Raw genomic sequence first — 266,131 nt, forward strand, 5'->3', positions numbered from 1 at the left:
CTATATATTAACGGATGGACAGACAGAATCAGTTGTTTTTTGTCCTCATCAGATTGAATATTGGAATTATTAAATCGCTAGTAATTCATAAAACACTGTAATAATAATAGCTAAAAATTAAGCTAGGCTTTCTAAATAGTGAACGGTGGCTCAGCTAAAGGTATTGATTTTATTTCAAATAACATGTTTAAATTGAGGGGAAAGTGGTAAATTTAGATAGATTCTATTTGAATAGACTGGCTTTCTTTAACTGAGTGCCCTAGAATTAGTTTAAACCATGCGTGTGTAATTCGAAGACTGAACTTAAAATAAACACTTACGCTGCTCCAATGAGCAATTATTTTCTTGTCTCCTGGTGGCTAGTTTTAGAAGCGGAATATCGATCAGCTCTCTTTTTACAGTTCTGCAGTGGAAACCAGATAAGGGAAGACATGGTTACAAAAAGACTGCATTTTTAATTGTGGAAGAGTGGACAGAATAATTATAAATATACATTAAATTAATTGGCTTTGTTCTATTAACAATACAATAACAGTAACGGGTTAAATATTTAGTGACGTAACAATGCCATACCAGTTAACAAGCCAAGGAAGACCAATCGAAGTGTATTTGGTAAGTATACAAATCACTCTTACATATTTTGACATATATTTGGATAGTAAGACGTCTTCCTTTACTACAAGTAATCAGTTGTAACAATTAACCAAACATTTATTTGTATTCCCTAGTTTTTGATGGTGGAACGATATAACTTTATTGAACTGGAATCGCTTATTCTCCTGAAGTACGTGAACATAACACAGTTTAGTTCACTGTTATCTTACAGAAACATATTTTAATAGGTTTAGCACTCTAAATAATCTAATTTACTAGTATCGTTATACTATGGAATTTCTCGTCTGTTTTATTTCCGTTTTCATGTATTATGTCTGCAACATAAAAGAAAGAAAAACATGAGCACCTTAATGTAGTATAAATGACGATCTAAGACCATTATAAGATTACTTTTTAAACGTTGCTTCATTTAGAGTAACCATATGTAATGAGAACAGATGTGTTATCATTACGACCCCTGTCGACCATTGCTACCTCGTCTTCGTGCTGAAGTAAACAAATATTTTATAACTTAGAGAATGAATATCTTAACTAAGATATATTCAAATATCTGTGTTTACAGACGTGTGATAATACTGATGTGAAGATAGTTAAACATTCTATAATCAGTGTGGATTATTCTTTATTCAGATATGACTTTTTGTTTCTAAATTTCCATACACTTGTTTTACATGTATTTAGTGTCTTGTCTTCCCGTTAAACTGAATGTCCAGATATACATATACACTGATGGGTTTCCCCAGTGATGTTAGCGGTAAATTTCTGAATTTACAACGCAAACAGTTAGGGTCACATTCCTCGCGGTGAACAGAACATAGATAGTCTATTGTGTAGTTTTACGCTAAAAATAAAACCATAACACCATACTGTAATTCTTTCTTAGGTAAAGGTTACATTCTATAATGGCTATCCAATGGAAGTTTGTAATCGTCTATTCTCTGTAACGGAGTAGGCTAATTTCAAGAGGTGGCACAAGTGTCTGTCGAAGTTAGTATGAGTTGGAAGGTTTTCCCCTATGACTACGTTTATTTCGAATAGACGTTGACGTCGGTATATAGGGGTAAGGAATTTTCGGAAAAACGCTTTTTTGTCCAACGGACAAAGATATTAGAAAACACTGCTTGCCCCTTCATCTCTCACAAAACACACAGAAAAAGAATTACATAATTTTCAAAATACCACTTTCACTTAACATCGAGAAAAATTCTGGGATTCGTACACATTGTTTATGTATCATAATATCTAAATTAAATGCACACTTTTGCACACAAGACACAAATGAACATACACAGAGGCAAAGTGAATATGTTTTTTTTAAAGTCTGTGATTCAGAAAATGGAAAATCACTGAAACACGGATTATTTTCGCTATAATCTTTGTCTGCTGACAATAGTTAGGTTTCATAAAACGGATAAGAATGTTAATAGCTATGTTTGAATTTTATATACACACATGCTGGTTTGTTTGATGTAAAGCACAAAGCTATATGTGCTCAAGTTAGCAAAAAATCATCAGAGCCAATAGTGATGGGAGCATGGGGCAAATATGAAGAGATGACAACAGTGACAACAAATCATAGTGTCAATATGTGAAGACCATGTTGGGAAACAAAAAAGTGAAGGTACATGAGTGCAGCTGTGAGAACCAGTCTGATGATCATAATACAAGCAAGGTATGATTATGCTAACTGATGAAACAGTGAGAATATATCACCTAGCAAAAGTAAAGTGGATACTCCATATTATGCAGAAGATCTTGAGGCCATGTATGTCAAGGAACCAATACACGACTTGGTTATAGGAAACATACCAGGTAGTAAATATGTGGAGTAACTAGAGTAGAAAGGAAACATCTGTTGTTACCACCAGAGCTCAAGAAAGGAAGAGCATATAAGATATCAAGCCCCTGCAGGTGTCCAAAGGCGACATCCCGAATTTAGGTTTGCAAAAAAATGAAGGAAGCATAGAGGAAAGACCCTTCACTGCAAAACCTTTAGACAATGTACGAGAGAAAGTCAAGCACGAAACAATGGTGAAAGGTTCTCATAAAATATAGGATCAGAAGAGAGTTCTATACCAAATCTATTAAGGGAGGTTATATTGGGGAAGTTAAACAGATCATAGTACCAACAGAATACTGGATTCAAGTAGTGAAGTTGGCTCATGAATCAATTGTAGGAAGACATTTAGGAACAAAGAAAATGACAGACAGAGTCACCAGTAACTTCCATTGGTTGGGAGTCGTCTAAGATGTGAATAGATTCTGTAAGTCATGTGACATCTGCCAAAGGACAGTACCTAGGGGTAAGGTAGCCAAAGTGCCACTGAGGGAGATGCTTCTTATATAAGAATCATTCAGGAAAGTAGCTGTGGACTTCATTAGGCCAATAGCACCTGTTTCTGACAAGGGTAACTGATATGTGGCATATTATCCACAAGCAACAGCACTGCGAGGATAGAGACAGAGTGAGTAGTAGAATCCCTCCTGGAGATATTTTATAGAGTAAGCTTTTAGAGCGAAATCCTGAGTGACAGAGGAACCCGATTTACTTTAGGACTACAGCAAGAAGTGCGCAGATTCATTATTACTCGGCAACTCTTTACTACCCCGTGAGGCTTTTATTAGATGTTTAATGTCCCAATGCTTTGAAATATAGTATATCAAAAATAAATTGCTCTAAGGAAATTAAATATGGAATGAACAAAGAAAGAAAACTGCAAGCAAAAAAATTGTTACTTTATAATTAGGCTTCAAAGGAGCATGGATAAATTTATATGGAATAATTTATATAAAATTATATTGAATTTACAATCGTTATGTTTAAGAAAAACCAAATAAAAAAACTCAACTCTTAGGTCCCGCATGGCCAGGTGGTTAAGGCACTTGACTCGTAATCTGAGAGTCTTGGGTTGGAATCCCCGTCGCACCAAACATGCTTGCCATTTCAGCCGTGGGGGCGTTATAATGTGACGCTCAATCCCACTATTCGTTGATAAAAAAGTAGCCCAAGAGTTGGCGGTGGGTGGTGATGACTAGCTGCTTTCCCTCTAGTCTTGCCCCCCGCTAGTACAGCGGTATGTCTCCGGATTTACAACGCTAAAATCAGGGGTTCGATTCCCCTCGGTAGGCTGAGCAGATAGCCCTATGTGGCTTTGCTATAAGAAAAATACAAATACAAATACCCTCTAGTCTTACACTGCTAAACTAGGGACGGCTAGCGCAGATAGCCCTCGTGTAGCTTTGCGCGAAATTAAAAAAAGCAAACCAGCATAAAGTTCCCAATGTCTTTTTTTATCATAATTTACAAAACCATATTTCATCTACAATTCCATTAAGCTTTAGTCCTCTACTGTTAATCACAAAACTGAAATTCCTTTTATTTCTCTTCCATGATGTGTCGGGCAGCGCCTATTAAGTATACTTGGTTCAGTATACAGTATGGAATGATTATTTATGCTTCTCCTTTAAGCCTCCAGGTGGCTCAGCGGTAAGTCTGAGAGTTATCACGCAAAAGTCGGTTCGATGCCTTCGCTTGACGCAGTACAGATAACCCATATTGTAGCAGCTTAACAACAAAACACTCAAACGACCAGATGTTATAAAGATTAACAGTACAAATTAAGTAATAAACAAACAAACCAATAGAAGTTTGCAAAATGTATTGTACCGCGTAATTTAAATAAACAAATATCCCTTTTATTGATTTCTTTTTAAAGGTGTACCTGTACTTTCTTACATTTATTGCCACGCCTGTCTGGCGTGACCACATTTGTGGCAATTTGTAGCGCAGACGCACTCGTTGATTATTATCATGTTTATGTGTTTCTGCTTCATCTGTATTAAGTTGATTTTTATACTTGGGTATTTCCTGTTTATCACTCTTAAGCTCCTGTTTATACTGCTTAGTAGCTGTGGGTGACACTCTTACAGTGAATTTTTAATTCACGACCATATATTCTGTATTCTGTCTATCCTATAATAGAATATTAAAGGAGTTATTTCTAACTCTTACGAGCTGAATCAATCATTGTAAAGAGGGCATCTACAAGATGACACACTTTGGAAAAGGTTATTATTGAAAAGTACTTTATACAAGAATTTCAAAGTTTTGTGTCAACGTTTTTGAAACAGTTGATAATTCTTGTATATTTATACTGTTGTCACTGTATGTTGGAATATGTGGATATCAAACACATACACAAAGAGGAAAAGGTTTATGATAAAATTCCAAGGAACACTAATATACCAGCGTATATTAGCAGCTGTTTACTATTGTCTCATACATATGGCAACATCTTTCGGTTTTTTAACAGAATTTTACGATTGAAGCTGGAAACAGACAAATTTAGAGTCTGAAACAAGAAATTATATACAAAACTTTTAGTGTTTTTCCAATTTTTTTCAAACAGTCCAGCAGATCTTCTTTTAAAAGTAGTTCTTCTAACTCGATTGTTATAAGTGGACTATTACTTCAAATCGTAACTAAAATCCATTTCATAACCGGTCTCTACCGAACTAACTTCTGTTTGTTGTCTTATATCCAAGGCGATTGCTTCATCATATATAGAGACAAACCATGAAACTTCGGCCTCTTCATAAATATTACTCCACTCATTAATTTCAAACGAAGTGCTATTAACTGTTTTTTTTGGTGTGTTTTTTTTTGGGGGGGGGGGGCTGGGGGGATGACATTGTTTCATTTCGTCATGTTTTTAATCTAAACAGTTGCGTTTTTCTTCTCCGTTCAATAAGCCTGTTTGGTGCTAGTATTTCTAGCTGTTAATTTTAAAACTTTTAAGATCAGGACTTGGAATATTTAACTAACTCGTGCAATGAGATTCAACCTTGTCTCTTTCTTATTTGGTACTGTAGATTACTGGTTTGTGTCCATGTTTATTGTAACGTTCTTTGATCTGCTGCTTTCCCTATACTTTATGTTATTTACGAAATAAAAATATACTTCTTGAAAATCCTTAATGTATTTAATATTTGTATTCCACAGTACTTCACAAGTTGTAAGAATTGCGGCCGTTAGAGAGCAGTTGACGCTAGTTCAACCACCCGCAGTCATTTCATGATGTTAGGTTGCCCTCATTACAACCTCCAAGAAGTGACAAGGTGAATCTCATTATGCCTCTATCCTTCAAGAATTCATTTGAGGAAGGTCTGAATTCCTTCTTTAAGTAGTTTTGCCAGATGGTGAGATGGAAATCTTGGAGTGGATAACAAATAGCACAATATTTGCTGTTTAGTTTAGGTGATCAAGCAAAATATGCCACTGGATATAAGGATCTTTATCGACATTATCTGTGGAAGCCATAGTGGCAGTCTTGCATTAACAGTTCAGCCCAGCAGAAAGCTGAGCCATCTATGAGCAGAAATGAAAACTGGTAAATGTGGCACACATGAAAGCTTACTTGCATATGTTGATGAACTACAAAGTTCATCAGACTGAGAGTATATTTTGACCAGTAAGATTGTGGACAGACACCCTAGAGAGTCCATGCAATATCATTTGGGTGATAACTAATTAAAAGCATTTTTGTGACAATGTTTTATGAAATTGCGACTTCAACCAAGTTTCCAGAATAAAAGAAACTTATAATGATAATTGCAATGACTCTGTCAGGAACTAAGAACCTGAGTGCACTCTTCTTAGGATTCAGAAAACTGAAACATATAATATCACATCATAAAATGCCGTGTGGTGATTAGGCTCGGCCCGACTGGCCATCATTTAAACACCAGAGGCACTTTGAACCTATCTTACTGGCTACATTTATGACGTGGATGAAGAGATATCCTGGTCAATCTATTGCTGAAGTAACGCCTGAAACACTATTTTCGCTTGAAGAAAATCATGATTTCTAGTTATATTTCTGAGAGCATGATATATTCTGGTTATGGGGAAAAGTGGAAATTTTGCTGAAGTATTAATAGGTATAGCTCGTGAATTAGAAATAACTGAAACAAGCAGTTCAGTTAACGTTGATTAAGCCAAGCTGCATTAAAGTATAAACACATGATTGCCATTATATACGAAACCACTGATCAGCTCAAATAAGTAGCGAGAATTTATGTGACCTGGGAATATTGAAGCCTGTTCAGCATCATATGGATACTGGAGTTGTACATCCCATGAAACAACTCCCGAAGAGAGATTTAATGTTAATTGAAGGTATATAAAAACTCTCAAACCTAAGTTGCAGTTCTTTAAAAGTTTAAAGCAAGTCATTCTTTAAAGTATTGAAAAGTTTTAAAGTCAGTTCTTAATTTAAAATAATGCCAGGCAGAAACTGTCCCAAACTGAGAAAATTTGGCATTATACACTAACAACAACAATGACGTTTTTCTCAGGACACATGAGCTACCCAAGTAACTGACAATCATTCTTACCTTAAAATAAAGGATATTAACATCCCTGGAGCATCATTCCATTTGTCAGTCACTGTTACTCTCTATATACACAATAAGCTATGCCAAAACAACCTTTCCTTCATGAGACTATACATGATTCCCTAGTTGACTGACCCAGTTTCGTGAGCAGCGAGGGAGAGAGAAACGTAGTATCTTCTTTGACTACCTTTGTGTATGAAGTCCAAGCACAGTATGTCGAGATATTTCCAGAAATGGTATACATCAATAAAGAGGATAGGAAACACGTGTTATGCTTGTATACTACACTAATCATCTGTGTTTTACCTTCAGGTTAACCCGACAATCCCTGTCTTACATATTTAATACTATCTCGTTTAACAGTCAAGAAGTCGATATAACTAACTCCTATCCCTTGTAAAGTATTAATATCACAATCCTGAGAAGCAAAACAGGGAATAAAACATTATACAACAGAATATGACTACAAACAATTACAAACAAACAAACCCTCTAAAAGTGATACAACTATTTTACAAAGAATAATAACAATAACATAACCACAATAATGAAATATAATCAACCTTAACAATAACACAAAAGCGAACATTACAAAACGTTTTAATTACAAAAGGTACATATTAATAGTAATAAGAAACCTTTTATCAAAATAAATACATAATATCATACCAAACAAAAATCATGTATAAATGATGAAATAAAAACAAAAGGCCTTTTTCACAGAAGTTTCAGACATTTTGACAGTTTAAGGCAAAACAAGGAGAGGGGAAAAAGGCAGTTGGTTGGCAAGAAGAATTAATAATTTTAAATATAAAACTAGTATTAAAATGTGAGGTTTCATTTCAACCAACAACTAATTTCCTTTTATATTTCTTTCACTAACAAACCAATTTAGCACAGCTAAAAACAACACTGAGACAGGAGTGATCAGAGATATTCTATATCCTTGCCCTGCTGCTCCTTTTACAGATTGCCTGTATTTAAATTGGATAACATCAAATTTCTCCTTTGAAAATTCAGATGATTCTTCTCAAACTCAGAATGATCAACGATTCGAATCATCTTTTTGTAGTGTGATGAGGAGTCTGAACCTTGATGTGTCCATAAATTTTGGTAGAAGTCTGATCGCGCTTTACAGAGTTATTAACCCAAAACTACGAAAATGTCTCAGGGTGATCTAGATCCGGATGTAGATTTGGATCTGGACCAAATTTGGAAACCACAGTTCTACACGGATTCCTCATCTTGTGTTAACTTTTCGTTTACATCAATTTATTGATTTATTCACGTTATATGATACAACACTCATGAATGACTGTGTAAACTTTCATCATACACTTGTGCAATACTACACAGGAATATTCATACATATATTTTTCCACATGACCGTAGTTATTATGTATTGTCACATATGTTAGTATCTGTGGTCAGACTGACTACGACGTGTGTGCTATTACCATAAACTCACAAGGACAACCTCCACTACCTGTGTCCTGATAGCTCTGATGATCTAGGGTGCTGCCATCTCTGTGTTGTTAAACTTAATAAATACTTTCCTCAGTACAAATAAATACTCATCAACCGAACTAATATACACCAACTAGAGTTATTAAAACCAGAATTAATTCGTGTCATTGCTACAGTATATATCAATACACATTCAGAACAAACAAGGTTCAATACTTTTCTAGTTTGCACCCAACATTAGCAAGAGAAACCTCAAGATGCTGTATCACCAGACTTCAGTTGATGTACTTGCTTCAATTGGTGTGAAAAAAGTAAGCAAAGGCGACTACATTGAACAAAAACTATCCCATTGAGATTCACAACAACTAAGTTTACATTCTATGCTGAGAAATAACATAACTCTATCACTGCATGTGGAGCATTGTAAAGATTGTAACAAGTGCAACATAATCTGCTCCATAAATCTTCTAATAGGGCGAAAGGTTCTCACAAAATATCAGACAATAATTCTGCCATAGAAATGTGTTCAGTAGCTCTGAAAAGGTCACAATGCTCTTTACTAGAGTTTTAAAACTTGTAGCGATCACTCTTAATTGTACAAACAGTTGATATTCGAAGCATTACGTTTAGTGTCACCAGGCATCCTAACTTTATTCGTATATCTTTGAAAGTATGTTACAATGCTATTTTAGTCCAGCCAATCTTGTGATGAGCAATTCATACTAACTTTGTGATAATCGATCGGAAGTCCCACAAAGTATTGCATACATTGTAAGCTATCTCGGAATCTTGGACAACAAGGAATGGCACTTCATTACAATCACTTTTTTTTTGCCAAATGACCATCTTAGCACCCAATTCCATCTCTGAAAATAAATAAGCATTACATAAGTTGTTATCAACATCTCAGTCAACAACTAGAGTTTTCTAGCACCTATTCAGGTGTATCCTCATCTGACTCATCTTGCACAGAATCTTTCTTCTCATCAACCGAGTTATGATGATTTTAATTAATAATCTAGTTATTTATTCTATGATTCGTCATCTAAACGAGAGCTCAAGATGCTCAACAGTATCATGTAACCACAGCTGTCAACGTTCTTTACATGATCACTATATCTCGTTTGTCATCAGATCACTTACCAAAGACAAAGCCAGTTTCTATGCTGGAGCTTACTTTTCTTGACTATTTTATAATTTCCCCTGTTATACAGTGACCTTCCACAGTTGTTGTCATACAAACTTGTGTGCATTGGCCAATGAAGGTCTTATCTGTTCTACATACTCTAGCAGAAATTGTGGTACATCTGCCCGAGGTATGTCTGATTAAAACCTAGCCAATCACTGCAATGTTGTGTAGTATGTCATCATGACATACAGCAGACGTTTGTCCAAGTCAGTTTGGTTGGATTTAACAAACCTTGAAAGCATCCACTTGTTATTTGTTATCACTTGCTCTACGAGTCCATACACAACAATTTACGCAACTGGACCATCAAGTGCTCCGCCCACACATCAGTTATGGACTGTGATGAGGTATTGTCAAATGGATAAGCCTCAGCACACTTAGAGAAGTAACTGATAATGACCAACACATACCAATTACTTTGTTCATTTTCTGGAAGTGTATCATCAATATGTAGAATTTTTCCAAGGTTTCTTCTATGGACACCACACATAGAGAATGTTCACACTAATGCTGAACATCTCAAGTGAAATGTGGTCAGTGAAACTACCATCATATGTCATCATTAGTGTGTGCACTACCTTATTAGACTCTAGTCCTTTTGTTAGGTAAAGCCTTAATAACAATCTATCTTAGAACTCTAGGAACCACAAGCTGCAACACAACTGAAAACCGAATCTCATTGATTGATACTAATAATAGCACAGTATATTTTCCAACAGCTGTAATTGCTTGTATAGTCGTGATTGATTGATTGTTTGTTTTGGAATTAAGCACAAAACTACACAAAGAACTACCTGTGCTATGTCTACCACGAGTATCGAAACCTGGATTATAGTTGTGTGAGTCAGCAGACATACCGCTGTGCCACTGGGGCTGTACAAGTGTGACAGGTCATGTGAATTTGTGCTACATTCCTTAATCTGCACAAATTGAGCTATACCTTGCTGTAAAGCAGGCATTCCAATGCTAGAAGTGGAATTTCAGCTATACCTTCGAGAGTTTCAAGGGTATTGTTCGTATTATTCAATTTTTAGCGGAATTTCTTACTTTATGACTTGATGTCGCTATGAGAAAAATGGCTTTAACCCCCACATTGAGTCCAGGATCGGGGCATTCAATGACTGGACAAAACGTCACTGTATGAAAGGACATTCTGTTAGCATGTCCATTTTCCAAGATAGATAGTATTATATGACTATACCATGCTCCAACAATGTTGTGATTCAATGTTCTAGCATCTCTTCATAAACCACTTCAATGGTGCATGATCTGGGTGTATTTTCTGCGATATGGACAGTGTCATTGTGTTTGATGAAAACCACAACTTCAAACAGTTTTGTATTTGTTGTGCTGTATCAGTATTCAGGAGCTATTACTGTACAACTCATATGTATTATAATACATCGAACTATATCCTTCAACTGCAATATCTCTGCAATAATGTCATTATTACTGACATTAGTATCAAACAAGAACTTGTGTAAAAAAACTGTACATGCTGTGTAAAAAAACAGCATGGGAGTTTCCATTAAAGTATGCTTTAGAAGCAGAAATGCTTGGTCACACTCATTGGCCATCTAAAATGTGTATTGGCTTTACTGAGAGTAAATAATATTGCAGAGATGTTCTAGAAACTCTTTATGAAAGCAAAATAAAGAAAATAGCAGACTTCTAGTTTACTTTTGAGCTGAGGCCAGCCTCAAACCACTGAGATATTCATATCATAGAACATAGAATCAGTAGGGAATCTATCTCTTCCCACTATGCAATTAAAAATTCCATCTGCGTCTGTAAGTGCACTCTCCAGTTGTTTTGTCTTTAAACTTCTCATTGTTATTGACTGCTACAACATGTACAGATTTATAGCAGCTGACTCGAACATACAGCCAAACATAAGAAAATCATCAACATGTACCAGAACTTTTTTCTGTTGGAATCTTTTAAGCATAAGATCCACTAACCTTTCAAAAATTGATAAAAGCATTATACAAATGCTCTCACTAATCAGTTCGATTTGCAAGTATCACTATCTAAACTAATGCTATCTGCTGTCTTGATAGGAAGATCACATTACATGACACTAACACATTAGGTTAGTCTTTAATAAAGCATAGAATACTACCTGTGTTCACGGAAGAACTGTGATTCTTTCCACACTCCTTCATTCCATTGTAAGTGGCCTCTACTGTGCGCCAGATGGTTTTCCCACATGAGAGACTGGACTAAATTTATATTGTATGATCATCTTGAGGATTCCAATGCCATAACCTATGTTAACAATTAATACCTTTATTCTGTAGTTGGCATTATCTAGACATAGTTAGAGCTGTGCTTCTCTACCACCACCTATTCCATTACCATTTGCTAGAATGAAATCAGAGCTCATTGGCCAGATACGTAGCTTCACTTGGCGTTGTCTGAAAATCGTGTCCTGCCAACCTGGAGCTCCATCTTTATAGGCACTTACCAAGTGCTGCCCATCTCTGAAAAATCTGGACTAAACCATCACATCCTTCAGTCAAACTACCAACTACCACTTATTTGAGTTAGTAGCCAAACGTGACCTGGGCTACATTTGTTTCCCATAGTGGAAGTAGCAAAAATTACATATCGCTTCCTACTTTCTTGCATCTCCCATGCAGTCAGTTGAAGTTTGTTATTTTGTGTATCTTGATGTATAGCAAGATATTGGTATTTTCCTTTGAAATGATAACTAACCAGAGTAGTTGTTACCTGATATACGATAAGTTCAAGAAAACAAATACTACATGATTAAAGAGTGATAGAGCCACAAACTTTGTTATTCGTATGACTGACTTTTCTGTACAACACGAAGTTTACTCGAGAAAGTAGACTTTGGTAGTTGCAACGTACAGCAGAAAGAAAATAAACAAAGCTAAGTAGTGCTATGTTTTATTTAATATAACTTTGTAAAATCAGAATATTTGGAGACACAAAACAGTTTTTTTATCTCATGCGATGCAATTAAAATTTATTTTAATTCAGAGTTCTAATTTTCCCCTTCATTACACATAAAAATATAGGTGTTAAATCGATAAATTAAATTAGAACACTAGCTACTTTTGTGGTAGCCAATAAGCTATTTAATAATGTAGTTAACATTGTTTCCCGTATGAAGTCTCATTGTTTCATATGATTTTTCGTGCAGTGGTACAACTGTGTACTTGTAATAGTACAGGTACTTGAGAACCAAGTAATTTATCAAGAAAAGTACAATGTATATTTGTAATATGGACTTCCCCAATCGCTGCCTCACACTGAAACTTGAACTCTTACTCTTTATCTCCAAATAGGTTGAGCGATGATGCTGTTATTGGTTTCTGATTTTTACTTAAAACAAAGAAACAGCTAAAATTGCATTCTTGCTTTATCTCTTGTGCAAAGACAAAGCGGTGAACTTCTTGTCTTGAAAACTTAAAAATTTGCTTCTTAATATTCATGGAAGACATGTTGGATCTCAGTTTCAGTCTTATCCTAGTTGTCAAGATGAAGGATCCATTAAGAACTTTGTTCATGGTTAAGTTTATCAAAGCAGGTATTCCTCCCATCAATGAACGTGAGTTATTCCCTCTCGATCACAGTTTTTCAAATAATCCCACAATCACAGAATGAGAGAGAAATGTAATATTGAAGGAGATTAGTAGCAGCTCAGCTCCAAATATCTCCAAGTAATTTGACATTGTATCGAGGTAGTTTGTAGCTTTGGCTCTAATCCTCCAGCAGTTCAGTGGTCTCCTCTTCACCATACCTGAAATATCCTACCCAATCTTATCTGGCCTTGGATGCTTTTGAAAAAGAAGCATCCTTCAAAAGAAATAAGACCTAGAGGTATACTGGTTGCACATTTGAGGTGTATCAGGATAAGACCTAGACGTTTGCTGGTTGCCCACTTGAGATGTGTCAGGATAAGACCTAAAGGTATGCTGGTTGCTCACTTGAGGTATGTCAGGATAAGACCTGGAGGTATGCTGGTTGCCCACTTGAGATGTGTCACGATAAGACCTAAAGGTATGCTGGTTGCTCACTTGAGGTGTGTCAGGATAAGACCTGGAGGTATGCTGGTTACCCACTTGAGATGTGTCAGGATAAGACCTAGAAGTATGCTGGTAGCCCACTTAAGGTGTGACAGGATAAAACCTAGAGGTGTGCTGGTTGTCCACTTAAGATGTATCAGGATAAAACCTAGAGGTATGCTGGTTGCCCACTTGAGGTGTGTCAGGAGAGGTGACATGATAGGAACAACATGTGGGAAAATCTTTGGTAAGAACGTGAGTTAAAACGAACTAGAACTAGTTTTTCAAGCTGCTGGATCAGAAGACGGCTTCTAATCCTCTAAAATTCTGCCTGTTTTGCAAAACTGTCAAATCAGCAAGGCTCCACGGAGAATAGCTGTTATTTCTCACCAGAAAGATTTAATACCAACAATAACAAAAGCCAATTTTACAAAACCATTAACATTACTGAAGGAACGGCTAAATTCCTAGAAGTTTTCGATCCTTATCCTGGAAGAATCTGACTCCAAGGCAGTGGGTCATTGGCATCATCACATCCAGGTAAAGATAATGAAGTAGACATCAGCCTAGGAGTTAACAGTGAGTCGTTGACATCACCACATCCAGATAAAGATAATGAAGTAGACAGGAGCTTAGGAGTTAACAGTGAGTCGTTGACATCACCACATCCAGATAAAGATAATGAAGTAGACATCAGCCTAGGAGTTAACAGTGAGTCGTTGACATCACCACATCCAGATAAAGATAATGAAGAAGACATCAGCCTAGGAGTTAACAGTGAGTCGTTGACATCACCACATCCAGGTAAAGATAATGAAGTAGACATCAGCCTAGGAGTTAACAGTGAGTCGTTGACATCACCACATCCAGGTAAAGATAATGAAGTAGACATCAGCCTAGGAGTTAACAGTGAGTCGTTGACATCACCACATCCAGGTAAAGATAATGAAGTAGACATCAGCCTAGGAGTTAACAGTGAGTCGTTGACATCACCACATCCAGATAAAGATAATGAAGTAGACATCAGCCTAGGAGTTAACAGTGAGTCGTTGACATCACCACATCCAGGTAAAGATAATGAAGTAGACATCAGCCTAGGAGTTAACAGTGAGTCGTTGACATCACCACATCCAGGTAAAGATAATGAAGTAGACATCAGCCTAGAGTTAACAGTGAGTCGTTGACATCACCACATCCAGGTAAAGATAATGAAGTAGACATCAGCCTAGGAGTTAACAGTGAGTCGTTGACATCACCACATCCAGATAAAGATAATGAAGTAGACAGGAGCTTAGGAGTTAACAGTGAGTCGTTGACATCACCACATCCAGATAAAGATAATGAAGTAGACATCAGCCTAGGAGTTAACAGTGAGTCGTTGACATCACCACATCCAGATAATGATAATGAAGTTGGCATCAACTTAGAAGTTAACTCTTCAGAAAGAAGACTGGTGGCAGGATACAACTGTGTAGTTGTGGAAGAGTTTTTCCAGACTCAGACTGCATCAGCCAAATCAGAGAAGAATATGATCTAACAATTGGCAAAATAACAGAAATAGTCAGTTTCCTTGGGTAACCTTCTAGCCAGCCGCCTGAAGTGATCCTGTGGGAAGTAATTCTTCATGACGAGAAACCCACATGAAGTAAGAATGCATTCTAAAGACGACTGGTATGGATATTAAAACTTTTATTAAAATAAAGCAGAGAACAACATTTTGATCTTCTAAGATAATCTTCAGGTTAACAAAAGGAGTCAACGGTCAATTGCAAACTCTCTTTGTTAACCTGAAGATGATCAAGAAAGGTCAAAACGTTGTTCTCTGCTTTATTAGTAAAATTGTTAATACCCATACCAACCGCTTTAAGGCGCTGTGGTAACTCCTGGATATGAATATAGATTTCTTGTATTTTATTTTGTTCACTGTGAGTTTTGCATATTCTTTTAGTTCCTTTTTTTACACAGATGCAAATTGTATAGTTACCCTTTTCGTTTTCTCTGCATTTTTAATGCATATGTTTATGTGATTTCTACGGATTTACAACGCTAAAATCAGGCGTTCGACTCCCCTCAGTGGATTCAGCAGATAGCTCGATGTGGCTTTGCTACAAGAAAAACGCACAAACACATACATGTATATGTTTATTTTAATAATTGTTATTGTTCATTTTTATTTTTATTGTTATTTTTACATGTTTATGCTTATTGTTACAATATTTGTTTTACTGCTTATTCCAATGGATTTCTGTAATTTGCGTTTCAAAGGGTTTTATTTTGTGTGATTTTAACGTGTTGTTTTTGTTAGTATGATCCAATTTGTTTTACACAGGAATTTGACTTGATTCATTTTATTTGGTTATTTGATTTCTATTATTTTTGGTCACGTGCTTCACACAGTCAGCAATTCAATGTTCCCTTCCTCTTTTAACTGTTACCCTTTTGCACTGTATTCACTTCTTTTTCTATAAAATCCTAATTTTTATATCTACGCAGTTTGAAAGGTTTAATTCGTTTTGTATTATGTGTCATTTTGCACTTGATATATACAAGAATTGTATCACATGTTAAAGACATTTTCTGTTTGTGGTACATGCGAGTCTTGTTTATAGATGGTCTGTTTAAAGTTTTACTAACTTGTGCTGTTCTGTGATGCTCATGTTCAAGGATTATGATTTTCATATTATTTCACAGTTTCAGCATTAAGCTTAATGTTGGCTTAAGGACAACCCTAAGATAAGGGGAGAAAGACAGTTGTATATAGATAGTACATATACTCTTCAAAAAAAGAAACGCAAAAGAGATATTTTTTATTTTAAAGAGAAATATATGTAATAACGTTACAAGCTCAGAATATGTGATGTTACACGTGTTAAGGCACTGATTGTCAGACCAAAATGACAATGAAAGTTGTGCACTTTGAAAACGGAGGAAAACATCGGATTTTTCGCCAAAACGCATTCGTGTCCAATAAATTTGTTTGAGAGATCTGCATGTTCTGCAAGTGCAACATGTGCAAAATCCCTATAAAAGTGACGGGTTCTCGGTTTCCATAGCTCAGTGTTAAGCCACCGACACGCAATACAGTTACGCCAAGACTGACTGAAGCACAACGCAACAACGCCATTGGTCGATTGGAAGCAGACGAATCTCGATCAGATGTTGCCAGATCTGTGAATGTTCACCCAAGCACCATCACAAGGCTATGGAATCGTCACCAACAACATGGATCAACTCGTGACCGTCCACGATCTGTCAGACCTCGTGTGACCACGCCCGCACAAGATCGCAACATCCGGTTACGTCACCTTTGGGATAGGACCACCACTGCGACGTCTACTGCCTCAACCATACCAGGGCTGCGTAGGATTTCCGATCAGACCGTACGCAACCGTCTGATTCTTAGGCCCCATGTGCAACCCATCAAAACGACGTTTTTCAACATGACAACGCCCGTCCTCACACAGCCCGACTCACCACTGTCTTCTTGAGACACCACAACATCAACGTTTTTCCCTGGCCCTCCAGATCACCAGATTTAAACCCCATCGAACATCTTTGGGACGAGTTGGACCGACGTCTGCGACGGCAACAACCTCAACCGCAGACTCTACCTCAGCTTGCAGCAGCTTTGCAGGCTGAGTGGACAACCATTCCACAGGATGTGATTCGTCATCTCATTACTTCCATGGGCAGGAGATGCCAAGCAGTTATTGATGATCACGGGGGGGATACTCGTTATTGACGTTGAGTGACGTCGCCTTTGCAGACATTGGATGTTCAGCAGTGAATGGGCAAAGTTTCACACATGTCATACAGAACTACCCAGAATAAACTTGTTAACAATGTGTCTCATATTTTGCCTTTTGCGTTTCTCTTTTTGAAGAGTATATATGTTGTGATTGTCCCGTTGTGAAGAGATGTTTTCACATTTCCTTGTTGTTTTTTTCTGATTATTTGTTACACAGGCAATGCACTTTGTATGTGCAATGTTAACCATTCTGGAAAGATTGTAATCCGACCTCTTAAAGGAACTGAGACTCGCTTGTGGAAATCCTGTTGTGTATCACCGTATTTTCAAACTTGCTAATTTGAATTTTCCACACGAATTATCATTAATATATATTTTATCTTCCCTTTTCTCTTCACTTATTTCACAGATAAAGTGCTTTCGTTTTCTTTCTATTCAAACACCATGTATTGTCTTATTTATAACACCTGTCACAAATCATTTTACATTTCATTCTCCATAATACATTCACGAACATTTCGGTTTTTTTTTCTAGATATCGGGTAAATTTTGACATGTGTAACATTGAATTACCTTACTAGCCCGTTAAAACTGATTTCCCTGCATTCCCACGAATGTAATAAGTTAGCCTCGAACGTTGCCAGCAACACTATATGATATAACTAAAGCTTACGTTTTAAGTAATAGAATGAGCAATCTATAAAACAATTATAATAAGCATCTCCTTCTGTCACTAGTACAGTTCCACAGCAAGAAATAACAAATTTTCAAATTATCTATTTTTCTGTTTCTACATGTATTTATTTGTTATGTAGCTTTTGTCTACGGCCCTACATGGCCAAGTGGACAAGGTACTCGACTCCTAATACAGGGGTTCAAATTTCCCGTCACACCAAACATGCTTGCTTTTTCAGCTGGGCCCGGCATGGCCAAGCGTGTTAAGGCGTGCGACTCGTAATCTGAGGGTCGCGAGTTCGCATCCCCATCGCGCCAAACAGCCGTAGGGGCGTTATAATTTGACTGTCAATCCCACTATTCGTTGGTAAAAAAGTAGCCCAAGAGTTGGCGGTGGGTGGTGATGACTAGCTGCCTTCCCTCTATTCTTACACTGCTAAATTAGGGACGACTAGCACAGATAGCCCTCGAGTTGCTTTGTGCGAAATTCAAAAAACAAACAAACAAACTTTTCAGCTGTGGGGTGTTATAATGTGACGTTCAATCACACTATTCGTTGGTAAAAGAGCAACCCAAGCGTTGGCGGTGGGTGGTGATAACTCGCTGCCTTTCCTCTAGTCTTACACTGTAAATTAGGGACGACTAGAGCAGATAGCTCTCGCGCAGCTTTGCGCGAAATTCAAAAGAAACCATACTCTTGTCTACATTAATTTTGAAGCAGTTATTATCAAAAGTAAAATGTTAAAATGTATAATACCCCTTATGGGTGTGGCCACGTACAATATTAGTTTTGGCAAATCATAATGGTGGATTTCTGATGTTTCCATCTTCTTTTGAAACACCTTGATCTCTGATGTCGAGAAACCCACTTGTTGAGAACGAGACCTTGATCTCTGTTTTTTGCTATTCTTAATTATTCAAAAGTGGAACTTTCTGATAATTTAGAAAAAAAATAGAATATACGGTAAAGGAATTTTCTCACATCTTAACATAAAATTCCTTTTTCTTAGTGCACTATAGTTTTATAATTCTAAAATGAAAAAGTTTCACAACATTTTATTTAACAAAATCTTGACGTTTGGGATATGCAATTGGTAAAATGTCTTTCTTCTTGCGTGTGATGTCCTGCCATCTAGCGTATATTACTGTAAACAAGACTGTGTTAAATTAACGTATCAAGGCCTAAATACGAAGTTGTTTTTTTCTTCAAAATGGCGTGTACTTATTGATTCGAAAATATTTCTTTATTATTTTTATTAAACATTTTTACATCTACAAAGCAATAATTTTAGTCTACTCGACTACTGATGGTGTCACATTAGTCTACAACAGAACAGTCTGAACTTATAAATGTAAAAAAAAAGTAAACTAAATTTCTTAACCTATCATAACTCCAACCTCGATGGAGTTTACATTTATATACTACGGGGTAAACGTCAGAACTGACTTAGTGACAATGTACAGAAGTGAGGAACATGACATACAAAATGTATGTCTCCTGTCTCATTCATAGATATATACGTCTACCATGCGCTTGTAGCGCCCACTGAAGTATATATTCGAAACTTGCAAATAAATAGTGGTTTAGGAAGAAGCAGCTGCTTGTGGAACAGTCTCCCAGAAAACCTTTTTTCTCCTTTTCTGTAGCCTTTCTATCATGTCGGGTACTTCATCGCACGACTATGTGTTCAAGGTTAGGAAATTTTAATTAGATATTTTAGAATATATATATATATATGTGTCTGTGTGTGTGTATTTAATATTTACGTAACCAAAGCCAAATTTTAACAGGTTAATTTATGGATATCTTTAGTTTTATTTCACTGCATTCACTTTTTTGGGGGGATGGAGGGGGATGTTAGTCCCAGTTATCGTTCCGTGTGTTTCTGTACATATGTGTGTGTGTGATTAAAATATCAGTTGTATACTTGAATGATAATTGAACTGTCAAAAGTTTAACGTATTATAAATATTAATATAATAAACCATTTTATTACATTATTTATACAGTATTATTTTTTTAATTTTACGTTTTTGTTACGAAAAGAAGAAGAGAGAGAGAGAGAAAAACACCCTAAATTAGATTTTTTATTATTCTGCGTTTCTAATTTCATTTCAAACCTTAATCATCTTATGAGCTTATTACCACGAAAAGTTAGGGCTAAGAAGCGATTTTTATCTTTAAAATAAAAATTTAATGTTTTCATTAAAACGTTGTTGAAGGTTATATCAAACAACTTCACCTCTGTGCTTACTTCATTAGTGTTTAATTGGAGTCGTATTGGAGATCTTTATCCAAATGTCCTTGATGTCCTTGTATTAATTGCTAATGTTACATGTGACATATATGTACACAGCTTAGGGTTCCCTTCCCTCCAGTTCTAACTTGAATCAACTATCAACTTTACCTCCTTCACATATGTCAAATCAACATTAAATTTTAAAGATCAACTTTTAATGTACAGAAAGTGTTTTTCACTCATGCAGAAGGTCGAATTGGTGGTTTTTATTATAATTCATTTATTCGCTCTGTGTTCTCGGACTCAGCCCAAACAGTTAACACCGAATGTTTCATCATAAACTAAGATTATCACTTTTTTTAATGTAATACAAACTAAGTGCGTGGGTATCCACAAATACTGTAAACTTGACAGATGCAGTTGACGGATCATATATCTAGCTGTTCCTATTTTATAATAATGTCCTAAATATATTTCCGATTATGCAAAATTTAAGCGTGAAGTACTTCTAACGTACCCAATACTTGTCTTTCATAACATTATTATTATTTCATTGTTATCCATTATTGGCTAGTTTGTACATTCTTTTTCAAGTATCAGTTTCAAAATGCATTTAAGTGAATGTCAAAAACCACGTGGCGTCACCGAAGTGCGTTTTTGAAATGTTTTGAAACAAGGTATTTTTTATTAACACTTTAAACACCTTCACGATAAATTTTCCTCGATTTTGATGAAATAGACTTGTCACGTCACTATATAACATTATGTAAAGTCTCTTCTTATGTTTTACTTAGCCTTTTCCTACTTCATCAATTTCTATCAAAGTCAAATTAATTGATATTACTATATTTTATACATCGAAAAACAAACGAACTACATTTCTCCAATCTGAAACGACTTCCGAAATCCCAAGGCTTGTATCTGTACCTGAAATGAACAACCTGGTGAGCTAGTAATTAGTATAATGGGCTATTTGTGCTCTATTTGTTTTCAGTTTTGCGCAAAACTACACGAAGACTATCTGCGCTAGCCGTCCCTAATTTAGCGGTGTAAGACAAGAAGGAAAGCAGCTAGTCATTACTACACACCGCGAATTCTCGAGCTACTCTTTTGCCAACGAATAGTGGGATTAACCATAACGCTATAACGCCCCCACGGCTGAAAGGGCGAGCATGTTTGGTGTGACGGAAATTCGAATACGCGACCCTCAGATTGCGAGTCCAGTGCCCTTAACACCTGGCCACGCCGTGCCGTATCTGTGCTTTGTCCATCACGGATACCAAAACCCGATTTTTAGCGTTATAAGTTCGCTGACTCACAGCTGAATCACCAGGGGGAGATTTCATTATGTTGGTACAAATTGACTGGAGGAACTTTCTATCAACTCTTGTCATACTTAGAATAAATTATCAAACTGCATTTCATTTTCAGTTTTGAGAGACAAGAAGTGCTCCTTTGATAACAAACACTGACGTGTAAGAAATAAAAGTTCTTCCTCACTCATATTTAAAATTTATAAACATAATTTTGTCAGCATGACCTACAAAAGCTGTTTAATAGTTTCTTTCGAAACAAATATCCATCAAACTTTATGATATTTATCAATAATTCTACGTCATAACCGAAGTTTCTAAAACTTTGAAAGATAGAGAAAAGTGCCTACTTATAGTGTGTTTTTTCTTTTAGTGTGCATTAGTCATTATATATATGTATATATAAAAAACCCTGTTAGATTTAATACTGCGGTACCCTTACTGGACTGTATATCCGCTCAGATCATGTTTCATTGTTGGAGGTTGAAGTTATACCTTTCGTCACTCTAGCGAAGACCCGAGAAGAGGATAAAGTTTAGTTGTCATGATAACACGGCCCTGGGAAACAGTGTATACAAAGGCTTTTATGTTCTGATTCTGAAGAATATGTAGTAAAAAACCAGTATGTGAGGGTAAGGAGTTCCACTCACCTTACATTATATCCAGAATGGATTTCATTCTGAAATGTAAGTTAAGAAATACATTTGTCCATAAAGAAATGAAAACTAGTTTAAAAAACGGCAAGAAAAGGGCTAATAAATGTTGAGAGATGAAAAAAGAAATTGTAGTATAAATAACCATGCGAAGTGGACCATAATAAACCTTATAACAACATGTCTTAAAACACTCTTAGAAGCTGACAAATTCATTCTCTTTGTTTAGAGAATAAACGAAAACTTTATATTTAACCCTGACAATTTCCTATTGGTTCATACATGCGTATATATATATATATATATAGAATTGTTCAAGGTTAGATGCACGTGTTATCTTTATTTAGTAATAAAAAATATCATAAAAGCCGGAAGAAGTACCCTAGATTCTCAGTTTGTGCTCAGAATTTAACGAACTTTCCACTGTGCCACTGCAGACTTATATTGGTAGAAACAGGGTTTCAATACCTGTGGTGGGCAGAACACAGATAGCCCTTTATCTTGCATTGTGCTTAATAACAAAACAAATAAACAAACAAAACAGTTGTGATATTAACACGCGAATGCACTTTTTTGTTGTTGTTATTTTCACCTACAAAATGAACTATCTCTGTTGTGCTTCCCACAGGTATCGAAACCTTATTTTAGATGTTATAGTCCCTCACACTTGCTACTAAGCCACAGGAGGACGTGCGCGTGCGTGTAAAGTTTACAATCTGTAATTCAAAATGAACTTTCTTTTATCACCTGAGGTCTGTAATGTTTCTTTGTTTGTAGTTTAGCTCAAAGCTATACAGTGGGCTATCTTTGCTCTGCTAATATGAGTATCGAAAGCTGGTTTCTAGCATTGTATGCCTGCAAGCATACTGCTATGCCAATGGGGGATGGGGGTATTTACAATGAAGAATATACATATTTCTTAATAAATCCCCGTTTATTTGTGCCGTTTGTGACTCATCGATTGAGTGCCTACTGCAGATCTGAGGTCCATCGTGCACGTTAAGTTACTACAAGTAATAATCACCGCATTCTACTCTTTTAGGCCACGAATGCGTTGTAAGAGTGGCAGTCAGAAAAGAGTATTCCAATAGTTGGCAGTGAATATTATAGACTAACTGTCTTCCCTTTAGTTTAAAATCGTAAAATTAAGTACGGCTTACACAGATATCGCGCAATTTCACAGGACTATCCGAAAACAGAGAAAAGCTTATTTATTTTGAAGTATCTAATAAAATGTAAACTATAATTTAGATATGATCTTTTTCAAGACTTCAACTTCTATCGGTTCACTACTTTAAAAAATATGGTAATAAATTTATTTATCCAAAGAACTATATTTCCACATGTACAGAAAGTAGTTCACAGATTATAGAACATGTAAATTAGTTTGTGGATGTTTATGAAACTACTATAACGTAATAGGTATGCCTCTATCCCGCATATAAATAAACAAACCTAATAAATCTTCCTTTTCACCTGCTTCCATACCTCTACAGTTTCGTACGTTTAGATACTTCTACTGACGCCCCTCAGTGGCACAGCGGTGTGTCTGCGGACTCACACTGCTAAAACCGGGTTTCGATACCCCTGATGGGCTGAGCACAGATAGCCCATTGTGTATCTTTGTGCCTAATTCATAAACAACTTCTACTGGCCGAAGAGAGGGCGCAAACCTCTGTTGGCACACCAGTTTCCGTATTGAAATTGGAATGAAATGACATTGAAAAAATAATCCGGGTTGTAAACAACTCTACAACTTTCAAAATAATCCGGGTTGTAAACAACCCTACAACTTTCAAAATAATTCGGGTTGTAAACAACCCTACAACTTTCAAAATAATCCGGGTTGTAAACAACCCTACAACTTTCAAGATAATCCAGGTTGTAAACAATCCTACAACTTTCATGAGTGGCCGCAGGAGTGAGTGTAATTTCCAGCAAGAATTATTATATTTCTACACCGAGATTAATAAATGCGAGAGAGCCAATTAAAATAGTATTATTAAAAAGGGAGGTGTCTTTAATGCTGATGCGGGAAATCAAAAACCGTACAGTAAGTTCAGTTATGGAGAAACTTGGCTCCAAACCACATTAAAAGCTAGTCAGAGCCAATTTCTTCATCCTCTAATTGATGGCTACGGTTATCATATATATATATCACCAAAAAGCCATTGAGATGAAGCTGGTCATATTTTCTGGTACTATTAGCAAGAGTTAAAAACAACGATTTGAAGTTAACTAAGGCTCATAAGTTCATAACCTTCTAACCAAACCTCGAAATCAACGGCTGTTTTCATGAGAAAGATGACCAAAGTTACTGGAATCAAAGCAATTCTATTTATTCATATGGCTTTCTATTATCCAACGGAATTTTAATATGCTTAAATATGAGCTTGTCCGTCCTTGGTGTGAACAATTAGTCAGTTGATAGAAAGAAGATAAATGTTATCAGATAAAGCCTGATTAGATGGAAATATTGCAAGACCGTCGTGAAAACAGATAAAGCATGTTCTCCAACGTAAAGACACTGCTTTCACTACTATAGTGATTTGATCTAAGTCCTGTTCAAGAAAAAGGAAATAAATAATTTGTAGTGCCCTATCAAGTTACTCAATAATATATTTACTCTCTCTATACCTTCATAAACTACTAGTCTTTAATATCACATTTTCAAAATAATGGTGCCATTTTCCCAAGAAACATCATGAGTTAATTAAGTAGATATAATGCTGGCTATCTTTACATGTTATAAGTTTGAAAATATGAGGTTTCCATTTTCTGCTTTATCATAATATTGGAATACTAAGGATGTTAATCTTTTGTCTGTTGTTTGCGTATTGCCGAATTTGTGTAAGTACCTCGTTGTGGTAAGTTTTGGAAGTCTTAAGAGTTGTTTAAGAACTCTGTTCTGTTGTATTTGTAAATTGTATTTAATTCTGTTGGACATGTTGAAGGTGATTTGGCATCCATACTCGATCAGGGAACGTATAAAGGCTTAGTAGATTTTTTTATTGTTCGGCATTTGCAACCTATGTTTCTTTCTGCAATTAGCCTCAAATGTACAATACATTTGCTGATAGATCTGGGTACGTGTTTGAATTGTTCAGCCCATGTAAGACGGCTGTCAAAGTATTATACCTAGAAACTTGGCTGTGTGGCATAGTTTTATTTCAGTGCCATTTAATCCGATTTCAACTTTTTAACGTTGTTTCTTAAGGCTGTGTCACAATATAACCCCTGTCGTTGTAAGTCAGTTAAGAATCACTCTCTAATTATTATACTCGTTAACTATAGCGTTAAGGGATTTATGGATTCTATTAGCTGCTATTAGGGAGTTTCGCAAAACAGCAATATCGTGGAATATTGTGAGAAATATGATATTATGTTCGGAAAGGGGATTATTTTAACAAATAGAATGTAAAAGAGTGGAGAGAGGACAGAACCGTGAGGGACTCCTGATGTAATGTTGGATGTTTAAGAGAACAGAGCCATGAGGGTCTCCTACTGTAATGTTGGATGTTTAAGAGGACAGAGCCATGAGGGTCTCCTGCTGTAATGTTGGATGTTCAAGAGGACAGAGCCATGAGGGTCTCCTACTGTAATGTTGGATGTTTAAGAGGACAGAGCCATGAGGGTCTCCTGCTGTAATGTTGGATGTTCAAGAGGACAGAGCCATGAGGGTCTTCTGCTGTAATGTTGGATGTTCAAGAGGACAGAGCCATGAGGGTCTCCTACTGTAATGTTGGATGTTTAAGAGGACAGAGCCATGAGGGTCTCCTGCTGTAATGTTGGATGTTTAAGAGGACAGAGCCATGAGGGTCTCCTGCTGTAATGTTGGATGTTCAAGAGGACAGAGCCATGAGGGTCTCCTACTGTAATGTTGGATGTTTAAGAGGACAGAGCCATGAGGGTCTCCTACTGTAATGTTGAATGGTTAAGAAGACAGAGCCATGAGGGTCTTCTGCTGTAATGTTGGATGTTCAAGAGGACAGAGCCATGAGGGTCTCCTACTGTAATGTTGGATGTTTAAGAGGACAGAGCCATGAGGGTCTCCTGCTGTAATGTTGGATGTTCAAGAGGACAGAGCCATGAGGGTCTCCTACTGTAATGTTGGATGTTCAAGAGGACAGAGCCATGAGGGTCTCCTACTGTAATGTTGGATGTTCAAGAGGACAGAGCCATGAGGGTCTCCTGCTGTAATGTTGGATGTTCAAGAGGACAGAGCCATGAGGGTCTCCTACTGTAATGTTGGATGTTTAAGAGGACAGAGCCATGAGGGTCTCCTGCTGTAATGTTGGATGTTCAAGAGGACAGAGCCATGAGGGTCTCCTGCTGTAATGTTGGATGTTCAAGAGACAGAGCCATGAGGGTCTCCTACTGTAATGTTGGATGTTTAAGAGACAGAGCCATGAGGGTCTCCTGCTGTAATGTTGGATGTTCAAGAGGACAGAGCCATGAGGGTCTCCTGCTGTAATGTTGGATGTTCAAGAGACAGAGCCATGAGGGTCTCCTACTGTAATGTTGGATGTTTAAGAGGACAGAGCCATGAGGGTCTCCTACTGTAATGTTGAATGATTAAGAAGACAGAGCCATGAGGGTCTTCTGCTGTAATGTTGGATGTTCAAGAGGACAGAGCCATGAGGGTCTCCTACTGTAATGTTGGATGTTCAAGAGGACAGAGCCATGAGGGTCTCCTACTGTAATGTTGGATGTTCAAGAGGACAGAGCCATGAGGGTCTCCTGCTGTAATGTTGGATGTTCAAGAGGACAGAGCCATGAGGGTCTCCTACTGTAATGTTGGATGTTTAAGAGGACAGAGCCATGAGGGTCTCCTGCTGTAATGTTGGATGTTCAAGAGGACAGAGCCATGAGGGTCTCCTGCTGTAATGTTGGATGTTCAAGAGGACAGAGCCATGAGGGTCTCCTACTGTAATGTTGGATGTTTAAGAGGACAGAGCCATGAGGGTCTCCTGCTGTAATGTTGGATGTTCAAGAGGACAGAGCCATGAGGGTCTCCTGCTGTAATGTTGGATGTTCAAGAGGACAGAGCCATGAGGGTCTCCTACTGTAATGTTGGATGTTTAAGAGGACAGAGCCATGAGGGTCTCCTACTGTAATGTTGAATGATTAAGAAGACAGAGCCATGAGGGTCTTCTGCTGTAATGTTGGATGTTCAAGAGGACAGAGCCATGAGGGTCTCCTACTGTAATGTTGGATGTTCAAGAGGACAGAGCCATGAGGGTCTCCTACTGTAATGTTGGATGTTCAAGAGGACAGAGCCATGAGGGTCTCCTGCTGTAATGTTGGATGTTCAAGAGGACAGAGCTATGAGGGTCTCCTACTGTAATGTTAAATGGTTTTGAAATGGGTGTTATTAACTTTGACAGAGGCTGTCCGATCACTCAGGAAGTTTGATGTCCATCTGTGGATTGTGTCATTTACTTTCATATTAAGTAAATGGTGTCTAATGGTGTTGTGTCAAACAGTCAAAGGTTTTTTTTGCCTCTAAGAATACAGCTATAGTGGCTTGGTTGCTATTAAATGCTCTATGAATAGATTCGATTGCTCTGGTTAAGTAGTTTACAGTTTGTCTACCTTTTCAGGAGGAGTTTTGAATGTTTGGTATCAGGTTGTTGGTTTCACGATACAGGAGAAGTCTGTCTGATATGGTTCGTTCAAAACGTTTTCCTAAGCAGCGTAAAAGACTGAATGGTCTGAAGTTGTCGGGATTGAAATTATTGGTGTTTGGTTTTGGTTTTGCTTTATTCCAGGAATATAGGCACTAGCTTGAAATAAATAATGAGTTCATAATGTTGATTAAGTGTTTTAACAGATTGTTTGGTGCGTTTTAAAATATTATATTGTGGATGTTACTTTGTTTTTGAATTTTGCGCAAATCTACAGATTATCTGTTCTAGCCGTCCCAAATTTAACAGTGTAAGATCAGAGAGAAGACAGCTAGTCATCATCACCCATCGCCAACTTTTAGGATACTCTTTTACCAACGAATAAAGGAATCGACCGTCACATTAAAACGCCCCCACAGCTTAAAGGTTGATTATATTTGCTGTGTAAAGGATTCGAACCAACGACCCTCAGATTATGAGTCGAGCGCCCTAGCCACCTGGCAATGCCGCGCAGTAATACATTGCGGATACTGTCGTGAGCAGGAGCTGAATGTTTGAGCGATGTAATGTATATTTTAAGTTCGCCAGCAGATTTTTTTCTGTTAAAAAGTCATTATTTTCTGGTATTGTTTGTGTTTCGATAGAAACTGGAAATATCGGGGTAAATAGTTCGCTTCGAAAGGTTATTTGGCTGAGTCAATGTTAGAAAAGGAATTTTGGTCATATTTAGCGAACAAGTAAGATTTGTCGATGCCTGTTTTTGGAGTAATATTATTATGTTTAATGTGTTGGAATAATTGGTTGTTGGTTTTCTTGGCTATTAAAGATTTTAACTTTTTCCAGAATTATTTTGGTTGGTTTTGGGAGTTGTCAAAAGTGTTAGAGAAAAGTAGCCAATTGTTCTTTGGTTACAGGATTGCGAAAATTGTTATCTCGAGGCTGCGCACTATGCTTTAAACGTGCTTTCAGACTTTGAATAATTTAACAGATAGTGGGAATTATATTTGTTTCACATGGATATACCCCTTGGGATCCACAGGTAACTGTGATGTTTAATGGAAAACGCACATGCATATTTCTATTTCTCTAAAGAGGGTCCCTAATATTTCTAGCCCGGCATGGCCAGGTAATTAAGGCACTCGACTCGTAACCCGAGGGTCGCTGGTTCAAATCCCCGTCACACCAAACATGCTCGCCCTTTCAGCCCTGGGGGCGTTATCATGTGAAGGTCAATCCCACTATTCGTTGATAAAAGAGTAGCCCAAAAGTTGGCGGTGGGTGATGATGACTAGCTGCCTTCCCTCTAGTCTTACACTGCTAAATTAGGGACAGCTAGTGCAGATAGCCCTCGTGTAGCTTTGCGCGAAATTCAAAACAAACCCTAATTTTTCACACATAATTTGTGTGATACTGAAAGTCAGGTCTTTAAAAGAATGCAGTTGAATCATGCACTCGAATAATGAATTGCTCCAAAACTTCTCTTTCCACATGATAACAAAACTGTGAAGCTTGCATTTCACTACACCCACACACACATCCTGCTGCGATAAAAAACGACTTTGTACATAGTGATTTGTACAGAAAACTCACAGATATACAACAATATTTTCATCAACAAGAAGTCACTCTGCCCACATTAAATTAAACACTACCTAAAGTCAAGACGTACTGAAGAAAACAATTTGTTTGTTCTTTTATATTTCGCGCAAAGCTACTCGAGGGCTATCTGCGCTAGCTGCCCCTAATTTAGCAGTGTAAGACTAGAGGGAAGGCAGCTAGTCATTACCACCCACCGCCAACTCTTGGGTTACTCTTTTACCAACGAATAGTGGGATTGAAAGACACATTATAACACCCCCACAGCTGAAACGGCCTTTGATTCGAACTCGTGACTCTCATATTATTTTATTTAAAAACTACTTTATTCTTACTTATTTTTAGCCACGGCATAACGGCTCTCTAAACGACTCAGTGTTGTTGTTTTGGTTTTTTCAAGAACAGACTTTATCTCATTGCTCCGTCATCTCTTGACCGATTTCAGATCTAATTACAGTTTTCGATTGACATACTTGACCATGTCCAAGGTCTCATAGATTAATTTACTGTAATAAATTTGAGGGTTGGCTTGTAAAGATCCTGGTGAATGATAAAATTGAATCGGGTATACAGGCGCCCCACTCTTGGTATTGCTGGTGCATAAAAATATAACAAATAAAAGGGGGAGGGATGTCTTATATATTGATTTACTCCTAAAAGAATTTCAAGTGCCGATACTGTTGAGGATTTTCTCTTGTTTATTTTTGCTTTTATAAAAGTTTATTTTCAATTCTATAAATTTTGTATTATTTCACGTTTGTTTCTATTTTATATTGAACAAAAATACCATTAAATAAAAATAACGTTGATAAGTTGTTTGTGTTGACTTTTCTGAAAACATTTCAACTTTCAAGTCGTTTGTTTATAAAACTAAAGTACATTAACGGTACTGAGAAACTGTATATTACTTATTATCCACTCACGATTTCTCAAGAGTAACAAACACTGAACTGTCTATTTCAGCCACGTGGTTAGTCGTTTCGAGTTCGTTATTGTAGTGCTTTTATTACGTTCTTGTAATGATGTATCCACTTGAATACAATATTTAACCAGTAGTAAACTTATCAATGTATTAACTCGTTCATTGGTTCCTTTATATTTACGTACATTTTATACCAGACAATGTTCTTTGTATTTTACATTGATTAAACTTTAAAAGGTTTGAGTAGTTTTTAAAGTGTTTGTTTTCCAAGTTTTAGTAGCAAAACCACGTTTTGTTTTCCTACATCTCTGAAAACATGGTTAAGGTATTCATGGCTGTAGAATATAAATTTCTAAGGCAGAGATATTTAGTGATCATAAGGGAATATATAATAATATCACACATGTAAGAAATCTTCTAGTTTATTCGAGTAAGACTAAACGACTGTTAGTCTAAATAAAACTTTTCTTAAACTGTAGTTTGGAGAACGTGGTTCGGGTCTTCAGGGTAAACAAATTCAAGACTTCTCCAAACTCCGTAAACAATGTATTGCAGAAGGAACATTGTTCGAAGACCCAGAATTCCCTGCTTGTGATTCGACAATCTTCTTTAGTAGGACCCCATCAAGATCTTTTGACTGGAAGCGGCCTCACGTAAGTAAAGTATTATATGTTAATATATCTGTGTGAAAGGAAACAAAAATTAAAGGAAAATATTTGAGACATCAGTTAATCATTAGACAAACTGTGTTTTGTAGCCAGTTGAATAACGTACATCAAATGGCCCGGCATGACCAGGTGGTTAAGACACTCGACTTGTGATCTGTGGGTTGCGGGTTCGAGTCCCCGTCACATTAAACATGCTCGCCTTTTCACCCGTGGGGGTGTTATAATGTAACGATCAATCCCACTATTCGTTGGTAAAATAGTAGCCCAAGAGTTGGGCCTTACCTCCAATCTTACACTGCAAAATTAGGGACGGCTAGCGCAAATAGCCCTCGTGTTGCTTTGCGCAAAATTCAAAAACAAACCAAACAAACGCACATCAATTCTTGTATAGAATGGCTCAAAAATATCAATTGTTATTTTATTAGAAAGTTTGAAGAACTGTTCACTTCTTCAGAAACACCTGTAACTACACATTATTATGACTCCAAAATCGTGCCCCTTAGTGGCACAGCGGAATGTCTTCGGATTCATCCCACTATAAAACGGGTTCGATACCCGCGGTGGGCAGAGCACTGATAGCCCATTGTGTAGTTTTGTGCTTCGTTTTAAGCAATCAAATTACTGTCTTATTTTTGTAGCACCATTCACTCACATGCTGGATCATAATAAATAGATTGATGTTTCTACACGTTACAAAAATCAATGTAAAGAACTGAACAAATGTTTTGGTTCATTTTGAATTTCGCGAAAAGCTACACGAGGGTTATCTGTGCTGGCCTTCCTTAATTTAACACTGCAAGACCATCTGTGGGCAGCTAATCATCACCACCCACCACCAACTCTTGGGATACTCTTTTACCGACGAATAGTACGATCGACCGTAATACAACGCCCCCGCAGATGAAAGAGCGAGCATATTTGGTGGGATTCAAACTTTCCACTAACTGATTGCGAGTCAAGCGTTCTAACCACTTGGTCATGCTGGACCACCTTTGCGTTAGACAAACAAACATAAAACTCAAAAGAGTTCTCAGGAGTAAGTGATGGAATTGATTGCAGTATTAATGATAACTTGGTTTAATATATTGTTTGTTTGTGTGTGTGTGTGATTCTTACGCTATTATGATCTTGTGGCCAGTTAAATTTAGAGCAAACAAAATTGGCTGGTATGGTCTGGAGGTTAAGTCACTCGACTCGTAATCTGTGGGTCTCGAGTTCAAATCTCATCACCGAACACGTTCGTCTATGTCAACTGTGAAGGTGTTAACATGTGAAGATCAATTCCATTATCGCTGGTAAAGAGTAAGCCAAGATTTAGCGGTGGATGAAGTTGAATAGCTGCCTTTTCTTTAGTAGCTTAGCACGAAATTCAATAAGACAACACAAGAAACAATAGTTTAGAATAAAATGCTTTAACATATGAGATCCCATTGGCAGTTCTAGGGTTAAGAAAAGGTTGAAGAAACGTCTACGTAGAAACTGTTTGTTTGTATTTAAGCACTAAGCTAGACAGTGGGCTATCTGTGCTCTGTCCATCACAGGTATTGAAACCTGGTTTATAGCGTTATAAGTCCGCAGATATACTGTTGTGCCCCTAGGGGCACCCGTGTAGAAAAGACATCTGTATTGTTAAGTACATGATATCGTAAACTCCAGTACTTTTCTATGCTTAACGGCCCGGAATGGCCAGGTGGGTTAAAACATTCGACTCGTAATCTGAGGGTCGCGGGTTCGAATTTCCGTCGCGTCAAATATGCTCGCCCTTTCAGCCGTGGGGGCGTTATAATGTGACGGTCAATTCCGCTATTCGTTAGTAAAAGAGTAGCCCAAGAGTTGGCAATGGATGGTAATGACTAGCTGCCTTCTCTCTAGTCTTACACTGCTAAATTAGGGACGGCTAGCGCAGATAGCCCATGAGTAGCTTTGCGCGAAATTCAAAACAAACAAACAAACTATACTTAACATATCCATCGTACCAAGTACTGAAATTTTTTATTTTATTATCAAAACAACTGAAAGAGTACCATGGCACATTTTTTGTAATAGCAGAAGTATTTCATTATTTATATAAAAAAGAAACATAAAGACAGAATAACTTGTATTTACATCAGAATTAAACATATAGTATGTCAGTAATCAATCTCTAATGTTTCAAAACCTCTTTCTGGCTCCGGTATTAAAAATGGAATAATAATAACAACGTGTTATTAATACTCATCTGGCTTGTGAATGACTGAAATAAAGTTAGAATAATTGTAATTCATTTACTTGACATAGTTCACATGAGAACAGTTGTTGTTTATGAAAATTAATATAAATATATTAAATATTGTACGTAACGTTTCCTCCTTGCTTTTATTTATAAGGTCTCAGAAACATCTAAGAATACTTCATAACGTCTCCAGCGCATGTGGTCATACGTGTATATTTATTTACTATGTAAAGATTTTCACAAAACTTTAAAAATACTAATAATAATCTTTAGAAATTTACTCTGAAAAGTAAGTAAGATCAGTATGTTGAATAGTTATCAATTAATTGGTGGTTACGTAGTGACAGTTGTTAGTCCTAAGACTTCCACTCATCGCATAACTGTCACTAAAGTTCTGGAGAATCGGGTAATCAGCTCACCAGTGGGCTATTATCCTGAAGCAGTTTGTTTGTTTTTAAGCATAAAGATACACAAGGGGCTACCTGTGATCTACCCATATTTTAAGCCCTCAGACTTTCCGCTGAACGTCAGAGAGCTTCTTAAGAAGTTTATTAGCGTTTGAGATTAAATTTACTACTGCTTGAAGGTTTAACGGCATAATTACATACATTCATTTCTTGTTTATTTTTGAATTTCGCGCAAAGCTACACGAGGGCTATCTACGCTAGATGTCCCTAATTTAGTAGTGTAAGACTAGAGGGAAGGCAACTAGTCATCACCACCCACCACCAACTCTTGGGCTGCTCTTTACCAACGAATAATAGGATTGATTGTTAGATTATAACCCCACCCTCAACGCTAAACAGGCAAGCATATTTGGAATAATAAGGATTCGAACCCATGACCCTCAGATTGCGAGTCAAGCGTCCTAACCACCTGGCCATGTCGGGCTCATACATTTAGTAAAACGTTGTGCAGTATAAAACTAACTTTATTAATGTGTAATACATATATATTTCCTGAAAATTACCCTTAATTAAGAACTTTGTTTCAGATATAAGAGCTATCTGAACTACCTGTCTTTAATTTTTAAGCGATTGACTAGAGAGAAGGTAGCTGGTCAACCCCTGAGCTACTCTAATTAAGTAGTGGGAGATGACCGTCACTCTTGTTAGACATCCACGACCTCGTAGTGCAGAACACGATTTTGAAGCAATGGAAACAGACCCTCGGGTCCACAGTACAGCACGTTAATTAATATGCTTCATAAAGCACAGCATTAAAAATTCAGCTGATGTTGAAAAGGAAATACTAAAGACCTTCTGCCTTCTCTGTCACGGTACTTAGTATATCATTATAAGTGTGGAAAAACGCCAACAGTGGATAGCGAGATGTCATAAAGGCTGTAACATGACAACCAACCCACTGTCCCACGAGTAAAGTAAAACTGTTTATCTGTCCAATAAAGCCTTGTAACGTCATACTGAATTAATGCAATTTCAACAGTCGTAAACCAGGCATGCGCATTTACGAAGAATACTTCTTTTTTTGTAATATTAGATTTTATCTTGCACGAAGAGGTGTAAATTCCAAATGACGTCACCTCACGCGTCATTTAATACCCAACCAGCAAAATTTGAAATACCTATCTATATACACGAAACGAAGTGTTCGCTTCTATAAGATGCCTCAAACGAAACGGTCTGAAGATTTTTTTTTTGAAACGATTACTAACGAAACCGATATCAGTTTCTAGAAACTAAGAAGAAAAACTTAAAACTTAAGAAAATTATGAATGTTACATTTGAAGACTATTAATCGAAAGTTTTTATTTCTAAACACAACCTAATATAAATTTGTTGTTTATAAAGAAAGTTGAAAAAAGTGAATATAGATATAAATTCGATATATCCTATATGAACGAAATCGTATGCGCATGAGTGACTTGTAATGTGAAAATGAGACCATATAAGGAACTTTCTAAAGACTGTGTATTAATTAAAATATTTATTTGTTTAGAATTTCGCGACACAGTGGTCGTCTGCACTAGTCATATCTAATTTAGCAATGACAGAATACATAGAAAGAAAGCTGGTGAAAAACATCTACCGCCAACTCTTGTGCTACTCATTCACACGAATAGTGCAATTGATCCTAACATTATTGCGCTCCCATGACTGAATTGGCGAACATGTTCAGTGACAGGGGTTCGAACACGCGACCTGGAGATTACGAATCGAGCGCCCTAACCTACAAGCCATGCGAAGTCCAGAACTTCTGTAACCCAAACATTGATAAATACATCTTTGTGTAAACAGATGTAGAAGTAATTTTACGATCGAATAGGTCATACTATATATGGAAGTTGAGTACATTATATTAAAACGATTCTGGGGTCTCGTATCCTGAACTTGTGTACTCTGAAGAAATAGCACCCATACTGAATGAACACAAGGAAACTGTGTCATTTTTGTTTCATTATTAAAGTACACGTGATAATCTATTGTTACACACTAAAAACACGTTTTTATGGTATTATTGTTTTCTTTCAGGAGTTAACTAACGATCCAAAACTCTTCCATGAGGGCGCCACTAGGTTTGATGTTGTTCAGGGCGAATTAGGTAAGTCACAACTCCAACTGGAAGTTTTCTGGTATAATTCAATGGTAACAGTTTACCATGACAACATTAACTTTGCCTCTGTTTTTTTCTTGGTGTTTGTATAAGTCATTAAATTTATTTGTGTTTTTGCCTTTTGCCTTTTGTTCAAATGACGCGATCCAAGCACATAGGTTCTATACTTAAAACTATATTTGTTATGGATTTCATGCAAATTTACTTTATCTGTATAAGGGGTTTGTAATTATTAAGCGATAGTCTAGAGGAAGGACAGCTAGCCGCAACATCTGATGCAAACTCTTGAGCATCATTTTACCAACAAATATTGAGATTGACTGTCACACTGGCCGAAAGGTCGAGCATGTTCGGGAATGAGATCAGAATGCCCTAACCAACAGGTCATTCCAGGTCCCTACGTAAAAACAAACATGACATTTTTTTTTGAGTAAAAAGACGATTAGTGGATGTAAATTACAATGAAAGACCTAATTATTAATAATGAAACTATATTATATCCTCTCGTTCCTGATGATTAGGGTTCAAAGGCAGTTATCCAGGGATCTTCTATATATTTCTCCAGAGAAAAACTTAGATTTCATGAGCGATTTGACACACTGAAAGTCAACTAAAGAGAGCGTCGTAATAATATTATAATGTTTTGATAATAGTAACAATACGTGAAGTGTAAGCTTATGTGTTAAACGTACTTGTATCAACACAAATATGATAAAAAATTATACAGGTCAACATTCGCGGGCGAATGCAACATGTCTCCGCTACGCAATCTCAACATGGCCAATTTTGACACCGGAAAAATCATAAAAACACAGAAAAATCGAAACTGTCTATATCACTGCTTGGGATCTAAAAAAAAGGTATCTTTGTACCAAATTAAATGCAAATTAGTTAGCATACATATTAAAATATTTCATGAAAACCCACAATTCTGCTTTCTTCGTTGACAAATTTAGGAAAGACAAACATTACAAATGTCTATATCTCTATTTGGGACGTTCGACTCGTAATCCGAGAGTCGCGGGTTCGAATTCCGGTCGCATCAAACCTGCTCGCCTTTTCAGCCGTGGGGGCGTTATAATGTGACGGTCAATACCACTATTCATTGGTAAAAGCGTAGCCCAATACTTGGCGATGGGTGGTGATGACTAGCTGCCTTCCCTCTAGTCTCACACTGCTAAATTAGGGACGACTCTTTGGAGTGCCTTAACCACTTGATCATGCCGGGCCTGCTGTTATTGTATTTCTGAATTATTGTATGTATCGCTTCTAAGAGCACAGGGGCCTAATGTGAGGTTCGCGGGCTCGCACCAAACATCCTCGTCCTTAAGCTTTAGGGGCGTTGATAAAAGAATAGCCCAAGAGTTGGCGGTAGGTGGTGATGACTAGCTGCCTTCCCTCTAATCTTACAGTGTTAACTTAGGGACGGCTAGTGCAGGTAGCCCTCGTGTAACTTTGAGTGAAATTCAAAAACAATAGCAACAATTTTTTCGGTACTCAAGTTCTGGCTTTAGAAAACACAACTTTACCACTGTTAAAGTTATTGGTATTGCATTTCTAAAATTATCATTCTGTTTAGTAAGATCCTTGTTGAACAATAAGTGCGTCTTTCAGGAGGGGAGGAACGTAATTTATATTGTAAAACGTTTGTGTGAATCAGATTTGTAACAAGTATTTGTGTGCTACCATCAGATTGAACGTATGTTCACATTATACATAATAATTAAAATACCACCAAGTTGTACAGTATATCTTCCTCTGTATAGGAGACTGTTGGCTACTGGCTGCAGTGGCGAACTTGACTCTCAATCAAACTTTGTTCTACCGGGTCGTTCCTGATGATCAGGGATTCGATGATAATTATGCAGGGATCTTTCATTTCCGCTTTTGGCAGTATGGTCGCTGGATTGATGTGGTTGTGGACGACCGCCTTCCATCTATGAATAACAGACTGCTTTTCATGCACTCTAAAGAACAAAATGAATTTTGGAGTGCTCTTCTCGAAAAAGCTTATGCCAAGTAAGTGTATGTACGTCTCGATGACACTGTTATAAATTCATGAACTCATCAGATTAATTCTACAAAATAAAAACAACTTTATTGTGTACATTACATGAGCATTATTTTGAAAGAGATTGGTCTCGGGTCTACCCATATTGTATTAATAGTCGTTAGAAACAGATTGGTGTTAGTTCTACCCACGTTGTATTAACAACCTTTAGAAACAGACTATTCTCAGTTCTATCTACATTGTGTGAGCAATTTTTAGAAATAGATTGGCCTCAGGTCTACCCATGTTGTATGTACGACATTCAGAAACAGACTGGTCTTAGATCTACCCACACTGTATGAACAATATTTAAAAACAGATTGGTCTAAGGCCTACCCATATTGTATGAATAATCTTCAGAAACTGACTGTTCTAAGGTCTACCCATATTTTACGAAAGATATTAAGAAAAAGACTGGTCTCAGGTCTTCCCATATTGTATGAATAATCTTTAGAAACAAATTGGTCTCAGGTTTACCCATACTGTGTGAACGACATTTAGAAACAGACTGTCCTCAGATCTCTCCACATTGTATGAGCAATTTTTAGAAGCAGATTGGTCTCAGGTCTACCCATATTGTATGAACGATCTTTAGAAACAGATTGGTCTCAGGTCTACCCATATTGTATGAATGATCTTTAGAAGCAGATTGGTCTCAGGTCTACCCATATTGTATGAACGATCTTTAGAAACAGATTGGTCTCAGGTCTACCCATATTGTATGGACAAAAAGAGAATGGTTCCAGGCTTTCCTCATCTTAGTCAGTGAAACTGTTGAAAATGGTTAATAAAATTTAATTATCGTCTGTCTATAATCGTGTTCGTGAGAGAAAATACTGGATATTATAACTGTAGTCGTATTACTTACAAGACATTTCACAGTACGTTTTGTTTGTTTGTCTTAGATTGCATGGATCGTACGAAGCACTGAAGGGAGGGACAACGTGCGAGGCTATGGAGGACTTTACCGGAGGTGTGACAGAGTTTTTCGAAGTTCAGAAAGCGCCAGATAATTTGTTTAATATCATGCTAAAAGGCTATGAAAGATGGTCTTTGATGGGATGTGCTATAGAGGTAAACACTGTATTCTACTCACTAGGTGGATGCCACACGTAGCTATGCATTTGAACTGTTTTCTAAAAATTACATACATGTTATTGTAGATAATTAAATCAATTACTTTGCAATGAAAGAATCTCGGATATCGTTATGTGTTTGTTTAAACAGTATGTCTACTTCTGAGGCTAACACCACAAACAACGAAACCTTGTAATACATTGTAACTGTTTTTCGCTCGCCTTCGACTTGCCTTCTCAAATAACACGTGGTTGATAAACTTTCAGTCAGGGTAAAACTTTTAAAAATAAAAGCCGTTACTGAGTTAGCGGAAACTGTCGTAGTCCACTTTCAATGATTCGTCATCAAATTAAGAACGAAAAGAAACCGCGCCACATCAATGTCATGGAGATTTTAGCTTAACATAATTTGAAAAAAAAAAAAAAAGATTTACACAACTGCAATATGAAATATTTATAGTATTTATTTGTATTTATTTTATTTCTACAAATACACACGTACACAGATATAAATATATGTATATAGACATTTTCTATTGGTCTTACAGCCGGATAATGACGTCACAGAAATGGAACAAGACAATGGGTTAATCAAAGGACACGCTTATAGCATCACTGCAGTACGACTGGTGAGTCACAGTTTATGACTTTTCGGTAATATTTCGCTTTCGTTTGTGAAACAAACCGATTCAAATGATTTGTTGTATTATGTCGAATATGCGACAATTCACATACCTCGATGACTTGACATTGGGTTAGTACACTTCGTTACCAAACGCTGAGAAACTGTTTCAAGATAAACTTATTACCAACAGCTTAACAAAGGAGTTGCAGAAACCGATAATCTCAGTATGACGGTGTTGTTTCTGCAACGTTAAAAGTTCTTTAGTAACCTGGGTGCATAAATTCGAAAGATGCGTATCGCAATTAAATAGATGTTCAATCTAATATTTTGAGCGGCAAATATCGTACCCAGCTTTACCCTTGATGAAAGTCTACAACTAAAAGTGAACTCTCATTTCATAATAAGTTTTCTTTTGGAATATTTTGGAATATATTTTAAATGTCTTGTCTTAAAAGTTTTGCAGATTATTTTAAGGACACTTTATTCCATTTATTATTTTTTGTCTTAAAACACAGAAATTTGGTAAGAAATGAGCAACATATCTACAAGGACCTTTAGTAGGATACATTCATTCTCCAAGAAAATTGTTGTAAAATGGGAGAAATGGATCGGAAGTGAGGAGGTGTAGCAGTAGAAACTTGGCAAAAATGACAAAACAGTTGCATCATTTCGTGTCCAAAGCAGCTCATTTCACGGTAGAGATATGGTCAAGACTTCTACTGTCTGAATTTGATACATTCAATGCATGAAATTTAATTTTGCTTTCTACAGAGAACTATAGTTTTCATAAAGAAGTAAGAAATATCCAAAACACATCTTAATTATGAAATACTTTTTCTAAATCAGGTTTCAGTGATTAATCAAACCCAAGCAGAAGTTGGATGGAGTGAATCAGAAAAGAGTGGAAAACTTGTTTGTTTTGTTTTTTAATTTTACGGAAAGCTACACGAGGGCTATCTGCGCTAGCCGCCCTTAATTTAGCAATGTAAGACTACTCCTTTATTAACGCAAAGTGAGACTAACTGTCACATTACAAATAACGGCTGAAAGGGCATGCATGTTTAGTGGGACTGGGAGTCGAACTCCTGGCCTTCAGATTGCGAGTTGAGCACAATAATCACCTGGACATGCCGGGCTATGTTAAACATAAACAGAGCACGGATAGCCCTATGTGTAGTTTTGTGCTTAACTGCAAGAGGAATATATATTGTAATATATATAATAATTTAAGCCTAGAAATTTCTGAAAATGTTGATATTAGATTTTCGACTAAATTGGTCAGTACATAATAAATACGGGATTCAGTTAACAATAAAGAAAGACTTGTTTCTAGTGAATTAGTCAGGGAGAGTTTTGCCATCTAACGTTTTGTTTTCGACCACTTGATCAAACAGACATGAAATTGTAAAGGAAGTTTATTTTTATGTTGCTGTAAAAGTAGGCGTGGCATTTAAAGGGAAAAATAATTTGTTACCATAGTACTATTTTCTTTCCTATAATTTCAAAGAACCCGCTTACGAACGAATAGCGTCATAACATTATTTTAATTTGTATTACAATAATGTTCAGGAGTTTTTTATTTCTTTTTTTAGATACATATTTATATATGTGACGTAGTAGTTCATGTGAATGGCATGAAACGTTATACGGATAACCATATGGAAAAAATAAAATTTTATTACTGCAACTACGATAATAATCACCACGTGGTAGACACAGTACAGACCACAAACTGTCGTGGAAAGGACAGTTCGTAGTGAGCATTAATCGTAAACCGTTACTTGTGTGGAACATTTGTAGTTGTTTTTAAACTCGACTTATTGGATTACATCTTGTTTCCATGATGATTATAACTTCCAAAAGTCGTATCGATTTCATTATTAGCGTCAGAAGTTTAAACGAATAGTGATACCTAATTATTATTGTTACGGTTAGCGTCAGAAGTTTAAACGAATAGTGATGCCTAATTATTATTGTTACGGTAAGCTGTGATATTTGCGCAAATGTGACGACGATAAAATATAGTATTGCATAACGAGTATTAACATAATAGACATATATTTATCATCAACAGTGAACTGTTCTAATTTTGAAAATCCTTTATGGTGTGTAGGCCTTATTTCAACAGTAAATATTCAATGTCGGAAAATAGCATTATCGTTTCGTGCAAACAGAAAAAACACGCAACAATTTTATGAACAAGCTTACTTTGGTTACACAAACCCAACTATAAAAATGCTCGGCAAGTAAAGTTTCTGTTTATATATATATATTTTTTTATTCTCAAGGATTGTGGTTTCAACACTCCAGAGTCCAGTATGTTCTGGAATCTGAAAGATACACCTAGTTACATAATTAAATACGCCTCCGTTGGGAATCAGCAAATGGAAAATTCCAGAAATCAGCTGCATACGCCGCCTGCTAGTAGAACCTAAACTGAAACGTAAGCACCCCCCGACAACATCTATCTAACCTAGGATGCTAATGTCAAGATCTCCGATAGTAGATTTCGTTTCACCTACCCCAGTGGCACAGCGGTATGTCTGCGGATTCACACAGTTACAAACTCGGTTTCGACACCCGTGCTGGGCAGAGCGCAGATAGTCCATTGTTTAGCTTTGTGCTTAATTACAAACAAAAAGTACTTCTCTTACATTGATTTTGTTCATTCAACGTGCTTTAATTCGTAAGGAAAAACTGACAATAATAATGAGACAGGAACGAGTAAAAATTATAAAACTTCAAAAACTACTACTTTGTTCAACTTAATCTCCAGGTTTTAACCCTAATAATGTATGTTACATATTATAATTTATCTCAAGTGATTCTCCGATTTATTATGTTCCGTACGTTACGTATTACTATTTTAAATAACCAAACATTTGAATTTAGAAGTCAATTAAATGTTAATTTGTATCAAATTTATAATATATGCCAACAAGACTGATATACATTATTTTCTTTCTTAACATAAACTTGCCCCCCAGTGGCTCAGCGGTATGTCTGCGGACTTACAACGCTAAAAACCGGATTTCGATACCCGTAATGGGCAGAGCACAGATTGTGTAGCTTTGTGCTTAATTGAACACAAACTTATTTTAATATGCAGACAATAATAGAATATATAATAACGGTTATTACAAATAATGATTTATATACAAGTGTTACAAACTTACAAACAATACTGAGTTTTCTATCTGATCTGGAACTGAATATTCTATCGACGATTCACAAGGAGCGAATTCTCTGTTGATTTTGTTACACTTCACTTCAAAGTTAGCTTCAGGTCGGTTACAAGCTGACTTTTCTCCGACGAAAATATCTAATGCCTTCGTAGAAATACGTTCGAAGTTAACTCACTGAAGTTAAACGATTCGTAATGTTTGAAAGCTATAAACGCGTGATTAAATGTCTGTAGTTTTTTCAATTAATAACCGTTAATCATAATTATAGCTTTCGAGATTTATAGTATGTTTGTGTTTCTTATAGTAAAGCCACATCGGGCTATCTGCTGTGTCCACCGAGGGAAATCGAAGCTATGATTTTGGCGTTGTAAATCAGAAGAATTACCACTGTTCCAGCGGGGAACGGTTTACAGTATACGAACTGTGGCAAACTAACAATGCTCTAAAACTGTCTCTCGGCGTCTTGCGATAGCCAACTTTTATAGTGTGTATCAGAACGGCTGGTATGGATATTAACACTTTTACTAATGGACCAGAGAACATAAGTAAAAGTGCAGATTATTAAGTTATCACTGTCATTGCCAATAGTTTGTTGTTATTTTTTAAATAAGATACTCCACTTACATTTCTAACATCAGGCCTGGCATGGCCAAGCGCGTAAGGCGTGCGACTCGTAATCCGAGGGTCGCGGGTTCGCGCCCGCGTCTCGCTAAACATGCTCGCCCTCCCAGCCGTGGGGGTGTATAATGTGACGGTCAATCCCACTATTCATTGGTAAAAGAGTAGCCCAAGAGTGGCGGTGGGTGGTGATGACTAGCTGCCTTCACTCTAGTCTTACACTGCTAAATTAGGGACGGCTAGCACAGATAGCCCTCGAGTAGCTTTGTGCGAAATTCCAAAAAACAAACAAACAATTCTAACATCAACTGATTTATCTTCCTTGATATAATACTATTGTATAAAATTTAAAGTTCAATTCGAAATTGTGCTATTAGGTTGAAGTCAGCACTCCACGGGTAAAAGGAAAAGTTCCTCTAATTAGAATCCGTAATCCTTGGGGTAATGAGTGCGAATGGAAAGGAGCCTGGAGTGACAGGTACTGTTGCATTTTGTTTGATTTTTATGTTCTTTAGTTGTTTTTTATTCATCTGTTGTTTTAGGATTGAAATTGTGTAGGAAGTTAACTACTCATAATGTATAAGAAGAAACAACTGCTTACGAGACCAGTTATTATTATACCAGTATAATAATAAATATCGAAACGATTACTTTTTCACAGTACCGGTCTTGTCTATGTTAATTAGGCACTTTATTAACAACTCGAACTGTTTTACTAAATCAAAATGGTCCATTTCTTATATATATATTTTAAAATAGCAGATTTGTATATATTTACATTGTATTAATTTGTTTAAAACTTAAATTTTTTCAACAAAATATAAGCTTCTAACATTTTCTTGGGTAGATGTGTTACTGGGTATTTATTTTATAACATTAAAAATAAGATAAAAGTTTTCTTTTTTTGCATTAGTGTTCGCGTGTTTTAATACATATTTAGCCAATGGGCTGTCTGTGCTCTGTACATTGCACAGAATCAATGGAACCCCAGATTTTAGTGTTGTAATTTAAGAAATCTAACCTAATTCTTAGGGACAACAAGGGACCTATTAGTTCATTATGGCTGCCCGGTCCTCAAAATTAAAATAAAACTATTAAATAAATAAATTTAAAATATAATAAAACTTTTAAAACCAGCAATTATCATTCATATAATTATCAAAATTTTTCATAAACTCACTCAAATTTATTGCCTCCACAACATCCAAAGGCAACCCATTCCAAAGGACAACCATCATGTTAGAAGAATAAAACTGTCTTCAGTGAAGATGACTCCTATCTTGACAAAGTTTATATATTTTTGTACCATAGTCCTACTATTCATGCCATTTAGTATGAAAAAAAGATCATGCAGCAACACTATCAATTCCCTTTACAATGTTAAACATCTTAATCATGTCCCCTCCAACTCTTCTTTTTTCAAGAGAAAACAATTTCAAATATACTCTTCAAAAAAAGAAACGCAAAAGGCAAAATATGAGACAAATTGTTAACAAGTTTATTCCGGGTAGTTCTGTATGACATGTGTGAACATCTGAACATCCAAAGTCTGCAAACGCGAAGTCCACGCTCACTAGTTTAAGTTTAACGTCACTCAACGTCAATAACGAGTATGCCCCCCGTGAGCATCAATAACTGCTTGGCATCTCCTGTCCATGGAAGCGATGAGATGACAAATCACATCCTGTGGAATGACTGTCCACTCAGCCTGTAAAGCTGCTGCAAGCTGAGGTAGAGTCTGCGGTTGAGGTTGTCGCCGTCGCAGACGTCGGTCCAACTCGTCCCAAAGACGTTCGATGGGGTTTAAATCTGGTGATCTGGAGGGCCAGGGAAGAACGTTGATGTTGTGGTGTCTCAAGAAGACAGTGGTGAGTCGGGCTGTGTGAGGTCGGGCGTTGTCATGTTGAAAAACGTCGTTGACGTTCATCATGATGGGTTGCACATGGGGCCTAAGAATCTCGTCGATGTATCGTTGAGCCGCAAGATTCCCTTGAATGTGCAAAAGGTCTGTTCTGGCATTGTAGGCGATGGCAGCCCACATCATGACGCTGCCACCACCAAATCTGTCAACATCCTGCACACGAGGTCTGCCAGATCGTGGATGGTCACGAGTTGATCCATGTTGTTGGTGACGATTCCATAGCCTTGTGATGGTGCTTGGGTGGACATTCACAGCTCTGGCAACATCTGATCGAGATTGGCCTGCTTCCAAGCGACCAATGGCGTTGTTGCGTTGTGCTTCAGTCAGTCTTAGCATAACTGTATTGCGTGTCGGTGGCTTGACACTGAGCTATGGAAACCGAGAACCCGTCACTTTTATAGGGATTTTGCACATGTTGCACTTGCAGAACATGCAGATCTCTCAAACAAATTTATTGGACAAGCATGCGTTTTGGCAAAAAATCAGATGTTTTCCTCCGTTTTCAAAGTGCACAACTTTTATTGTCATTTTGGTCTGACAAACAGTGCCTTAACACGTGTAACATCACATACTCTGAACTTGTAACGTTATTACATATATTTCTCTTTAAAATAAAAAAAATATCCCTTTTGGGTTTCTTGTTTTGAAGAGTATATATTAATCTATCCTAATATGAAAATCCATCCATCCCAGGCACAATTTTAGTAACCTTTCTGTAAACTCTTTCCAACAATTCAATGTTCTTTCTAAGGTAAAGAGTCCAAGACTGAACACATCATTCCAAATGTGGTCTAACTAGTGAACCACACATTTCAATGTTAACCTCTTTAGACTTGTATTCAATATTTCTGTAGATTCAACCCACAATATCATGTTTGCTCTAATAACAGCAACAACACATTGCTTTGATGGCTTTAGAGACTGATCAACCATTACACAAAGATCACTTTCCTTCCTGACACTGTTATAGTTATTTCCATACAAATTATATTTATAATTTAAATTATGATAATCCACATGCATTATATTGCATTTATTATAATAAAACCCATGTGTGAACTATTTGCTTGACCGACTAAATGGTATAATTTCATGTGTACAGCAACAGTATCTACTCCAAAGCCAGCATTACCTAATATATTAACATCATCAGCAAATTTAAGTAATTTATTGACCATTCATTCATTTACATTATTATTGTAAATCATGAAAAGCAAAGGTACCAAGATTGATCCCTGAGATACCACATTTATGACATTAGTCCAGTTTGACTGAACTCCATTTACAACAACACTCTGCTTTCTTCTATCCAGCCACTCTTCTATCTAATTAGTTTACTTATCCTGCATACTTACAAATATAGTTTTGATGTTTCACCTTGTCAAATGCTTTCTGAAAATCCAGATACACCAAATCTACATCCTTACCCTCATCTATGTAAGCAGTAACCCTTTCAATGAATGTCAAAAGATTTGTAAGGCAAAATTTACCTATAGTGAAACCATGTTGACCATTCAGAAAAATTCTAAATTTTGTTCAAAGACTTTGCAAATCATATTTTATCAGACTTTACAAAACATTTCTTACAACTATTCTAAGACTAATAGACTTATAGTTAGTGGGACTATTTTTATCACCTTCCTTAAAAGCAGTGGTTACATTAGCTAACTTCCAAAACTTTGGCACCTGCTCACTCTTCAAGGACTTAAAGAAATAACAGCAAGTGACTCACATATCCAATTTTTAACCTCCTTCAAAACACTTGTGGTCCTGGAGACTTACCATTTTTTAAAGTTCCAATTTTTTTTCTTAACAAGCTCAGAATTAATGTGATAATTTTGTTATGTGTTGTATTTGTCTATCAACTGTTGAAGATAAGGAATACTATTTAAACATTCCTGAGTAATAACTGAATAAAGAAAAAAGAGGAGAATTTAATAACACAACTATCTCATAATCATCAATACAGGTCTTTGTCATCTTCAATAACCCTTAAAGTATGTAAATAAATCTTTACTGTTAATATTTACATTTTAAGCTAACCTTTTCTAATGCACCCATTTTGATGCCATAATTTCCAGTTTGACCAACTTTCTTGATCTTTTATCATGTTATAGATCTCATGTGTCATACAAGTCAATTTAAATTTAAGTTTGTGATGCTTTTTTTTCAAATTTTTATCTCATAAACTCTTTGTGAGTTAACTTGGTCTTTTACTTGTAACCACCCTTTTCTTTAAGAAATGAATATGTTTATCTTGTTATTTTGAATATTTAAAAATTAACTACATTTGATCAACATATCCAAACAACTCAACCACCTGATTCACAACAAATAATTAGTTTCACATGCATTCAAAATTTGTTTTTTTGAAACTTGTAACCTATTTGTCACTTATTGGGGAAGATTTTTTATTTAATTACAGTGTAAAAGTAAAGTGAATTATATCTTCATATCTTACAACTTTAAGTATCCTTTTAATTTAAGTTTACATTAACCTTTCAGGTCTCCTGAATGGACATTGGTCAGTGAAAATGAAAGAAAAGAATTAGGACTGACATTTGATCATGATGGAGAATTCTGGTAAGTAGTAAAGTTTTCTTGATTTTGTTTATGTATCTGCTTTTAAAGTATTTTGCACCATGAGTCGTTCAACGAGATTCATTTAAGATGCCCAGTTATATTAGCAGTTTCTGCTTCAGTTTCTTCTTAAAAGGTTGATCTCCAGACCTATTGCACTTTAAACAAGTGTTGTACCACCTCAGTGCTTCCTAGTAATGCAGTTTGTTTAAAATAAAAACCCAACCTACTGCATTCTTCTCTTATCAACAAGGCCTGTCTTCACCCCTTATCTCAGTGTCTTTGGATGGCTCAAAATTTGGCACCATTTTTTTCTTGTAATAATTTAATTTCGATTATTACATCCTAAGCTTGAATGTAAACCTGAGATATCTTACACATGCCAGGTGAGTGCCTACTAACTGGACTAAAGGATTAATCCTAGCATTTGTTAGTAAGGCACTTTTTCTTTTTTCCAGGATGTCATTCAAAGATTTTCTGATGAACTTCAACAGACTAGAAGTCTGTAATCTTAACCCTGATTCCCTGGATGATGAGCCTCTCACAAAAGTATCCAAAAAGAAGTGGAATATGCATGTTTTTGAGAGCAGTTGGATTCCAGGGTGTACTGCAGGAGGTTGTAGAAACTACCTGGGTTAGTTGGTGTAAAACCTTCACTTTGCATGTGCATGCATATTATGTAATGTTTTTAATGTATAATATTGCTCCTAATATCTTAACATTTGTACTGACTAACTTTTTCATAGTGTGAAACTTTAAGCCCTTTGCAACAATGCATTTTGGAATTTCAGGAACCAGAGAAAATTGGGAAATTTGATGGAATATAAAAAATTTATATTTAATTTATTTTTATGCATGTTACTAAAAAGGCTATTAAAAACTGTATATATCATTGGATTAAGTGTGAAAATCCCTTAACAAAAATATGCCCACATGGTCTGGAAATAAAAACATTTTATGTTCCAGTTACATACCCCCTATGGTAAACATGTTTTAAATACTTGACAAAAAAACAAAAAAGTGAAGTTATCATTGGTATTCTTGATAATAATTTGTGTTATCATAAATAATAAACATACATAAGATTAGCTTAAGAACAGAAGAATAACTCTGCGTATGCTCCTTTTTCTATCATATTAAATATTGTAATTCAGCATAAAATTATTGCTCAATTTATAGACACGTTTTGGATGAATCCTCAGTACCGAGTAACTATTGAGGATGTTGATGAGGATGATGATGATGACCTTTGTACTATGATAGTTGGACTTATGCAGAAATATCACAGATCTAAGCGAAAGCTAGGACAGGACTGTTTAACAATTGGCTTTGCTATTTACGCTGTAAGAAAGAACTATTTTTTTACTTAATGTTTTAATTTATATTTTCTTTTAACCTGTTCTATTTAACAGTGATCAATAAAACTATTTTAGTGACACCTTTCAGTAAGTTTGGAATTTCTTTGTCTTTAATTTTTTATACCAGTTTAGCCTTTATATAATTATTTAAATTTGGGAGAATTAGTTTCTTTTAAAACACCAAAGCATCAAAACTACTTAACCATTGTGCATTGTTTTGATTAACTTAAAAAATATTTATTGCTAACTTAGTATCTTTACATTTGTTTTATTAGCTAAATGACCCAGACAACTTGCCTAAACCATTGCCAAAAGAGTTCTTCAGATATAACGTTTCCAAAACCAAATCTTCCTTTATCAATTTGCGTGAAGTAAGCTGTAGATTTAAGCTTCCTCCAGGTTCCTATTGCATTATTCCATCAACCTTTGACCCTAAACAAAGAGGAGAGTTTGTCTTGAGAGTATTTACAGAAAAAGAAAACAAAATGAGGTAAAAAATATGTTTCACATTTAAAGAATTGGATAAAATGAAAAAAGTGTGGTCTTATCTTTCAAAGAAAGTAGTGTTTTTGTCATCATAAATTTAAAAGAAGTACTTTTATTTATTTAGGAAGTTTTATAGTAACAATAAATTTTAATGAATTTCTTTAGAAGTTAGGGAAATTTAAAACTAATTATATTGTCTAATGTTATTTCAGTGAATACGATGAAGACGTTGGGCTTAAAAATCCTGAAGAGGAAGTAAGTTTTTTTTATTATCATTTTAGAGATTATTTTGTATATCTTATTTAATCCAATATAATGTTTAAAAAGAAAAGCAGTAATGATAATAATATGCTGATTCTACTTGTAGTGTAATTTGTACACTTTGTTGGTATAGGGAGTAGTCTAAAATTGATTACACTGCTACTTTTAATACACATTGAAATTTATGTATTTTGTGATACATTTGCAAACCCATGTTTATTTTAATTAAGTAAATTGATTGAAAATAGGATAACATGTTTTATAAGACATCAAGTTGAGAATGAGCTTCTTTGTTGGGTATGTTTAATTGTTTGTGGAAAGGCCCATAGTTTTATTCATGATCATTACTAGATTGAATATCATAATAGCAGGGTAATGTTTATTTTAGGTATGTTGATAACACTTTGAACTTTGTATTGGTCCTTTAGCAGGCAGGAAATATTAAACTTAAAGGCCTCGACACAGAAGTTTAAATCTCTTCAACAAATCTAAACATGAGGCAGAAGAAATGCATTACATTTGTCAAGATGTTATATACACAATCTTCAATCATATCCTGAATGAATGTGAAAGATATTCTAATTTCTCTTGTTCTTGAAAATAAATAATGCTCTTCCTTTATGTTACTATTACTAATATGCAACTTCTTAATTTATTAATACAGAATACAGATGGTCGAATAAAGTATACTCAAACAATTTTGAATATGCAAACTAGCATACCTCATGACAACCACAGCTGATATAAAGTTGTGATGAAATGATGTATAAGAACTACATCTGATACTGTTTGATGTTTCATAGGTATTGTGATGGCATCATGGATATACTGATTTTGGGAATGGGATATAAAATTGTATTTTAATGCAAAATATTTAATCATTCACATCCTAAAATTGTATTCAGATCAAGGATTTATAAATTTCAAAAACTTGAATATCCTTTGAGAAACAAAGAAATATGGATCAAATTGGGGTATCATGACTACACAGAAGGAATCCTGCAACAAGTGGTTCCTCAACTGTGGTAAGCAAAGTGAAACATCTTGTCATAGTTGAGTATCCACAAACTCAAAGGTCAGTGAAAAAGCCATCTACCTGGAAAAATACAGATAATGAAAATGGATCTCTGATTCTAAACAAAGTCAAGGCATGGGTTCACCAAGATATGATTTTCAATCATACCTTTCATCAAATCAATGCATACTTGAAAAAAGCTATAAAAATAAAACAGGTATTCATGTCATTCCATACAAAGACATGCTGAGCAAGTTGACAGACACAGAGAATACAGATTTGTTGAAATTAGTGCTATGATGACATTTTCCATATATTACTAGATTTAGTATGGAATGTCTTCAGAGAGGGTTGGTGTGCTTTAAACATCACAGTCTTAGAGCAGAGTCTCTTGCAATAGAAAACATGCTAAAGAGTTATTGTTCACATATGTGACTATCAGATGGAGCATAACTGGACATGGTGAAGCTCCATTAAAAGAAAGAAAAAAGTACTCAACCTTTACGGAGGAAGAGATGGAAGTTTTTGAGCAACTTTTATAAATATTGGGTATTTCCATTTTTTAAACTTAGAAGTTATATAGTCTTAGTTCAGTCAGTTCATACTTTAAAGTTTTTAATTCCAGTTATTTTGGGTGGCATAAGTCAATTATGATTGCCAGAATTAACATCTTTGTAGTTATGTATGTCTATAAACAAGTTAAATCCTTTATTGAAATTTGATGAATAAATAATTAGCTAGTAATGAAAAGAGAGGTTTCAACATTAAGTAATGTGAAAGGATATATATATATGTGAAAAATGAGGATAGTTTATTTCTAAAAATGTATCACCAGAATTATGGAGGAGGGCACACATGACTTAAATATTGTAACAAATTTGGTATTTTCTCTATTGTGTTATACTTGAAATTCCTTTATTATTATAGTACATGGTCTAATTACTTTTAATGTGTTTCTTATACTTATCATTGTGAAATAGATAAGCATTTGATGAGTAAAACTTTTGAACTGCACATTTCCTTGGTAACTGTTTCTAAATGTTTGTTGTTTTTTTTATACTGTATTTTCTCCAGCAACAGAATCCAATTGACCCCTCAGTCAAGTCGGCACCTGTAAGCTTGCACTATCCTCTCACATTTCTAATTATCATAGTAAATTTCATAACCCCATTTGCTTTATTTACTCTTATTTTATAAAAATGCTGCACTATTTTTTTTTCTCTCTCAAATAACTAAAAATTTTGTTTCAATATTTCATGCCATTATCACTGGTTTTTGGCAACTTTATGTAGAAAATGAACTTCTATGAATTCATGGATTAACCCCTTTTTGATTCTCTTCTGTTTTATTGTTTGGATTTTCCTTCATAAATGTACTTTCCAATAGCATTTTGTTAACTAGTTTACTGATTAGTTTTTATTCAAATCACCTTTCAAATGAAGTATGTACTTTGTTAATTAGAATTGGGTAAATGTCTACTGTCTGGTTTATGTCACTCATTGTTTTTACTGTATTCATTGTTAAATAAGTCACACCTTCAAGTTCATAATATATAAACTTTCTTCAGTGTTATAAAAATATCATATATTTTCTGATGCCTTGAGAATTATGCTTCCATAACCATGCCTCTATTCACTTTGCAAGTGTTACAGTAACAGTCTGTTACTGCAGTTTTTCAAAGTTCATGATAACTATAATGTTAAAAATACTTTATTAAAATTGGTTTGTGAACTGTAACTTTCAAGAACTTAATATCTGTCAGTTATCAGGGCTCAGTTTATTTTAACTGTATGTTTAATTTTGTCTTTGTAAATCTGTATAACTTCATTATTTATTAAAGGTTTTTACTTTTTTAATGTAATTTTTATTAGTTAACAGCTAAAATTGCTAGAAATCCATATTAGAACCAAACAAGGTACCTGATTACTTTGAAGCTTAGTGAGGTTCATTAGAAGCCATACTAGGTTGCATTTTCTGTCTAATATTTACATTATATAGATTGCTGTATTCTGTATTCCAAAATACTTGACTGTACATAGTATATTTTCTTGTAGTGTGCATGTTTGTGGTGCTTGAAATAAGTGAGAATGGAAAGGAATGCCACTCTTATTAAACATCAGTTCAGTCCTCCATGTTAAAAAAATCATGCACATATAGGAATGCTTCTAGGGAGAGAGACTTTACTTATTGACTTTGCTTCACTGAAGGTAGAATGTGCAGCTACTGTTAATCTTCCCTTGCATGATATTATCTTCATTAGCCATTGATCAAAGTTGTTTTTAGCTTGCTTTTAATGTTTGTTTTATTGTTAAATCTTAACGTTGAACTAACTGGTAACTGATCAATAAGGTAAATTCATGGTATCTACTCTTCATTAATTATACTTATGGACTTCCCTTGTTAAGTAGTTACAGTTGAAGCAATTTCAACTTCTGAGTGCTTCAAATGCTCTCACTGATCTGGTGAGATTCTACAGTTCTCAAACTACTTCATGTGGCCACGTTAATGTAGGAAACTCTAAAAGAAGTTTTTCTCATTTACTCTCTGATTATAATTCCTTCATTTGTTCAGATTTAATTGTTATCATAACGAACTTGTGCTGGAGTTACTTTGTATTATAAATTTCTTATTCATAATCTAGTACATGATAACAAAACCTAAACCATTTTAAACTATGGTTCTATTACCAGAAAAAGCAATAAGGTTAAAGTATGATTGTTTAATTAAAAGCCTCCATGATGGTTAATTAGATTACTTAATTAAATAATGTAGTTGTGAATAAGCCATATTAATATACAAATTGAAAATTGTGTTACATTTATATATTGTACAGTTAATGATTTTTTGTAACTTTATTTAACTACAGAAAACTGTTACAGGTGCAAGTTGAACAGAATGAAGTGGAAAAAAACAAGGAACAACAAGTAAAAGATTTCTTTGCGAGTGTCTCAGGTTCAGATCTAGAAGTTGATTGCTACGAACTTCAAACAATCCTTTCCTTTGCTTTAAGACAAGGTTGATTTTTTAGAAATTTTCCCATGTTTATAAGCCTATTCAAAACAGAATAAAAACATTTTAAATTATAACAACGTATTATTAGATTTAAAAGTAATGTTTAAGATAAATTTTTTTGTCTTAAATTATGTCCCTAATTCTCACAAAGTATAGTTTTTCAATACTGAAATGTATTTACAATAGGTACTTACCTCCTCTTACAAGATTAGCTATTCTCATTCCGTGCTGCTCTCTGTTATTAGAGTTGCATTATTCCAACATATCATGCATTACTTCCACACCAACAGGGTCATGACATTTTCATATGATGCACGTCATTCCCTCCACACTCCTTTACCAAACTGTCACTTCAAAGTTTGGCAAAAGATGATAGAAATGTGGGGAGGAAGAGCAGGAAGTGTGGCAGGAGGTAAATACCTATTGGAAAAAACATTTTCAATATCGGAAAACTATAACTTCTAATACAGTACTTACACCTCCTGATACAAGATTAGTTAGAATTCCACAGTGCTAAGGAGGAGGGAACAACAAAAGTATCCCATGGAATCATCAAAAGGATATTCCTGGAAATTATAGATTCAGATCCAAAGATCAGAAGAGGGAACCACACCACTTCTGAGACAGTTATACTCTTTGCTCAACTGTGGAATGTGCAAGATATAAGGGTAGAAAATGAAAGGACCACATCCAAGTGTGACATAATGCAGCTAAAAAGTGATTCTGACCATGGAAATATACTGTAACTCAATCCCACAATGAGAAAGGCGGGTAAACGAGTATACGCTCCTATGTGTAGAATGGCTAGGACACAGTGGACTGTACTCCGTTAAGTCAACTACATCCAAAACTTGCCTACAGGATACCAACATCTGCATGAAGTTAAGATGAGAACTTTTTACCATCTTCACCCAAAACCCAAGATCCCAGAGGCTTGAAAACTACTTCAATTCCTGGATATAACACAAGAATTATCTATGAGCATTAATCTGGGAACTTGACATCAGTATCAAAAGTATGTATATCACATGTAATCAACTTCCCCCAACCGTGAAACAGGCTGGGACCATTCAAATGGCAATAATATCCCCATAAGAATAAAAACAATGGATAGCCAAAGACAGAACCAGAACAATCCCACATACTACCACTGTGACCCACAACACCAACAGAGGATCCTTGGCAAGGTTCCATCAGTCATGAAGTCACCACTGAAGGAATGTCATATGAGTACAGCTGAGGAGGATCAATGATGTTATTGATGACTACATGATCAAAAGTGATAAAACCCCACAAGCCCAACTAAGCCAATAAGACATGACAAACCAAAAGTTCCATTGAAAAAGTTTTAAAAGAGAAGGCTAGGCCCAACTGGTATGAGTGTTGAAAAGAACAAACAAATAGCAAATAGATGAGGTATTGAGTGGGTCTGAGGAAGGACTTCTCCAGTTTGATCAACCAGCCAACCTGAGACATCACAGAAAGGAGCTGCTGTATATGATTGACCAATTCCAGTTCATAATGAGCCAGTAACCAGTCATTCACATAATGACATTTGAGCCTCTGAGCATGGATATATTGAGCAAAACTACTTTGCAAAATACATAAGGTGCCGAAGCAAGTCAGAAGGTGGAGTCCAAAATTGATAAACCAGCCTGAGATGGACCAACCAAAGATAAGTGTTTGAAACATCAATTTTGGTCATCCACAGCGTTGGAGAAAATGCCCTTCTCAGGGTCAGAAAAGACCCCATAGTGAACTAGGGTAGTGAAGAAAAGCATTTGAGGCAAGAATTACTGGCTACCAATCCTCAATATTTTTGGAGACAGCAAAAAAAGCTAGGAATAAAAACCCCAGGAAGGATGGAGAATAGGTTCGATGGCTTGCTGCAAGAACAATTCCCGAACCCCTTCTGACAAATGCTGGCTGATCATGGAATTATGAGAAGGAGGGAAGAAAACAGGGTAAGGAGAAACTGGACAGCAAATTTTTTTGACAGAACCTGAAGCATCCATTAATCACCAATGCAAGAATGTCATAAATGAAGAAATTTGAATAGCTGAACTTCCACCAGACCCAAATTCACTGGTAATAATAGCAACAGGGGTCTGTTGTCAAGGAAAATGATGTGAAGAAGTACTTCTAGTAGAAGGGATGTGTAAGTGCTAGGAAGAGAGAGGATGGGAAATGGTAATTTGTGGCATATGAGGCTCTGACTGAGACAAAGGACTACAATGTTCGTAAGGGTGGACTGTTGTTGGACCAGTGTCGCCTGAGATTCTTGAGTATCTGGGTCTGGATCTAAAACATAATGCTTCAGAAATGGAGCTATACATAAATCATTAAGATATATTGAGGGTGAAAGGAACTAAGCCAGCATGGCATCACAACCTATAAGGTCCCAGTAACAAAGAAAAACACATATGTAATGTCAAAGCCAAAGACCATATGTGGGCTAAAGTGGAGAAGGGCAATGATTTCTGTGGAGAATTGCAGATAGAGGTATATGGAAGATACCATAATAGATTGGTAAGGGTAAGATGCAAGCAAGAATATTGGGTATGGGTAAGACTGACAGATGATTTGAAAACTGCCCCTCAAAAAAGCAGTAAGGTCTAACAACTGCTGGTCTAAAAATGGCTATTCAACATAATGATAGGAAAGTACAAGCTAACTGGCACTCTCTGGAGGGCATGCCATGCTAATCACCTCACTTAATAGCTAGTATTTCTATATCTATTATATTAATTTAAATTCTGTTGCTACTCCTTTATTTTATTTCTTTGTGTGAGATTGGCAAATGGAGGTTAAGATTGACAGACGGTGCATTCCCACCACAGTGTGGGTCCTACTTCCACAGTCACATCCAAAACCTAGGGTACATTATAAATCCCACATTATAGCTTATACCCTGAAATCCTTTCAATTAATGTAGTATTTTTTAGTTTTTAATTTATTTTTGTTTTGGCTTGTTTTTGGTTATAACAAATTAATATTTACACATCTGATGGAAGTCAACACATATGAGAATGTTTTACATCAGTTTATGGTACTGTTTTGAAGTATTCATTCTGGCCTATTCTGCAGCATATCTTTGAAATAAAAATCTACTCACAATATGAGAAAGCACCTCTACAAATACACTTCAATACATAGAATACATCATATTAATTTGCTGAAACAGCAGTGATTTGTTGCTTTTTTTTAAAGACAGGGTTTATAAAAGCATTATTTTATAATCTTGAAAAAATGTAGTAGATATTCAGATTATAATCTGACAACATTCTTTATTTTTCAGAATTTGACATTGATGAGATCTCACTGGATGTTTGCCGTAGCATTATTGCCATGATGGATGTATCCTTAAATAATGTGGTATTTATTGTGATCAAGTACCATTAGTCTCTGTAGTTAATAACTCCTAGAAAATATTTCAGACAGTCGTTTATCACTACATTATCAATAAAGAAGAACGAAGAAGAGAGGTATTTATTCTGGTATTTTAAAAATGATTGTTTGTAATATCCTTTCACTTACAGTTTAGTTATAACTTTATAAAAAGGCTATCATATAAATTCAGTGTTATACATATGATATTTAATTTGTTTGTATTAGCCAGGTTATTCACTAAAAGTTTCAATAGCTAAACCAACCTCTTTTATCACAGTTCTTACATATATTACTAAGTATTAAATGATGACAATTTCTCTGTTATGAAAGTTTCACCATAGACACAATACGTGAGTTTACTGGTTGTAAAAGTAGCAACCTTTGAGCTATCTTATCCAATGCACTCTCTATGTGATAAAGTTTAATCATAAATGAAATAGGTGTCAGTTTACAACTTGTAACAGTTGTTAGCTTTGAGTTATTATCTTATCCATTGCGTACCCTGTGTGCATGAAGATTTCACCACAGATACAAAATATGATGGTTTATGAACTGTAACAGTTTCTTGGTAGGAATGTTTAATGTAATTAAAAAATGGAGGGAAATCTAACAAAACTAGTACTTGTATTAAACAGAATACATAAGTCAAGGATTATTGATCATAGAAGTGACATTAAAATCAATGTTTGTCAACGACTTTAATTGCGTCTTTAAGCACTATAAAGAAATCTTTGCTGTGCTGAAACCTTTAGAATGTTTAGATGAGTTAAACTAAAATCTCCTTTTTTATGTTAAAGTTTGTTGTATTAGTCATTAATTCTCCAGGTTTAACATTTATAACAAAATGAAAAATATGTTTTACTTCAGTAATCATAATTATTGCTTTTTTTCAGTCATTCCTAACCGATGATATTAGATAAAGAGGGACTGTCACTGGTATAAAACACATTAATATTAAATCTTTAACTCTGTGATCAGATTGATCGATCAGGAAAACTCAAGCTGGAAGAATTTCTTAAACTCTGGGTAGACGTTAGGATGTGGAAGGTGTGAAAGCTTTCTGTACAGTATACTTTAATGTATGGAACAGAAGAGAATAATTCTGCCACACTGTTAATATATTATAATGTGTCAAGCATATAACAATGATCATTAATAACACATCAAATAAGCCAGTCTTATATCGTTGACCTTAGGAACTGACCTTGAAACTGCTACTTCATTTGAAAGAATTGAAAACACAATGATTTCCTGGATATGTAACAGAATTACTTGATTGTAACTCGAAGTAGGTTTCTTGTGACATAACCTCGCATCATGTACGTACTTCGACACTTGTTCCTTAACTGAGAAACTTTACAATATCTCATTATGCAGGTAGTACATCAATATCTAGGCCTTATATTTTTCTAATCATGAATTTTCACAATCAACATAAAGTGATTTCTCTTTAATTACAAATAAATGTTTTTATCAAGTTTGTTTTAATGTAAGTTGTCTTTCCAGAATGTGTTCAAAAAGTATGATCGTGATGATTCAGGATTTCTCAATACTATGGAGCTTAGAATGGCTTTGAACTCAGCAGGTGAGAACAGAGTTCACAACAAGCACTTGGCATTTTTCAGTTGCTAAGTTCTTCAAAAGGATATGAAAAGTAATTGTTAAATATACACAACTCTTTCAATTTAAGTTCAATGTTAATGTTACAATTTAGATAGTTTATATAGCTTGCATGTTAAAATTAGCTATTTTTAGAAGCAATAGCTTATCACAAGCATGTTTGCATGACTCTTTACAAATCGTATGTTGCATAATTCAGTAGTTGCAAAGTGGCAATTGTTATATTATTGTGTCATGTTATTAGAACCTTTTTTCTCCATGTTTCAATTAAGTGTTATTGCACCATAATATCTAGTGATATGTGGGGAACATTCCAGACCTCTGTCGAGGTATAAATGCACATTGAAAATTTGGTTTGGTAAAAGATGCATCTGGACCCTTTGACTGTGAATTTAGTTATAAAAAAGTCTATATTGGTGATATTTAAAGTGAAATTATCACAGATTGTATTGTAATAACAGAGGAGGAAGAATAACTCTTGGCAAATTGTGATATAACATAAATGAACCAGCCTATGTGGACTTTGATGAGAGAGACAATTATTTAAAGCTGTGGATAAAACTGTGATAACCAGCAGTGTAACCAACATTTATATATATGTTTGACTTGTTTTAATATATATTTTAAAACAAGTTGACTCTATATTGTTTGTTTATTGTTGAATTTTTTCACTAACAGGTCACTGTAAAGGATCCTGCCCATACGTAAAAACCAGACAGTAAATATCATCCTGTCAAAAGATACTTTATATGATTACAGAAATTCTCAGAGTTCTAACTTATTTTACTTTTATACAGTCTTTAATACTATTTTTAGGCAAACAAGCAATTGTAGAAGGTTAAGTTTTGTATTTTATTATTTTTATAAAAACAGTGCATTGACAGACTTAAATCATTATCAACATCTTGTAGTTAACCGATTGCTACAAAACATGCTTATATAAACACAATTCTTCTACTGCAGTATGTACAGAAAGAAGGAAACATCCTTTGAAAGTTTTATAAGATTTTACAAGCAAGCTAAACATTTACTGCTTAATAATGAATTATATCCCTTTTTAAAAGAAGTTAGGTTTTTTACATATAAAACTTGTTATATTTATATTTCATTAATTATCAATGAAGGTTAGAGCACAGAACCTTAGTGGGATAGTTAGTAGACCAATAAAATATTTATAACATCTGATTTAACTGTTGTGTTAATGTTTCTCAGGTTCTTATTTTGCATTTTATAATCTTAAGTACAATTAGCAAAAAACTGACATTTCTACTTTACAGTGTAAAAGTAATATGAAAATTTAATAATTACATACAGTTTTAAGTGATTTTTACTGATAAAAAAGGTCAGTCTAATTACGAGATAATGAAAAGCTTGGATATTTTTCACTATAACAGGGTATCGAGTTAACAGTAATATCTTACGAACATTGGTCTTAAGATATGGGAAGAAAGAGCAGATGGGTTTCGAAGACTTTCTGATGTGCACTATAAAATTAAAGGGTATGATAGGTAAGAATGTCTTAGATTTATTCACTTTTTAAAGAAAAATTTATTTCTATAATTATACATTCTATTTATCTATAAAAAGCTTAGAAGTAAACATGAGTAATAATCGAAATAACTGACATATTAACCTTTTCTTCCATCTCTTGATAGAATATCTACAGGTAACATTTGTAGAAAGTGACCAACATAAAAATTTAGAGCACTGTCTGATATTTGCTTTTATTTCTGTATATTGTACTAATTTTTTGCATCACTTTCAGGCTACAAATTTCTCAGCAATCAAGTAAAGAATCAGTTAGATACTTTGTATCTTAAAAAGAAGTTTAGTGTATTGTTATATTCATGAAACATTTGTATTTTAATTCTTAACTATTTATTATTAAGAATTATTCTGCATAAATAGTGTTTTTATGACAACTTATTTTCAAATTAAAATGTTATAACAGATGTGAACAATTTATGATAAAACCAAACCTTTTATTGTTATAACTTTGGGTTTACCACAAGAAGATATTTTTAAAAAATATATAATACAATATTTTAAAAGTTTTATATAGAAAGCTGTATTCTTTGTAAAATGTTATGAAGGAAATGGACCACATAAATGTAACCTAAATGCAACATATATTTTGGCCAACATGAAATATCGATCTTGGAAGAAGCAATTACCAGTTACTCTTAAATCCATGTCATAATATTAAGTTTGTCTCAGTTTGAGTTAACGCAATATTTCAGTGTATGTTTTACATCCTTTTTTTTTATCAGTATCTTATTCATTTTTCTATATTTTGTTTTGGTTTTGCACAGAAACCTTTCTTGAAAAGGATCCACGAAAAACAGGCCACGTTAACTTTACATTAGAGGAAGTAAGTATAACTGAAAAATATTACAGATTTCAGCTTGGAAAGATAAGTAATCACGTGCATGTACACATATCGTAACTCTGTGATAATTTTATATTTCTTTGTGAATTTATTCACAAACTCTGTAATCAAAATTAAATATTCAATGTGAAAACAAAGACTGCCAAGATTGGCACCTACCTTAGAGGTGATAAGCCTCAAAACAATGTTTAAGAAAGATCAGTTATTAGTTTGCTGGTTGAAAATTTAACTATAATAAGAGCACTGTACAAATGCTGAAATTTGAAATAGAGAGAAGCAAAAATTAAATTCTCAGTTATATTCGAACATAGATATGATACAAATGTACGTAATTTCTAAGTCATCAAGGAAGTACTAAATCATATGTAATCTTAGTTCATTATACGTTATTTTAGTTTTATGTTATGTATTTAAGGGTTAATGTATAAAAGTTAAATTCAGGACAATTGAAATTTACTGTTAGGTATTTTATTGTGTAGATATCTTCCAATACAAAATTGTTTTTATCTTTTTAAAAATGTTTTATTTACATGCACTGTAAATATTTTTTATCATTATACTCTTAAATACTGTTTATTAATTTTGGTATAATGATAAATATTGTTCTGTTTAGTGGGTGGAGAAGACGATGTACAGTTAAAGAAACATCTGAGCAAAAACTACCAGAAGATGGTAGTTGACATCTTCCTTCCAGCTTGTAACTTCCAGAACCTTTTATTTCCTTTATAATTTCCTCCTAGTGTTCTTCCATATTTAATAACATTTCTTCAAATGTTTTCTAAATGAAAATATTTTTGACTATATGCCTTTTTTTGTGATGCTGGTTACTGCATGTACAAAACATACTTCTCTGAATTATTTTTTTTCCTTAAATATAAATCATTAATAACAACAATTTAGTCTGAAGTAATTAAACAAACTACATCTATAAATTTTATATTTTGTAAAAACTGCTATCAGCTTGTATGATGATAGACAGTTAGAAAATACAAAAAGTTATAATTTTTCATTAAAGAATTGAATGGAAATTAAATTTGTCTTCTAAGACCCAAATAAAATCATCTAAAAACACAAATTAGTCAAATAAAAAGGCATATTCTAGTTGTGATATTCAAGAAAAGTTCTAGAACACAATCCTGAGAATATTCAAAGGCTGTTGAATATAGCCATACAACTCAAAAAAATGACCAATTAATTAGCTTTTACTTCTTATACTTAGGGTAAAGAGGTCTTTAGCAGTTTAAAATTTATGTTTTATTATCTTCACTCATTTACTGACAGAGAAAGTTATTTTAAGAAATAATAGTTGAAACAAAAATGTATTTCACTTCCTAAAAAAACTGGTACAAATAGTCAATACTGCTGTTTGCACATATCTTCTCTTATTTTGTACGAAATTGTTTTCAAGAATTACTTAACTAGTTTCAATATGCAAGTTCTCATATTAATGTTTGTTGTGGTATGTCTTATAATTTTCCTTGTTGAAATTTTTCAAAATAGTGAGAAAATAAGAGGATAAAAATTTTTGATGGTTGATTTTTATAAACTATTAAACCATAAACGAGAAGTAGGCAAAAAACGTATTTCTCCAATAAAACGAGTGTTTTACCTCACGTAACTTAAATGACCACGTCAATTGTCATTGCTTTGAGATTTATTTTAGAACAATGATTTTCCATAATTGTTTAATGTTAATTAAACCAGAAGTTATTAGAGGTTTGAAAGTTTATTTTCTAGAAAAAAAAAATGCTGGATTCCTATTGATGGAAAAAGAGTAGGATTATGACCTTTTGTAGATAAAAATGCAAAGTTTTAGGACTATAAAATAATTTACGATAGGCCTGCAGTAATGTAGTCAACTATGTAATACGACCGAAATAGTCTTAAAAGTAGCGTTTCCTCTTTTAGACTTAAACATTAATAATCAAAATCAAGTTATTAATCTCGGATACAAACAGGTTGAGAAAAAATAAGAAATGCTTTAATCAACTTAAAATGCTGTTAGCTGCGTACAATAAGACACTCTAAACCTCTCAAATTCGCCAACTGATCTAACGTAAATGACGTGGTAACTCCTAAGAAATTGGCGACACTATTATAGCAAGATTTAAAGTGTATTTATTTTAGGAAAATTACAGTTATATCATTGATAATAATGTAAAAAAAGAAGACAAATCTGCTTTTTAAGACTACGATTACACTATTAGTATTATTTATTATTAAGAAAACAGGGTACCCTTTATGCCTAAACTTTCTAAATATTTAGGTCTCAAGTAACAAAATATCTTAAATTTCCGGTCTGTGTTGTGAAAAAAAAGAATCTGTGTCTAGTTTCACACACTTTATTTACGCATCTGGTTCAGCAGGTTCATTTTTAAGTGTTTAATAAATTGAATTACGATACGTCTGACCAAACCTGGCATAAGACACGACTCATAGTCGCAGTTTTCAGGGTGAAACACCAAGGCATTTTTTTTTTATCTCTTCCCTCATACAAAGTGACATGGTAAAATCTCTGAAGCAGCTTAAATTACATTAATAATTTTATTACTATTTGTTAAATAATACGGTGTTTATTATATAACGTTTTAAAATCAAAACTTGAGGAAAACTAAACTTTTTAAAGGCTAATCTAGTTAAAAAATATAAAAAGAAAGTGTCCGTGTTAAAAGTACTGAAGGGAAAAATGTTGCTCTTTCGTTTTATGTCTATGACTGACAGAAGTACCGGCTCCACCTTTTCTTCGCTAGAGGGAAAGAATGTATAATAGGATCAAATATCAAATTTGATATCAATGGACAAGATTACCGTGTGACAATAGCATTTCAAAGGGCCTGCCCTTCTCCCCATTTGGCTAGACAGGTCTTCAAATTTAATTCCTGCGGCTGCTGAGTGAAAACTTAAGAAAACATTGCAGTTGATTCTCCAACTAAATTTAAAGGAACCATGTTTAATGACAAACATGACATATTTTACCTACCTTAAAGTACAGATAAACTAAGACTACTGTTTCCGACAGGGACAAAATTTTGTTTTAAAAGTATGGTATCCCTAAAGAGGAGTAAGATAATAAATTTATTTAATATCATAATTATTAAAAAAAGATTAATAAAATGACGTCGCACCAAAGATGCTCGTCCTCCCAGCCGTTGGGGCGTTATAATGTGACGGTCAATCCCACTATTCGTTGGTAAAAGAGTAGCCCAAAAGTTGGCGGTGGGTGGTGATGACTAGCTGTCTTCCCTCTAGTCTTACACTGCTAAATTAGGGACGGCTAGCGCAGATAGCACTCGAGTAGCTCTGCGTGAAATTAAAAAAAACGAAACAAACTAATAAAATGACAAGGTGTTTTCTTGAATATAATATTCCAGAGATTTTATCTTCTGTTCTTACTTGTTCGAAATTGTCTTATGTTTTGACTTTTAAAATTGGACTATCCTTGCGCGTTGTCTTCATTTACTAATAAAATCTAACTTGCTCTTGGCATGGAAGAGTAATAAGCATATAGGTTACTTACGGAAACAAGCGACTAATTTTGTAATGTTCAGCTTGAATGTTTTAATTTCACTAAACTTTTAAATATTTGTTTATATATTTTTTAATTTCAAGTTAAATTTCAAATTACACTATTATCAAAACGATTACCTAATGTTTTTAAAACATCAAAATTAACGAACATAAATATTTAAAATGTGAAAATTGCATTTATCGCATAACCTTATAAGTTGTTGAACTCAATCATTGACAGTTTATTAGAATAAAAGTACGTAGCACACATTAGTTACAAATAGATGACGTGCTAATCAATCCAGTTAAATGAAACAATATTTTCTGGTTAATTAAATAACTAATTTAATAAATAGGTGATTCTCATATATAGTGTTGTTGAATAACTATAAATAGTTTATACGTTTCATGCAAGTATGTTTAGAGGTATTTACTGCCATATTTTTATCTACTTGTTGGCATAAAGAGGTTTATGCACAGATTTTTGTACTTGGCGCTTATAATTTACAAAACATGTTGGTAATTGCAACAAAGTGTTACAAGCACAAATAGAAGTTTCACTGCATGCTGGTTTTCGTATGTTCGAAGTTCCATTTTATATTTGATTTTTGGATTGAAATATTTGATTATATTCTATTGTATTATCTGCTTTCTCATAGTGAGACAATAAAAATGCATATAACAAAAAAAGGTTTCTTGAGTAAGTTAATTGTTGGATACAAGAGTTAGGTCTGAAATAATATATTGATAGAGATGCGAAAAAATATTTACAGCTGACGTGATATACAAAAGAAAACCGATGCTTTTTCAATACAGTATTATAAATGTCAAAAGTTACTGATTTAATGAAAGTAAAGTATTTTTACCGTTAAGCTCCGTCATGGCCAAGCGTGTTAAGGCGTGCGACTCGTAATCCGAGGGTCGCGGGTTCGCATCCCCATCGCGCTAAACAAGCTCGCCCTTTCAGCCGTAGGGGCGTTATAATGTGATGATCAATCCCACTATTCGTTGGTAAAAGAGTAACCCAAGAGTTGGCGGTGGGTGGTGATGACTAGCTGTCTTACACTGCTAAATTAGGGACGGCTAGCACAGATAGCCCTCGAGTAGCTTTGTGCGAAATTCAAAACAAACAAACAATTTACCGTTCAAATTAAATGCTGGATCAACTAATAAGTTCACGGGTGTTGAGTTTTACTCTCTTATATCTACTAGGTAAATGGCAGAGTGCACGTACTGATAATTCCATACGAAATAATATTCTAACAATTAATTCTTTACGCAACAATATAAATAAATGTTGAGACACTGTTGTTAACAGCTAACACGTTTTTATTAATGCCAGCAAACAGTTACCATGGAAACTGCCTCGTCAAAAGAAACCTGAGTACCTATCATAATCATCGCTGTTGCATCCTGCTGTTGGAACACAATGACGATAAAGGGCCTAGGGAAAAAGGTTGTACCAGTTGACATTTAATAGCATGTAGAAGGACCATGTTATATTAATACTACGTTTAATAATCCAACTAAACAAGCTTTGAGTAAAATTATTCCTGATTTTGGATTTTTTTAAGCTTGTTTTAAATATATTTTGCTGTCGTTATGCAAGATTCCAAACCAATGGAAGAAAATATTGAAACAACCCACTTACATTCCCGCAAGGTTTGCTCTCCTTCAGCGGTGCATAGACAGAAGGCCCAACCTCAGCTGCTTCTCTCTTGCTCGAGAAAGGTTAGATCTAACGTTCTTTGAAATTTTCTTTCTATGGACGTTTATTTTACACATAAACCGAGTTTTCAAATAATGTAATGCTGTATGAAATAAATGTTATATTTCCATATCTAAGCATTTTTTGTACATTTAGAAAAAAAATAGCTCAGAAAGGAAAATAAGTTTTGATCAAGTTTCTTTTGATGTCATTATCCAAAGTTAAGTAATACATGGGATAATTTAATAATCAACACTGTGAATTGGTAACAATTTAGCATTTACACTGATTGACATTTTTGCATCATTGATTCACTTTTATATATATTTCGCTCATCTACCAGTATATGTAACATATTTTTTTTCCACAAATTTGTCCCATTATGAGTCAGCGGTAAGTTTACTATGTTAAATTCCTGGGCTCGATTTCCCACGGTGGAAATAATGTACAGAGCTTTTTATCTTGCTTTGTAGTAAGAAAACACAACATCCAGCTGTATATATCCACCCATACGTGCAACAATGTCTAAAGTGTTGAAAGAGGAGGGGGGGGCTTCGAGAGTTAGCCCATACCCTGGGGTCAGTAATATCACAGTGTTTGTTACTTCTCATTTTGTAGTATTCATTTATAGTGAGCTTTGAAATATCCACCTGTCGGCTCGTTCAACAGACCCAGGTCAATTGCTCCATTGGCCCTCCACATATTGTCAGCCCTGAACGCTGAAAATAGTTCAAAACTAGACTATTTGTCTAAATAGTGCAAATTTCAACACAGATGCCTGGTTTTATAGAAAAACATAGGGAGTGCCTGAACAAATTTAAGGGGAACACCAAACCGTCACAAAGTGCGAATTTTCGTCACAGTTGAAGAGTCTTAAGATAAATATATACACGCAATATTTCTTAGTTTAATTCTGTCACATTACTTTGAAAAACTTCTGCCAAAGATTAAAGAGTAACTTAATTTTACCACGAAGGATGCTAGTTACACAAACAGATATGAGGCAGGACTATTATATTTATATAAACTTGTATAACGCTCCAGCGATGAGAGACATATCGGTATTTAAACAAGGCCAAGTTTATTAAAATTCACACTTTGATTACTGTTAAAAAAAAAAAAGATACAACAAGGTAACGGATTCCAATGACGGGTGACAGTTTGAAACCCTTCACTTCGTTCACTTATACGTACAGAGCAAAACGGCGTGAGCCGAGTGATTAGAGAGTTCGACTCAACATTTGTGAGCGGCTAGTTCGAGCCCCGTCATCAAACATGCTTCCCTTTCCGGCCGTTGGAGTGTAATATTGTCAGATCAGTCAGACTATTTTTACACATCACTGATTTTGAGTCTGAAATAGAAAAATGAAGTATAATGAGAGGGGGGCGGAACAGCTGTAGTTTAAGTGATATTTTTTCAAACCTATTGATTAACTGTACTCAAAGTGGAAGTGGTCTGAGATAGGGACCAAGTTATAAAGTGAACACAACAACAAATCTTTTCTTTATTAATTTCCAAAAAATACATACAGAATATTCACTTGAGTATCTATAAGTAACAAACTGATAACAACGAGAACACAATGACAGTTTAGGATTGGAAATCACCGGTAAAAAATAAATAAAGTGGTGAAATATGGACCTTGAAAACAGCCAAAGCTTTAAATTTAAATTAGCACTTGAATATAACAGAAATACAGTTCTAAAACATAGGTGTGTTAAAAACACCACAAACAGTAACTTAAATAAAATATTGTTTCTCAGTTTTAAGCAATATAGACCCTAAGAAGCAGTGTCAAGCCTAAAATGTTTTTGTATTTGTATTTATGGTAAAGTGACAGTGATGATTGCTTTGTTTATCACATAATTTTCATATCCCACGAATGGAAACTAACAGCATGCTTTTCTGACAATTGCTACATGAGATACTTTATTTTAGCGGCAATTCAAAATAAAGTATCTCAGGTAGCAATTGTTAGAAAAGCATGCAAGTCCGCAGACATGCCGCTGTGTTAGTGAGGAGGGTGATGTTATTATGTGAGCTACCGTTAGAGATCAAGAACGAATGACTGTCGTCAGACGCACAAATAGTCCACTGTGTAGCTTTGTGCTTAATTCTAAACAAACATAATGACAGCATAAAGTCACCTTTCGAGTAGAAAACTGGATGCAGAATTTATATACGTAGGAAAAAAAAATCAATTTTCACTCCCCACCATCAGTTATTAAGTTTTCGTTTGATGTAATTTGGTAGTTACACCAACGTTTTCACGTCATTTGATAAGGAGGTTTCGAAATTTGTTTTATTAAAGAAAATTGTTGGTTGTTAAGCTGGGCCGGCATGGCCAGGTAGTTAAGGCACTCGACTCCTAATCCGAGGGTCACGGGTTTGAATCCCTGTCATACTAAACATGCTCGCCCTTTCAGCCGTGAGGGCGTTATATGTACGGTCAATTCCACTACTTTTTGGTAAAAGAGTAGCCCATGAGTTGGCGGTGGGTGGTGATGACTAGCTCCCTTCCCTCTAGTGTTACACTGCTAAATTAGGGATGGCTAGCGCAAATAGCCCTTCGTGTGGCTTTGCGAGAAATTAAAAAAGCAAATAAATTTGTTAAACTATCCAATAAGCGAGCTGTGTTGAGTCCACTGCGCCAATCGAAATCCGATCTAAATGTCCTTAGACTTGCCGCAGAGTATCATAAATTCTATACTTTTCTTAGGTAAAAGAATAAACAACCTAGTTATTTTTTCACCATAAAAAAACAGCCGAGAAGCCCAGATTAATGTATCACAGACAGTGTTATTTCAGAGTATACGAACTTTCACAGCAACATGATATGCCCCCCAGTGGCTCAGCGGTATGTCTGTGGACTTACAACGCTAAAAACCGGGTTTCGATACTCGTGGTGTGTAGAGCACAGATAGCCCATTGTGTAGTTTTGTGCTTAATTCAAAACAACAACAACATGATATACAAGCTCAGAAACGCTTGATGCTTGATGTTTTACACGATAGTCATGATCATGTTAGGCCTAATGTATTTTATGAATTTATAGGTTTGTTCTGACTCCGAACAAGAGCCTAACATCATAACCGGAAAATTTCAACTCGAAGTATCACAGACCACTGATTCAGTATGTGTTCAAAATTTCCTTCAAGATTCTGAGAAAAAGGAAGCTTCTTGTCAGAATAGAAGTAAAAGATGGAATCAACCTGACTGTCAGAGCGTGGAGGAAAATGATTTCACTTTACTCACTAAACCTTCCGCTGATAACACGAAAAAGGTATCGTTACAATACAGCCCGTCTTGGAGAAATAGCCTGGTGGGTCTGACGTCAAAAAGTTTCCTTGAAGCACGAGACTGCGTGACTAAACGCCACTCGCGACGAAAACAGGAAACTGAAGCGAAAGTACAAGACGAAGTAGAAAGAGGGCGTCATAAACACGTAACACTACAAAAACCTGATAAAAAGGCACCGGTAAGTGTAGCATTAGATTGTTGACATAATAATAGAGACACAGTAATAAACTGCTGGCCAAAATCTTAAGGCCAATGAACATAAAGAAAAAAGCATGCATTTTGCGTTGTTAGACTCAACCACTTATTTGAGTGGAACTTCGAAAGATGAAAATAAGAAAAGGGGAAAAAAAAAACTTTTGCATTTAATAGGGAAAATGTGAACACTATTAAATTAGCCTGAATACTAGCTGGCCAAAAGTTTAAGACCATACCAAAAAGAAGTCATAAACAGGACTGGAAATGCCTAAAAAAGAAATTTACTCATGTGTGTTCAAGCATTAGCATTGTCAACATCTCCCACTGACATTTCCTATGTTACATTGGGTAAAAACATGGCAAAGGCTAAAAAGTTGACAGAGTTTGAACGTGGCAGAATTGTCGAGCTACAAAAGCAAGGTCTCTCTCAACGTGCCATCGCTGGTGAGATTGGGTGTAGTAAAATTGCTGTTGCAAATTTCTTGAAAGACCCTAATGGATACGGAACGAGAATTTCAAGTGGTCGGCCCACGAAAATTTCGCCGGCGTTGAGCAGGAGGATTCGATGGGTTGTCTGGCAAGACACTAGCCGATCGTCGAACCAGATTAAGGCTCTTACGGATGCAGAATGCAGCTCAAGAACAATAAGACGGCATCTACGATAGAAAGGCTTTACAAACCATAAACATCTTCAAAGGCCACGCTTCCTTCCATACCACGAAACAGCTTGGTTAAACTTTGCTGAGAAGCACCACACATTGGACGTAGAAAAGTGGACAAAGGTTTTGTTCTCTGATAAGAAACAGTTTAACCTGGGTGGTCCAGATGGCTTCCAACGTTACTGGCACGATAAAGATATCCCACCGGAGACATTTTCTACACGACACAGTGGAGGAGGTTCCATCATGATCTGGGGTGTTTTCTTCTTACATGGAACAATGGAGCTTCAGATTATACAGGGGCGTCAAACAGCAGCTGGCTACATTAGCATGTTGGAGAGAACATCCTTATCGACTGAAGGCCCTCGCTTGTGTGGAAATGACTGGATTTTTCAGTAGAACAATGCTGCAATCCACAATGCCTGCAGGACAAAAGACTTTTTCATGGCGAATAACGTGATTCTTTTGGACCATCCAGCGTGTTCACCCGAACTGAACCCCATTGAAAATGTTTGGGGGTGATGGCAAGGGAAGTCTATAGAAATGGACGTCAATTCCAAACAGTACATGATCTTCGTGAAGCCACCTTCACCACTTGGAATAACATTCCAGCCAGCCTTCTGCAAACGTTTATATCGACCATGCCAAAGTGAATGTTTGCAGTTATTCGCAATGATGGCCGTGCAACTCACTACTGAGACCTCTTGTTCGGCATTACCTACCCTGTTTAGGCCTTCTTTTTGGTATGGTCTTAAACTTTTGACCAGCTTGTATTCAGGCTAATTTAATAGTGTTCACATTTTCCCTATTAAATGCTGAAAACGTTTTTTATTTTGATTTTCCCTTTTCTTATTTTCATCTTTCGAAGCTCTACTCAAGTAAGTAGTTGAGTCTAAAAACGCAAAATGCATATTTTTTCTTTATGTTCATTGGCCTTAGGATTTTGGACACCAGTGTACATAAAAATACAAAAAAATAATGCAATAAAAATAATCGTTTTTCAGTCTAACATGTTTTCTTGTAAACTTACAAAATTTGTATTACAAAGAACTAATGTTTTCGAGATTAAATATCTTAACCAAAACATTGTTTGTTTGTTTTTGTTATATGTTAAACAATTTTCTCATGTTTTCAACATTAGTTTTATTTACTCTGAGAAACGCAGTGTGGTATACGATAATTGTGTATTTTTTAAATGTGTAGTTCTCGAAAACAGTCAAAGTCAACCAGAGAGAAGTCTAGAAATTGAATTTTCTGTAAAAATGATAGAATTGTATTTTCTAAATTGGAAGCTGTAATCAAGTTATACATATTTCCTTCAAAAATTCGAAACGTTTATTCTAAATTCCGCGCAAAGCTACACAAAGACTAGCTGCGCTAGCCGTCCCTAATTTAGCAGTGTAATACTAGAGCAGGGGTGGACAATTTATTTTTCATTGTGGCCACAACTGTGGCTAATAAAAACAACGTTGGCCACTCTATTAAAAAAAGAAGAAAGATGTTAGTTTAATCAAAATAATTGCATTTCAACTAACCCCTTAAATGTTAAAATTGATGGGGGTTTCTATCAACAAGTTTCGTGAAATTTGGCTTAATATCTATGCTCAATGAGTATCTTAGCTCTGACTCTAAATTTATGTCAGTAAGCCGAAATCTGTATCTAGACTTGAGAAAAGCTAGCGTAGAAAATGTTGATTCACACACCCATTTGGATCCAAACATGTACAACAATTTTGAAATTACTATCTTTAAATTTGGAAGACTCTCATTTATCAGAATAGTGAGCCACATCTCTCTGATAGAACACTTTAGTTTACCTTTTATTTGTTCTACATTTTGCAGGGTAAGCATCTCGTCTTCAAATCCATACTTATCCAAAGACCAAGAAGATGTAATTTTCTTACTGAAATTTCCTAAGTCAAATTCAAATGGATCATGCAAATATTCAAATATCAGTTTCAAATTTTTAAATTCGGAGAAATGTGGTTCAAATATTTGAGATAGATTTTTGATCCAGTTTACATACAGATAATTTTTAGCATCAGAGAAATCATAATCCTCATTATTTTCTAGAAAACTATTCAACTTTGCAAAATATGTCAAATTATTCTTTTGTAATTGTTTCGCAAGGAGGTTTAGCTTTAATTGAAATTCATGAATAGACTATGATTGTTTGCTTATTATTTGACCTGTTCCCTGAAGCTTCGTATTCAAATTATTTAAGTGAGCCATCATGTCGCACAGAAAGTGCAAATTACACTGCCATGAATAGTTTCAATTTCAGAGAACTTTTCAATGTTACCTTTTTCAACAAGATACTCTTTTATTTGAGGAAATAAGGAAGTAAATCGTTCCAAGACTTTTTCTCTTCTCAACCATCTTACATTTGCAAAATCAGTAAGATCATCAAAAGTACAGTCACTGCTTTTCCTCAAAGACTCAACAAACTATTGATGGATGAGAGAGCTTCCCCTTCTAATATAAATCACAATTTTTACAACAATGTCCATCAAATTTTTCAATTCATCACTTTTAGACATCTAAGCACATAAATATTCCTGATGCAAAATACAATGGAAAGATAGCAACGTGGACTTCACATTATTTTCAGTTAAATGCTGCTTCGAAAGAGCAACAAATTTAAATTTTAAATTTAGATTGAATTTTTTTTTACATTTTAAGAAAAATTTCAGATTTTTGTCCACATGTTCGATGTCGTAATCCACAAAGGCCAATCATTTCTTCCCTCACTTGAAGATCTGAAGTTACATGTCAAACCCAAAATATCAACTGTGCAGTGTCACTAACATCTGTTGACTCATCTACTGCCAAAGAAAAATACAAAGTCTTTTAGTTGCTCAAGCAACTTATTTTTTATGTCTTTCGCTAACTCTGCGGATAATTGTTCTTCGACTTAATTACAAAATATTTACCTTTTGAAGAATATCATCCTTTATTTTTAATCATAATTCTCCAACAGAGTTTCAATGACCACAATCAATATTTCTTTTACTAGTTCAGCATCAGAAAATAATTTCTTTTTTTGAGCTAGAATCCAAGCTACTTCATAGCTAGCTAACGTAACTAGATCTTTCGATGATAGAAATCTTTTTAGGCCTTCCTTTTGTTCATGAAGTTGTGCTTTCAGGCGGCTAATTTTATTCATACGATTTTTGTTATCAACTGGAACGTTCGCATCAAATTCAGTGTAAAAATTGTTAAAGTGTTGCTTAAGATTGTATACTTTATTATTCCTAAAGCATTTATAACACAAAAGACACACTGGCTTATTATTTACTTCAATCACTGCAAATTTCAATTCCCAACTTTCATTAAATTCTCGTTTCACGTTTTTCCAGTCACGCGCCATTCTCTTTTCGGCAGTAATGCCAGAAGCAATTAAATTTTCTGCATTTTAAACAAAATATATTTAAACACTTGAAAGTTGCACAATAAAAATATGTTTGCAAGCGCATGCAAAACAACGCACACTCAATAACAAACATCTAAACCAGACTGACGTTACAAAATGGGTGGAGCCTGTGGCAGTGATGACGCGTGCGACATTAGCGATGACGTGAGGCAGTGCAGTTGTTGATTACCAAGTTTGCGATAAAAATAAGTGATGGAAAAAGTTGATTCTTAAACTCGAGCTGACCACAATAGTGCTATCCATTAGCCACATGTGGCTAATGGCCATGGAGTTGCCCACCCCTGGACTAGAGGGATTTGTTTGGTTTGATTTGGTTTGTTTTGAATTTCGCGCAAAGCTACACGAGGACAATCTGCACTAGCCGTCCCTAATTTAGTAGTGTAAGACTAGGAGGAAGGCATCTAGTCATCAGCACCCACCGCTAACTTTTGGGCTACTCTTTTACCAACGAATAGTGGGATTGACCGTGACATTATAACACTCTCATGACTGAAAGGGCGAGTATGTTTGGTGGAACTGAGATTCGAACCCGTAGCCGTAATTTCGAAGCGATAAAAAAAGTAGTAACACCATAAATAAGTATAGTAATACTAGAAGATACAAATTATGCTCATCAACAGTGAGAAATATTATTGAAATAAACCAATGTAGTACAAAAATCATAGTTTATGTTTCCAATTTAAATAGGGAATAATAAAGTTAAATAAGCACTAGAGGCGTCGAAATAAATTTAACCAATGATAAGAAGCACCTTATTTACTCTGTTAACTTAAGTATTGAATTCAAAGTTGAAACATCAATGTTTCCTCATAATTATACATCAATCTCTGTTCCCCATTCAAAAGGACACTACCCTACCAGGCCAAAGGTTTAGGGGCATGTGTTTCGCGGCTCCATTGCTTATTTTGAGCGCTGAACCGTTTGAAAAAACGACAGTTGATTCAAACCCTGGAGAAATAAAATATATAGTCAAAAATATGGGTGAAGTAAAACAAACTTGTTTTTTTTCTAAAATTAGTCTTGAAAGAAATACATATCATTGGAAGGTCTCTTTTGGATCGTTTATTCACATATTACGATAAAAGAATAATTATACTTACGTTCTACTGATGAATACTTTTATATACATATTTCTACGAAAGGCTGATATATATTTACTCCACAGGGACATCTGTCCTTTCCATTGACCGATCACAAGAGGGCACCACAAAGAGAAACTCTGCATTCTAAGGAGTACCAAAAACACTGAGTTGGCGAAATAAAACCCCAAGTGGTAAAAGAAACAATTAATAGTTTTAATAACACATTTTGTGTATATTATGTTGAAGTATGTTAATAGATGTGCTAATTAAACTGATCAGAAAATAAATATTTATTTTGACATGAATACTACTACCCGAAATTGGAATACTTTTACCAAAGCCCATAAAGAAAGTGTTATAAAATACGTACCTGTTAGGAATTCTGTAAAATTTAGTATTTAATAATTAATGCTAAAAACGTGAAATTTAGAAGATGTTTGATGTTATTATGCTTATCCTATATAAAACCTGTATGTGAAAACAATAAAAAATATTTATGTTTATCAAACAAGCTTACAAGGTAGCTTAAAAATAGTCTTCTGTTTGTGCCCTTCTTTTGGTTCAAAAAACGTTATATTTTGTTGAGATGATCAGTGTAAATGACATTAAGGTTGTTGTAGTACAGATACATAAACATTAAAATATTCTAAACACTAAACCTGATGGGTTTATTTTTACTGTAGAATAATTCTTTTGGTGACAATTAATTTTTGTTGAAAAATAACAGTGTTCAGTACCTTTCTGGTATGATTGCAACAGAATAGCACCAGCACCACAACCACAGCCACCAACAGCTAATGCAAAACGCTTATAAAAATCAGGTACCATCAATACAGAGTAAGTACAAATAAAGACTTGACCTTTTAAAAAATAGATTTATATATTTCAGACCATTTGAAATTTTTACTATTCTTCAATAGATTTGTTAATGGTACAGTGATGTTAACAAGTTTTTAACAAAACTTCTTTTAATAATTAGCCATTTCCAAAACTCATCAAACATTTCTTGTTGGTAGGAGTTAGAAATTTCACAATACAGTCAACTTTCACACGACTGAAGAGTTCTTCGAAAGCTGGAATAGGTTTCAAAAGAGCAACAAGAACTTTCTGGTTAGGTTTACCAACCCAATGACAGGTACGACAATTTTTACAAAACTGAGAACATTTTGCCTAAATTTGGTCAAATGAAATGTATAAAAAAATTTTCGCGTGTCTTGTTGACACTTAAATGACGTTCCATGGGATGTTCGTGGATAACTTTTCATATTTTATAAAGATATGCTTTGGAAACAACGATTTGATAAATTACGGCCCAGTTTTCTGAAGCTCGCACGTCTGGTAATTTTCATTTTCTTATAAGCACACCATTATTTGAAAAAAATAATCATTTCGAGCTTTCTCCAGTTTATATTTTGTCAGTAAATATTTAAATAATGAAGAAATCTGCTGAACCTTTTCTTGTTTATCGATCCATCATTATTACTCACAGTGGAAAGTTCAGAAAGACAATCATCACAAGAACCCCGTCGGATCCAAATTAATAATATCGTCCTTTGAATATCATTTGTTTTTGGCTTAATTTCTTAGCCTGAGCTCGAGGCCCAGTACATGAGAGAGACACATCAGGATTCACTTCAACATCATCCTCAGATGAAACTGTGACCAGCTCGCTACCCATTTTGTGTTCGACAACTTTCCCCCTAATCAAATTATTTCCCAACTGGCAGATAGGTCTTACACCAACCATAATTTGTCCCGAAACTTGGTCATATATTACATAAATATTATGAAGAGGAACATTAACAAAGTCACCCTCAATACCCTGAACAATAACAGACTCACCAGTGCAGAACTCGAATCCAAAGGCAGTATACATTCTAACAAAAATAACTGAGTCGCCCAGTATCACATAGAATATGTATGGGTATTAGATTGAAAGTGTCATTTGTCAATGACACAGAACCAGCGGACACAAAAAAATCTAAATTCTTTTCTGATTACAGTAGTCTTTATATCAGTGGTCATATCAACAACATCGAGTGACCTGGTAAAACCATGTCCATATGTGGAAACGAAAGCACTGGATTTGTCCACTTTTCTTTCTCAAATACCAATAATATGACACAACATTACCAGATTTTTTACAGAAAAAGCAGACAGGCCTTGGTGGATTCGATGAAGTTTTATCCTGACTGCCAAAATATTTTGAGCTAGAGAAGCTGGATTTTTTTAAAAGAATCCTCAGCTTTCTTTTTTATGCAAGTGTAATCATGAGAAAAAGTAGCTACCGCCTCTTGTGTTTCGACTTTCATTTCTTCCAAGTAAGTTTTGAGGTTGTCACGTGCACAACTTTTAAACTTCTAAATTAGACATAAATGTCTTAGTTTGTCGAAATTGTTACCAATATGCATAGAATTACACCATTGATAAAAATAAACCTCTTTTTAGCTTTTTAACAAATAAGCGTAACGTGATCACTACATCAATTGAAAAGTTGCTATGTTTTACCAGTCCATTGCTTAAAAAAAAACATACCTTTCGTGAATAGTACTTAGTTGGCCATGTTTCTCTGCCATCACTTCCTTGAGAAGTGGAATGTATCCAAGCAGAGATGTGGTTAAGAGGTTCGCGGAAGTCGATTTAGGTTAACAGTTAATCTCTTTCGAATATGTGCACTAGAAATGATTGCTGTTGTAAGCAATATAAAACTTTGAGGTACTGTATTAGTATTAAAAGTATGTTATCGACACAACACTTCTGTCCTTTAAGAGAAGGCAATTATTTAATGGTCTAAAACTGAAACTACAGAAGTCAACCACACAGTCAATGGTTGTTCAGTAAGGAGCAAAATGTTTATTTCCTGTGTACATTTAGTTCTTGAGTCTTGTTTTGTATACTTTGTGAGTTACATTTATTCTTTGTAAAACAAATCTACAGTATCTGTTGTTTTTGAAATTTAATCACGATGTAATAGAAACAGGATCATTGCCAAGGGAAGATATCAGGTGCAAATGAACTCCTATTTGAATCTCAACTGCATTTTGATTTTAACAGTAAATTAAACCTAGTGTTGTAAAAACTGCCGCATATGTCGTATTTTTATATTCATAAGGTAGTTCGTTTCCTAACGTATTTCTTCAATCTGATCAAAAGAAGACTGTTATTGATTTACGTGTATTTAGATTTCAAAAACAATTTTTTCCAATGCCCAAGACCTTAATATTTTCCTGTTTCACATCAGTGAATCTGAATATCGCACCACAACATAGAGCAATTTTCAAGATTTGTAATAAATTTAAACAAAACAGGATATTAAATATTTTGATACCACCAGAAGGTTTATTTCTAAGGATTGTGAATTCGAATACCAGACATGGCCAGCAGTACTACTTGTCGAACTTTTTAAGCCCGCCAGTCGAACTGACAATATCAAGGCGATCTCAGCTCACAACTTATGGTGATTTTCAATCGAAACTAGACGTTTGGATAATTTTATATTTGATTTAAATTTCTGAAGCCAGGATGATCTAAATTGCAAGTTAGGAAAATAAATCATTCACAAACCACACATGTATAACCTTTTATATGAAGAATGAATTGAATCTTAGCCCAGAGCGAAATTTTAAGATCAAAATCTGTTCTTTTTCCTCGATGTTATTCAGTACCACAGAAAAATATGTCTCAAACAGTGTTGAAAATTAATAACAGATGGCACGTCATGTCCTTTCTGGGTGAGAAATGGGGTGAAACTGTTATTTTTGTATCTGCAACTTCAAACATTCGACGTTCTTAATTGAAGTGTATGAAAATAATTAGGAAAATGTATGATATAAATACTTTTCATTACCATTTTATTAGGCTTGCGTTTTCTAAAACTGCACACAATAATACATATCCAATATTAATTGAAAGTAGCTGTTCGTCTTACTCTCCTATGCACATACACTGCTGGCCAAAATCTTAAGTCCAATGAACATAAAAAAAATATTCATTTTGCGTTTTTAGACTCAACAACTTACTTGAGTAGAGCTTCGAAAGATGAAAATAAGAAAAGGGAAAATCAAAATAAAAAACGTTTTTAGCATTTAATAGGGAAAATGTGAATACTATGAAATTAGCCTAAATACTAGCTGGTCAATAGTTTAAGAACATACCAAAAAGAAGTCCTAAACAGGATAGTAAATGCCCAACAAGAGGGCTCAGTAGTGAGTTGCACGGCCGTCATTGCGAATAACTTCAAACATTCACTTTGGCATGGTCGATATAAGCGTTTGCAGAAGGTTGGCTGGAATGTTATTCCAAGTGGTGAAGATGGCTTCACGAAGATCATGCACTGTTTGGAATTGACGACCATTTCTATAGACTTTCCTTGGCATCCACCCCCAAACATTTTTAATTTCTCCAAGCCCGTTCCCTTGGCTGTGGTTTTCGCTGAATGGTCCAAAAGAATCACGTTATTCGCCATGAAAAAGTCCTTTGTCCTGCGGGCATTGTGAATTGCAGAGTTGTCCTGCTGAAATATCCAGTCATTTCCACACAAGCGAGGGTTTTCAGTCAATAAGGATGCTCTTTCCAACATGCCAATGTAGCAAGGAGCTGTTTAATGCCCCTGTATAACCTGAAGCTCCATTGTTCCATGGAAGGAGAAAGCACCCCAGATCATGATGGATCCTTCTCCACTGTGTCACGTAGAAAATGTCTCCGGATGGAATCCTTATCGTGCCAGTAACATTGGAAGCCATCTGGACCATTCAGGTTAATTTTTTCTCATCAGAGAATAAAATCTTTGTCCACTTTTCTACGTCCAATGTGTAGTGCTTCTCAGCAAAGTTTAACCGAGCTGTTTCGTGGTATGGAAGGAAGCGTGGCCTTTGAAGACGTTTACGGTTTGTAAAGCCTTTCTCTCGTAGATGCCGTCTTACTGTTCTTGAGCTGCATTCTGCATCCATAAGGCCCTTAATCTGGTTCGACGATCGGTTGGTGTCTTGCCGGACAACCCGTTGAATCCTCCTGCTCAACGCCGGCGAAATTTTCATGGGCCGACCACTTGAAATTCTCGTTCCGTATCCCTCAGGGTCTTTTAAGAAGTTTGCAACAGCAGTTTTACTACGCCCAATCTCACCAGCGATGGCACGTTGAGAGAGAACTTGCTTTTGCAGCTCGACAATTCTGCCACGTTCAAACTCTGTCACCTTTTTAGCCTTTGCCATGTTTTTACCAAATGTAACATAAAAGATGTCAGTGGGAGATGTTGACAATATTAATGCTTAAACACAAATGACTAAATTTCGATACGTGTTTACCAATTAATGTTTCGTGTCAGTATGGTCTTAAACTTTTGACCAGCTAGTATTTAGGGTAATTTCATAGTGTTCACATTTTCCCTATTAAATGCTAAAAAAAGTTTTTGATTTTGATTTTCCCTTTTCTTATTTTCGTCTTTCGAAGCTCTACTCAAATAAGTGGTTCAGTCTAAAAACGTAAAATGTATATTTTTTCTTTATGTTCTTTGGCCTTAAGATTTTAGCCAGCAGTGTACTTAAAGTTTCATGACAAGTACATTTTCCCATCATGAATACTTCAATACAATGCATAATGGTCCTTTCTTAAATTGTTTAAACTTACCATTGTGAAACAATTTTATTCTATTACACTTTATAATAACAAATCAAAAGATTAAAATATAAATACAATTTTCTCTCAACACCTGATATTTTATCTTGCAGAAAACAACTATGTAAATAACGTGTGCCATAAGTAGTTTTACAGTTTGTTTGTTTGTTTTGGAATTTCGCACAAAGCTACTCGAGGGCTATCTGTGCTAGCCGTCCCTAATTTAGCAGTGTAAGACTAGAGGGAAGGCAGCTAGTCATCACCACCCACCGCCAACTCTTGGGCTACTCTTTTACCAACGAATAGTGGGATTGACCGTCACATTATAACGCCCCCACGGCTGGGAGGGCGAGCATGTTTAGCGCGACGCGGGCGCGAACCCGCCACCCTCGGATTACGAGTCGCACGCCTCACGCGCTTGGCCATGCCAGGCCACTAGTTTTACAGATCTTACAAACATGATTAATAAAGAAATACCAAGAAAATAATTATATGCTAGCCAAATTCCATCATTTCGTGCGAGTATTATCTCTGTAGTACTTTGATTTTATATGGACATGTAAATACACAATCAGCAATGTGCAAAACATTTATACACCTAATACTCTTAACTGATATTTCAGATATACATTATAATTAAATGTAACAGAATAGAACGGCATGTACACTGTAATAAAACTGGGCTCACTCTGTTACAGGTAGTCATATATATATATCACAGTTATATTAATGGGTTTTTCTTTTCTTTTTTGTTATTCTTATTGTTCAAGCACCACAAAATATTCTGGGCCACTTGTACTACATATTAGTTTTCATAACATCACCGACAGCTTAAAGATTTTGGACTGGAAGGGGTCACCTAGATAAATTTCATCTCGTGTAATTTTGAGAATAAGTCTATCGATAGTAATAGGCCTACGTATGAATTGTGTCCCGGATAAGTCATAACGACACTGATCAGAATAGACTTGTCTTATATCACATAGGTTAATCCAAGTTTATTCTCTCATCTATTAAGCAAATTGATATATAAACTTGTACTTTGACACTCAGTGAAAGCATTAAATGTGTGTACACAGCACTTGTATCCGTAGGCAGTGTATGTTTTTAACGGAGTCTGTATAACCTGACTGGCCAGCAAGCACATTTGAATATTGTAGACAATTATTTCAATTTATGTAAGTACTCCATTTTATCAACATTTTAACTAAAAACTGTCAAACGCTAACTGTATAGGTGAAATGTCTTCCAAAAAGACTCCTATACATACTTTGAAACTAGATGTAAACATTCATGCCAATTCGATGTTGCTACCTCGTTCACGGCAATGTTGCCTACCGTACCCTCCACCTTTGACTTTTGGTCAACGGTATGTATAAGAATTAATGGCATATAGCACTGTCTTCCCTTCGTTCTTTCGAGTCGTGACTTAGAGAAGTAACTGCCACTCTCGGCCATTTTACATTGTCTGACAGTTCGAAATTCAACACAAAGCAATGACGACTGTATGCACAAATTTCCCTCGGTGATAAAGAGAAGTGACTTAACAAGACAATTCCTTAATTAATTTTTACAACTATCTTTTAACCATGGTATAGTTTTGAATACACGGGAGAAAACTTTATGTCAACTAAGAATCTTCTAGAGGTTCCACGTGCTTTAACTATCAAATAAATTCCAAGATTAAAAATCTAGCTTACAATATATATATATAGTTTGTAGGAATGGTTCTAAACGTTTTCGTGGCAATGAATGCAAATGAGTGAGTTTATAATCTTAATAAATTTATTCAGCATTAAAAAATAACCTGAAGAAGAAGGTCGAAACATTGTTCTCTCCTCATCAGTAAAAGTGTTAATACCAATACCAGCTGTTCTGAGATACATATTTTTTGGCTTATTGTAAACTCATGTAAAGTCGCCTGATGGTGCAATGTAAGCTTATTAGTTTGAGTTCATAGCCCACCAGTTGCTCAGTGGCAACCCTGGAAGCTAATAATGCTAAAACTGGTTTTCGATACCACTAGTGAAATTGTGTAGCTTGGGACTTAACAACTATCTATATCCATCATTTTTATTTCCTTTCAATGGCTCAGCGGTAAGTATGTAGGTTTAAAGCACTAAAATTCGGGTTTTGTACGTAATAACTCTTACTAATTAAATCATTACCAGACAATGAACTGTATAACTTATTGACTGCTCATTAACTCATTTTAGAATTTCTGTCATCCTGATTTTTAAACTTACTGCACGAACTTTCCAAATCATTATATCATCATCACGATTAGTTCCCTCTAGCAAACAAATTGAAATGATAAAATATAAGTTGCAAAAAGAAACACTGCTAATAAAAAATATAGGCATAATTTTAATAACAATGCCAGCTCTTATCAATTTCAGTTTAAGTCAATTCAGTTTATCTACTCCAAAAATATTCTTTTGCCTCTTTTATTGTTTCAGTTGTTTTTTTTTTTCCTATTGTAGTACCCTGATTTACAATGCTAAAATCAAATACCTCGAGGTGGCTTCACTATGAAACACACAGAGAGACTTTCTGTGTTGTGTGTGTATATATATATTAACTTTAATGTATTTTGCGGTTTTGTTGTCACATTAAACGCATAACTAAGCTGTTTTCATATAAAATCGTTGAAAATAAATTGTCAATAATCCGAAAACTACGATTTAAATGTTTATTTGCTTTTATTTTGTATTTTCTTTAACGATCCATTGTAGTAATGACAAATGACCATTTAATTGCAATTACTTATCATTTGCGACTCTTGTCTAAGTATTTGTGCATTACTGTAATTATTTCATATAGTGTATGTATTTAAATGTAAACATAAAGGTGCAATTTCTGTCCATCAAACAGTATCACCTAAATGTTTTTTTTTCATATAATATGTAATTTAATTGTGTACGGGTATAATTGTGTCACTGGAGTTTGAAGATAGCGGTTGAAATAAAAGAATCATTGGCCCAAAACTCTTGAGTAATTTAAAAGTCATTCATATGGGTTTCTATCCGTGACATTTGGAAGTTGTGAGACCAAGAGGATACATTTCAATTTAACCACGCCTTAACATCCGGAAAAATCTTAGTCATAAATGAATCGGTCAACTGCAAAAATGAATAAGTGCCGTTGTGTGTGTCATTTAGATGTTATTTTTCACCATGTGGCAGCACTATATTATTGCTTATGGCAGCTACCTACGTTCTAGGTACTAATTTAGTATTTATTTTAACTTTTGTTTAGACTTTCTCCTCATTATCGTTTTATTATGTAAACGTGGACTTTTACAATGCACTGGGGTAAATTATTGAATTATGTAGTACTTGTAGAATTAAATTTCCTTTTAGAATTAAAAAGGAACAGAAACAAAAATCTAACAACTGTAACGGAGAAGGTGGATTACTGCTATAATACTCCTACTCCTAATTTTATTGCTAGTATTAACATAATAAAGACATTAAACCTTAAAGTTTAAATTAAAATTTATTTTAGGTGTCTACTGTTTTACAGTCGTACAAGTTATATCAAGAAGTTAGTACGTTGTATTTGAAGCAGACTGTTTGATTTTCATATTTTTGGAACTTAAGTTATAGTAGATTGAGTATGTTTGCGAATACCAGTGCCTGAAAACCTTGAGAAAATGGAGACTTTCCATAGCGTATTTGTTAGATATTAATATTTATTATTCCTCCTCCACCATTCTCAATGTAATATACAAAACTTGTACATTTTTGTAGGATGTAAACATGTAATGGTATGTTTTATCTCATGAAACCAGTTTCTAAATATTGTTGTAGGCATTCTAAAAATACTACTTAAAATATAGTCTTCTTTGTTTATTGTTATTTATTAGTTATATCTAAATTAATAGCAGTGATACTTCCAAATACAAAACAAGCTCAAACCTCAGACTCCAGACTGCTTTTATCAGATTTTCATCTACCTGACTGAAAAAAAAAGTAGATTAGTGCTCGAATTTTAGGCTATAAACACCTGTTATATTTACCTGTTTTAACTTATATTTTATAATAAGTTTTTAAAAAAAGCATTTACTTAGTTTTGCAAAGGTAAATCATGTAAGTAAATGGGTTAACAAAAAGTTTTGTGTTATTAATAATAATATTAGTTTCTGATTAAAACAAGCTACTTACCTAAATCATAACTAAAAATATGCCAAGTAATGAGCATAAATAATTATGTTGTTTATACTGTCTTACTCATAATGATTAGAATACATTTTTCCAAAATATTATACTTGTCTCATTCATATATGTGACCTTTGTTGAAAGAGTAACTATCTTGAATTTTTCTGGGTGTAAAAGTCTTTTTGCATCTACGTGTTTTTTAAGTCTATGGTTAATTGTTTTTTTTTGTTTCATATGTAAGTACTTTTCCACATTGTACCTTGTAAATTACAAGTCATGTGGTTTTTGTGTTGTTAAATTTAGACATTATGAAGAACTAATTCTGGGGTCTGGAATGTTGTATCAAAGCCAAACAAAAGTTTGAAAAGCCCATAGAAATATAGCGTGCACATGCACACACACACACACACTGCATGTCTTTACACAGGGTCCCAAAAAGTGTTCTCTTTTAAATGTAAGTAAAACCAAAATTAAGAGTAACAAGTATTTTTATTTCTTGCTTTTGAAGTTGATACATCAAGCTGTATTACAGCATACAGATAGATAATTGTTTTCCTGATTCGTGGTGTGTACACATTTTACTGACAGCATGACAGTAGAGATTGCATTGTCAAACATTCCTCATGTGACATCATTTTAATGTCAGATGCCAACTGACTAAGAGATGACATACTACTAAATAATGGTGTGAGTAGTTAAAGCAGGTGACCCCTAAGAGGAGGAGAAATAAACTGATGAGACCCATTTTGACAAAAGATGTATTACATAATTATTATATTATGATTTTCTTTGAGCATGTAAATGAATAAATGGAGTAAGTTAAGACATGTAGTTGGAACTTGTGATATTATTGAAATTGGCATTGAGGGGGATCAGAAGGGTATAGTGTTCAGTAATGTGTTTGTGACTGTGTGATGAAGTTAAAATCAGTGTGATTTATTGCATGTCATTCAGTAAATGGATATGTTAGGAATCACTATCAGTTTTGAAGTCTTGTTGGCTCTAGATTCTGTTACATAAATACACCAATTTTTAGAAACCAACCTTTGATAACTTTGAAAATATTAATATTTTCATCTTTATTTTTATAAATGGCTTAACTGACCTTCAATGCTGACCATATGGTAAGTCCTCAGCCATAAGTATATCAAGGCTTGTGTTTCATGGTGTTATTAAGCCTAACAATGCTACTAATAAATATAGAATCTTGGAAAGCATGAAGTTTTGAATTTTTAACAACTGTAAACAGTCAGTAAAGTATTCCATTCTCAATTATTAAATGACAGTAGTTATAGTTCAAAGAAATATAGTTTTGAAAAACATAATCCAGTATAAAAATGTTTTTAGTAACTGTTATTACTGTTAAAAAGTAGAGCTAACAAGAAATTAAAAAACTTGCTTTCTCTAGTGTGGAAATACTGTACATACTGTGGTTTAGGTATTTAAATGTTGCAAGCCTTAATAAACTGTCAACATTTGTATTGAAGTGAGAACTTAAGTATTAAGGGTAAGCCTGGGTTCAACAGTTTCTTTTCTGTTGGAATTATTAACTTGTGGAAGGATTTGCATGATTATTTGGTGTATGTTGGTGGCTTAAAGTAGAGCAAAATTTTGTTGGTTAGCTTATTTAGATGCATGTAAAGCAACATGTTTAGTTTAGGTGGATAGATAGGCCTTATGATATCATGTCAGTTACATTGTTTTTTACTTTGGTTAAACATTTTAGGACTTTTAGAGATCATTGGTGTGAAGTCGAAGTGGGATTTATGGATAAATATTACTGCTTCTACAACATTTTTTTCTTGGGACAATATATGGGCTAAAGACTACTGATGACCAGTATGAATCTTGTGTTTCTTCATGAGGTTCCCGCCTCAGTGGTTTGGTGTCAAATATGAAGATATTTAATGCTAAAAATCAGGTTTTACATGTAACATCCATGGGATTACAGCCCAGATAGCCTATTGTGCAACTTTGTAATTAACTACAAACAAACATCACAAGTCAGTATAGGTAACACCATAAAAATACAGACATTAATTAACTCTAACCAGTTGTACTTTACCATAACAATCTTGTTTATTTCACAAATCTCCAAGATTATTTATGATAAGGGGCAGTTTGGTCCTTCAATGCTCTTTGCACATCCATTTCCTAGAAAAACAAAAAAAATAACTCATGTTTTTGTTTTGTTTTTTTTTACACAAAATTGCCCATTCCCATCTTTTACCTTTGCCTAGTGCGTAAGGCATGCGACTCGTAACCCGAGGGTCGTGGGTTCGCGCCCGCGTCACGCTAAACATGCTCGCCCTCCCAGCCGTGGGGGCGTTATAATGTGACAGTCAATCCCACTATTCGTTGGTATAAGAGTAGCCCAAGAGTTGGCGGTGGGTGGTGATGACTAGCTGCCTTCCCTCTAGTCTTACACTGCTAAATTAGGGACGGCTAGCACAGATAGCCCTCGAGTAGCTTTGTGTGAAATTTCAAAACAAACAAATATTTTACTTTTCTAGGATATTAGTCTTTGCCACTGCTTGTGGGAGGATATTACATAAGCTAGACATCTATATGAAAAGTAAAACTGTCTAACTTGAATCTAACCTGAATTTTGATACTTATTCTACTGTTAAAATATTATAGCACAAAGAAATGAGAAGTCTTTATTATAGGTCTTGACAAATTGTGAGTGCTAAATCACCATGGCATCTAAAATTTCATTGTGACACCTGTTATTCTCTCCTATTTTGTTTGTGTACATAGGGTTGTGTAAAATAAACTCAAATCTAGAACAATTCTGAACTCTTGGAAGTCTGAAACTGTTCTTTCATTCTTTGAGCCCTAAATCATACTTTGTTTCTAGGATTTTAATTGTAGATGCAACACTTGTTCATGCTTTTTTTCTGGAATGAAGTGCTGCAGTTGCACAATACATTACTAATTTTGTTTTGTTTTTTTCTCTTGATTCATCCAATCAGTACACGTGTTTAGACTGTTATAGGATCATAGGTATTTAATTCAGGCAATACAATCAGAATGATTGTTGTTATTTCCTGATCATTAACAAGTGCTTGTTGCTGTGAAAGTAAATAAATATATACAAAAAAACAGTGAAATTAGGTACACCTGGCTTCAAAGTTTTGGTGCTGGTTTATATATCTGTAAATATTTGTTAAGGCCTGCTTTATCATATTGATCTCTGGATAATATTGTAAGTTTCAGGAGAGGTCTTGCATGTGCCAATGTAAAACATCCTTTTTTCACTCAATGCTACTATATTGAACACTAAACATTCTCTTATAGTGTCAGCTGTATGAGTACAAATTTTGGTAAAAATTTGCGTGAGGTCAATGGCATAAATGTCCTGTATGGCAGATAACACAGATCTAAATCTTAATGTTCCATTTTTCAACATATGCTTTATGCACATGGTTTAGATGCTTTACATCATCAGATAATGGAAGGAAAATTTTTTATTTCTTACCTTATACCAATGTAAGTTCTTTCAGAATGACAGAGTAAACTGTATCCATGTTTTTTTGTGTTTTTTTTTGTAAACAGTGCAAGACCTGTTTGTTATTGGTGATAACAAATACAGTTATCACTGTATTTAGTGATAAATAAATGGCTAGTCATTTATTCCAGTATTCATACTGGAAAAAGTATGAACTATTTTTTTAGATGGAGCTTGATAATTGAATTAATTACCTATGTGCAGAAATTACAATGAATTGTTCACGTAAACTAATAAAATGACATTAGTAGTTCCAAGTAATCATTAGTTGCAAGTAATGTACATACTTGCACATTACCTAATGAACTTATTATTAAAAAGTAATAAGGTTACTTTTTACCATTCTTTTCTCAAGAGAAAAGTTGAGAGGTCTTAACCAATCTACATAACCCATACATCTTTTATACGTATCTATTAGATCAGGGGTTCCCAACCTTTTGGCACTCGCGACATGAAAATGTAATTGATGAAATAAAATTAATGTTATCCCAAGCTACTTCTAAACAAGGCTACGCGACTCCCCTGCCAAAGCTTTGCGACCCACCATGCCAAGGCTTCGTGACCTCCCAAGGGGGTCGCGACCCACCGGTTGGGAATCCCTGTATTAGATTGTTATTGATAAAATTAAACAAAGTCCAGCATACTTGGAATTTGATCGACTTATTCAACTGTTACTTTTGAGACACAAGCCAAGATATTCATGTGGTCATTCATTAGTAGTTTGCCATAATGCTAGGCATACTCTATTTTCTCCATAATGTGCCTTTAATTAAGTGTATTGATTTGAATGTTTGAAGTATACCTTTTTATTATTTTTTAAATTATTTTTGCATTGTTAGCTCACCATGCAGATTCAGGGTGAACTTGATTCTCCTAGACTAGCCAAATCTCATAGTTAGGGCTAAAAGTATCATTATGAAAGTTCCCAACTGATGAACTTGTATATTCTCATCTGTATAAAAGTATATTTAATGAATTACACTTGTTGTTGGGTTGATATTTTAGTTCTGATATAGGTAGCTTTCTTTGTTCAGAAGTTAGTATTAAGTACTTAAATTAGTTGCTTTACAATCTGAAAGAATACTAATATAGATTCAGTGAGCTGTGTTACTGAAATGATGTTCTAAGAGTTCTTTATAAAGAAATATGTAACTTTATCATTGTCTTTATTTGTTTTACATTTCCTTTTTGTTCATAACAATCTGTTTATAAAGTTTCATAAATATTGATATATACACATAATATCAGCTACTGCATTGAATTTCAGATTAGCCCAGAATTGTGCAAAGTGAATACCTACAGTTATTGGTACATGACTGATTTTCATAGCATGTGCTATAAAGAATTTATTCTAAATGTGTAATGTTAAAACACACTCTAACCTTGGAAAGTGATGCCACCTGGTTTTCTCTGGTATAAATACTGCTTCAGGCTGATTTTCCTATTCAAGCGACACAATGATAATCTCTAAAAGCAACATCGAGCACATATACATATAATTTCTGTTGGTGTGCTGCAACATTAACAAAAATGTTGAGTTAATAAAAAGCATTATTGTTATACAAGTATGTGTAACTTGTTTTTCACTTCTGTTAAATTTTGTATTTAAAGTTTGAGATTGTGGTGTTGTTCTTGCTATTCAGTATTAGTCATTTAACCCCCCCAAAAAAGGAATTTAAATAAATTTCACTGTGTTGAAATCTGACTTTTACTACTTCCTTTGCTTTTTGTTGTTACTAATATACTGACCATTGTACACACTGTGGGTGAAATGATACATGATCTACGTGAAAGTTAATTAGATCAAAACAAGCTATCTGAATGTACCACAAAAACTAACTCAGTAATTAATATACCTAATTTAACACACTATTAGTACTTATAATACACTGATTATTCGTTGTCAGCAATATTTTCAAGTGTTATCCCAGTTGTACCGAATGAGGTTCAGCTAGCTTATGAGATTTAGGTTAATACAAAATCAATATACTGAGCTACATTGTAAGGTAATTCTCATAATAATAATAATAGTATATATGTGTGTGTGAAATAAAAATATTGAACATTTTAACCAATACTGGTAATGAACTTAACATCAAAGAACAGATTATAATTTGCTTACAAAACACAAATCTAATTCTTTGCTTCATGAATTTTCATTATTTCTGCTAATACGTGACATTGTTTCTAATAGGTTACACACTTTAATATAGATCCTGCAAGCTTTTACATGTACAGTAAGTAACAATTACATTTTCAATACATGTTAACACTGTTGTTGTTTTTTCAAATTGTTTAACATATCATGCTCATTAAACCTGTTTATTAATTTTTTATATTTTTTATTTTTAGGAAGGAATAAATTATAACGTAGTGAAAACAAATTGTTTTCCACACTTGGCAACAGAAGAATTCCTTCACAATTGTCATCCAGTCTAAAATGCCCTTTAAGTTGAAACTGAAAAGAAGCAAGCAATATAATGTAGCATCTAAAAATATTTTTGTGATTTCAGTCAAGCCTTTAGATAACAATGATTCAGTTGAATGTACATTATCATCACAAAGTTTAGGACTGGAATGCCTAAGTAATGTGTGTCAGAAACTGCAGATACAACAGGTAGGTCTTGTGAAACGTTGAGTCTGAATAAGAACCAATATCTCACTTGCTGAAATAATCAGTTATAAAACACAATTTTAACAGATTAAAACTAATAAATGTTGTTGGTAGTGGTTTCACCATCTTTTTTGCTTGCACATTACAAAATGCACATGACAGAAAAGTATGAACTATTTTTTTAGATGGAGCTTGATAATTGAATTGATTACCTATGTGCAGAAATTACAATGAATTGTTCACGTAAACTAATCAAATGACATTAGTAGTTCCAATTCCGACAGTTGATTATTCAAAATTATTATTAAATTGACTGTTACAAAAATAGCCAATGCATCAAAGTTAGGATTTTCAATTATTACTATTTTCAGTTATTTGAGCTATCCAAGCAAATGAAGTATAGCTATTATGTTTTCTTGGTTTTAAGCTCAAAGCTACATAATGAGCTTCCTGCACTGCCAATCACGACCTTATAAATTGTTTTACTTAAAATATGTTTGCCTTTGGTGAATCTGAGAACTGGTAATTTGAAGGTTTCAGGTTTGATTCCCATTGCCACAAAACTTGCTTGCCCTGTTTTTATTATAACAAAGCTACTAAGACTACCTACCACAATCATTAATTTTGAACTGTTGATTAAAGGGAAAGCAATTGTCTGGCAGCACTCATCCCCAAGCTTTTATTCTTTTCTTGAACTGATGAGAAAAGGAAAAGCAACTGGCTGGTATAACTTGCTGTCAATTTTGTTTTCTTTCTAAATTTCTGAATGGAAGAAAGACAACTGCCACTACCTTCTTTTGTTTGTACATACCATGGTTTGAGAAAAAATGTGCTAATTGTAATTAATCAATGGATTTTTTTATAAATCATTTAATAAGTATCAATAATAGCCCAGCTGTACTTTCAGGAGTTGCATTCAAATACTTTACAACTGTTTGTTTACACAAATCAGTGGAATATTTCCACTTTGCCAAAATATATATCCTTCCTTGTGACTATAGGCAATTACATACCCCTTAACTTGAATCTGATAAAATAGTTCTAAATCATATATTGGTCAATATTTGTGCTTTGTCATATGCCATACATTAAATTACATGAGTAATTTCTTTATTTGGAAGATTTTATATGATAAAAAGTTGATACATATGTGTAATTTTTATTACTGTTCACCAAGTTTAATAAATACTGCCCTTGTATTTTTAAATCTTCTCAAGCATTGCAAAGCATTTAAGTATTGACCATGGATATTCGTTGGTACTGTAAACATTTATACCTGACAACAGCTAAACTTTTCAAAACATCCTACCTGATAATTTTGTTTTTTCATTTTTTGTGTTTTAAAAGTTTATTTGTAGAATTTATTTTCATTAAAATTTTTCTTTTTTTTCACAACTTTGGAAAAATCTTACATTAGTTAATAATTTAAGATTAAATTCCATCTGGTTTAATTGATGTATGTTCAAGAACTGGTGGTTATTAAGATATTTCCCATTTCTTAATATTTGGATTAAATTTTTAAAATATTTATAATGAGTTGAATAAAATAAATGCTGGGTGGTAAAGTTTAGGCTGTACAAGTTATAGAACTTTCTTTCTGATCAATGTAAAACAATTTTCTGAGCACTAAGTTACAAAATAAGTTACACTGTATCATCACGAATTTTATTTTCAGATATATATAATTGCAAATCAGTTAAAATAAAAGTTAAAAGTGTATAAGTAACACTGAATATCCTCAATGTTATTGTGCACTTTAAAGAACGGATGTAGCTTTAAAAACGAGTTACTTGTCGTGTTTTCAAGTACTGAGTTGCCATCACCAACAGTGCATAATATAAATGTAAACCATTCTACAGTTATGATATTTAGTAATCTAATAACATCTAAAATACTTAATAAAGATAAAAATATTTATAATTTCAGTTTACTTGCTGTCGTAAAGTAGTGAAGGCTGGGGCTTACATGAACATCATATTCTTTGCAGTAAGATGGAGCAAACTACAGTGATTGCTCCAGTACTTTCAGACTTGTATTACTTTATTATGTTCCTTTCCCATTATTATGTGCACCATGAATGCATGACAAGTTTTATCTCATTCATTTGGTTTAATTTGTGACCAGGGTACAAGGTTTTGCATTCAAGCTACTAGTGTTATTAGTTTATTTTGTTGGTTTATTCATGTATTTTAAAATTGCTAAAAACTATATTTTGATGAAATTGTTACTAGCATCTAAAGTTTAAGTAAAAGCAGCTATGTAATTTTATGCAACAGTTTATTAAGAGAATGTTGTATATAATGCTAACACATTTGGAATAATTAAACATTAGGTAGACGTGACCTGTTTGTAAGTAATTTTTTGTTGTGTTTATAAACGTTTTACAAACATATATTGGATTTCTTGTTTTTCTCAAACACCTAATTAATATATGTTAACAAACAATTTGTGATTATTCATTAAAGCAGGTTTACAATTTGCAAGGTGACAAATGATAAATATACATTTTTTTTAATTGTAGGAGCATTACTTTGGACTCCAGTTTCTGTCCAAACAAGGTGTCATGCGGTGGTTGGACCTGGAGCGGCCAGTTAAAAAACAGCTTGATAAACATGCCCAAGATATGACCTTATACTTACGAGTTCTATACTTTGTTACTGATGTCAACCTTTTGTATGATGAAGTGACGAGGCAAGCTCATGATTCTTAACATAAGTTAGAGAAGTTTTATTTTATAATGATACAAGGAAAAACAGAGTATAACTCGTGATACTTTGATTAAGTAAAGGAGTGATTTAATATGAATAATATATTTTTATGGTAGAATGTATTAATAGTGTATAACTGTGCCATTTCTATAGTAAACTGTTAATACATCATACTTTGTTTTAACAGATTTACATACTTATTGGTACTTGTCATCTGTCAATTTAGTGTTTAATAATTTGATAGGGAAAAATAGTGTTATTGAAAAAATTAACTGTTTTTTTAAAAATAATTTCTAATAAGTGAAATCAATGAACTTGTTTGAAGTTCACTTTAAAAATAGTTAAATTTAAATTTGGTTGTTCTTCCTATTATATTTCACAAAAATATCCGATAAATAAAACGTACATATAGGTAGTGGACTAAATTAAACTTCTCCTGTAATGTGTAATTATAATTATGTATATTTAATAGGTTAGACTAAACTTCTGTAATGTGTAATTATAAATTATGTTAATTTAGGACACACAAATATTCATTTTTACTTTTACAGAAACCAATACTTTCTTCAGCTGAAGTCTGATGTGATCGAGGGAAAGCTTCCATGTAGCCAAGAACAAGCTATCTTATTAGCCAGTTACAGTTTGCAAGGTAGTTTAACATGTATATATATATATATATGTGTGTGTGTGTGTGTGTATGTGTAGTTGTTTACAATCTTAATATCCTATCCAACTAAAAACCAAAAACTACATTAACCTTTTAAAAAATTCTATTTCTCTCTCTTATGAAAAAATTGCATCAAGAATACTTCCCAAAATAATAATTTTACTTTCAATAGTTGGATTTTGAAGTTACACAATTTAGTAACTACATGTATGTGGTTAATGTCGTGTAGATTTTATTAATGAATAAATAATAAATTTCTCATTTTTAGCTGAATTCAGTGACCATAGTCCTGAAAGGCATACACCAGAATATCTCAGTAACTTTGCACTGCTTCCCAAGGTAACTTTGTTTCATGTACTTCATTATTCTTGTTTTCATTAGTAGTTCTCTTTTTAATATGTTTGTGAATAGAGGTCATCATTCGTCAGGTAGTTCATATTACCATCGGTAAGGCTATGTTTTCTCAAATGGTTCTAGACATTTTTAGCTTAGTTTTCATTACTTTTTAAAACACAATTGACAGTTGACAAATATGCTCTAATCCTGACTGACTTTATCACCTGTTATGTAGAACTCACCAAACTTTAACTTTTTAACTAAAGTAAAATTTAATACATGTGAAATAATATCAAACTTCTGAGACATAATTACTTGTCTCTGTCTATAATTATAGGAATAATTTTACTTACTCCAGCAATCTTATTTAATTATGTTGATTTAGTTTCGGGGTTGTTAAGGGGAATTACTTTTGTTTGGGGTTGTATGGCACTTAAACAGTAAGGCCATTTGCACCAAACAAAGGAAATAAAATATGTTTTAAATGTATTGTTAGACTTTCACTTTAAATGTGTAATCATTCTTTGAAAAATCCTTATTAATACCAAATGTTCTGTGCAGCAGGTTGGATATTTTATTATTCATGTAGTATGTGCTAGCAATTTTTAAAGATTATATAATGAAATTACAAACTATTCAACCTCTGTAAGCAAAAGATTCTTATAACATGTTTCATTAATATAGTATTAACATTTGCAGTTTGTTATTTAATTGTATAATTTAATTAATTTATGGCACTCAGTGTTTAATGAATATGTATTGACACCCATTTGTTTCTAAGTTAGATATTATTATTATTATATTGAAAACTGTGACTGATGTTGATAAGGTACCTTACAAAACATTAATTAATGAATTGCATACTTATGAAATGCCTCCCAGTGGCTCAGTAACAAATCTGAATGCTTATAATGCTAAAACCTGAGTTCTAGTACTTATTGTGGCCACAGTACAGATAGTTTATTGTGCAGGTTTGTGCTACAAACAAATGGTGCTTATTGGATAGTTAGAATAGCTAAGAAGTGGATAGAAAATTGGCTTAGTTACAGAAAGCAGTATTCTTGAGTTTATATTTTTTTTTATTGTGAAAATATTACATTTAAGGACAACAAGGGATCCATTGACCATCTTGGCAGCCCAGTTCATTGAACTAAAGTTTAAAATTAAAATAAAACATTTGAAAGACAGCCTTGATCATTCAAATATTTATCAAACTTTCTGTTAAAGCTCCTTCAAGCTAACTACATCCACTACATCTGAAGGCAGTCCATTCAAAAGGCTAATCACCCTGTTAAAAAATTAAATTTGAATCCTCAATCCTCACCATACTCCAAATACCGTTTAACGAATAACCTGTATAATGAAATTACAACCTCAAATAATATCTGCCCTGACACTAGCTAACAACAACAAGAGATTGATGAATTAAACACCAAGATTTTTTTTTTCTTTTCATAACAATGTTGAGGTAGTTCCCATTATAATTATACTCATTTTAAATTGATATTTCAAATACATTTGTGTCAATGGATTGAAAAGCTTTTTAGACTAATAGTTGTAAGTTTGTTGATGATGGCAAGAAGAACTAATTATGTTGAAAATATGAAAAGACTAATATTCTTTGCAACTGGGCCTAAAAGTGTAAAATTGGTTCAGTGTTAAGAAGTACCATATCACACACTTGGAGTGTAAATGTTTTGAAAAGTGATGCAATTTTATGTGAGAATGCAGTGATGCTGTGTTAACAAACTGAAGAATTTTGTTGTAATTATTGATAAAACTAAGCCTTTTTTCAATTTAGTGTTTAGTAATAATGAAAATAAGAATTTTGCAGTGTAGAGGATTGTGTGTATGTTAAACAATTTTGAACATATAAATCAGCATGTTGTGACAGTCATGGCCAACAATATTGTAGTGTAATGTTGTACAAAAACTATATTATGATCTTGATTGCATTTCATGGGTAATGTGATTCCACCAGATGTTTTGTTATTTTGGGTAATGGTATGTAAAAGCCCTCTTCACCACCAAATATTCCAAAACAAAGACATTCCTTTTAATTTTTAATGGTATTGCAAAAAAAATGAATATATATCAACTTATGGCACCAAGACCATGCAAAAAGTTGTCCCCAGCTGTGGCAAATAACGTACAGCATCATGTAACAGGTGCAAATCCTTGAACGCAAAGCTAAGTGGTTAAAGCTGTCCACAAGTCTCAGCCAACAGTATGCAACATAATTAAGAAGGACCTTCATCTCAAAACAAAACCAACATGCCAAGAGTTCACCAAGATAAGGCTTTCAGTCAAACTTCCCACTCAAAAACCACATACCTAAAGCAGCAACTAAGGAATGAAACAGTTTTTCATGCTATTCCACATGAAAACTTATCAGTCATGTCACTGGACATAGAACGTGTGGGCTTCTGTGTGCAATTAGAAGTGGGCATCAGGACTGTCATTCTCGTACACTAGATGGATTGTGGAAGCCATACAAGGAGAAGTGTTGTGCTTTGGGCATGATAAACTTTTGCAGTACCACCTATGCTGTCATGTTGTATGCTTGTTAGTTGGAGGAAAATCAGACTTGGCAGGTTTAGTGAAGCTCCGAAATACATTTTAATGTAACATACCCAACACACATAGAATATTTGAATATAAGAGCAAGATTACTTTTACTGTCTTGTAAGAGGTTTTGGTGAGCTCTCATCTGTACAGTTTTAGTCTCTTGACACCAGTAGGTATATCACCATGTTAAAATGATTGTTAAAACAGGTCACTAGAATGGTACATAGTTTAAGAAGTAAAGATAGTTTAAAGTTATAGAAATGTTTTCCTTAAACAGAATCACTGATCACTTCACTCTGGTGTTTAAAATTGTTAGAGCCTTGGACAATCTTGTAATGTGTGAGCTATTTTAATAGTAGGATGAAAAGGTTTCAAATATGAGCATAAATGTGAAAGAATGAAATTCAAAAATCTGAATACGTACTTCTAATGTTTGCTTATGGAAGATTATACAAGTATCACCACAAAACATTGATATCTTTGTGGTTTTTGTACTTATCATTACATTATTGACCTATCTTTGGTATTAATTATCAGTCAAAAATATATCTTTTAAAATAAAATAAATGTGTAGTTTTTTAATCATCAAGATTTTCTTTTGCTTAACCTGTTAGTTATTTCTGAATATTTGCATTTTATGTTACGTTTGCTGTTTAATTCTGACTCAAGATGTTACTTATAAACTGATATTGTACTTTATTATAAATTGTTATGAGAGAAATCGTTTGTAAATATTTTTTTTGGCTTGTACTTTTGACATCATTCAAGTTTGCATCAATTTTTTTTTTCAGTGAAGTCATTAATAGAGTGATAATACTTTTGTTTTGTGTTTTTTATGTTACATACCAAGAATAACATAATATTTGAAATCATTGCTATTTTACTTTACACTGTACACAATATAAATGCATGAGAAATTAAAAATTCAGTCAATTGACTTACCCTCTTTCTTTTTCCAGCACATGATTCCAGATAGGAATATCCAGGGTGCTTTAATGGAGCCAGTAATTCAGGCACATCGAAGTTTACAAGGGTTATTGCCATCTTTGGCAGAAATCTACTATATTCTTGAAGCACAGCAACTTGAAGGATATGGCCAGGATAGCTACATTACAAAAGTAAGTATACAGCTGAAGATTCTAGTTCGCATTTGATCTCCTCTGAACTATTGTGTTCGATTCTGTAATAGCTAAGCAAGAAAAAGGGAAGATTTTGGTGGCAGGGTTTTTGATTAGAGAGCTTGACTTGCAGTCTGAGGGTTGTAATTTCAGATTCCAGTCATGAATAACATGCTTACCTTCCAGCTGAAGGGAGTTATAAAGTGATGATTAATCCCACTATTTGTTGGTAAAGACTAGCCCAAGAGTTGGCTGTTGTTGGTATTGACTAGCTGTTTTTCCCATAGTCTATCACTGCTAAATTAGGGGTGGCTAGTGCAGGTAATCCTCATGTGCCTTTGAGTAAAATTCATAGCAAATTAAATCAGTAATTAGTGTGTTAATGAGTGCAAATTGAAGCATTTTGTTTGCCCAAGTTGAGAAAGTTACTATCTTCAGTAACATGTACATATATGTAATATCTAGTTATTATCTTCAGTAACATGTACATATATGTAATATCTAGTTATTATCTTCAGTAACATGTACATATATGTAATATCTAGTTATTATCTTCAGTAACATGTACATATATGTAATATCTAGTTATTATCTTCAGTAACATGTACATATATGTAATATCTAGTTATTATCTTCAGTAACATGTACATATATGTAATATCTAGTTATTATCTTCAGTAACATGTACATATATGTAATATCTAGTTATTATCTTCAGTAACATGTACATATATGTAATATCTAGTTACTATCTTCAGTAACTTGTACATATATGTAATATCTAGTTACTATCTTCAGTAACATGTACATATATGTAATATCTAGTTATTATCTTCAGTAACATGTACATATATGTAATATCTAGTTACTATCTTCAGTAACATGTACATATATGTATATCTAGTTACTATCTTCAGTAACATGTACATATATGTAATATCTAGTTACTATCTTCAGTAACATGTACATATATGTAATATCTAGTTATTATCTTCAGTAACATGTACATATATGTAATATCTAGTTATTATCTTCAGTAACATGTACATATATGTAATATCTAGTTACTATCTTCAGTAACATGTACATATATGTAATATCTAGTTACTATCTTCAGTAACATGTACATATATGTAATATCTAGTTATTATCTTCAGTAACATGTACATAACATTAATATCTTCAGTAACATGTACATATATGTAATATCTAGTTATTATCTTCAGTAACATGTACATATATGTAATATCTAGTTATATATCTTCAGTAACATGTACATATATGTAATATCTAGTTACTATCTTCAGTAACATGTACATATATGTAATATCTAGTTACTATCTTCAGTAACATGTACATATATGTAATATCTAGTTACTATCTTCAGTAACATGTACATATATGTAATATCTAGTTACTATCTTCAGTAACATGTACATATATGTAATATCTAGTTACTATCTTCAGTAACATGTACATATATGTAATATCTAGTTACTATCTTCAGTAACATGTACATATATGTAATATCTAGTTACTATCTTCAGTAACATGTACATATATGTAATATCTAGTTACTATCTTCAGTAACATGTACATATATGTAATATCTAGTTACTATCTTCAGTAACATGTACATATATGTAATATCTAGTTACTATCTTCAGTAACATGTACATATATGTAATATCTAGTTACTATCTTCAGTAACATGTACATATATGTAATATCTAGTTACTATCTTCAGTAACATGTACATATATGTAATATCTAGTTACTATCTTCAGTAACATGTACATATATGTAATATCTAGTTACTATCTTCAGTAACATGTACATATATGTAATATCTAGTTACTATCTTCAGTAACATGTACATATATGTAATATCTTCAGTTACTATCTTCAGTTAACATGTACATATATGTAATATCTAGTTATATCTTCAGTAACATGTACATATATGTAATATCTAGTTAACATCTTCAGTAACATGTAATATCTAGTTATTATCTTCAGTAACATGTACATATATGTAATATCTAGTTACTATCTTCAGTAACATGTACATATATGTAATATCTAGTTATTATCTTCAGTAACATGTACATATATGTAATATCTAGTTATTATCTTCAGTAACATGTACATATATGTAATATCTAGTTATTATCTTCAGTAACATGTACATATATGTAATATCTAGTTACTATCTTCAGTAACATGTACATATATGTAATATCTAGTTATTATCTTCAGTAACATGTACATATATGTAATATCTAGTTATTATCTTCAGTAACATGTACATATATGTAATATCTAGTTACTATCTTCAGTAACATGTACATATATGTAATATCTAGTTACTATCTTCAGTAACATGTACATATATGTAATATCTAGTTATTATCTTCAGTAACATGTACATATATGTAATATCTAGTTATTATCTTCAGTAACATGTACATATATGTAATATCTTCAGTAACATGTACATATATGTAATATCTAGTTATTATCTTCAGTAACATGTACATATATGTAATATCTAGTTACTATCTTCAGTAACATGTACATATATGTAATATCTAGTTATTATCTTCAGTAACATGTACATATATGTAATATCTAGTTATTATCTTCAGTAACATGTACATATATGTAATATCTAGTTAATATCTTCAGTAACATGTACATATATGTAATATCTAGTTATTATCTTCAGTAACATGTACATATATGTAATATCTAGTTAATATCTTCAGTAACATGTACATATATGTAATATCTAGTTATTATCTTCAGTAACATGTACATATATGTAATATCTTCAGTAACATGTACATATATGTAATATCTAGTTATTATCTTCAGTAACATGTACATATATGTAATATCTAGTTATTATCTTCAGTAACATGTACATATATGTAATATCTAGTTAATATCTTCAGTAACATGTACATATATGTAACATGTACATATATGTAATATCTAGTTATTATCTTCAGTAACATGTACATATATGTAATATCTAGTTACTATCTTCAGTAACATGTACATATATGTAATATCTAGTTACTATCTTCAGTAACATGTACATATATGTAATATCTAGTTATTATCTTCAGTAACATGTACATATATGTAATATCTAGTTATTATCTTCAGTAACATGTACATATATGTAATATCTAGTTACTATCTTCAGTAACATGTACATATATGTAATATCTAGTTACTATCTTCAGTAACATGTACATATATGTAATATCTAGTTACTATCTTCATCTTCAGTAACATGTACATATATGTAATATCTAGTTACTATCTTCAGTAACATGTACATATATGTAATATCTAGTTACTATCTTCAGTAACATGTACATATATGTAATATCTAGTTATGTACATATCTTCAGTAACATGTACATATATGTAATATCTAGTTACTATCTTCAGTAACATGTACATATATGTAATATCTAGTTAATCTTCAGTAACATACATATATGTAATATCTAGTTACTATCTTCAGTAACATGTACATATATGTAATATCTAGTTACTATCTTCAGTAACATGTACATATATGTAATATCTAGTTACTATCTTCAGTAACATGTACATATATGTAATATCTAGTTACTATCTTCAGTAACATGTACATATATGTAATATCTAGTTACTATCTTCAGTAACATGTACATATATGTAATATCTAGTTACTATCTTCAGTAACATGTACATATATGTAATATCTAGTTACTATCTTCAGTAACATGTACATATATGTAATATCTAGTTACTATCTTCAGTAACATGTACATATATGTAATATCTAGTTACTATCTTCAGTAACATGTACATATATGTAATATCTAGTTACTATCTTCAGTAACATGTACATATATGTAATATCTAGTTACTATCTTCAGTAACATGTACATATATGTAATATCTAGTTACTATCTTCAGTAACATGTACATATATGTAATATCTAGTTACTATCTTCAGTAACATGTACATATATGTAATATCTAGTATGTAATATCTATTACTATCTTCAGTAACATGTACATATATGTAATATCTAGTTACTATCTTCAGTAACATGTACATATATGTAATATCTAGTTACTATCTTCAGTAACATGTACATATATGTAATATCTAGTTACTATCTTCAGTAACATGTACATATATGTAATATCTAGTTACTATCTTCAGTAACATGTACATATATGTAATATCTAGTTACTATCTTCAGTAACATGTACATATATGTAATATCTAGTTACTATCTTCAGTAACATGTACATATATGTAATATCTAGTTACTATCTTCAGTAACATGTACATATATGTAATATCTAGTTACTATCTTCAGTAACATGTACATATATGTAATATCTAGTTACTATCTTCAGTAACATGTACATATATGTAATATCTAGTTATTATCTTCAGTAACATGTACATATATGTAATATCTAGTTAATCTTCAGTAACATGTACATATATGTAATATCTAGTTACTATCTTCAGTAACATGTACATATATGTAATATCTAGTTATTATCTTCAGTAACATGTACATATATGTAATATCTAGTTACATATCTTCAGTAACATGTACATATATGTAATATCTAGTTACTATCTTCAGTAACATGTACATATATGTAATATCTAGTTACTATCTTCAGTAACATGTACATATATGTAATATCTAGTTACTATCTTCAGTAACATGTACATATATGTAATATCTAGTTACTATCTTCAGTAACATGTACATATATGTAATATCTAGTTACTATCTTCAGTAACATGTACATATATGTAATATCTAGTTACTATCTTCAGTAACATGTACATATATGTAATATCTAGTAATCTTCAGTAACTAGTTATCTATCTATCTTCAGTAACATGTACATATATGTAATATCTAGTTACTATCTTCAGTAACATGTACATATATGTAATATCTAGTTACTATCTTCAGTAACATGTACATATATGTAATATCTAGTTACTATCTTCAGTAACATGTACATATATGTAATATCTAGTTACTATCTTCAGTAACATGTACATATATGTAATATCTAGTTACTATCTTCAGTAACATGTACATATATGTAATATCTAGTTACTATCTTCAGTAACATGTAATATCTATTATATCTTCAGTAACATGTACATATATGTAATATCTAGTTAGTTACATATCTTCAGTAACATGTACATATATGTAATATCTAGTTACTATCTTCAGTAACATGTACATATATGTAATATCTAGTTACTATCTTCAGTAACATGTACATATATGTAATATCTAGTTACTATCTTCAGTAACATGTACATATATGTAATATCTAGTTACTATCTTCAGTAACATGTACATATATGTAATATCTAGTTATTATCTTCAGTAACATGTACATATATGTAATATCTAGTTACTATCTTCAGTAACATGTACATATATGTAATATCTAGTTATCTATCTAGTTACTATCTTCAGTAACATGTACATATATGTAATATCTAGTTATTATCTTCAGTAACATGTACATATATGTAATATCTAGTTACTATCTTCAGTAACATGTACATATATGTAATATCTAGTTACTATCTTCAGTAACATGTACATATATGTAATATCTAGTTATTATCTTCAGTAACATGTACATATATGTAATATCTAGTTATTATCTTCAGTAACATGTACATATATGTAATATCTAGTTATTATCTTCAGTAACATGTACATATATGTAATATCTAGTTAATATCTTCAGTAACATGTACATATATGTAATATCTAGTTACTATCTTCAGTAACATGTACATATATGTAATATCTAGTTACTATCTTCAGTAACATGTACATATATGTAATATCTAGTTACTATCTTCAGTAACATGTACATATATGTAATATCTAGTTATTATCTTCAGTAACATGTACATATATGTAATATCTAGTTATTATCTTCAGTAACATGTATCATATATGTAATATCTAGTTATCTATCTTCAGTAACATGTACATATATGTAATATCTAGTTACTATCTTCAGTAACATGTACATATATGTAATATCTAGTTAATATCTTCAGTAACATGTACATATATGTAATATCTTCAGTAACATGTACATATATGTAATATCTAGTTATTATCTTCAGTAACATGTACATATATGTAATATCTAGTTACTATCTTCAGTAACATGTACATATATGTAATATCTAGTTATTATCTTCAGTAACATGTACATATATGTAATATCTAGTTACTATCTTCAGTAACATGTACATATATGTAATATCTTCAGTAACATGTACATATATGTAATATCTAGTTATTATCTTCAGTAACATGTACATATATGTAATATCTAGTTATTATCTTCAGTAACATGTACATATATGTAATATCTAGTTATTATCTTCAGTAACATGTACATATATGTAATATCTAGTTAGTATCTTCAGTAACATGTACATATATGTAATATCTAGTTATTATCTTCAGTAACATGTACATATATGTAATATCTAGTTATTATCTTCAGTAACATGTACATATATGTAATATCTAGTTATTATCTTCAGTAACATGTACATATATGTAATATCTAGTTATTATCTTCAGTAACATGTACATATATGTAATATCTAGTTACTATCTTCAGTAACATGTACATATATGTAATATCTAGTTACTATCTTCAGTAACATGTACATATATGTAATATCTAGTTATTATCTTCAGTAACATGTACATATATGTAATATCTAGTTATTATCTTCAGTAACATGTACATATATGTAATATCTAGTTACTATCTTCAGTAACATGTACATATATGTAATATCTAGTTACTATCTTCAGTAACATGTACATATATGTAATATCTAGTTACTATCTTCAGTAACATGTACATATATGTAATATCTAGTTACTATCTTCAGTAACATGTACATATATGTAATATCTAGTTACTATCTTCAGTAACATGTACATATATGTAATATCTAGTTATTATCTTCAGTAACATGTACATATATGTAATATCTAGTTACTATCTTCAGTAACATGTACATATATGTAATATCTAGTTACTATCTTCAGTAACATGTACATATATGTAATATCTAGTTACTATCTTCAGTAACATGTACATATATGTAATATCTAGTTATTATCTTCAGTAACATGTACATATATGTAATATCTAGTTATTATCTTCAGTAACATGTACATATATGTAATATCTAGTTACTATCTTCAGTAACATGTACATATATGTAATATCTAGTTACTATCTTCAGTAACATGTACATATATGTAATATCTAGTTACTATCTTCAGTAACATGTACATATATGTAATATCTAGTTACTATCTTCAGTAACATGTACATATATGTAATATCTAGTTACTATCTTCAGTAACATGTACATATATGTAATATCTAGTTATTATCTTCAGTAACATGTACATATATGTAATATCTAGTTACTATCTTCAGTAACATGTACATATATGTAATATCTAGTTACTATCTTCAGTAACATGTACATATATGTAATATCTAGTTACTATCTTCAGTAACATGTACATATATGTAATATCTAGTTACTATCTTCAGTAACATGTACATATATGTAATATCTAGTTATCTTCAGTAACATGTACATATATGTAATATCTAGTTACTATCTTCAGTAACATGTACATATATGTAATATCTAGTTACTATCTTCAGTAACATGTACATATATGTAATATCTAGTTACTATCTTCAGTAACATGTACATATATGTAATATCTAGTTATTATCTTCAGTAACATGTACATATATGTAATATCTAGTTACTATCTTCAGTAACATGTACATATATGTAATATCTAGTTACTATCTTCAGTAACATGTACATATATGTAATATCTAGTTACTATCTTCAGTAACATGTACATATATGTAATATCTAGTTATTATCTTCAGTAACATGTACATATATGTAATATCTAGTTACTATCTTCAGTAACATGTACATATATGTAATATCTAGTTATTATCTTCAGTAACATGTACATATATGTAATATCTAGTTATTATCTTCAGTAACATGTACATATATGTAATATCTAGTTACTATCTTCAGTAACATGTACATATATGTAATATCTAGTTACTATCTTCAGTAACATGTACATATATGTAATATCTAGTTACTATCTTCAGTAACATGTACATATATGTAATATCTAGTTACTATCTTCAGTAACATGTACATATATGTAATATCTTCAGTAACATGTACATATATGTAATATCTTCAGTAACATGTAATATCTAGAGTTTTTGGTAGATTATTTTAACCTTATACTTGTTTTCTTTTCTTCAGTTATTAAGTTGTAAATGAGTTGTTAAAAAAAAAATGCAATGTGGTCCTGAAAGTGTAATTTCAAGTTTTAAGATCCAGTACAAAACTTTAAATGAGCTTTGTTTAACAGGGACGTAAAACGTAGCATTTGTAGGAAGTAATTGAGGGCAAAAAAAATGTTAAGTGAGATTTCCACACAGTTCCATAAAATAATACATTTCACAGCCCATTGGTAGACTTGCCGTAAATATGTTTGTATCACAACTACTTATAATAAATATAGAAAAAAAATCTTTATAATATTTATTACTCGTATCTTTGAATAAAACATAGGGAGGGGTATGTGATGCAAATGTTTTAAAATATAAGCAAAGATATCTTTCATGATCTCTTCAATTCCTGCTATTAATAAAATTGTCACATCTTCCAAGCAGGTGTAAATATTCTCAGTTATTACAAGTTCAGATACAAGTCTTCTATCCAAATCTATTAATAAAAGCTATGCTCTTTTGTGTAGGTGTAATATTCATAAATAGAACTATGCCAGAGTGGAGATGTGCCAACCCTCACTATTACAGCTGATACTAGATACTCTGGTGTGGCTGACATTTTGAAAATAATTAGAATTGAACAAGAGGGTTCTGGTTTTTAGAATTAATTTTGGAAATGGGGTAATATTTAGCCCTCAGAAACTAAAAACTAGGGAAGGATATACTTGAACAGTTTTTTTTCTTTTTGATGAGATCTCTAATTAGTTTTGAACAATTTAGTGGGACTACATATCATCATGAAATATATTACAATGGATAGGATTGGACTATTTACAGCAATTGTTTGACTATGCAGTCAGTAAATTGAAATTCATCTAATGGAAAAGGTCAATGGGAGCATAGTTTTATGATTACTTTTCTGATATTTTTATAACTTATAACTGCTCTGATGATTTGTGTCTAGTAGCATGGTAATAACTATGAGGCTTGGGTGTGTCAGTTAAATTTACCTGTGACCTGACATGGCCAAGTGGTTGAGGCTCTCGACTCTTAATCCAAGGGTTGTGGGCTCAAATTTCTGTCACATTAAATATGCTAACCCTTTCATCCATGGGAGTGATATAATGTAATGGTTAATTCCACTATTTGTTGGTAAAAGAGTAGCCCAAGAGTTGGCAGTGGGTAGTATTGACTAGCTGCCTTCCCTCCAGTCTTACACTGCTAAATTAGGGACGGCTAGAATAGACAGCTCTCACATAGCTTTCTGCAAAATTCAGTAAACAAACATACAATTCACCTGTCCTATGTTTTTTATTGTATTGCCTGAAATATTTTGAAATTTCAGGATATTCTACAGATAATGTAACTTTTGTGAATAAAGTATCTCATTTTTATATGTGATATTTGTATGAAGTTATAGCCTTGAAAATTCATAAAAATTTAATTGTGATGCACTTTTTAAGTAAACATTATAACTCTTACCTTTGTTGTATGTTTTGGTTACAGATTTTTGTGTTTTGCTACATTCCTATAAAACTTCCATATAGTTATTTTTTATTCAAAATTACAGTGTTTAGTTATACTCTGCTTACCAGCAGTAGTATACAGAAACAAAATAGCCTTTTTATTTAATAAAATAATAAGAAAACTGTCTTATTTTAGTATTGTTAATTGGAAAGTATAATTTAATATACACAATAAATTTCAACACTAACATTGTTTAAGTTGTACATAGTTTTTTTTGTTTTTTTTTGCATTTTACCAAGTAACAAGAATGATTTAGCTGTTCCATTTTAGTAATCTAAAGGTTTTATTCAATACATGATGGAAAGTGTACTTTATGTAAGTGAGAATCCCAATCCTGGTTAACCATAACATTAGCTTGTTTATTGAATTTTGCACAAAGTCACATGAGGGCTATCTGTACTAGCCATCCCTAATTTAACAGTGAAAGATCAGAGGGAAGACAGCTAGTCATCACCACCCACTGCCAACTCTTGGGCTACTCTTTTACCATTATTCAGCTAGAAAGAAAAATAGCAAAAAACAACTACAAAAATATTATCTTATCATCCAGCAGTATTTGTATATACTTGAATATAGATTATGCAAAACTGAAGTTGTAGGTGGAATATTTTTGCCCTGACATGAAGAATATAGATTGAAATTACAATAAATGCATATTTATAGGCAAGGTTTGTTTGGTAAACAATATTGACTCTGTATAAACATTTATGCACTTTAAAAATTTTCAGCAATTTTTGAATCTATTTTACAAACATAATAAACATTACTTTTCCATAATGAAACCTCTGTTTCCAGTTAGTGAGGCTGTGCGTACAGGTTAGTATGTCTTTTACTTTTATATTGAACTACAGTAATTTGGTTGACTTAATGACCCACCCAATTTCAAACATTTAAACACTATATTGGTGTGCATCCAACATGACATTTAATCCTAATGTAAATTTTTCAGGATCACAACAGAGAAGATGTTTACATTGCAGTTTCTAAATTTGGTATCTTTGTAAAGCGTTACAACATGCAGCCTGCTGAATGTTTCAGGTAAGTTTTTAAATTTGTGACTTGATCCTGAACTGTCAAAGATGAAAACATGTGAAACAAGAGCTAATCAAACTTTAAATCAACAGGTGATACATATATACACATTAATGAAGTGGTGAGTCACCACAGCTGCAAATTATACCACTGTGAATGACATGCTTGACATTTGTGTATGTTTGTTTCATAATAATTCCTGAACTTTTGATAGTGCAGTCTACCTCAAGTATACTCATGTTTAGAGAAAAATAAAAACTTTTAAAAAAAATTATACAGTTGAATTATTAAACAAGATATATCTAAAGGGTGTAGTATTCAGAAGTAAAAGGAACCAAAAATGTCCTCCATAGTGTGGGAAAACTCTCACACCAAAATCAGTAGCTTGACAGCAAATATTAACACTACACCTCATTCCAATCCAACTTTTTCATCTGGAAAGTTAATGCTTTGTTTGTTTAAGAGAACATCTTGGACTCCACCCTACAATAAAAGGGAAAAAAAACAAATTGGTATTACTTGGTTTCATATCTTTTGGTGACATTAACAAGATAATAAGTATTTGAATCAAACAAAAATTCAGAAGCCAATAAACCAGACATTTCTAAGTACACCTCAAAGTCAGTTGCTTTTAGGTAAAAGATGGCTGAAGAAACTGGAATCATAACAATCTAATTTAGTCATATACTTGTCAAGTCTTTGATGCAGATGCAGTGTAGACTTGTAGCCTACTTATGTCTGGTTTTTGAAGCTGACATTGGTACAAAATTCACATTTTCATTCTTATGGTCTGGATTACACAGTGCCATCTTTCTTATGGTCTTAGATTTACACTGCCATCGTTCTCATGGTCTAAAAGTCACATTTTCATATTTTTTTTTAATAGTTAAGATTAACATTGCCTTCATTTTCATAGTCTGAGATTAACATTGCTACTCTTTGATATTTTTTATGGAAACTGTAGCTTAAGGTAATATTACATAATTATCTCATTAATATGAGTAAAATGTAAGAACTAGTTCAAAGGCAGTACCAGAACAAGTATTAGGTATATAACTTTTTTTTTATTTTTAATGGAGGATGTTCTAATGTTCAAAAAATCTAAAATTTAAAGAATCAAGCTATCTGTGGAATTCCATTTTCTATGATATCTACAAAGATTCTTCTCTAGTCTCATTCACCAACCAATCTAATGTATCATGACTGGTTGGTATAAATGTGCAGTTTTCTATTAGAAATATATATCTTATGCAAGTGAACCCTCATTATTGGTATGTCAAAGTGTGCATATCTCAACTTTTTAGGAAGTTACATTCAAAATTTAATCAAACTACCTTATAATCATTGTACATGAATAAGCATGGCTTTCAAAGTATAGTTAATAAATCAAATTTTAATATTATATATTTTTTTAAGCTAATTTCATAAGGAAGCACTTAAAAATATCCCCAGTCACTCATTATATAAGAATTGTGAATTTTAAACTGCAAATCTTACCTCTTATCTAATTTATTTACCACCGTTTCAAAGAATACAGATTTTAATGTAAATTACTCATCGAAACATAGATATTATTCAGGTAAAATACAATTTTTATGGCCTATCTTGTTTATGAATCACAAACTAGAAAATGGGATCCACTTGCCACACCTACTTGTTACATCCTCTCTTTCACAAATTGTCAGTAGTTTTCTAACATTTAATACTATAACCAATAGAAAGCAAGTGTTTTAGATTTTCATATTACTTTTTCCATATCATGTCCTTTTCTGTACAAGGCATTGTCTATATCATTCAGTTTTTGAATTTTTACTCATGCAATTCATACTGACAGGCTTAGCTGAATATTTAAAGACCTTTATTGCATAGTTAGAAAGCCATAAAAGTTATGGAACATTGTTTAATTGTTTTTTCTGTGTTCTTAGGTGTAATATTTAGTTGAGTATAAATAGGTGTCTATTATTATGAGCTTTAAGCTATTGATAAACATTTGTGATTTCATCGTACAGTTTGCAGTCTTTCCAAAAAGAAAGAGAGGAAATCTAGATTTATTTCATTTTCTTTTATAGTGGTAATGAAATTGGGTAAATTAACTGAATGAGTAGTAAAGAGTTAGGGTAGAGAAAATGACAGATAAAATATGTTCAACTAAAAAAGAATTGGATATTTATTTAGGAGATCTTACAGATTACATAAATGAAATTTTACAATTTTATATGAAAAAAAGCATTTTTAATCTTAATATGACAATCACTTTACAGGGGCAGATTTAACTGTCAGCCAAAACAGACTGGATTCCTCTTTAGAATGTAATTTTATTTGCTTTCACTCGATGTAAAATATAGGTATGAGTAGAGAATTACTAGGCATTTAGGCTTAAATCCACCCCTGGTACTTTGCATTTCAGGCAGTCAACACTGATTTAATACATTCACAAATTGATTTTCAGTAAATTTGATGACAAGGAATTCACATTTTAGAAAATAAAGTTTGAAATGGTTTGAGTAGGCAGTTAAAGAAATTTTAGTACACATGTACAACTTTACATCATCATCAGTACATAAACTTGTCCAAATATTGGACACTTATAATAATGTTTCTTTCACTACTCATTCAAGCCATTTCCAGACTTTGTAAAAATTGTGTGAAGATACACAAAACACATGAAAAATTATAGCATGAAATCTCTTGTGGTCATTTTGGGGTTAAGTAGTTAGAGTAGTTCTCCAAGTCAGTAGTGAGAGGGCTAAAACATACTTTAAAAATGTTTTGAATGTTATTATAACATTGAAAACAAAAGCCTTTTTATAAACTCCACTTAGGTAAAAACTGTTTTGGAGCATCACTGGGGTTGTATGGAGAATCCATATAGTGAATTACAATACTATTTTGTAATTTATATGCAAAAACGGCTCGTTTGGGTTGAGAAAATATTTTACATAGAAGAGCGAACAACGTTTCGACCTTCTTCGGTCATCATCAGGTTCACAAAGAAAGAGGTAACTGACCAGAAGCTGATCACATGTTTGAAAGGGGTTGTGTAACTGAGTGTCGAAAGTTTAAGTGTAACTTATTTTGTAACTTAGTGCTCAGAAAATTGTTTTACATTGATCAGAAAGAAAGTTCTATAACTTGTACAGCCTAAATTTTACCACCCAGCATTTATTTTATTCAACTCATTATAAATATTTTAAAAATTTTCAACACTCAGTTACACAACCCCTTTCAAACATGTGGTCAGCTTCCGGTCAGTTACCTCTTTCTTTGTGAACCTGACGATGACCGAAGAAGGTCGAAACGTTGTTCGCTCTTCTATGTAAAATATTTTCTCAACCCAAACGAGCCGTTTTTGCATATAAATTTCTCAACAAGTGGGTTTTTCGACATCACTGACTATTTTGTAATATTCCTATAAGACCTGATTTAAGCATTCTTTTGATAGTTTAAGAGATAATTGTTGAAGAAGTGATTGAAAAATATATGTCTATGTATGTTATCATCTATATATGTGTAAAAAATTTAACAACCCTTTTTTAACAAACATAATTGTCACTAAATGTTGAAAAACTGGCTTTGTGTGTGATGTGAAAAATTAAAAGTTTGTATAACATAAGAGCATTAGCTTTAAACATTTACTTCTTATTTCTGGAAGAGCTGCTAAATAGTTTCAACTTATATTTTTAAGATAAAGGTACATCTATATACTCAATCTTTAAATAAAGCACCAAAAAAAATCTTTGTATGTATGTTTGTCTGTTATTTAACCACTATTAAGTTGCTGTGCCAATCTCAGCCAAACATTATGGGTTGATAGTTTGGAAAAAGAGCCATGTTAATTATTAGATCACAACCACTTCTATTTCCATTATTCCTGTTATTGAGCATTTATTATCTTTGATGTAAACTAGTGTCAACTATATGCATAAATGGTGCCATGTCCTCACCCCCAAAAAAAGTTATTAAATTCCTATAATACAATATACAATATGTGGGGGAGGACACACAGATGTCTTGTATAATCTCAGAGAGTGGAGAAATGTAGTGAAAGAAAATAACCAGCACTGTTGCAATAATACATAAACTAAGATAAAGTTTTCACTCCAGAAGCCAATATAAGAGCTATTTCTTGAGTTATACCCACTTCTCACTTTGACACATGACCTTACTACTTCAGCCAGTAAGACACTTTGGAGTCCAATGATTATTAATTAATTACTTACATCAAAAACCATAAAAGATAAATAACAACTGTGTGTTTAAAGCAGGTAACAGAAAGCACCTCTATTGCCACTACTTTGGCTGCTAACTGACTCTTCCAGTGAAACCATTCTAACCATTGCACAGGGTATACCATGTTTTAAGTATATAAATAGTGTGTTTTTAAAGCATAAACAAAACTTTTGATGAGGTAATAATGATTACTGTAATAATGTTATCAGTAACTATAGTAACTCTTTGTCACTCTTTCAAGAATGGTTTCACACTTTTTTTATGGTAATACTCAACAATATACATTGTTGCTTAACAACAAAACTCACCTAATAATCCTTAGATCAACTATGTTGCTCATGATAAATGCACAATATTAATGTTGATTTCTTAGGAAGTTTTTTCTTTTATTTGATACCTTCTTTAATATTATTGCAAAATATTTTGAAACAGAAGCTGACAATGAGTTGTAGCCAAAAGCAAAATAATATTTATCAAGCAATGTTTCAACTAAGTCTTAAATTACATATATTTATTATGTCTAATGCTTCAATTAGACTACATATAGGCTTACCATTATTAATGTTATAGAGTTAGTGTTTAAACGTTTCAAGTGGTGAATGAATGTTAATTAATAAACATTCCTTTGGTTCTGGCTCGGCATGCCCAGGTGGTGAAGGCACTCGACTTGTAATCTGAGGGTTACGGGTTCAAATCCCCGTCACTCCAAACATGCTTGCCATTTCAGCCATGGGGGCATTATAATGTGACGGTCAGTCCCACTATTTGTTGGTAACAGAGTAGCCTAAGAGTTAGTGGTGGGTGGTGATGACTAGCTGCCTTCTCTCTGGCCTCACATTGCTAAATTAGGGATGACCAGCGCAGATAGCCCTCAAGTAGCTTTATGCAAAAATCAAAACAAACAAACAATCTGTTGGTATTTTAAACCCATGTATTACCTACTTGGTGTTAAAACATAAAATAAACTTTTATTACTACCAAGTACATGTTGTCTGTTTTACAGTTACAAGAGCTGAAAATTTGTGTTGGAAATATTTCCATACCATGTACTCTAACTCCTAACTCAGAAATACAGATAAAAGGCTCAAGAGTACTATTTAAGTCTTTTTCAGAGTGAACATGTGCTCTCTTTCATGATAATATTTCAGTTTTCTGCATAGGTTTTATTAAAATTGTGCTGATTAAAGAATTAATTCAAGAATCATGAAATAACTGAAGTGTAGGTGCATTTTGGAGGCCTTTTAGTGCCACAGTGGTATATCTGCTGACTTATAGTGCTAAAAACTGGGTTTCAGTGCCAGTGATTGGAAGCCTATAAATTTGTTTTAGTTAAATTATTCTATAATTTCATTTATCATTCAACAATGGCTTCCTGTCACTTTTGATAAGCTTTTATACTAGTTTTGTAATTAAATTGTGTGAAAGGAATTTTGTTTTATTTGTCATAGTATTTTCCTAAGTTCATGTCCCAGACAAAGGATGTGAATTGCTCAGCTTGTAATAATCTAATTTTTAACTGTAATAGGTACAGTGACTGTATGTAAGTGAAAAATGCTTTTTATGTCAGTGTGAATACTAATATACTGAAATGTTTAACTTTTACAGATACTGTAAAAAATATCGTTGTTAGAAAAACAACTTAGAGGTGCATGAGAAGTGATATTAATGAATTTTGATGGTTTAATGTACAGTTCAGAAAAATTTTGTTGAACTTTAAGCTAATATTCCTCATTCTCTTCTTGAGTGACTATAACAACAATTTTACTGGTGAAAGTGACATGCAGTGCTAATAAATATTCCAGTACTAGGAATATGCCCTGTTATTCAAGTCAACAGCCATTTAGTTATAAAGCCCAAAGTTTTCTCCACACAAACAGGACATGCAGATTTGTAGGTGTCACCACCTTAAAAAATAGTTGATGTTTTCATTTTTAATAACTTAAATATGCATCATATTTCTGTCTTCAGGTCAACTCCATTGAAGATTGAAAACAGTTACTGTTTTTTTTCTTTTTTTAATACATCCAACTTGAAAATTTAGGGGTAGTCATTATAGTTAGTACTTTACTGACGTTAGTGCTACTTAGATTACTGTCACACTCATTACAGGCTATATCATCATGCAGTATTGAATAACTGTTTGTTTGTTTTTTATCCCATAAGCACTTTTACCAAATTCAACTGTACAAATGAGCATTAATTTGCCAGTTTCAGTGCTACCCTCTTGATTAATAAACCAAAATATCTATAAATATCTTGTATTTGGTTACTTCTTGTTAAAATATTTTAAAATTTACCAGACTAATATTGTAACTTTTCAGACTTTACAATAGTTTGTCTAACAAGATAGAGTGGCAGAAAATATATGAAAGTTTTATGATTAAAAAACTGAAGTCAACATTAAACCATCAAAATGTAACAATATTGCTTATTCTCAAGTTGTAATCTGAACTTATATTCCTTATTATGCTAATGTTTAGTTACATTTGATCATTACAAATATATTTGTTTTCTGGTTTTTAGATGGAATGAGATTACCAACCTGAGTCTCAATAAAAAAGTATTTATTATAGAGTGCCATGTGAAAGAAAGGACTTTTTCTCTTCAATTGGTAAGGAATACAGCATAACATTTTCTGTATTACGTTTTGTCAACTAATAATATACATGACTTAAAAATAAGATATGTCATGAAATGATCAGGAAGATTTAAAAGACAAGTTACTATATGACATTTTGTGATTTCATTAAAATGTTAGCCAGTAGCTTCCTCAGTGAAGCTTACCCCTATAAAATATAAAAACTTATAATTAATTGTATATATTTAATAATTATTGGTTTTGTTAAACTTTTGAATAACTTGTAAACAAATTACTTAGTTTTTACATTTTATGTAAGCAGAATAAAAGATTGTGTATATGTTTATTCACTGATGTTTTAGATTTTTGTCTCCACTGTTGTAGTTATCTGTCTGTATTGTTATTTCTTTGTGTTCATCTCAGTATGTTGGCTGGCATTTGTTGGTCTTGAAAAGTGCAACAATGTGGTTTATTTTTGGGACTGTTTTAAAAATGCATTTTGTGGTTTACCCATCTAGAAAAATACTTTGTGACCAATTAACTTATTATATTACTTATTTATTCCTGTATATTTATGAGGTTCTGGACAGTACATAGTTTTTTTGAATTGCTAGAAATGGAAAAAATGTATTAATAAACTTACAGACCTGCCTATAGGATCATTTACAAGTGAACAGTATCTACAACTCTTTTGGAGACACGTACATCTCCCCTCTAGAGCATTGTAACAAACACTTGTGGTATACAAAAAAATTATAATAATTTTAGCTGTAGAAAGTGTGAGTTTGGAATTATCTACCTGCATGAAGAAAATATATTCTTTTTCCCAATTTCTCAAAGTTAACTAGTGTTGAATAATTAATAAAATATTTAAACTTTATTTTGTTTGTCTTTCATTGTGCATCTGAAAATAAACCTGGCATTGAAAGAGTTGTTTATCTTTAAACATAGCAGCAAAATAATTAGTTAGGTTCTAACTTGTTGCTGAATTCAAAGTAGTAGGTGGACAATTTTAAATTTTTGCATTATTCTGCAATATATGAATATTTCCTAAATCTGAGGGATGCTCTACAAATATTTGCTGTGATAAACTTTTTTCATGGAGTGTCAAAAAAAATATTAAAATGCAGACACATTACTGTGATGTGTGTATTTAAAATAACCCTGCATTCATCAGAAAGATGTGTAAAACTAAACCATAAAAAATATAATATATGCAAAGTAAATGTTAAGGAAAAAGATTAAAAACAAGATGGGGAAATAAAATCCAAACAGTTTATTTTTTAACAATGTGAACATTTTAAAAATTATTTTTATGTTCACCAATTTATTTATTTTTACTTATCCCTGAGTTTCTTCAAACTTCACAAATATGAAAGTACATATTCTTATTTTTTTTAGAAGTTTTTAACTAAAAACTTATTACTTTTGCTTTTCATGTTGCCCTTTTATGTAACTATTTTAGTGTTGCTGGTTTTTCATTCATCGAGCTGTTTTTATTTCACTTTACCATTTTTCCATGCTTACTGTAAATATAAAAAAATATTCGTATTATTTTTTGTTTTCAAACAGGAAGATGTTGATAGTGCCAAATATGTTTGGAAGATGTGTGCCCAACAACATCAGTTTCATTTTCCAGCAAAAAACAACAAGTAAGAAGTGTCCTGTTGAATCTTTAACTTTGTATTTGAATTCTATGTTATAAACAACAACAAACACATTTTCGTATTAAGTACTCTTACAATTTGCTTCTGATCTGGATATAACCTCAACATCCTAATAAATATAATATTATACAAGCTGCTATGTAGGGAGTTGTAAATAAAAAAATCCTAGTTATGTGTTCCTTAATTTTCGTAAAATGAAATACAGTTTGAAAAATATTGAATATGCTAGAATTTTTTCAGACTGGCAAAATAAACTTAGTAATTTGTTTAGGTTTTGTTTGTTCTTGAATATTTCAAAACTGTGAGCCTATAACAATATGTGATAATGCAAAAAATAAGCAGTTATAGCTCAAGTACGAAATTAATTTTCAAAGCAACTGAATATTTCATAACAGATAAGTTGTGTCATGCTGGTGTAGACAAAACTTGTTTAAATTCATAAAATATTTTTTCCTTGAACCTTTTTGGTTTTCATTATAGCGTATGTGAAATATTTGACCTGGATTGTTCTATATTCACGCAGACTTGTAAATAACATTGTCACCTTTATTAACAATCTTCTGAACAGTTTTTATCATTAAACTTTGCATATTATTTTTCCTTCTAAGTATTTGTTTTTATTTCTAGAACTTTCTTAATACTTTCTTTTTCCAACAGTGAAGTCGATGGTCAGAAACTTCAAACAGGAAATCAAGGACCATGTGTACAGTACGTTGATTATTGTATTTTTATTAGAATAATTTTCTTAATGCCTCTCAGATATTAGAATGTCAAAAATACTTACTTTTTATTGCAATTGTTTCGAGTGTTTAAAGTTTTGTGTGCTGCATCATTTAACTTTATCTTTTGTTTGGTTGTTATCACATTCTCTTCTAATAAAGATCAAATGACATTGTTTGGAATAAAATAGTTCTGTTTTTTCATAGAGAATATACTCAAACTTAATTCATGTTTTAAAACATTGGAATTTCTCACAGTATTTCAGCTGTTAGTTAAAAATAGTTTTGATGATAAATTATTTATAGTGATTTCATTTTGTCATTTTTATTTAGAAATTCCGTCTTCAGCAACACTCGACAAGAGGTAAGGTTAATTTTAACTAGATGCAGTACTCTGTATGTGTATATGTTAGCTGTGTACAAGAGTAATTATTGCTGTGCAAAATATAATTTCAGGTGATTTATTTCAAATTTGGCTCAGAAGTATAGTTGGTAGATTGAACAAATTGGTAAGATTTTTATAGACTTCTCCTGCTTTGTCTTTTGATCTTGAAATGATGTTTTAGGTTTCATGTTGAATCCAACCACTAACACATCATTACAATACCAACAGAATAAGCAGCAGAAACAGTGATTTCATTGTTTTGATTGTGCTGTGTGCTCCGTTTAAGTAAACATGTTAAAAAATCGTCACTCTCATATCCTTTATCTGTCCTGCTGTTTTTTAATTTATTAGTAAAAATAATCTTAGGTTTCAAAAATAATTTTATTGTTTCTGTTTTTTCAACAAGATTACAAGAAGTGGAAATCCTACACTAACATGTTTTAAGTTGTAGAACTTAGAGTATTAGGTTGAGGAATAATTCGTGAGCGTTTTTAAATAATTTCATTCAAGTATTACATGCAAGACTATACAATACTTCAATGCATGAACACATTACACCCAAAACATTTATTATGATACTTTATTTCATGTAATACCTAGGTATATAGTATGCATTGTTTTAAACGAAATTGCAAGAAATTAAATGCGAAAAGCAGATGGTGTCGAAAATGCTCAATTTTGTCCACTTGACATTCCATTTAATAAGCTGAAAATGAAAGCAAAAATTAAAGACATATGAAAATCAAACACACCATCTATTAGAGCAAAAAATTATCTACCAAATGACATGAAATATTTTGCGAAAGCGTTTCATTTATAAATAAATTTTTGTAACTTGAAAACCGCTCACAAATTATTCCTCAACCCAATATAATTAGAAACATTGAAATTGTGTATTCTAATTATTTTGTATTAATATACTATATAGAAGAAGAAAAAAAAACGTTTTAAGAAGTAGATTATTGTAATTTATTGTTTCTTATGAAGCAATAAGGTAGTTTTAGGTTATGACTAATGGTGGGGAATGACATTCCCTTACATTTTGTTTTTAGTTGGAACACTGTTCCCTCACAAGGTCAAACCTATTTGAATTTGCAAATCTCTAACTTCGTGAACATTTGCCCGCTCTTAAAAGAAAGAAGGGAAGAACCTATTAATCTTTTCATAAAGGTTGTAGGCAAGATCTTGAAGTATAATGAGAGGAAGGGTTGCAAAATGCAAAATAAAACGTAGTTTTGTTAGGATTGATAAAAAAATTAATCCAAACAACTTGTGGTCAGACATCTATCTCCTATGTTTATTTTACTGCTAACTGCTGAAACAGAAATCTTTCAAAAATAAAGCAGGGAATTGTCACTCATGGCATTAGACTGTTTATATAATGTACATTCTGTGGCTTTATTAGAAAATACATTGTAGGGCTTACTGGCTTGTTTTTAGTACATTGATTGTCTAAAGTACTATATAGAAACTATTTATGGCTGTGTACAAAATCTAATAAACACGTTAGGCATTTGATTGTAAGTTATCATCCCACAGTGGTTGGGATTTAATAGTAGAGGTATAAAAGTGTGTAAGAGCTTATTAACATTCTGTTTTTTATTTTATCATATTTACACAGTAACTGCTTTGTTTCCAGTAATATAAATATACTCATTTTGGTTTAGGTAGTATTTATTACTTAATCTTCATGCTAATCATGCTTTTTGTAAGTAAGTTACACTGTAATTCAAAAGTTCAAGGGGAAATAAAATTAATTTTTTTATTGTAACGTTTTTTAATGTAACTTCAATTACAGTTTACAGCTAATATTTCTGAAATTAGTTTTTTTTATATAGACACTGTAAAAAATACTAATAATAGTAACACTTCTTTACCTAACACTACACCTCTGGTTATAATATCTACATTTCACTGATCTAGAACATATTACTGTGGATAAGTGATATAATAATAAAAAATGACAATGCACTAGTTACTGTCATAAAGATAGTATATAATTTTTTTTATCACAATAACACATGCAGTTGATCTAGAACATGTGGATAAATGGTATTGAATTTATCAGTGCTGGTTTCTGTTGGTGCACTGAGGAATGTTATTTTATTAGATTATTGTAGAAAGTAATAATTATTGTGACATGTTTTCCTGTAACTCCAGTCATATTAAGTAGGTAATGAAAATGGGTATACAAATGTAAATATAATATCTTGTTTTAAAAACTTTTCAAGGGTAATTCAGAAGCTGTTTTAGATAACTTTCAAGCAAGTCAAGAATCTTTGGGTATGTACAACTGAATTTTGTTAGTACAAATATCTTAACTTTCAGAGAAACTTAATTGGAGGTAGTTAGTATGTATATTACTGAATTTTAAACAAATGGCTAGCAAAAATCGGATACTAATTACATATCTTATAAACAGTTGGTTGTTACTTATACCCAAATCTTTAGGCTATTTTCTGTTGTTCTTCAAAAGGACTAAGGTATACACACATAAATTTGGATAAGATAGAAACCATCTTCAGCTGAGACAGCTTTATTTTTCAGCTTTAGGTGGTTGGCTTTTGGGTATGAAATATCCTTAGGTAAATACAGCTTATTTAATGGAGTTTAAGTTAAGGCTTGATAAATATTTGATTGATGAGGTCTGGCTGTGAATGTTTTGATTTAAAGTTTATTTTAGATTATGGGATGGGTTATATGGACCAACAGATATTTTGTTATCCTTAAAAGTGTAACATACAGGCATTCAATTTTATATATAAAGAACATCAGTACTTGTTGAATATAAAATATCAGCATGCTTTATACTTTTAAATACAAAATGTAAAAGTATATTGCTCTTAAAAACCCAGTTACAGTTATCTACTGATTAAGTAATCTTCAATATTATATTTGAGAGAGGTTGAATTACCAATTGGAAAGAGTTAAAATCTCAGTCATTTATTGTAACTTAGGCTATTCACATGATGGCACAATATTATCACCCATTAGTTTTTGAGTCATCCATATTTTGATCAAGTTTGTTTTGTGCTTTAAAATTATGACTTTTGTTTTACCCCAAAATTATTTCACCAAATCATTCTTCATGACAGAGTTGTTAACACTAGTCCTAACAGATGCATTGTAGTTTGTTGGCTGGGGATTAATAGAATGAGTTGATTCAACTGTTAGGAGTGTAGCTTGTATATAAGTGAAGTAACAGAAAAGGCTTACTTCTACCTGTTTCGTGTAGATGAATTGGGGATTTACCACACTGAAGGAAGCTATATTGAACATCGTCCATTTTCATCGTCACAAGAGTTCAATAAGGAAGAAAGAAACATCAACAACAGATCCTTTCAAGGACAGCAGCAGCAAGCTTTACAACATCACCTCTCAGAGAATGCTTTGTCAACAACATTTACTTCGTCATCTTCGTTACACAGTGCACATGAAACTTGTGTGCGTCCTCACACAGTTACTGCCTACTATGATTTTCATGCCAGTGAAGACATGCCTTCCACTGCTGATTTACAGAAGCAATCTGAACAACAGAATTACATCCATTCAGAACTTTCTCTAGAAAAACGACGTGCTTTGCTGCCGTGTTATCGCCAAGCTCCTGATTATGAGACTGCTATCCATCAAAAGTATGGAATCCAAAGGTCTGAGTTTATATTACCAGTAGTTGGATTTCACTTGTTAATCAGAAGTGGCTCGAGTTTACTAGCTTAAATGTATTAACAGGAGATAAAAACTGTCTTATCAACTAAACTCAGCTTATTTTAATTTTTCTGATGTCAGCTGTTGTATAATTAGCATTTCCTTAGAATTTAATAGAAATATGGACTACTTCATGTTTAACTTACTATTTAAAAATATCCCAACAAATTTACAATTCTTAGTATTTTTCAGTGTTATCTAAGTGGTATGATGCACATTTGAAAACCTTGATGTTAGTTTGAGTGTTTCTGTATTAGAAGTAACAGAAAGTATGTTTCTCATGACTGATGACTTTCAAGACTTCAAGATTTGTTTCTTCGAGTATTAAAGTTTTTTGAAGTGAAACATTTTTGTATATATACCTTTTAAATAACAAAAAAGCTAGAATAATTGGTAAATAAGTAAAAAAATTTTGATGCTGACTATTTATTGAGATATATTCTCCCAATCCTAGCACTAGTTTAACAGATACGTCTATCCATAGTGGCGTCCGTCAGTCTCGGACCAACTCCACCATAACAGACAGTCAGGTAGACATCTCCCACAGTTACCATCAGGCTGCTCCTCTGCAGTCTTACACTCAGTATAAAAACTATACTGATTTGTCCCACCTGAAAATTAATGGCTCAGCTGGAGTTGTGAGTGATGTTGGTTTAGGTCTTAGCAGGTAAGATGGATTTACTATTGAATCACAGTGAAGCTTGTTGGTTATATAAAAGTCTTTCTTTATGCATTCAAAGCTTACAATTTGACATTAATAATCCACAGGTAAAACCTGACACAATTCACTTTATAAAGCCACAAGTTATTGCCCATGTAATATACTTTGTAAAGAAGTGTTTAACACGCTTTCTAGAAAGTTTATAGGCGTACCTGTAAGTCATTAGGATCTTGCAATAATTTGTTCCCCATACTTTCCATCCTGGCACAGTAGCTTATAATACTAATAATTGGGGTTTAGGTAGCTGATTTTTCTGGCTTTGCATTTATCAACAAACAAAGTAATCAATTTCACCATGTAGCAAATTCACACACACTGTTACCTTTAATGCAATGTCTGTAATGTACATGATAATGTTGTTTGTTTGTTTTTTTAATTGAGTATTGTAGCTAAAATTTGTGAAATGTTAAGTTATTTTTTATGTTATATAACATTGATTTTCTGGTTCTTTCATGAATTTCTTTTACACTAGAAAGACCAACCAGCATTATTATTTTCTATGAAATTGAAAAGAAGAAAATTGGAATAATTTCAAATAATTTTGAAGTCATTTCCTCTTGAAAATGAGAGCTTTTCAGTTTGTTTACCAACTTCTTTTGAAATAAAAGGGTGATGGATTAACAAAGTTGACTACTGATACTTTTATTGAAGATTTTTTATTAATTTAAAAAACAGTTGTTTATTCAAGACTTTCTGATCAATTTTCAAATTCACCATTGTTGTTTATTCAAGACTTCCTGACAAATTTACAAATCCACCAATGTTGTTTATTCAAGACTTCCTGACCAATTTATAAATTCACCATTGTTGTTTATTCAAGACTTCCTGATCAACTTACAAGTTCACCATTGTTGTTTATTCAAGACTTCCCGACCAATTTACAAATTCACCATTGTTGTTTATTCAAGACTTTCTGATCAATTTATACATTCACTGGTGTTCCCAGCTACTCAAAACTGCATTCCTTATTCAAATGTACTGTTTACAGAAGAATTTTCATATCAGCTTATGTATTTCTTTGCTTTTAACCTGTTTCATTTCAAATCGGCTTGAATCAAAAGTAGTTTTTAATGTAAAGTATTGCTGTTACTCGAGTTGATATAATATTTATATAAGTATAACATTACAAATGATAACAGAATAACACCTTTCACATGTTTGCATCAGTCTCAGGTTCTGTTATTAAAATCTGAAGATCTGGTGTATAAAATTATGAACAGTGTTTATTGATGCGAGCAGTGTTGATTTTGTAACTGTTATCTTCAGATTGGACATTTTAATGTAAAGAGTGGATAGTAAGTGATTTGTATTTGTTTGTTTACAGGAGTAATGATCTTTCAATACCTCCTTCACACACCTACAGTACTCCCGAATTAACATCACAAGGCCTGCCAACAGATCTGACTGCAGAACAACTGTTAGTAAATCTGCATCTCTCATACCAGTACAAACCCCCTCCTCCTTATCCTTACAGTCAGAGGTCAAGCTCTAGTACTCCTGACCTGACTAAAGGTCATCAGGTGAGAGTTCTTTGGTTTTGTGTGGATTTTTCAGAGTAGGTAATATCAGTAAGTGCAAAAAAAATAAGTGTGAACATAAGCTGGTATCTTACCTCATTGTAGAGAAGCTTTTGAAACTCCGTTTTTAATCACTAGATAATTCAACCAAAGATAATTAACATTTGCTTTGACTGGTATAAAAATATGTCGAGATTCTTAGACTCATTGTTTATATTATCTTAATTAGAATCTTGTAGCACACTTGCATTAATATATAGAGCTTTTTTGCTCATTCTGATGTCAAGGTTTAACATGTATTACAGAAAGGTAATTTTTATTTCACTTATTTTGGTTTATTTGCCTGTTTAGTATATGAAACATTTTGCACAGGTCTGCTAGTATTTGGGTTTTTGATTCCATTAATGACACCTAGGTGGACTTTGACTTAAGTTTTTTGTTTTGTTTTTTGCATTAAAATGTACATTTGTTATCAGTATTTTCAGACAAATTGCAAATTGTCACTGGTGAAAGAAAGCTTAAAATATCAAAGAGATAACAATATTATTTAAGAAAAGGTTTGTGAAAGACAGATTTCTGGAAATTTGCAATGATCTTTTCTTTATTAAAAACAATCATAGGTTTACATTTCCTAGACTTGCTGTGAATGAACAAGTAGAAGAAATGTAAAACAGTGACTTATTAACACTTGAAGTTATGAAAAATTACTCTAAAAGTTTCAGTACTGGAAATCTTGGAAAGTGAAATGTTTTTTAGTCATGGATGTGAAATTTCAGTTTCAATAAAAAAATTATCCATTAAGTAGTCTTTTCTTATTAAAATAATGAAGTAGCATATTTGTTAATAGTTTGTGTCAGTCATAGTGAATTTCAGACTTTTGAAAGACCCAAGACTTCTGCAGTTTTGGACTGACACTCAGACTTGGTTAATTAAATGCTAAGAGAATGAAAGTTTTAATGCAGGATTTAAGAGTTCTGGATATTTAAACATGGGTCCTTGAAAGTCCTGGAATTTTTATTTTTTGAAGTCTGCATTAACCCTGTTAACCATTTCTTCCTGAGCATCATTTAGAATTCTGTTAAACTACTTTTTGTTTTTGTTATACCAATTAATATACGTAAAATTGTAGTTAATAATCCATATTTTAATAGTATATAAGATTTAAGTTCTTAATTTTATTATGTTATATTTACAAAACTATAAATTTCCCCTAGTGTAAGAAATGTAACATGCTTTCTCTAGGCATCCCTTCTCTATTTTTTTGCCACCCCTCCAATAAATGTAAAATTTAATGTAAATTACTCACTATAAAATTGTTATTGTTCAGACAAACCATACTTTTTATGGTCTTCAATTTTATTTAGTTATGGAACATCAAATAGAAAATCAGACCCCTCTTGCCACACCAACATTTAAGGATTCTCAGGAGTTGTTAATATTTCCCTTATGTTTAATTCTGTATTATGTATAACAAATAGAAAGCCAAGGTTTTGTCTATCAAATGATGTATTATATCATGTTGATTTCTGAACAGAGAATTATCAGTTTTTCTGTAAGTACAATTTTCATTCCTGTGGGAAAGATAATGACGAACTTAGGAATTTATAACAGCTCCTGTCATATAGTTAGAAAGCCAAAAATATTATGATTGTTAGAGGAAATTGTTTGTTTTTGCTTTTCTTCCATAAGTATAAAAAAAAGTAAGGTTAAGTTTCATCAGCAGTTTACAACAAACAAACAGACCTTGTTAAGTTTGTTATTTCTTGTTTTTATTTTTATTCTTTATTTATTATTATAAAAATAACTTAAATGTAAAAATATGAATCTGTTAAGGTTAGATTGGGTAAAATTAATAATAATAATGCAATAAAAAGACAAGAAAACAATAAAACTTAATTATAATTAGATATATACTGTTGCAAGTTTAAAGCTACATAGGATGAGCAAATGTAATTCCATATTACAATTTGAAATTATTCTTGAAAGAAAAACAGGGTAGTTTATTTGTTATTTTTTTATGGTTACATGGTCAGTTAAATTAGACAACCTTGTATAAAGTAAGGGTGGAGAAAATGACAGATAAAATATAAAGCTTTACTGAAAAACCAACATTTGAAATGTAGTTAGCAGCTTTAGAGTTTATGGAAATGAAATTTGAGATTTTTGAAGAAAGGCATTGTTAATTGTAACATAAACATCACTTTGCACAAGGCCTAATCAAAACAAACACTTGATATATTCATGGACAAATCTTGTTGTTAGTTAATGAAAGATACTTCACTAAAAAATATGAATTTTTGTATGTGAAACACTTGTCTACTGAAAATATGCCAACATTTATGAAAATATACATAATATATTAAACATTGGTAGAATCAAAACTGTAAAGTTTTTAAACAAGTACAGAAAGGTTATGTGGTTGGTCAAATTGACTGAGCCTGTGTTGAGAAAGCTAAGCAGCTGTAAACAAATATGCTTGTACCTACTAGAAGCATTTTAATGCTTTACATTAACAAATGTTTGTAAGAGTTGCATGTCAGAAATTGAGACAGATTAGCTTTGTTTTCATAACTTTATAAAACATTGATTGTATAAATATGGTTAATTTGGTTTTAAAATGAATACATGAGACACTGTTATAGTTTGTGTTGTGTATACTGTAATAGAGCAATTGATTGGAAGATTTTTTATACCTTAAATATAAAGTTTTCTGTAATAAACTTACTTTACCAGTTCTTTGTGTAATCCCTGCTTAAATCCATAAATATTTTGGCATTATAAATAAAATAAGTAAATTATTTTCATTTTATTTCTTTTCATTCAGGTAACAAGCACCAGTCCAGACTTGGTGTCTCGTAGGAACCTTAATAACTACCCATATGTCATAGCTTCTGGAGAAAATCACCAGCATAATGCTTTGGGTGTAAAGCTTGGCTCTGAACCCAGCATATATACTGATGATCCTGCTGTTACTAAGCAGTTTGTATCATCTCCTCATCCAGCTCAAAGTATGGAGATAGTACCACAGAAGGCAGCTATCAACATGGACGTGATACCTCGTTGTGTGCCTGACACCACATTTGGTGAACCTCAGGCCAGCTTACCATCACTTCCCTCTCTCTCAGCTGTTGGTCACCCTGCCCTTTCTGGTGTGTCCCAGAACATACAACACCAAATAGAAAATAAACTCTTTGAAAATCCCTCTCCCCTTGAATCTAATACCCCAGTAACCTTCCTGCAGGAGAATCACATTAAAACAAGAACTGATAATGATGCAGTACCCATACAGAGTTCACAAATGGGCAGTGTCTCAGCACCACAGCAGGGAGGAACCCCCACTTATGCACATGCCATGGGCCCAATGATGGTGGCAGCTATGAATGGACTTACTTTATCCCCTCCAGATATGCTCCAGTCCAGACAGGATGGTGTGAACTCCCCAAGAGATACAAAAGTAAATATTGTTACTGCCATTGTTAAGTCAGCTTTGTTTTCAGTTACCATTGTTACATATTACTGTCATGTTTTCATTATATGAGAATAATACCCTGTTGAAGTTGTTCTTAGAACATTTACTTATGTTTTGTTTAATATTTTCATCACTAAAACCCAGTATGTTAACTGGATGTTATGTTTGATTTTGAGATTAATTTCTAGGATAGTATTTTATATTACAAATACATCTTTTGGTAACAGAATGTTACCAAAATTATAATTAGTAGTAAACTCAGCATATCACCACTCATCACTTCAGTTTGTAACTTACCCCATCAGGAGTCTTGCTGTCTTTCTAAATATCAGACTTTATTCAGTGTTATCTATATTGTATGTACAGATTCAGATGCTGGAAAGTAAGCTTGGTGAGGGGGAGGTTTTCCTTGAGTTTGAACAGATCATCAAAAAGAAACCTACAACACAGATCCTTACTGCTTTACTCCCAGAAAATATTAGCAGGAACCGGTTCAAAGATGTCCTTCCTTATGAAGAAAACAGGGTTCGTTTGACACCTAATAAAGAAAATAAGTCTGGATACATCAATGCCTCTCATATAACTGTAAGTATTGCAAATGAGTCCAAAGTATTGTATTAAAAAAGGCTGTCTCATGCATCTTTTTAGTTATTCAGAAGTAAATTTGATATTTTTCATATATAAAGGATTAGACAAGGCAACGAAAAATTTGTTACTGAGGAAAACTCAAGAAATGTTTGAAAATTTGATGGTATTGGTACCACTTTTCCTTCATTCACATGCTTATCTGTTCCACTCAAGAATCATGAAATCCTCACTTGCTCAGTTTGCTAGAATATTTAAGAAGTCTCTTGATTGAACATAAAAAGGATGGAGTCACTTTGCCTCACCGTGGGCACGTTCAAAACAAAGTCTTTTCTTCTTCCCTGCATCAAGCTTATGATATAGTAAAATTCTGCAAAACTGTTTTTAAATTTTTTTAAATTCTAGCTCTGTACATACAAATTATTTTATTTGTTTATTAAAAAAATCATTTGAAATGTTGGTTGCTTCCAGTTCAAGTAAGTCCAAAAATCACTTGAACAGTTACTGCTATATTTGTGAAAAAATATAACAGTTTCACAAAGTAAAAAAAACCTCACACACAAGGTAAAAGTAGCTTACTTTCATTATTTTGGGTGTGTTATATAATTTGCACATCTGGCTTGATGCAGTGGCTGAATAAGAAGAGTGCAAAGTTTGCACTCTTTTGCAATTCTCATGATATGGCATGAGACCAAAGATCATCCAACTGAGTGTTATTTGTGAGTGACTAATGTATATGGATATTCAGACAAACCTAAACATTACATTAAATATCCAGATATTTCTTCTAAAATGAAACCAGTACTTTGTGGGAATGGTCTTCCAGAGCCACATCCATCAAGAAACCAAAGAAAGTTATCCTGTAAGGAAAACAATGAACCTTCTTTACTCTCTTCATATAATAATTCTATTCTTGTGGCATATCAACATAAACTGCCTCATCTGATCACACAATATCTAAATTATCTGATTTGTGACTTGGCTCTACCAAAGTAGCATGGGGAACTTCTTGGCTCTAATTTACAGCAATAGAACTTATTAGCTCTAGGAACAAGTTTTGGTTTACTGAAGTCACCATCAAAGTCTTGTTTCTCACTACAGTATGTCAGATACTTTGTGTTTTTGTACAAATGTTGATGCACTGAATGATGAATTAGGTACTGAACATCATCCTCAAAAACGGATACTCTTTTATCCACTCATCCAAAGTTAGTCTGAAAGCTGTACTTTTGTACAATGGGAACACTGAGTCATTGATTCCTGTTGCTTATGCTATGAACATGAAAGAAACTTATCAAAACATGCAGCTTATACTTGAGGCCATGAAATAGGTGGAACATGGGCGATATAAGTTATTTCACTTCTGCTAGGCCTTATACCAAACATTGTTGATTTTTGTGTATCTGTACGTGTTTTCAGTATTATAATATTATTATATTCGTGTTTTTAAACTGGTATTTTTATGGTGTATTGTTTTTGAATATTTTTAAATGTAATTTTTAATGAATAAAGTCGTTAAAGTTATTTTAACAATATATAAGAATATTTTCAATGAATCTATCATAACTCAAAAATGTTTAGAATCGGCAACATCAAATAGAGAAAAACAGATAATTTTTTTGTTGCCATGTGTTTGATATCGGCATCATTCTTCTTTTATTTTAAACTAATTTTTTACATTTGTTAATTGTTGATTATTTAAACTCATTGTCATACTTCTAGCATAATTAGATATACATGACAAAATATTATTGAAAGAGAGATTCAGGATACATCATTTCTAACTTCAGATTCTTTACAGGCAATAAAAACATTCATTGTTTTCCTTACTCTGATACAGTAACTGTGAAAACATAACAGTTGCAACGAATTGGAGAAATAATGAGGCGTATAGTGAAACATTATAATCAACATGTGCAGTCATAATACAGTATTGGAAATCTTTGGTTTCTCTGATTATGTGTTAAAAGCTTCAAGTTTTTTTCATTAGCTTTGTCACTAGTTGAAATGTCATTCAGATAAAATTATCTCTTTGTAAGTGAACCAATTATAGATACACAAAAAGTTTCTTTAAGGCTATAAAACAAGCAATAATTTATAAGCTGAACAAGTGTGCTTAATTTTAACATTAGTTTATTAATGAATAAGTTTTGTTTATATAAACTGAGAATTTGTTCATTATTTTAAGAATTAACCAAAGACCAATGAAGGATAAGACCTCTGTGATAAAACAGCTTACTCATTCATAAGCTAAGACCATACAAGTTAACCAGGTTAGATTAGTAGATGTAAAAAGTGAGAGATGTTCAAAAAAACTGTTTAGTGTAATACTGAATGGAGTGCTTGATGTTGTGTTAGAAAAACACTATTTGAGAATCATAACATATATGTTGACTTGTTATTAAAGATCTTATAAAAACACATACAGGTGAGCATAGGTGGAGTCCAGAGATTCTATATTGCTGCACAGGCCCCACTTTCAAACACGGTCCATAGTTTCTGGCAAATGATTTGGGAACATCGTGTTAGCGTAGTTGTTATGGTCACTGGAATCCAGGTATTGCTTCTCTTTTCTTCAGTGTGTAGAGGATAATGTTCTTTTTACTTGTTAGTATTTTTTAAGATTAGAAGTGTTGTTTTTATTTTAAAAGGTAATTACTAAAGTGTTGTGTACATTATATATTAAGTTTTTGGAAGTGATGTATGTGGAAAACGTCATTTTTTGCATGTTAGTTTCTTAGTCGGTAGGCCCTGATGAGACAGTACCCCATGTATCATGTTTAACTGAAATTAGAGAAACAGATAAATGGGATTATGTTCCACATAATTCTGTAGAGTAAGACAGAATTTTCTTCTCTATATAGCAAGTTTAGTTAAATATGAAGCACATTAGTATATACAGTGTTCTTTGGGGCTGCAAATAAAATATGAAGTTGATGAAGGGTACTACTGACTGGCTACCTTTCATCTCGTTTTATCAGTTAAAAATTTAGGGGTGTGTTTGTGCATATTTTATCATTGTGTAGCTTTGCAGTTAAATTCGAAGTATAAGTGTATAAAAAGTTATTTGATTTATTTCAAAAGGATGGACTCTATAAGGCTGGGAGAGAATACAGTTTCAAAGTAATTGAATTTATTTTTTAAGAAAAGAATATCAATATTCTTAAAATATTGAAAATATAAGAATTAAAAATTGTAGAAAAACTTTGTGAAATGTATAACTTATATATATATACTTTGAAAAAAATAAACATTTGATAAGTGTTTTCTACTGTATGTTAGGCAGGTGGCAGCACTGTCTATATAAGGATGGAATGTCTGTAAATATAGCAAAAAGTTTGAATTTCTTGTTATTCTTTCATCTGCTTCTTTTTTCTTGATATATGAAAAACAAGACAATAGTGTCAACCAATTTCACTGAGGTTACATCTTTTCAAATGGAGTATCCATTTTTTATAAGTATTGTTAATACCTAGTTGTAATTTCAAAAAAATCATGCTAGTGTTATCATTACCCCTAAAATTTAGCTTTCATACATAAATTTGGTATTCCTTTAAAAAACATAAATACAGGGGAAACAGAAATTACTGGCCAATAATAGTTAAACAATAAATATTACAGTTTGAACTTTATTGTATTGAGAACTTGGTTATAAATACAATCTTTCTATGTCAATTGAAACACCATATTAAAAGAAAAACAAGTAAAGAAAAATCTTTCACAAAGGAATTAAATATAGGGAAACAAGACAGTAGGAATAGTATTTGCAGCATCTGTACATAATAACACAGGCAAGAATTAACATATAGTTTTATGCATGTATAAGTATTCAATCGAAATTGGGTTTAATTTATCCTATTTTTGTCTGTCAACATTCTACTATACTGTGTGCCTGTGTTATTATATAGGAATGATACAGATGCCATCCCTGCTATTTTGTTGGAATTGTTTTGAAAGATTGATGTTAACCATCCCTACATTTACTTTCATTGTATTTCTGTAGTTAATATTTTTCAACCACAACAAGAACCTCATGACACATAGGTTAAATGGCCAGGGTAAGGTTTGACCATAATGTTACTGATTTATAACCACTGACCAGAGGGAGGGCAATTGGTCATAAGTGCCCACTGTTTGAGGATATTCTTCAGTGAATAGCAGAATTTACTGCTTCCTTTCTGTAACTATTTTAAATTACCTCAGTTGCTTCTAATCTACTGAATGAAATCAGCATTACTTTACAAGTTATTTTTCATTTATAATAATAGAAGTTTGAGGAAAACCTTAATTAGTGGATTTTTAGAAAATGAATTTCAACTGAAAATATACCTATTAAATCATTTTAAGAAATTGGATTAATTTGTTCGTAAGTATAGAATAGTGGTTTGTGCATCTTCCAGTAATAATTTAATTAGTTTCAGTTTAAATAGCTAAACAGTTATTAAAATTATCTCTTCAACACTAATTACCATATTTATTAGGCAATGCTGAGTAAAGTGTCTTGTATATACTTTGAACATTAGGAACAGGGAAGAGAGAAAAGTTTTGCTTACTGGCCACAAAATGACAAAGAAAACAACCAGTTGAAAGTGGGAGAGGTTTGTTAAGTAATAAGTGTAATTTACCAATGTAATATAATCATTTTAATATACCATTGAGGAAATCAAACATTTTTACTCTTTTTATTTATCTTCCATTAAAATATTTTTATTTATTATTGTAATATTTTTAGATTTGAAAATCATGTTTTAGTTTGTTTTTCAAACGATTTTTAATACTGGAATATTTCATTAACATAAAAATAATGCCAAAAGTTGAAAAATTGAGTTAAAACATTGGTTAACATTATCAAGATATTTCAAACATATTGTTTCCACTCTCATGTGTTATAAGACATGATAATTTTTGCAATTTATCATAACTTACATGTAGTGCTGAAACAGCCAACATGTGCTTGAATAATCAAACAAATCTTAAATGTGAATATATAAAATAATACTGTGGTTTCAAATTTTTTTTTTTCTTGTAATTCTGATGTGATTGAAGTAATATTTAATAACATAATTATGTTAACTGGTTTATTTCTATACAGTTGAAGTAATATTTAATAACATAATCATGTTAACTGGTTTATTTCTATACAGCTGAAGTAATATTTAATAACATAATTATGTTAACTGGTTCATTTCTTTTCAGCTGAAGTAATGTTTGATACAATTATGTTAACTGGTTTATTTCCATACAGCTGAAGTAATTAATGACATAATTATGTTAACTGGTTCATTTCTATACAGCTGAAGTAATTAATGACATAATTATGTTGACTGTTTCATTTCTATACAGCTGAAGTAATGTTTACTAATATAATTATGTTAACTGGTTCATTTCTCTACAGTTTTTATATGAATTGTTATAATGATTTTTATGCTACTGCAGGTAAATAAACTAGTTTTGCAGCTGAATTTCTGTCAGTTATTTAAAAATATGCAATTCTTCCATATTAGTGATAGTTTAGAATTGAACCTTTAAAAACAATTTCTGTTCAGCTTATCCTGTATATTATAAATGCCTATCTCTAGTTCTAAATCTGTTCTCTAATTCTGTAGTTTTCCTCTAGTTCTAAGTCTGTTCTTTAGTTCTGTACTTTTCCTCTAGTTCTGAATCTGTTCTTCAGATCAGTAGTTTTCTGCTTTTCTGAACCTGTTCTATAGTTCTGTGGTTTTTTCTCTATTTCTTAATATCTTGTCTAGTTCTAAACCTGTTCTCTTTTATGTAGATTTCCTATAATTCTATAGTTTCCTGTTTTTGAACTTGTTCTTTAGTTCTGTAGATTTTGTTTAATTTTAAACCTGTTGTGCTGCCTTCTGTTAGTTTTGCTTTGCTTTAACTGTTGCACCACTTGTAAAAAAGTAGCTTAAGTCTGTTAATGTCAAAATATTCTGTAGTTTTTGTTTGTGATTTTCATCTCTCTCCTTTAGTTCCACATCATCAGAAATTATAGCGTGTCCTCGGCAACGTACATCACATGCTCCTTGGTGATAAAACATGCCCCATCCCGAACACAACGACCTGTATGGCACATTCAGTACACTGACTGGCCTGATCATGGTTGTCCTTTGAATTTGCAAGGTTTTATTAGTGAGTTTTAGGGCTTTATTTTTATTAGTTTATTGATAATTTCTAACTATAATTTCTAAATATATTATTATTTCACATTCTGAATTATGTAAATGTTGTGTGTTGACAGTTATTAAAAGTAAATTTAGGATTGTAACTAAGAAAATACTCCATTAATATATGGCCAATTTTTGCAAGGCTCACCTCATCATGTCACTTATTTTACTACTTTCTTAAATAATAGTATGTAAGCATTGTTTTGAACTATGATAGTAGAAGTTTGCAATTTCTGATATAACTTTAATTTGAAAATGTTGTTTTATTTTCATAATTGTTCAATTTTGTGGAAGTTACTCCATTTATCTTTCCCATAAATGTAGTGAGAATATATAATGTTGCAGAGATAATATGTTTAATGACATTTTAAACATTTGTAGGTTCTATTTAAAAAGCTCAATAAACATTCAGATCCAAATTCCTTATTAAACTTTAATTCAAAACAAAATGTAGAGATGTCTAATGGGTTTCCAGATTTTATGGAACAGATAGATTCTGTTCGACGACTGGCTTTAAATGAACAACCACCTGAAAGAAGTCGAAACTCTCCGACTCTAATTCATTGCAGTGCTGGAGTTGGAAGGACAGGAGTGGTGATGTTGTGTGACATTCTGTTTTATTCATTAGATCATAATGAGGTGAGTATCACAGTTATATTGGTTTCATCTTTTGGTAAATAATAATATAAAATTTTCATGAAAACTGCTAGAATTGTTATCAATTAACATTCTTGCAGAACAGTGGAAAAATTTGTTGATATGATTTTTGTTGATAAAATAGTGTATACACTTTTTAATTCCTCCATTTTTGTGAATTCAGAAAACTTTTGAAGTCCTCTGGTTATTTTTTGTGTACTTTTAAAGAACAGATATGTGGTGTTTCAAAAAAATGTGTGAAATTAAAAGATGAGATACAATACAATCTAAGAGATCTGATATTTCAAAAATGTTCAGAAAGATCTTTATGTTGTAGAAAAGACATGTCTACATTCAGACTAGTGCTGGCTTATCATGTGTCTGTTAGATGTAAGGTGAACCTTAAACATCTAAAAATCTGTATGTAAAGATTAAGACACCTGTTTATTTACACTAATTAATTTTGATTTAAACCAGCATCACAATCATTTAATTAGGTTTTCTTTAAAAATGTAGTGAGAGAAATTTGGCTTTATTCTCTCCATATTATGTGATCAGAGAAAGTAAACAGATAACAAAGTGGAAAAAAATGTTCAGTCACAAGTATGTTATGGTCATCTTATAAATGGTATTTATAAATGTTTCTTAGCTCAAAGAAAGATGAAAAATTTCTACATTAATACATAATTATGTGTATGTTGAGCCACCTTGTATAAAAATTTTCATTTAGAAAAATGCACTATTTCTTAGTTGCTAAACAACTACAGTTTTTGTGGTTAGAGATCAGTAATAATTAAAATAAAATCATTATGTGTATATGTGTGTGTGAGTAGTAAGAATTTCATGAATTAATATCACTGTGTGTACTTGTATCATATTCCTAAGTTGTTTTTTTTTTCACTGAAGACTGTAGATATACCGAAAGTGCTCACTCAGCTACGACTACAACGAATGCTCACTGTACAGACGCTGGCCCAGTACAAATTTGTATATGCCATTTTAATTCAGTATCTTAAGAATTCTCGTCTGATTTAAGCTGCCACTTTTAAGTATAATTTTGTGACATTTATGGTTTCCCTTTCGTGCTCAGTAAGTTAACATGCTTCTCTTGTGTTGCTAATGTCTATACTTAAGAGGCAGACCATTAAGATTGATGTTGGATTGTTTGTTTGTGTGAAAAATATTATAATGTGTAGAATCTTCTTTTTTAAAATAATTTCTTTTGTGATATGTTTTTTTATATGCTCTAACTCTAGATATTACACCTTAAAATCAATTAATTGTAGAGGTGTTTTAATTTGGTCCAAACAACATGATGGTTTTTAATCTTCAGCAGAGGTTTTCAGACATTACTTGGCAGTGTGGATTTTTGCTATTTTGGTGCTTTATAACTTATTTATATATAAAGTATTGACCAAACTCTGCCAATGGACAAATTTGTTTTTAATATTCATTCGTACAGTTTTTATTGGTAGAGAGCCAAATGTATATACAAATGTTTTGTCATTTGACATAAAGCTTGTTTAAATAACAGACCTCTGACTTTTCTTCAGAATGGTATGCAACAGTTACTTGTTTTCTTTAACATTTAATAATTCTGAGATAAGAGAAGAAACTACTGTGGTTTATTTATAGTATTGATAAGAGCAGTCTATAAACGTTACAGCCTGGTGGCTAAGACAATCAACTTGCAACCGGTCATTTATGGGATTGAAACCCCAAATTTACTCATTCCTTCAGCCATGTAGAATTCTAACGTTATGATCAATCCTACTATTCATTTGATAAAGAGTAGTCTAAGAGATGGTGATGACTAACTGCATTTCCTCTAGTCCATCTATTCAAAATATTGAGCATAGTAGGTCTGTATGAAATTGAAGGAATGACAGAAGTTTGTAAAATGTCTTAGGCTTTCTTGAACTTAATAATAACGTTTTCTTCAGATAAATCATGCTACAGGCTGATTAAATAAAATTACAGATAGTTCTTTATTGTAGAATTGATTTACTGTGGTTGATTGCTGTCATTCTTTTAAATCATCCAATGAAAATAGTTTAACCGAAGTTCATTTATCGAGATGAAGTTGAAAAAAAATATGTAAGAGACAAATGCAACTCAAAGAAATATTTGTTTTGTTCTTTAACATTTTTTTTATTACTTTTACCAAACTAGAAACTTGTGAAAAAAGATTGTTTATTAAGTGTTTGGTTGTTTTTGTTTTGCAGAATTTTTGATTGAAATTCATAATTGTTAAATGTATTCAGAATGGGGGAAGAAAAAAAAAGAGCAAATTATTAGATGGATACTTCAACAGTATGGTTTTACTTTCATCACATTTTGAACCATAATGTGTACAGACATTTTTTAAACATTTTTTTGCTTGTCTCAAAAGAACCCAAAACAATTGAATAGGAAGGGAACTAATTCCCAGGTAGTATATCAATAAAAAGCTATGGGAACTGACCAGTGGCAAATTTAAGGTTGTGTGATTCCAGGGGCTGGTAATTTGTTTGGGCTTTATATCCCATGTAAATTTACATAGAATAAAATTATCAGTGGGCTTCCATTAAGAACATAGACCCTGGACCTCTGAGCCCCTCTAGCTCCTATATAAATACACCACTGGAACCAACACAGTTCACTAACAGTGAAGAAGCCTCTGTTTAAACTACTGCCATCTAGTGCTTAGTTGAAATATATAAGGTATCTCTAGAATATCAGAAGTCTCTCAAGTGTGATGGGTATGAATAAAGGTTATTCCAATCTAATAATGTTTAACTTTTTTTAACCTATCTGGAGTAGACACACAACACAGTGTCCACAAAAGAAAGGATGAAGTGCTAAGAGGTCTAGAGCTGTGGCACTCGCATCATTAAACCCTGTACTTCAACTATCTTCAGAGGAATAACATGTTGAAACCTTTAGAGTTATTTGTGTACCATTTTGTATTCTCTGCATTAAATGAATCCAATTATCCATCATATTTTGCACAAACTTGTATTTAACTGAGTACTAATGTAAGACGTAACCTTACTATTTCTATTTAGCTTTCATGTTCATGATAGTAAAAAATTCAAATATGTAATCACTTGTTTTTTCCAGGTTTTATATATTAATGTGTTTTTATTGAGCCAGTTCTGTTTACTGATTTTTTACCATCATAGGTTAATGAAAACAAATCAACAGAACAATGTATATTTGTTTAGGTATTTTGAAGTTCACATTTGGTGTCTGTGTCCAGGATGATTGTTGATCTATCCACATTGGTATAGCAGTTATTCTAGAGACTTGCATCTCTAAACCTTGAATTTTGATATCTGAAGTAAACACAGCACATGCTGTCTAATAAAAATTGACAAGCACCTGGACATTTTTCATAAAAAACAATTTTTTTGTTTTAGGGACTTCAACATGATGCTAATGTTACATAAAAAAAATTCACAGGCATACAAAGAATTTTTGGGACAAGTCAAAGTATATGCATGTGATGTCTTTGGAGATGTCAGTTATGTAAGTAAATTTTGGAATATATGGACTTGAACTGCCTTTAAAAATAACAATATTCTCCTCCATGGATGAAAGAAAGATGGGTAAGAAAAAATACTTTGAGAATTCAAAACAAGTTCCATTTACGAACCCTAACCCTCTTTCTGAATATATGATGAACAATCAGAATAAAACTACATATTTTAAAGCTAACAGTGTTCTAGTATGGTTAAAGACATGTAACAACAGAATATAATTCTAAACAGCACACTTAAGTTTATTATGGATACTAATATGTCAGTAAGTAACACAAGAGTCAGTTAGTACAACTGAACATCTATAAAAGTTCATCATCAATAGTTCTAGAAGTGTTTTGGAATTGCACTTCACATTTGCAATAAATACCACAAGTGATATCCATCTTGGAACATCCATATGACACACACAGCCATTGACTGCTCTTACATCAACATCTAACGTATATAAGAGGTTCCATGTGTGCTGCAGCTTTGTTGGTGATAATAGGTAAAATGAAACCATCTGTTATCATGCACCAGTAGTTCTCCTCATTTTTACAGTCTTTAATTAAATGACTCCAAGTACTGACTTGATGATGAACTCGAACATGGAAGCAGGTTGTCCTGCTTGTAGGAAACGTGTTGATTAGGAACAAAATTTGACAGTGTCACCAGGTCTTTACAGTTCATATAAATCTTTGGATTTTGCTCTGTTTGTGTAGAAAGTATCTATGAAAGTGTGTTTAAACTTTTCACCGATATCCTGTAGCAAGTTGTTTGATGAAGGTGTGTCCTGAAATTGAGTACTTCTGAATGTCATTGTTGTGATGACTGAAGGAGTTTGTGATGTTTAACTTTACTAATTCCATACACAGATGAACTCGTGTCCCACCCAGATACAGTGTAAGCAAAAGGTAAACACATGCATAATTCTCTCCCAATAACTTCTTTGGCCACCCAGATTGAAATGTACTGCTATTTGTATGCAGGAAAATATTTGCTGAATGATCTGTATAATACAATAGCAGTATTAGAGTATCTGTATTGTCTGCTGTGACAGTTACTTTTCATGGTTTTCTGTGAGTTCAAGTGCCTTTCAAAATATCACTACTCATCATCTCATTCCTGTCCTGCATGATCTACATTGATCACATTTGACTTAAAGTGATTTACTGCAGGGTTTATTACGTTTATTTATTAAAAATGAGGCTTATCTGTAGGAACTGGAGTACTGTGATCACCATGGGAACTGGGGTACTGTTGTTGGTCACCATGGTAATTGGAGTACTGTTGTTGATAATTATGTCAGCACATGATGTCTGCTGTATTCACCAGTTCATTCTGTTCTGATCCTTTTGTTGTATCTACTTCACAGCTGTGGAAGGTGATACATCCAGCACTGTTCATTTGCTTTGTTTATACTACATTTTACACCAAATAATCAAATGTTATGTCCATTGTTCCAATTTTGGTCTGTGAATATGATGAATCAGAGCACAGTCATCATACACTTTACCTGTCGTAGTAGAACAGAGTAATTGATTTGTTATATCTGTACTGATTTGAAGCAAATGTTTTGCTGGTTGTGACTTTAGGGTTTTCATAATACTTTATTACCTTGAAATAGGGCAGAAGACCCAGAGACAAGCTCGTATGTGAATATGCTCTTTACTGCAGCTCCACTGTTGTAAATAATGAAGAGAAGACAGCTCATCAGACGAACCTCTTTATTTCACACCTTGATTGTTTCCCTCAGGAGAGAGAAGTCTGTGGCTTGTTCTGTTCTTTTCATCTTCATGTCCTCAGACTTCTGGTAATTTTGCTTCTCTTGAATTTTCCAACTAATATTAACGGTCTAATTGATTTTCACCCTTTAATTCACAGTCACCCTAGTGGCAATGTTCCTCAGTTGATAAATTGTGAAAGACTTATTGGTCTTCAGGAGTGTTAGTTTTGGTAATATCATCTTGGTCATGTTTCTAGAGTCGTCAACAGTTTTCTTTTCATGCAAAAAAGTGCATTATTTAGGCCTAACTTTGACCTGAAACAAAAATATTTCCCTAGGTGATAACTTGTTTGAATATTTCTTGCAGATTTTAGATACCCGCATGCATGTTTTCATTTTTTTTTAATGGAAATTGTCTGTTTTGGCCATATTTTATTAATTTCTACTGGACTAATATAAGCCAGTCGTATAGTTCTGTGTTTAACAACAAATAAGATCATTTTTTTGTTATATTGATGCACATTTCTTCAAGAATCTCAGTAAAGCACAATATGGAAGCACAAAGTCTTTGGTAAAGCATTAACTTCCTCCAAATTTTACGTAGATTTATTTTTTGTCAGGGATTTGTTTTTGTTTATTGTTTAAAATGTGATATGTCTGTCTGCTTTTGTAAATGAGTCCTTTAGCATGATTCATGATATACTTAAAATCACCCATGTAATCTCTAGTTCATGAGATTTGTATTAAAAAGTTATTAAAAAATCAAGAATATGGTGGGAGACTTATCCATCAGTGCTTCTCTCTCGTTCTTCCATAGCCTTTTGTTGAAGTATTTGTTTAATGTCAAAAATTAAACTGGTTCTTTTATAATGTGTTCCCTCCAAAATCATGGTTACCCTAATGTTTTAAATTTTATTTTTAGTAAAGAAAGAATTTTATTCTTGGTGTGGGAAGTAAATGTTTGTTCAATAAAAATTATGCCTTGTTTGTAGGAACTCTGGGTATTGTTGATTTGCCATATAAACATATGGTAGCTGATTTGTTATATCTGTGCTCATTCGAAGCAAATGCTTCGCTAATTCTGTTTTCAGGATTTTCCTCATACTTCCATCATTTTGAAATGGGCAAGTTCATATGTGAATGTACTCTTGTCTGGACTTGAAACTGATTTTGACACATTCGTTTGTCCTCTCGCAGTCAACAATGTGAATGTAAAGCTAGTCAACAATGTGAAACTGAAAAAGTACAGTGATGTCAGAATTAGATTTTCTAGTATCAACTCTCTTGATGGTATGTTTCATTTGCTGTAGTTGTGTTCAAAATAAAAATAATAATGAAAACAATGTTGTTTCCACATCCTCCACCTAGTTAAAGAAATATTTACTAAGTTTTGTTTTCTTGAAAGTTAAATGCTCTTTTTCTAAAATTCTCTTGCTGACTTCTTGTGATTCTATTAGTGAAGGGAGTCTTAATTTTAAGTTTTCTAAAACCATTGGCTAAACTTTTATAATAAAAATTTTTATCTCATTTTGTAATCGAAGAGTTAGTTTACTATTCTGTCACAAAAAACTTTTGTTCTTTTTTTAAGTGCAAGAGAAATTTCTATCTTTTGAGATTTTCTGTGGAATTAGTAAATTTTAGGCTTCACTGTAATGAAGATAAAAATTTGTTGCTCTTATTTATTTTTCATTTGGGATTTATTGGGTGGATGTCATAGATTGTCCTTGTGTGAGAAGGTAGGATTACTGAAACTATGGCTTTACCATTTATTAAAGGCATTGTGATCTTTTATAAAAGAAATCTGTTTTCAAATGACTTACAACCTGTGAAATATCATACGAATTAGTTGGTTGTATTGACTGTTTCTCTTACTGAAGAGTTAGAAAAATTTATTGAGAAAAAACATTAAAGATCCATACCTAGGTGACAGTGTTTACCTATTAATTAAAATATAATCTACTAAAAAGAATGTGCTCTTTCATTGTTAAGAGGTATTATTTAATAATGTTTGTGGTATTATTAGCTTCAGCATTAACACACCAGAATATTTTGTTTCATTTTTAGCTCATTCTGTTTAAACAATGCCCAATGTATAAACTTGTAGTAAAATCAAGTTATTCAAAATAAGATATATTTAGTATGTGTAAAGTGATTTTGACAAATAAGGTAAAACAACAAACTGCATTTTTATTTGTAAATACTGCTAAAGGCAACTCAGTACTACATGTTCAAACTTGTAGAATGAGAGTTTTTGATAAGTAAAGGCTGATTAGATCATGTCTTAGTAAAGTCAAAAGTATATTTTCAAACTTTACCATAAATTAGAATGGAGGTTGTCACTCTTTGTTTATAGTATTTATGCTTATAAATATTCAAAGTGATTCATCAAGTTTGTTACATTCTAACTCAGTAGTATGTGAGTTTGTATTTTAGTCTATAAAACCAGTTTCACACGTTTTATTGGGTGTTCACAAATTGTGATAACTTTTTTTTACATTTGCCAAACACATTTAAATATTTTATTTCAAACCAGAGTAGAAAGTTAACCTACTGATTTATTTATGTTTTAGTTAGATCTAACTCTTACATTTAGTATGTAAAGTGCTTGCAAATTATTAACACTGTATCATATAATAAAATTACATTTTGTTATTACTTCTAGCTTGTATCTTTAATATAATATCCCACCAACTAAAAAATGTAAATAAGACAGTTTAATAATGAATTAATTTATGATATAAAACTATCCAAAGACATTTAATCTTTGTAGATATATTTATAGAAAATGGAAAAAAAAAAAGCAAGTGACAAACTTTGTACTCTTTTTAATGATAAATAAAAATACATTTTATGACCCCATTTCTGATGTGCTTTTTATTGAAGCAATTAGTGAGAGTCAGAAGTATTTGAAGGTAGCTTTTAAAATGTCTTCAGCCAAATGAAATGCTGTTTTAAAAGCTACCTCCAACATCTTGGGGAGTCCAAACTTGACCCAAGGGGATATTTTTTGACACGACTTTTTTGCAAATATTTGAGCTGCCATGCAGAAAATCCATAGGTACATAAAAAAGTCATTTTGTTTGTCTAAAGGCATCTTAAAAGCTACCTCTGATTTTTACCCCACATCCCCTTTACTGACAGTTAGAGATGATCAACAACATTTGTACAAATAGCCGCTACAAGTTTAGGACAGCTTGTACAAAGAAATAACACAGTATAAAGTTTCTGTCAAGACAACTGAATATTACATGTCTATGATTAATTTGTCTAAACACGAGTTTATGTGGGGTGGCCAGATGTTCCAGTTTTGCTGCAATAGTGCTGTTTTTGGTGGTTTTCCCTGGTGCAGGGAGAAAAGTGATCTGAAACAATAATACATTCCAGTTTTATAATAAAACCATCAAACTATTATTCACACAAAGTCACAAATATAATAGGTATACTTTACTTGACTTGTTGTTATGACACGTATACTATTGCTCCCAAACTCTCAAAAGTTTGATTTTATTTTCCATTTGTGTGTGGTAAGAAACCCAGGTCTGATTGTCTAAACATTTAAGGCAGCGTTTATCACCAAAATATACTTTACACAATCGTGTATTTAATATTGTCCTAAAACAAAAAATAGAACTATATTCTCTTCGTAATTCAGAAAAATGTTTCACAGTAATGCTAAAACCTTAAAGCAGTATCTTTTAAAGTGTTATAGTTTCTTAAATAAATCCAGACATGAAGCAACCTATTTTAAGATAAAGTAGTTAATTAAAGATATCATGGATGTATAATTTGACTTTTTATAGTAGACAGTTATTTTGGAAAAAATGTCAATATTAATATATTTGGAAATATTATGGAACAGATCAGTAAGTTAGCTTTAAATTTGTAATAATCATTTTTATATTAGTGTGGAACAGTTCAGTAAGTTAACTTTAAATTTGTAATAATCATTTTTAAATTAGTGGCAAGACTAGATTGCCCAGGTGTTCTGCTTGGAAGTATCTACACTCTTAAGTTTATGCCATCACAGAAGCATATATATTTCAAAATTCCAAACTTGAAACCTTTTCAGTTTTAAAAAAAATATTTCGACTTAATAGAAAGGTTAAGGTACTGTAGTGTTCCAAAGAATGTAACAAGCACATCCTGTTCAACAGGGTGACAAACTTTGTCTTCACTAGCTTATCCTTTCTTTATTTCTAGTATTGCACTTTTTAAAACAATCAGGCCACCCAGTAATATCATATTGGAATTTTAGCCTGTGATTCTATGTAGTATCATAATAGAAAATCTGTTTTTTATAATAATAATATGACTTGCAAGAATAGTTAATTCATACAATAATACAAACATTCTTTGAAAATATGAGCAAGATTTGAAGAGAATTGAATACATATCTTACTAATAAGTGTAGGTGGATTTTACGTTTAGAAAATGGGTGGTGTCATGAAATCAAAGTAATGCCTTCTATAGCAAGGTCACCTTAATATCAGATATGAGACTTGCAAAGCTAGATTCTTTATTAATTGTAATAACTTTATGAACTTTAAGGCTCCCAATTTTGTCATGTGTATGTAAGCAGTTTTTCTGTATGCTGTAAATACTTTAACCATTTAGGGGTGGGCAGGTTAAAGTACACGTCATGACCTTTAGAGCGTTATTTTTAAGTTTTATTAAATAACTTCACAATTACTCATAACACTATAAATACTCAATCTTTTTTCAGAGTATTTTTTATTCTTCATGTGTAATAAAAAAAAACTAAAATTTAAGTGTTTCTGAATAAAGAATTATTTGTTGTTGAATAAGTTTGTTGAAAGGAAAATCTTTTTTTTTTTAAATTTATGTACGTAAATATCTTTATGTGCCTTTATAGTGTACTGCTGAACTCCAAACATCCCAAAAGAATGATCACTATTCAAACACTTGTGATGTGTCTTGGAACAGCTGTGAACCATATACTGTAATAAATATTTTTACAGGTTCAAACTGCCATCTTATTACTCTGGGGAATTGATAAGTTTCATGTTTTGGACATCGTCACAACTCTTGAGAGTCAATTCCAACACTACCAATAGCAAACACTCATCTGTTAAAGACTTTATTTTACAAAGTAAACACATAATCAGTAATGTAAAGAATAAGATTATATTTGCAGTACATGTATTTGTGTCTAATGTACAAATGCATATTAACTTTTTCATATATATACATTTTAATACTATGGAATAGAAATAAAGTTAAACATCTATTGCTTTGTTCCATTTATTTAAAGGACAATGAATTTGATATCACAAACCTAATTGGTCAAGTATATGAGAGCACTGCCATTATGAGCAGCAAGTGCTCTGGGGTTCAACAAAAAGTATGACAAAGCATACTTCAAACTATCAACATTCACTGTTGTCCTTCTCATTTTAATTTGGTTTGTTTTGAATTTCGTGCAAAGCTACATGAGGCCTATCTATGCCAATCATCTCTAATTTAGTAGTGAAAGAATAGATTGAAGGCAGCTAGTCATCACTACTCTGCCAACACTTGGGCTACTCTTTTACCAATGAATGGTGGGATTGATCAACACATTATAATGCCTACACGTCTGAAACGATGAGCATGTTTGGTGGGAAGAAGTCTTGAATCCACAACCCTTAAATTGTGAATCAAGCATCCTAACCACCCAGCATATGCTGAGTCCTTTAAGTTGAACAGAAAGAGTGAAATTTGTTACCCTTGTGTTCAGGTTTTTCTGAACACTTCAGATTTACTACAAGTCTTAAGTTTTCCAATGTTCATGAACAGTGGATTAATTTCAAAAAAAAAAGACGTGCACCCACATGGAACTTGAAACAATGTTGGAAACACTATAGGGTTGTCAATGCTGTAAGATCAATTGTAGCAAGTTTTGACTGTTTTGTTGAATTTCTGTGACATGTTGACATAAGGTAACAACAATCGAGGCCAAGCATTAATATAACCAGATATTAATATACTGCATGTCTTTTTCTGAATGACATTTTTACATGAATCAAAAGTACCAAATTAGATTACTTGAAAGCAGCATATCTCGCTGAGAAGTCTGCACATTATTGTCAACATTCATCACCAGAAATGTTGAAATCATTTTCAGTTACAGAGCTAAACGCTCTCAAATGTAGGCGACTTTAGGCAGGGGGTTATGCAAGATTCATTTGGTATGACATGATCATCTTGTTTACAAACTGATAATTTTATTGGAGGACTAAACAAATGATTCAGTGGAGAAAATATCCAAATGCCCCACTCCCTGTCAGCAACTGACTCCAAATCTAAAAAAATTCCTCGATTTCGAGACTTAAAGTTTTACATCCCATTATGGGCTCAATCTTGAAGATGTACAAATGAAAATGAGGACTATGAGAATGTATGATCATTTGAGTGTGACATTTGGAGCAGTCGAGAAGTTTGCAAAACATCTCAAACCCCTATTTATGGCTTTTATTTAACCCTACAAGGTTATAAAGATAGCAATAACTCTCTCGGTAAACAAAACTAGCTGTGAAAGGAGCTAAAGCTAAGAGTGATCAAAAATCACCTTAGAATCAGTATGGCAGATAAGATATTGAAAGGTCCAACAGTAATTTGCATGAACAGAGAATTTGCTCTATCCACTGATGTTGTTGACATGTTCTTTGCTACATTTCTGAGTACAACATTCAAGTTGATATAAAATCAAAGAAGAGGATCACTCCAGTTGGTGGCCTGATAACAAGTTCATGTTTTTGACCATTATTCATCAATTCACTTTTAAAGGGACTTGTTATTCATTCCCCCCAAAATGTTAGAATGATCAAAAACATTTTGATCCTTTCCAATCATGTATACAAGGAGGGTGGTTTCTAAGTGCTTTATTTAATTGTCAGATTATAGAAATCTATAGGTCCTGCAGTCAGAGACTTGGCCATCATTCTTTATTTTTCATTAAGTAAAAAGATATCACTATCTTGGAAATTGAAAGTCCCCATTGTGACTACAAAATTGGTCAAAAAAAGTTATGCTTTTTAATTTTCAGCAAAGGTTTTCACACAGTGGATTTTTTTGCTGTTTTATAACTTATTTACCTTTAAGGTATTGACCATTCCCTGTTTTTAATATTCTTTATTACAGTTTTTATTGGTCATTAGCCAAAATTATTCTGTTATTTGACATAAAACTTGTTTAAATGACACACCTCTGACTTTTCTATAGAATGGTATGCAACAGTTTCTTGTTTGCACTTTATGATTCTGAGAGAAGAAAATACTGTGATTATTATGGTACTGGAAAGAGCAGTCTACAAATATCATGGCCTAACTCGTCAGTTATGGGATTGAAACCCTGTCACAGAATGTACTTGTTCTGTCAGCTGTGTAGAATTCTAATGTTATGAGCAATCCTACTGTTCATCTGATAAAGAGTAGTCTAAGAGCTGGTGATGACTAACTGCCTTTTCTCTAGTCCATCTATTCAAAATATTGAAGGAAACTGAACAAACAAAAGTTTGTAAAATGTCTGTCTTTCTTAAACCTAATAATAATATTTTTCTTCAGCCAAATCAAACTACAGGCTGATTAACTAGTTACAGATAGTTCTTTATTGTAGAATTGATTTACTATACTTAATCACTGTCATTCTTTTAAATCATCCAATGAAAACAGTTTAACTGAAATTCATCTTTCTCAATTAAAAATGTAATACAAAGAAATATTTGTGTTTTTAATATTTTTGACCATCTAGCTTCAAAAGCTGTAAAAAATTTATGTAATGGTATTTTAGTTTTGAACTATTTTTTGTGTACTCTGTTTAATAAATTGAAGTATCTATTGTATTTAGATAGACACTAGTTTAAGACGTAACCTTAATACTTTCATTTATTTCTCATGTTGATAACAGTGAAAAATTAATTTTGTTTTTCAAAATTAGTGTTTTCATTTATCCAGTTTTGTTCAGGGAATTTTAACATCATATTTTTAATGATTATAAATTAACAGAACCATATATATTTGTTTATACACATGATATTCTGATTTCACAGTTTGTGTGTTCAGAATGTTAAGGACAATTTTTTATACCCTCATGACTGACCAGTAAATTTGAGGAACTACAACTCCAAACATTAGTTTTTGGTTTCTGCACTTGTGCTTAAAAACATCATAATTTTTTGTGGGTTATTTTGAAACATAAATGTTTTCTTAAAAATACTTAAAAGCACAATACTGATAACACATTTTTCTAAATGTTATGTACATTTATTTTTATCAGGGAATTTTTCACTTGTTTATTTTTTAAAATAGGATGTGTCTGTCTAATTTTGTAAATGATTCACTACTGTAAATTTTATTTTGTGAGTTTTCAAAATTATTTAAAAAATATAGAAGTTTTTCATTCTTTAAACTACTATTTTTACAAATTGTGATTACCAGATTCTTTAAATTTAATTTTTAGTAAAATTATTTTTTAGCTAGTAGGAAAAGAGAGAAAATAACCAGTAAATGGTACAAGACTAGTGAAGACTTAATTGTTGTTGTTTTTTGTTATGCACAAAACTATACAAAGGCCTATGTATACTCTGCCCATCATGGGTACTGAAACTCAGTTTCTAACAGTACAGGTCTGCAAACATATTACAGTGCCACTGGAGGCTTTAAATTAAGAGCGACTTGTTTTGACACATTTATGTGTCCTCTTCTGTGTTATGGAACTGAGGAAAATACGTAAATGTGTCAAAAAATTACAGCAAAGGATACTTTGTTTCATTTACTGTAATTTATTTTGCTAGCCTTTTAACTGTTACAATATTGCGTTTTAATTGTTTTTTTCCACTTCGTAACGATAACCTCTTAGGAACATCTTCCAGCTACTTAACAAATATTGTTAAAGTTTGATTATTTTAAAAACTATTTGTTGATCTTCTCATCTTTGTATTAATAATCGAAATCTTAACTTTAAGTTACCTTTTTAAAACCCTTGACTCAAATTTTAAAATAAGAAAAGAGCTTCTTTTGCTCTGTAATGATGCCTTCTCACTAGCACTTGCTTCTTGGATATTTTGTTTAATTCAAGAGAATCTTAACTTCTATATTTTGACATCTTCATTCATGTTGGAATTAGTAAATTTTAGGCTTCCCTGTACTGGAGATAAAAATTAGTTTTTCTTGTTTTTTTTTCACTCAGAATTTATTGTGTGGAAGTCACAAATTGTCTTTGTGTGTGAAAGTAGAATTACTGAAACTATGGTTAAGTTTTTGTATCTCAGAGTGGCTGGTATGAGTATTAACACTTTTATTGATAAGAGAACAGTTAAGAAGATGACCTTGGAGGGTTGAAACGTTGTTCTAACTTTTCAATAAAAGTGTTGATACCCATACCAGCCATTCCGAGATACACTTTTATTTCAAGTGGGTTTCCCGTCAACAAGGCTTTAAATTTTATTAAAGGTTTTGTGATCTTATATAAAATAAATTATTGGTTTAGAAATGACTTGCAACCTGTGAAATATTATATGAATTAGTTAGTTGTATTAACTGTTTCATTTACTGAAGGGTTGAAACATTTAGTGAAAATAAAATATTAAAAATCCATACCTAGATGGCAGTGTTTACTTATTAATGCAAATATATTCTACTAAATGCACTGATTTTCTATATTTTCAAATTTAGTATGTAGAGAGCTTGCAAATTATTAATATTGCATCACAGTAAAATTACATTTACATATTACTTCTACTTGTTTTCTTTTATATTTTTCTACTAACTACAAATTTAAATAAAACAGTTTTATGAATTAATTTTTAAAATGAAACTATCCAAAGATTTGTAGATATATTTATGTAAAATAAAAAGTTTTGTTCTGTATTCAATAATAAATAAAAATTAATTTCTGATGCACTGTTTATTCAAAATTTTTCACACAACTGCTGCACATGTTACACATTTAAATCAACATGGATATATAAAAAAATTTGAAGAGTTTCTGTTTACACTTCATATTTCATATATATGATTAACTTGTCCAATCAAAGAAACACATATTCAAAACTCCAAACTGAAAGATATTCAATGTTACAAACATTTTATTTCAACTTAATGAAGAGAATGAAGTACTGAAATGTCCCAAAAGATGTAACAAGCATGTTCTGATTAACGGAGAAACAAAATACAAGTCTCTTCCAGTTTACCTAACTAATCAATCCTCTCTTTACTTCTATGACAGCATGTTTTAAAACACTCAGGCCACCTGACCAGTTATGTCATATTGTAATTTCAGTTTGAAAATCTATATAATATCTCAATAATAATACTTTGGAAGAATAGTTAATTCACCAAATAACACAACTTTTTGAAGATATGATTAAGACTAGAACAGAAGTGAATTCAAACTCTTATTTAGATAAAGTTGAACTGTATGTTACAAAGAAATGGCTCATGCAATGAAATCAAAGGTTACTGCTCATTGTAATGCTCATTTACAAACAACTGGGTAGAACAGTAGTTATAAAACATTTCAAGCTCCCATACCACTTTAATTTCTTGAAATTACAAACCCAGGTGTAATTTAAAAACAAAAATACCTAGTAACAAAAATTTGTATTTTTAACACTCACCCATTAATGCAAAGGATGTGATTGTTTTTTTCTGGCACCACTAAAGAATGCGTGGTAACATTTTTGTCAATTTTAATGGAAACAAATACTGGTGTGTCTAAGCAGTTAGAGGGTGAGTTTAACAAGTAGAATAGCATATATACACATGGAAAGCTCAGATATGGAGTATTACAAATATTATGATTTTTTATATTAATTGTGTCATGTAGTCATTAAAATAACTAGTGTTGAATTCACACACAGGTAATTTTCTGTTTAGGTACACAATTACCACATACAAAGAACGTTAATATATTGAATGAAATACAGCTTAGATCCACTTATTACGCTTATTTGATGCCATAAAAAAATGGTTAGACAATTTAATATTCTACTTGAATTTTAGCTTGAAAAAAAAAGAAAGAAACCCATTAAAATTATATATTTCTCTAACTTATTGAATAGTTACTTGGTGATTTATACAAAAATATAAAACCTCTATCAGTGTTTCAAAGTTTAATACAATGTTAACTGCTTGTGTAAACCAACATCTTTATTCTGTCATGGAAACATCTAACTTTAAGTACGCTTGTATTACTACCGACAACAGTAAACTTGCAGTTTTTAAAACAACAAAACCTTATATTTTGCAGTGAAAAATATTTTAACAGTATTTTTTTATCAAATGTTATGAAAATAATTTATTTGGTTTCATTCATCTTTTTATTTTAGCTTTGAAAGGAAAGAAAAAACAATATACGCCATAATTTAATAATGGTTATATCGAAAACAAATTCTTATTTACCTCTAATATAATATTTTTACATTTCATCTTGTAATTTCACCACAAGTACTAACTTAAATTTCATTCTGATGGTCATGATATTACAGGTTTATACAAAATTTATTTTAAAAAAATTAAAATAAATATAGAGCTATAGTACTCTAAAAATAATTTGAATTTCGGTAAATGTTTTACCAGGTGGTCTCATTACAGTTTAAAAGGCCTGTTATTTTCTCTGATTGATTGTTACAATGTAATTAATCTACCAAAAAAATTGCATCACAAAATTCATAGTTGTAAAGATGATAGAAAAGGGTAAAATTAAATTTTAACCTGCAAAAAATGAAGAAAATGTTACTAAAGTATTAAATAAACCTATGCAAGAACACAACATCGTGAAATGCATTTAATATATAATCGAGACATTAAATAATCATAAGACTGGCTGTAATTTAACAAACAAATCTATTTAAACAAACAGTAAAAGTAAGGTTTTAAAATAACTGTCAGCTAGTGTATTATATGTAAACAGTAGTACTTCACTATATTGTGGAGTACAACAGAAGCAATACACATAACACACAAATCTTTGTGAATAGTGAGTTTTATTTCCATGAAATGTCGACTCCATATAGACTATGAAATACAGCATTAAGTAGCATAAGATTAGGCAGGTTTATTTTAATAACTAATATACAGTCCATCTAAAATTGAGAGGACTAGTACTACCACCTCCATAGTATAGTCTAACATCATATTTACCAGCTAACTAAATTAAATAAATTTTGAGAAATCAAGCTTGGGCAACAAGCTTTGTCAGCCAGTAAAAATTAAGATCTTTATTAAATGCATTCATGGCATATTCACAGAGTAATTATAATTGGTGAACATCAGTTACATCAACAGTTACTAAAATATATAAAAGCCAGTGCATTTTGGTAACACTACATTCCAAAAATAGTGTTTATGATGTGTCGCTTAGCAACAAAACTATTACCTGATATTGGTGTCAGTACATGTACTCAAAGTATATAATGAAATGTATCAACAACAAAAACTGGAAAATATTTGCTGATTTCTTAATTTCGAGTCTCTGTTGATTTTTGTTTTTATTTGTTTGAAATTAAACACAAAACTACTTAATGCTCTGCCCACCAAGGATATCAAAAGTAGCATAAGACTAGACGTATTTATTTTAATAATAAATAAATTCACATACAACTGTTAACATGCAATAAAGCCATGTTATCAAAGAGCAGTACTAGAAATTTAATCATGCTAATGTCTGAAATGAAACAAAAATACCTTAAATACTTAAAATAATATTTTTCTAATTCCATATTATCAGATAACAGAAAGTTCCCCCAAAAAATGCACCACAGAAGCAACAGCACTGATACAGGAAGCCATGGTCATTTTTACTTGTAAAAGCAACAGAGGATTTTATCACTCTGCACTTGGAAACAGGTAAAGCATAAATTAGTTGTAAACACCATACAAGTTTTATATTCAATATATTAATATTTTTCCATCTAAGCTTATTAAGTTAAAACCTCAATTATATGTAACCTCATTACTTGTAACAATTTCTACCTTTCATTTTCTACATCTCCAGCAGAAAAATTCTTTTTAGTTAATACCTTTTATTTACATTAGGCTTAGAACTGAAGCCTTCATCACTGTTGCTAGGTGTATCAATACTCTTTAGTATACAACTATAATTTTTGGCATCAACTGCAAATTCATTACTCATTTCCACAAGATTACTATCAGACAGTGACTTTGCAATTAATTTTTGTTTATTAATATTTTTACTGGTTCCACTTTTAGTATCTAGTATGTTATATGGAACAGATACAGCACGATAAGTCTTTCTTGTGTCCATCACACTCCATTTTTTGCTAACTTTCCTAGATTCTGAGTCCTTTCCTTTGATACAATCCTTAATGTTATTTTCCATACTGTTGCTTCTGGCAATTTCTTCAACTTCTAAGATAGGAGCAGATGGGTCCTTGGGGTCAAAGTTTCCATGCTAACTTTACTTAATAACCTTGCAGGAAGATGTAAAGCTTCTGTATTTCTGTAAACTGGTTCAAGTGTTCCGAGGAAGAATGGAAAATGAACTCGATAACCAAAACACACAACAAAAATTAAGCAAACTATGATAAAAATAAAAACTGTAACAGGAAGCCACAGGAATGAAGGAATTTCTAAATAAAGCAACCTGGTGAAACGTCCAATGTGAGTTCCAAGTAATCCAGCAGGGTGGAGCACAAATTTTGAAATGCTTTCTGATAAAGCCATTAAAGGAGTAACTTCCCAAAATGGATCTACTAGAATACTCTTGTAGTACTTTTCACAAGGATTTTCTTCCACTGTGAGTCCTGATTTAAACCATGCTTTTAAGCTCTGCCACCAGGTCATATCACTAGTTGAACATTCCTCAGGTACAGAGCCATGAGATAAACTAGCATGTTTCTTTGCCAACTGTACCTTATACAGATATATCCAATCAATACAAAAACTGACTATGAATATTATGGCCAGTGATCTTACAATAATCTGAAACCAACTCTTGTTCATAAAATGAACCTTAAGTAAAACGAAACCAAAAAAGCATAGTACAGGAATAGTCAATTCTGACAGCCATATAACTCTATATACAAATTCCAACCATGATTCTTTGATAACATGCTGTTCACTGACAGTACTTCTAGAAATCAACTCTGACAAATTCTGATCAAGTTCGTAAATATACTTATCTGGGTATTCTACAAACAAATTGAAAGCTTCAATATAATTTGAAGATAACCTTACATTTATCTGAATCTCTCTGCTATTTTTCAATTTGAAATCAAAAGGCTTAAATTTGTTCAAAAGTTTATTCACTAAGCGCTTTAAATATATGTACTCACACTTACAAAATCCCTTAGTATTTTCCAAAATGGATTTCTTGCAGTTATTTAGATCATTTTGTAAATTATGGCAGTTACATAGCTTAGTATTATTCTTAATTTCACCTAGGTTTTCATTCGATTTCACATCGCCTTTGTCATTCTTCTTAAGGTCCTCATCTTGAAATTGAGTTTCATCAGTGTATCTTTTAATGTTATTAATTCTATCGCGGTTGATAGCATTACGATCATAATCAAACATGACATGTGGATCTACCCATCCGTTTCTAACTTCATCTGTGGGACCAAACCACTGGTTCATTTCTTCTTTGGTTGGGATTTTCGCCCGACCACTAAATTCCCTTTTTGTTTTGACATCATTGTTAGTGTTACTACTGATACTAGAACTAGCAATAGTACTTTCGTCTTGTTTATAATTATGTCCACTAGAACAAAGTATTTTTACTATAACAATATACGTTATTATATGTGCTTTAAACACGATTTTTCGCATTTCTAACATAACTACTTCAGTAACAGCTAGAAATTTATTTCACCTAACTTCTTCAACCATCAACTAAACCAAAACATATACCATTACGCTACCTATGAATGAAAACAACAGTTAACACCACAAAAATACATTCAAGTTTTTGGTTTCTTGAAACATATATTTATGTATTTCAGTGTATATTTTTTGTCTAAGATATTAATTATTCACCAGTTAAACGTCATATTTTACACTGATTGTCTTATATGAAACATAGGTAACATATGAAGTTCTTAACAAACATCGAGTACATTATAAATAATAATAAAACTAGCCTGCAAATTTAAATTTAATAAAAGTTGTTTGGATTTAATGATAAATTTTCAATAATTTAGCCACGCAAATTTCGAAAATAATAGTCATTTTTATATCACATTAGGATTTTTAACAAATCGCAAATAAAAGTCTCTTACTTAGGTTAACTTACTTACCATAATGGCATTTTCACTGAAGAAAATGGAAGAATATTGACAACAAATGAATATGCATCCTCATTTATTCTGGTATTGTGCGTGTGAAATCTTTGTCTTTCAGTCTCAAAACTATTTGTTGTAGGCTTTCTTTTATGGATTGACTCTGGAGTATCTCGTTTAAATTACCAGCAGGACTCAGCTATCATGCTTATGTTCCACCTTCTCTCATATCTCATTTACTTTTCACTGATGTCTTGATGAAACCGTTCCCTTTCTTCTTCACTGACGGCACCGAGATTTTTAGGGAAATGGTCAATATGAGAATGCAAGAAATAAACTTTCAAGCATGTTATTGACAATATTTTCTTGACTTGGGTTTTGTTCTTTCCTAAACATTTGTCAATAACATTTTTAAAGGTAATCTACACTTCTTTTTCTATTTTCGAACTGTTCATCCGAAGTTAGTTTCCTAATATGAAACCCAAAAAAGTCCCTTCTTTAAGTTTTGCTTTAGAAAGAGTTGGGAATTACTCACACAGATACTTGAAATAGTCGCTATCTTTGTCTGAAGCCTTTAGAAACTGTTTCATCACTCACAATTTTATGTGAAGTGGAGGTAATAAAATGTTCTTTATGTCAACTAAACTTTCATATTCAATGTTTATTTTTCTAAATTCTGGTAACAGGCTTACTCTGCGTTGCTATTGTTTATTTATCCAGGTTTGATTTGGTTTGTTTTGAATTTCGCGCAAAGCTACACGAAGGCTATCTGCGCTGGCAGTCCATAATTTAGTAGTGTGAGACCAGAAGAAAGGCAGCTAGTCATCACCACCCACCGCCAACTTTTGGGCTATTTTTTTTACCAACGAATAGTGGGATTGACCGTAACATTATAACGCTCTCAACGGGTGAAATAAATTCTTATTGCAATTTCCACATTCGGAAGAGTTAAGATTAGGCCATATTTTAAAATAATGTTGTATTAATTTTAAAAAGTCTTCGTTTTGCACTTACTTATCTTCATTTGTCCAACAGAACAGTTAAAATGCTCAACTCTTTATGTAGTGATGCTTCTAAATCTTTAGTGTGTTTTGCAGCCTATTACAGGCTCTCCTTTTGCCCTCTACGACATATTTTCAAATCTATCAGGAATCCAAAAAGATTATTTACCTATGCATAGGCATAAATGTAACACACAATTTGCAATCAGAGAGAGAAATGTGTCGACTTGAAATTTTTTCTTCACACACAATGCAGCTTCAATTACTTTGTTTTCATCAAAGGATATCTCTTGATTTCACGTCCTGTAGAACTTTTGTATTACGGCCCAGCATGGCCAGGTGGGTTAAGACGTGCGACTCCTAATCTGAGAGTTGCGGGTTCGCATCCCCGCTGCACCAAACATACTCGCCCTTTCAGCTGTGGGGGCGTTATAATATGTGGTCAATCCCACTATTCGTTGGTAAAAGAGTAGGCCAAGAGTTGGCGATGACTAGCTGCCTTCCCTCTAGTCTTACACTACTAAATTAGGGACGGCTAGCGTAAATAGCCCTCAAGTAACTGTGCACAAAATTCAAAAACAAAACAAAAAAGAACCTTTGTAATCTCTATAAATATCCTTTTCTCATGCTATTTTTTTATAATTAGAAAATTGATCATGAAAGTCAGTGAGTTATTATTTTCAGGCTATTCCTGAATCTATAGTTTCTTTTCGCAGAGCTTGACTGGTTTTATTCGTTCGAGTATTGCACTCCAAATATGTGTGAGAATCATAGAAACTTCTTCAGGAAGCGAGATTGGACTTCATGTACTGAATAAGTTTTTTGTTGCTAATTGTCTGAAAGCATTCTTAAAACTTCTTGAATGTGTGTGTGTCTGATTGACAATATCTTGATTGCATCCACATGAAGTGACCATTTTATTTCAGAAAGTCATTTTAGGACAGGTCTCTGAAGTCTAACAGAATTTTAAAAAATGAACTAGCGATATTTGGATGAAAGAAAGTGCACATACAACTGTTTAACCGCTCTAGAAAAAGATATCATTTCAAGACTCAGCAGCACATAATCCAATTAAAAAAAGGGATGAGAGGAACAATTAATTAAGAAACAAATTACAAGAGGACTCACTCCTCATATTTTAGCTTTCATTCCATTGTAGCAACCTGAAATATTTTAGGCGTTGTTATGAGACTGACTATGCATATTGTTTGTTTATTTGTAATTAATCACAAAGCTATACAATGGGCTATCTGTGTTCTGTCCACCACAGGTATCGAAACGCGGGTTCTGGCAGGATGAATCCGCAAATATATCGCTGTACCACTAGGAGGTGAAACACAAGTAGCATCATTTCGTGAATATAGTCAAATATTGACCAATTTCATCTTTTAATGCTGATCAGAGCAGTTCAGCTTTAAAATACCAAAGATTCCACAAGTTAGGTATTTGTCTTACTTATTAAAAATATACGGTTTTTCTCTTAGGCCTTTTTACGCTTCGCAGCACCATTTCATATCATTTTAAGCTTTCCGCCATTATTTAATCAATTTCATTGCCACTGTTTCTAACACCTTCTATCATATGTTTAAATGAAAACTATTTTTAAAATTTTAAGCATTATTTTTAGCAGAACATTTCATAATTTAAAAATATATATGTCAAAATGTTAATTTTTTCAATAGAGGTGCAGTAAATAATATCTAATAGCTGTTATAATATAGATTTTTAAATATTATTTCATATTATGGTTTGTAGTGATCAGGGTTATACATTAAAAGAATTAGGAGATTCAGTAAGATTGGTAAATAAAAATGGTAAAGTTTTAAATTAGAGCTTAGTGGTGTAATTTGTACAGCAGCGAAAGATCAGACTTAGAATGCATAATGGTATTTTTTAGGCTTACTGTAGTTCATCTTGCTGGTAAATCTTTAAACAGATTAAATACATTGTTTTATTAAACAAAAACAATCTAAAAACTAGTCTGTTTGTGCTTTTACTTCAGTCTAGATCTATTAGTTTAAATTCAGTTTATAGATAGAGTATTAATGAGACCAAATGTATTATTATTGTTAATATTAGTAATACGTTAACATCAAATAAAGGCAAGTTATCACTTCTTTAAACGGAAGATAAACTTAATTACTTTAGTGTGAACGTAAAGTAGTGATACAATACTGTAATATATTTGATTCTGAAATTTTAGGCTTAACAATGTAGACTACTGGTAGTGGTGTTTACATTTAATATTGAGTAGTTATTTCCAGGTTAGAAATACAATGCTTCAGATAAATGTTGGAGTTAAGCATTCACAGGTGTGATGTATGCAATAAGTGGGTTTTATTTGGGAACTTGGGACTGCTTGTACTTTTAGGGAAGCAGGTAGTAAATACTGCAATTTGTATGTAGTTTGTACTTGTAGATTGGAGATGGAGGCTTTAAAGTAGAGACAGTAGATAGAGAATCTAATAAAATCAATGAAAAAAATCAATCAGGAAACAGACAGAAACTTACACAAAGAAATAAAAAAATTTGGAAAACAGTATCAAAAAACAGCTAAGCCAGTCACTGAATTTATAAACCAGTTGAGTTAATAATTAAGCTGTTATTAATACAGTTTTCCAATCATTGACTTCCCCTTATAGGCTCCCAATTATTGTTTAACACTTGGTATTAAACCATACTGTTCTTTTTATCCTTTTTTATTATTTGTTTGCTTTATCCACACGTGTAAATATACTTACCTTTTGTATAACTTTCTTTGTCGTTTTTTAACCCTTGACTTTATTTATTACTGAGATGTAAAGAGTCAAGTCAACTGTGAAAAATGGCAGTTGGATTTCAACAGAAGCTTAAATTTCTACATGCAAGGCATAATTCAGCTAACAATTACTTTCAGGAGGTAAGAGTACTATTACAACTAAAACTAAAAGTAATTGATCTGATTGTAATGAACCTATTCTATTGGGTAACGAATTTCAACTCTTGGCTTGTGCAGAGGAGGAACTGTTGGAGGGAAGGAAAACCAAAGGGTCAGAGAAAAGATGTGGAGAATATAACTGATAAAGCAAGAGATGTAATGAAGGGGCTAACAGTGATGTATCTTGAGAATAATGATGTAGGGAAAAGTAGGTCAGAGGAAGAACTGATTAATAACTACAAGAGGTTGATAACAGTGTATAAAAGAAAGGGCTATAAAATAATTGTGTCAGGCATATTGCCAAGAATTAATTGTGGGAATAAAACTGAGTAGGGCACTGAAAGCTAAATGTTAGACTTAAGTTAATATATAAGGATAAACAGATTGGCTGGTTGAACTTGTGGGATCAGTTCATTTGGAGAAAGGAGCTTTCTTGAATGAATAGATCACATTTAAAAAGGTAAGAGCTGGCTTGCTTGCAAGGGCCATTAATTTGGTTGTGTGTGAAGTTTTAAACTGAGGCTAGATAGTGGTGAGGGCCACAATAAAATAAATGGTAAGATAAGATGTAGAGAAGAGTTTAGTAGAGAAAAATAGCATAAAAGTAGTTATAAGGGTTGGCTTATTTGTTATTACCATAATGCTAGATCCATAAGAAATAAGATAGATAACCTTAAGGCACTGGAAGGAATGGAGGATTTTGATATAATGGGAATAACTGAAACATGGTTAAATGCAGATAGTTTTGATGGCACAAATAAATGTTTGTAGATTATTTGATATGGATGGAGTACTAAAGAGAGAGGTAGGAGTGGTTTTATTTATAAAATGTGAGTTGCATCCTGTTAAAAGTTGAAGATACCAAAGATAATGGCAAGGATGTTGAATTAATTTGGATTTCTATTAGAGCATGTAAAGAGAAAGGCATTTAGTAGAAATGGTTTACAGACCACCAAAAGATACTGATGAAACTAGTGAGATCATTTTACAGTGATCTTAAATTTTCAGATGTTAATGAGGTCATAATTATAGGTGATTTTAATTTCAGGCACAAAGATTGGGAAATTCTGGGTCAAACCATGAGGGAGAAAGATTTTTGGAAATTGTTCAAGATGTTTTTCTTCACCAATTGGTCATGGAAACAATGCTATTTTAGATTTATTGTTAAATTCTAATACAGAAATTGTTGAGAGGGTGGAACTTGGTGAATGTCTGGGTGTAAGTGGTCATTGCTCAATGTTTTGTTGCATATGAAGATTGGAAATAACGATATCTTGGTTAAATAAGTTTTTAAGGGTTCTGACCAAAATTATCTGTTGTAAGTTGAATAGCTGAGTTATTTGAAGACACTGATAAAATGTGAAACATTTTTTAAGGATAAATTTTGAATATTCAGGATAAATATATTCTTTGCAGAAAGAAAAATGCAATTGCAAGTTAAGAAACAGTTGTCTCACAAAGGGTGTAAGAGATAAAATTAATGAAAATCATCACAAATTTAATAAATTTAAATTGACTTGTATGATGGAAGATTACAGAAGATCAAGAAGGTTGGTCAAACAGTAATTAAGTCATCAAAAAGGATGTATGGAAAAAGGTTGGCTGAAAATGTGAACAATAACAGTAACGATTTCTTTAAGTAGATTAAGAGTAAACAAAATGTTAAAATGGGGTAGGCCCTTGAGGGATAATGGAAGCTAGTAGTTGATGAGTATGAGATAGCTGGGTTATTAAATTCTGCTCTTTCTTCAGTTTTCACTCATGAAGGTTTAAGCATTATTCTTCATCTTGAACAGTTAATAGATAGAAACAAGGTCAGACAATATGATTGCATTAATTCTGAGCTTGTTAAGAAAAAATGGGAAGTTTAAAGTAAGGCTCATGGGCCAGATAATATTCTCCAAAGGTTTTGAATAAGGTTAAGAATCGGGTATGCGAGCAACTTGCTGTTGTTTTTAAAAATCCTTGAACAGTGGGCAAGTGCCAAAGGATTAGAAGTTAACTAATGTCACTTTTCTTTTCAAGGGAGGCAATAAAAACTGTTCCAGTAATTATAGGCCTACTAGTCTTACATCAGTTGTGGGAAAAGTTTTGGAAAGTCTGATAAGATATTATTTGCAAAGTTTTTTAATAAAGTTTCGAATTTTATTGGATAGTCAACATGGTGTCAGTGTGGGAGAATCTTGCTTCACAAGACATTCATTGAAAAGAGTACTGCTTATGTAGATGAGGGTAAAGATGAAGGTTTGGTATAGCAGGATTTTCAGAAGACATTTGACAAGGTGCTATATAAGAGTTGTAAAAATATCTATATAGGTGTGTGGGATAAATTAACTAATTGGAGAGTGGTTAGATGGAAGAAAGTGTTGTTATAAACGGAATTCACTTACTCTGGATTAATTGCAATTAATTAATTGCTGTACTAGCAGGAGGCAAAATATTGATAAACAGCTACAAACCGTGAATTACATTTGACCTCTATGGAAGGTAGTTTATCGCACGTGAATAAGAAATCAAATTGTATTTTTTTCTTAATCTAGATTTTTAGTTACAGCATGCTTCCATAAAACTTTTTTTACATCAATGAGTTTGTTTGTTTTTAATATTAATTTCCTAAATTTAAACGTGGGACAAAACTTAAGAAGTAATGTGAAAAGTGTAGCCTGTTTGTAAAGTTTTCCGTTTCCACACGCGGATTGTGTATCTAACATCTTTCTATCGATCTATTAATATTTTGGGGAAAGAATGGCCAGATTAATCGTGAGATTGTATGTGTAAAAGATAATTGTGGTTTGGTATGGCTTTCTGAGGATGTGAAAAATTTGCGATGTTTCTATCACGTGCTAAGTTTCTGCTTCCTCAGTACCTATCCCATACAGCAAGAATACCATGACGAAAGTTGGGTGTTTTTATATAACCTTTGAGGCAAGTAAGTGTTCACATTTTGAAATGGTCATTTATTTATTGTTGTATTCTGAGAAAATCGTGCTGTATTTTTAATTAAATTTGTCATAGAAAATTTTAATACAGATGTTACATGATACAAAGTTGAGTACGCAAATCTTTAGATTGTTACATTAAAAATAAACTCACCAAAACTGTTCTTTTGTAAATATTAGTGGAAAAATATATTTTTCTGGTTTTGTTACATTTAGATAAGCTAAGTTGAACATCTAATTACTTAAAAAAACAACAACAAAACATTACAACCCTGTCATCATTGTTTTTGCGCAAAGCTACATAGTGGGCTCTCTGCACCTTATCCACCATGGAGAATCGAACTCAGAATTTTAGCACATTAATGTCCATAAATTTATTGTTTACCCACTATTTATTGCTATGAGATCAAAAAAGTATTTTAGGGTGCGATATTAAATCTTACGAAAACTTCTTTGTAAACATCAGTAAAAGGATGTCAGTTCTCTCTGGTTTTGTACAATTTACATAGACATTTCAGGAAAGATTATTCAAATAGCATATTTTTATAAATAAAGCCAGTCATCGTGTCTAGGCTCGGCATAGCCAGGTGGGTTAAGGCGTGCAACTCGTAATCCAAAGGTAGCGGGTTCGCATCCCTGTCGCGCCAAACATGCTCGCCCTTTTAACCATGGGGGCGTTATAAATGTGACGGTCAATCCCACTAATCGTTGGTAAAATAGACCAAGAGTTGGCGGTGGATGGTGATGACTGCCTTCCCTCTAGTCTTACACTGCTAAAAGTGCAGATAGCCCTCGAGTAGCTTTGCGCAAAATTCAAAAACAAACAAATCGTGGCGTCTATCCGAGTGTTTGTCTGATCTCTGTACAACCACATCCTGCGCTGCGTTTAAAAAACTATGCACACAGGTAAAACTCAACATTCACTTTTGAAACGACAGAATGGGAATGAATAATATTAATACAAAATTCATTTGACAAGCAGGATATTCTACATTAAACTGTTAGGAATGAACCACATTACCATTCACATTCCAAAATGTGACATAACTTACTAAAAATGTATGTTTACTGTATGTTACTATTCAGTGGTTCTTAACATGACTGAAATACGCAACAATTACTTTTCACTATAGGCGGTATAAGTTGTTCAGAGCTTTAGCTCCAAGTGAAACTCAATTAACCTTAACTTTTCCCCTCACTGGGGACAGTTAGTTTTGCTTGTATCAGAATAGATGAAATTACTTTGTGTTTGGACTGAATCAGTTTATTTCTGGAACACTGTATAAATTTAAATAATAAAAAAAGAACATTTGATTTATATAATTATTGTTTCTTATTAAGGAAAGCCCAAATAAATGAATATATAAACTATTTGATTTACAATAAAAATGTGAATTGTGTAAACATTGCATTGATACCCGTGTTTTACCTGTTTAAAAAAAACAACACCTCATTAAAGACACAGTTCTGGTTTTACTTGATATGTGTCATTTTTTTCCTAATGTTTATCTTCTGTTCATGAAAACAAGCTTTTCTTGTGTTATTCAAATTATAAAAAAGATTTTAAGCCTCTTATAGATTAATAATGCATGTTATTTTAAACTTTTCACCAAATATAAGGCATCTAGTCTTCAGAATGAAACTATGGATTTCTAAATATTGTAAAAATAAACGACTGGTTTATAAAAATACTTCACATAGCTAGCTGTCCATAATTTTGGAGTGTAAGACTAGAGGGAAGGTAGCTAGTCATTACCACCCACTGCCAACTAACTCTTGGGCAATTCTTTTACCAACAAATAGTGGGATTGACTATCACATTATAATGCCTCCACGACTGAAAGGGCGAGCATGCATGGTGCAATGGGGAATTGAACTCGTAACCCTTGGATTACAAGTCGAGTGCTTTAACCACCTGGCCATGGTGAGCCTTCTCTCACTGTTGTAATTAAATATGATACGTTTTCTTATATGACAATTCGTCAATGGATTAAAATTATATGATGAACAAACATAACTAAAATACATGAAACTTCGACAACTTTACATAGACCACTTCTGCATTACTTAATGAAACCCAAAGTTCATCATGGGTTAACCACAGTTAAACAAAGAAAACAAAAATTCAGATTGAAAAATTCATTTATACAGTATCTTTATTTCTAGAATAACTATAAAACATGGAGCTGGACTTACAAATGTTACATTATATTTGTCATTTTAGTAAGTCTGTACCCAAGTACAAATCTAACTTGATTTAAAAAATACCCTGTGTGATTTTCATCTTAGGACCAATAATAAAACTAGTTCTTTGTCATGACGAAGTGATAATTTTAATTGTATACCACAATTAAAATACAATCAGTTCAGCTGCCTCTATACTACACATTATACTAGTTTATCTCATGGAGTTTTTTTATAGTTCTTAAGGTAACATTGTATTAAAATAATAAAAGAAACCCATATAAACTTTTTACATTACTGATTATTAAAATAAATAACCAATTGCTGTTACCAATTTCTGGAAGATTCATAATCCTGACATTTTCAGCTATTTTGCTACTAGAAAAATGATTAATTACTGTCATACAATGTTATAAGAACAGAAAAAAATTATAAATTGTTTAAAAGTAGCTATAGGTGACACTTAGTGGACTTTCTATGCAACTGATAGAAATTAATATTTCCAGTGTGTTTATTTTAGTAGCTGTTACTTTTTCCATAAATGATACTGATATGTTAACAAAGTTTTCTAATACAATATAGGTAAGTTGTATCACAAAAACAGAAAATTATACAAATTCTCTTATAATGATGAATGAAATGAATGTTTTTAAACAAAGTTTTCAAAATAAATATTAGTGTGAAAGAAACACTTTTCATTTATAAAAATATATTCAGGCATATACCAAATTACTGAAAATTTCAGGTTTTGTAAGTGGTTCCAATAATACCAACCACCCAAAAAAACCCAGAAAAAACAAAATAACTAAAAATGTACAGACTGGTTGCTTGTACCGTAACACTTCAATGAAATCAGGAAAGCCCATGTGGTTACAAAAAGCATGTGCTATAAATGGAGCCATAAAATGACCTAGAAAAAATGTAAAAGAAAAAAAAATCAAATAATTTCACATTTCAGAACTTCTAGCCTTTTTCTTTATTATTTTGAAATAGAATTTTTAAAGTTGTAAAAGATAACAGAGATTTATTCAAGTAAAATATAACAACAGTTCATAGTTACTTTAACATACAAAAATTGATTAGGGTTAGTTTTCTTCCAATAATTCATTTAATTACACAGCTAAATCAGATTATACTGAAATACCACTAAGACTTCACATAGTGGGTTAAGTTTATGAATATAACCATGGACATTGAACTGCATTATGAAAAACAGTTTAATAATGAGTAATGAGAATTGTAACAACAGTTCAAGTAATGTTGTATCCTGAAAACAACAACTAGAATAATGTTGTATCCTGAAAACAACAACTAGAATAATGTTGTATCCTGAAAACAACAACTAGAATAATGTTGTATCCTGAAAACAACAACTAGAATAATGTTGTATCCTGAAAACAACAACTAGAATAATGTTGTATCCTGAAAACAACTAGAATAATGTTGTATCCTGAAAACAACAACTAGAATAATGTTGTATCCTGAAAACAACAACTAGAATAATGTTGTATCCTGAAAACAACAACTAGAATAATGTTGTATCCTGAAAACAACAACTAGAATAATGTTGTATCCTGAAAACAACAACTAGAATACTGTATCATTGAATTATCAACCACAGTTGAATATTTTATCACACTATTTAATATGAACAAATACATTACAATAATCTCATGATCATGCTTAGAATGTTATTCAAGCCTTCTAACCAGAACCCAAAAGTTGTTGTATTCTACTCTTAACAATGGATTGATTTATATGCTATAACATCCAACACAATAAATAAACCATAATTACAGATGTGACAATGTAGTGTTGACAGTTAGAAAGACTAGAAGCATCCTGTCTGTGACCATGGTTACAGATGTATCATACACAGTTTAAAATGTGCCACTTCAGTAACCAAAGTTACAGAAAACAGATTATAAGTAACCATGGTAACAAACATATCACTTATCCATGATAGTTACATATTATGTATTATCCATTTTGGAAGTCATACCCATAAGTGATAGTCATTGTGTCAGTAACCACGATTACAAACCTATGAACAATAAATATTTTTCTATATGATTAGCAGATCAAACAATATGATGAAAAGTATTGGCAAAGCAAGTATTTGGAACAAGGTTTCCTTATTCCCTCACCCACTAACCTTTTCTCCCAATTTCACAATACAATAATTTCTTTTATTTATTACCAAGCCATTTCTCTATCAACGTATTGTCTAATATCAAAATACCATATAGAATGAGCAAGTTTGATGATGGTGATTCAGACTTGTGACCCTCAGATCATGAGTTGAACACTCTAACCATAAGGTAATGCCAGGGCTCTAATGTTTAGAGTGTTCAACTCATGATCTGAGGGTCACAAGTCTGAATCACCATCATCAAACTTACTCATCCTATACGGTCACCAGCTGGGTCAACTACCGAAGTGTAAAAATTCTTGGCTTACAAAAATTACCTGCTGACCTCAAACTAGTTAGGATTAAGGTTATAGTGACAAAAATAAACTGTGTATTAGACCGAATCACTGAGACTAGTCCTAAATCTTAACACAACACTGCCATATATTGTTTAAAAGTTTTAATGTTGGTTAAATAATGACAAATGATAACAATAAGTCTATGGGGTTTTTTTATCTTTACTTTTTAGCATTTCAGTGGGCAAGCTTTTAATTTCTCTCTAAAATAATTTGGTCTCTGTATACATTTCTTGATTGTTGTAAATCTGTATATGTAAATAGATTTTCAGTGTTAACTGATTTGTTGTATTTTGAAAAACCATACTCTTGGTTTGGTTGTTGTTGAGCAAAAATCAATGCAACGGACTATGTGTCCTGCTCACCATCAGTAACAAAACATGATTTTTAGTATCTTGAGCCTGCAGACTTACTTCTGAATCACTGGAGGGTACACTCAAAAATATGCTTTTGCATATTAGTTAGCTTGAAGACTGTTAAAAGAGAGAAGCTCATAAGTCATTCAATATATTTTTTTCTCTCGCTTTATTATTACATTTTTTTACATAAAACTTGTATAGTTTTCAGTCCCCAGTAAACTGGAATGCCAGAACAACTGCACCACATATTCCTTCACCACTAATGAGGAGCTTGTTTTCTCAAGGAAATATAATGGAGTAGGAAGATTTTTTAATGCCAGGGAGCAAGAAGTGGATCAGTGTGATATTTCCTGCAGGGTATGCACCTGATTCCACAAATTTTCTGCAACATAACTCCAGAGGCACTATATGTTTAACCTTTCTTTCTCTCTCTCTCTCTAAAATACATTTTTTTTGAAATACCGGGGAAGGAGGGATTCCCCTATTCCTACTTCACTAGTAATGATACCTGCTGATGTATAGATTACTCACCTGTTCTCAAGAATAAATATGCTGAGTAGACTCCAAACAGACTAGTATAGAGAAATTGAAATACTAAAGAAGAAGAAAAAAAAGGCAAGCTTAGGCCATGTTTTACATCACAAGATAAATTATTTAATAATCATGTTTTCTTCTTGTATAATTTTTATAGGAAGCCTTAGGTAGGTACAGAAACTTGTGCAAATTTAAAAATGCATGGGGTAAACAAAGTGAAACAAATATACAATTTTATCATGACAGACTTGTAGACTTTTTTGCTCTTATGTGCATGTGATAAACCTTTAACAAAAGAGCATCAAAATAAACTATCTCATTATATGTAAAACTTCACAGTTTAATTTGATTAGATAGTTTCCAAGTTGTTTCCTTTACAAGAACAGCTAATGTTATATATGTACTGTTTCATGTTTAACATATCTTTGTGAACAAGTTATGTTATAAAAATACTCTTTTTAAGGACTGGAAACAAATATTTAAAGAAGTTATTGAAAATCCAACTATTCATGTATCAGTTTTTTTGACAATGGACAAATATTACTACTTTCTTGAATTTGGCTAGTGTAGGATGAAACTTTATTTATACATTAACAATAGTATCTATAATTAACAGTATGAAAAAAAAGAGTTCAGATACTAAATAGAAAACTAAAAATTAAATTAAAAATCTCTTATTCAATGTGGAGCCTCTACAAGCATAGGTCCTGGTGCTAACTATATCACTTCTACCTGCATAAGGCCACCCTGACAATTTTACAAAATCGCATACTTAATAATAGAATAGAAAAAATAATACAAGAAGCATAATATGAAAATAAATAAAATCATTATATTAAAGAGAGAACTGGAGCAATTATAGAAACATCTAAAACAAAACTGAAATTACAAAACTGTTTTTATACCATTCACTACTAGCAGGATTCATGTTTTGTACCATGCTGAGTTAATACATGCACTTGTCAACATTGTAGCATGGAGGGTGAATGCATGTATTTGTCTGTAAAAAATACACAGTCTAAAGAACTGATAAAGAAAACCAAAATGTTTAAGTACATAAAGTTAATAGAAATTAGTGCATAATGGTGCATAAATAATTCACAAACATTAATGAGCATCAGTTGTATAATTTTTGCACAAAGCTACATGTGGATTATTAGCACAAAACTGTCCCTAACTCTAAACTGAGAAAAGACATCATCATCAGTAGTTTCTACCAACTTTTGGTCTACTCTTTTCTGATCTCTAGAAAAGTACATGAATGAAATTCTAAAGGTACAGAGAGTTTAGAAAGAGTACATTTCTGTAACTTAATGAGCATCACTAACCTTTATGTCTTGTTAATTAACTCAACATGACTGAAACATGAGATTATCAACCTCTACTTAACATGATAAAAACACAGCATGCATGGCATCACCTTAGTAATTATGTGACTGAAACATAGCATTACTCAACTCTATTTACATGATTGAAACATGACATCATGAATCATGGTAGTGGTTCATAATAGGGATGTCTTTTTTTTGTTATTACTATTTAATATTGTTTTATCAGCTCACAGCACAACTGGCTGTGAGTATTGTAATAAAACCTGGCAATATTACTTAATGCATCATTGCACATGGTATAGGCTAGTTTTCAAGTTTATTTGATTACCTGAGAAGTAACAGTGGCTGTATAGCCAATCACACTCAATCGTTTAACGTAGTGTGCAATTTATATTTAGTCTAAAATTTCTACTACGTGCCTGTTTATACAGGTCTGTGCAGGCCATGGATGTAATTTAATGTTTATACAGCAAGCATGACATGTATCATAGCAATTATTAATTTACTGTTGTAACTGGATTTATGTTATGCATAACTTGTTTACTTACAAGGTTCCTACCCATTTTAGACACAACCCTGCTGACAGAATCAGTGTTTTTTACCCATACATGATCAATTTCATTTATGTTACATGAACATATAAATGTCTTGGTTGTGTCTGACAACAGAAATCTTTAAGCCATAATTTTAAAGATAGTACAAAGTTCAGTTTTGAACACTGGATTAGTAACCACAGTGATAGCTGATGATGAGTGCTGAATTACAGCTAACATTGCATGACTGAAAATTCTATAGATATTGCAGATAGAGTTGCCATCTTTTAAGTTGACTATAAAGAGTGACAAGAATTATACCAGCAGGAGATGGAAAAATGATGATTCTAGCTGAAAGGGAGGGGAAGATTTTATAAATATATATATATTATTGAGAAAATATTTAGTTTCAGATAAACTATGCAGCAGTGATGATCCAAAAGAGTTGAGTCGTTACAGTGCCACCATTCAAAGTGTAATAGAAATGGAGAGGGTAAGGGTATACTAATATAATCAGTCCATAATTGTTGATTAACACATTTTCAACCTTATAGTATGTGTGCAAAATATCACTCTAGGAGGAAGTGTGGGCAAGTTGCAGCAAAACTATAAATAACCTTACTATAGTCAGCAGAGAGGAGGAAGAAAGGGGTAAAATATGAAAATTATAGAAAATATTAAATTCTTATTTGCAAACATATCTTATTATATTATGGCACAGTGTTATATTTGCATTGAATATACATGCATGCATCTTTACAAGTTGAAAAATTTATATGACTTTAGAAATCTGGTTTTTCAACTTAAAAACTAAAGTCTGCACATATACGTAAAGATATAATTATTAGCCAACACGCATTGCATGTGCATGCATTTATAAAACTACTGCAGTTATAAAAGTCCTGTCCAGCACATTCTAGTATAGTTTAGTAGTCCCATCACTTCAGTGTTTACAGACTCCCCTACAGGATACAAATACATTAACTATATACATATATTTTACAAAGATATAAATAGCCTACAGTATGTTTATCACCATGTATCATACATTCAGTACATCATCAATGATAACACTGTGACAATGATACCAGGAGCAATAGCCTTCCAGGCTGCATTGAGACAATCCAAAGGTTGTTACAGAGAGAGCATCACATGTATTTCATTAAACCAAAATGTTTCAAATAAAACAGTATTGTTATTATACTGAACTATGTCTATGATGGACACAAAAACAACTAACAACACAATGTTATTAATAATTAATTTAAAAAAGGGGACAGTGATTTTCAAAAAATTTCAGACACAAGACAGGTAGCTTAAAGTGAAAATACAATTACTAAAAAACAGGATGAGACAGTGTTAACACTACTTCCTGAAGTTACAAATTCCTATTTTAATTCTTCTAAATATTACAACTTTTAGATATACAGATTCAGAATAGAGATTTGCAGCCCGAGGAAATGATGCAGACACTATGTCTCACCCGTTAAGCTTGTTTGTTTACTTTTTTAGCAATTGTATTTTCACTTTAAAAAATAAGCTAATTATCATGTTTCTGTAATTTTTTAAAAGATCCATATTCTCCATTTTTTAAATTAACAATTTTTAAAAATATTGTTACTAAACACTACTTATATGACTGCAATAGTAAACATAGCCTTATTAAATTCTACTTTATAAGACAGAAATATAGCATGCAAGGCATTATGTTTTAAACTATTTATACAACTAAAACACAGTAAGTTTAACATTACTACATACAACATATATGACTGAAACATGGTATGCATGATGTTAATAAACAACTTACACGACTGAAACACAGCATGTGTGGTATTAGTCGATCTCTCTATTCTTTCTCTTAAATGATGTAGATGAGCTGCAAAAAATTCAGTTACAAATTAAAACAAAGTTAAATAAAAAATTCTAAGAATCCTAAAGACATTTAAATGATAATTTAGAAACATTACAAAAACTTGTTCAATGGATTTTTACTGTTTCTTTAACTTGATAACAAAAGATTTCTACTTGAACTTTCCTAAAGTTCTTGAAAACAAGCCTGAGCTTTTCACAATAGTTTTCTCAATTTTTATCAAAATATGAATATAATGATTTTGAAAATGTAAAATAAAAACTTATATTAAAATTTTGTGAACACCACTAAATGCACAAAAAAAATTCAGATGAAACTGGTATTCTATAGTAATTCATGTTGTATGGTTGTGAATTTATTTCTCACAAACTCCTCCATTAATTTTGAAAATGCCAAGACCAAACTTGCTAGGCAGACTTTGGATAGCCTGGTGTGTGTGTGTGTGTCTGTGTATTGTCATTGATATGACATAATACTTTACATAATATCTTTATTTATTTTGAGTGCCAAGGGGCTACAGGAAAAATGTGACCAGAAGTTCACCCAGGTATGAATTGGTCCTATCAGTATATTTGTAGGATTTCTTAACACTGACCTGACACAAGGTTTTGTTTTATTGTCTGCAGTCAGGATATTCAGAGCAAAAATGGTTCTCATATTACACTTCCAAGCTTACAGGGACAAATGACACATGCCACACATACCACAGGCAGGTTTTTTTGCTTTTTTTTTGCAGTTATGAATACCTCTTTGTAGTATCTATAGTATTAACTAGGATAATGGAGAAGATTGGCTGGTATATTGGAGTCTCTATGTTAAAATCACACACAAGAGTGCCTTTGAACCCCAAAACACACCCATGAGTGTTTTATGTTAATATTTTAAGCAGTTCTGATTTTCATTGACATGTGGTTTCCAGACAAACATTTCCTTGCATTTTGATTACTTCAACTCCACAACAGTACAGATTAGGTTGCTTTTGTCTACAGTGGTCTTGAAATTATAATTCACTGTTTACCTTGTTTTGATTTACTGGAACATCCAACTTGTAAATTAACTCTACCTCATCTCAGTGGCACATCTTGATTGAAATTTTCAGTTTACTGTGTTTATATATACAGGTATGTCCAACTCATTCACAATAATAAACATAGTGAGTTTCCATATTTGCCTATGCCAGTTTCTACATTAGCATATCAGATAAACTTATGATAAAAAACTCAGCTAATATTGTTGTTACTGAAAACAAAAACTTAACATTCTCACCAACTCCGAAGAAAAGTGGGCAGATAACAGTGGAAAGTGAAGCACCAAAACAAGGCACCAGTATTGGAAGCATGCAGGCTCGAAAAGTAAACTCTTCAGAAAAGGGAGCCTGTTTCAAAGTGAGTCAGTACCATCAATTTAACAAAACAAACATCACAAGCAAATTGTCTGAACGTGAACCAATATCAACAACTAAACAAGTACTGGGGAAAAATGTATTGCAAAATAAAAAAAAGTATATAGAGCTAGCTATTGAGTTTGGAAAAAAGGAATTGAACAAGATATGGATATATGTGAACTGATCTGACTAATGGTCACACAGCAGGCTAAATCATCTCAACTTTATGTGAAGAATAAAATCCATACATTATGAGCTTTCCTACTTTGTTTATCAAAAGCTTAATACCTGAATAGAATCTCAGTTTTCATTATTGTATCTTTCCTTTCATTAATTTTGAATATTACTTTTATGACTATTTTTCAACAGAGTAGCATTTTAAGACTGGATATTTTGTCAGTAAGGAAGCCAATAACATAGGAATTTTATTCTATGTGTAAATTCAAGACAGCTTAGCCTGTTATGTGATCATTGGCTGATAGTGATATGTCCATTCCTATCTTGTTTGGTTCCTTTTTCCAAGTTCAGAAGCCAGCCTTACATAATTTTTTTACTTAGTCATACATTTCTTTCTTAATACTTTACTCTTTTTTTTTATATAAGAAGACATATGTTGGTTACTAGGTTATAAAGTGTATTATAAAGCTTTATAACATTTTACATTTAATAATAATGAAATAGTCAAAGATCATGAAGATCTTTTTGCTCTATAAAATTATGATGAAATTATAGTTAATCTTAGAACTAGACAGACACTTCGTCAGAAAGATGATGATGAATAAAAATCAGAAATCTTGGTTTTGGCTATTCAGAGGTTTCTGACTTTGGGACTCCCTGGATAGCTGAAAAGTGTCATATACATTGAAGATAGGGCAACTATACCAAGTAGGTTTTCACATCTAGCTTCTGTTGACCAATAGAGAAGGACATCAGGATGAATTTTGTATTGCTTTAAGAACTCAATGACAAGAAGACTGTTTCAAAGTCAGTCAACTGGTTGGGGTTTTTCTGAACTTTCTGCAAAGCTACTTGAGGACTATCTGAATAAGCCATTGTTAATTCAGCAATGACAAGCTAAAGGGAAGGCAGCTAGTCAACACTGCCAACATATGGACTACGCTTTTAGCAACAGATAGATAAAATGAACATCACATTATACTGCCCCAAAGCTAAAAGAGTGAGTATGTTCAGTGACAGGGATACAAATTCATGACCTGTAGACTGTGTGAGTCAAGTGCCCTAACCAACAAGCCTTGCTAGGCCCCAAGTCATCAATACCAACCATTTAACAATAATATGTAAAAACACCAAACAAAAATTGTTTCAAAGTGAGCCAGTATTAACAATTTAACAATAATATGTCAAAAACATATCAGAAGTGTTTTGGTTGTTTAATAACAACGTTTAAAATTAACATGTAAAAACATATTACATGAAAACTATTTCAATGAGTAAATAGCATTTAACATTAAGTTGTAAAATTCATGTCACAAGAAAATTGATCCAAGTAAGTCAGTACAAGCAATTTAATAATATGAAGTAATAATCTGTCACAAAAAAATGTTTTGTTCAGCTATGACATACTTTTCAAACACATAAAAGAAGTGGTTCCATTAACTTGGGTGTATTTTACAAACATACAAAACTTTCTTTCCAAATTCAGACTCCATTTAAAACTAGCTAACATTCTTTCATTTTCACCTGAAAAAAAAACTTATTATTCCACAGTCATTTATATCTTGCAAAATTTGTATAAAACTCAAATATCCCTTCTCTCTAAGACACATTTTTAGTGATGACTTCAATGTAATGGATTTTAATAACATGATTTATTAGAATTTCTAACAATATTTAGTAGTTGATGTTATGAATTAATACTTTCAATCCAAAATAACAATAGTGAAGTTTGTAAGTTAGCACTGTCTTCAAGTGAAAAAGTATTTCTGATAGATACTTACCTCCAATTACAAAATAGATTTTCTCAACCAGCATTACCCTCTACTGGTGCAAGTTTTAACACATGCCACTAACCTTTCACCTCTTGCTTCTGCATATCCATATGCAAATGATCATGTAGCAGCTCTTCACCAATAGGAGCATGACACCATTTATATTGTAACAAAACACCTTCACATCTGCACTTGTTAATCACTTCAAGAATGATCAGAAGACCTACACAATGTATCATCAGAAGTGGAGAGGATGGGTGAGAAATATGAGTGGATTTAAGTATCTATTAGAAATAAATTTTCTGTATAAAGAAATGTTAACTTTAATACAATATCTTGCCTCCTCTCACAAAATAGCTAATATCCCACAATGAACTGGTGGAGGGTCAATAAAAAAAATAAAAAAGACCCCCTTTCAGAAATGCCCAAAGGAGATGTGGAACCAAAAGAGAAAAATCACATTTTAGCAGGAGACTACACCACTTCTGATCCTGGTATACTCTTTGCTGTTTCATGCCAGTGTTGTGAATATAAAAGATGGAAAAACATGAAAGAATTCCAGAATATGTAAGACTGCTGAATAGAAATCTTGTTCATCAAGTGGATAAGACAAGACAGACTGTAGTGGTAGCTCAACCTCATCCAACACTAAGTAGTATCTGGAATGGTACATCAGATCCATAGTAGGTAGAGGATCACTAACTCTCCACACTGAAATGGGAACTAGCAGAGAAGATAAGCTTCCAAACCAAAATCCATCACCCCTAATGTGCATTTCCAACACCAGGTCCACCAGAAACTAAGATCCAGCAGAGGATAGGAAAGTGGAAAGCCCTGGCAGGATAACATCTCCAGTTCAAAACCTGACACCAATGGGTATGGTACTTCCAGTTTGCAGTAGGAGGAAAATACGATGCATTGAGCTACAACCAGCATCAGGTTGGCTGGGAACTAACAACCAGCAGATGACAGGAAGAGGAACCGTGAACTTGGGGTGCATCTCCAGTCCGAAACCTGGAGGCAGTGGACATTTCTCATCCAGTCTGCAGTAGAAAGAGGGATATCAATCAGCACATGTGAGGATTTACTTAGATGGATCATCTTCAAACAAAACCAGGCCCACCAGGAATGTACATCAGAAGGATGGTTGGAAGGAGGAATGCCATAGCAGAAAAAAAATAGTCAGATATATAGACAAGAATATAGTATAGTACTACAACCAAAACCTGGTGGCATCTAGAGTTTCACCTCGGGTCAAAGAAAGAAGTGTGACATGCCAGAGGCACCTATATAATGCCTCCATAGTCCAAGATCCCAGTGGCTAGGAAGTGGTAGATGGTAAGAACTCCCTTACTCCACTAAAATAAAGGGGAAAAACCATATTGTAAAGTCCAGAGGACTGCAGCACTGGAAATAGTACAACAGGTAACAAAGTAACCAATTTTGAAAAGCAGAGCTATCACATTATTAGAGTCAATCAACCAAAATCTGGCAGCATCTGGGATTGTACATCAAGTCCACATTGGAAAGAGTCTCAATGCCACAGAGTATCAAATATAGGCAGCAATCTCTGTTTTACTCATGTTAGTCCATAAGTGTATGGCCAAGGACAAACATATTTATGATGAAAAAAAAAACACTAAAGATAAGTGCTAGCAGTCCTATGGAACACCCCATCTCTACAGTGAGCATAACCCAAACCTGTGATATAATTGTTTAAACACAGATGACAATGAAATGGAGACACAAACAACACCTGTTAGCATCCAAGTACATGAGTAAAAACCAGGATGTCTATACAGTACCACTACTAACTGAGAAGTGATTAATGAGTCCTGATGTGAAGAGGGTGCTGGTTTGACAGAAGTGGTGTTATGTTCCTACAAGTACAGAGCTGGTGCATTATCATTTGGATGTGGATATGCACAAGTGGAAGGCTAACAGCATGTGTTGAAAATTTCTGCCAACAGAACGTACTGGTGGTTGAGAAAAATTATTTTGTGACAAGAGGTAAGACACCAAACTGGTCAAATGTTTCATATAATGGGTTAACTCAATTATAAGACTGTTTTGTTCTCACTACACACCAAAGTACTTATAACTGACAAGTTTGTATGCATAAGTTAATAGTCATATAAAATAAGGGAAGTTGGATGATATGATAATATTGGAATTAGAAGTATTCATACAAGTATGTGACCATTATAGGTTCTGAACTACCAGCTTCAGCAGGTTAGTCTAATTCTTTTAGCCTATTTAATGTAACAAGTGGGGATTGAAATCCACATATGACTTTTCACCAAGTTACAGTCTAACTTTAATTAAACAACTTTATTACCAATGTATGTACATGGTCTTGACATCAAACTATAGTTCCCATTCAAATTTTAATATTGTATATGTTTCACTTTCTTAATTTCTAAAAGAAACATTTAAATAAATTCCCAATATTTGTCTTGCTGTGCCATGTAATACTTGTCTCTCTTCACACAAAACAGCTCATTTCTGATATTATTTGTACTTCTAGTTGAGCTTCTGAATTTAATATAAATACATTTTCTGTACAGGAAGTCAAACCCATATTCCACACATTCGATCACTTATTGTATTTCAAAACATGTCAAACATCAAAAATTATTTCTGATTTACTATTGAACTATTTGTAACCAATAGTAAGACAAACTCTTCATTTACTGATTTACATATCAAGCTACTGCATTCATATGACAGTTTTTGAACCATTCTGCCAACAGTAGCTATCGCCAAGTTCACCTCTACAAGTTAAGGTAATTATTTTAACATATTTATAGATTAGTTAAATTATAATAGTTATGGGGTATTATATTCTTTGTACAAGTTATTATTTCATGTTCTAAGCTGCATATTTGAGAAAAATAAAAATTGAATAACATAGTAACAACGACCCTACCAAAAATAAGGGTTAACTTTTATTACGACTTCAAGTGCAAAACAAAATATAAAACCTATAAATAAGTACTAAATTCATTGTTTTTATGTACATATTTTTAATCTTTGTAATAAAAGTAACTAAAACAAAAAATCAAGAACTTATAAAACCAATTTCTCCACAAGGATTGTATGCAAGTTACTCATGCATGACTTAATTCAGTATTTGTTGACTGTAATTTGCACTTTACCCTCACGTGGTAATTTACTGCTTTGTTATGCTAGTTTAACAGTTAAACATGGTTCATAAAGCATTAAATGAAAGCAGTTGTGAAAGTTAAAGGACTGAATATCTTAGGGTGTATAACTGTGTTACAATATGGTATCATTCCAGAAAGAAAAACTGACAAGTTATTTTATTTCCAATTTTTAGCATTAGAATAGAGAAAATTACAGAAAAAATAAAGTTTTAGTTTAGTATTTATTTGGGATGTTCTAAAAGTTAAGTAAGTGAAACGTGAAAACTGTAAAATCAAAAAAAATTTTATTTTCAATGAGAAAATAACTTTGCACTCAGGATAGTCTGATTAACCAAAGAAAATTCACAGAGAAGTTTTTAGTAGAAATACTTTATCAAAACTTCTGACATTTTTGTATGCTACATATTTGTAATGTTTACCAAATTTCATAAAGATACACTAAATAAATTTGGAATTATACTATTTGTTATCATACATTAATTGTCAAATAGGGGCTCTACACCCTGTATATATAGGATTGAGTAACTGCTCTCTATAACCGCATTTGGTGAATGGCAAGTTATGCAGCTGAGCAAGAACCCATATCTGCTACTAATTTCATTTCACAAATTAAGCTTTCATATACAAATTATAGCAGATAGATGGTGAGGGTCCTATAACAGTAAATACTAGGAAACATTCTATCATTTCCATTATATAGTTTTTACCCAAACGTTATTTGTCAGTCAGTCTATAAGTTCATTATTTTTTGATATATCAACACCCAAAATTACTGGAAACCATTTTATTTAAGATTAAATGATATTAATCAACACTGGTTGTTATAGACAGAACATTATTTGAGCCCTCAACAATGTTGCCATGGCAAATATTGGGCCTAAAAACCACTATGACACTGCTGTATTTTCTTTACATACTACATGTGTGTCTGTGTGTAAATATATCCTAATTTTCGTCCACCAAAAATTCATAAATTCATTTAAATTAATCAATATCAAATGAAACTGCCAAGTGAATGTGTTCTTTATTTTAAAAATAAAAATAAAATGTTGGTATCATTTTTCAGGAATTTTACTCACAGAACAAAATAGAAATACGATTTTCCTGCTACATCATCAACACTGATTACAGAATCTAAACAACTGTTGAAGCTGGCAAGTACATAATATACATGGCAAAAGTACTGCAGTTTTCATTAATAAAACAGTGTTAATAACTAGATTTGGGATTCTGTCACACACAGAGTAAATAATAAAATATAGTAACTCACATACTTTTCTTATCTGTAAAAGAGTACAAGATAATTAAGACAACTACATATGCCATAAGTTTCGTGAATCTGGGTAATGTAACATGAACTGTTTATTTAACTTACCACAATATGGTTCCTTAGCCATATTAAGTTCCTCATGTTTGATATATTCATTGTACCTCCAGTAGCATGTTTAACCAAGAAATAAAAGATTTTTAACTCTATTAACACATTTAATTACAATTATCTTACTTTTCTTATCTGTAAAAGAGTACAAGATAATTAAGACAACTACATATGCCATAAGTTTCGTGAATCTGGGTAATGTAACATGAACTGTTTATTTAACTTACCACAATATGGTTCCTTAGCCATATTAAGTTCCTCATGTTTGATATCCAGTATCTGGATTCTTAAAAAAAAAATAACCATATTAATATATTTAAGTAAGAAAAAGGTTAACCTACCTGTAAATAACATGTTTATCTAAGAACCAAAAATTCATTGTACCTCCAGTAGCATGTTTAACCAAGAAATAAAAGATTTTTAACTCTATTAACACATTTAATTACAATTATCTTACCTCTTGTAATATGTTTACCTGAGAAACAAAATCCCACCTCTGGTAATATGTTTTCTTTACTATCTTACTAGAAGTAAAACATTTATGTTTCTTTACCAATTCAACTGATTAAGAGTGAATGAGTTACAACCATACTTGCAGACAGTGCTGTTTCATATACTGATCTCTAAGTTCAAACAACCTGATGACACTAGAGTAAAACACAATTTCTCTATGAAAGTAATAGAATGTTATACTTTACTCCATTTCAGTTTCCACTTATTAAATGTGAACACTAACAACTTGTTTAATTATATACTTTCTTTCTTTCTGGTTGATGTATCAGAGTAATCACAATGATTTATGTATACAATGTATAGCTTGAATACAGGGACAAGAATTGCAATATCAGTTTAAATAATTAGTTAGAATCAACACTTAATGGCTAGAAGTAAAACATTTATGTTTCTTTACCAATTCAACTGATTAAGAGTGAATGAGTTACAACCATACTTGCAGACAGTGCTGTTTCATATACTGATCTCTAAGTTCAAACAACCTGATGACACTAGAGTAAAACACAATTTCTCTATGAAAGTAATAGAATGTTATACTTTACTCCATTTCAGTTTCCACTTATTAAATGTGAACACTAACAACTTGTTTAATTATATACTTTCTTTCTTTCTGGTTGATGTATCAGAGTAATCACAATGATTTATGTATACAATGTATAGCTTGAATACAGGGACAAGAATTGCAATATCAGTTTAAATAATTAGTTAGAATCAACACTTAATGGCTAAAGTGTTATACAGAGTCAATAATTATTACTGACAACTATATTATATAATTAACAATAAGAAAACAAACAACCCATTAAGTTACCACTGTTTGTAACAAAAGAAAAACTCTAAAACTCTCAAAAAAGAAAAAGTGTTACAAGCACTCCTATGGGTTTTTCTTTGTAATATATTAGTATGAGAAATCTCAAAATATACCTGGGATTGTAGAATGACATTTGGAAATGCTAATTTTTTTGATACACTCCACACTTTTTAAATATGCTAGTATTTATATTTAATGGTATCAACAAATTAATGTCTCCTTAATACATATATGTGTGGTCTCTGGAGCTAGATGTGTATTTATTCACATAAAAAACTGCTCCTAGTAAATCTGAGAAGTCATCAAGTATTACACAGAATATTTGGTTAAAATGTAATAATGGTATCATAACAGATAATTCTGTGTAAACTGAGATGCAATGAGCAGTGATTATGAACTACTATGGTGTTGTTAAAATTAAGCCCATAATGAAACAGCAGAATTCTGCAATTTTTCTATTTAATAAATTTAAACTTTGATGTATTTAACTGAAAACTTAAACATATTCCAATGTTTTTTTTATACTTAAAGACAGTTGTTCACATTCAAATCAACAAGAAACTAACATGAAAAATTTTCTACTAGTTATATAATAAAGAAAAACATGGTAAAGGCACAGTGTATGAAACAGTGTTTGGACTGCAAAAGTGTCTATATTGGAGAAACGTGTAAAAACATACTGACTAAATGTATGAAACATAAAAAAATGAAAGAAAAAAGAACCAAATATAAATTAGCATACAATTGAAAGAAAACATGAAATAAACTTTAAAAAAATAATGTATTGAATACAAAGAAAAAACCAAAACAAAAGAAAAAATGCAGAAGCATTTAGAATCAAAAAATGAAAACCTTGTAATAATAAAACATCAAGAGAACCATGAATTTATTATCCCAAAAATACCTATATCAATACCTTTATACTGTTTGTTAGTCAAGTGGATGCCTCTTAAAAAGTAAGTTTTCTTTGCTTGTTCAAGTAGCTACTTAGGCTAACAACAAAAAGTAGCCATATCAGCAAAATAGATGTTGGTATGGTTGAATTCAAAGTGATTACTTAAGCCTACTTTCACAAAAAATAGTTCCTTATAATAATGGAACATTGTAATGTTCGGTGAAGTATAAAATGATACAGCCAGTCTGAAAAAAAAAGAAAAAAAGAAGACTATAACTAATTAGGGTAGAGGTTGTTCTGCAACGTAACGCCAAGCCGAGCTTTAACATTTTTTTTTGTTCTAATATCTATGTGGTTTTTGGCTGAACCTTGAAATCAAACTACATTAAACAATTGAAGAGAAAATAGAAAAAAGAACTTTTGTTATTCACTAACCTATGGCTTTTCAAATATGAAATATATGAAACTACATCATGCCATGACAACAAAGGTTGAGAAAGAGTGATTAGTGAAAAATCAATAAATCTTCACTTGTATTAAAGTTACAAGGTTAAAATCTGTGTTGTTGTTTTGATTATTTCAATTTTCCTACGAGATGACAAGGAGTATCATAGTGTGCTCAAAATAAATTCACAAGAACTGATGTTTTAGTTTGGAGTATACTGATATTAACCAAAAATCACAGTTTTGTTTTACATACAAAACTATACAAGTTTTTCTATTTAATAAATTTAAACTCTGATGTATTTAACTGAATTAATGTGTGAAAGAGTGATAACATGTTTATATGATACAAATGCTTTAACTTACTGGTACAACGTCACCCTTTTGTAAGAGGTGCCAAAGGATTAACTCTATCATTAAGATTTCATTACAAGACCAAACATCATATAGTAAACCCACTTTCTAACTGTAATATTCTCTTTCACACAGTGCATTAAATGGTTGTACATACCATACATTGTTTTTATGAATCTTTAAGTATAAGCTGTTAATTTTAAATCACTATAATACATTTCAAAATTACACTAATTTTTTTCATTTGGTATTAAACCTTAAGAGTATCTAATAAAACTATAAATGCTGACAATATAAAAAAGCAAAGGGTGTTACTAAATATTAACCACAACATATAAATAAACGTAAAACACATTACAGATTTACACCATGCTCAAGAGCACATGTTTAGGCTCACCATTAGAATTATCTTCAAAATTAAACATTACCAAAAAGGTTTATTTTTACTTATCTTTTGATTTATTTTTATATTTCCTATGTTGGCAAGTTTGTGGATTATGCAGCATCGCATTGTTTACTTTAAAGCTGTTGTACCAGCTTGAAGACACGTTATGTAAGCAAAGTTCTCAGTTATGGTATGTTTTTATTTACCATATAAAATTTAGCAGATCTGGAAGAATTTATAAGAACAGGTTGAGAGCTTTGTCATGTTTGAAGGATAATATAAACATTGAAGTCTAGAGGACTTACTTAAGTATAGGCTACAAACTCCATCCAAATAATGAAGTAGTAATGGACCAGAAAAAAGCACCTATGAAAAAAAAAAAAAACTGTTACAGCTAAAATAGCTTTAATAAAAATGTAACAGTTCAGTACCTAGATTAAACAATCAGCAAATAACTTATGAACTTACTCACAATTTAAATAATTAAGCTTTATTTAAACTTTCACAATCAATTGTGCACATATAACAAACTGTGTTGTGCATAACTCAAACAACAAGAATGTTTTGTGTAGTGAAGATATACCTTGGCTATTTTTATTTTAAGATTCTTACCTTAGAAAGGGGATAAAAAAAAACTTAAACATAGCACATTTTCACTTTTTAATGGACTTTTGGCTTTGAATATAAAGACACAAGTACTAAATCAATAAATGAGTCAATTATTAACCTTCACAAAGCAGGGTATGCAATTAGCATTTAATGAGTTTGTAAGTGATTTAATAACAAAAGAAAAAAGGGGAACATTATCTAACATTGTCTTTTATACTATTTTTACTTTCTTTACAGGTACTCACAGCTAAAACAGTCAAATCTTTCTCTGAAAAATTGAAAATTCTCCCACAATTAATTTATATATTTTTCTCAGAACAACTGTAACAAATAAAATCAGTATTACTTACACGTGTGCAGGTACAAGCATAATTTATATGATAGTTTCTTAAAATTAATACTGAAGTGTGGAAAATACAGAATGTGAGATTTTTTCTTTTCAAGAGTTTCAAGATTAATTAGGCTTCATGAAGTGATTAATAAAATAATGGCAACAAATTCAAAACATCTAAGTGTAGTATGAATTCAAGGGTAAATTAAAACATCTTCAAAATTACTGATCAAAAAATATTTTCTTTTTTAATTAAGAGCTAAACAACAATTAAAAAACTGACATAATTTAAACCTACTTAATTAAAACTTAGTTTCTCAAGTGTTAAGTATTATAAACTTACCATTGTTAGACCTAGAGGCAGGACAAAAGCTTGCAGCAAGCCCTTCCATCTAAACCCAAGTAATGTTGGAAGACTACCTCTCTTAAAAAAAAAAAAGAAAAAAAAAGTTATATATTTTCTCAAAGAGCATTAAATCAGTTTTATTCCTCCAAATAATAAATGTGTAAAATACTAAAAATGATTTTAAAATTCAAAATATAAAGAAACTTTATTTTTAAAAAGTAATTTTTAGCCTCATCTGCAAATTTTTAAGTGAAAAACACTCAAAAATTTAAGAAAAAGGCACTTACATACAAAGTAATGTATTCACACTGTGTTAATATTTTAATAATCTAAATTTTTATATTGTGTATTATTTGAAGTTTCTATAAATAGTTGTATTCATTTTAAAATGCAATAATTTAGAAAACAAGTAGAAAGGTAAAAATATACCTTAATAGTATGAGCTTATGTAAAAAAGCAGTACTCAAGGTATAGTCCATGGAAAGATTGCATAATTAAAAAATGAAGTGTCACAATAGTGTTTATATCCAAATGTAATTTACTAAGATAAAAAAATTCAGATGGTCTGTGAACAAAAAACCTTCATATTTTATTGTCTTTCTAGTTTTGTTCTCAACCCAGATTTATTGAGTGACAATACCAAAATGGTAAATACTCAGTGAAAAGATCATTCTGGGAAACATAAAATTCAAATACGTTTATATCTGTTATATTTATTTTATCCTGTACAGTACCTCAGACAAGAGTGTAATAACATTGGTAGTCCAAAAACATTTTCCAGAGAAGTAACAGACAATTCAATGTGACCAAACACACTGCCATCTTAGTAGCTGAATTACCAATTACCAAATTGGTGTTACTAAACATCTAGAGAATGTTTTGGTTGGAAGTTGATGGCATTATAAGAACATTTTCTCCCAGCTAAACAACTCCATTTCACATTTTTTTACCTGTGAAGCATGTGATTGTCTGCTACTAAACTATTGGACTGGTTGTTACAAATGTTATGTGGAGATGTATGTACCTGCATAATATTTATTTTTATCTTTCTTTAAGTTTTCATATTTTAAAGTGACACCTGGTAGATACATCAGACTTTAAAGCTACAGCTTTTTATATGGATTTAAAAAATAGATTGAATTTCATGAACATCTTGAAAATATACATGAAAATTAATTATATAAATGGCACAAAACATACACATACATACATTTGTATTTACTTACCTCTCCAAAATATGTTTTGTCTGAACAAAAAACAACAAACAAAGGAGACACAACTCCCATCATCAAGACACTCACAAATCTTTTCTTTATTGTGGTTGGATGATCCCTGTGTGGAAGTGAATTAGAAAAGTTGACTTAATCCCAGTTTTCTTTTTGGAAACATGGTAAGTAATGTACAATATACAGGACAAAATTCAAGGAAGCCTAGTGTTGTAAAATACAGTCACAATTTCACATGAAAATATCATCTGTAAAACAATGTACATATCATTTATATGTAATATTAAATGTTTGCTTATTCTTACACTTATACAATTATCAGCACCCATTTAAAAAAGGAAATGCAAAGTATAGATTTAAGAGTACTATATGGAGGTGCTTCTACTGTTGTTAGTCTGGAAAATTAACAAAACTATTTTGCATTTAATCTAACTGATAAACTTTTTTATTTGTATTTCTTATAGTTTAAGGATGCCCTGTTAACTAAAATTGCACATGTTAGAGTATATGTGTACATATCATTATCTTTAATTAGCAAATCTATATTCACAAGTCAGAAATGTTGTTTAATTTTACAATTAGACATGATGGAAATAACTTTGGTAACAGTGAATAATAAAAAAAATTAAATAAAAACATATGAAGTTGCTTCCTCTATTATTTTGAAAATTAAATTATAACTTTACTTTGGTGCATTTAAAGGTTTACACTGTGATTGGACCTCATTCAACCAATCAGACACTGCCACATCAACAGATGCCTATAAAAGTACAGTCAATCCTACTAATCCCAATAGTAGTGTTTTGATCAGTTAATGAGTCCTAAACAGAAATACCACATGGAAAATGTGAAGAAATCGATTATTTTTCTCATGAAAGCTACTCCATGTAACATATTAAGTCAAACTTTGTTGTTTCAGTACAATCTATGAAAAGAATAGTTGTGAGTGCAATCACTGATTACACTAAAAAACTGGTAATTTATTTAATCACCAAAGCACTTGATTACTATTTTAAGAATCCATTATTAATCTATTATAGCAAACAAAAAAAGTAACCTTTATAATAAATATTCAATAAATATGTATTTTCTGGTAGCAGAAATGAGAATATGCATTGGGAAAACATGCTAGAATGTGTGCTCTCAGTTCCAGTTCCTAGCATTTTCAAAGCTGCATGAACCAACAACTGAGCCCTTTCTTTCATGTAAGTAATCACAATTCATAGTCACACACTAAACTATACAAATTATTGAAAACTGTTTTAACAAAAACTACAGAGAATTAGATTACACCTTTTATAATTATAACAAAACATAAGTACTGCAAACTGCCCCCTTCTAAATAAGTACATACTCACTTCTTTTTTTTTTTTTTTGTCTAGGATTGCATCAATAGCCAGGTTCAAATCCTAGTGAGATCAGAGTGCTTTCAATTTACTGCAGATTGAAAATATGCTCTTAAGAGTAATGGATAAATATATGATTATGAAAATATGGTTAACAGCTTATGTTAGGTTATTAGGTTATACTTCCAGTGTCACTCACATGGTCTTAATAACAGTACAAATCAAGGGTTAAGTTCAAGCCATAGTAAAGACACAGTTCTTTGGTTCTCTGAGTTCACTTAAATACATTTTCAAAGCAAAATAGAGGAAGAATCTCAAAAAGCTAGTTTTTTCTTTACAATATTACGGTAACTACTGTTCACAACATATGAAGTTCACTAAAACAATGTAAAATTATGAAAAAGTTAAAAAAATATAAACTCCTATAAGTTATGTCAACCAATCATATGTTGCTTTTAACCAAAATCATTCATTCATTACAAAAGTTTCTTGCTTGTTCCACCTTATAAAAAATCGACTGAATAAAACTGCTAAAAAGCCTCCAGTTATATGAAATAAGGAGAGAAAACAAGCTGAATAAATATTATAAGATAACTGAAAGTGTGTGGACAAACTACACGAGGGCCATATACGTGAAAACTGGTCTTCATGGAAGGTTGAAACTGCACTTTATCCACAATTATATCAATCTGGGAGAAAGGGTCATAGCAAACGATTTGGCGTCAGGTAATGTAGAATAACTACAACTGTTTATTTTGAACACTTATGGTGATTTTTTGCTCTCTAATACACAAAATATACTTAATAATACGCTGTACTGTACAGTTGATCTGTTAGTTTTCTAAAATTCTTATATCAATCTCAATGTTGAACTCTCACTCAGTCCATCACTCAGTGCACAAGAGTTAGACTTAGTTTAGGCAAACCGACTTCTTAATATCATTGTTTTGACATTAATGTCGACAAACAGAAAATATAAGGAACAAAGAGGTTAAACCTGCCAATACGTACCTATGAAATTTTGTACGCCATATGTAAAGACTTCCAACATAGGTACATGCCAGTAATAAACAAGAACCCACGGCTTTCGAACAATTACTACCTAACAACGTTAACAGCCCTGCAAAGGGCGCCATGATAGTCACTCCATCCGCATAGAGGCGCTACTATCAAAAAACGTTTGCTATTCCACTCACGAAATTACACTGTAAATTGTGTTTTTATTTTGATAAGTTATACAAAAGCCATCATTAATACGTTCTTGTTTGTTTATTATGGATACTTAGACAAAACTACACAAAAGCTACCCTTTATTACTGTTAATAACTTCAAACTGATGGTCTATAGCACAAGTAAATAGTCAAAAGAACCTAGAGTCCATTCTTTGGTTCCTTTCTTAAACACTTCACTTACTTGTTTGTTCTGAATTTCGCGCAAAGCTACACGAAGGCTATCTGCGCTATCCGTCCTTAATTCTGTAGTGTAAGATAACAGGGAAGGCAGCTAGTCATCACCATCCACCGCCAACTCTTTTACCAACGAATAGTGGGATTCACAGTCACATTATAACACCACCATGGCTGAAAGGGTGAGCACGTTTGATGGGACGGGGATTCAAAACCATGACCCTCAGATTACGAGTCGAGTGCCTTAACAGGCCGTGTATTTGTTTGTTTGTTGAAATTTGTGCAAAGCTACTCGAGGGAAACCTGTGATATCCATCCCTAATTTTGGAGTGACAGTCTAGAAAGAAGTCAGTTAGTCAATATTGCCTACCGCCAATTTTTGGACTACTCTTTATCAATGAATAGCGAGATTAATCGAAACGTTACGACGCTCTCACTGCTGCAAAGACTAACAGAAGTTCCAGTTTTTTTTATCTTTATATGATGTAAGAAGTATGTTCAACATAAAATGACCTCCAGATGTGTTGAAGTTTGGTCCTCTTTGGATTATCAAACTTTCGAGGATTCTTCTTTTGACATAATTAGTAGTTATATGTATCATACTGATTGATTTCCAGTTTATGATCAAATTCTCATTTACGTAAAAATAGCATCATTTGTTTGACAGTTTTTAACATCTGTATTTGTGTGTCGCGAGTTTGGTATCTAAATGTTTTACCTGTTTCGCCAAAATAAAAATTTTGGCCATTGTATATTTACCTAATATTATAATAGTTTTTTGCCAGAACTGATTAACTACCTAATACATTTTATTTTTGGAAGCTATAAAATTAAAAAAAATTCTGAACAAGAACTTGGTTTGTTAAGCTTCTTTTGAACTTCGCGCAAAGTTATACGAGGGCTATCTGCACTAGCCGTCCCTAATTTAGTACTGTCAGACTAGAGGAAAGGCAATTAGCCATCACCACCCACAGCCAACCCTTTTACCAACGAATGGCAGGATTGACCGTCACATAATAACGCCCCCACAGCTGAAATGGCGAGCATATTTGGTGTGACGGGGATTCGAATTCGCGACCACCTGGTCATGCCGGGGCTGAACAAGTACTTGCAAAGTGATTTCAGAACTAGAAGAGAACAAAAGAACGTGTTTGAATATACATGTTATCGTCATTATATAAATGCATGATTTTATTGTATCATGTCAAATATATTCAGTTAAATTCAAACCAGTGTATTGTGGTTTGTGAAACCCAGACATTTTTACCAGCAATATATTTGCAGCCAAGCTGCTTTGCGACAGCGCTAAATTTACGGATTTACAACGCTAAAATCCAGAATTTGATTCCACATAGTGGACACAACAGATTGTGCAATGTGATTTTGTTCAAAAAAAACAAAAAACAATGCAATTTTCTTTAACACGTGGAATGACAAAATACGATTATAAACAACCCACTAGACAATCATATTGCATATACTCTCATTCGAAAGAATTGAGTTCGCTGTACATTTTATATATTTTAATCACTGTTTTTAAGAAAATAATTGCTGAACTGTTTCACCGGACATGTACTAATAAATAAGAAAAACAACAAAAAACACGACTGTTATTAATGTAAAATTAAATTATCCAGAAAGTTTCACAAATAATACTACACACGAATTTACACGTGAAAAACTAATTTTTCTTAACCCTAGCTTCGGAAGTTAACCAGGCTCACATTTATTCTGGACCTGAGTATGTAATTGTCGGCGATCTTACTAAAAATATGTTAGAAACAGTGATGTCGATAAAACCCACTTGTAGAGAAATATATATGTAAAACGAACCGTTTTTGTAAACCGTTTTTACATGTTAGAATTGTTTGTTTTGAATTTCGCGCAAAGCAACACGAGGGTTATCTGCGCTAGCCGTCCCTCATTTAGCAGTGTACAACTAAATGTAAGGCAGCTAGTCATCACCGCCCACCACCAACTCTTGGGCTACTCTTTTACCAACGAACTGTGGGATTGACCGTAATTGTGTATCTAACAGCTTTCTATCGATCTATTAATATTTTGGGGAAAGAATGTCCAGATTAATCGTGAGATTGTATGTGTAAAAGATAATTGTGGTTTGGTTTGGCTTTCTGAGGATGTGAAAAATTTGCGATGTTTCTATCACGTGCTAAGTTTTGCTTGTTTGTTTGTTGATTTCGCACAAAGCTACTCGAGGGCTATCTGTGCTAGCCGTCCCTAATTTAGCAGTGTAAGACTAGAGGGAAGGCAGCTAGTCATCACCACCCACCGCCAACTCTTGGGCTACTCTTTACCAACGAATAGTGGGATTGACCGTCACATTATACACCCCCCACGGCTGGGAGGGCGAGCATGTTTAGCGCGACGCGGGCGCGAACCCGCGACCCTCGAATTACGAGTCGCTAAGTTTTGCTTCCTCAGTACCTATCCCGTACAGCAAGAATACCATGACGAAAGTTGGGCGTTTTTATATAACCTTTGAGGCAAGTAAGTGTTCACATTTTGAAATGGTCATTTACTTATTGTTGTATTCTGAGAAAATCGTGCTGTATTTTTAATTAAATTTGTCATAGAAAATTTTAATACAGATGTTACATGATACAAAGTTGAGTACGCAAATTTTTAGATTGTTACATTAAAAATAAACTCACCAAAACTGTTCTTTTGTAAATATTAGTGGAAAAATATATTTTTCTGGTTTTGTTACATTTAGATAAGCTAAGTTGAACATCCACTTACTTAAAAAAACAACAACAAAACATTACAACCCTGTCATCATTGTTTTTTGCGCAAAGCTACGTAGTGGGCTCTCTGCACCCCATCCACCATGGAGAATCGAACTCCGAATTTTAGCACATTAATGTCCATAAATTTATTGTTTACCCACTATTTATTGATATGAGATCAAAAAAGTATTTTAGGGTGCGATATTAAATCTTACGAAAACTTCTTTGTAAACATCAGTAAACGGATGTCAGTTCTCTCTGGTTTTGTACAATTTACATAGACATTTCAGGAAAGATTATTCAAATAGCATATTTTTATAAATAAAGCCAGTCATCGTGTCTAGGCTCGGCATGGCCAGGTGGGTTAAGGCGTGCGACTCGTAATCTGAGGGTCGCGGGTTCGCATCCCCGTCGCGCCAAACATGCTCGCCCTTTTAACCGTGGGGGCGTTATAAATGTGACGGTCAATCCCACTAATCGTTGGTAAAATAGCACAAGAATTGGCGGTGGGTGGTGATGACTGCCTTTCCTCTAGTCTTACACTGCTAAAAGCGCAGATAGCCCTCGAGTAGCTTTGCGCAAAATTCAAAAACAAACAAATCGTGGCGTCTATCCGAGTGTTTGTCTGATCTCTGTACAACCACTTCCTGCGCTGCGTTTAAAAAGCTATGCACACAGGTAAAACCCAACATTCACTTTTGAAAATGGGAATGAATAATATTAATACAAAATTCATTTGACAAGCAGGATATTCTACATTAAACTGTTAGGAATAAACCACATTACCATTCACATTCCAAAATGTGACATAACTTACTAAAAATGTAGGTTTACCGTATGTTACTATTCAGTGGTTCTTAACATGACTGAAATAAGCAACAATTACTTTTCACTATAGGCGGTATAAGTTGTTCAGAGCTTTAGCTCCAAGTGAAACTCAATTAACCTTAACTTTTCCCGTCACTGGGGACGGTTAGTTTTGCTTGTATCAGAATAGATGAAATTACTTTGTGTTTGGACTGAATCAGTTTATTTCTCGAACACTGTATAAATTTAAATAATAATAAAAAGAACATTTGATTTATATAATTATTGTTTCTTATTAAGGAAAGCCCAAATAAACGAATATATATACTATTTGATTTACAATAAAATGTGAATTGTGTAAACATTGCATTGATACACGTGTTTTACCTGATTAAAAAAAAAACACCTCATTAAAGACACAGTTCTGGTTTTACTTGATATGTGTCATTTTTTCCCTAATGTTTATCTTCTGTTCATGAATAACTATTTACCAACAAATAGTGGGATTGACTATCACATTATAATGCCTCCACGACTGAAAGGGCGAGCATGCATGGTGCAATGGGGAATTGAACTCGTAACCCTTGGATTACAAGTCGAGTGCTTTAACCACCTGGCCATGGTGAGCCTTCTCTCACTGTTGTAATTAAATATGATACGTTTTCTTATATGACAATTCGTCAATGGAGTAAAATTATATGATGAACAAACATAACTAAAATATATGTTAAACAACAGGGTCTGTGTTGTTTAATATGAATATTAAAGTTTTCATTTCATGATAATGAAATGCTAGAATTGTTTTACCCACGCTATTTACTAAATGTAAAACATTTTGGAAACACAAGATGGCAATATTATGGCTCATCTGCTGTGGCATAATCACGAGTGGAAATGGGCGGGCTACAAAGTACCCACTCAACACCAAGAATTACCTATTTAGTTGGGTTTTTTCCTAGTTCTCTACAACTTGCTTTCAAAGAAATTTATGCCTCCTGTCTGTCAATTGTGATTCCTGGCCCAATCAAAATTTTGCACTTGGCTAAGCCATTGCTTTTATTATTTGTAGCTATAAAGTGGAAAGGTTTGTGTGTCTGTTTTAGAACAAAGCCACAATAGGCTATCTCTTGTGTCCATCACAGGGAATCAAACTTTGGATTCTAGCATTCTAAGTCTACAAACATACTGCTGTTCCACTCACCAGGAGACAAGTATAGAAGGATTTTAAGGGCAATTAATGCAGTTAATATGGATTTGATCTTGATAGGCTACATACATTAAAAGAAAGTCATCAAGGAAACGAAAGCAGAGAAATAGGGGCATTCTAGGTGTTTAAAAGATTCCAGGCTCAGGTTAATATGTGTGAGAGTTTACAACATTTCAGTATGATATGATTCTTTTAAAGCATTAATTTGGAATTTGGAGCATGGAACCCAGTGTGAAAGTCTGTGCAAAAATAATTTCAAGAAACAACAACAAAACAAAGATCTGCAAACGAAAAAAAGATGCCTTCACTTTGAAACAAATGGCTTAGATGTGGATGTAGTTTATTCAGTCATTAAAATTTGAATTTTGTGCAAAGCTACACAAGGGCTATCTGTGCTATTATCCCTTATTAAGCAGTGTAAGACTAGACATACGACAGCTAGTCATCACCACCCACTGCCAACTGTTGGTCTAATCTTTTGTCCATGAAGTGGGATTGACCATAACCTTATAATGCTCCATGGCTTAAAGAATGAGATGTTTGGAATGATGGGGGTTCAAACCCACAACCCACATGTTGAGAGATAAACCTCCTAACCACCTGTAATGCAGGGCCTGAGCTTTTTTGGACATAACCAGGTCAATACTAGTAACACGATACAAATTCTGCTGGGCTTTTCTTTTTGAGTCTTCAATTTAATACACACATGAAAATGTCTTGCCAATCTTTTATTTTGTTTTAGTTTATTTTCAAAGATTACAAGTTTCAAAAGGCCAGCAAGTAGTTATGGAGATAATTATAAATGTCACATGTATCCATAAAATTCTACATGGTACTATGTAATATATATATATACACAAATGTTTCCTTTCATTATATTTATCAAAAAAAAAGTCATTACAACATCACAAAGCTGAAAATCATTAATAAACATTTTCCGATATTTGTGAATATCAGGCAAGTTTTCTATAAGTCTTAAAGGAAAATGTTTATGAATTTTTAAAGATCTGTTGGCACAAATCTGTCACTTTTCTCTGAGAAGATAGTTATTATGATCAAGGAAACTATACGTTAAATATAAACGAATAAAACTGATATACTGACAAATGTATACGTGTTAATAATTGTTAAATAGAATTGAAAAATCATCTAGTATTCAGCCTTTCTTTTGCTGCTTATGTAAACCTGCAAAATGTTGCACAAACTGTTTACATCACATAATGTCAGCTGCAGTTGAAGGGTTAAAAAATAATTTTAGTAATCAGTGTTTGAACAGTGAAAAATTTAACATCTTTTATGTAATTAAAACACAACAAACAAAATCAATAAAATCTAAACTGGTCTGTATCTGTGTTGTAAATAATTGTAAGAGAGTCTCTTTTTATTAACACTACTTGTTTGTTTGTATCAAACTGTACATTTACTGCAAGAGATAATATTTGATGCTTATATTTATACATTCAGGATACAAAGATTTTGAATTTCAACCCTATCATTTTATGACTCACAAATGTCAAATTGTATTATTCTACTCCAACACAACATGTATGAGATTTCTCACAAGAAATATAAGATTCACTATGATATAAATATTCCTTTAATTTTAAAACTTTCGTGAACAGATTTGAAAGCTGATACACAATTTAGTACTTGTTCTTATAAGAAAAACAAAGTAATCAGATATGATTGAGCTATATTTTTCTGCTATATATTTTTGTCTAACTGTCACCTTTTTTTTCTAAAACTGAAATAAGGTTATGTATATCAATCAAGTTTTTAACAGCATTTCTTGCATGTGTAATGCCACAGGAAAGGTTTATTTGAAAGTAATTATGACACTGATACATACTGATTTTGTCACACTCACAAATAATATAGATTAAAGAATTTAGTGGGAATAAGAAAACCAAAATGACTAAAAAATTTATCATCAAATATATTACACAACTTTTAATTTTCATAAGAATAGTTTTAGGTGTTATCACTACATAATTTTTAGTTGAGACAATAGTGACAGCAAGTTGTAACTATATGTAATAATTGTTACCTTCTTAATTCACTTTCTGGAAACAAAAGTTAATAGAAATTTCACCAAAGTTATAAGTCACTAAACATCTGCATTTGCTTGATGTAACCCTGTTTCCATATTAGATAATCAACTAAAATAATTAACCCCTACTGTATTATAAATACTAGTAAAAATTGTATGAAATGGTAAACATTAATTTACTAATCTCTAGGTTGCAAAACAAACAGATGTCATGATATATTTAAAAAATTATTTTCCTTTGTCCTTTGACTCTTTTTCCTTAACCTCAAAAAGATGAAATGCCAACCAGAAGTAAACCTTGAAGTCTCCTCACTATTCGTGTAACTCATTTAATTTTAAGTATTGAAATACAATTAATTAAACAATATTTTTTTTTTTCTGTAGAACCTAATCTAGTACACTGAGAAGAAATGGCATATAACTTAAAGACAGGCCACTGTTTGTCTGGTTGGAAGATCATGGCCATTGAAAAACTATTACTAACTGCTTATTGTTCACTTTAACGTAAAATTACCCCCCCCCAAAAAAAAAAAAATAAAACTTGATATTTTACAGCCTACTTAATGATACCTGTACTTCAAGATTAAGTTGATACAAAAACAAAAAAATGTGTATGTTTCTATATGTTGTTAATCAATCAATGTAACTTACTGATGAAACATAAAACCATCATATCTTATCTAAGTGACCTGGACAAAGCAACAAACTCTTGTAACCCTCATTAACGTATAACACACACAAGTAAAACAAAACCAGAAATCCAGCTGTTTTTACTTGTTCAGTTTTTGTTTTGTTTTTACATAGACTTACACACGGATGTACTGAAACTGAATTCTCTGTCTGAGCAAGTTTTTCTTCTTTTTTTAATTTCATTTTTCTTGGCTCAAATGTGTCTGGTAAATCATCAGGTCTCTTCTTTTTAAAGAAATATCATTCTGTTTATAGGTACATTAGGAAGAGAATGAAAACATTGAAATACCTAATCGGTGATAATTTAGTTCAACAGAATACTTATCTTTCAAAATATTATCAAGACAAAGAATAGTTGGAAATTTAACCAACCTTATGTAGGTAGGGGAACCAGTGCAAAAATTCACTCATCCATGTTCAGTGTGCAAGTTACCTTTGAAGTGCTCCATTTTGTTTACTTAATTCCCCTTGGTTCACTTCTTTTATTCAAAATAACTGTAACCATAGTAACCTTGCAGCATTAGTTTTTCCTTATTCAACAACATTGGGAGCTGCATTAGGTTTGTTTCTGAAATCACCATTAACTACAGGAATGCTATCTCCATCTTGTACTCGAATATTTGGGTTAAAGTGAGGGTCTAGCATAGGATCATATTCAGCACTGGCACGTCCCCAGCGGAGTGACAAAAGCACTAATGTACACAACCCTATAGACACTAAGACTGCAATTATTATCCAACGTTTGTACAGGTGAGGTTGACCTCTCCGTTTTTTGTTGCCGGTGGAAGTACGGGATCTGATGAAAAGTGTTAAAAACAGTTATTCCATATAATCTTTTAATTCCTCAAAAAATATAATTCACTGAAACTCACATTTGGTTACACCAGTTAAAATGGCAGATTAAATTGTGTGTAACACCTATATTAAAATAATATTTTTTTGTTAAGTATATAAAATGACATCATCTATTATATGGCTATATATAATTCATGTCCATAGTTTTTTTTTCTTGTAAATCTAACAAGCATGGTTTTAATTGGAATTTATATATATTTTGATGCCTTAGCATTCATAAATAAAGATTTTAAAATGTTACTTGAAATAAGACTACAGTTTAAGGTGTTTTTTTGCCTGAGATTTCTATAAGTTTTGTCCAATTCCTCATTAATCCCTATTATGAACCACTACTGTTGATAACAATAGTTATAAGACACTGTATGTTTTGTGGATGTTATTATTCTATGTTCTGTACTGAATATCTGAAACAGATAAAAAATCAGTGCAGAACTAATAACAGTTCTTACAAAACTTTCTCAGTAAGAAATGCATGCAAGTTGTATACAAGTTATGCGATCCAATACCTTGTTTTATCAATAACTTGAGCTATTTGTTCAGTGAGTGTTCATAGCTTGTGTATGTTTAGCAGTTAAACACAGATCAAAAGGTGATACAAAGAGATTTAAGCTGTCACAAGACTGTGACCATTTACAATAAATTTAATTTTTGTTATAATCTGCAGTCATTCCAGAAAATAAAAATAGGTTGTTTACATTTATTTTGTGATGAATACAAGGTCAGTAATATGGAATGAGCCCAAATAATGTTATAGTAGAGAAAATAGTGAATGAAATGTAAATTATTCCTGAAAAATATTATATTCATTAAATAGGTTCCAGAGGTTATAAAATTAAATCTGAAAACAGTGGGATGAAATAACTATGTTAAACCTTAACATGAAAATTACCTTGCATTCAGACTGATTCAGTACGTTCACAGACAAATCTCAATTAAAAAATCTGATTTTTGTGTATGAAACTTATTGTTTAACTAAAAGCTTGTCAAATTTTGTAAAGATAGGCTTACTGAATTAGAAGCTACATTATGTCTAGTTTAATGATTGTATGTTGATTAAAATATCAGTCAGAAGTGACTAGACAGCGACTTAGCATAAGTTAAACTAATATTGACTCACTTATTTCAGAAACAAGAATGCATATTTTTGTTGCAAATGAATGTCAAGATATTTTGAATTAAGTAAAATTTAATAAGAGGTACTTACACAGCTGATTGATGAGATTTATATACACAAAAGAACACTTTGTGAACAAAACAAAGTCAAGAAATTAAGTTCAGGTTTTTAAACTTCATATACCATTTAATATTATGAGCCCTTTTCCTCATTATATTTAGTTTGTGTTAAGATGTTTGAAAATTTGTTGTTGTAAATTAGTGTCTTTTTTTTTGTCGAGTTTTGAAACAGTTTAAATCAATATTTAAACAAAGAACACATGACATAACTATGTTCTGTATAACTATGCTGTATACAACAGACTTTGTATACATATAGTCACTGCTATAAAACAAATCTATAATAAATTTATTATTTGAGAAGACATGCCACTGTTAAGGTTTCTTTCATGTATTTCAAATAACATTACATAAATAAAGTGTATTACTCTCAGTACAGCATTACCAATAGACATGCATCACATTTAGTAGAAGAACAAGAAATAATATTCTATGTGTATCTGCCAAGTTTAATTTGTGACTGAGTTATAGAGTGAAAATAGTGTGAAAAACTGGTCCTATATTAACAAATAGGAACTTTTTGGATTTTTATAACCTTGACCCCCCAAAAAACTATTCACTTCTAAATTAGGTCACAGTCCAAATGCATCTTATGCTCAAATTCATTTAGCTCTTTGAAAAATCTCAGAAAAATCTTACTGCAAACACACACAAGGGGGAAAACATGACCTTTGTCCACTTTCAGTGGTGGATGTAGCCAACTAAAGTAACACACATTTAACACTTCCTCACTGTAAATATTTTAACAGGTACCTACTTAAACCATCTAGCAAACCATTCTAGTGCAGAGCGGCGTTTATACTTGTCTTCATCATGGTCAACAGGCGAGGCACAAAAGCTATCATCCAAAGTAGCATCATAAACCTTCCTAGTTGATGACAGATACTGACCTGGATGGTTTGGAATATATGTGATTAGAATTTCTACTACAAGCAAAATACTAATTTCTAAATAAATTATAATATACACTAAAGTTTCATTCACTTTCCCTCACCAAGTGACTAAAACAGTTTCATGCCTTTGAAAGAGAAGAATGAAACGAACATTTGGATTCCAGAATCTACATCATTATCTGCATTTGGCTTAAAGATAGCAATTTTTCTTTCATATGTCAAGAGACATGTTAATGTAAATAAAAACTGTAGTACAAAAACTATATATAGACATGAGGTGGATCATCAAGCATATTGGTACACAAATTTTCTGTCTTTTTATTCCTGCCAACATTAATTATGAAAGTTCTTCAACTTTTCCATTCTGTTGCTGGTGAGAGAAAGTGTGTAAAATGTTACACATTACAATGAACTATTGTTTGTTGACAATATAAACTTGATGTGTAAACCTACTCAAAAAAAGAAATTTTCAGTTACATTATTAACGATATAAAAATACAAACTTAATTCTTTAAGTCCTATACCACAAAAATGTTCAGCCACCTTGCAAGTGAAGCAAATATTGTTGGAAAAATACTGACAATTGTAGTACTAATGACAATGGGTTACTATTTCTTTGTGTGGTCTTATGATACTAAAACTATCATTTTAGCTACTAAGTGAAAAGTAATACAAACCTGTGTAAAGCACTACAAAAATAAATCTTTCAAACATACAGGCAATGATAAAATAATACAGTACTCGAGTACTAAACACCATTAATAAAATGAGAAATTAAAAAGTATGGTACAACATGACATAAACATGGTACAAAACCACATACTTTCATGATATACATGAATTATACATTAAAACAGTAAATTCTGATACAAACCTGCTGTAAAAGGGCCTGTGACACTGAAATGGTCAGCTCTGTTGTTGGCAACAGCATCCACTGTAACCAGATTATATGATGTGGTTGTTTTTGGACTTGAAGACATTTCTGGTTGACAACCTGGTGGGGCCAAAACATTACACTGGTTTGTTCCAGTTGCTGGAGATGAGTCATTTGGAAGTTGTCTTGTTTGATTTTTTTCTATCATAATGTTCCCATCAATCTGATAAAAAAAAAGAAATAAAAGACTCCTAGGAAAACTTTGTAAAAGTAATATAAAATAAATATGTTCAAAGTTTAATTTCTGACTAAAACTTGACTTTATATTGCTATTAAAAAATCATTTTCTTAAAGGTACAACTTAAAGACAGATTTGAACACTTGGAATCTTTTTTCAATTTTGCTTAGTTTAGAACATGTTAGTTATATGGTATTAAACCAGAGACCCAAACTTAGGGTTAGAGGGTCTGAGCACTGGGGCCTGGCATGGCCAGGTGGTTAAGGCACTTGACTAGTAATCTGAGGGTCATGGATTCAAAATTCTCTTAACACTAAAAATGGTCGCCTTTTCAGCCGTAGGGGATTATAATGTGATTGTCAAACCCACTATTCTACTGGGGATAAAAGAGTAGTTCACTAGTTGGTGGTGGGTGGTGATGACTAGTTGCCTTCCCTCTAGTCTTATACTGCAAAATTAGGGACTGCTAGTGCAGATAGCCCTCGTGTAGCTTTTCGTAAAATTCAAAACAAACCAAATCACTATAGCGGTGAGAAAGAAATCTCTCTTACCTTGCTTAAAAATTTGGCTTTGATTGATAGAAGTGTTTATAAAAACAACAAATTTTAATTATGGCAAGCAAAAACCACAGAAAAAGCTACAGGTGTTAACACATTTTGTATTTACACTAGCATTTATTCAATGGCCAATATCAGACTTATGACAATTCAAGATGGTGGGGACCCTGAGAAAAGCACTTTCACTGGTCAGGTGCCACATAATCTACTGGATCAGTGCCCAATTAAACATGAGTGGTTTTATAATAATGTGATGGGGGGAAGGAAATAGTGGTCTGCAAGGAAGACTACCATGATAAAAAGTCCATTTTCGTTAATATTCAACTGAAGGAGGACGGTGGATCTGGGAATGGTCAATCATAGGGTGAGTCTTCATCTTCACTGATTGAATGGTGTTAGAAGAATGAGAGTGGGGAATGGGGCTTGTTGGTATGGGTGTTTGGCAATGGGGAAGATTGGATGAAAGTATGGATTTTTGAAGCATCATGTGGATTAAACAGTGTGGGTTCAAAGGACAGGAAAGTAAAGAATTGTTTGAGAGAGCTTGGTGTGTGTGTGTATCGTCACTGGTTAATTTTGTAAGTAATAGTAACTTTCTTCCTCTTATATGGTTTTATTTGTGTAGACTTATTGGTAGCAGTATAAATGTATTTAATGTTTAAACTCCTAAATTTTCATTTCACTCTATCACATGACACTTCTTTGCTCCAAATTGCCCACTTTACATCTCTTTCCACTCCTATACAACCTTGAGTATAATATAAATTACACACTTACAGTGTAGATATAAGGCAAGCTTATAGCCTACAGTCTTCTTATAAATTACACACTTACAGTGTAGATATAAGGTAAGCTTATAGCCGACAGTCTTCTTATAAATTACACACTTACAGTGTAGATATAAGGTAAGCTTATAGCCTAAAGTCTTCTTGTTTAGTTGAGATATAAATAAAAAAACCAAACCCACATATTACACTCTCCTATCACATCTTATCTGTCACAAAATGTTAATACTTCTCTCAGATATCTAATATTGAGATTTATAACTGATAGAAAAATATATTAATTTATTGAATTTACTCCAAGGCTAACTCATTTTGATGACAGCTTTTGAATTATTGTTTTATTATTTGCTGTTGCTGATGTCACTTCAACCAGCAAATGAGATTATTCAACCCAGTTAGTTTAGTTGGAAAGCCAGTTAGATTACAGAAATAGTTATAGGATAGTATGTTTTCTGCAAGTTAATATTGTGTTCTAAGATGTATATCTGAAATAAACAAGAATTAGTACTACCAACAATCCTATCAAAAAGTAGGGTTAACTTTTGTCGTGCAAGGTAAATAAAAGTACAAGAATCATATGTAACTATTACATTTTTTTTTTTTGTTAGGAGGTTTTTATTTCCTGTGATAAAAATAACTAAAATATTAAGATTAGAAACTTAATATGTAAAAAAGGTTAAATGAAAAAAAATTATACTTGTGATAACACATGCATCATGATTATAATCTAACCACACATCCTTAGAACTTGATCCTTTGTCTACATAAAGATGCCCCACTGTAATAAATTGCTTTCTCCGTACTCTGGTGTAGCTGAAAGTAACAAATCTAAATGCATGAGATATTAAAAATATGATCTTCGGTTGCAAGAATAAACAATGTGTAATTGTTGTTACAAAATAGTCATTAAAAAACAAAGCAATTAGATTTATTTTGTACTTTTTTTGTCAGGTAGTGGTTACAAAGTTGGTCACCAACCAAGTCCACATGCAGTTGGTGTAAGGGTAGAGAAAACAAAAGACAGGAGGTTTTACAAAAGCTGTAAGATTAAAAACGTTTTATTCTTAACAGAAAATACACTCTGCATTCAGACTAACTCTGTAAATTTACAGATAAATCTTTAATGAAAATACTTCACTACAATTTTATTTTTGTATACACTATACTTTTAATATTTACTAAAAGGTTACAAACTGAAGGTGTATCTACTAAATTACAAATTTTAGTACACATTAATTACAAGTTCAGTCTAATAGAATGTCCCCATGAAGATAGGGTTAGAGCTTCAACTCAAGTTAATGTTGTTTCTTTAAAATAAGTGCATACATTCTCAAATGTGTTAGACACTTAAAGACAGTATTTGCTCCTCTACTAGTGCTTTCTCTAACCATACCAGTTGTTTTTGAATATATAATTTTCTCTACAAGTAAGTTTTCTCATCATCACAGAATATTCAAAACAAAGAATCTACCAGTACTAATATCCATACTAGCTGTTAAAATAAGTACTTCAAGTATTTAAATCAGCAGTACACATACATTAGCAGTTTAATTTAAAAAAAAGTTTATAGAGAACAACAAACTCTTTCCAATTCAAGGGTGTGTGGGTGTCACTGATATCCCTAGACAATTTTCCTTTTCAGAGTGGTAATATTTAAATAAATTGGATGAAACTTAAACTAAATGGTATCCAGTTTCCACTTATAAAAAAATGTAAAGAATTCTGATTTATACTTTTTACTATTTTCTATGTTGTAAAATTTCTAAACATGTGTAGCAAAAATACTTACTTTCATTCCATGATTTAAATATTTTTGTTTTTAATCAGAACATTATATATATATACACCCAATCATTTTAAACTTGATTAATATTCATTACATATCTCTTTTAATACAATATTTTTTTCCAATTATAGTAGTTATCACTTTTGGCTACAAAATATAAAAAAATGCATAAGCTAACAAAGATTTATCTTATCAGTGATCAAGGATGACCATTGAAAATGATGATTGGTCTGATTAAGTAACAGCATTTATACTTTATTTTCAATAAATAAATTATTTTACTTATTTATGTTGTTTGAATACAATAAGCTTCACAATAATATTGTTATAGCCTTTATTTTTATGATGTAAATTAAATGATACATAGAAGGGGCATGACATTCAGATCAAGTTGATAAGAGTAGGCCTAGAATATTCTAAACTGATGTCTCAAAACCCTAGAGGCTAAAAGTTTATTATAAAATATAATAATCATTTTTTGAGCTACTACAATCTATAATAGAAAAGTCTTGCCCACAAGTATAATTTATCAGTGCTGATGTTATGGTTTCTATCATCGGTCAGGGTCTTTTGGATTATTTAGTAAAAATAATGCAAAGCCCAGTCCACTTAAGAATAATAAAACTCATCTATTTCTTTGATCAAATGTAAACATTCTGGAACATTAAGACCTAACTCACTAATAAAACTAAAGTCACTTACAAAGTTTCTATTTTGTTCAAATACAAACTAAAGATTTAAAGCATTGAATGGATTTACTTGCTCACTGACTGGCAGGTTTTACTTTGAAAATGTATTAAATAAACAAGTTAGCTACAATACAAGTATTAAAATATAACAGACACTACCAAAAACAAATACGATTACTCACTAAGGGCATTCCTAATCCCTCTCGTGCCCAAGTCACAGTGACAAGTAATTTTCTGAGGGAATCAGCAACAGGTGACACAAGATTAGATGCTGGAAAAATTCCAGAGCCACAAGTAGGACAAGTGTAGCCAGCAGGAGCTGTGTTTGGAGCTAACTGGTTAGCAAATTTATCCAAACACTGCCAGTGAAAAACATCTACAAAATTTAATACATAAAATGCAACATAAATATTTAGCTTACGTGAACTGACCACGGCATACATTGCACTAACAATACTATTGTGTTGTTTTATTACAATGATCATTCAACTTTTAAAATTTAACAGCCCTTCAACAGCTAACTACAACCTTAAATAAAAAAAGTTATTAAACAACAAAACAATATTTCTTTGTAGATGTTCAATTAAACAAAATTATACCAATGACATGCACAGATTCTGTATGGGTATTTCTGAGCATTACAATTTATTCTACAAAGTGGCATGAATTCTTTGCCATATTTGGCAGAGAGCATATCATGTGGTATGAAACAATTTTCAATGTTGCCTTAAAGCTGGGCAACAAATTATACCCAGTTGTTAAAGCCATTGCTGTGTATACATGATACTGTAACAGAACTTTGTAAACACTTTTTTTTGAAGCACAGTGAAAACATGTTGATTCATTTACAAATAATTATAAACAAATTACTCACAGATGAAAAACTGCAGTTTAGACAGCAGAACTTTGCAGAAGACTTTTTTTTTACAGCTTAATGAAAATATATTAATTCATTTAAGCCTAATTTACAAACAATATCAATAAAAATCTCCTAACATTCTAGATGAATTTAAATTTGACATATATGTACTTTGTATGTTGATCGGTATGATCACATAATGATGGATTACTTTTTTTTTTTTAAATGAAATAATTTCTAAATCTTTTTTTTTTTAAATGGGATAATCCTAAAGGAAATATTAAATTTTGCAGGCCCGGAAATATAGGTTAAAATATACTATGTGACAATGTTAATCAGATTTTGGTGAAACTTAAGACAGAAATGGGGAAGTAGAATAATACAACTATTGACTGGTGATTTCAGTAAACAGGTCATTTGTTTCTGTAATAACCAGTCAATAATTGTTTAGTAGAAAGTTAATAAATATCTCAAAAGCTACCATGTTTCATTCAAATGCTTTGTAAAGAATTGAGGATTAAAACCCAGATGTTTAACTTTCTCAAACTAATGAAAACTCTTTGTTAATAAACAAAACTTACGATAGCATAAAAGACGCACACATGCATCTTTTGCCAGTGGTACCTTACATAGCTGGCACATAGGATCATAATCACTGTCTTCAAGCCACTGAAGGTAAGACTGTACAATACACTGAAAAATAACAAATACTGTAAAACATCTATCACAGTACATGATGTCTTATTGAATGTCTCACATCACTGTACAAGTACCAAAATGTGACTTTTTAACTCTGAATGGAACTACACATCATTAAAATTAACATATATAGAAACTGAGAAATGTGCTCAAGGGGTAAGTATATTTTTTAATTCATTTAGATTCACATTGTAATTTACACATTTACAAATGCAATGTTTATTTTTTCTAAAAAACAACAAATACAGAATTGTTTTAAGATTCATTGCATCATGATAGAAAATTAAGAAAAGCAGAACCACAAAAAAATGTTTACTGATGAATATTATGTTAATATTCAAACACCAAACTTCTTGCTGTTTTTCATATTAGTACTTTTATAAATATAATACTTATCATACCAACATTGTTAACAGTAAGGTTACTGAACTGTGAAACTAGGCACTCTAATCTTCATAAGTTGGAATGTTATATTTAATTAAATACACTCATTACCAGGTTGATGTTTAGTCTTGCTATATATCTGGTAACTTGTTCCAGTCAGAAGTTAATATTAATCATCTATTTACTCTTTTTTTTAACCTATTTCTTTTTAATTATTATTATCCCATAATATTGCATAGATATATCTGACACTTTAAACATAAAATATAAACAAAATATGTACACATTTTATGAAGAAAACATCTAAAACTAACATATACAGTTGGTCATTGTTCAAAACATATATACTTGAGCCTCAAATTACCAGCTTGTTTTTTATTTTTGGGTAAGAGTTCATATATACTGCACTATGCACAATAATTTGTTACATTTAGGGTAAAGACAAAAAAAAACATATTGGGGAAACAACTAACTTTTCTGTGTAAAATGATATACAAAAGCCCTTAACAGTGAATCGCAAGAATAACTGCAAGGCAAGTGGAATTTCTTTTAAAAATCCATTGAACAACTCACAAGTCATATCATGCCCTGTATGTTTAACCATTTAAGACATTGATCTACAAATACTTTGGTGCAAAAGCAATTAATAAAAATTGTTTAAAAAATAATGAGGTCTATATAGACACCAAAAGTAACTCTAGGTTGAATAATTTTATATCTATCCCTAAAATATCTTACAAAAACTTTAACTTTGCTATTACTTAAGTTATAAGACTAGATCAGACTGCAGTAACAGTCATTAAAACAATTTCTTAAACTTCTGATAATCTGGCCTACAGGAGACTAAAAGCAAAAAATATTAATGGTCAGTATAAGCTTATTATCTTTCTAATAAACATACCTTTGGGTGATTAGTTACCATACAATGTTCACAAACGTTCACACGATGCTCAAAACAAAACTGGTTTGTAACCTTTCTTTTGGGACACTTGCACAAGCCCATCTTGTTTTAAATTTGTATTTCGACTCACTCTGAGTAGGCAAAAACTAACGTTTGTAGTAATACTAACACTAAATATATAAAGTATTATAGAGTACAACTTATAATGAATTATAAGTTAAAAGGTATGAAACTTTCTAAACCAATGGTATTTATTAATATAATTTAGAGCTTAATATTTAATCCTATAACAGTACCACAAGCAGTAGTACTTAGTACTACCAACTAATAGCAGAAACGAACTTGGAATGTACTTTTTAATTGTAACAGTAACAGCTAGCAATTCAACTTATACTTTTTAAGATACAGATTATCTATCGTTATCATTCACGAATATTTGCCCTAACAAAAATACTGCGTATTAAATATTATTCAGTCTACACATCAGTACTATTCCGTAAATATTTTTAAAATCATATCGATATATCGTTTAGTTTAAGCCTACTCATAAATCTCAAGCTCTACTCATCTTTTCCGTTATTTCTGCCACGTAATTTCACATGGATATCACAAAGTAGACATATAACCACACGCCTGACGCGCATTCTAAACCTTTCGTTAGATGTCGCTTTTCGACTAACATTTGAAATTATTGAAGACTTACTGTATATAACATCATGATTTAGAAATTTACACCAGCAACTAAAATTGCATCGTATATAACACCGGCTACATACATTTAGTTAGTCTTTGTCCGAAATCCACAGTACTATTTTGTTATCAATGAATAAAATAATTGACAAAAGTGCGTGATTATTAACGGCTTCTGATCAAAATTAAAGTGTATAAATCACAAGTAAAACTAGCTTATAAAGTAATTAAGCTATTGAAACAAGCTAAGTAGAAATACTTATTGTCATAAGTCAACGCACAAGAAAATTGAGACTTATAATGGTTAGAATGAATTGGTTCTTCAGTTTCACGAAGTTCGGCCAACTGAGATTTAAGTTAGTCTTTAATTCATATACTAAACTAACATACACTAAGCTGTACTTTTGATTATTTGTGTAAAGAATGGGACGTCTTCATGGACAGTAACATTATTAAAGTTGCTGATGATATTAAAGACTAAGAGACTAAGATAGTGATAATAATGCCTTATTATAAAAATATTTCGCTCATTCATAATGTCTTTGATAGCCTAAGCGAGCCCCGGCATGGCCAGGTGGGTTAAAGAGTTCGACTCGTAATCCAAGAGTCGCGGGTTCGAATCCCCGTCGCACCAAATATATTCGTCCTTTCAGCCGTGTGAGCCTATAATATTCGGTCAATTCCACTATTCGTTGATAAAAGAGTAGCCCAAGAGTTGACGGTGGGTGCCTTCCTTCTAATTGAGGGACGGCTAACGCAGATAGCCCTTGAGTAGCTTTGCGCGGAATTAAAAAAAATAACTTAAGTGATTGAACAAAAATACTGAAATTTACTTTTAATATTACCAAATGAAAATTTATGTATTTTGGTTCATCCGTTTGTTTGTAGTTATGCGTTAAGCTACACAAATGTCTATTTGTGCTGTACCCATTTTAGGTATCGGGTGTGTTTGTGTTTTTCTTATAGCAAAGCCACATCGGGCTATCTGCTCAGCCCACCGAGGGGAATCGAACCGATGATTTTAGCGCTGTAAATCCAGAGACATACCGCTGTACTAGCGGGGGGCTTAGGTACCGGGATAACACTTTTTAGCATTATAAGACCACTATTGGCATACACTTGGATATAGAAATTTCAAAAATATTTAATTATCATTTGAGATTAACGTTAGTACTGTGGAAAAAAAGAGAATAAAAAGGTAAATGTCAAACTTATAAATTTTTTGGTAGAACCATATTTGAAGGACGATGTGCCACATTATTACAAGAATGGTATCAAAGTGCTAGAAACGTGCTCAGGTGTCCCACTAGAATACCTAGCAAAAGCCATTTATGTTACGACGAAAAGCTCAACTTTTTGTACTTGCTCATCTTTATAGCTTAGAAATATATTAACAATGTTTTATGTAATGAAGTACCTAGTTATGGAATACTGTTATAAAAACAGTTTTGGTCACTTTGTCTTTAGATGAGATAAATGGTTTTCTTTTTCCTTGCGTTTTGTAATTTTATATGGTATAAGCAACAAAGTAACACGGAAGCTTTTCCCATCTGTTGCCATATTGTTGTACTAACTACAAATTACTATATAAATTGAGAAATTCTACAACTACTATTGTCAACGCTATAACCAACTTACTACTTGCCTGCACAACGTTGTTTTACTGAAATCTGTTCTCAGCTATAGAAGCTTATTATATCTGTAGGGACTAACAGATTAACAAAATATAAAGATAACAAGTGATCAATTGGTTTTTCAAGACTGTACTTGGAATAAGGAAATAATTAAACCATTCTTTACTTTACAAGAAATCTTCTTAAAGTCTTACAAAACTCTAGCCTCGACCAATGCTGACGGTACTTCATTCTCAAGTGAAAATAAGTAAATTTATCCCCATAAGATAATTATTCCGTTTCAGAATTGTCCTAAAAACACTCTTCTGAATCCTTTCCAATAAGTCAGTTGCTTTTCTTAGAAAAGGAAACTAAAAATGTGCATGGTATCTCGTAAGTGAGGCCTAACTGGTAATTTATATAAAGAGATAGTTACCTCTTTTGACTAGTAATAAATATGTCTACAAATACATCATAAAACTCTGTTTACTTTAGGATCACAAGTAGAATGCCGCTTCAATGGCATTAGTGGCTTATCCACTGCTGTACTGAAATCCTTTTATTTATTCACGTTATTTGAGTTGGCTCCCATTTGCATTAAATGTGTATTTTAAATAATTCCTTGTAAATATTGTATATGAACACTTATGGCTAATTACTAATTATTAACTAATTGATAATTACTAATTAATTATTAGACTTAGGAAGTGGAATGTTACTTAAATCTATCGTTTTTTGGAAGAGTACGTAACAACCATTTTTGAGGTAAAATGTTTATGCACTCAGATCATTAAAATGAGTTCAGATCTAAGATTTACATCGATATCCCTTGTAATTAATGGCATAGGAAAACAACAACATGGATCAACTTGGGGAGCCAGAACCATTCAACTGAGAACACATAATACAAAAAGTCAGTGGCCAAAGTTCTCCATGTGCCTCAGACAACAGTATGCAACATAATCAAGAAGGATCTCCATCTAGTAACGTAACACAAGTCATTTATATACAAGTTGTTTCCATAATGTATTCGTTCAATACACATACCTTAAGGAGCTGGAGAATGAAACGTGTGCTCACACTATTCCATATAAAGTCATACCAGCCAAGTTGCTAATGCAGCATCTATGTATTTCTGTGTGATTGTACTATTGAAACAGGTGCTGAGAAACTGTCATTGTACGCTAGATAGCTTATAGAAAACGTTCAAGGAGGATGAGTGCGCTATGGATATGATCGTCTTGCAACGATGTTTTTTTTGCCAGAGAAACTATTGTGACATGGCTGTTACCGAAATGCACGGTCGTCAGATGGAATATGCGTGAACGTGGCGACATGAACTGCAATAAATATGGTGAGATTCCAAAATCGGTTTCACTTAATGTTTGTTTGTTTGTTTTTAATTTCGCGCAAAGCTACGCAAGGGCTATTTGTGCTACCTGTCCCTAATTTAGCAGTGTAAAATTAAAGGGAAGGCAGCTAGTCATCACCACCCACCATCAAATCTTGGGCTACTCTTTTACCAACGAATAGTGGGAGTGAATGTCACATTATAATGCCCCATGGCTGAAAAGGTGTGCATGTTTGGTGTGATGGAGATTCGAACCCTGAACCCTCAGATTACGAGTCGAATGCCTTAATCACCTGACCATGCCAGACCAATTTCACATAATGTACTCGACTTCCATGTTAATGTCAATCATTTACCCAGTAACTGTATAATTTGCTAGTTGTTCCTATTTATTCTGCAGCACTTCAGCATTCTCAATAAATTCATAAATACTAAAACTTTATCGTCGTCAGTAACCTTTACTAATTTCACTTTCTATTAACGCCTCGATCAACACCATTAATGTAAATAACAAAATAAAGTCTCAAGCACTGACGGCTGAGAAAGCCAGTGACAACAAAGGTTCAAGTTAATTGGACTCCTTTACTAAAAACTTTCTGCTTTCTCCCATTCAACTACCGCACAAATCAACCACTCTTTCTTTAACCCCTATTAATATAATTTTCTTACCTAATCCTTTGTGTAATGTCTTACTAAAAGATTTTTGAAAATCTAGGTACACGAAGTCTACAACCTTTCGTTTATCTATATAATAGATAACATTCTCGGAAAAAAAAGTAAATCAATATTCTCTTTGACGAATCCATGTGGTTGTTGTTTCTTATGATATTACAAATCGGTTAATGATTTTGCAAAACTTCTTTGATTCATTCGTTCATTTACAGAATTGTGACTGATTTGCCTATTGTTTCCAGGGCAACTCTTATCACCCATTTAAAAAATAAAATAACGCAAAAAACTCTAGTTTTTAAGCACCTGCCCACTCTTCTAATGACGTACTAAAAGAGACAGACTCGCATATCTGATGTTTGACCTCATTCAAACCCTGATTAAAAACCTTGTATGGGCTTGGTGAATGCTTTTCCTATTTCCAGTCTCTCGATATTTCAATTTACTACCAGAAGATTAGCTAATATCCACGTGATTCAGGTCAGTTCCAGTATTTCACACAGAATTACTTCTGCCGCCTTTTTGTAATTCAGCTTTGATGTTATTGCACAAAGTGGGGCGTGAAATGACCCTACGTTGGAGCTCTAGATTTCACAACTGCCGAGCCTAACAAAATATACCCACCCTTAAGCTGTGGGAACGTTATAAAAGCGACAACCAAGTTCTTAGCGTGGTTTGTGAATGGCTAAGGTACTGCTGACTGGTTGCCCTCCTTTTGGTCAGTAGTTTAAAATTAGGGTTTTATTTGAATTTCATTCAAAATTACACGAGGGCTTTTTGCTTTAACCTCCCCAACATAACATTGACAGACGAGAGGGAAGTTAGCCAACACCTCCATCCGCCAACTATTAGATTACTCTTTTACTAAAGAATAATAGGATTGGTTGTCCTATTATTACGCCTCCACATCTGAAAGGGTGGGAATGTTAAGTAAAGGGGATTAGAACATACCATCATCAGGTTATGAGTCGCTCTCCTCAGCCAAAATTAGCAACAATGGCAAACAATTTTAGTAGCTTTGCCAAATAAGTCACAAATCATATAGTATATTTGTTTGTGAATTTCGCACAAAGCTACTCGAGGGCTATTTGCACTAGCCGTCCCTAATTTAGTAGTGTGAGACTAGAGGGAAGGCAGCTAGTCATCACCCCCCACCGCCAACTCTTGGGTTACTCTTTTAACAACGAATAGTGGGACTAACTGTACATTATAACGCCCCCATGGCTGAAAAGGCGAGCATGTTTGGTGCGACGGGGATGCGAACCCGCGACCCTCAGATTACGAGTCGCACGCCTTAACCCTGTCGGGCCATGTCGGGCCTCATATAGTATGTAACAATATTTATATTTTATACTATTCATAATTTGGTGTAGCGTCAACATTCATTTGTAAAACTCTCCTTAAATTAACTGAAATTTTGATTTGTAGCTTTTATAAAATTGCACTTAATTAACTCTCATAAGCATAAGTTAAGTGGCATATGTTACTTATTGGGGACATTGGACGTTTATCTAATTTTATGCAAAATGTTATTTTACACTGCTTTGCCATTTAAACTAATTAAAGCAGAAATTAAACTGGAGGAAATGCATTATTTGTCAATTTAAACAGTTATTAGATCAAGCCCAAATAAAATAAACCACAAACATTAAGGCAAAGTAATTTTTTATAAGAAAGAGACAATCAAATTTAGTTTATGAAATAAAAACAACAAGAAGGCGATAGGATTTTGATCAGAAAGAGAATATGACGTCACTATACAGTTACTAAGCCTCAACAATGCAATAGTGTGAGAGGTATAAACATGAATAATATTTAATATTTTTTCAAACAGTATTAGTTACAATAAATACATCACAGTTATCTGTGAAGAGAACTTCCAAAGAGATATTGGCCCGACATGGCCAGGTGGGTTAAGACGTTCGACTCATCATCTAAGGGTCGCGGTTTCGAATCCCTGTCGCACTAAACATGCTCGCCCTTTCAGCCTTGGAGGCGTTATAATGTTACAATTAATCCCACTATTTGTTGGTAGAAGAGTAACCCGAAAGTTGGCGGTCGGGGGTGATGACTAGCTGCCTTCCCTCTAGTCTTACACTGTTAAATTAGGGACGGCTAGCGCAGATAGCTCTCGTGTAGCTTCGCGCGAAATTCAAAAGCAAAATCAAACAAACCAAAGAGATATTACACATGAAACCTTTTGTTTAAGATCCCTACTGGAGTTATTAAAGAGTCGTTACCCACATGTACTAACCATTTAAATTATTAAGCTATTGAGGTATATACTTGAGTCGAATCCTGTCTTAAATCGGAGAAATATGCTGAGAAAAAGAAAAGCAAGTTAGCTTTCTGCCTGTGACAGGCCTAAGGGTGTAAAAATGGGGAGTGCTTAATAGGCTCTTGAACGAGACATAAATAGGTCAGTTTTATTCATTTTAACGCTAAAGGGCCATCAAGAAAGGATGACGTTTTGATATCTTATATGTAACCTATTTTCTTTTAGGTTTATGAAGCGTTTTGAAGTTTGTTCCTAAAAATAGTAGCTGGTATAGTTTCCCTTTTTTTTTTTAACCTTCACTTAAAGAAAGTTTACGAGGCGTTTGTCCGAAAGACAGGTGTGTGGCATGAAGAAAGTAGGTCAAATAAATGTTTATCTGTCAGTGTAAGGTGGAAGTGAAATTACTACTTCTCTCTGGATATATACATGACACATCACTTGTTTCAGAAACACTGAACGAAAAGTCAATCAGCTAGAGCACAATACTTTTTAAATTTGATCACCGAACTTTTCGCTTTTGGTATTTTTTGTCAAAACTGTAATATGACTTTTAAAAACTAAGTCTAGTGCTAAAAGCACCTGTAACTTTAGTGTCGATGTTTAATGAGTTCTCGGGTATAGTAGAAGAATATTTTGCACTTACGTGATTTGTAATTTCTAGTTGTATTTTGACTAAATGTAACATAGAACTACGTTATATAATGCGCTGAATGTCTCTCGTTCAAATACCAGTATAAAATATTAAGGTGTGTTTCCTCATAGCAAAGCCACACGAGCTATTTGCTGTGTCCACCGTGAGGAATCGACTCCCTGAATTTGGCATTATAAATTCGAAGACTTACTGCTGTCCCATCGGTTGACAAAATATTATAATACCGGATCATATTGGTGCACCTTAAGTTGGAGCTGAGTTCCTACCCCTTCAAAACCAAAAATATGTAATTTAAAAAAAAATTATTTAATTTACACCTGAAATTAAATGTCTTTCATAAACAAACACTTACCCAAAGATTACTTTTTAGCTCTACCTGTTAGCTTGGGTTGTTTTTGAATTTTGCGCAAAGCTACTCGAAAGCTATCTGCGCTAGCCGTTTTAATTTAGCAGTATAAGACCAGAGGACAGACAGCTAGTCATCATCACCCACCACCAACTCTTGGGCTACTCTTTTACCAACGAAAAGTGGGATTGACCGTTACATTACAATGCTCTCACGGCTTAAAGGGAGAGCATGTTTGGTGTGACGGAGATTCGAATCCGCGACCCTCAGATGACGAGTCGAGTGCCTTAACCACCTGGCCATGCCGGGCTGTACATGTTGACAGGACATAACATATACGAAGCAGTATGAAAATCAAGACACAAGATGAAGAGAAATCCACTTGAAGTAAAAATGTATTCTAAAGACGGCATTATGAAAATAAATAGAGAAGAATGTTTCGACTTTCTTTAGAATACAAAATCAGGACTGTTAATTTTATAGTGTAGTGAGGAAGTTTGCCTATTGATTTCAAAACTTGTTTTAACGGTAATGATGTTTAATTGGTGCACAGATCACTGATTATGTATCTCAGAACGGCTGGTACGGGTATTAACACTTTTATTGATAAGGAGAGAACAACGTTTCGACCTTTGTAGGTCATTTTCAGGTAAAGAAAGAGAGAGTTTGAATGCAACCGTTGACGAACACGTCTTAGGGACGAGAGTATAAACGGGTACCTGATTGTACTGATTAATTCATTAATTAAAAATTAGATTTGAGTGTTTTATATTGCTAATATAATTATAGTTAGATTATCTTTTAATGTAAGTCGTCTCAAATAATTAGTGTTTGATGTCTTTTTAAATTTCAAATGAACTCAAGAAAATTAAAGTTAGCCTTTGAAATCTCTGCTGTTATGGTGAGGTCACACGCCAGATAATTGGCATGGTAGCGACCCTGTAAGGCCCGGCATGGCCAGGTGGTTAAAGCACTAGACTCATAATCTGAGGGTCGTGGGTTCGAATCGCGGTCGCACCAAACATGCTCGCTTTTCCAGCCTTGGGGGGCGTTATAATGTGACGGTCAATCCCATTATTCGTTGGTGAAAGAGTTGGTTGGTTTTTGGAATTTCGCACAAAACTACTCGAGGGCTATCTGTGCTAGCCGTCCCTAATTTTGCAGTGTAAGACTAGAGGGAAGGCAGCTAATCATCACCACCCACCGCCAACTCTTGGGCTACTCTTTTACCAACGAATAGTGGGATTGACCGTAACATTATAACGCCCCCACGGCTGGGAGGGCGAGCATGTTTTGCGCGACGCGGGCGCGAACCCGCGACCCTCAGATTACGAGTCGCACGCCTTACGCGCTTGGCCATGCCAGGCCTAGGTGAAAGAGTAGTCCAAGAGTTGGCCGTTGGTGGTGATGACTAGCTACCTTCCCTCTAGTCTTACACTACTAAATTAGGGACGGCTAGTGCAGATAGTCCTCGAGTAGCTTTGCGCGAAATTCAAAAACAAACAAAATATTTTTTTCTTTTATTTCGTGACAGTCCCAAGATAAACCTGTGGTGTAATCTCTCCCATAGCTGTGTGATTGAACGATTTTTCTTCCAGAAAAACACTGTGAAGGCTAAAAATTACTTAGATATGCTTGGAGCGTATGCTGCACCCCAGCTTGAGAATATGTAGCCCCATGTTTTCTTTCAGCAAGATGGGGCACTGCCACACTGGGGATTAGATGTAAGCCCTCAATGAAAAGTTCTCTTCTCGTTGGATCGAGTGAGGAGGACCTATTACATGGCCGCCTCGTTCCCCGGATATCATGCCTCTGAATTTTGATTTTATGGGGCTACATAAAGGACAGAGTGTATGGAAAAAAGGTCAATAACATCACAGAATTAAGACACCGGATTGAAGAAACATTGGCTTCCATCACGCAAAATATGCTTATTAATGTTTGGAACGAAATCATCTACTGCCTTGATGTTCTGAGTGCTACCAATGGAGATCACGTGGAAGTTTACTGAATTATTAACTGAAATGTGGTAGTTTACTGAATTATTGACTGAAATGTGGTAGTTTACTGAATTATTGACTGAAATGTGGTAGTTTACTGAATTAAAACAAAAAAATCATGATTTCTGTTATTAATTGCCGGGCCCCGTTTTAAGATAGCTCATATAATAGAGAATTGATAAAGGCTTATAATGGGATGAGTAATTTAAGTACACCATGTACACCAACGTAAGAACTCAAAATTAAATATTCTGTTGAATTCTCTATTCGGTAAAGTGCTCGTACGTTGTTGAATATCAAAGAAAAATATTATACAGGGTGTGGTGTATAGAATCACAACTCTGAACAGTGCTACAATGAGGTACATGTGATTAGAACAACAAAAACATCCAAACATCTCTCATCTAACATGCTGTTAATCAATGTTATTGTAACAATAAATCACCGAAATAATTATCTGTTTAAAATGTGTTTTTATTACTAACGGTGTGTGGGGTTTGGTTTTTTCTTACAGCAAAGTCACATCGGGTTATCCGCTGAGTCCACAGACAGGAATGGAACTCCTGATGTTAACATTGTAAATCCGTACACTTACCGCTGTACAAGCTGGGGATTTTGCTAACTGAATTCAAGGTCTCATGTAATAAGAAGTTTAAAAGCTTGTTTGACTTTTAGCAATGTATTGTTGTAATGTAGCGCTTGTTTGACTTTTAGCAATGTATTGTTGTAATGTAGCTCTTGTTTGACTTTTAGCAATGTATTGTTGTAATGTAGCGCTTGTTTGACTTTTAGCAATGTATTGTTGTAATGTAGCTCTTGTTTGACTTTTAGCAATGTATTGTTGTAATGTAGCGCTTATTTGACTTTTAGCAATGTATTGTTGTAATGTAGCGCTTGTTTGACTTTTAGCAATGTATTGTTGTAATGTAGCTCTTGTTTGACTTTTAGCAATGTATTGTTGTAATGTAGCGCTTATTTGACTTTTAGCAATGTATTGTTGTAATGTAGCTCTTTTGTTGGCGGGCTTACTTAAATTATTCGATGAAAATAATTCAATTTTCAGTCCACTGATAACAACATTGTTTTTTATTTCCTACTTAAAACTTTTCTACCAACCTGGGATTTGTACACTGTCGTAACTTGTTACAGGCCAACGTTCAAATGACGCTCAAATCCATCTATGTGTGTTTTTTCTTATCGCAAGGCCACATCGGGCTATCTGCTCAACCCACCGAGGGGAATCGAACCTCTGATTTTAGCGTTGTAAATCCGGAGACATACCGCTGTACTAGCGGGGGGCCAAAACCATATAGGTCTAATGTAAGATCAACTTACTTGTATATAATAATTCAATAAGCGTAACAACAAACATTGATCCAAATATTTCACTAAATCACACTGAATGATTGAAATTTCCATATTGAAGTAATTCCACTTACTATCTATCAGTTTTCTCTATTCATGAGTGAACTATCCTGTTTTTATAAATCTAGTTTCGATTTCGAATGTATCGAAAACTCTATCTTTGCGCTATTTTCTTATATTTATAAGCCATTAAAAATGTTTTCAAAAATAGCCCTTAATCTAAATGTTGTCAAATCTATGCTCATCGGGTTTATTTAATTTGGACCAAACACTTCTTGTTTCACTGAACTTCACGTATCTGCTGCAGTTCAGATTTATTTCTTTGTCTTCCTGTCACATATAGGCCTTGAATGTTTGTTTGTTTTTTTTAATTTAGCACAAAGCTACACGAGGGATATCTGCGCTAGCCGTCCCTAATTTAGCAGTGTAAGACTAGAGGGAAGGCAGCTAGTCATAATCACCCACGGCCAACTCTTGAGCTACTCTTTTACCTACGAATAGTGGGACTGACTGTACATTATAACGCCCCTATGACTGAAAGGACGAACATGTTTAGTGTGATGGAGATTCGAACCCGCGACCCTCGGATTACTAGTCGTACATAGGCCTTGAACTAGAGCATCAAAATGTACATACATAGCCCATGTCAACAGTGAAAATGCCAAAAAACTGACGTGAAAATTCGACCATGACTATGAAATTCCACACAGCTTTCTTTAAATTTTAGGTGGCTAATAGGCCCAGCATGTCCAAGCGTGCTAAGGCGTGCGACTCGTAATCTGAGGGTCGCGGGTTCGCATCCCCGTCGCGCCAAACATGCTCGCCCCTTTCAGCCGTGGGGACGTTATAATGTCACGGCTAATCCCACTATTCGTTGGTAAAAGAGTAGCCCAAGAGTTGGCGGTGGGTGGTGATAACTAGCTGCCTTCCCTCTAGTCTTACACTACTAAATTAGGGACGGTTAGCGCAGATAGCCTTCGAGTAGCTTTGAGCGAAATTTGAAATAAACAACCAAATAATAATAATAGGTGGCTAATACTATTAAAAGCTGAACCTGGAAATCGAGTTGCAAAGGGTCATTGAACTAGGCGTAAGCAAAAGAATTAAGCTGAAGATACATATTGAAGTGTGATGTTATTATTTAGTTTTTATGTCTGTCTCTCTGTGTTTAAATAAAGGAAGTATTTAACAAAATGAGTTTTCTCATGAACTAAAGTTTTTCACGTTCATTGCCGTTGTTCTTTTTTGTTTTTGCTTTGATTATATTAGGATCATTAGCTTCAGAATTAAAGTCACTGCCGTGACTTAATTAACTTTGTACAAGTCAAGCAAGTGTTTTCATAAAGTCTTTCTGGCACAATGTTGGTGGCGCAAGAAGTAAAAAGTTCGCGCTTCAAGATAACGGCTTATTTTTACCCATGTCAGGAGGCCACCGCACTCAATAAAACATGTCTAGTTTGAACCAGCTAAAAATATCTCCAATCCTACCATGTTTAAGCTACATGTCTAGTTAGGAGACAGCTGCAGAATCGAGTTAAGTTTGGTTTCTAAACACACTGGTAATTTTAACTGATTGGAAAATTAACAACATTTATGAAAAACAAGGTACAACGTTCATAACAACGTTCATAACTACGTTCATAACTATGCCATCTTCTCTCGTCATGATGCCATTTTAAACTAAATTTGTCTGACGAATTTACCAGTAATTCATGCGGATTACAATGAGCATGATGTACTAATTTTATTTAGAAATGAATTTTCATTGAAACAATTTAGACTTCAGCAAAGTAATAAGTGAAAATGTTCAATTTCTGAGTATTGAAAATGTAGAAATAGATGCACCGAAAAGTGAGAAAACAAGTTGGAACGGGTATTGTAGATAAAACTGCTTCTGTATAACCTCACAAGGAGGCACATTCAAATCTTGTCCACGCTTACTTCATTTATTTTATCTATCCTGTATACAATAAGCCGGGCTGACTAAACTTATCAATCTTGTCATATAATAACCAGAGGTTTCTGTAAACCTGAATAATTGGAGGCATTACATGTACTGTGAAGTCTGTTTATACGACACCAGATGAAACAGATATTCATGTGGACCTATACCTTTTATGTATTTCGTTCTTTGGAACGGCCCCCTAGTGGCTCAACGGTATGTCTGCGGACTTACAACGCTAAAAACCGGGTTTCGATACCCGTGGTGGGCAGAGCACAGATAGCCCAATGTGTAGCTTTGTGCTTAATTCAAAACAACCAATAACTTCTTTGCAACATGTTCTTCCTTTTGTAATTGGTTGGAAGGGCAACGATATCTCGTACATTAGCTGTACAGGTGGATTAATATACAGCTGTACAAAGCATTAAGAGGTTTTGTTATATCAACGTCATGAATTCGTTACTCTCTGCACAAAAGTAGACGAATCATAGACACAGTTCTGTGTATACCCATAAGCTGTATAATATCATGAAAACAGAAAAACGAAGTAGTTATGAACCAGATGTTACACACGTCCTTTGTGAGTTGTACAGAGGAAGGTTACTACACTACATCCATTCCTACCTTGTTTTCTCACTTTTTGATGCACCCATTCCTATACTATTAATTTTTTAAATATTTTTTCTACTTGTTCAAACACATGCAAACTTACGCACACTCGAGAAAATCAAAATACTTTTGAAGATTTATTATTTGGTTATTAAAGGTTTATATGAGTAAATAGTTTGTATTCCATATATTATGAACCCGCTCTATTCGTATTATAAGTATTGTCACACTTTTGAAGATGTAATGGCGGTATTAGGAGCTAATGTGAATATTTTAGGGCATAGAAGTAGGAATGTCTCCACCTCAATTTCCCTGCGATGGAAAGTAGCTGTTCCCGATAAATCTTGCAAATTTTAACTCAACCAAAACTGTACAATATACATCACATAATGTTTTTAACCTGGAAAGAACGGTGAAACATTTGAGCAGGCGTCCTCATGAGATTATTGCAAAACGTAAGCGCACGCATCTATACGTCATAAATGATGTCAGAAACATAGGACTAGCAAAACCATATTCATGGTGAATGCACATATCACAGTAAGAAGACAATCTCATACTTTTTTATTGTGAAATTAAAGGTAGGTCGTTAGCAATATTCATGTCACATTTTCTCAGAATTATAGGTTTAAAAAAATGTCCTGTTTGATAAGGCGCTCACTACACGATGGTTCTGTTTCCAGTATTCGCCTCTAGAATTGTTTTCCAGCGAGAATAGATACTAAAGCTTTCCCAACGGTTTGTTACAAATTTTAACATTCTTGTCTGTAATTTATTATCTATATTACTAACATTGCCTTATTTAGGTACTTCACACTTTACAGTGATTTTTAAAATTATCAGGTTTGGTCAACTAAATGGCAGTTGGCAAGGGAAGTAAAACAAAAAAAAAATCTGTTTATTTATTTGTTATTCTTAATTCGTTGTGTTTAATAATGAAGACGAATACGGATGACGAAGACTGCATTTTATTTACAAGTTCGAACGTTTCGGAAAAACTTATTCCATCATCAGCGGAATCTGAAAATTGTGTTACATAATTATTCGTTGTGTTACTTTGCATGTAATATTTTTCGATTAAAGAAATGAAGACAATATGCAGTAGACAATACTCATCTTCCGTTATTGAATCATTAATTTTTAGGAAAAAATACTTCATTAGAAATTCTGATTTTTTCCTGTACAAAACACTTCTAATGTTTACTAAAAACTCACCAAATTTTATAAAGATACGAAAATCGTATTGTAGTATCGAAACTTCACAAGACTCATATTGTTGTATCGCCAAATCGTAAATGTTTAACTTGAGATTTTAATAGCCATTCTGCAGATAGAATGTATGGTAAACAATAGTAACTGTAAATGCTACATATAATAAAATAAGTGTACATGCGAAATTTAGTACTAACTACCAGACAGTAAAGACCAACTGCCCAATAGTGTAATACTTACGACTCTATCTTGTGAAAAAAACAACAAAAAAGCCAGAAAATAGGAGATCACTTTCTCCTGTTATTTACCTACTTTATATGCTTATAAATAATTTAAATCATTCAAAATTTTAATGCATAAGTTGGTTAACGCGATACTTATGAGGATATACCGGTAAAAATATCGTGGTTGTTTGATTTGTTCTGAACAAAATCACACTGGGTTATCTGACGTGTTCACCACGAAGAACTGAACCTGGGATTTGGGCATTGTGAGCTCGACGACCTTCCGTTGTCTAATGGGAGAACGTTTGAAAGAGTAAACATGCTCAACATTGCTGTCAAACGTTGTTGTTTTTAGTGGAAAACTACACAATGGGCTATTTGCGATTGATATGTTCGAAGCATGGAATGGAACCCCGAATTTTAGGATTGTATGCCCGTTACCGCAAAAAATTTGACGCTCCACTTTTCGAAGCCTTGGTAGGTTATAATATTGATGATTGAATCCTACTTTGCGATTAAAATAGCCCAAGTTCTTACAGAAGGTGTTATTGAATAGCTACATTCATTTTAGTGTGTCAGTAGAAATTTATGGACAGGTAACACATACAACTTATCTGTAGATTTATACGAATATCCGAAAAAATATATATTCTTGTTATTATTTGTTGTAAATTGAGTTTTTGAAACGCGCCTTGCTAAAACAAAAAAAAAACATCCTCTGGTGAGACAGTGATAAGTTTACGGATTTGCCTGAAACCTGAGATTTGATTCCCTCATGGTGTACTCAGCAGCTAACCCAGTGTGGTATTGCTCTGAAACAAAGAAACCTTCAGCTCAACTGGTAAAACATGAAGTGAGACAGTGATAAGTTTACGGATTTGCCTGAAACCTGAGATTGGATTCCCTCATGGTGTACTCAGCAGGTAACCCAGTGTGGTATTGCTCTAAAACAAAGAAACCTTCAGCTCAACTGGTAAAACATGAATCTGAGGTCGAGAAGGGCAACCCCACAGTTGAGAAAATAAATTATATTATCACAGAAAAACTGTTCCCCAACTAGAGTCGGCCGTTAGTTTTCCTTAATTTTGAATTTATAAACTAGAGGAAAGGCTACTAGTTATCAGCACCCACCGCCAACACGTTTTTTGTCGAATTGTAAAATGGACTGTCACCCTTATAACCTTCATACGGTTCCGAAGTGTGGAACATTATTATTATTTTCTTTTTTGTTAAATTTTGCCCAAAGCTACATGAGGGCTATCTGCGCTAGCCGTCCCTAATTTAGCAGTGTAAGAATAGAGGGAAAGTAGCTAGTCATCACCACCCACTACCAACACTTGGGGTACTCTTTTACCAACGAATAGTGGGATTGACCGTCACATTATAACACTTTCATGACTGAAAGAGCGAGCATGTTTAATGTGAGGGGGATTCAAACCCGCGACCCTTATACCTCGAATCAAGCACACTAACCACCTGGCCTTGCCGGTTCTGGAACGTTATTACTGCTTTTTAGAAAGATGGCGCTCCAAATCAAACATTCCAGTGCCTTCCACTGCGCCATGCTTAGTTCACTTGTAAAAAAAACAACATGAAGTACAATGCGATCTAATCTATCCAGATTAACAACATCCCCCCCCCAAAAAAAAATAAACTTGGAAGTATGGTGCTTAAAATCGATGTTTGAATACACTGTGTCAACATATACTAAATTGTAGCCTATCAAATAGTTGCATTTTTTATTCATTCAGCCCTAATGTATTATTAGTTCTAGTCATATGAAGTTTATGTCATTATAATATTATTGCCTAATCATGTGGCTTCTATGTAATCGCAGTCAGGTTGTAAAGAGAACAATGCCATAAATCTCTATTTTTAAACCGTTATCTCGGATATAGCCACAAACTGTCTTCTGAAAATAACCAGTTTCATTCAGTAGACTGTCTTTCAGAGTTTCAGTTATTTATTTACCACATTTGCTACTTACTTTGTTGATAAGTAGTATTGGACAAAATTAACTCTTTTACGAGCTCTACGCCGTTTATTTTAACTTATTTACAAATAAAACTCGACTGTTGGAATTCACTTGTTTTATATTGAACCAGCGAGAAGAATCAAGTTCCAAGTACCATACCTTACAAATCTCAAACATTTACTTGTTGTATTTGTAAAATACGTAAGTATTAAAAACTTTATCACTTAATACAAAAGCTTACTCACTACATTGTTTATTATGTATTTAAGCGTTACATAGAGTCTACTTGAAATCAATTAGACTTTCAGTTCAGGAAGGAATGGGTAATAAAAACTGATATGTCTTTACAATATAAACTGTAAATGATATCCCCTTCTCCTTGGCACCATTTTCAGTATTCCATTTTTTCCCTGTCAAACACATCTGGGGACGTTGACCCAGCTCTTAACGGCGAACCGTTACATGGTCACTTTTCGTGCTCAGGTAGTTTTGTGATTCAGGCCAAGAGATTACGTGAGAAATGGTGAATAAAAAGCTTCACTCCATCTTTATTCGGGGAAAGCACGTAGTCTGTAACCTAATGGTTAAAAACAAAAGAGTCGAACAGGATGTTTTTGTTTGCTTTCTATATGAGCATATGTAATATATACACAGTTTTAAAGCATTATATACGTAAATATATTTATGATGACTTCCAATTAATTCATAGCTTTCAAAAATTGTCATAGCATGTTTCAATTAATTTTTTTTTTTTCTGTTCAAGTTTGATATAGTAGTAATGTTTATGAAAACGTAAATACGATACTCTAGGTACTTAAACCGACACTGAAATGAAGAAAACTAAAGATTGAAGTATTTTTTAATTTAATTTCTGAAGTACATATTGGTGTGTGTTAATGCTAGTAATAAACGACCTTATAACACTAAACTTATTATTTTTCTTTAATTGGATACTCAACGTTTCGCTAGTAATAAACGACCTTATAACACCAAACTTATTATTTTTTTTAATTGGATACTCAACGTTTCGCTAGTAATAAACGACCTTATAACACCAAACTTATTATTTTTTTTAATTGGATACTCAACGTTTCGCTAGTAATAAACGACCTTATAACACTAAACTTATTATTTTTCTTTAATTGGATACTCAACGTTTCGCTAGTAATAAACGACCTTATAACACTAAACTTATTATTTTTTTTTAATTGGATACTCAACGTTTCGCTAGTAATAAACGACCTTATAACACTAAACTTATTATTTTTCTTTAATTGGATACTCAACGTTTCGCTAGTAATAAACGACCTTATAACACTAAACTTATTATTTTTCTTTAATTGGATACTCAACGTTTCGCTTTAAATTTTCTTCAGAAGCATTTCACTAAAACACGAACAGTATAAAGCTTCAGTTGGTTTAAACAATAAATACTTTATTATATATATACATTTGTGTGTATTGGCATTATATACATACATGATTTTATTGTACCATATCAAATAAATTGATTTGAGTTAAATGTCTCCCTTTTGACAACACTGATAGAAATGAAAACTGTCAAAACGTGCTCCCTTTGGTAGCTGTATTTTCTTGCACTCGGTAAAATGACAAAGATTGTTTGTTTGCTTTCTAATTTCGCGCAAATCTACACGAAGGCTATCTGCGTTAGCCGTCCCTAATTTAGCAGTGTAAGACTAGAAGGAAAGCAGCTTGTCATCACCACCCACCGCCAACTATTGGGGTACTCTTTTACCAACGAATAGTGGGATTCACCGTAACATTATAACACCCCCACGGCTGAAAGGGTGAGCATGTTTGGTGTACGGGGATTGGAACCCGCGACCCTCGGATTACAGCCGAGTGCCTTAACCGCTTTAATGTTCAATCTCTCATTGTAAAATCTGCATGTCTGGCCAAGCACTCCTGCTTTGCAGTCCCTTCCTACACGAACTGTGTAAAATACGTTTTTGAATAAATATGTATAAAGTACTTAAAACGGGAAATTATGCTTTGTTGAGTTGTCAAGCATAAAAAACGGATTTTATTTCTATATGAATATGAAATACTTGTTTTTACTTTCAAGGACTTCGTGCTTTGGACTTCATAACAAGTTGTAATTTATAAGCAATTTTAACATTCAATTTATGCTATTTTCATGCCTATGTCCTGAGAAGTTCGAAACGTTGTTTTCTGTTTTATTAGTAATAGTGTTGATACCCATACCAGCCGTTCTGAGGTACAGTTATTGAGTTAGGCCTACTTATTCGTTACCATCCTCGAGTGGGTTTCTGTGTTGGAATGCCAGAACGCAAAGTGTCGCAGACGAAACATACTTTATCAAAATATCTCAGGACTTACTGTCACAATGTGTAAGTCTAGGGAAAATGTTACAATTTTGTTTAGATTGTACAAGTCACTAAACCCCTTTGGTTCACATTTACAAAAACAGCAACAACACAAAAATAATCAAAATATATTGTAATGACATTTAGTTTCTTTATGCCCTGGAAATGTGCACACACTTCATTTCAACGAATGTAATTAAAAGGCAGATGTAAATATAACTTTTTTATATAGAAATATATTAAAAGCTTATCATTTTTTTAAAAACTTCTAATGTTATATCGTATTATAACATTGTAAGTTTATTTATCAATAGTATTAAACACAGTAAAGTTTAGCTTTAAGTAAACTAAAGCAAAAAACGTGATATATAATTAACCACATAGGAGACAAAGATATCGATGTTAAAGAACGGGTCAAACAATTGCCAATTTTTTTATATCTTTATTTTAAGAAGATGACGCTTCGAGTTGCGCTCTACGTCAGATAGTGCAGTTTATAACCAGATTACGGTAGCTAGAAATATTTATAAACTAGTCAGTATAGAATCATTGCGAGGCTATCTGCGCTAGCCGTCCTTAATTTAGAAGTGTAAGACTAGAAGGAACTCATCGCCAACTCTTGGGTTGCTTTTTTATCAACTAATTGTGGGACTGACAGTCATATTATAACACCTCCACGGCTGAAAGGGCGAGCATGTTTGGTGTGACAGGATTCGAGCCCGCGACCCTTAGGTTGCGAGTCGAGCGCTTTCACCCCATGCCAGGCCCGTAAAATTGGTCAAAACACTCTTAACAAAGGAACGTAAGAAATCTTACAGTTTCATTTTCTACGAATTAACAGCTTCCATATGTATGAATGCTTTCCTATTATCTATAAAATTTGAGTTTCTATATTCTACTGCTGTGAAAAACTTGACTTTTTAAGTGGTCATTAGACATTATCTACTTTTTAAGCCTTAAATAATTATACTAAAAATTTATTTTTATGTTTTATTATACTAAAAGGTTACTGCTTGCAAGGTAACTTTAATTGCTTCCCCGTGCAATAGATGAGTAATAAGTCTGTAGACTTATGACGGTAAAAATCATGTTTCGATACTCGTGGTGGTCAGAACACAGATAGCTCATTGTGTAGCTTTGTGCTTACAACGAAAACAAATAACTTTTGTTCTCAGTACAAATAAATCTCCCCTTTTTATTAGGTTTAATTTCGAATTAATATTACATTTTAAAAACGATACAGTTTCAAGTTTTAGCTTACAAAGAAAAGTTTTGAATCACGTATACTAAATTTTTTAGATCTTGAATTTCACACTAAAACCTACATTTATAAATATTCAGTTTTTCTTTTCCATCTAATTTAAACAAAATCATTTCAACATATAGGTTCTACCCACTATTTAGCTTAGTTTTTACAACAGACGATTTTAAATTGTGAACAGGTTTACTAATTATCTAGATGAAAGAGAAATAAAGATTTTATCACATGTATCGTCAAAGAGTTCAACCGTATACGTGCATAAAAATACAATACTCATTCTAGTGTTGTTGAACGTATAAGCAGTAGAATGAAGTAAATAGTATTCAATATTTTATTTTACCTAAAAAACAAAAACAAAACTAGTAGTAAACAAAATAATGTACGATTTGTTTTTCTTTTAAAAAATAGTATTTTAACAAATACATATGAGTTAACACATTGTTCCGTAATAAACGTTTGGTAACTGCTTTCTTTTCCAAGAAAGTCTTTATGTTAAATAATGAGAAAAAGAGGTCAGAACGAAGCGAGAAACGTCCAAAGTGATAAACAAATATCACCATAGGCCTAAACAACTGTCATGTGACACCCAATACACGTTATTCACTGCAGTTTTTCCCACACTACAACACTTATTGAAACAGAAACATATTGCAGCGTTTTTTTCACAGGGTTTCAGTTCTTGGCTGGCTTCTCAGTAAGTGCAACAACATAGAGTCTGCGCAATTCCATGTTACGCCTCTATTACGCCAAACACTGCGGAACTAGGACAGTAGAGGTAATGGAACTTCAGAGATGTCTGCATTTATGGCCTCAGGGCTATGCACTGTAGGTAAGCCAGGATAAGGCTGTCACCGTTTTTTACTTCCTGCTTTACCATGAATTACTTAGCAACTGAGTAGGTTAGTATTGCCCGTCGCCTCTTTCTATTCCAGTATACACACTTTCATAGATTTAATTTTGGTCTAGAGCGTGATTGGCTCGCAATGCTCATTCTTCTCTTCCCATTGGATGTGGTAACAACAGAATTTGACATACTAGATTTAAAATCAAGTGTAAGGAACTAATGTTCCAAGCGAGGTGAATGGTGCCAGAGATGGTACTATTCGCTATATTATCGTCGTGAGTAGGTCGTCTTGCAGCTGTATGAATAGAGCTAACAGTACCTGGAATGTCGAGAAGTTTATTCCAGCACATGAACAGTCTACAAATTGTCGATTCCTTCTAACCTTTACTTATTAAAGAGCACATTTACTAGACTGCTGTATAAAGGTATGATGTCTATTTATAAATTAGTCATGCTATGTAACCATATGACTTAAGGCGGATATAAGCTGTTTTTTATATACAAAAACGGTCATCGTGAACCTGACGATGACCGAAGAAGGTCGAAACGTTGTTCGCTCTTCTATGTAAAATATTTTCTCAACCCAAACGAGCCGTTTTTGCATATAAATTTCTCAACAAGTGGGTTTCTCGACATCACTGATTATAAGCTGTTTTTGTTTTCTTCACTACCGCTCAGAAAGTTGTATAAATTTGTAATGGAATCTAAAAGTAATACTAGGACTAATTATTTAGTGTGAATTACGATTTTTACGTTTTATTTTATAATAAAGTAACATGACTGGTTTGACATAAGTTTGATTCGTTTCGTAACTATACTTCTTTTGCTTCTCAGTAAACCATAGTTTTAATTACACGTCGTTAATTTTAATTTAATCACATATCTTTCTATAATTAAGAGGTTGTTTCCTATTAGGATGTAAAAGAAATTTCGAGCATATGTTTTGATTTATTGTAGATGTATATGTAATATTTGTATAAATGAAACTGTCGAGCAGACGACAAAGCTAAACAAGTGTAGATGGCGCTACAAATAAATAAACGTGCAATAAATGTTGATACATTTATCTTTCTATCGTTTATCAAGAATGTAAATACTTCATTTGAATTAAAATGTTCAATAGGATTCAGATCTCATGTTTTACTAGATCGACAAAAAGTATTATTAGGTGTGCAATTCATTCTACAAGGTTATATGGAGATTAATAATAATAATAAACAATTTATAACAGAATGATACAACTGAGAAGCCATATTGAAATTTTGTGCGTGTGTACAGAATAGCTACTGAGAGTGAAATATATTTAGTACATTTTGGTTTAGTTTTAACAGAATAAAACTGTGAAATTATATTTGAAGCAAGTTTGTATACTTACTAAAATGTTTGCATATAAGTATGTATGCATTTTAGTAACTTTTATTTGTTTTGGGGCAAAGTCACACATTGGATAACCCAATGCAAAGAAACGAACAGGTGGATTTTTGCGTGTAATTCTGTAAATATTCCGTTCATACACCGGATCAGTAACTATTTACACTTTTTAATGTCTACACATAAATTTTAATAGGTATGTTATTATTTAAGGGATGTGGTGGATAAGAAACTCATCGAATAATTAATGGAAATTTCTTCTTCTAATATTTCACATTGTTATAAAAAAGTAAAATGCTTGAGTTTTGAATTACTGTAACAGATCATTACATAAACGAATAATACCTGATATTTTAGGCGTTCTTCGAAAATAAGTTATGTAAGTTTAAAAGAATATTGAAGTTGGTTAAAGAAATACATGTACATCTAGACGTTTCATTTATAATAAGGTATCGCTGTTGAATTATGAAGTTTGTGTCTGCCATAATACTTATGACAAAATTTGAAACTGTTCCAGTTTTGTTACGTTATTGACTATGCACAAGAACTAGTGTCCAATGGTGGGGCCAGTGACCAGACGAAACAACTAAAAAGGTTTCTGTTCAGTATGTTTTCAAAAATAGATTTTAAAGTTTAGTATTCTCGGATGTAAAGGAGATTAATGGCCTACTTCTAAGCCTCAAGGACACTGACTCAGATCTGGTTTCTGACAGAGATATTACAAAGAATTACAAGTCGGTTCGCACACTGTTTTCATGAACCACAACTGGAGCTTGCTTTTCGAAGCACACACACAGTTTTAATTATATTCAGGTCAACTTTCTTCTTTAATTGTGTTACCATTTAATCATCTATCAACCTACATGCATGCGGCTTTTAAAGTAGCAGGGGACCATGCGTACTATAGAATAACTAGGAATAACTGGCAAATTGGACAGTTATTGGGTAAATGATTGTCATTAACATGGAGGTCGAGTACAAGATGTAAAATCGGCCCGACATGGCCAGGTGGTTAAGGCACACAACTCGTAATCTGAAGGTCCAGGGTTCGAATTCCCGTCATACCAAACATGCTAGCCCTTTCAGCCGTGGGGAGCGTTATAATGTGATGGTCAATCTCACTATTCTTCAGTAAAATGGTAACCCAAAAGTTGGCGGTGAGTGGTGATACTAGCTGCATTACATTTAGTTGTACACTGCTAAAGTAGGGACGGCTAGCGCAGATAGCCATCGAGTAGCTTTGCGCGAAATTCTAACAACAAACAATCGCCAGGTCAAGATTTTTCTGTGCGTACACCTTCACCTTAACTTTCTTTTTTTTTCACAATGACATTCCTACAATGATTTACTTTAGTTTCTTCTCCGATCTCTTTACGGTCACTGAATACCTTTATTGTTAAACAATAAATGACATAATAATTTTTCAACAGTTGTAATCCAATATCCTTTTTTTTAAATAAATAAAATTTTATATAGACATGTCTAAGTCCTAACATAACGTTTGTTTGTTTTTGAATTTCTCGGAAATTTACACGAGGCCTATCTGCGCTAGCCGTCCCTAATTTATCAGTGTGAGACTAGAAGGAAGGCAGCTAGTCATCACCACCCACCCCTAACTCGTAGGCTACTAGTTTACCAACGAATAATGGTATTGACCGTAACATTATCACGCCCCCACGGCTGAAAGGGCGAGCATGTGTGGTGCGACGGGGACTCGAACCCGCGATTCCTAGATTACTCCTAGAGTCGAGTACCTTAACCATCTGGCCATGCCGGACCCTAACATAACTTCGTACTATTGCTAAATATTTTGTTTTAAATTCATAACGCGGGTAAAATAATGATAAAATATACAAATTTAACGTGGTCTGATTTTTATTTTCACATTCAACTTTGAGCAAACTTTTAACTCTTCTTTTCAAAATCCCGTTGTCTCTATTATTATGTTTACAATGTTATTTGGAAAAAATGAACTAATCCTCAGTTGTCATAATTTTCTATATATTACGTCCGTATCTCACTACATTTTGACAGATTATTTATTTCACGTTCATTCATATAACTTGGCCACGTGCCAATTAAACAAAAGACAAGAATTCAGAAACTGAAGTTTTGTTAAAATACATTAAATATAGAGATAAAAATCCCAGTTGAGGTAATATAATTTTTTTTTTGCTCGAACATATTTTACCGTTTTCTCTTATCTTATTTTTTCTTTTTAAAATTAAACCTGTATACTTTTTAATAGGACTTCAGGGCAACTTTACGTACGTTTGGGCCCTAGAGCAGTTTCTCTGCCTGTCTTAACAGTAATACCAAGTAACATTTAATATTTCAGTAGATACAAAGCTCAGAAATGTATATCAAGCCTATTTTGGAAACAAAAAATCAATAATAAGAGAGAGAGAAAGAGGTGTCTCGGCATGGCCAGGTGGTCAAGTCACTCGACTCGTAATTCGAGAATAACGGGTTCAAATCCCCGTCACACCAAACATGCTTGCCCTTTCAGCTTTAGGGACGTTATAATGTTACAGTCAGTGCCCCTATTAGTTAGTGAAAGAGTAGCCCAAGAGTTGGCGGTGGGTGGTGATGACTAGCTGCCTTTCTTCTTGTTTTTCACTGCTAAATTTGAGATGGCTAGCGCAGATGGCCTTCGTGTAGCTTTGCGCGAAATTCAAAACAAAGAAACAAAACGAATGTGCAACGCTAAAGTCATGAGTTAAATTCCCTGCGATCGATAAAGTGAATATTGTCTGTTATTTAGCCTTTGTGATAAACACAATAATAACGACTTTCCGTTATTGTTTCACCAGTCATATTTCGCCTTCTCAGTCAAACATTCACTACGAATTTCTAGTGCAGTTAGGGTCAATAACTATATTTAATGAAGCTACTCGGAACACAGCAGTAAGTAATATCAACGTTCATTGTCCAAAGCAGTTAAAGTCAACAATAGCATATCTTCAACATGTCTAAAACGCAATATAATAAGTGTTCTCTCTAATTGTTATCACTCAAGACAGCAAGCAATGCAAGGTGACTTCCCTGCAAACGAAATCTGTATGAATGGTATATGCTTTATTTGTAAGTAAAAAGGTGAATTAGTGCTAAATGGAAGTAATAAAAATTGGATTTAAGTAAAAGTATTTACACACCATGTTAAACAATAAAATATCCAGTCACACCAACATACCAAACCACTATAAAAAGACAAGATAAATATAAGAGTGTGTGTGTGTGTTTTTCTTATAGCAAAGCCACATCGGGTTATCTGCTGTGCCCAACGAGAGGAATCGAACCCCTGATTTTAGCGTTGTAAATCCGTAGACCTACCTCTGTACTAGCGGGGGGCAAATATAAGAGAAATGGACAACTTTTTCTCTTTATATTGGTGATTATTTATAGCACTGCGTTGTTAATAGGCTCAAAGGAGTTCCCTATAAAAGGAGGCCTTATGATGGGTGTGGGTGTGTTTTTCTTATAGCAAAGCCACATTGGGTTATCTGCTGTGCCCACCGAGAGGAATCGAACATCAGATTTTAGCGTTGTAAATCCGTAGACTTACCGCTGCCCCAGTGGGGCACCACCTGGCGTAACAGCGGTAAGGCTTTGGATTTACAACGCTAAAATCAGGTGTTCGATTCCCCTAGTGAACACAGCAGGTAGCCCGATGTGTTCATTGCCATGAGGAAACATACACTTCACATACGAGGGTGACACACCTAACTATTAAGAAAGGAGAACTAAACAGGTATATCATAACTAACAAATTCATTGATATTTCTTCAAATTCATTCACATAATAACGACAAAACAAACAAACAAACAGTAATATAAATGTAGGTCTAGGGCTATGTTTCCTGTAAATCACAAGATAAAGGATTATACAGTAGATTAGATGTAAAATTGATGTCATATATTATGTTGAAGTTTTCTGTAGAATGTAACAGAGAATATTAGATTTACCGTCTTTTGTAGATACGGTGGCTACGTCACAAGTAAAGTTTTTTTTCTTAAAATTCGCACGTATTTTCGTCGTAGAAGACACCTTCAAACCTTGTGGCCTCAGACACATGATTAAACCCCATCTCTTGCTCTGTTACCTTTTACATGTGTTGCTACTTGAACGTATCCTTGCATAGTGAAGCTTAAATTATCATGTTAACGCTTAAAACTATATTAAATGGTAACGTTCAAATGTGTATTTTGTTTTTGCAATACATTTATCTAAAGAGAAATGAAGTGTGGTTAAAAATGGGGGCGTCGCAGTAACGCAAAAGATATTTAATCTTCGAACGTTTTGGAATTTATATATTCCATGGTGAGGCGCAACGGTATGCAACTTACACGTAGAGCATGAATGTATGTAATAACAATAAACATCACAAGTTTTAATACGGATAAAAATATGTAGAAAATATTTAAATAAGTAAAAGTTACCAAGATTAAAGACGCAAGTTAATAAAATGTACTATTTGAAATGAGTCGAGGTATTTAGGTTGAGGTGTTCATTTAAAGTGCATATACTTTGATTAAAAGCTTGTAGTTTAAAGAGCTTGGTGCTAGAACGTTATCAGACGATAAGGAATGGGCAGGTGGTTAAAGGCGCTTGACTCGTAATATGAGGGTTTCGGGTTCGAATCCCCCTCCCACCAAACATGCTCGTCCTTTCAGCAGTGGTGACGTTATAAAGTAACTACCAATCCCACTCTTCGTTAGTAAAAGAGTAGCCCAAGAATTGGCGATGAGTGGCGAGGATTAACTGCCTTCCCTCTACTTTTGCATTGCTTCATTAGGGACGGCTTGTGCAGATAGCTCTCGTGTTGCTTTGCGCAAAATACAAATCAAGAAAAACAAGAAATCCGGCCCGGCATGGCCAAGCGTGTTAAGGCGTGCGACTCATAATCTGAGGGTTACGGGTTCGCATCCCCGTCGCACCAAACATGCTCGCCTTTTCAGCCATGGGGGCATTATAATGTGTCGGTCAATCCCACTATTCGTTGGTAAAAGAGTAGCCCAATAGTTAGCGGTGGGTGGTGATGACTAGCTGCCTTCCCTCTAGTCTTACACTGCTAAATTAGGGACGGCTAGCACAGATAGCCCTCGAGTAGCTTTGTGTGAAATTCAAAAAACAAACAAACAAGAAATCAGTCGATAAATGGTGTTTATTAATTTCACAGTGTGGGGGAAGCACGTGGGCTCAGAAGTGGTTTATTGATTCTGCTTGAAACTCTTATATGTCCAGATGAACATGTTTGTATTTGACGTTTTGTTAATGTACACGTGCAAGAAGAAGGTCTTAAATGTTAAAGAAGTTTTGAAGTTGGAAAGGCCTAAAAACCAACTGTAGTTTTACTTCTGGATAAAACTGCTTTATAACTCTCTGGCTTTGTTTTTGACAACAAAACTCTGTTTTCATTAAAAAAAACACTCAGCAGTTAGGAAAATTTTGAACATTTAAGTGACATTTATTTATACAACAATTTCATGCTGTTTTTGTAAAAATAACGCAGGCTAAAAAATCATCATATGTATCATGGTACAAGTAATATTTATTTGTTTCGGATACTTAATGGCTGTCTGCTCTATTCAACCCTAATTTTTAACCGAAAAACTATGTAAAAACGTTGGCCAATAACACACACATTGTCAGCTTCTGGGAAATTCTAATCGAATAGTAGGATTTCACCGTCACTCTTATAACTCACTCACGGCCTCTAAATAAGAGGGGCGGTTTTGCAGTGAGGGGACGCGAACAGTAGACTTTTGGATTCATACTCCGTCATGCTAACCACTGGGTTACGCCCGGATCATATAAAATTAACCGAATAACTCATGATTAATTTATTATTGTGTGACAGTTCACAAGAAAATAACCGGTTTTCAGTTGTCAGATATAGCCCATATTGAGACGCAGATTTTTAGGAAACGTTTAGTAAGCCTCTAACAAACGTTTGGACTGAAATGTCTATAGCCAGTTTCACATTATTCCAGTCACTGAACCTTTATAAGGAAAGTCTAGATCATACAAAAAGTTATATATTGTTCACAGCGGTAAAATCCGGTAACGAGACCAGCGTCTCTTATTTGTTGTACGTAGAGGAACTTGTTAATCTAATTAATTTGTCTTTTCTTGTGTGCCAGTTCTGGGAAGCTTAATAGTCAGTTTAAACTGTTATATGTGCGCATGAAACACAAAAATAATCAAAACTAAAGAGGACACATTCGTCACGCAATCCCGACATGGCCAATTTTAACACCAGGAAAATCGAAAACTGCTGCCTTGGATCTGCAAGAAGGTATCTTTGCACCTAATTCCACGTAACTTAGTTTAGATACACATGAAAATTTCACGAAAACACTAAATTTTGCTTTTCGCGCTTGAGCAACTGATAGAAATTTTAAAATTGTTCATATCTCTATTTGGAACCTGTAAAAAAAAGTATTTTTGTATCAAATTCAATGTACATTGGTCAAAATCGACTGAATAATTGATTAAGAACTCCAAAATTATGCTTTTCATGTGAGATCTGACCCTCTAAAGAGACTTAAAATAGTCAAACCCAAATTTCTTTGTATTCCATTGTGTTGGACGCACGAAAATGTATATTTGTCCCAATTTTTACCGTGATTGCTGTAACTATGATCGCACAGGAGCCCAGAAAGTACATTTTTGGAGTACTTGACTCCACTAAACCTTTAAAAAGGCTTAACTCAAGAGAATTAGAAAAATGTACCTGGGCGTAGTTACCGTATCCAAGTTTTAAGTCAATCTAACGAGAAATGAAGTTGTGGCGATCGAATGAAAAGTATTAGGAACAAACAATACAAAAAGCAATATGTCTTTCTACGGAGACATAATGACATCAGTCAACATATATTTATAACACACTTACTTATTGTACTTGAAAACAATATTGTACTGTCAGAATCTCAAGTTGTTACGTCAACTAGAAAATAATATTAAAATCCTTATATTTTTATAGCTCTTAGCAGTGTAAGACTAGAGAGTAGGCAGCTAGTCATCACCACCCACCGCCAACTCTTAGGCTACTCTTACTAACGAATAGTGGGATTGACCCTAACAATAATTACTGCTATATTAGTTTAGGAGTAGTCACATAACCGACAGATGTTATTGATTGGTAAGCAGTTTTAAATGAGGGATAGTTCTGCCCATGTTTGAGGCAATGTGTTGCATGAGATACTGTTTTAGTTTGAAATGCGAGTCTTGTTCTCTCGTAAATTCATTTGATAGTGGATTTGTTTATGATGTTCCCTGTGTTTGGACTATTAACCCGAGGATTAACGGTTCGCTACCCGTTACTGTAAAAATGCGCAATGCCTTTTGGGATCATTGATCTGCTCTAAGGGTGGCAGACAAATTTCACTCTTCCATTTGTAAAAAAAAGTAGTCCAGGAAATGATTGCAGGTATCGCTAGGAAGAATACAGTTTCTATAAATAAGTTGAAAGAGGCACCTAAGCCTTGTACCCCGTTGATACAGCGGTAAGCCTATGAAATAACAACGATAAAATCAGGGGTTCGATTTCCCCTTGTGAACTCAGCAGATAGCTCGATGTGGTTTTGCTATAAGAAACACACACCTAAGCCCTATCCTAAGTCAAACTACCTCATTGTCGGTTCCTGTTATGTGTTTTAATTATTCAACTTTACTACCAGTCTTGCAGGTCTAAATGTCTTAGTGCGTTTCGATGCAACGAGTGCATTCAGCATAATAGAGCGCCTAGTTTCCATTAGTGGCCTCGGGTATTTCTTTCCGCTGGATGCCACTGTTCCTTTTAATTTTACTGAATGCAAGAAAAGACCACTACCAAAGTAAGTGTTTCTTGACACTTTCCGTTTCTATCAGAGTTGTCAAAATGGAGATATTAAATTCAAATCAATTTACTTGATTAGTACAATGAAATCATGCGTGTATATAATTCCGAAGTAAAATACATATAAATTGAACAGCAACAAATGTATACCCAAATACGTTCCTTTCTTTATGGCCAGGTGGTTAAGGCGCTCAACTCGTAGTCTGAGGATCGCGGGTTCGAAACCCCCTCACACCAAATATGCTCGCCATTTCAGCCGTAAGGGTGTTTTAATGTGACAATTAATCCCACTATTCGTTAATAAAAGAGTAGCCCAATAGTTGGTGGTGGGTGGTGACTTGCTGCCTTCCCTCTAGTCTTACACTGCTAAATCAGGGACGGCTAGCGCAGATAGCTCTTGAGTAACTTTGCGCGAAATTCGAAACAAATCCTTTCGATATATATTTTTTTTTTTTATTCATGCTCATATCATAAAATATTTTTTGAAGCAGTTGATGTAGAAAGTCTTGTTTCATTCCCGAAAGAAATTCCATCACAAAAAGGAACATTTTCGTTCTTAATCAATTATTTTTCTCAAATTGACTGTTCACCACATACGAAGACTGTAGTGATATCAATATGAAATTTGAGGGATTGCAGAAAAATTAAAAACTTTTCTGTTGTGCACTCTTACCATCCGTTTTCTGCGATAATTATTAGCTTTATTTGTGGACATTAGCAATACCAAGTGTGCAGCACACGTATACCCGACTCAGTTACATTATTAATTACGATATCTACCAGCCTATCCTCAAACTGAAATTATTTTAGGCAGGATTAGAGCAGGTCTACCAGCCTATCCTGGTCTCGACGATGAAGTTATGAACTTAAAATTTGTACTCTAAAAAACAACAACAACAATAACTCAGAACTGTTTAGTGAGCCGATATCCCGCGGCTAAAAATGTTGTTAAACAGAAAACTAAAAGGCCTAAGTTAACATACTTTTTTCTTTAAATTAAATAGAAAAGATATACAGATATAATTTTTAATAAAAGTGCAAAGAAGCATGCACCACGCCCCTTATTTAACTGAATGAACTTATTTTAATACAAATATGAAATAAAATATTTATGACCAAATACAGAATCATTCTAGATGCAGCTTATCTGACGTAGTTCGTATATTTGTGTGATTGTTTCATAAGTACAGCATTAGCATCTGAGGTTACGAATATCTGATTAGAAGAGATATTTTCTTTTTACAAGCACATATTTAAGACTTGGCATAGCCGAGTGGTGAGGACACTCGTCTCGACATCTATAGGTCGCGGATTCGACTCTCGTTACAGTACGTGCTCGTCACTTGTAGGTAAATACCCTATAATTACAATTGAACCAGTGGTGTGCATGTTGTTGTGCATGGCCATAAGCTTGTTATTGTATCTGTATTGGTTCTATAATGTTCGGCACGTTTGTTAGTATAATGCCACAGTTTATTTTAGTATAACTTTAGGTAAAGTAGACATTGTTGGTTTAAGAAGTTTAATTGGTTACAACTGAATAAAAACGGGGGTCTTCGTTTCGACTCCTATACTGAAGCCTTATTCGGACAGTTGTACCAAATTAAACATCTCAGAAATATGACATCACATTCTCCTCGCGCGTTCAGGCATTTTGCAAATAAGTCGCTACCAATTTGAATTTCCTGCTTATAACGAAGCAAGATCCCTTTCGAAGACAGTGGTTTCGTAACTAAGTTTAAAAAGTGAGGAAACTGGAAATTGACGAACGAGTGTCGTCTCATGACGAAAATGCGAACTGCAAGTTAGCTAACGGAACTAACGCGTTTCATAACGTGAGGCTAACGGAATTGATGCGTTTTGTAACTGGTGTTTAAACATTGTTAGTCACTGACTGTTACGATAAATAAACACAACTTCCCACTTCACGCGTGTAAAGTAGGTTACTTAATCGTATGTGTAACCGCATGCACAAACGCGGCGTCGCTTTGCTGTTAGTTTTTCACAGTTGCTGAGGGTCTCACTAGAGAAGGACGCAAAATGTGAGGGAAAGTCAATGAGTAAGTATTCTTCAGCTATTATACGTTTTACCCATTAAATTCACTTTACCAGTGTTTATGACACAGATCTAAAGGTTACTTAAAACAGCAGTACTGGAAGCAAATAATTACTGGGAGCTCTCAAGGACGAAATAAAATGTTTTTAAAAGTTTAGTTTGGTTTGCATTTTCGCGCAAAGCTACACGAGGGCTATCTGTGCTAGCCTTCCCTAATTTAGCAGTATAAGACTAGAGGGAAGGCAGCAAATCACCACCCACCGCCAACTCTTGGGCTGTTCTTTTACGAACGAATAGTGGGATTGACCGTCACATTATAACGCACCCACGGCTGAAAGAGCGAGCATGTTTGGTGTGACGGGGATTCAAACCCGCGACCCTCAGATTACGAGTCGAGTGCCTTAACTACCTGGGCATGCCGGGCCTAAAAGTTTAGTAAAACTCGATAAAGACATTTCTTCGATGAATCACTTTACCTCGGTTGGATTGTAAGAACTTACAAGTGAAAGTGAAGAAGATGCAAATAACGATATGTACTTCACACTATATCTGTCATGTCTAGTGCCGATGAGACCCTTCGCTAAACACCAGAAGTAATCAGACAAGTTGAGATACGAGAGACGGAAACTTTAAGAGCACCAACCCTTTCTTTATAAACGTTTAATGCCCCAGTCAGAGCCGCATAAACACATAAGGCACATGGGACCATGGCAGGGGGCCACCGTGCTTTCTTTACTTTTTATTAATATAATAATAAACTAAATTAAGTTAAAATTTCAAATCATTTAAACCAAATCACTTAGTACGAAATGAGTTATTTTCATCATCATGATGAAATGTATGATGTATATTCCGTATGAGATCAAATAAAGTTCACAATTTGATCGTGTTTTCATCATCATATTATCATAATTTTCATTGTCATATTAGCGCGTGCACATCATGAATTTTTCCATATAGCACTGTGCCCACAAACGTTTCTTTTTGTCTTCTGTAGCGACAAAAATGTCGAAAAACTGTTAAATGAATAAACAGAATATAAAGGGTACGCACGACTATTTGTATTTGGATGATATCTTTAATCATGACAATGTAAAATAAATAAAGGACAACAAAAATTTCTAATGTAATGAATTTATACAAGAATATTTTGTTGTTAATAATATTCGATGATTATTTAATAGACCTGAAATCTCGGTATATTATCGATTATATTGTAGTAGATAGCTTGCATTATCAATTACCTATAGCGTCAGTCAGTATAATAATAGGATAAACCTCCCTTGCATCAGACAATTTACTCATGGGTTCCTGCGCCAATTGGCCCAGCATGGCCAGGTGGATAAGGCACTCTACTCGTAATCTGAGGGTCGCGGTTTCGAATCCCCGTCACATCAAACATGCTTGCTCTTTCAGCCCTTGGGGCATTATAATGTTGCGGGCAATTCCATTATTCGTCGGTAAAAGAGTAGCTCAAGAGATAGCGGTGGGTGGTGATGACTAGTTGCCTTTCCTTTAGTATTACACTGATAAATTAGAGACGGCAAGCGCAGATAACCTTCGTGTAGCTTTGCGCGAAATTCAAACCAAACCCCTTCTTTTTGTGTTCCTAGGGTACCGGAGGTACGTTAATCCAACACTGACATCAGTGGCAGTAGTTGAGAGAGAAATAAAATATGATCGTAGAAGTATTACATCTACTTGGAGAACCTTCTTCACCAAGAACTGATGATGCCCATCAGATAATCAGATCTGTTTTGTTCACAAATGTTCATCAGGCAACTTGGCAAATTTCAAACAGTCCAGTTATTTTGTTATGTTGTCAAGTTCATGAATTATGGTTATAATCATTGTACTTGTCATAAAGCCCATTAAATTATATATCAACACTGCATTCTATCTTTAGTTTCTTAAGGATTTTATTGTACTACTTCATCATTACTTCAAAGTAGTCCCGACATGGCCAGGTGGTTAGGGTGCTCGACTCGCAATCTGAGGGTCTCACCAAACGTGCTCGCCCTTTCACCCGTGGGATGTTAGAGTGTGACGGTCTTACCCACTATTCATTGGTAAAATAATATCCTAAGAGTTGGCGGTGAGTGGTGATGAATAGTTGCCTTTCCTCATGCCATTCATTGCTAAATTAGGGACAGCTAATGCAAATAGCATTCGTGTAGCTTTGCGTGAAGTTCACAACCAAAGTGAACCAACTTCAAAGTAACAACTCCCTCTTGAATGATGAAATTTCTAGATATAATCTTGCCACTATTATTATTATTCACTAAAAGAAATTGAACTTTGGAGGTAAGGTTGCAACGGGTGAGAGATAACAAGTAATATGACCTTGACAAGACGTTAAATAATTACGAAAATGTTTGTATTTATTTGTCGTATTAGAATAGGTGACATATTTTCAGAAGACTTCTCCCCGGTGGGACAGCAGTAAGTCTTCGGATTTGCTAAAATCAGACGTTCGATTCCTCTTGGTGGACACAGCAGATAGCCCACTGTGGCTTTGTTAAGAGAAATAAATACACGTGTACTTAGAATATTCTAACCTTTTAAAAGTTTAATTCAGATACTTTTAGAAAAAGCATTAGATATACACTTGTTCTTATTTTCTATCTGACGCAACTAAGTCTATTTATTATTAATTATATTTATGAGAGTTAACGAGTAATATACCCATAACAAGCACTGTTCCCTGTACTAGGGTAGTTGATATATTGTCAGAATGTTTGCAACTTTTAAAGGTTTAATTTAGAGACACTCAGAAGAAGCATTAGATATACACTTTTTTTCTTATTTTCTATCTGACGCAACTAAGTCTATTTATTATTAATTGTAATTATTATTGTAGAACGTTCAGAAGCTTTGGTTTGGTTTGAATTTCACGTAAAGTTACTTGAGAAATATTTACGCTTATCATCCCTTATTTAGTAGTGATATATCAGGTGGAGCTCTTAGACTACTTATTTTTTTACCAGTGAATTGTGGAGTCTACCGTTACATAATAACGGCTGAAAGGGTGAGAATGTTTGTTGAAGTGGATTAGAACCCACAGAATAGGAATCAAGCCCAAATCACCACACTATGCCATACCTGAATTTGGTAGAAGTTACTGCAAGTTTGTAATACATTCCTTCGAGCAGCACAAAAATATTTAGTGTAAAACAAAATTATCTGTAAGAACTTGCCTTCGTTTGAATTTAAAATAAAACAAATATTAACGTGTCTGTTATAGTGTTTATACTGCACGTTTCAGATGTATGCTACATATTGAAAATGAAGTTTTTGTGACCGAGATCTGAAACTTGTGCACACCCAGAGTTTTTAATTCCTAGTGACCCGTATTAGTTTCCTACTTTAGTTGTATTGTAAGGACAAAGGGAACAACAATAAATTGTTTGTTTTGGAATTTCGCACACAGCTACTCGAGGGCTTTCTGTGCTAGCCGTCCCTAATTTAGCAGTGTAAGACTAGAGGGAAGGCAGCTAGTCATCACCACCCACCGCCAACTCTTGGGCTATTCTTTTACCAACGAATAGTGGGATTGACCGTCACATTATAATGCCCCCTCGGCTGAAAGGGCGAGCATGTTTGGCGCGACTCGGGCGCGAACCTGCGACCCTCAGATTCGAATCACGCCTTAACGCACTAGGCCATGCCAGGCCCCAACAACAATAAAAGAAAAGACGAATATTTATCTCTACTATAGTGAGTTTCTCTTTACCAATTAAGCAATTTTCTTGCTGGTGTGAACTATGATCCGTGCTTTTCATTGTCAGAAATTAAAATAAATGCACTTTTCCTAACAAGATACAAATTGGTCATTACTTTATACCAGCTATTTTTGGTATATGAATGTCATTGAACAGAAAGAAGATAAACAATGCAAAAGGCTTTTTATTTGTTTTTTCTTAATATTGTCTTCTGATTGCTTAACCCTTAAACAGCGGGAATGTTGTAGGTAGCAGCATCAATTGATTATGGTCATCGTTTAAGGGTTAATGAATGATAACGGCTTTAAAAAAATCGGTTCTAATGACTCTTCTATAAATGCTTTCCTATGTTGCCTTTGATTCCAAATGTCTATACATATTTATTTATTTCAGGGATTGGGCGCTGTCTGTTCGTACACGGTGTAAGACGTATAAAAAAATATGACTCGTTTTGATGAGCTTCAGAAAGGTTTGGAACTTCCTGGAGACTGTGGGAATACGACGACAAAAGCGCCCCCTTGGTTAGATCGGGAGAAGTTCTATAGAGCTCGCCGTGTATTTCAGTCACACTTTTTTAGGTAGGAGTAAAAAATTATACCGGTAATTATTTATGTAACGGTCACAACAAAAAATTAAGAATTCAATATTTACGTAATTCAATGCTGTTTCTTACTTACTCGCTTATAGTTTACTACAGAATAAAGACATTTATAAACCAATAAACAATTTTGTTTGACATTGAACTGAAATTTAACTTTTTTTTAAAGTGTCGCGAATTCTATAAAAAATTGATCTCAAGATCACATGTTAGATATAATATTAAGCTTCCAGCTATTAGTTCAGTATAAATTTACACAAAATATGGCCAACCCAGACATTTTCCATAATAAACAACCAAGTTTTGGTCTGAAAACATGCATATGGATATCTAACAGCTACAGGAAAAAATTCACCCAAATTATCACGAAGGGAAATCCTTTTGCTTCAGTCAAAGTTAGGCCTACGCAATGCACTTTTTTGTATGAAAAAACAACTGTTAAACATCGAAACAATACAGCAAAGGTTTTTGCACTGAGTTTTATTCATAATAATGATTCAATAAAACTATCTAACATAATTATTTGCATGATTCTGCAAGAAGACTGAAACTTTAGTAGTTTAGGTCTTTAAAAATTAGAGACCCTGGAAATTTTAAGGTGAATGTGACATGCTATTTAATATTGACAACAGCTCTATTCTAAGGCTCTAACGAAAACCGGAACCAGTAACTGTACTTGAGAATGACTACAGTAATTTAATTTGATGTTTTCAACTCAATGATCACTTATGAATATACAAACATTTAATAAATTTAATGCAATGAACGTGAAATGAATTTCTCAAAAGAGTGCTTCAAGACAATGCATAAAGACAGTCGCGACTAATGATGGTATTATTGTGATTAGCTGCTGTTTGTAACACTACTGCTGCTACGAATATTTCTACTGTTACTACTGGTGATGCTACTATTAAGATGTTTGCTCAAAAAATATGAAGCATGATTAACATGATGTTACCAAAACTGTAACAGTTCTAAGGACAAATAATCCTTTTACAATTTAACAAATCCATTAACTGAGGAGGAACATTGCCACTCGGGTGGCTGTGGATTAAAGGGTGAAAATCAATTAGACCGTTAATATTAAGTGGAAAATTCAAGAGAAGCAAAATTACCAGAAGTCTGAGGACATGAAGATGAAAAGAACAGAACAAGCCACAGACTTCTCTCTCCTGAGGGAAACAATCAAAGTGTGAAATAAAGAGGTTCGTCTGATGAGCTGTCTTCTCTTCATTATTTACACCAGTGGAGCTGCAGAAAAGAGCATATTCACATACGAGCTTGTCTCTGGGTCTTCTGCCATATTTCAAGGTAATAAAGTATTATGAAAACCCTAAAGTCACAACCAGCAAAACATTTGCTTAAAATCAGTACAGATATAACAAATCAATTACTCTGTTCTACTACGACAGGTAAAGTGTATGATGACTGTGCTCTGATTCATCATATTCCACAGACCAAAATTGGAACAATGGACATAACATTTGATTATTTGGTGTAAAATGTAGTATAAACAAAGCAAATGAACAGTGCTGGATGTATCACCTTCCACAGCTGTGAAGTAAATACAACAAAAGGATCAGAACAGAATGAACTGGTGAATACAGCAGACATCATGTGCTGACATAATGATCAACAACAGTACTCCAATTACCATGGTGACCAACAACAGTACCCCAGTTCCCATGGTGATCACAGTACTCCAGTTCCTACAGATAAGCCTCATTTTTAATGAATAAACGTAATAAACCCTGCAGTAAATCACTTTAAGTCAAATGTGATCAATGTAGATCATGCAGGACAGGAATGAGATGATAAGTAGTGATATTTTGAAAGGCACTTGAACTCACAGAAAACCATGAAAAGTAACTGTCACAGCAGACAATACAGATATTCTAATACTGCTATTGTATTGTACAGATCATTCAGCAAATATTTTCCTGCATACAAATAGCAGTACATTTCAATCTGGGTGGCCAAAGAAGTCATTGGGAGAGAATTATGCATGTGTTTACCTTTTGCTTACACTGTGTCTGGGTGGGACACGAGTTCATCTGTGTATGGAATTAGTAAAGTTAAACATCACAAACTCCTTCAGTCATCACAACAATGACATTCAGAAGTACTCAATTTCAGGACACACCTTCATCAAACAACTTGCTACAGGATATCGGTGAGAAGTTTAAACACACTTTCATAGATACTTTCTACACAAACAGAGCAAAATCCAAAGATTTATATGAACTGTAAAGACCTGGTGACACTGTCAAATTTTGTTCCTAATCAACACGTTTCCTACAAGCAGGACAACCTGCTTCCATGTTTGAGTTCATCATCAAGTCAGTACTTGGAGTCATTTAATTAAAGACTGTAAAAAATGAGGAGAACTACTGGTGCATGATAACAGATGGTTTCATTTTACCTATTATCACCAACAAAGCTGCAGCACACATGGAACCTCTTATATACGTTAGATGTTGATGTAAGAGCAGTCAATGGCTGTGTGTGTCATATGGATGTTCCAAGATGGATATCATTTGTGGTATTTATTGCAAATGTGAAGTGTAATTCCAAAACACTTCTGGAACTATTGATGATGAAGAACTTTGATATAGATGTTCAGTTGTACTAACTGACTCTTGTCATACTTACTGGCATATTAGTATCCATAATAAACTTAAATGTGCTGTTTAGCATTATGTTCTGTTGTTATATGTCTTTAAGCATACCAGAACACTGCCAGCTTGAAAACATGTAGTTCTATTCTAATTGTTTATCATATATTCAGGAACAGGGTTAGGGTTTGCAAATGGAACTCTATCTTGTTTTGAATTCTGGAAGTAGTAGTATTTTCTTTTCTTACTCGTTTTTCTTTCTTCCGCGAAGCGACATTTTGTTGTTTTAAAAAAGACGGTTCATATCCATATATTCCAAAACTTACATAACTGACGTTTTCAATGGCATCACATGCATATACTTTGGCTCATCCCAAACATTATTTCCCCATATGTGAATTTTTCTCACGCAACATTGACATCACGTAGAAGCCTCCAGAACAAAAAATTGGTTGTTATGGAAAATGTTTGTGTCCATGTCAGTTTGTACGAGACTGTTATAGGTTAGTCATTTCTAAAGCGACGTTTATAAAAGGGCAGCGTCAGGTTAGGCTTATGTGACATCTAGTGTAAAACCAGAACATTGTAGTTTATTTCAAACAAGTTTCCCCACAATGAAAAACCTTGCTATTGCCAGACTTGTGAAAGTCACTATTCTGATGTTTGATAAGTTTGTCTTATGTGATGCTAGTCTCTAAACGGAATAAAAAAGTTTTAATTAGTGGGCCGAGGTCGTGAATTTTACAAAATATTGACCTGTCGGAAGTAACATTGTTGGCATTATATTTCATAGGAGAGACATCTAAGCTATCAAAAACCTTATGTTGCACATTTGGACTCTTTCTCACAACAACACAGTAGACACTTTTTTTAACCCTCCACCCAACCTTATTATGATAAAACTTACGTATTTTGAAAGGACTGATCTATACAAAATGGGTTTAAGTCCCTTCGTAACTGTATGGAAAGTAGACTAACAACGGTATACACCTTATATCTTGTTACCGGTCCTACAAATATTTACCTTTGGCATGTTACGAGAATGGTATGAGATCATAGACGTAATTTTAGCGGAGGAGGAGACATGTCCTGCTTTTTCAAGAACTTTTTGTTTGATAGAACACTTTCACACATCCCCTAGCAACAGAAGCTACGCCTACCTCCCGTACATTTTTGAAAACAAGGTGACGCCAGTGTGTGGAATACCATTTATTACAAGTAATAGAAACATTTTGTAAATGTAAAATGATGTGGGGATAGTAGTGCCAAAAAGAATGGAAACAATAATAATTGTCACTGTTAATTTTTAGTGTTTATATTTGTATTATGTCTATTGAATACTATAGCCATCCCTACATATAGAGTCTACTGGCTCTATATTCACACGATATTCACATTTTATGGGGTAAAGTTCATTATATTTGTGTAAATCGTTAATGTACAGAGATAGAAACTTAATTCTTTAGCCAAAATGTAGTTTGGATTTAGCTACATTTAGAAATAGATGTTTTATATATATTTCTCTCAGCCATATAGCTAACTATATTGTAAATCTATATCATGAGGAGTTAAAAGATTTGCCAAAAATGAAAATATTCGTATTTCGTTTTGAGGTGCAGTGTACAGGTTTTATACCGAAACACATAATATCACACTGATACTATGTTTTTTTCTAACGTTACGATAAAACCAATGATTTTTTTTCAAAATACCTTTGTTTAATCTTTTATTGACATTAAACTAACAGCAGAGTCAAAGCTTGCAACTCTGTGCATTGTAACTTTATTTGCTCCAATTTAGGCATTAAGTCTAGTTGACGGTTTCTCAAGCATTTGCCATAATCAATGTCTAGTGGTTGGTTTCACTTATAAAGGAAAGCAGGATTAATTTTTGTAGATTTTATACACCTGCTCCAACTGTTCCTTTTTAAAGTATATCCTGCCACCTGTTAAACCAGTAAAGAAATGTTTCTCTATTTAAAGTAGTGAAAGAACTTTGTTACACTACACTCAGCTGTTCTTTTAACCTTAGATTACAGCACCTAAAAGTTTTTTATTGTGCAGGACTTATACTTATTTTAGTTTAGTAATGGCTTCCGAACATTCTAAGGGTAGGAAATAATAACACCCTGTTTTGTTGTCAGGATTTAACACCTGTCCTCTTAATAGATGATTTCTCTAAAAATGATGCAAGTGACTTACTGCGATTCAAATATATCACCAGTGATTTTACTGAGCCTGTGAGAAAGTTATTCAAAACTGTATAGTTTTACAACCTGTAATTTCTCGGTTATATTTTATCGAAAAATAAGCTACCTAACTCTTCTCACTTACTGCCGTTTTATTCCCCTCAATTCTATATTTTAGCCTAAAACTCAGCTAAAACTGTACAAAACTGTATGTGTCTGTATATATATTTAATATGATAAATGTTTCATTCATATACAAATAATATTAGTCCATCTATTTGTATTTAATAACAATTTGTGAAAAGATAATGACCCTACCATACTTATGTGAACAAAAAAAGGCACCTTGACAAACCCCAGTAACGGCTTGTATCAACTATTTAAAAAGTATCTGCTTGTTGGGAGGTAACAAGGTATCATACACACGTGATTAAAAGCAGTACTCAAAAGAGCTAAATCTTCAAAGGGAGTTACATATACAATGGTACGTTCTTTTAAACTGATCAACGTACATTAGTCATGTAACCATGCTGTGGACTCACAGTGGTGTCACCTTTGTTATTGCTTAATAGGCACAATGTCAGGTTTCTGACAGCTCGGCTGCTACCCTTCTCACTCATGATGGGCGCAACACAGATAACTTTGCGCTCAACAACAAATAAACAACAGCTACTCTTCTCAAAAATAAAGTCAAACAATTTATTCCAGTGTCTGAAATGTTTATTTGGTTTGTTTTGAATTTCGTGCAAAACTACACGAGATCTATCTGCGCTAGCCGTCCCTAATTTAGCAGTGTAAGACTAGACGGAAGGCAACTAGTCATCACCACCCACCGCCAATTATTGGGCTACTCTTTTACTAACGAATAGTGGGATTGACCGTAACATTATAACGTCTCCACGGCTGAAAGGGCGAGCATGTTTGGTGCGACGGGGATTCGAATCCGCGACCCTCGGGTTACGAGTCGAGTGCCTTAACCACCTGGCCATGCAGGGCCCTGAAAAGTTCAATTCATTTTTGCACATCACAGATTTTAGTACCATGGTTATTTATTGCCAATGTTTCCCTACATTGACGAGGTTTGTTATACCTGTGACAGTTGGTGCCACGGTGTTTATGAAGTCAGGCTTACGTGAAACAAGTCTAAAAGTAGGACAAAAGTAGTTTACTAGCAGCAAATTTCCCCATAATGACGCGATTTGCTAAACTTAGGCGTTCAATATTCTGGTTTGTGAAACTGGACTTATGAAATGCTAGTCTATAAACAGAACGAAGTAGTATGTCTCATTATTTATTTTTGTGTTTTAAGGAATTACACGTAATTATCTATATCCAAAGATTATTATTATTATCTGCTTTCTGTGTGCGGGTTAAACAATTAAACTTTTACTGCAATTAAAACAATATCTTTATCAAAATGGAGGTTGATTGAATAATTATTGTGTTTCTCTTGCAAGGTTTATATTGGGTCAATATTGTTATGAGAATGTAATAAGTTAACATTACAGTTAAGGGCTGTAATATACACGTAAAACTTCTGAATGTCTGTATAATATTCATCTGTTAATTGTTTCCTCAGTCGAGTATCTTACCGAATGATTGAAATTCTCAGAATACTTTAAAAAGAAACACTTCTGCTATAAAAAGTTGATGTGTCAATACGGAAATAAGATTCTTGTTTTTTCCCCCAGTGAACGTTAAATATATGCATATATACGTGTTTATATTCTGTATTTTTTCTTTTATTAGTATATTTTTTGCGCACCTGACTGGACTGATGTTTGTGGTGTCCATTCCCGGAATGTTGGCTCCACTGTTGTATACTGGTAATTCCTCCAACTTAGTTCGTATCTTCCGACGTTACGTCAGCACCATGCGCCACGTTCGGCAATGGTATGAAGGCGACATCTGGAATACAGAAGATCCTGCTTACAAGTCTATCGTTTTGATTCGTCAAATGCACAACAAAGTAGCCAATAAAATTAATTTAGAAAATGTTGATACTACACAAAGTAACTGTGCAATGAAGCAAAGTGAATCTCTATCGAGTTCACAGCAGTCAACGAAAATTTATTTGTCCCAGTACCATATGGTTTTGACTCAATTTTCATTCATTGGCTTAATAATTATGTTTCCACGTTTACTAGGCATTTACTGTTCCCGTGAAGATATTGAATGTTTCATTCACTTTTGGAGGGGTGTCGGATATCAGTTGGGTATTGATGATCGTTTTAATATATGCTCTGGAAGCGTGGAAGAAACAGAAGCCTTCTGTATGGAATTGACAGAGAAGGTGATGAAACCCTCAATTACATCCTCCTTACCCGAGTCTGAGCGTATGAGCAAAGACATCATTAGAGCAATGAGCGTATTAATTCCTTGCTTGAACTGGACAGCCATCATGAGGTTCTGGTTTGATATCTTCGGTGTTACTTTGCAAGTTAAGTGCTCGTTTTATGCTTCTGTCTGTTACTGGTTTATGATTGTAACTTATCGGTTTCTGTTGAGGATTACTTTGTTCCGGATTTTCTTTAACTTTCTTATTCGCATGTCGTATTGGAGAGCAATAAATTGGTCAGATAGTTTTGAAAAACATTTGACTGAGAAAATGACCTGATTGTTAACACAAGATATCTCGGGTATAAACCTTACAGTAATATCATAATCCAGTCTGCTCGTCGATTCATCACTGCTTGAATCGTATATACTTGTCATGCATGATGTAGCAACCAGAAATAGGGCTCTTTGTTCATCAATGTGCGCATGTTTAAAAGAAATGACTTAATTTGTATTTATTTCAGTTGGATCACTGACGATAAAGTAATTTAGTTTGGACTTCTTTTTTTTACTGAATTTCAGAAGAATGAACACAAAAGCGTGAAAAAAATATGACAGTCATCAAATACGTGAAATACGTTTCAAGAAAAATATATTAACTGAGGACGAACGTTCTCTCGATTTGAAAAATAGGGGGAAAATTCAATAAAATAGATGCTTATGGGCGCCATTTTTTTCTGAGACCTGTACGAAAACATTTGATGGAAGAAATTGTGTAGTTAACGTTTCTGATTGGACGAATTAAATATCTGCTGTTTCTAATAATACTTTCAACACCTTATTGAAAACGTTGGGGCTGTTTAAACCTATAAACCTTCGAAAATATAATTTCTTTCAAAATATAATGTGGATCGACATCAAAGTAAAACAACAAAACACCAATTTATCCTTCAATTATGTAGTGAGCTACTCGTAATTAGTGAACAAAATATATAATGTAGTTTTGAATAATTATCTTAGATTACATATTTGTTTACAGGGCTGTGGCAGGAATTTAAATTTGACCGCTATTGAAGGGGGGAGGCTTAAGTAATCAATATATCAACCACATCAACACACATATACATATAACATATGCGTATAAACAAGCAGCATTACGTTAACCCAAATGACCGAGTTCTATTGCACAGTTATTGAGGGGTAAGGGGAGGGCTCCTGCTCATCTAAAGGATATGGTAAATACAAACGTGCATAATGCTATATTTTATGGTATAATCCGTGGGCTTCTAGTGCTAAAAACCAGGTTTAGATACGCATGGTGGGCAGAACACAGATAGCCCTTTGTGTAGCTTTGTACGTAATAACGAAACAAACCAATTAACTTTATGTTTACTTCATACAGTTTCTTTTGTTCGTTCAAGTTTCCTATAATCACGGAGAACGGTTCGCTTGTGTGTAATATTTAGCGTTTGTCATTGAGGGACAAAGTGGTTCAGATGAATCCTGATATTCCCAGGTCAAAACGAAGCCTAAACACAGACTGAGAACAATGGGCTTTCGTGTTAATAAAGCAGAAACTTAGTTTTGCTTTTGAGTGGTTGGTTTAGTGGGTTTGGTTTTTTATGTCGCAAAACAACTCGGCTATTTGCGCCTTTTGGGACTAAATAAATGTGACTCGGTTCTTTCAGCACAATGGACACGGTAACATCCTGCATGTATATTGTTTGGTTGACACACACACTCGTTACCAGATTAGCATCGTGAAATAAATCATCACATTTGTATTCTCAGGACGGTTAGTATGGGTTATTAAAACTTTAATTAAAATGAAGTACAGAACAACGTTTCGACCTTCTTAGTTCATCTTCAGGTTAACAAAGGGAGTTTGCAAACTTCGTTAACTTGAAGATGATCTGGGAAGGTCGAAACGTTGTTCTGTACTTTATTTTAATTAAAGTTTTAATATCCATACCGGTCGTTCCGGAAATACATTTTTACTTCAAATGGGTTTCTCGTCATCACGAAATTATTACGTTGTAAATATTGTTGAACGTGACGGGGAATATGTTTACTTGACAAGCAGTATTTGTTAGTGTTATTTAATCTTAAGTAGGCTTTGTATAAAATTATTTTGTACTTTTATTAAGTGACACATCCCTCGCTAGTACAGTGGTAAGTCTACGGATTTACAATGCTTACATCAGGCGTTCGATTCCCCTCGGTGGACTCGACAGATAGCCCAATGTAACTATAAGAAAAACACACACACACAATGGCACGCCTCCACCTCCGGTAGCTCAACAGCAAGAGCTAAAGGGCTTATGAAGCACAGATAACTTACTGTGCAGTTTTGTGTTTAAATTCAAAGCGAAGAAACAGTATTGCACATGTTTCGAGTTACGGAACCAGAAGTAGAACAGAAAGTAGGGTTATACACATAATTTATGTAAATTATTCCCACTGCTTACATAACTTACACTGCTCTTCAATGCATTCAAGTGTTTGCTGATCATGTAAACTCTGTTGTAGATTGGAATTATGCTCAGCTTCTACGATATGGTAAAACTAATATTTATGTATGTCAGTTGTTCAAGTACTGTAATGCCCATATTAAAACTAATTTCCTAAAAAAAAGAAAGAAAAGTATTTATGTATTCAATTTATATTGTTTTGTGATAATAATAATAAAATCTGTTATTCAAGCCTCAAATGCCAAGTTTTTGCTAAACAAGAAATTTCTTTTCATTTATTATGGGTATTAGCTCAGTGATGAGTCTGAATACTTTTTACACTAAAAATCGGGTTTCGGTTCCGACGATGTGCAGAACATAGAAACTTGTGTTGCTTTACGCTTAGCAACAAATAAACTTACGTTACGTGTAACACGTTGTGACTTATTTTAACGAATGAAATTTGTGGGAATGGTAGCGAACTAAGATTGTAATATAAATACAATATCTTGATCAGTTGATTCATTAACGACCATTGATAACGAATTTCTTTCCAGCGTACTTTTGCGAATTTAAAAATGTTTGTAGATAAATAAATCATTTTATTTGAAAAATAAATATTGATTGACAGAATGTTTTTTTAATACTTTGGGATTTATCGACTGTTAGTTTTTGTAATTATTTACATTATTTTTCTACGTATAACATTCCATATTGTAAAATACATAGTCCTTCCAGGAAGGAAGAAGACAGTACATTAGAAGCCGAAACATACGATAAAAACTAGTTAGGCTACGAATTGTGACAACGATAAAAACAATAATTAAAACACTTGCGGTCATCATGCTTGATGTTTAGCCACTAGTAAAGACGACAATACAATTTTAGAAACAAAGAATTGACACATTTCTTTGAATTATTACATATATTAAAGGTGACCTGTAAAAGCAGATATTTGAATTGTTGGTTATATCACCCTTGGTATATAAAAGAGCGTATGGTCGTAACGTTGCTTCTTTCCATTTGCGGGATCGTTTAAATTATCGGGGAAAATAATTCAACATCCAGCTCACTTAGAGACAAATCAGTATATTTCTTCCTTTTAAACGTTTCTACAAACCTAAACTATTTTTAAGCTGATTTAAAAAGTTAAGCCTACGTTTACAAACGACATTCTATCTTACAATATTATAATTCAAGTACAATAAACTAACTTTCAGTTAAACTAATTCGAATCATTAGAAAAATCTTTTTACATAATCCACCATGGTTCTAGCTGTTTCTAGGGCTAACATGGACTTCATGTCACGTAAAATGATCAAAAATTCAGAGATTCCGCAAGCTTACAAAAAACAACTTAAAAATTAAAACAGTTAGCTTACAACTATACGATTCGTTTTAGTTTTCACTAGTTTGTTTGTTTTTTGAATTTCGCACAAAGCTACTCGAAGGCTATCTGTGCTACCCGTCCTTAATTTAGCAGTATAAGACTAGAGGGAAGGCAGATAGTCATCACCACTCACCGCCAACTCTTGGGGTACTCTTTTATCAACGAATAGTGGGATTCACTGTAACATTATAACGCCCTTACGGCTGAAAGGGCGAGCATGTTTGGCGCGACGGGAATGCGAACCCGCGACCCTCATATTACGAGTCGCACGCCTTAACGCGCTTGGCCATGCCGGGCCAGTTTTCACTAGAGCTTAGACTTAGCATTTCAAAGCTAACAAAAAGTATGATACGTTAGATCTGTAGTAAAAGACTTTCTGAATGGAACTTTAAAACAGATAACTCCATTTACAGATAGAAAAAGGGCAAATGTTGTTACCTACATTCTTTTTAAGATGTAACAAATGTGGGGAAATAGGCCTAATATTATGTGATGTATACGTTTTCCTACACAAATATACACTGAACGAATTCTTGAAAGAAAGATATCGAAAAACACTTATAAAACAAAAAGAAATTATCTTCTTCATGAGACGTGTTTAAAAAAAAACAAAAGTGTAAAATCATGATAATAACGTAAGTTTATAGCTTAACCGTTGGACTATTTTATATATTTTATGGGATAATATTAGGCCTAAAGTTTTATTTGTCATATATTTGAATTGAAAGCGTTAAATTAAACTAAAGCAAGAATCAATGTATATTATAGTGTCATATATTAATATCGAGAATGTGTTACAAATTTTATTTGACAATAATACTTCCTTTAATCGTTTTCGGTATTCTTTTGATGAAAAAATGAAAGCTAAATGTTCATATTTACTTCAAATAGGTAATACGCCACTTTATTCTCATGTAATATACAGTTAGATGTAACTCCACTACAATAAAGTAGTCTGAAATTGATTTGTCTTTTATTTCTGCATGTTCAAGTGTCTGACTATGCTTGCCTGTTCAATAAGTTAAGGAATAACTGCAGTTTTTAGTAATATAATGCCCTCCCCCGTTAGTACAGCGAGAAGTCGACGGACTTACAACGCTAAAATCAGGGGCTCGATTCCTCTCGGTGGGCTCAGCAGATAGCCCACTGTGGTTTTGCTATAAGAAAAAACAAACACATACAGTAATCTAACTTTAAAAGACGTAGTATTTGCGTGTTAAAATAATTCGAATTATTAACGGGCCAGAACACGTGATTTTACGTTAAATTCTTAACACGGATAAATTAATGAACACAAGTAACTTTTTCTATCCTCATTTTCAAATTATGTTTGGGAAACTTTAAACACCTTTGGGCTGCTTTAAGGTTAACTTGAAATCAAAGCTCGTGATATTATTCACACACCTAAATTAATTAAGGTTATTATATGGTAAAGTTAAACGGATTCAAAACCACATAGATATTACACACACTTCATCATTACTGTATAAGAGACCTAATGGTATTTCTTTGGTTTGCTGACTCATGTTGTGCTGTTGATTCTTGAATAGGTGTAATTGTAGTCTACAGCAGAGGATAAGGCCATTTAAGGAATGCATTAGGCCTCTAAGTCACAGCTTCTCTTAGGTCCGGCATGGCCAGCTAGTTAAGACACTCGACTCGTAATCCGAGGGTCGCGTGCTCGAATCCTCGTCACGCCTTTCAGCCTGTGGGGGCGTTATAATGTGACGGTCAATCCCTCTATTCGTTGGTAAAACAGTAGCTCAAGAGTTGGCGGTGGGTGGTGATGACTAGATGCCTTCCCTCTGGTCTTACACTGCAAAATTAGGGACGGCTAGTGCAGATAGCTCTCGTGTAATTTTACGCAAAATTCAAAACTAAACAGATTCACTTTCCAATTTCATCACCAGCGAAAAATAAAACTTCAAACATATATTTATATATGCAAAGCTCAACTGAGTCTTTATTCATATAAACATTTGTTTTTACATTTCCAACAAGGTTAAAATAGCGATCCCAATAGTTTGTTATTGATTGTTAACGAACACGACGGTTGTCATTCAGAAATAAATATATTCATCTTATTTATAAAACAAACAAACCAATATATTCATAGTTTAATGGGCCCGGCATGGCCAAGCGTGTTAAAACGTTCGACTCGTAATCGGAGGGTCGCGACCACTAAACATGCTCGCCCTTTCAGCCCTGGGGGCATTATAATGTGATGGTCAATCCCACTATTCGTTGGCAAAACAGTAGCCCAATAGTTGGCGGTGGGTGGTGATGACTAGCTGCCTTCCCTCTAGTCTTACACTGCTAAATTAGGGTAGCTTTGTAGTTCAAGTAGCTTTGCGCGAAATTCAAAACAAACAAACAATCACAGCTTAAATTCCATAAATAAGACACAAGAACCAGAAAAAGTTCAAAATATTCCTCACAACTATGTAGTGAGAACAAAATGTTAGTAATGACGACAAAACTGTAAATTATGATTTACAAAAGCTTAGAAAAGCATAAATAAAAAAAGTAGAATGGTTAATATATGTGAAAATAAACAAACGTGAGCTGCGTTACAATTCGATAAGTGCAAAAGAAAAGGCATAATATAGCACACGTTTTGCTTATTTTTATCAATGAGGTTAACTTCCCATTAAAACTAATATATGAAAGAGTTTATTTTGAAGCCAACGAATATTCAGGTAAAGAACAGATTCGTGAAATAACCGTTACGAAAAGTTTTTTTTTTTTTTGTATATTTGTGCAGACTTTCATATAGGTATATGACATGGGCTATCTGCAAATAGCTGCCCTTAATTTTAAACTGACAGACAAAAAGTAGCACCATCACTAACTCTTGGGCTACTCTAATCGAAAAGATTGATTATAAGGCAACTTGACATGAAAAATGAATCCTTGAATTCACAGCTCAATACACTAATGACCATTAGAACACGCTTGTCCGAATTAAGCAAAAATATCTACCACACGCCACAAACAAATTATTCTGTAAACATCATACTTGTATCTTCAACTATTTAACACTTGTTAATCATAAAACTACAGAATTAGGCCAAGAACGTTTATAGATTTCGAACATTAGAAACTGTTAAACTTCAGTGAATTACTTCGGACGTTATTATTGGGTTGAGGAATAATTCGTGAGCGTTTTTTCAAGTTAAAAAAAATATATTCATAAATGAAACGCTTTCGCAAAATATTTCATGTCATTTGGCAGATAATTTTTTGCTCTAATAGATGGTGTGTTTGATTTTCATATGTCTTTAATTTTTGCTTTCATTTTCAGCTGATTAAATGGAATGTCAAGTGGACAAAATCGAGCATTTTCGACACCATCTGCTTTTCGCATTTAATTTCTTGCAATTTCGTTTAAAACAACGCATACTATATACCTAGGTATTACATGAAATAAAGTATCATAATAAATGTTTTGGGTGTAATGTGTTCATGCATTGAAGTATTGTATAGTCTTGCATGAATGAAATTATTTAAAAACGCTCACGAATTATTCCTCAACCTAATATTTCTACGAGGACATTATGTATCTTCTTCGGTTAAGAAGTGAGCTTTTAACCCGTGTGAGGCTAGTTAAGAAAGAAACCATTAGTTTAAATTAAGTGCAACAACACCAAAATTAATTTGCTCGTCGTGAACCTGGATCGTCGATAAAATATTTAGTTACAGACCGAATATAAGAATCAATATTGTCTGCAAGTTTGTAAAACTCTTGTATATAAACCATCACTTTAATAACTATTAGTAATAACCGTTATTAAAAAGTTTATTGTTTGTTTGTTTTCTTATTAAAATATAATTGTGTTAAAAAAGAAAATTATGTGTATCAATCGTGTTGGCAAATACCATGAATTTGATACATATTAACAGTTAATGAACTTCTGAATTTAATTTCAAATTTCCGGTTACTTAAAATAATAATACATTAACACACGTAACATAATAAATCGAAGACTCGTCCGAAATATATTATAATACGTAACAAAATGGTTTAAGCAAAGATTCTTATGATTCAGATATAGTCGTCTCTTGTTTTGAATTACTGACCACAGAAAAGATAGTCCATCAGCAATACTTGTCGTCATGAGGACTTTGTCCATCTTTGAACCGAATAACGATACAAATGTTCACTGTTGTGTCGCACCTTAAGTAAAATGGATGACCATGTTTATCGCCTGAAGTTTAACCTCAGTACCTTGAAAGTACCACAGTTGCAGCGAATGGAAAAGTATCTACAGGACTCTCGGATAAATTAACGACAGCATTGGCTTTACCCCAGCTCTGAGAAACTCCATCAACGACTGATAAAGAGAGTCGAGATGCCACTGATAGACTTTGTTCATCAGAAGGAGATATTTCACAAGCAGGTGATACAGTGGCCATGGACACCAGTGTGTAGTGTCACGCTTTTCCAAGTCTCAGGTACACTGCTAGGACAACCGTTGTTTTCATACAGGCCTGGGATTGTGGTGCAGTTGAGTGATTTATCAACTTGTCATTCTGCGACCCAAGAACAGGGATATAAACTTATCTAAGTGTACAGATCCGTGTACACACATGTTCCACCACTTCAAGCATTTAAGACATGTCAGTTTGGCGTTGACTAAAATTCTAAACTACAGGAACCTGTGCCAGAAGCTAAACAAATTTCACCCTCAACATTTATCCTATTTGGAACAGTAGGGTGGTGTTGCGTTACTGTATTTATTTTGTTCCCACAGTTGAATGCTTAACCTAATTGCATGATATTTGGCACACACGTTCTTGATAATATACAATTTGTGCTAGGAAGAAGTATTTAATTTGGTTGAGTACTTACATCGTATTTGAGGTTGTAAATTTTAAAAAATTGTTTTGGGACGTTGTTTTCAAATAAATATAAAACATACTTCATTTCATTTTACAGTTTCTATTTTGTTATTATGGGCTTAGTAGCCAGTAGAGCTATTCTTTAAATAAATCGGTTATTGTTGTGTATGTGTTTTAATAACGGCGTGCTCATTTTCACGTCTGTTAAGAAAGTTCTGGCATACCTTTAAAGTAACTATTAGGATATGAAACAAAGAGATACAACCGTTTTTGTTAATATAGTGATCAGAAAGTTTCATTTTAAAAATCCAGTTGGGCCTAACTTATTTTAACTAGTTATTTATATTTATTAAATGAAGCTGTTACGTAACCTCGAAAACAGCATGAAACACCAACGAAGTTTCAAGTGATTGCTGGTAGAAACATATTTTGCATTTGTATTCTAGGCCTAAAATGATATAGGCAATATTGTTTCCGGGGAGATCAATATTCTGTAAATTTTCCAAAATATCATTATTATTGTGAGAAGTTTTACATTTGTAATTATATAACATAGTAACAGTGTTATAAGTATCTGAATGATTACAAATGTATCTTTAAATGTCTATAATATAACATTATACGCCTACTACTGTTTATATAACATAATCCAAATGAACTTCAGGCCTACGCGTGTGTTTTCTCGTTCAATTTTCGGAATATCTGCATTTCGAAATATGGAACTGAAACCATTTTTCCAACAATATTTTCGTTAATATCAATTTATTTCTAATAATTACAGTTTGTTTTTAATACCTAATGATCTTTTGTAGTTACATGCGTTACTTAAAAAATAATAAAGTTAATATACACACAATTAACAAAAGCTTTTCTGTAACCATTAACCCTAAATATCTTCACCTCGTGTCTTTTCATAAAAGAATTTTCCTATAATTTGAAACATATGTAGGATAATATTAGAAATGTAGCTAGTACTAAAATGCAGTAGGTGTTAAAAGATACGATAAGAAGGTGTTCAGAAGGTGTGTTGTCACCTCCAGTAGTGATTTTAGGAAGAAGGAGAATGTGCGAGGGTTATTTGTTCATTTCAGGGCCCGGCATGGCCAAGCGCGTAAGGCGTGCGACTCGTAATCCGAGGGTCGCGGGTTCGCGCCTGCGTCGCGCTAAACATGCTCGCCCTCCCAGCCGTGGGGGTGTATAATGTTACGGTCAATCCCACTATTCGTTGGTAAAAGAGTAGCCCAAGAGTTGGCGGTGGGTGGTGATGACTAGCTGCCTTCCCTCTAGTCTTACACTGCTAAATTAGGGACGGCTAGCACAGATAGCCCTCGAGTTGCTTTGTGCGAAATTCCAAACAAACAAAATTGTTCATTTCAGACAGTTGAACCCAGTGACCCACACTGATTCCTTTCCATTCCTATGGACAGATGAATGTTTAGCGGTATTGAAAGATGCACGCTAATTCAATACTTTATAACTGGCATCCAGATACCGGCAAACTAAGTTGAATGACAAGAGCAGACCTAAACCTGAATTCAGCACTGGAGATGGTTTATATGAGTTTTATGTCATGCCATTTAGCCTGTATAATGCACCCACCACTTTCAAGAGGCTGATGTAGCTTGAACATCAATGTTAATTAACCATTTATTGTCATATCGATTTGCGCATTTCAGCTAGTTTAGAATGTAGTTATTCCATGTACTTATTTAAATACTGTGGCACTTTCACAATTGGTGACTGAACATACTTTAGATCCACTGGGAACTGTACTTTACAAGTAAACATAAGGAGCTCTAGAGAAAAACCAGTCAATTGTTGCTCAGTTGCACAGTATGCGATCATGACATATGATATAGAATCTCGTCCCACATGGTTAACAAACTTAACAAGCATATGCTCAAAACTTTCTACTGTCCTTTGAATTAAATTATGACATTGAGAATGATATAATGAAGTGTGTCTTTATTACTCTAAACATTTAACATTACTGCAAACAACTGCCTTTTTAAATCAAATCTTTGATCATTGTGGATTTCTCCAGAATACCAAAATGTAAAATATACTGTTTAGCTGATAAATCTGTGATAAACAAAACTGATATGTCAAATATCCAGGGTAATCCTCTTGAGAAAGAAACACGCTATTCTCTATATAAGTTTCATTAACATGACCTGTTTTCCCCTGAGCATTGCACTGAAAGGGATGTATACATCATCACACAACACCTTAATATTAATGCAGCCAAAAACTACTTTAGATGTTTTTTATAGAACTGAAGTTCAACCGTTGCACAAGTCAAACTGATCTTCCTTTGATGCATAGTGTTGTCAAGACGAATCAGAGATGTACTTCTATATTCAAACTTAGTTTGTCATTATTTTCCAAAATGAAGTTCTTTATTAACTGGTCAAAGAGATGGTGTAACACAGAGCATCTGGTACACAGCAACGTCAAGTAAGATTCTGGTTGGTCCAGTATTTACTTAAACTTAACCTTGTGCTTATGTATCATTATTCGCACATACCATGCGACACCAAGTGCATGATTCTCTGGATCAGCCGCCGTAAATTTAGTTCAAGCTGACTGTTACATACACTTAAATAGGTAACTAGATATAACAAGGGCTCTAATACTTTAAATCTGTAAGTACTACCACAGTTATTAGCCATTGTTGACCTTTCTGTACCTATTGTGGCGTTTATCTGAAATGTTTTAGAATCTGATGGTCCTGTCTGACAAAAAATATGTACATATCTGCAAGTAGCGGTTAGGTCTGAAGCATTTGCAACGAACACGCCTTTCCTTACATCTATTGTACCTTTAGAAATATATCTCTGATCGCTGTGGCGATACAGTTATTATAACCCTATTAACCTATTATGAATCACAGCTTCTTTACCATGTTATGATGTGTCATCATCTGCTGCAGCAGATCTGGAGAAATGAGAGGTCATGCATCTGCGGTACAATGGAGACTCTACAAACTCTGAAAAATGTTTTAGGGCATAGGTACATTTTTCACTGCTGTTGGTTTCTTTTTTTGCTAGCATGCAGTTTGATGTGAGCACCTCATATTGTGTTACCACTGGAACCATTTGGGTTAGAAATTAGATGTCCCTCAGTTCCATGTGGTATGAAATTGGTTCACTCATTAATTTCTCAAAAGCATCTGAGAAGAAAATATGAAATACTTTTCTAAATGATCTCATTGAATTATCCACATAAGAGACCAATTCTCTCAGGGTCTTCATTTTCAAACTCGGTCTCGATACTATGAAATGTCATCTCGTTACCTTTGTCACATTCTCTAACCGAGTCCTCAATCCTATTGCAACTTCTTTCTCTCTGTCTTAAATGTTAACTTGACTTCAGAAAGTTACATCCTGTGGTAACACAGTTTAGAGAGTCAACAGAAAAGAGAACAAGACATATTCAAAATTAACTTTGCAACAACAAATCCTTTGTCACAGCATCAAAACGTTACATCTCAACACACAATGGTATTCAAGCACAATGTTTAACAGAAAAACGAAAGATTTCCAGGAAATGCAGGTTTAGAACAGTTAAACAAAAAATAAACTGAATACAGTCAGTAAAGGCAAATAAATGAACACAAGTGTAACTTTGAAACACAACTTTTTTTTTAACAAACGCATCATTATGTTAATATCATAAGCAAGGCTATCATAATTTTCTACCACTTTAATTAATATCTAAGAATTTAAAAATGTTTTTCTATAGTAATTAATTTAGGGTATCACGTGTAGTTTTTCATAGGAAGAGTGCAGTAACATAACATGTATAGATACTGACAATTATAATTTTCAGATGTCAGGCATGTCAGGTCATGGCCTGGGGATAAAACATCCCTTATTTTGAGATTAATTTTCAGTCACGTTGGCGATGTTTACATCTTGTGAAGAATGGAATTGTCGTTCTTTCTTTAAAATGCTACATCTTCTCAGCCTGAAACAAAAGAGAGATTACAGAGGTGATTAGAGAAAGGAAAAATATATACTTATTTGTTTTAAAAACATTCCACTAAGGTGATAAAACATAGCTTCTCTTAATATTTATTGTGTTTGTAAATGCTTGAATTGTGTTTCACTGTGTGATACATTGTGTCTAGTTTTTTCTCACACTCAGTGAAGATCAAGATATTTCATATTTTGCTCCGTAAACTTTATCTAGCAAATATCCAACTATTTTGTAACTTTTATGCAATAACTGTGAGGGATATGAGTAAATTTGAGAATATCACATTACTAAGACTGGCGATGTGTCTTCTCTGTCATATGACAGCTGTTGTCGAAAAGAACAATCTACGAAAGGAAAGAAAAAAACGGAAATCAATAGATTGTTTTTGTTTGTTTGTTTTGAATTTCGCACAAAGCTACACGAGGGCTATCTGCGCTAGCCATCCCTAATTTAGCAGTGTAAGACTAGAGGGAAGTAAGCTGGTCATCATCACCCACCGCCAACTCTTGGGCTACTCTTTTACCAATGAGTAGTGGAATGGATCGTAACGTTATTACACCCCCACGGCTGAAAGGAAGAGCATATTTGGTATGAAGATGATTCGAACCCGCAAACCTCAGAATACTACTCGCGTTTCTTAACCACTTGGCCATGCCGGGTCTAAATCAAGAGATCTAGAGAACGCGAATAGTGAGAGACAAATACGTACAGTTAAATTAACTACCTAGTGAAACGCAGAAAGACTATCTCGTACAATTAAGAGGTTGCTTTTTTCAACCATTGCATACTTGCAATCCCAAGCCGATTCAGTTAAACAGGTTTCTATTTTGTCAGCTTGAATAGACCACCTTGCTGGAAGCCCATACAAAAATATATGCAAGCTATTTGATATTTTGATCAAAATTAGTAGTATGCAGCTTATGTTTCCTTTGTAAAAGACCTTGAGATATACAGTTAACAAGAATGAAATAACTACTGCCAGAAACTGTGCGGAAACTTAGAATAAGCATCACGTGAATATATCCAATTAACGATACATTATTCACAAGCTACGAAGGCTGACATTTATTACAATTTCAGTCATTACAGAAGTAGAATTCTGTATTTCCATAGTTAGTCCAACCGCTTAGTACACCTATTCGAGGATATTTATCGCTGTCTTCTGATATACGATTACATGACCTACTTTGACAAGTTATAGTTATCATGTCATTGATGTTTTTCTAACACTGTGTATCTATCTATACCTTTCTTTTTATACATATATTTGGTAATATATTTGCCTTGATGCACGAATTAGTGTGTGTGTGTTTCCATATAGCAAAGCCACATCAGGCTATTTGCTGAGTCCACCAAAAGGAATCGAACCCCTGATTTTAGTGTTGCATAAATTAGTACAAAAGATCACAAAAAAGAATCGCGCAGGTATATAACAAACACAGAAACTGTTTGTTTGCTCTGAAGCACAAACGAAACAACTTATTAATAGTACCTAACACAAAATTATGCAGTTAAATTATTGTTGTGCTTGCTCTTAGTTTGTGTACAATAACTGGTAGGGAATTGTAGGTGTATATTTAAATTAACTATAATAAAGGTAACTGCGAATTTGATGCTTTAATAGTGTACCCTAACTGTAAATCCGAATTTTGCGACCTTAGGCGCATTATAAGAGTAACTTTTAAAGCAATCCAGTATTTGACCAGAAAAGGTTAGCTGAAGAACTAGCTGTGGAAACCACTGGTGATGGGTATAAATGGTGTATTGAACCATAGCTCTTGACACCAGGGCACAAAATTTTCAATTTTATTATTTTTGTTGGTAGGTGTTGTTGATTACCTACGTTTCTTGTAGGCAATCTATCTGTTCAATTTAGAATCGGCTGTGTGAAGGTAGACCTTGTGTAGTTTTGTGTCAAATTAATAAATAAAAAGTGCATAAAGTAAGCTATAA

The 266,131-nt window shown here is 33.1% G+C and overlaps 7 protein-coding genes and 1 long non-coding RNA gene across 27 annotated transcripts; 5 read left to right on the plus strand and 3 right to left on the minus strand.

Moving 5' to 3' along the window:
* The first annotated feature begins 417 nt into the window (after positions 1-417).
* On the plus strand, positions 418-65,712 carry LOC143226525 (calpain-B-like). Of its 4 annotated transcripts, none has more exons than XM_076457573.1 (20): positions 418-612; positions 30,955-31,128; positions 35,848-35,917; positions 37,696-37,948; positions 38,885-39,053; positions 39,604-39,684; positions 43,861-43,961; positions 47,910-47,987; positions 48,443-48,618; positions 49,164-49,327; positions 49,618-49,832; positions 50,041-50,083; positions 52,179-52,217; positions 53,984-54,119; positions 57,415-57,473; positions 58,485-58,553; positions 59,013-59,091; positions 60,521-60,634; positions 61,439-61,497; positions 62,129-65,712. In XM_076457573.1, exons 1-20 carry the CDS (start codon positions 565-567, stop codon positions 62,153-62,155), a joined length of 2,154 nt encoding a protein of 717 aa, XP_076313688.1. In that variant the 5' UTR covers positions 418-564; the 3' UTR covers positions 62,156-65,712. The 4 variants fall into 4 exon arrangements, with proteins under 4 accessions (XP_076313688.1, XP_076313690.1, XP_076313689.1 ...); XM_076457574.1 differs by lacking the exon at positions 418-612 and adding an exon at positions 19,508-19,817; XM_076457575.1 differs by lacking the exon at positions 52,179-52,217.
* A 105-nt stretch (positions 65,713-65,817) lies between these two features.
* Positions 65,818-75,852, plus strand: LOC143227261 (uncharacterized). Its single transcript, XM_076458725.1, has 3 exons — positions 65,818-66,753; positions 69,787-70,209; positions 75,484-75,852. The coding sequence occupies exons 1-3, from the start codon at positions 66,625-66,627 to the stop codon at positions 75,565-75,567; spliced, it is 636 nt and encodes a 211-aa protein (XP_076314840.1). The 5' UTR covers positions 65,818-66,624; the 3' UTR covers positions 75,568-75,852.
* An 8,252-nt stretch (positions 75,853-84,104) lies between these two features.
* Pez (protein tyrosine phosphatase non-receptor pez) lies at positions 84,105-144,135 on the plus strand. 10 transcript variants are annotated; one of them, XM_076457584.1, is made up of 23 exons: positions 84,105-84,236; positions 91,037-91,301; positions 93,820-93,989; positions 94,558-94,655; positions 94,942-95,012; positions 98,537-98,695; positions 109,581-109,669; positions 116,417-116,504; positions 118,044-118,123; positions 118,796-118,846; positions 119,191-119,221; positions 121,474-121,525; positions 122,478-122,889; positions 123,402-123,614; positions 124,993-125,188; positions 128,010-128,639; positions 129,021-129,239; positions 131,668-131,796; positions 132,324-132,362; positions 133,763-133,837; positions 135,218-135,377; positions 135,888-136,051; positions 136,955-144,135. In XM_076457584.1, exons 2-23 carry the CDS (start codon positions 91,125-91,127, stop codon positions 137,081-137,083), a joined length of 3,432 nt encoding a protein of 1,143 aa, XP_076313699.1. In that variant the 5' UTR covers positions 84,105-84,236; positions 91,037-91,124; the 3' UTR covers positions 137,084-144,135. The 10 variants fall into 10 exon arrangements, with proteins under 10 accessions (XP_076313699.1, XP_076313692.1, XP_076313695.1 ...); XM_076457577.1 differs by having other exon boundaries at positions 141,179-144,135; XM_076457580.1 differs by having other exon boundaries at positions 123,432-123,614; positions 141,179-144,135.
* A 281-nt stretch (positions 144,136-144,416) lies between these two features.
* Positions 144,417-156,166, minus strand: LOC143226527 (uncharacterized). 2 transcript variants are annotated; one of them, XM_076457588.1, is made up of 2 exons: positions 155,676-156,158; positions 144,417-144,639 (listed from the first exon to the last, which is right to left on the minus strand). In XM_076457588.1, the coding sequence occupies exons 1-2, from the start codon at positions 156,070-156,072 to the stop codon at positions 144,557-144,559; spliced, it is 480 nt and encodes a 159-aa protein (XP_076313703.1). In that variant the 5' UTR covers positions 156,073-156,158; the 3' UTR covers positions 144,417-144,556. The 2 variants fall into 2 exon arrangements, with proteins under 2 accessions (XP_076313703.1, XP_076313702.1); XM_076457587.1 differs by lacking the exon at positions 144,417-144,639 and having other exon boundaries at positions 151,162-156,166.
* A 2,642-nt stretch (positions 156,167-158,808) lies between these two features.
* LOC143226529 (uncharacterized) lies at positions 158,809-164,781 on the plus strand. The gene is made up of 2 exons (XR_013014660.1): positions 158,809-160,412; positions 161,479-164,781. It is a non-coding gene; the product is annotated as an uncharacterized LOC143226529 (long non-coding RNA).
* A 726-nt stretch (positions 164,782-165,507) lies between these two features.
* Sras (Ras converting CAAX endopeptidase Sras) lies at positions 165,508-188,978 on the minus strand. Of its 2 annotated transcripts, XM_076457589.1 has the most exons (9): positions 188,820-188,978; positions 186,463-186,568; positions 185,234-185,314; positions 184,256-184,316; positions 180,776-180,834; positions 173,937-174,045; positions 172,608-172,676; positions 168,931-168,993; positions 165,508-166,463 (listed from the first exon to the last, which is right to left on the minus strand). In XM_076457589.1, exons 1-9 carry the CDS (start codon positions 188,942-188,944, stop codon positions 166,267-166,269), a joined length of 870 nt encoding a protein of 289 aa, XP_076313704.1. In that variant the 5' UTR covers positions 188,945-188,978; the 3' UTR covers positions 165,508-166,266. The 2 variants fall into 2 exon arrangements, with proteins under 2 accessions (XP_076313704.1, XP_076313705.1); XM_076457590.1 differs by lacking the exon at positions 168,931-168,993.
* A 5,710-nt stretch (positions 188,979-194,688) lies between these two features.
* LOC143226530 (zinc finger protein-like 1 homolog) lies at positions 194,689-208,114 on the minus strand. The gene is made up of 6 exons (XM_076457591.1): positions 207,469-208,114; positions 206,066-206,177; positions 204,808-205,001; positions 200,571-200,793; positions 199,561-199,693; positions 194,689-197,511 (listed from the first exon to the last, which is right to left on the minus strand). Exons 1-6 carry the CDS (start codon positions 207,568-207,570, stop codon positions 197,247-197,249), a joined length of 1,029 nt encoding a protein of 342 aa, XP_076313706.1. The 5' UTR covers positions 207,571-208,114; the 3' UTR covers positions 194,689-197,246.
* A 13,379-nt stretch (positions 208,115-221,493) lies between these two features.
* LOC143226531 (uncharacterized) lies at positions 221,494-256,309 on the plus strand. Of its 6 annotated transcripts, none has more exons than XM_076457596.1 (3): positions 221,494-221,564; positions 244,231-244,415; positions 250,988-256,306. In XM_076457596.1, exons 2-3 carry the CDS (start codon positions 244,279-244,281, stop codon positions 251,853-251,855), a joined length of 1,005 nt encoding a protein of 334 aa, XP_076313711.1. In that variant the 5' UTR covers positions 221,494-221,564; positions 244,231-244,278; the 3' UTR covers positions 251,856-256,306. The 6 variants fall into 6 exon arrangements, with proteins under 6 accessions (XP_076313711.1, XP_076313710.1, XP_076313709.1 ...); XM_076457595.1 differs by lacking the exon at positions 221,494-221,564 and adding an exon at positions 228,684-228,832; XM_076457594.1 differs by lacking the exon at positions 221,494-221,564 and adding an exon at positions 228,717-228,902.
* Positions 256,310-266,131: the final 9,822 nt, after the last annotated feature.

This window comes from Tachypleus tridentatus, chromosome 9 (genome assembly GCF_004210375.1).
Source record: "Tachypleus tridentatus isolate NWPU-2018 chromosome 9, ASM421037v1, whole genome shotgun sequence".
NCBI lineage: Eukaryota > Metazoa > Arthropoda > Merostomata > Xiphosura > Limulidae > Tachypleus > Tachypleus tridentatus.

Bases quoted from the DNA above. Each gene is read 5' to 3' on its own strand.
- Pez (XM_076457577.1), top strand. From the start codon at position 91,125: ATGCCCTTTAAGTTGAAACTGAAAAGAAGCAAGCAATATAATGTAGCA. The intron at 118,847-119,190 runs GTACGTTGATTA...ATTTTTATTTAG, and splicing joins AATCAAGGACCATGTGTACA to AAATTCCGTCTTCAGCAACA. The intron at 121,526-122,477 runs GTATGTACAACT...TGTTTCGTGTAG, and splicing joins AGCAAGTCAAGAATCTTTGG to ATGAATTGGGGATTTACCAC.
- LOC143227261 (XM_076458725.1), top strand. From the start codon at position 66,625: ATGCAAGATTCCAAACCAATGGAAGAAAATATTGAAACAACCCACTTA. The intron at 66,754-69,786 runs GTTAGATCTAAC...ATGAATTTATAG, and splicing joins TTCTCTCTTGCTCGAGAAAG to GTTTGTTCTGACTCCGAACA. The intron at 70,210-75,483 runs GTAAGTGTAGCA...TTTACTCCACAG, and splicing joins AACCTGATAAAAAGGCACCG to GGACATCTGTCCTTTCCATT.
- LOC143226531 (XM_076457596.1), top strand. From the start codon at position 244,279: ATGACTCGTTTTGATGAGCTTCAGAAAGGTTTGGAACTTCCTGGAGAC. The intron at 244,416-250,987 runs GTAGGAGTAAAA...TTCTTTTATTAG, and splicing joins TTTCAGTCACACTTTTTTAG to TATATTTTTTGCGCACCTGA.
- Sras (XM_076457589.1), bottom strand. From the start codon at position 188,944: ATGGCGCCCTTTGCAGGGCTGTTAACGTTGTTAGGTAGTAATTGTTCG. The intron at 186,569-188,819 runs GTACGTATTGGC...ACTTCCACACAG, and splicing joins TGGCGTACAAAATTTCATAG to GGATCATCCAACCACAATAA. The intron at 172,677-173,936 runs GTGAGAATGTTA...AATTTTTTGCAG, and splicing joins CCCACTTTTCTTCGGAGTTG to CTCATCTACATCATTTAAGA.
- LOC143226527 (XM_076457587.1), bottom strand. From the start codon at position 156,072: ATGTTAGAAATGCGAAAAATCGTGTTTAAAGCACATATAATAACGTAT.
- LOC143226525 (XM_076457573.1), top strand. From the start codon at position 565: ATGCCATACCAGTTAACAAGCCAAGGAAGACCAATCGAAGTGTATTTG. The intron at 52,218-53,983 runs GTAAGCTTGCAC...AAACTGTTACAG, and splicing joins CCTCAGTCAAGTCGGCACCT to GTGCAAGTTGAACAGAATGA. The intron at 58,554-59,012 runs GTGTGAAAGCTT...TTGTCTTTCCAG, and splicing joins TAGACGTTAGGATGTGGAAG to AATGTGTTCAAAAAGTATGA.
- LOC143226530 (XM_076457591.1), bottom strand. From the start codon at position 207,570: ATGGGCTTGTGCAAGTGTCCCAAAAGAAAGGTTACAAACCAGTTTTGT. The intron at 205,002-206,065 runs GTAAGTTTTGTT...TAAATTTTGTAG, and splicing joins TGTGCGTCTTTTATGCTATC to ATGTTTTTCACTGGCAGTGT. The intron at 197,512-199,560 runs GTAGGTACCTGT...ACTTTTCATCAG, and splicing joins TGGTTTGCTAGATGGTTTAA to ATCCCGTACTTCCACCGGCA.